Source organism: Passer montanus, unplaced genomic scaffold, assembly GCF_014805655.1.
Source record: "Passer montanus isolate IOZ18808 unplaced genomic scaffold, ASM1480565v1 scaffold109, whole genome shotgun sequence".
In the NCBI taxonomy this organism is placed as follows: Eukaryota; Metazoa; Chordata; class Aves; order Passeriformes; family Passeridae; genus Passer; species Passer montanus.
The window spans coordinates 2,298,312-2,585,983 of record NW_024357502.1 but is presented as its reverse complement, the minus strand read 5'-3'; the positions used below and the strand labels follow the sequence as shown (position 1 = coordinate 2,585,983).

The following is a 287,672-nucleotide window of genomic DNA, read 5'->3' as shown; positions in this document are numbered from 1 at the left end:
CAAATCCTCTGGGCTCTGTGAGGTCATCTGAGTGCCCCTGGGAAGTGCAGCTGTGTCCCAAAGCACAGCCAGTGTCCCTTCTGTGGCTGCAGGACAGGTGACAAACTGGTAGAGGAAAGCTGGAGGTCTGAGGTGGATCCAAATTGTGTCTACAGCCCATAAAGGAGGGTTCCAGAGAAGATGGACTCTGGGAAGTGCACAGGGAAAGACAGGAGGTGACAAATCCAGTGAAAGGCAAGAGGGAAGTTTCTACTGTGAGTGTGGTCAAACACAGGAAAAGGAGGATCAGAGAGGCTGTGGATTCTCCATCCTTGGAGATACTCAAAATTCTGCTGGACATAACCAAGGGCAATAAATTGGTGCTAGAACAGGACTCATCTTTGATCCAGAAGCTGAACTGGAGGCCTTGAAAACCCTCTTTCCACCTCAATTATTCTGCAGTGTTGACACACGGAACAGATGGAGGAAGGTGAAATTATTCACATCCGATTTCGTGCAAAGCAAGACAGGGAAGGGGTTGTCCAGGCTGCTCAAGGCAGTGGTGGAGTCACCATCCATGGAAGTGTTCCCAAAACATGTGGATATGGCACTGGAGGATGTGGTGAATGTTTTGCTGGTGTGGCTTGGTGATCTTAGAGATCTCTACCAGCTGTCATGATTCTGTCATCCTGTGCCTCCATGGTGAGTTCTCCCACCCAAATCTAAGCCTTGGTGGCCTTCTCAGGGGCATGGGGTGAGTTTCTGGCAGGGCTGGCCACAGAATCCAGGCATTTGAATTTCAGAGGGCAGAAATTCCACCTGGATGTGCTGTGGGAAAGACAATTTAGATCAAGAGCAAGGCCAGTTTTAGGACCATATAACTGCCTGTGGTACATAAACCTCTGCAGCACAATTTCCAAATCATCCTTTTTTACTTAAGGGAAGCAAAAACCCACAAGTAAAATCAGCTTTTCCCTTTTTCACCCCTCCCTAATAAACTGACGAAAATGACAGCGAACAACCTGCACAGAATTCAAGAGTTGAAGCTGTACTCATCTCTGGTTCTGTGGGTAATACATGAGAGGACCTGGAGAGTTACACTTTTATCACCAGAGACAAAAGGGAAAAGGGACAAATGCAGCCTCTGGGTAGGCTCAAGCACAGAGCATCCTGTTTTTTCTTCACAGCCCATTGCAGTGTCATTACATCGACTCAAATAAATTGCCCAACAATCAGGACCTGCCTTCTATTGACCTCTGGGGACCGAAAACAATGGAAGCTCCAGTGCTTGCATCAGGCTGTAATGAGAAGATTGATGGGTTTGGGAGGACTTGCTGACTGCAGCTTGGACCAATCCACCAGGAGCTGGGTTTGAGGGCAGGGATTTGCTGGAGCTGCTCCTCTCCAAATGGTTTTCCCATGGAGAGGCTTTGCTGGGAGCAAATGTCTTCCAGCATCCTGCTGCTCTTGGCTGGAGCAATTCCACTTGAAATAACCTCCCTGGCTGTGCTGCTGTGTGAAGAGAGATTTATTTTCATGCTTAAGAATGCTGGAAGAAAGAGCCAGAAAACAACTTTGATTTTTTTTTTAATTTTTAATTTGTTTCCTTTTAAAAATTATTTTTATAAATTTTATGAACGCAGACTTGTAGTTCCAGTTATATCAACAGTAAATCCTTGACTTTATATACATTTAGGTTGGAAAAGCCTTCCAAGATTATTGAGTCCCGCCATTAACCCAGCACTGCCAAGACCACCACTTAAATGCATCTCTAGATATAAAAATAAGGGGTGTTTCCAATTTGCCATTTGCAATTCCAGTTGCCCATACAAAGTGGTTTTAGTGCAATTCCATTAAATCTGTGTCTGCAGTGTTTTAACCTGATTTGAGCACCTTTCTCCATTGTCAGAAATGTCATTTTCCCACCCTGTCCCAGGCTGATGTGCCAGATGGATGTGTGGCCATGGAGGGTGGGCACATCCCAGCTGCAGCCCAACCTGCATGTCCCAAACCTCCCCCAAAGCTGTGCAGCCACCACTGCTGAAAATGTTCATCCCACCTGGAAAAGGCTCTGGGCAGCCAGCTCTGACCTTCAATTGACCCAAAGGGTTGGACTGAAGACCTCAGAGGTCCCTCCCAACCTCAGTCCTTCAAAAGTTTGTGAAGGTGACCTTGACAATAGCAGAACACCACTGAGTCAAGGATTTGAAGGAAAAAAAAACCCACATAGACTTGCATTTAATTCCCTTTGAACTCCAAGATCAGCCAGAAGCTCTGATTTTATTTGATTTTACTTCTTTTTTTTCTCACTTTACAGCCTTGACTTGAACTGAACTAAAACCCATGGAACTGTTAATTGAAAACTGAGTGTCAACAGCAGTTCAGAGCAGAAAGAGTTTCAATTAAAAGCAATCTCTTCTTGCCATCCAAAGTAATATTTTCCCTCCTGGCTAAATTTTAAGTGAAGCACAAAGTGGTTGCTTGTCAATGCTTTAATGGGATCTGAGCTATTGTGTGGGAAAACTTCCTTTCACTCGGAGGCCAAGGAGCTTTTCATTTTTTGGAGCTGAAAGCAGAGGAATGAGGGGTTTTTTTGGTGTGATGTGGCTGATTTGCTTTTCTCTTCTGGGCTGTGTGGGTGAGGAGTGAGGTGTGATGAATGAAGAACACTATCCAGAAATCGGGGCTGGGTGGGAATCAGTGTTTCTCACTCCCTACCACCATGGATGGATCTCCATCCACTCCTCTCCAGGTTGGTGCTCTGTTATTTACCCAGGATGGTTCAGCTGAGTGGGGGCAATGTGGCCAGAAGGTCCCCAGGTGCCCTCAGCAAGCTTCAGCTGGGTTTTTGGCCAATTGATGCTGGGTGGGACATCCATGGACATGAATTCTGGAGGGTTTCCAGAAGAGAGGAGCAGAGGAGAAAGAGATATTGAGGGGGTAATGGGAGATACAAGAGGGGAGCTGGCTCTGGGGCTGTGGGGAAGGCTGCCGTCAAACCTGGTGATATCTCCTGGGAAAGGAGGGCTTCTTGCAGCAGGAAGATTTTGGGTCACTTTCCCTGATGCAATCCAGGATGGAGATCATGTGAGAGCAAATTGGATTTGGGATGAGAAGAAACAGCTTCAAATTGTGCCAGGACAGGTTTAAGTTGGATATTAGGGAAAAATTCTTCACAGAAATGGTTGTCCAGCCCTGGCACAGGCTGCCCAGGGCAGTGGTGTGGCAGAGTCTGTAATTAAATCATCCTCACAGCTTCCAAAGATCTGGCCTTGCATCCTGCTCCCTCCTGAGCCATCCTGGGTGTCCTTGCATCAATCCCTTCTCCTCTTGGTCCCCAGACACTGTGAGGATGTAACACCTTCCTGGCTCAGTGTAAAACCCTCTAATGAAGCCTGCAGGTGGTGAAGAGCATTCCCAGGTTTCTTTTCCTGAAGAAGTGTCTAAAACACCCTAAAAGGAAGTGGTGAAAAGCGACAGCTGATGAATAAACTGCTCCTCATCACTGGGAAATATAGAAAATGCTCTGCCTGCTGTTTCAGGGCTTGCACGTAAAAAGCATTTGGGAGAAAGTTGTGGGGGCTGTGAGGTGTTCAAAAACAGGAGATCATTTTAGGCACAAACCCACTGAATGCTTCTTTGTGCACCAGCTCCACTCCCTGCTTTGTTTTCTGATCAGCACTAAAATGCTCCTTAGCATGAAATTAAGGAGGTGAGGTTCATATCAGCGCTGCTCCCAGGCGAGCAAAAGGGATTTGAAGGTTGTGTTGGGACCTCCTTTTTCATGTTTTAGCTAATTCCATTTAACCATTAACTGTGTGCACGCTCTGCTTTGTATTTTCCGGCCAGATGTGCTCAGCATGCTCAGATCTGCTGTGGCTCTGGGCTTCCAGACTCGTGTTTGTGTTTGGGGACAACCCCAAACATGGGGAATAATCAGGATATGTGAGGCTATACCAGTCCTGGGAGCACCAGTCTTGGCCAAAGAGCTGCTTTTGTCATTGTGGGAGCATTTCTGGTGTGCACAGGGCAGCCAGTGCTGGGGAATGTCAGAACTGCTGTGCTATAAATGTGTGATCTGGTAATTTTTTTCCATTTTTAAATGAAAGGAAATCGCTTGGGATTGGGAAGATGTGGGAGCTTGAGCCGAATTCTGCACCCAGTGCACAGTCCTCTTGCTTTTTGTTTTGCAGAGTGAAGGAGTTTGTAATACTGGGGAAATGTGTCAGCAAGCATTATTATCTGGCACTTCTATTTATAGATTTTATATATTTATATATTTATAGATTTATATATTTATATTATTTTTAATATATTATATATTAATATATATTTATATTTTATATATTCATATATATTTGTATTTTAGAGATATATATTTATATTTTAGAGATATGTATTTATATATTTATTTATGTATTCAAATCCATTAACCCTTTCATAAGCAACAATAAGGGAACAGCCTTTCCTATCTCTGTCTGTTTGCTCATCTCTAAAATGGGGAGATGTCACCTACAGGTTCCCTCACAGATCTTGAGATCCTGCAGAGGATGGGTTACCCCAAGAATCCCCCCCCCTTTTTCTGAGCTGGTCTCTGTTCTAGTTTTGTGTTTGGATTCTTCTTGTCCTTCTTTACTTCAAAGGTGCCCAGGAGATGAGCCAGGCGTAACCGACTGAGATTTATCTCTGTGTGCATTCAGCAACACCCATAAATCACTCCTGAGGTAGGTAAAGCATTGAGAACAGGATCATTTCCATTTTATTTTGCTACAAAGCCTCCTGGAAGAGTCGTGGCAGGCTGCCTTTGTGCTGGAAGACACGGTGAAGTTGATAAAGAAATTCCACGAAGAGCTGATGTCAAGAGAAAATCTTTGCCAGACAGATGGGACCTGGAGCACCGAGTGCAGATAAATGATACCAGCAGAGTTCAAAAACAGCCTCAGCAGTTGCTGCTTGTCCTGTGGCTCGTAAAGAGGATGGTGATTGCTCTGCATGGTACCCCTGAGTCGTGTTTGTCATGGCAGAGCTCAGGCTGGTGTTTGGCACATTGGTGTGGGCAGGAAGTGATGGGGAATTGGGCAGATGTCCCCTGGTCCTTGGTGCTGGTCTAACCTGGGCCCCTCTGTGGGCAGGACTGGCCTGTAAATCATGGGAGATATTTCTGCCTGCTGTTTTGGGCAACATTCAGCAGGTTGATGTCCATCTGTCCAGTATTATCCTGCCATGATCCATCCAGCTTGTTCAGACACCAGTCTAGGAGCAGCAGGGCACAAAAGGAGAACAGACCTTGTGCAGCAGCCTTGGGCTTTCCAGATCTTTGAGTCTGCACAGAACCAAGGATTCTCCCTGCCAAACCAGGCAGGAAATTCCCTCCATTCCCAGGAACTTCCCATCACCTTGCAGCACCCTCAGTGGTTTGGTTTGCAGACAGGTTTGTTAACCAAAGGATGTGGGAGACCTTCCCCTGTGAAATCCTTGCTAAGTGTCCCTGGAAGTCCAGGCCAGGCTGGACAGGGATTGGAGAAACCTGGGATAGTGGGAGGTGTCCCTTCCCATGGCAAGGGGTGGCACTGGGTGATCTTTACTGTCCCCTCCAACCCAAGCCATTTCATTATTCTACACATGTAAAATTAAAGTTAGATAGTACAACACTTGTTCAGGAAAAAACAAGCCAACAACCAGCTCAAACCTTCTCATTTTTATGTTTTTCAGGATTCTCACTTCCTTACAACCTTGGCAGGACTGCAAGATATGATCCAGCTGATGATTCACAGCTCTGGTGCTCCCAGCACATCAGTTCTGTCACAGGACCAGGGTCACAGAGGTGTCACAAAATCAGTGACTCCTTTGACTGAGCGTCTGTTGGTGCCTCCAATACCTAAAGGAGCTCCAAGAGAGCTGGAGAGGGAGTTTGGGCAAGGACATGGAATGACAGGATCAGGGGGAATGGCTTCACACTGACAGAGGGAAGATTTAGATTAGATATTGGGAAGAAGAAAAAGTCATAGTGTCTAAGTGCAATTCATCTTCTAGAGTCACCCTGGGACCTGCTATGAACAAGGCTCCTCACCAGCCGTCCTTGGGGACATTCGGGAGCCCAAAGGACAGGACAAGAAATGGGCTGAGAGAGCTCTGCCGTGGCAGCTCCAGGGAGTGACCACAGAGGTGTGTCCTGGGAAAGGCAGTACTTGTCACTGTCCCAAACTTCGCAGTTCTCACGTGGTCCTGAAGCCACCCACTGTGGGCTGCTGTCCAGCCTGGGTTTAGACAGACCTTGGTTTGTACTGGGGCGGGGTTTAGGTTGGAAATTAGGAAGAATTAAAATTAGAATTAGAAAGGTGCAGGCTGTCCAGAGCAGTGGTGGAGCGCCCATCCCTAGAGGGATTTAAAAGATGTGTGGATGTGGCACTTGGGGACATGGTTTAATGGTGGCCTTGGCAGTGCTGATTGGACTGGATGATCTCAGAGGGCCTTTCCAGCCTAAAAATTTCTCTGATTCTGTTGTCTGGACTTTCCTGTGGTGGGTCAGCTCTTGCCAGAGGTGTGAGGAGCTCACACCAGCCCTGCCCATCTCCTGGCTCTGAGCACACAAGGGAGACCAAACGTGGTCAGCCTCTCCCAGGAAACTCCCCAGGCAACTTTCAGCCCTGTTTTCTTTAAAGCATTCATGAGCCTCTCAGTCATAGTGATATGCCATCAAATTTTGATGCCTAACGAAGGAGCAATCATCTCTTCACTTCCCTTTTAGAGCAGCTGAGGCTTTCAGTAACATTATCCTGCCGTGTTTTGACATCTGGCTTGTCAGCAAGAACATTATCTACCCCAATATGTTTTTTCCAGGAGCAAAACTTTGACATCGATTCCCTGGCAGGCTGGAGAGATCCTGCAGCGTGCAACACCTCCTGCTCCCAAATAGTAAATACACAGGGCTTGGAGCCTCTGTGCTACCCCCAGACAAACTGAGATGGGAAATCTTGCACCGACTGACTGTGCCATAAATCCCAGGAATCTTGTTGGTCCCTCTTTGGGGACAGGGGGATTTCTTTTGGTGTCACCACCACCACCATCACCAGTGAGGGGTTTTGCCAAAGTCAAGACACCCACACCATGGTGCAGGGGTGTGGTTTGGTGGCCTGATCGTTGTGCCAGAAGCCACCTGAGGTGCCCTCAGGAATATGGGAGGCTGTCAGGTGTGACACAGGTGGGGAAGGTGGCATTTCCAGCTCTGATTGCACAGCCAGGCCTAGCTGACATCTCCAAGCCTTGCTGTTGGCCATTTTTTAATGAGTGATTTTCAACCTCTGTGGATCCCTTGTGTCCCTGGGATATTTCCCACCCTGGGATGGACCACCATAAGAAGACCAGCTTGCTGATCACTTATTCCACCTTCTTTTCCACAAAATTGTTCAGGAATGGTGTGTAGCACCTCAACATCTTCCCACCTCGTCATCTTCCTGCCACGGTGGCATTTCTGGGACTCACAGCCATCCGCCTCCTGCCATCAGGGCTGCTGCCAGGAGGGATTTAACATCTCCAGTGACTCCCATGGACTCCCAGTGTGCTCCTGGCCCCCTTCCACCCCTCTCTGCACCTTGGGCCAAGTGCAGCTGAGTTGGCATCTTTGGTTTGTTGCCATTTTATCCTGGAAGGCCTTGGCAGTGCTGGGATTTGCCAAGAACAGGGATCTCAGGAGCGACTCTGCCAAGCCCAGATGGCATTTCTGCTTCCCTTCTCCTCCAGGCTCCTCTCCATGCCCTGGCCAGCACACAGGGTGGGTGTCTGCAAATCCCAGTTTGAAGATTACTGTGGATTCAGGATAAACCTCCACATCCTTCTGCCCTGTCTTGGTTTGAAAAGACAGGTGGCTGCTAAGGAAGGCAGGAGCCTTCCTTGAAATGGAAAATGCAAACCCCGTCCCTCTGAATTGTTATAAACTTGAAATTAAGGGGCTCTCAGGCAAAGATATGGGAAGAGGAATAACAGTTCTGTATTAGGAAAATTTCAAATACAAACCCAGCTCTGACAGGTGGGAATAGAATACACACCCCCAGCTAAATCTTTCAACCCAAGACATGCCCAAAGGCCAGCAGGGGTTAGAGCTGTGCTCAGTCCTGTCCCATGGCAATCCTGTCCCCTTGCCCATCAGTCTGGACATTTGCCCCATGTCTGATGGTTGAGGGAAACCCTCTCCCACCTGGGAGTGTAGATACTTGGGGGAGAATTTCAGGGCCATCTCAAAATCCCAGAGTGGTTTGGGATCGAAGGGACGTTAAAGATCATCCATCACCTGAGTTTAAGGATGGTGAGGCCCTGGCACAGGGTGCCCAGAGAAGCTGTGGCTGCCCCTGGATCCCTGGAAGTGCCCAAGGCCAGGCTGGACACGGCTTGGAGCCTCCTGGGACAGTGGGAGGTGTCCCACCATGGCAGGGGTGGCACTGGATGGTCTCTAAGGTCCCTTCCAAACCAAACCATTCCAGGATTCCAAGATACCCGTTGGGAAGGAGGACACATGTGGCCAGCTGTGTGTTCCACCCCTGTGTCTCATTGCCCTCCAGCGTTCCCAGCCAGGGATATTTTGTTCTGTCTGAAGCTTCTCCCACTCACCAGCCCGGAGTGTTTTCTCCTCCTAACGAGATGTGAAGGCAGGCAGGCCCTTTGCTGGTGCACACAGCTATTTTTGGCTGCAGGAGGACTGACTGTAGCTCCTTCTAATTGCATAAGCATTTGTATAATTCATTGGCACTGGATTTCCTCTCTGGGAGCCCGGGCACACGGAATGCAGAAGGACTTGTGCGTTTCCTCTCCGTCCTTTCTTTCCTCTCCAGCAGCTGTTCTGCAGGCAGTGGGTTTGGTGCCAGGTCAAATCCCCTCTGCTGGCAGGAAACGCTCTGTTTCATCCCTTTCCCAGTTTCTTGAGGAGTTCAGGGCAAACCCAGGAGGATCTGAGAAAGTCTTTCCTCCCACAGATTGCAGAGCACATGCCTGGGAGCGGCGGATGGGGAGCTGGAAGCCGAGCAGCCGAACAAACTCCTGGGGAAGAGCTTCTGAAATGGCACGGGTGGGTTTGGTGCTGGCAATGACTCACACAGACGAAGCTTTGGGATTTCCAAACAACCCTGAAAAACAAACCTGGGGCCACCCCACCCTCCTTGGTGGCACAGGCTGGGGACGCGGTACCCATGGATGCAGAGACCTTTTTGTGCCCTTTCCACTTCCCTAGGAGAGATGGGGACAGACTTTAGTTGGGTCTGCAGGAGCAGGACGAGGGTTGATGGTTTTAAACTAAAAAGAGGAGAGATTTAGATGAGATATTAGGATGGAATTTTATATAATGAGGATGCTAAAACATTGGTGCAAGTTGTCCAGAGAAGTTTCCACCTCTGGGAACGTTCAAGGCTGTGTTGGATGAGGCTTGGAGTAACCTGGGATAGTGGAAGGGGCCCCTGCCCATGGATGGGGGGAGGAACAAGATGCCCTTTAAAGTCTCTTCCAACCCAAACCACTCCATGACTCCACGATTTTATGATTCTGTGACTCTGTGACTGCTGGGGAGACTTTTGAGGAGGAAAATGTAAATCTTTGCCCGGGGAACACGACAAACATGAACGCTCTTCACAAGCTAAGAGTCTGGCTCATGATGATCATCCCCTGTGAGTGCTGATGCCTGCAAGGGCTCTTATCTCCTTAAGATCATCCTTTTGCTGGATATTTTCACTCCATTGCATTGCAAACTGGTCAACAGGTGGCAAAGATCAGAGCACAGGAGTGGGGTGAGCAGGAGGGGAGTGACACAGACAACTCTCCTTCCCTTAGCAGCCTGGGAAAAAAAAAAAAGATTAAATTATAATAAACCAGAGATTAGTGATCATTAGCCCTGCTGTCAGCACCCAGCAGGAGAGCACCCAGTGTGGGCTGGAGGCACGCCTGGAGCTAAAATGAGCTTCTGCAGCTGCTGCCACCGGGATATTTTGGGTGACAAGAGGAGTCTGTCTGTGAGTTCCATTAACGCGGGGGCTCTGCTCTGCCTCCCCTTCCCTCATCACATGTCCCCGGCATGCCAAGGTTAACAAAAACTCGGATTTAACACCTCCAAAGTGATGGGATTGCCTAAAACAATCCACAACAGACTTGAGACTGAAACAGGGCTTTGGGTAGGCTGTGGGATGGGGCTGAGACAAAATCCACGCAAGTTCTGACTTGCTTCACGACAAAAGAGTTCAAAGCTTTGTTTTAAAAAACAAAAGTTTTGCAAATCCCAGAGCATTGTATTTTTAGGCATCTGAGGCAAATAATTGCTGTGGAAGAGGAGACTTGCTGGCTGCGTGACAGGAAGAAAAAGTACCTGCCTGTCTTGCCAGCTGCCTCCTTCTAACAATGCTCCATGTCGTGCTGGGGGACCTGAGCCTTCCTCCACCCCAAAATATACTCATCAGTGGCTTAATTACACCTGGATGGTGGTCATTTGTGCCCCTGGATTTTCATACTTGAAACCTTAATGTCTATTTTTATTTTTAAAATGTTACTTCTAAAAGTCCATTTATGTTTTATCTTTTAAATTGCAGAGATCCCTGCTGCCTGTTCTCCCATGCCCACAGCCTGGATGAAGGGGTCTCAGTCCCTTCCCTTTGGCAGTTTCATCCTTTGACTCTGGCTACCCTAAATTCCACTGGGATTCCCTTGGGATGAATTGTGTTTTCAGGATAGTTTTTAGGCAGCAAAAGTGTTAAAAATCAGGTTTACCTGTCCAGAGGTGTCAGGGGGATGTTGAGACACAGCTCAGCTGAGGGGGCTAAAAGTCCAGCTGAATTTTTGGATGTCCCAGTGGATATAAAGAGGCTGCCCTGGAATCTGAAGAAGGTGTAGACAAACCTATAGGATTGCACAGGAAATTCCTGTATACAGGAAAGTACAGAAAATCCCAGAGCAAGGACAAAACAACTCATGAGAGGAGCAAATGAGGAGGAAAAATGAGCAGCCACTTTCTCCCTAGGCTGAGGTTTTATCCTCAATTATTTTATTTGCAGTCTTGTGCTATTTCAAGGCCACTTGGTGAAATTTGTGAAGAGGATGAGAAAATCCTGGAAAGCACAGGAGCTGTTCTTTGCTCTTGCTTCAGTGAGTGCCACGTATTTAGGGAATACCCACTCTGGTGGATGTGCTGGGAGCCTCAAATTGAGTGGAAGGTGATGCAAATTGACACTCTCCTACCTATGGAGAACTTCTAAGAGCAGTGAAACCTCTGAGGGGAGAAGGGAGGGCAGAGATGCAGCTGCTGCTGAGCACAGTGAAGATGTTTTGGTCACAGGGAGCAGGCACAGGGCACAGGAGGGGCAGCACAAATTCCTCTGCTCACCTGGGGCAGCTTCACCTGGAGCTGATGCCTTGTGCAGGCTGACCTAGAACAGAGGTTAGGCAGAGGTAAAGAATAAAGCAGGGATTTATTAGAAGGCCTCAATGGATGCACCTTGGACAGCACAAGAGCCCAGTCAGGGCTGCACACAAGATGAACCAAAATGGTCCCAAAATGAACCCAAGATGAACCAAAATGGGCACAAAATGCACGAGTGCTCATGGAGTCTCTTACTTTGATCAGTTCTGCTCCATTTGCATATTGGAGCTAATTGTCCAATTCCAGCTTTAGCCCATCCAGTCCCATCCTGCTTGTTTTTCTCTCTCCAGCCCACGTTGTTTGTGCTCTTGGGCTGAGATCTGGATCATTTGTCCTTGGTCCCCAGCTGGAGCAGGAATTGTTTTGTCTCCCTGCTCTGTGCAGAGCTCACCATCCCCTGATATGAAGCTCAGACCCACACACTAAAGCAGCATAGGATCTGAAAAATAGAAAAGCAAAAACCTGAGGCATCAGAATAATGCCACTTCCCATGGAAATGAGCTTTAAAGGGACTGGAAGGCGCTTGTTCCTGAGTGGGTGTTGCAGGAAGAGAGGCTGGAAATGGGATTTACTGTGCACCAGGAGAGTGTAAAGTCTCTATGATTTGGTCCAGCTCCTCAGGAGATACCTTGCAGTGACACCCCTGTCCTGTGGGTTTATACCAGTCCTTGGCTTTTTTAAGGGTGATGAGATGTCCTGCTGACTTTGAGGCTCTTTGACTGTGGAGGGCTTTGTCTGTGGGCAGATCTGCTAAAAAGTGATGGCATCTCTCTCTGTGACCCTTTTCTTCTCACTGTAGAATCAGAGAATTCCTTGGTTTGGAAAAGAGCTCCAAAATCACCCAGTCCAACCATTCCCCCAGCACTGCCAAGGCCACCACTGACCATGTCCCCAAGTGCCACATCCACATGGCTGTTAAATCCCTCCAGGGATGGGGACTCCAACACTGCCCTGGGCAGCTGTGCCAGGGCTGGACACCCTTTCCATGAAGAAATTTCCCTTAATATGCAATCTAGACCTCCCCTGGCCCAGCCTGAGGCCGTTCCCTCTCCTCCTGTCCCTGCTCCCTGGGAGCACAGCCCGACCCCCCCGGCTGTCCCCTCCTGGCAGGGACAGCAAGAAAACCCTTCCAGGGCTTTGAACACTTCCCATGCCCTACCCAATAGCATGGAGACATGGAAACACTCCAGCCCTCTCCTGCAAACCCAGGCAGGGTGTCAGCAGGACATGGCCAACATTCCCTTGTCTGTTTGATGTCCCTGCAGGAGAATGAATAAATATCTGGAGACCCGGAGTCAGGAGGAGAAAATAAAAGAGATGGCCAAAGCCACTCTCACAAGCTTTCTAAGGCTGAGCTGAGGGGCAGTCAGAGATTATCCATCCAGGCAGGTTCTGATTTGGTTGTTTTATTAATAATACCTTTGCTAATTACCTGTGGTTCATTCCCCTGCCTTGTCTGTGGACAGATCTAACAGCACATTAACAAACTCTCCAGCTTAATTAATCCTTCTGTTTAAAGAGAGCAGAGCAAGCAAGGCTTGGCTGGCTCACCAGCCACAGGGGAGATGTGGTCAGAGCATCATCCAAGGGGATGGGAGGGAAATACTTCCACAGGAAGTGCCTCTATCCACCAGGTGCAAAGCTGACAGGGAGAGGTGTTCTTGCATCCCAAAAACACAGCATGATCCATGTCCAAACAGAGGCTTTATGCATATTTCACACAGAAGGATGTACCTTCCAAGGAGGACAAGGTTTTATTAAGTGCTGGAGGCTCTTTTTTAGTTTCTGGGAAGCTGAGTGCTCCCAGCTGTCAGCAGAGCAGCAGCGATCCCATCTCTGTGTCCCTTCTCCCTCCTCCTGTCCCTGCTCCCTCTTCCCGTGCTCCGTGCGTTGCCATCTGCAGCCTGGGACAGCCTGGCCTCAGATGAACGCCAGGGAAAGACTCTTACATAAAACCTCTTCATCCATAATGGATGAACAGCATCAAAATTCAACGGCAGCCTCCGGAGCCTTTCCGGTGCCTCGCCTACAAATTTCTCCAAGAGGCTGGAAAAACTCAATTTAGCAGTGCACAGTGATTAGAGAGGAGCCCGGGAATTCTGCCTCCCTCCTGCCTAGGGAGTCTCCATCCTCAAAGGGTCTTTTAATGTAATCAAGTCCTTTTTCAACAGGAAAATGATGTTTTGGCCTGGGTGTGCAGAAGTCCAGCTCTGGGCTCGTTCAGCCCTGGAGAGCTGGGATGCGGGATGGCAGCTGGGAATGATGGTGCAAATAAAACCACCAGTGGCAGGAGATCCTGGCACCTTCCCCTGGTTTTTCAGCTGCTGTGTGATCACACAGAGGCACTTGCAGGCCTGAAATGTCCCCTTAAGCTTTGTGGTGAAGTGTGGGAGTGGAGGAGGATGGGAATTTCAGGGCAGCTTTCATATTGTAAAAGCAGGCAAGCCCCCGTCAAAGGGAAGAATGATGAGCAGGACTCCATGGTATCAGAAGGCTAATTAATGACTTCATTATACTATATTACACTACATCTAAACTGAAACTGAACAAGAACTCCACTGAACAAAATCTGACTGTCTCCAACTATCAGGACACAGCTCGTAGAGATGGGTCAAGAAAACAAAACACTCACACCAGAATCCAATTACCAAATCCCTTCAGGTAAACAACCTTCCATAATGCATTCCACTTGTGCACAAACACAGGAGCAGCAATTCAGATAAGAATTGTTTTGATCATTCTCTTCTCTGCTTCTCTCAGGTTCAGAGGATGTGAATCCCACACCTTCGTCTTGAATTGCTCTGCTTTGACAGCAGCGTGGAGAATCCCTGATTTTCCCCATCTTTAGATCTCTCTCTGCTGGTCAAGGTTTGTAGGTAGAGGTAGGACCTTCTGTTAAACCCCCTGGGAAAGAAATCAAACGGGTTTTAGGGTAAATGTTGGGGTTTGAAAAAGAACCAGCAGATCTCCAAACTGCTGTTTGGACTGAGACTGTTTGGGGAGAGAGGTTTGTGCCTCTGGAGGAGCAATGGGGATCAAGGGAGGAGAGCATGGAGGGGAAAGGGAAAAAAACGGGATAACAGAGAAAAGAAAAAGGACAATGTATAAAAAGGATAATAGAAGGGAGATTATAATGAAGGATAAACAGAGGAGTTTGTAGCTCTTGGTTTCCAGAAGTTAGGAATTTTAGTTGCTGAGTTCTTTTGCACCAAGCTGGGCGTGGGACAAATATTTCCCTATAAAACCCATCAAGGGAAGACAGAGAATCACAGAATGCTTTGGGTTGGGAGGGATCCTTAAAGATCATCCAATGTCACTCCCTGCCATGGGCAGGGACATCTTCAACTATCCCAGGGTGTTCCAAGCCTTGCCCAACCTGTCCTTGGGATCCAGGGGCAGCCACAGCTTCTCTGGGCACCCTGTGCCAGGGCCTGCCCACCCTCACAGAGAAGAATTTCTCCCCAAGATCCCATCCATCCCTGCCCACTGGCAATGGGAGCCATTCCCTGTGTCCTGTCCCTCCCTCCCTTGTCCCCAGTCCCTCTCCAGCTCTCCTGGAGCCCCTTCAGGCCCTGGAAAGTGCTGGAATCTCTCCCTGGAGCCTTCCCTTCCCCAGGCTGAACGTCTGGGGGTTGGAGTGCAGCCCCTGAGGAGCTCCAGGGTCTGCTTGTGCTCAGTGCCCACCTGCTCTGGGTATTTTCCATCCTTTCCACCCCTCACACACAGCCCCAGCTCCTTGGGAATGCCACATTCCCTGCCCTGAGCTCTGCTGGTTGCAGACTCATCTCAGCACTGACAAATAAATTCACAAAAGGGCACAAGCCCCACGCTGGGATGGGGGGAGCCACGTTTTGTTCTCATCTCAGCCAAAAAGGAGCTGCATTTGTCAGAGCAGCAGCTCAGATCTGTGCTGGAGCGGAACCTGAGCTCCTGGCAATGGGAGATGCAACCAAAAGAGCTCATCTGGTTGTCAGAAACATTCCCTGAATTCCTGTTAATACACCCATCAATTCAGCTGGAAAGATGCAGAAGCTGAAACATTTTGACAACTGAAACATTTTAGCAGTCTTGCATGAAAACGCTTCAATTTTCTCATTTAGAAGTTCCATTTAATTTTTTTCTCCAGCTTACTTTGTTTTAAAAGATTCTCCAAAACACCCTCTGGGAAAAAAATAAAATAAAAAAAAAATATGAAATAAAATAAAATAAAAATATGAAATAAAAAAAAAAAAACAATAATTAATATGAAATAAAAAATAAAATAAAATAAAATAATTAAATAAAACAATAATATGAAATAAAATAAATAAAACAATAATATGAAATATAAAATAAAATAAAATAAAATAAAATAAAATAAAATAAAATAAAATAAAATAAAATAAAATAAAATAAAATAAAATAAAATAAAATAAAATAAAATAAATAACATCTTTAAATCCCTGGTTCTTTTCAAGAAGTTGATTCTCAGTGTCACAAATGATCAATTTTAATTTTTTTTTTTCCAAGTATGCTTATAGGGACAACTCTGATAAACACATTTAGACCAGAAGAAGCAACACATTGGGCATCAGGAAGAATTTTGGACATTAGGAAGAATTTCTTCATGGAAAGGGTTGGTCAGGCATTGGAATTGCCCAGGGAGGTTTGGAGTTCCCATCCCTGGAGGTGTCCAAGGAACACCTGAATGTGACACTCATTGCTCTGGGCTGGTGACAAGGTGGGCAAAGGTTGAACTTGATGATCTTGGAGGCCTTTTCCAACCTAAATAATTCCATAATTTCATGATTCCATGATTGTGTGCAGAGGTTTCTGTTGTTAAGGGCAGAGCTGGACCTTGGCAGGTGTCAGCCATGGATGGAGCCACACCAGTTTACCCCTGGAATTCCTGAGGCACACAACAACACTGACACAACACAATAAATTCACAGCCTCCCTTATTTCCTTCCGTCCCTAAACCTCATGGAAGCCCTTGTAGGTACCTGGCTGCACTCATAAAAATCTTTGTTTTTAACAGAGACAGGAGATGGGCACCAGAAGAGCTCATTCACCACCTCAGCTTGGGGACATGTCAATAATTTTTTTTTTTTCTGGAAAGACATTTGCTCTGCACTGAACGTGGGCACGGGCAGCCCCAGGACTAGTGCTGGATATTAAAAATTCAGATTGCTGCACAGAGCCTGGGGCTTTCAGAGCCACTCAGAGCTTCCTGTGACCCTTTGTCTTGGTTTTGTGGGAGTGTGCAGGTCCCCCAGGACTGCTGGCAGCTCGGAGTGGAGCACTGAGGAGTTTTTGGTGATGCACAGATGAAGCACTGCTGTCTTCCCTGCCGTGATGGGTTTCTCATGGGACCTCTGCTAAGTCCTGCCTCCTGTGGCTGCAGGAATCTTCTCCAAGGGCAAATCCTTTCTGCAGCTGCAGCTTCCAGCTCTCATTATTATCTAATAGCTGTTCCCCAGACCAGTTTGGGATGGAGCAAAGCTTGAAGGGCTGAAGGCTGGGGTTCAAAAAGGGAGATGAAACAACACAAAATGTACTCAGGAGGTGATGAAGGGTAAGGAAGAGGGGTCCAGCATTTCCCCAGGGAAAGAAATATGGATATTGATCTGGGAGGAGGCTAAAATACTGAAATACAGAAGCTGGTAGGATGAAGATGCAAAGATAAGAAAGCTCATGAGATGGTGGTGAATTTGATCATGAGGTTAAAATGGTGAGAGGGTGGGCACAGTGCTCTGAGCCAGCGTGGGTCACCAAGTCCAGGTGGCAGAAAGACACCCTGGGGCTTGGGTGAGCAGAACTCCTCAGGAGATCTGGGACAGAGTCTCTGCATCTCAGGTCTCCACCTGTAGCACATGAAAATCTTGTGCCAGTGACCCCAGCTAAGAAAAGCCCAGGAGATGAATCCCAAACACACCAAAGGCTCAAAATGCAAAGATCTGGCCTGCTAGGGGAAAAAAAACCAAACCCAAGCAGCAAAACCCATTATGCCCAAACCCCAGCTGAAGGTGACAGTTTGTAGATGAAGTCCTCTGAGGCTGGGAAAGGAAAATAAAGCAAAAACCCCCAGTGCTCTGGGGTTTTTAAGATGTATTTTTGCACAATAGCTGCCTTTTGAAATGTAAAAAGGAATAAGGGGATTCACAGGAGGAGCTGGAGGGTTCTCCCTCTCCAGTTGTGCGGAGATGAAAGCAAAAGCTCTGCAATCTTTTATTCAGGAAGGCAGGAGCAGTTAAGATGATTAACTGTTCCTCATGAAATACTGTCCAAAGCACTGGGCTGGGGCTTTTGGCCAGCCCAAAAATGAGCTGGTGAGTCGTTTTCACAGACCTGGTGAGATAAGGGTGGCCAGGCCAGGGAGGGGGAAACCTAAAATGTGCATTTTGTCAGGAATACTCATGAAACAATGAAGACCCAAAGGAGTGAAGGTTCGCAGTTAGAATCACACATTGCTTGTAATGAATTTGTTCTATGGTGCCATGGATCATTGATTTGTACAAACACAGCATCCATCACACCCCAGCAAAGGCTGCTGAGGGCCATGCTTTGCTCTTTGGTTTTATTTCCCCTCCTCCTCCTGTCCTGGCTGCATTCACCACTTAAAATGACACAAAACAGGCCAATTTCAAACCTGCTGGTCTGTGGGGTTGGAATCTGTGTGGTGGGAGTCACCAAGGTGAGCTCCACCAGCACAAAGTGTCTGCAAGACCAGGGCATGCCAAATCCTCTGTGGGGGGCAGCAGTAATTGAGAATTTGATCCAAACTTTCTCCTGAGTCCACTGCAAGGTGTGAAAAAGGCCAGCAATAAAACAGTGAAGGCATTAAGCCTGCAAAAGGCACTGAGAAGCATCCAGGGGTATCACCTCAGGTTCCTCAGAATGTTTGGAGGATTCACTTTGGTCAACAAGAAATGCCTGGCTGGAAAATGCATCTCTGACCCTGAGCTCCTGCTGTGGTCCATGGAGGGAAAAAGTCAGTGAAAGGACAATTTGTTGGAATTCTGACGTGTGTCTTACTGTGCCCAGGAAATGTGGGCTTGGTTTTGTTGGCAGTGGAGACATCCATGGTAAAATACTTGAGGTAGGGCGGGGGGATCCTGCCCCAGAACAGCAGCAGCTTCTCTGCCTGTGCTCCCAAACAGCTCTCGAGCCCCACATTTGGTGGGAGTTCTTTCAAAGAGGAATCCAGAACAAAAGAGATTTGGGTTTTCCATTGTGCACAAAATGATGCATTTTCAACCTCAAACAAATTATGTATTTGCTATTGTTGTTGCATCATTGCTGCAGAGCCCTCCTGGTGTGATCTTATCATGGAATGGTTTGGGTTGGAAGGAACCATAAGGATGATCTGGTTCCAACCCTCTGCCATGGGCAGGGACACCTCCCACTGTCCCAGGTGGCTCCAAGCCCCATCCAGCCTGGTCGTGGGCACTGCCAGGGATCCAGGGGCAGCCACAGCTGCTCTGGGCACCCTGTGCCAGGGCCTCACCACCCTCACAGGGAACAATTCCTCCCCAATATCCCATCCATCCCTGCCCACTGGCAGTGGAAGCCATTCCCTGTGTCCTGTCCCTCCATCCCTTGTCCCCAGTCCCTCTCCAGCTCTCCTGGAGCCCCTTCAGGCCCTGCAAGGGCTTTGAACTCTCCCTGGAGCCTTCTCCTCTCCAGGTGAGCACCCCCAGCTCTCCCAGCCTGGCTCCAGCCCTTGGAGCAGCTCCATGGCCTCCTCTGGAGCCATTCCAAGTCTGTGTCTGAGCAGTGAAACCACAGCCACAGTGGCATTTGTTCCTCTGAAGAGAAACTTCTCCTAATGCCACTGGAGAAGCCCTGGGGTCCCTGAGCCATCCCAAAGCAGAGGCTTTGTGGGAAGCTCTCCCTCTGATGGAGACAGTGCTGGAGGTCAGCTGGGAGAGCCCAGAGCCCTTCCCAGGGCTGTGTTTGGGGAGCTGCACCCACTCTCTGTGACTGCTCATTACCAGAGTTAACTTTGGTGCTTATTTTTGTGATCAGGGAGTGTAAGGCTCTGTGGGAACTGGAGAAAGCACGCTGTGATTGGCAGGGCGTGGGAGACATGGATCCATAAATCTGTGCCTAGACATAATTGCTCAAAAGGGTTTTTTTTCCCCCCCTTAATTCCATCCCAATAAATGTTACATATCCCAGCATCTCTGGGTGAGCCCCTTGAGGACTGGAGAAAATCACTTGCTGCATGCTGTGGGTAAACAGGACACAGGGACCAGGAATGATGATTGAAATGTGAATTCTCAGCTGGGGAAACAAGGTCCTGTGGCAGAAAGAGCCACACTGGGCTCTTTTGAGAGGAGACTGAAAAGGGGAATGGGCTAAGTTGGGGGAACAGCCTTAGGCTGAGGAAGGGCAGAGTTAGGTGGGATATTGGGAAGGAATTCTTCCCTGTGAGGGTGCTGAGCACTGGCACAGGGTGCCCAGAGAAGCCCCTGGATCCCTGGAAGTGTCCAAGGCCAGGCTGGACGGGGCTTGGAGCAGCCTGGGACAGTGGGAAGTGTCCCTGTCATGGCAGGGGTGGCACTGGGTGGTCTCTAAGACCCCTTCCATCCCAAACCATTCTCTGAGTCTGTGTTTCCATAAAAATGGGTGTTTGTGGTGAAGGACACTGAGGTCAGAGGAGAGAAGCCCCTCTGGAGAGTGGCTCTGCTTTTTTCCTCAGGGTTTGTGTCCACTTGGTGTGAACAGCCCCTGGCAGTGCCCACTCCTGTCCCTGGCACTGCAGGACACAAGCAGTGGAGCCCAAATGCACCAACACAGGACTCCCCAGAGGCTCTTCCATGACTTTGAAGCTTCCCCATAGATTCCTCTCCTTGTTGGATTGCAGGCTGGTGTTCAGTGCCCAGGTGTCTTGGTTTGAAAATCCAGGTGTCTGCTAAGGAAGGCAGGAGCCTTCCTTGAAATGGGAAATGCAAACCCCCTCCCTCCCTCCAAATTATTATAATTTGGAAATTAAGGGCTCTCAGGCAAAGATATGGGCGTAGGAATAACAGTTCATTACTAGGAAAATTAAAAATAAAAATGCAATAGTACAAAAAACCCCAAAAAAACAAAAAAAAAAACAAAACAACAACAAAAACCAAACCAAACCAAACCTAAAAACCCCAAAACCAAAAACAACCAAAAACAACTACAAAAAAGAAAAGAAAAAAAAGAAAGAGAAGAGAAAAGAAAAGAAAAGAAAAGGCCCCAGCTAAATCTTTCAACCTAAGACACCCTGGAAGTGCCTGAACACTGGGGCTGAACACGTGGAACACATGGAGCAAGGCACTGTCCTTCAGCACTTGGTGTTGTAAAGATTCTTCGCAAATTTGGCAAAGCTGATGTGGTTAACCCAAAACGGGAAGAAACATCTGGATTTAACCTCTTTGGCTGGCTGGCTGCCCTCTCAGAGCTGTGGCAGAGTTATAAATAAATCTTTCCAGACAAGCAAAAAGAGGTTCCCTCCCCTACTTTCATCTTTCTCCCTGTAGCATTACTTGTCTGACACATGGCTTGCTCTGTTGTTTGTTGTTGCCTTTGTTGTGTTCTTGTTGGAATACTCAAACCCTCAGAGGCCAACCTTGCTTTGTAACAAGCAAAATCCAGCTGACAGGTAAAGACAGGCCTGGGGAGAAGAGCTGGGTCATCCTGACTCATCTGACTCATCATTTGGGAGGCAAAAAGTCTTCCTGCCACTTTCTAGACAAGCAAAAATAAAGGTGTCCCCCCTTATTTCTGTCTCCATCCTTGTGACATTGGTTGTCTGAGAGGGGGGTTCTGCCTCTTCTCCTTTCCCATCTCCAATTCCAGGAAAAGTCTGATGTGGTGGGAAGTGTCTGCTGGCAGAGATTTGCCTGGGATTGGTGATTGGTGATGGGATGGGAGGAGACAAATCTGGGAAAATGTCAGAGGGCTTCAGAAGCGCAGAGAGGGGCAAGGCTGTGGCTTGGTAAAAGTCTGTGTGGTCAGCAGGGGCGTGCTTTGTGTCCAGGCTTTGGGTCTCTGTGACCTGGATTTGTATTGGTTTTTCCAGTTAAGAATGAAGCTGGATGCCCAATTTCATTCCTCTTCCTCTTCTCTCCTTGCAGATAATTTAAAATGTTTGGGATCCAGGGTAGAATATCAATGCTGAGTTGGTACAATAATCCTTTAGCCAATTGCATGGTCCCTGATGAAGATTTCTATCCACCCTTCTCAGACAGCATCACAAACCCATTTTCCAGCCTAAACCTCACCTGTCTTCCCACAAACTCTGAGTTTACAGACTTCCACCCAGGAGTGTGAATGCAAATCTCACCTGTTCTTGATCTCCATGAGCAGCAGGGACATTTCTTGGGCACTGGTTTAAGTTTTTGAGGAACTTCAAGCGTTGCCAGAGAAAAGCAAGAGTGGGGCAGAAGTAAGGCTGGGATGGACGTGGTGTGGAAACATCTCTCAGAGAAAGGAGTTGCCGTTTGGGTCAGGAAATCTGAAGGAATAAGGACCAAGGAGCAGAGAACAGCAGCTGGAGGGTGGTGGAGCTGAGCTGGGAGGTGGAGGTGGCTGTGAGGGAGCTGGAGGAGAGGCAGCCTCAGTAGGAACTGGACAGGAGAGCAGGGAGAAAAATGAGGAGAAAACAGAGGCTTGGGGCACTGATAGAAAAATCTGACTTTGTGTCAGCTCTTCCACAACCAGGGATTTTTTTTCATCCCTGTTTTGGTTGTGTGCACATTTCTGGAAGAGCTTTTTTAACAGAGGATTTATCCCACTCCAGAAGAGACCAAGTGCTTGATCAAGGGGGGCTCCAGCCATGGCCAAGCTCTCTGGGAATCTTCCCAGACTTTCATTTGCAATCTGCTTTGAGATGCCTGGCTGGACCAGGCCAGGTTGAGAGAGGTGCCATTTATCCCTGGCAGGCTGGTGACATGGAGCATGACCTCAGCTCTTGCTGCTGTGGCTGCATTAGCTGAGATTTCTGTCCCAAAGCTCGGCTCTTTGCACTCCAGTCAACAGCCAGACTCACTTCCAGTCACAGCTTGAGGCCATGCTCTCTAAAGCAGCAAAAACTTAAAGTTTTGGGCTTAAAAATGTCATAAATAGCTGCTCTCAGACACACACGAGCAGCTGATACCTTGCTCCAGCAGCTCCAAAAATACCTGGCTCCTTGAGCTCACAGGAAAAGCAGCAGTTTGTATGGGTGAGTAAATTGACTTTCCCTCTCCCAGAGCCCCTGTGATGGATGGTGACACAGACAAACAGCAGCAGTGGCAGGATGGAGGGGTGCTCTCCCCAGGCTTTTGGCCAGGCTTCCCGTGCTGCTGCTGCTGCTTTCCTTGGCATTTCTGCCGGAGTGAAACCGCTCCAGGGAAAGACTTGGCTGGCAGCTTTCCCAAACCAGGCCTGCTGGAAGAGTTTCATGAAGTCAGAGATTCATTCAGGGTGGGAAAGATCTGAAACCATAGAATCTAACCCTTGACCCAGCCCCACCCTGTCCCCACGTGCCACATCCACGTTCAAACCCTTCCTGGGATGAGGTTTCCAGCACTTCCCTGATGCTGTTCCCTCATTCTCCTGCCCTCACTGCCATGTGCAGTGGATTTCTGAGTCAGGAGGGCAGCTGCGTGATCCTCAGGTCTCTTTTTCCCTGGTCTGGTCCATGGTTGAGCCCTGGAGTCATCAGGGTTCCTCAGCTCAGCAGCAGAAAGGATCAGATCAGTCTGAAGCCTTCCCAGACCTGAAGCTGCTGGAGCCTGAGGAATGGTAATCCCAAGATAATCTCTCCCTAATCCCCCTCTCCCAGCCCTTGGCAGCACTCTCCCCTTTCAAAAAGGGAGGAAAGCAAGGAAATGCAGGAAGTTCACAGCTCTGGGAGCACCGAGCCAGCTGGGTGTGGGCTCCCAAGGCTCTGCTGTGTGATCAGAGCAACAACAACCCTGGTGTCCTGCTGTCATCATCCCTTTCTCCAAGCACTGAATTACACAGAGCCAGAGCTGGTGCCATCAGCAGCTCTGAAGGAAGCAATAATTCCCCCTTTCTGAGCAGGTTTCCAAAGTGCTGAGCACTTCCTGAGGTTTTGAGCATCAGCAGGAGCTGCTGTCATAAATGGGTCTCCTTTAACGTGACTCAACTGAAATACAAAATCAGCCTGAAATAAAGGATGAGTTGGAGGATTTGAGCTGTTTTGCCTTAGTATTAATTCTTGCCTGGATGTTAAATCTTGCCTGGATATTAATTCTTGCCTCAGTATCAATTCTGGCCGTGCATCTCCTTGCAAGGTTGAAAACGCTGTTTTCCAGCTTGTGCCAGGCACAGACACACACACACATCTAATTTTCACACTAGTACAACTGGCAAAGGCAAAAGCTGGGTCATCCTGTCCCCCAAATGCAAAGGTTGGCTTCCAGATGACTCAGGAATGTCCCAGAGATCAGCTTTATCTATTTATATATATTTATTCCGGCTGGCAGCCGTGAATCACTGCTAATAGCAAGGGGTTGCATAATTTTTAGGAGGATGCTTTTGTGATGCCTCTGAGCAGAGAAAATACATCTATTTTGGCTTGTGCCTATGAATAGATCCCCTGCTCTGACTCTGTGCATTCGCAAACCACAGATACTACTGAAAATAAGGCATGATTGGCAGGTACAACCTGATTAGCATATACAAATTGCTGTGGCCTTTCTCCCAGCAATCATTGGTACAAATTGTTTCCTCTGTCTCTGAGATGAAAAGAAACAGAGCTATGAGGTGACTTGAGACTATAAAAGAGTCAGAACACAGCTAATGCTCACGGCAGCTCATTTCACACCCTTTGGAATGTTCAGCTTTTACTGAACTGTGTCTTTTCCCCCCCTTTCTCAGGAAAAAGGCCAAACATGGGCTTTGGGTGAAGAGGCATTTTTTTCCCCTAAAGAAAATCCTTGCTTTTTCTTTTTTTCTCCCCCACAGCTTTTTTTATTTTTTTTCCCCCTTAGAGCAACTGTTCCTAAAATATTTGCTCATTGTGGTTTTCAAACACATGAAAAATTGCTGTAACAGTTTAGATTATATGTTTTTTATTTTAAAATCACATCAAAACGGAAACAGAGGCTTGCGAGAGAAAGAAAACCTCGCCTGATGAAAAATGCTTCAGAGTGGGCTGGGATTATATTCCTCCCTCCATATTCCAGCCAGGAATAGGTTTTGTGAGATTTTTTGAACCGAGTATATTATTGCACACTCCCCCTATGATGTTTGATAGCACCAATTATGGAGATTCAAACCACGAGGCAAATGCACCATGCAGCTCAGACTGGCCCCAAGGATGTGGAATAATTTGGTTTTTTCCTCTTTTTTTTTGTCCACATTGAACATGGAGATAGCATTGAACCCTTCCCTGTGGTCAAGAGCACTCAGCTGTTGTTATTTTTGTGGTGCTGAAGGTTTCCAGGATTCCAGAGGATTAAGACCTCCAAGACCTTCCTGCTCTCTGTAGGAAGAACTGGAGGATCAGTGGGTCACTGAGTCCTTTTGAGCCAGGACATCTCTCCAGAAATTTAATCCTACCCAATTCAATTACAATAAACAGAATCACTTTGCTGAACAGCCCATCCAAATTTCAGAGCCTTTTGAATCCACAACGAGGCATCTCAACGTTGGTTACAAACACCAGGAGGAATTCTGGCTGCAGCCTTAATTAAAAATATCTCCCAGCAGGGTAAATAAATAATTCCCTTTTAAGTCTGAGGCCGTTGTGTGTTTCAGACCCTGCTGGGCTGGTGTGTGGGAGAGTTGTGGTAGCTCTGCCTTGGTGAGATAAGTGAGGAGAAGCTGTTTGCACCCCCTGGTGTGCTCCCAACCACATCCAATCATTCCTTGCCCTGATGCCTTGTGAAGGCTGACCTAGAATAGAGGCTGGGGAGAATTAAAGAATAAAATAGGGATTTATTAGAAGGCCTTAATGGATCAACTCTTGTCTTTGTGAGGTGCCCCGTGGCAGGAAGGAATAATGTATCTGACTCCATGTTCTTAGAAGGCTAATTTATTATGATCTATATTATATTAAAGAATGCTATACTAAAACTATACTAAACTGTACTAAAGAATGCAGAAAGGATACAGACAGAAGCTAAAAAGATACTAAATGCAACTTGTGACTCTTTCCAGAGTCCGACACAGCTTGGCCCCAATTGGCCAAAGAGTCAAAACAATTCCATGTGAATTTAAACAATCACCTGTGGGTAAACAATCTCCAACCACATTCCAAAGCAGCACAACACAGAAGAAGCAAATGAGATAATATTGTTTTCCTTTTTCTCTGAGGCTTCTCAGCTTCCCAGGTAAAGAATCCTGGGCAAGGGGATTTTTCTAGAAAATGTGACGGTGACAGATCCACCTTGGGCAGCACAAGAGCCCAGCCAGGGCTGCACCCAAGATGAACCAAAATGGGCACAAAATGGACAACCTGACACGGGGTCTCTCACTGGGATCAGTTCTGCTCCATTTGCAGATTGCAGTTCATTGTCCAATCCCAGCTGCAGCCCCTGCAGTCCCATCCTGCTTGTTTTTCTCTCTCCAGCCCACGTTGTTTGTGCTCTTGGGCTGAGATTTGGATCATTTGTCCTTGGTCCCCAGCTGGAGCAGGAATTGTTTTGTCTCCCTGCTCTGTGCAGAGAGCTCACCATCCCCTGATATGAAGCCCAGACCCACACACTAAAGCAGCACAGAATCTGAAAAATAGAAAAGCTAAACCCTGAGGCATCAGCCCCTTGCTGGGCACTGCAAACTGTCTGGCCACAACCACTTGGCTTCTTCCATGTTGTCTCAGAGATCATTTTTGGTTTCTCTCCCTCTCCTGGTTGGTTCTCTGGGGGCTTAAATAAACCAAGTGTGAGTGGGAGTGTGGGTGAGAGGAGGAGGGATGTCAGGAAGGGAAGCTGAGCACTTCACTCGATGCAGGAATCTTGTGGTACTGCCTTCCCAAAATTCGTGGGTCACTCTCCAACCAACCCCAGGATGGAAAGGGATGGATCAAGGCTTTGCTCCTTGGCTTCCTGGCCAAAATCAGTGCAGAGCTGGTGCTGAAGCAACACAGGGAGCTTGTGGCCTCTCCCTGGCCATCACATTTCTGCCAACGACCCAGCTGATGATGCAAAATCATTGACAGTGGTGTTTGCAGCTGAGAAGAATATTGCTGGTGTAATGTGCAGTGAGGCAGGACACACAGCATCTCAGGAGCCACGGAGGTGAAGGTATTTCAGATTTTATTTTGGAAAGAAAATGTTTGAGAGACTGCAGTCTAAAACGAGCTTGGAACCGACGTGTTTATGCCCATTCAGATCAAGCTGGGTGATGGGGGCAAAGCAGGACCCCAAAAGGAGAAATTCCTTAAGGAGCAGCACTGAGAAATTCAAGTCAGTGAAGGTTTTCAAAATGCTTTAGTGAATGTTGGAAAATCTCTGAAAATGGCTGGCAGGTGACCTTTAAAGGTCATCTAGCCCAGTCCCCCTGCCTCAGGCAGGGACATCTTCAGCTGCACCAGAGCCCCATCCAAACTGACCTTCAGTCTTTCCAGGGATGGGGCAGCTTTCTGGGCAACCTGTGCCACTGTTTATCAGCCTCATAATAAAAAACTTACTTCTTATTTTTAATCTAAATTGACTCTATTTTGGTTTAAAACCATCACCCTTATCCTGTTGCAGCTGACCCTGCTGGAAGGTTTGTCCCCATCTTTCTCAAAGGCCCCTCTGTAAGCACTGAAAGGTCACAATAATAAATAAATAAAAGCAGTTTTTCCTGCAGCCAAGTGAGTTGTGGAAGAACTAGTGCAGATCCTGTGGAACAGACACAACCCAAAAGCTGGGATCAGGCTCCCTTTCAATCTCTGCTGGTGGAACCCACAAATTAAACACAAAATCTCCAACTCACACAGGTCTGAGTTCCTGGTTCCATCAGTGTGGGACTCCAGGACAAGGATGGTTGAGAAGTGCTGGGGAAGGAATTTCCCAGTGTCCTGGGAGGATGAGGAAAGGATGATCCCTCTCTCTCCAACTCATTCCTCTGATACCTCACCTGTGCCTGCCATCCATCCACAGAGCCCTGAAAAAAACCTAAATATATATATATATATATATACACATAGATAAAAATAATTGTTTTATATAATATATATAGACATATCTATGTTTTATATATACATAAATAAAAATTTAATATACTATATATAATATAAAAATAATAGCTAATAGGTATAAATAAATAATGTTATGTATATAGACCCTATATATATATATATATAAACCCTAAAATAAATAAATAAATACATAAATAAATAAGTTTATTTATATATATATATAGATATATATATGCAAATATATATAGAGAGAGATATATATATAGACATATATATATTTATATATATATATATAAACCCTAAAATAAATAAATAAATACATAAATAAATAAGTTTATTTATATATATATATAGATATATATATGCAAATATATATAGAGAGAGATATATATATAGACATATATATATTTATATATATATATATAAACCCTAAATATGTGTGTCTATATATTTATATACACACACACACATACCTGAAATTAGGGGTTTCCCATCTTTGGCATGCTGATTAATCATTCAGCAGAATATCTATATTTTATTCATGAAGCACAACGTGTTTGATCAGCCATGGCATCACTGGGAGCTGGACATCTCCTCCCCAGCAGCCAGAGGGACTGGCAAAATTTGGGAAGATCCACATGGATGCTTCATGCCAGGTCCTAAAGGAGCCAGCATCATTCCAAACCTTCCTCGTGGACTGAATTGCACAAATTATTCCCCTGCAGTATTTAATACCTTGCCCTGGATCTGAGGAAGATCAGCCTGCTGGATCATTATAATTAATAATAACACCACCCTGCAGGGAAAACGCCTCGTCTAAATGCTCTCAATTGTTAATGAGTCAGACCTCGAGGTTTAATTCATCCTGTTCCCTCCTTGTTAATTAAAGGCACTGGTGGTGTCAGCTGGATTGGGAGCAGAGTTTTGGGGTGGTTTGAGCACACACAGCTGGGGTGTTGTGATCCTACAACCAGCCAGGGCCTACGAGCCCACAGCTGCCTTTGCTTTGGGTTCATAATTCCACAGAAATGGCTTTGGCTCGGAGAAGACCTTTCCTTACCAAGAGCTCAACCATAATTTGATGTTACACCACATTTGGAGTCCAGGCCAGCTTTTGAAATGTACATTTCGAGTGGAATTTCAGGAGTCCTGCTCAAGGTGTTGTTCAGTCCAGCATTTCTCAAATCATGGGCAAGGCAAGGATGGAAATCCTTGAATCACCACAGGGAAATTGCAGCAAAGTTATCCCAGCCTGGGACAGCCTGGAATGGAGAGGGGCTTGGCTTTACCTGACAGCAGAGATGGAAAATGTGCAGCATGGTGATAAACTCCCTCCCCAAGCCCCTGGAATCCTTTCCTTTCCCACCCCGAGATTGTGGCTGGGGCTGATTTCTGCTCTGGTTCCTTGAGAGTCAGGAATTATTCATTTTGCAGCTGTCAGGCCACGTTTGCCGCTCGCTGCGCTTTTCTGTTTCGCCTCTCTCCGATGTCCTGGGGTTTTATAACTGAATTTATCTCCTTTGTGGCTCTCCTCGAAATACAATGAAGCCAAAAATAATTGTGTTTATTGCAACTCAGATGGAAGATTTTTCTGCCAGGAGGTGGCAGAGTTCAGGACCTGGTGGGATGATTTCCAGGCAGAAAAAGGGTCAAGTGATGAAAAAAATCAATAGGTTTTAGAAGCACAGGTCATTTATTTGCAGCTGTGCTGGATCAAGTCATAACTTCCCAGATTTAGGCAGAATCCTTCCTGGGATCCACTCGAAATTGCTAAATTAATTAATTTATTTAGCAAGATTAGGATGGAAAGCAAAGTCACCTTCAGTTCAACAGCAGTTTCTCTACCCTCCCCTTCAGTAGAACTTCATATATTTTTAGTCCTCCAAGCCTTGTAGTGGTTTTGTGCAGGAGCCAAGATGCTGTGGAGTAATGGAAAGCTTAGTCAATCCCCTCCTGGGAATACATGTAAATAAGGAAGGTTTGGCACAGGGACGAGCTGACGACACATTTCTTGGGCAGTGCACAAAAAAAGGGGGGGAAAAATTCTCAAATACTTTTTCTTCACTTGAAAAAAATGGTGCTTTCATGTTAGGCTGAAAATATCCTCCTGGTACCTTCCTATCTCCAAAGTAGCTTGGAAATGAAAGCAGCTTTGCAGGAAGGGCTTCTGAGGAGAATTCGTAGCGGTCTGAATTATCTCCCATCGTCCTGCCTGGATTCAGAGAAAACTTGGAATTATTTTGCCAAAGGAGTTGAGTTCTCCTCAGGGATTTGACCCTGCCTTCCTCTCCTCAGACCCCTCCTGCCATGGGAGAACCACACACCCTTTCCCCCTTAAAAACAAAACAAAACAAAACAAACACAAAAGAAAATCCCCCCCAAAACCCCACACAAATTAATTGAGCCTTTGCCACTCAGAGGATGAAGAGGAATTTAAAATCTCTGCACGTTCCACAAGATGCCACTTCCCCAGTGTTATTTTCCTCCCTGCAGCAATTGCTGCTTAGAACTAACTCCAAACAGCCAGAACCAAATTTTATCAGTGGTTAATCCTGTTAGAGGGACACGAGCTGGGGGATTAAGTGGGTTCTCTCTTCCACCAGTGCCCACCAAGATCCAGAACTTGAGGGTTCCTCACCTTCCCTGGGATGTTTTGTGGAAAACTTGGTGGCCCACCACATTCCAAAGCCTCAGGATTGACAAATAGACAGAGATTTCACCCAAACATCAGGCTGTCATTTCTTTCTGAGAGAGGAAGCACAAAATGGGCAATGTTTATGCAATTTTAGGGTGGTTTGAGCACACACAGCTGGGGTGTTGTGATCCTACAACCAGCCAGGGCCTACGAGCCCACAGCTGCCTTTGCTTTGGGTTCATAATTCCACAGAAATGGCTTTGGCTCGGAGAAGATCTTTCCTTACCAAGAGCTCAACCATAATTTGATGTTACACCACATTTGGAGTCCAGGCCAGCTTTTGAAATGTACATTTTGAGTGGAATTTCAGGAGTCCTGCTCAAGGTGTTGTTCAGTCCAGCATTTCGCAAATCATGGGCAAGGCAAGGATGGAAATCCTTGAATCAAACAAGTGTTGAACATTCCCTGGGGACACCTGGAGGGACCAAGAAGTCCAGCAGAGCTGCTGTGGTGGAGCTATAGGTGATTGGGACAGTTCTGGTCTTGTTGGAGAGCTTTTTAAATTGACCACATATGACAACAAAGCCATTCCTCTGGAGGCTTGGAATCTGGGAAGAAAATCAGAAGGATTTGAGGTTTTTTAAGCTGGGTGATTACCTACTTAACCTCATATAATCCATATTATTCCATATAATGGAATATTCTGAGTTGGAAGGGACCCACCAGCATCATCCAGTCCAACTCCTGGCCTTGCACAGACACCCCAAAATTCCCACCCAGTGCATCCCTGGGATCATTTTCCAAACCTTCCTGGAGCTCTGGCAGCCTTGGGGCTGTACCCATTCCCTGGAGAGTCTATCCAAGAGGGATTGTCCCAAAAGGGAGGGAAAATAATTTAGAAAGCCCCTCTGGACTAAATCTCACCAGAGTTAAGTGTTATTGGCTTTTTTAAATGAAGACAGGGTAAGTTATCCAGTACTGAAATTTTTTGGATGCTTAAATGTGGGAAATGAATTTGGAGAGAAATCTCAAAGCTTGATTGAAGGTTCACATAGTGTGCATCTGTGTACAGACTTTGAGATAAGAAATGTTAACTTGGAAATACCATGGAATAGGGCAGACATTGAACTAGAAACAAGTTTTAAAGGATGATTTTGTCAATAAGACTGGATACTTTAGAGAAATAGAGCTGTGAAAGGTGTACCAATGAAGGATAATTTTAGATGATAGGCTTTAAGGCATTTGCAGCATGGTGTGGCAAAAGCTGATAGGCCAAGAAACTCTTACAATGTATTGTAATTAAGAAACAGTTGGGTTCTGATTGTGAATTATGACATCTGTATTGTCTCACCCTTCACATGAGACTGAAAACAGAATAGAAGTTTTTAAACCACCTCTCAGTTGCCCCATCTCTGGGTGAGATTGAGGGGAAAGGAGGATTTACTGGATTTACTGAAGGGGGTGTGGGTGCAAAGGAAAAGCAGAATTGGAGAGGTGAGCAAGGCACGTGCCTGGGTGTGAGGGGGAGCTGCAGCCACCACAGTGGAGTGGGGAGTTGATCCCAGCAGCTCCTGGATGGACAGAAGGCACCACTCCTGCCCTCAGGCACTGCAGCCTCTTCCTCCATCCTGCTGGGAGTGCCAGGGGAGCTTCAGGATGGACACCAGGAGGAATTTCCTCATGGAAAGGGTGGTCAGGCATTGGAAAGGGCTGTCCAGGGAGGTGGAGGAGCTGCTGTCCCTGGAGGTGTCCAAGGACGTGGCACTCAGTGCTCTGGTGACAAGGAGGTGACCAATCACAGTTTGGACTCAATGAGCTTGGAGACCTTTTCCAGCCTAAATGATTCCATGATTCTGTGACTCACGTTGGTGAGAAGAGGAATTTGGACTTGACAATTTGGTTGGTAGTTCGTGAGTTTGTGGATGAAGACTTGGAAGAGATTCAGGCCTAACATATTTATATATTTATATATATATATATATGTATGTAGGATGTAGGGATGCTAAAGGCACAGAGTTCAGATCCTGCCTAAGGCTGCCAGAGGAGGCAACGCTCCAGAGGAGAGGGAAAAGATTCAATTTGTTAAATGAGCTCCCTAAGCTCTGGTTTGCTTTGCCACTGTGGCCCCAGGCTCCCAGTGATCCCCCAGGGCAGAAGTCTCACCACCATTTCTGAGTTCTCCCCAGGCCTCTGCTGCATCCAGCTCATTCTCCTCACTCCCAGGGAAAGGAAAAATGTCCTTCTCTGGGACAGACTTTCCCCTTGCAAGGCAGCAAGGTGCTGCAGGGCAGGAAATCCACGGGAACAGCTGGGTGCTGCTGTGCCTGTAGGGAGCTCAGAGGAGGGGAAGCTACACATCATTTTTGGGAATCTCTGAGCATCCCTTCCCCTTCTTTTGAGGGCCAGCAGCAGCACAGGGTGGAGATTGCAATTTTTCCTGGGAAGTTCAGAGCAAGGTTTTGCTGTGGAAAGGTGAAAAGTAAAAATTTCCCCGTGGAGGGAGCATCCAGCTTGGAAATGCCTTTGAGCTGTTTTATTCTGATAGTGTCCAACTGCCACTAACAAATAGACTCTAATCTGATAACACTGGTGTCAAATGAGTGTGATAAGCCCCAGAAACAAGTAACTTCCAAGCAGGGGTTGTCCCTCATTTTGTTTTACAGGGACAGACATTTCCAGGGAAAGCTGTCCTTTTCAATTTCCCTCCTCACAACAAACATCTCCCCTGAAAGTGATGAGCACAACCCATTCCCAAAGGGAAGCCACTGCAGGAAAGACACTTTCAAGCAGGAAAAATGACCCAACTCAGCTCCATCTCATGCAGCCCCTGGCACCTCACCGTGGGAGAGGTCCCAGCTCTGGGTAATTAAGAGAACACACGCTGGAACTGAGCCCAGTGAAAGCAAACATGTGCTCCTTAAGTGCACTGACATTTATTATGGTAAAATTCCCCTTTCATGTTGTTTTTTCCACGTTTCTGCTTCCCAGCATCATGGCCTGGAGGCAGGAAGGGTTTGCTGAGGCATTTGGAGTTTTTTTTTCAGATGAGCTGTTATTTTATACATGAAGCTGCACCTACTTGCTCCATGGTCCAGGGAAAGAAAAAAAATGGAAATAAACCCTGTCAGCAACTCATCCACAGGAGAAGGTTGTCCGAAGCATTCAAAAGGAAAAAACAAAGGGAAGACCAAGGGAAAATGGGATTTTTGGGCATTTCATCAATTCCAGCCCTGTGTAGAGTCATCCTCTGGTCCTCTCTGAAGTTTCCAGCAGTGCTGATGTGCACTGGGGGTTATCTGGACATCAGCTGGTAAAACAAGCCAGGAGGACTGTGACAGAATCCTCCTTCCCAATCTCCAGGCCAGATGGTGGAGGATTGGACTGGTTGGTTTCTTCTCCCACGGGGTGAAATTGAAGGACTGGAGGATCCACGCTGGTCTTGGATATGGTTTGGTGTCCACACTCAGGTCCTTTCCATCAAAAAGGACCTTGAGAAGGCAGGCAGTGCATCCAAGTGGGAAGAAGACAACATTTAAACAACACAAAGCATGAGGGATGGTAAAACTGGGATAAAGGAGGAAGGGAAAAGATCAGCTTCCCACTATTAAAGCATTGTGACGTGTTGGACTGACTGGATGTGCTCACTACCCTCTAAGAATTAAGAATTTAGTTTGGTAGGAGCTACTAAAGGCTGGGAAAATGCTTGGAACTTGCTGTGAGCATTTCAGGCCCTCTCTGGGAGCAGGGGTCTGAAATAGGTTTGGAAAAAGCCTCCAGAGGAAGGTCTGAGGTTGGACCCTGCTTCTGAGGAGGTGCTGCAGATCTTTCTTGCAGCTCTCATGGTGGGCACAAGTTCTTTTGAGGTTTTCATCTGCTGTCACTACATCAGTGCCTTTCCTCATCCTGCCCCACTTCATTTCCAGCCACGTGCCTAAGATGATCCATTGAGGCCCATGGGATCATCTTAGAATCATGGAATGGTTTGGGTGGGAATGGAACTTAAAGATCATCTCGTTCCAACCCCCTGCCCTGGGCAGGGACACCTTCCACTGGGCCAGGCTGCTCCAAGCCCTGCCCAACTTTGTCCATTCTAGAACCATGAGAGTGGTGATGCTCTCAGGATGGTGCTGCTCTCCTCAGCCCTCCATGGAAGCATTTGGGTTGGAAAAGCACTGTGAGGTCATTGATTCACTGAGATCTCTGCCCCTGCCCATGCTCCAGACACATCCTGCTCGTGACCAAAGCAGTTCTGGGTGACTCCATGCCGTGGGATCAGAATTGCAGGATAAACTCCACTGGCTCCTGTCTCCATCCCAGCAAGGAACCCGAGTGAACAGATGCCTCTTCTGAGCTGTCCAGATGGTTCAAAGGCTGAGAAAGGCATAAGAAGGATCTTAGCCCACGGCGCTTTCAAGTGGCCAAACGGATCTGGAGTGAGCAATGACCTTCATCAACCTCCTTAATGGAAATGTGTCCTTGCAACAGCAGGAGGAGGAGGAGAGGATGAGGAGGAATCTCTCTGCAGCATCTCTCACACCACAGATATTTCGGCTCTGCAAACATTTTGAAGTGAGACCAGCATGCAGTTTGCTCTCACCACTGGAAAATCCACTTTTCCACCCCAATTTTTTGCTTTCTAGGCAGCTTGCCAGGGAGTACCTAATCACATTAGAGGAAAAGCACTTCCTTGGGATGGAGGAAGGCATTGGTAATAAAGGAGAATGTGGGCTGGTCTCTGTGAGGGAGGTGAGGCAAAAACTCCACCAGAGGATAGGCTTGTGAAGCTCATCACTGCAGGAATGGCATCTTTGGCGTCCAAAGGATCATTGGATTGAGTAAAAGTGGGTCTGGAGGCATTGAAAGAGAAGATGGATGGATGGATGGATGGATGGATGGATGGATGGATGGATGATGGATGGATGGATGGATGGATGGATGGATGGATGGATGGATGGATGGATGAATGGGATGTCTGGAAGTCTTGATTCTAAGCTGCTCAAAGCAGCACTTCAGGATCTCCAAAGATGTGTGTTGAAATGCCTTCCCCACAAAATATTTCTCATTCCAAGATAATTTCAAGTCCAGTGGAAGGTGTCCCTGCCCAGGACAGGTAGTTTGGAACCAGAGGATCTTTAAGGTCCTTTCCAACCCAAACCAATCTATGATTCTGTGATTTCCATGAGAAAATCCAGGCATTTCAGTGGAAGATGTCCAGCCATCTCCTGTGTCAAATCTCCTCTGAGTGGGTGATGTGCTCAACTCCAGGTACCTGAATTCACTTTTGCAGGTGAGAAAGGACTGGTTGCTACACTGAAATTAAACTGGTTTTTTTTAGGGCTCTTGGCTGCCAGAGTGAGGGTGCAGGTAAAGTTCCTCCCTGGAACTTTATTTTTTTTTCTGTGTTCCTAACCCAGATGACGACAGGGCTAACATGACAATTTAGGATTCTTGCTCCCGAGAGGTTCTTGGAATGGATAGGAGGGAGTTGTCCTCTACCAGAGAGGAGGGAAGGACCTGTGAAGGTTTGGGTTTGTAAAGCTTGTCCACTGGAAGTGAGAGGATTTGTCCAACTGCTTGGAAAGCAGATGGAAGAGCCTTCCTCTGGTCACTCCTATTTTAAATTATGCATCCTCCATCTGCTGCCTCGAGCACAGACGTGCTCACAGAGCTGCTGCCTTCCCAAAATAACCCAGGATTTTGGGAGAGGCTTTGCACAGCCCTGCCTTGCCTGGCCCAGGCTCTCTCAGCTTCTCTCCTGTGCTGGTGTCCCTGCAGGTGAAGGATGGATGTCACCTGGAGGGGATGGAGTGGTGCAGGTTTGGCCAGCCCAAAATGCCACCATGTGAAAGGAAACTGTTCCCTCTTTCAGCCCTCTGTTGGGAATTTTACATCCTTTGCTTTGGCTGCTCCAAGAGATCTCGTCTGCACAGAGAGGGTCTCAGTGTGGCACCTGAAAGTGTCACTGAGCCCCAAATGGGCTTTAAATTTGGAAAGCTCTGGGTCACAGCACTCCTTAGGATGGGTGTTGGCATTCCCAGGAGGCTGCTCCTGCTTTCCCACCAGTTCAGAGCATCCCTGGATGAAGATGGAAATGTGTTGGCCCAGCACATCCCTGGAGCAGAACCAAGGTCCCTTCCCTCAGGTCCCCTCCATCCCTGCCAGCCCTGCTCCACCACACTGCACATGTTTCATTCTTTGCCTCTTTCCCCTGACTCTAAATCAGTTCTGTCAGCTCCTTAATTATTTTAATTTTTCTTCATTCTCCAAATCCCTCAAATATATTTTATATATAGGGTACAGGCTTAAAAAAGAAAGCTACCGCTGTGCCCTTGCCTCTGAAATATTACCAGAAAAATGTGTGTATTTCATCTCTGCCTTTCATTTTTCCAGACATTTTCTGCTTTGAAGAAGCTTGAAACAGTAATAGACTGATGGCTACACTCCAACTCTATTGATTAACAGTGAGTGGTCAAGCTCTTCAGTGCCTGAAAATACATCCAGAAATGGGGACAGGTGAATTATTGCATTTTCCCGCAGATGGAAGGAGTGGGGGGAGGATAAAACCTATGAGGGGGACTTCAAAAGACCTGCCCTCCCCGTGTCCAAATCCCCACTGGTGTGAAGTCCTGGTGTGGGGGAGAACCAATGATTCTTTCAGTGGCTCAGCACAGCACAGGGCTAAATCATTTATAAATATTGCAGCTCCAAATTGCCTCTGTTTGACGAGGGGAGAGCGGAGAAGGGAAGCAAGTGGGAGCACTCTCCCACAGTTTTAAGCAAGAGCTCAGTGCTGACAGCAGAAATCTCTTCCCAGCCATTCCAGTCCTCACCAAAGGTCACATTTTCAGTGCATTTTAGGACAAAAAAAAAAAAAGAAAAAAAAAAGAGCGTTGCAGGCTGCAGGATTTGCAGAAGCCCAAGGGCTGTAAAGTTGTGCTGATGGACAGTGGGACAGAGGGCTTTCACCTTCCTTCCAGGATTCCTCTTTGGAACCTTGGAAGCTCCTGGAGCTGCTGGGCTCCAGGGATAACAGCCTGTGGAGGCAAGGAAGATGAGCAAAGTTTGGAAGCAGAGTGGAGACCTCACTTTCAGGCTCCACAACCACATCCCCCCCATTCCTGCATCATCTGGGAGAGGTGTGAGGTTACACCAAACATCAGAAAATCCACTTGGCCTCCAGAAAGATGGGGAATATTTTGAATTTTTTTTTTTTTTTGAAATCTGATTATCATCTGGGAGAGGTGTGAGGTTACACCAAACATCAGAGAATCCACTTGGCCTCCAGAAAGATGGGGAATATTTTGAATTTTGATTTTTTTTTTTTTGAAATCTGACTTCTGCTGGGTGGGAAAGCATTTTCCCCCTCTTATTTGAATTCCAGTTCTGTGCCCAGGCTGAGGGGCAGCTGAGGGCAGGTGCCAGGGGGGATGATGAGCGACAGGTCACTGCAGCTTGCAGGGTGAGTCAGGGAGAAGCCAGGAGAATTTGCAGCTCCTCTGCTGCACCTGCTGCAATATTTGGTGTCTTTGAGAGCGTTTCCAAACTGTCTTTCAACTGAGCAGCCAAGCAAAGTTTCCCCCTTGCGTTTTAGGTGCTGCAGCACCAACCCCCAGGGCCGTTCAGGGCGTTCCAAAACTGCCATTTCCAATCCTTCTGCAAGTAACTGTGAGTGATGCTTGCCTGGCTGGAACAGATCACCCAACTCAGGTCCTGACAGGATTAATGCACTGGAAAAAGGCTCAAAAAAGGAAAAAGGCCTTCAGTGAGGCCAGGTGCTCTTTGAACACAGCGACTTTGTGAGCCCCACGTGTGGCTGGTGAGATTTGGATGGACCAGAAATGCTCCAGTGGGAAGATGTTGAGGGAAGAAAAATAGAGGCAGCAGCAGAATGAGCAAGCAGCTGTGGGAAGGAGAGATATGAGGGAAATGTTTTCATCTGCAAAAATGCCTCAGTGAATGGCTGGATGAGAGTCACTGATATTAACACACATCTGAAAGCTGGAGAGTTCAAAGGAGAATGGATCTTTGGGCACAATAAAGGAAATTCAAAAAGGAGAATGGATCTTTGGGCACAATAAACTAAAGAAAATTCAAAAAGGAGAATGGATCTTTGGGCACAATAAAGTAAAGGAAATTCAAAAAGGAGAATGGATCTTTGGGCACAATAAAGTAAAGGAAGTTTAAAGGAGAATGGATCTTTGGGCACAATAAAGGAAATTCAAAAAGGAGAATGGATCTTTGGAACAATAAACTAAAGGAAGTTCAAAGGAGAATGGATCTTTGGGCACAATAAACTAAAGGAAGTTTAAAGGAAAATGGATCTTTGGGCACAGTAAACTAAAAGAGGTGATGATACAGAAGTCCAGGCAGCTGAAACACTACAAGAAAATAAAGGAGTTAAAGCCCATTCTCTGTCTTTCTACTTATCTTTTAATAGAATGGGATTAAAATTGTGTTATTCCCATTACATCCAAGAGGCTTTGCCAAGGGGGATTCATCTGTTGTGCAGAGCTCTCAGCCCCCATTTCAAGTTAGAACATTTCCCAAAGCCCTTTTTGCAGGAGGAGCTTTCTTGGAGAGGGGGGCTCTGAGCATCCTTGTGACAGAGAATGATTCAGCCTCACCAACTGCTCTGACCCCAATCTCACCTTGTTCCTCCCCAGGCCTGTATTTGCACATCTCTTTTCCTTTCTACATGTTTGAATTCAATAGCTTTTTGTTTTGGTTGGATGGGTTTTTTTAAGGACTGGTAAGGGAGTGTTTATTGGATGGTGACAAATCTGTTGTTTGAGCAGCTTTCCTAATAAACCAGATTATTTTTGTTGAAGCTGATAGCTACAGAAACCAATGTCTGCCATGGATCTGCATCATCTGTTTTGACTGCACACTCCTCAGGAGAGCTTCTGCTTGTTTCCCACGTTATGATCAGGAACTTCAATACTCACAGGGGGTAACTCTCCCCACTCCACTTCCATCCATTGATTTCCACATGGGTTGCTCAAAACCCTTGGGAATTGCCCCTGATGGATCTGGGACTGGGGTAATATTAAAACAGGGTAAGCAGTAAGTAGCAATAAAACCACATCCATGCAGCTTTAATATCAGCAGTGCAGAAGCATCCCCGAGCACAATTTCATTGATTTTAGTGGAATTATGTCATGCATTCATTTGAGCCAGAACCACAATATATATTCCAGTGCTCCTGGAAACCCTCTTGGAATCTATTCTCCAGTGGAGGAGGTTCCATTAGAATAAAGAGACGCCAGTTTTAACCATTGATCAGAAAATATTGTAGCAGAGCCCAGCAGAGGACCTCAGAGCAGACTGACCTTTTGCTGTGTGGCAGGGAGACTGCTGGAAAGAAGGGAACAATTAAAGAGTTATTTGCTGAGGGCACCCAGGGGCACTAAAACCCCTGCATTACAGCAGGCTTGGACTCTGGCTGTGCCCTTTATGTTCAGCTTGCAGAGGAAGCTCCTCTCGAGAAACAGATACAATATTTTTGCAGCCTTGTGACAAGAGAGCCTTGACAAATTTCAGATCAGCTCACTTGGAGGGAACAAAGGCTGCCCAAGTGAGTCAAGTTCACTCCTCAGTAGCCATGACAACACTTTCAAGAACTCACAGTTTAGAGAAGAAGGGAAATAAATTCTGACTGGCGACACAAAGTGATCCATTACTGCTCCTCTGGTATCTGCAAGTGCCTGGACAGCTCCAAAGTTGAGAAGGGGATGCTGGGTGACATCCTGGGGAGGATGTGCTGTATCCCAAATGTCAGGGAAGGGCAGGATGGGATGCTGCAGACCCCTGGTGTGTGTCCTTGGAAAGCAGGGGAAGGAGGTGGGAGCAGCTCCCTCCAGCTCCTCTCTTGGGTGCTTCTGGAGGACATTCTGACTCCCAGGAGTGCATCAGAGGAGCAAAACGGGAACAGAATGCTCATCCTGAGGTGCCTCGGTGTAAATCCAGGAGGAAGTCTGAGATGCTGCAGGAGTGGTTCAAGCAGAACAGTCACACCTGAAGGGGACCCTGGGATGTCCTTCCTGCTCCACTCTGCTGGCCCCTTGTCCAGGGGCACAACCAGCTGCAGGCCAGGACTAATAATAAATATAAATATAAATATAAATATAAATATAAATATAAATCAATTGTAATTATTATTTAATATAACAACAATAATAACAATAACAACATTAATAATAATAATAATAATAATAATAATAATAATAATAATAATAGTAGTAGTAGTAATAGTAGTACTGCAAATCCTTGCTCAATGGAAGTGTATCCTTGCAAGTGCTTGCCTTGCAAGTCACATCTGCTCTTTGAAAGTCTATTTCCCTTCTTTCCATTTCCTCAGGAAGTTTGCTACAATTTTATTAGGGTTTTTGTCTTCTTTTATATTTTTTTTCCTTCATCTTTTTGGCTGTAATAGCTGCCCTCCAGCTGTATCTCTTTTTTTGCTTCTCATCCAGGCAGCTTCTGCCAGTGTCAGTACCCACCTGGAGTGTGGGAAACCAGAACCTTCACTGGTCAGTAAAGGATCAGTGGGAACTTCAGAGCGTTCACAGCAGAGGAAAAAGGGATTAAGATCAATGTTTGCTTCCTTTGCCAGTCCCAAACGGGGTCAGCAGGGCAGGAGACAGGGTAATGTCCCCTGTGCTCTCCTGGAAATGTGTCTGCTCCCAGCCAGAGGGTCAGGAGCAGTAAATCCATTATTCTGTCCTGTCCAGCCTTGTTAAAGAAGGAAAAAAAGAGTGACAAGTGTGGGATGGATGGGAACCACAGTGATGCAATGGTCTGCTCCTTAGGAGAGGAGCTGAAGCATCCACATCTGTTCCAGAGACTCCCAAAAGCCTCCTCAGATGGTTCCAGGGGGATGGATCCTGGAGACAGCCCCGGATGAAAATATGGATTGAGCACATCCTGAGAGAGCTGGAGCTGTTGGGCACCTTTGCACCTCCAAAGTCTGGAACAGGTCATGAGCACAATACCACCTCCAAAAATTCTCCTCTCCTCTGTCCTGCCTCAGTGCAGCTCCAAAATCTCATTTCCTTGCACTGAAAGCTCTCTGGACACAACTGAAATCCATCTAAAATGTGAATTTTCCCCTAATTCTAGAATGTTAGTGAACAAACCCCACCTCTCTTGAGGAAACAAAGCTGGCTGTGCATGGAGGTGATTCCCACCCCACATCAAGAACTAAGGGGAGGATTTTTGCCTTCAGCTGGGCAGGAATCTGTGATCTCAGCAAGGAGTTTTGTTCCAGGTGGGATCAGCTTTCCAAACTCACCCGTGCACAAAAATGTTTCCCATCAGACCAAAGAAAAATTCTTCCCCTTCATTCAAATGAAAAAGGTTCATTTCAATTTCAGTCTTTTATTATAATTCGGTTTTTATCACACAGAAAGAAGACCTGGTGAGGGTTTGCAGTTCTGGGGGTTTGACATAATGAAATGCAGCAATCAGAAAAGAGTCTTTGAAAGGGAAGGAATCCTATTAAAGGACAGGCACAGTTACAGGCTTTAGAAAAGTCAAACACCCCCAGAACCACCGTGTTTTCCAAGAAGTGGGGATTAATAGGGATTAATGCCCATTAGGAGCCCCACTGGAAGCGTGGTGAGGGAGAGGAGGGGTGGCTGGGGCAGTCACCAGCACTCTTGGGGTGACCTTCAGGTTCCTGATCCATCCACCAGCTTTTGGGAGGTCTCCTCATCAGCCAAACTTCCAGCAGCTCATCCTGAGGTGGAATCACTTTGTTGTGGAGAAAAGCCTCCCCTTCTGGATGGGATGAGCCCCACTGGAGGCACAGCCACGACCTCCAGGGATCCTCAGGGACCCCTCAGCAGGTGGCTGACAAGCAGGTGACAACTTGGAGACCCCCTTAAATGAAGGAGGTGCAACTTGAGGTATCTCCCACTCATCCAAAGCTTGGCAAAGCTGAGGATTATGGAATAGTTTAGGTTGGAAGGGGCCTTTAAAGATTATTTAGTTCAACCCCTCTGCAGTGAGTAGGGACCTCTTTGGCAGGGTCAGGTTGTTCAAAGCCCCAGCCATCCTGGCCTGGAATGTTTCCAGGTGATCCTGGTTTTCAGATAATCATTAAGGTTGGAAAAGCCCTCTGAGATTTTTCAGTCTAGATTTTTCATGGCCACCACTGACCTGTGTCCCCAAGTGCCACATCCACAGAGCTTTTAAATCCCCCCCAGGGATGGGGACTCCAACACTGCCCTGGGCAGCTGTGCCAGTGGTTCATAACCCTTTCCATGAAGAAATTATCCCTAATATCCACCTAAACCTCCCAGCAGCTGTGGCTTCCAGCCTCAGTTTTCTGCAACATTTTAGGGTACATTTTTCCCTGGAAAAATAACATTACAGCAAGTCTGTAGGAACTCAGCTGCTTCAGAAACCAGACCCCTCCAGAACTCACAATCTGCAGATTGGAAACCAACTCTTTAAAGAAAATACTCCTTGAAATCCCTCCCTGCGCCCGGGGCTTTGCAAACCTCCACTTACTCCTGGCATCCGTCTCCACATTGTGTCACTCGCCAGCTCAGTTAAGAAGTTGATTTGAATATTGTTTTATCACACTGTGCCTTGCAGACAGCATTGAGTCAGCTTAAAACCAGCGCAGTGTGTACTGGCTCCCAGTTAATTATAGGCATAAAACATCATTTACTCTGCTGAAAGGAAATGCTTGGAACCCAGAGGGCTCTGTGCTGCAGACTGGTTCCTGCACAGGGTTTTGGTTCTTCTCTGGTATTGTGTTTGCAGGGACCCTCGTGGCAGGAAGGACTGATGAATCTGACTCCATGTTCTCAGAAGGCTAATTTATTATTTTATTATCTGTATTATCTTAAACAATACGATACTATACTAAAGAATACAGAAAGGATACTTACAGAAGGCTAAAAAGATAATAATGAAAACTTGTGACTCTCTCCAGAGTCTGACACGGCTTGGCCCTGATTGGCCAAAGAGTGAAAACAACTCCCAGCAGAATCCAGTGAAACAATCACCTGTGGGTAAACAATCTCCAAACACATTCCACATGAGCACAGCACAGGAGAAGCAAATGAGATAAGAATTGTTTTCCTTTTCTCTGAGGCTTCTCAGCTTCCCAGGAATAATATCCTGGGCGAAGGGATTTTTGCAGAGAATGTGAATGCCACACTCTGGGACAGTTTTGTGGCTGGGGGATTACAAATATTTGAGGGCTGTGTGCAGACTTCCCTCAGTGCAGGGGTGACAGTGTTTTGCTGACAATTTTTTTTTTCCAAAGAGCTTTAATCCAACCCATGGGATGGAAAGGAGGAAATCACAACCTTAGTCAATAATTGCCTCTCTTTTGGGTTTTTTGAGGTACCCAGAGAATGTGAATGCCACACTCTGGGACAGTTTTGTGGCTGGGGGATTACAAATCTTTGAGGGCCATGTACAGACTTCCCTCAGTGCAGGGGTGACAGTGTTTTGCTGACAATTTTTTTCCCAAAGAGCTTTAATCCCACCCTTGGAAAAGAAAGGAGGAAATTGCACCCTTAGTCAATAATTGCCTGTCTCTCTTTTGGGGTTTTTTAGGTACCTGTCCTTCCTTCAGCAGAGTCTGGCTTGGTCCCTAAAGAATTCCTTCACTGGGTTGGTGTTTCCTCCTGTTCCAGCTCTCCAGGCAGCAGATAGTCATGGTGTTAATGCCCAAATTGTGGGTTTATTTTCCCAAAAGCTGTATATTTGCACTGTGCCACTCTCTCAAACCATTCATGGGAGCTGCACACTGGTCATTGTTGTCTGAACATTGCAGGAAATGTTATTTCCATCACAGGGGTTGCCTCACCTCTTAAACCTATGTCATAAATCCATCTCATTAAATAAATCCATCTCATGAAATAAGACAATAATCACCTGAGAGCTGAAGGGAGACAAGGCTGATCACAGCCAGGTGCAAACTCAGAGTTACTCTGGCAGCATTTGCACGTGTGGGAGTTTCTGGAGAAACGCTGGAGGGGGTTTGTGGTCACAGAGCAGCCCTGAGGTTTGCCCAGGAGGTTCAGGGCTGGCCAGGAGGTTCAGGGTTGCCTTGGCCAGGTGCCTGGGCACGGGGAGGCAGCTGGGGAAGGAGCGTGGCTGGGGACATACGGCGGAGCTGCAGCAACAGCATCCCACCCTCTCCCTCAAGCTGTCAGGAGCGCTTCAAATGGGTGGGAGAGGAGCAGGCACAAGCTGGAATATCTCAGGAAGCTCTGGTGGGAGCAGCAATTGCTGGTGAGGGCTTTTCTTGGAGGGGGACACTTTGTTCTCAGCAGCATTCGAGGAGTTTGGGAAGGGCAGGAGTAGGAAATGCTTTGCTCGTGGAAGGGCACGTAAGCAAATTCTCTGTCCCCACCTCCTGCTCCTTGCTTCTGAATGAAAAAGCAGCTCGAGCCCTGGCTGGGCTCTTGTGCTGCCCAAGGTGCATCTATTGAGGCCATTTAATGACTCCCTGCTTTATTCTTTAATTCTGTCTAGTCTCTGTTCTAGGTCAGCCTTCCCAAGGCATCACAGCCACCTGTTTTTTTAGCAGATCTGGTGTGGAATTTAAGCATTCTCAGGTTTCTCTCAGCCAGACTATCCACAGGCAGGGGGGCAAGGGAAGGATGTTTTAATTTGTCCCACCAGATGCTCTCCTTGAGAGAGGCATCACTTTATGATGATGAACTCAATCCCATTCAAACATTTCCCTGGATTCCCTCCCCAGTTTTGCTCCAGCACTGATGAAGAGGGAGAACCAGGCTGGTCAGAGGGATGGAGCAGCTCTGCTGGGAGGAAAAGCTGAGAGAATTGGCATTGTTCAGCCTGGAGAAGAGAAGACTTTGGGGTGACCTCATTGTGGTCTTGCAGTACCTGAAGGTGCTTCAAGAAAGATGGAGAGAGACTGGAGAGACAGGACAAGGAGGAATGGCTTCACACTGAAAGAGAGTAGGGTTAGATGAAATATTAGGAAAAAATCTTTACTGTGAAGGTGATGAAGCACTGGAAGAGGTTGTCCAAATAAGCTGTGGCTGCCCCTGGATCCCTGGAAGTGCCCAAGGCCAGGCTAGATGGGGCTTGGAGCAGCCTGGGACAGTGGAAGATGTGGAATGAGATGATCTTTAAGGTTCCCTCCAAGCCAGACCATTCCATCATTCTGTGGTTTTATTAGTAGAATGGCCTAAATCTGATAAAGGTCAAACTTCCTGGGGAAACTGAGGCACTGGGTGCACTTGGGACATGACCCCAAATCCCAGCAAACCCTTAAGCAATTCCAAAGACAGACTTGTGGCTCCAGCAAGCACTTCCAACCACAAACCCTCTTTAGGATTTATTTAAGTGATGAGCAACCAGAAATAGGGTCCTCTTCTTCCTCACCAGCACACCCTGAACCCCACAGCTTCTCTCAGAGGAATTATCCTGTTCCAGCACTGCTGCAATGTTTTCATGGGACACAAGCAGCAGGACCAGCAGGGAAATAAAATCTCTTAGAAGAGCCCATCACATTCTATATTTTGTCATGATGCCACTTCTCTTTTTCAATGTGCTCTGAGGGGATGGGAAACATTGCTCCAGGTCTGGGAGAAAGAAAGGACCCTAAAGGGAAAGAGAAGCTGCCCACAAGCCTTGTGAACCAAGGAAAAAACAAGGCTGAAATAAATAAACAAACAGGGGGAAAAAAAATCAAAAACACCCTTAAAATGTTGTTTTGTTTCTCTTGTTTTGCTGCAGAGGAGTTTGAAGTTCTCCATTTCCTGGGTGTGCTACAGGAGCAGCAGAGTTGAGACTCAGGCTTTTAATGAAGTTTATGTAAATTTGGTGATGTTTATACTTAGCAGAACAGATTTAGGAGTACTAATAAAGCAGCAGATGAGGCGTAGAAAAGAGCTGGTGAAGTTTTCCACCACTGTTATTTTTTACCTTCCTCCCACCATTCCCAACAAAAAAGAGTCTGTTTCTGTTGCCAGTTTCTCTTCACAACAAGAGCTTTTGAAAGGCTGTTTATCCTTCAGTGCTGCTGAAGCATCTCCCAGTTCAGTTTTGTCCCATTGCCTTCCCTCCAGGAGAACAACCCAGCTTTCCCTTCAAGCAAATTAATTTCCCCCAACTCCACTTTGGGATATTTGTTCACTGCCAGGATTTTTTGTTAGGCTGGAGTTGAAGCAGCCTTTTCCTTTGGGAGGAGGTGGGGGTTTACCCTGGGTTTGGAGTCAGGGGTGCTGAGGATGAGCGGGATGAGCTTCATCCCTGGGGAGGAGGAGGAGGCAGAGCTGGCCCTGCCCAGCCATGGGTGGTGATTGCTGGTGCTTGTGGCTCCAAGGAGAAGAGCAGAGGCCACCAATAGAGAAAAATGACCCAGCAAATCCTCAGAGGAAGGTGCTTGGCAGCCCCACCCCTCCTGCCACACCGCCACAACCTCTTTCAAATATTTTCTGCTCACCCCAGGAGTTTTTCTGTGAAGAAGTGAAGCAGATTTGGGGCTTGTCAGCATCTGTCCAATGCAGTTCACTCAGGGTAATCCCTACTTATCCCCCTCATCAGACCCTCCCTGGGATGGGGTTTCCAAGGAGGGCTGGGGAGGGGTCTCAGGGTCCCTTTTGACCAAACCTGTCCTTACCTGAACAGGACAGGAGTCCTTTGCACACTTGAGGAGTTCCCATGGAATAAATGTCTTAGTTTGAAATCCAAGAAGTGGCCTTTGCCTGAGAGCCCCTTAATTTCAAAATTATAATAATTCGGAGGGAGGAAATGGAAGGTTGTGCTAATTATTAAAAGCTACCAGGCACTGCTGCAGAAATAACAAGAAATTTTACTATTTATGGCACCTTCATGCTTTGCTTTTCATTATGAAAAGGGACAAGGCCTAAATTTAGGACTGGCATGGTTAAGGCTTAGCTTTGAGATGAGGTTTCACCACACTCCTGTTTTCCTGTAACAGGAGAGTCCTGGAAAACACAACCCCCCCCCATACATTAGCAAGCAATCTTAATATTTAATTTATTTTTATGGGGACTGATAATGTGTTTTTTTCAACATCCACTGGTGCTTTTATGCCCACCAGTCAGAAACCTTGCAGAGGATTCATGGCAGTAAATCAGCACCGCCCAGCTGAGCTGAATCATGTCCAGATTTTCATGGAATCACAGAATTCCAGGTTGGGAGGGACCTTAAGGATCATCTGCTCCAAACTTTCTTGGCAGAAGCACTGTCCAGACAAGATGATCCAGCACCATGTCCAGCTGAATCTTTTAAGTGGGAAAATCCCCCACTTCCCTGGGAAGATTATTCCAGGGGATGATTGTTCTCCTTGTGGAAATTTCTCCTCTTATATCCAATCAGAAACTCTCCAGCCATGACTTTTCCATTATTTGTAATTTTTCCATGAGAATCCTCATAAAAGGAATCTCCATTTCCTTTGCAGCCACTCTTTAAGCACTGGAACATGGGGATGAGGCTCCCCAAACTCTGTTCTCAGCCTTTCCTCACGTGGCACCTTCCCAATCCTTTGATTGTCCTTCTCCAGCCTGTCCACATCTCTTTGGAATGGCAGGGACCAAACCTGGATACACCTGGAATACTCCAGGAATAGTGAATTATCCATCTCTGCTGGGTCTGTTTTGGCACAAGGGGCAAGATCCCTTAATTAGACAGAGCTGCTGATCAGGGAGTTTCTTTCCTGGCAGGGTTTTTGTAGGTCTTTGGGACATCTGACACCTTCCCCTGCAAGGGAGGACTCCAAAGTCCCAGTTCAGAGCTGCAGAAGTGGCCCATTCAAGGGGTTGTTTTTATATTTTTTGGTTGGGTGGTTTATTTGTTTGGGTTTTTTTGTTTTGGTTTTATTTTGTGTGGGTTTTTTTGTTTGGTTGGTTTGTTTGTTTTGGTGGTTTTTTTGTTGTTTTGGCTTTTTTTTGTTTTTGTTTGTTTGTTGGTTTGATTTTTGGTTTTGTGGGGGTTTTTTTTCATGTGTGTGTGTGTTTTGGCTTTTGTTTTGTTTTGTTTGGGGTTTTTTTGGGTTTTTTTGTTTGTTTTTTTCCTCCAGCTCATCCGGGAGAAACCAATAATCCACTGGATCAGTCACTGACATCCAGAAACCTCCACAAGCATCTTCAGGGCATCCTCCTTGCCATGGACATGAACTCATGGAATTTTCAGGCATTCCAGCATTTCCCTGGGGAAAAAGGGGCAGCATGAAGGAGTTGGGTGGGGAAGTCCTTGAAATGGGGATGCTTCTGACATAATCAGAGATAAATTTGGAAAATATGAGCTTTTCCAGACTAAAAGGTGCCTGAGTGATCCTGTTCCATGCAGTGACACAGGGATGGGAAAGCAGAAGCCACTGATGAGTGATGGATTCACAGAATTTTCACTGAATGCTTGAATTTTCAGCTGCAGCTTTTTTTCTCTGCAACCTGTTATGAATCTGAGTATCCCTGACTTAAGGTGCTGAAGGAGGAGGAGGAGGAGACTTCTAGAAAAAAAGTGTTCAGTCCAGGAACCAGCTGTGATTGCTAAATTTAGACACATGGAGGGAAAAAAAAAAAAAAAGAAAAGAAAAATGATTGAAAAGTTAAAAATACAGCCTAAAACGTGGAGCCTGCCTGGGAGCTGCATTTCACCCTGCTCTGCTTGTAGATCCATTTAGACACATGGAGGGAAAAAAAAAAAAAAAAAAAGGAAAAATGATTGAAAAGTTAAAAATACAACCTAAAACGTGGAGCCTGCCTGGGAGCTGCATTTCACCCTGCTCTGCTTGTAGATCCTATAAGCCAGGGAAAAAGGGGACAGAGCAGACCCAGAGGGTTAAAACCTACAGGAAAGACAAGGACAGGAAGGGCTAAATCAGTCCAAAATCCTCCCCTTAATTATCACACAAAATATTTTGCAGAATTACTGTTAATGACCTCTGGGACAGAAGGTGCTTCTCAGAAATGAGATGTTTTCCTGCTCTGTTGGTCATCAATTTCAGGACAAATTGATGATCACACTAATTGCTGACCAGATACCAGTGTGGTGCTGAGCTACCAAAATTCCTGAGGGTTTTTATCCTAAAGAAATCCCACCTGGAGTCCTCTTCCAGCCAGTTGTGGTGGTCCAGGAATCAGCTGGGGGAAGTGTTGAGCAGGGGATATGCAGACCACAGCAGCCAGCTCCTGACACGTGGGTGAGCCTCCTTAATCCAAGTTTCCACTTTAAAGGGAGAATAGGAACTTCCAGACAGGAGGATTTATAGGCAAGGACTTAACAGTTAAATTTATTCATGGCTAAACTGAGGAGCCCAGAGTCATTAAAGCATGAAATTGTGCCAGTCAATTAAAGTGTCAATCATAGCCAGCCTCATTTAGGAGAGCTGCTTTAATCCCAAGAAAAGAACAATTTTTTGGCCTAGTGAGAGAACACAGTGGCTTGAAGTTGGTTTTAGAGAAAACAGACATTTGCCAATGGTTGTTTTTTTAATATATATAGATTATTTTGTGCTGCGCTCCTTCCAAGGTGACTCGTGTTTCTGCTCAAGTAGAAGCACAGATGCAATTTGAGCTGGAGATGGAGTGACTCGAGTGGGCTACACAGCAAACAAACAAGAGAGCTCATCAGAGAAACATTTAAACCAGCAAACAGCAGAGTTCTGGGACACCTCTTGCTTTTCAGAAAGATTCAGACAGATTTTCCTTTTGTTTTTAAAACTCAGCAATCAGATTATTCTGCCTGTCACTTCACACAACATGTGTTTATTTTATTGGCTTTTAAAGCATTTTTTTCTCCCCTCTGAGTTGAATTCCTGAAATTGGTGATATTTAACAAATGGTGACTGTCACTTGGGCCTGGTCACACAGAACAGGTCACACACCTGATGGTAATGGAGGAGAAACATCTCCAGAGGGGATTTACTGGGAGCTGACTGGAAGTTTTTATGTTGGACATGATCTTTTCTTCCTTAGCCACCAAAAATCAAAAAATGAGATAAAAGAGACTCAGCTTTGGAGGGGAAACAGGAACTCAGGGAGTGTAACAGCTGCTCAGGGTGGCACTGTGTCATAGTGGAGCATGGTACAGAGCTGAGGTGACATTGCCACTCCTTGGTGTGGGTGTTTCACCTTGGTGTGTCTGGAAGGATTTTGGAGGTGCTTTGGGGTCTGTTTCCAACAAAGTTGTGCTGTGAGAGGCTGGGCAGGGGAGGAGATGGTGACTGACCCTCACATTTCCTTTCCTGCAGACAATCCTGGCTGTGGTAGGAGCCAGGAGGAAGCTTTGGGTGTTTTTTGGGTGAAGCTCCATTCCCTCCTCTGGCTGCAGTGGGGCACACAAGCTTTGCTCCAGCACAGCTTCCCCTGGTGAAATCCCTTCTTGTGGGTTAGGGCCTCTCTCTGTCTCAAAACCCTCCTTAAAAATACCCAAATTTCCGAAATTTCTCGGAGTCTGCAGCTGTGCTTTGTGCAGGAAGGAAGGGGGATTTTTTTGGCTCTGCTGTGGGCCTTGGGAAGTTTTCCTTTTGGGATCTCCCCAGTGCTGGAAGTGTGCAGAGCTCAGCTAGTGAGCAGCACCTACAGAAGTAGGATCTATGACTAAATACACAGTAAATTGAGGTAGCTTGGCTTGAAATTCAAATTCCTGAGTCCAAGGAGGTCGAGGAAGTTGCTTTGATACCTGTTGGAGGAGCAGGGCCTGTGTGTGCTCCAGCCCCAGCCACCTCCCTTTCCAGTTTGTCCCAGTGCCATGGGCACCAGCTGACCACATTAATGTGTCTCACAGGATGATTTGGGTTTAAAGTGACCTAAAAAATGATCCAATTCAACCCCTGGAGCAGGGACACCTTCCACTATCCCAGGCTGCCCTGTTCATCCTGGCCTTGGGCACTTCCAGGGATCCAGGAGCAGCCACAGCTTCTCTGGGCACCCTGTGCCAGGGCCTCCCCACCCTCACAGGGAACAATTCCTGCCCAATATCCCATCCATCCCTGCCCTCTGGCAGTTTAAAGGCATTTCCCACTATTCCATCACTGCATATCCTTGTAAAAACTGTCACTGACCTCCCAGGAAGAGCACATCCACTTGTGTCCATGCTCTCCTGGCCACCTGTGTCCACTCAATGGATCCAAACTGGAGCAGCTGAAGGGCAGAGGAACAAAGAGTTTTCCTTGTTAAGAGGAGACAAAAAAGATTTTTGCCTCATCCTGCCTTGCCAGCGAAATCTAAGATGTCATTTGATTGCTCTCTATAAATATCCTGAGCAGGGAGTGAAGGGAATCAGTGCTAAAAAACAAAAAGAGCCACCTCATGGAAAGGTCTTGCTGCCAAGCTGGAATCTGCCCAGATTCACCTCGTGGTGAAGCAACCCAGGCTGGGAGGGAGAGGGGGCTGAAAAACTCCTAAAAAGGGGGGAAAAAAAAGAGGGAGCTTGTTCTTGGTGTGCCCAGACAGGTGTTGTGTAAGGAGCTGTCTGTGGGGTGCCCACGAGGTCCCTCCAGTCCTCCCCCTCCTTCTCCTTCCTCTGGAATGAAGATACTGGGAAGGACTGAGCACATCAGTGAGGGAAGAGCACCGAGGTGTGACAGTGATTGGAGCATTAGAAATACCTGAGCCAGTCACATCTCTCTGTAATTTGCAGCCTTAAAACCAAACCTAGTTAATTACCAGGCTGCAGACTATTTTTTCCCCTTCCCACCTGCCGTGAGATATTGTCAGGTGGGAAAAAATAGCACAAGAGCAAAGAAAAGCCTTAATAAAAGCTTTGGAGGGATTAAGTGGGTCTCATCTCTGTAGGTATCAAGGTAACTTCTCTCAGTGCTCAGAAGAAGTTTTCCAAGGCTGGCTGTTTGATTTATTGTCCAGATCCTCAACTGGAACATTTCTGCCTTGGTTCTGGCAGTAAAGAACAAAAGTGCTAAGTGTGAGGTGTCCACATTGTTTCATTTCACTGATGGATGTTTTGACAGCCAAGAGATTTCGCACTATGCTCTCTTCTTTTTTTTCCCCTTTTTTTTTCCTCCATCACTTATTTTTATAGGACATTGGAGGGTGGGGAGAGAACTGAACTTCCCATCAGCTGGTGGCATCGTGTCAGTCAGAGAGACGTTTTCTGGTTAAATCCCAAATAATGTCTTAGCTTTCCAAAAGCTGTGATATTTTTGAAGTGTCACTGGCTTAGTCCTGGTGGCATATGTGTATTTTATTTTAATCCTTGAATTAAAACCAAGATCTCTCCTGATGACCTCGTCTGAGGCTGCTTGGACCCTCCCAGGTCAGCCTTGACCCTGATTTGTCACATTAGTGAGGCTGAGCAAGCTAAATTTGCCAGTAATGAGCCTGAAAAGCCGAGGAGATATTTCTTTTGGGTCATTTGAAGGAAGGCTGAGGTTCCCCCAACCCCTCTGGGGACTTTTCCACGTCCAGCTGAGCATTTGTGCTCTTGTCACACTCAAATTAAAACCACGAGACTGCTCTAAATTCACTTTGGCCCAAGGTGTGGAGGTGGGCAGAGGAGAGGAAAACCAAGTCCTGGGTCAAGGGCATCTCCTGACACATTCCCAGGAGACCCAGCTGGGCAGGATGGACACTGGGATCTCCTGCATTGGCTTCAGCCCTGCTCTGACCCCTGGACAGCTTCCAGCAAACACTGAAATACTCAAAGTTTTCCCCTCAAATTGAAGATCCCTATCATCACAGAAGGACAGACTGGTTGGGGTTGGAAGGGATCCTTAAATCCCATCTCGTTCTGCCTCACTGCTGTGGGCAGGGACATCTTCAACTATCCCAGGATGGTCCAAGCCCTGTCCAGCCTGGCCTTGGGCACTGCCAGGGATCCAGGGGCAGCCACAGCTGCTCTGGGCACCCTGTGCCAGGGCCTGCCCATCCTCACAGGGAACAATTTCTTATTCCCAATATCCCATCCATCCCTGCCCTCTGGCAGTGGGAGCTATTCCCTGTGTCCTGTCCTTCCATCCTTTGTTCTCAGTCCCTCTCCAGCTCTCCTGGAGCCCCTTTAGGCCCTGCAAAGGGCTCTGAGCTCTCCCTGGAGCCTTCTTTTCCGCAGTCTGAAGTCTCTCCACCTGTCTCCATAACAGAGGGCTCCAGCCCTCAGAGCCTCCTCCTGACCACCATTTCCCCCTACTTTTCTGTGTCAGGAATTGAAAGGTTTCTAACCCATTTTGGGGTCTGATTTTAATGGTGTCCCTCACACAGACCCCAGCAGTCCTTATCAGTGTGGGATTTCTGGGTCAAAGCCCTTGGCAATCATGCCAAATGTTTGGATTCAGCTTTCCAAGCCACACTTTCAGCTCCAGCTGCGACAGAGTTTTACACAGGGAAGGATTCAGATCAAATTCAGCACTGCAAAATCCCTCAGGGCTCTCTTTATTGTGCCTGGAAAGAAACAGCCTTTTTAGGGTGAAATTAATCTCATCCCTACCAGATTGGTCAAGGAAGTAATTTGTCAGTTTTATTTCTCCCCAGCAGCTGCAATGGGGGCATTGTGCCATTACCCTAAGCATCAGCAGAAATCTAAAGTTAAACATTTCCACTTGTTCCTGTTGTCCATGGAGAATCGTGAACCTCGATGAAACGTTTTGGTGACTCTGGAAATGAGATAAGTGAGTGGAGATAAGCTTTGTGTCCAAACATTGCAAGGATTTGGGAATGCATTGCTGGCAGGGGCTGTGAAAGGCAAAAGAAGCTCATTTTCTACCCAGTCAGATCCATATCCTTTTGAGGGGTTTGTTTTTGAGGTCCATATCCTTTGAAGGGTTTTTTTTGAGGTCCATATCCTTTTGAGGTTTTTTTTTTTTTGAGGTCCTTATCCTTTTGAGGGTTTTTTTTGGTTTTTTTTGAGGTCCTTATCCTTTTGAGGGTTTCTTTTTGTGGTCCATATCCTTCTGAGGGTTTTTTGGGTTTTTTTTGAGGTCCATATCCTTTTGAGGTGTTCCCTGAAAGAAATTCAAGGAAACATCTGGTCTTTAATGTCTAGACACCATCCCTTGCAGAGTTTAGATCCTAAATCTCTCCCCTGGCAATGGGCTGTGGGAGGAGAAGGCTCAGTCGTGCTGTGATGTGACCCAGGAGAGGAAAGGGAGCGTGGTCATTTCACAGAACACTTTCTCAGGCCTTTTAGCTCCTTTTTCAACCCCCAAATCCCTGTTGCTGTGCTGCCAAAGCCCATTGGGATGGCCTGAACCCCATATCCAGGAGCAGAAGAGCTGAGGGTTGAAGGTTGGGTTGGTCTCCATGTAAGAGAAAAAGTTCATTTTCACTAATTAACGCCAATTCTTGCATGGGAGCCTGCCAGGAGAGTATTTCCCCAGGCCTGATATGCCTGAAATATTCCCTGCTTTGGGAATATTTATTCCCCAATATATAAATATTCTCTGTTCTGGGTGGCAACCACATCCAGCAGTGGCCGTGCCCAAGACTTGCTCATCTCTAGGTCTGACCTTTTCACTCATTGCAAAATATTATTGGAGTTTCTGCTCCAGTTGCAGCTGTTTTTGAGGATTTAGGACACTGGATAATAGAATTTAAACCTAAAAATGGGATGGTGTTGATGTATTTGTTTGCTGATGGTTGAAGTGCTTTATTCTTTTCTAGGCTCCAGTGTTACCATAGCTCATCTTTGTTGATGTATTTTCCTTAAAGCTTCTTTAAAAAATATATCAGTGATTTTGATAAGAAGGATCTGTACTAAAAAAGATTCTTACTGTATTAAAAAAAAAAAAAAAGCAGAGGTGGAAAGGCTCTACATCACTCTGATTTCAAAAAAAGATCTGGAATTGCTGGATTTTTCTTCCCCTGATCTTTGGTTCTGGCAGCTTTTTCTCACGGGGATATTTTTGCTTTCTCTGTTACATCTCTATTACTCCTGCCATCATTTTTTTAACCACAGACACAACCTTAGATCCTTTCTCAGAAATCTATTGTGGGGTGTTTGCCTGTTAGAAAACCTTGCATTGTGAACCAGTGGGAAATAACTGTGGAAGGGTTTTGGGGCTAAAATCTGATAGTGTCAGAGATTTTCTGATTAGGAAACAGAAAAGATTAAGAAAATATTCTGATTAGGACCAATTTTCAGAAGTGTATTGGGTGCCCAAGAGAAAAATGCTTTTTTATTATTAAATTACATAAATTAAATTAAAATACATTAAACAGTTCTGCAGCCCTGGCTTGGTACTGACAAGGTCTTGAAGTCTCAAATAGTATTTTCACCCTTCTCCCAACACTTTTCCACCACACCAGGAGGATGTTGCATCCTGAGCTGGCTCTGAGAGCCAAGACAGCTCCAAATCTTATTCCAAGAGCTGTTTGAGGTGTTTTCTCATTGTGGAAACCCAAGGCACCAGGAATATTTCTCGGTCTGCTTTGGGGTGCCCTGACCCCTAGGGGAGCACTGACTTTGACCATCATTCATGGAGAAAGTTTCCTAGACTTCAAGATAGACCAGAATCCACAACAGTGTGAAATAGATTATAGAGAGCAGTGTAGGTATATCACTTAGGTGAGATATTTAGGGTTTGGGATTTTTAGTATGTTGTGGATGGAACCGAGATGGAAGGCACAGGGTGTCATCCTGGGTTTCTTCTTCATGCTTCTTCTTCCTTCTTCATGGGTTTGGTGGCATTTTGTAATTGGGCAGAAAAGTCTGCATTGCAGGCTCTGTGGGATCAGTTATTGGGTTAAAAGGGGAAATAATCCAGGTGTCAGTTCTTAATTGGATAGTTTAGTCTTAAAAGACCTTGTAACAAGAGATTGTTGGCCATTTTGTGCCTTCTAATGAAAAGCTGCCAAACTCATGGTTGTGAGACTGTTTTACTGATAAGAAACAATAAACACCTGAGTCCAAACATGAAATACTGCCTCAAGTGCCTTCAATCCAGACCCAGGGACCCCCACACCCCATGGACTGTTTCCAGAAAGGCCATGCCCAGGTCAGGAGGCAGGGCTGGGTGAGCCTGGGTGCTCCCCAGGGTGCTGAGCCTTCGGGCTGCATCCCAGAACCAAGACTTCTGAGAACCATCCCTCTGTTTCCACGCAGGATCTGTTCTTGCTTGGGGCTGTTGGCATTTTGATGTTTCTTGAAGATACAGCAGAGAAGTGGCTCTTGAGGAGTGACAGCATGAAACTCTGATTAATGTCTCCAAGGAGAGTCAACCAGAATGATTTCCTTTGAGCTGCCTCCATTTCCATATGTAGCCCAGACTTTGCTTGACAATGCTGTAGAAATATGATGCTTGGAAAAAGCACGGCTTGTTATCAGGAATATTTCCCCTTCAGCCTTTAAGCAGAGATGAAAAAACCCTCCCAAAGCTCTCTAAAAAGATCCTGGAATGTTAATTCTTAAATTAACAGGTTGAACACTCTCCCACGCCACCCCTACCTGAGGGTTTAAATTCTCATTTAGGAGACCTGCACACGGCCTGGGGATGGGAAGGAGCATGGAAATGTGAAGTTAAAAGACTGGTGGAAACCACAGGTTTCACATTCACCACCTCTTATTGCTTCTAATTTACCACAGAACCACAAAATGTCCTGAGCTGGAAGGGATCCACCAGGATCATTGATCCAGCTCCTGGCCCTGCACACACACCTCCAACAATCCCACCCTGGCCATCCCTGGGAGTGTTCTCCAAACTCTCCTGGAGCCCTGGCAGCCTCGGGGCTGTGCCCATTCCCTGGGGAGCCTGGGCAGTGCCAGCACCTCTTTGGGAAGAACCTTTCCCTGATATCCAACCTAAACCTCTCCTGGGACAGCTCCAGATGGTTCTGTCACTGTCACAGAGAGCAGAGATCAGAGCTGTCTCTATTCAGGAGGAGCTCCAGACCCCTCAGTCTCCTCTTCTCCAGGCTAAACCAACCAAGAGGCCTCAACCACTCCCGGTATGGCTTCCCCTTTAAACCACTCACCATTTTCACAGCTGTCCTTTGGACGCTCTCTAACAGCTTGGTATCCTTTTTTTTTGTGGCACTGTCTTGGATTTGCCAAGCAAATTGCATTCTATTTGCCATCTGTATGGCCATTGTCTTCTGTCAAGTGGGAAGTTTTCCTTATCTCTTCCACACCCAATCCTTCCTCTGGGTACACATCTGCTGATAACAGGCTATTGAATGTCACTGCATGGCTGATAAGAACTACAGCATCCCACTGGGAGATGGGAGCCCAGAGGGAGGAGCCAAGCATTCCTACCTGGATATAATCTTGGATTCTGGAACACCAGCACAGCTTCTCCACTGGAAGTGGAGAATCCAGTGGCTTCTCCACTGCATCCCCAGAGGAACAGCTGCCCCTTCCACTAGATCTTCAGAGGAAGACTGCACCCTTCTACAGGATCCCTGCTCCAGCAGAACCACCCCTGACACTCCAGGAGGGCTGCACCCACATTTCCAATTGGACTGCTGCCAACACCCTGACCCACAGGGTGTCGGGTTGTGTTCTGATTCTGTCAGTGTTGTTTTAGTTTACTGCATTTTTATTTTATTTCTCTCTTTTCTTCCCTAGTGTCACCACGATATTTTCTGAAAAATCCCTTCGCCAGAATTTCTTCTCCTGGGAAGCTGAGAAGCCTTAAAGAGGAATGAAGACAGTAATTATCTGATTGCTTCTCCTGTTTTGCTGCTTTGGAATGTGGTCTGGAGATTGTTTACCAACTGGTCATTGTTTGATTGGTTTCATCTGAATTGTTTTTACTTAATCAGACAGATCAATCACTGTCCAGCTGTGTCAGACTCTGGAGAGAAGTCACGAGTTTTCATTATCATTCTTGTTAAGCCTTCTGATGTATCCTTTCTCTATTCTTTAGGATAGTTTTAGTATAGCATAATATAATATAATATAATATAATATAATATAATTATATATTAGCTTGCTAAGAACATGGAGTCAGATTCATTCCTTCCTCCTACATCTGGGGACCCTGAAACTACCACACCCTAGTAAAGAACTGTTATTCCTGCGCCCATATTTTTGCCTGAGGGCCCCCTTAATTTAAAATTTATAGCAATTCGGAGGGAGGGGGTTTACATTTTCCATTTCAGGGAGGCTTCTGCCTTCCTTAGCAGGCACCTCTTTCCAAACCAAGACAGGCACCAATTCCCGAGAGGTGGCTGCGGTTCATCTGGACACGTTCACCCCACCACATGGCAGCAGCTGCTGCCCAAAGCTTTGTCCTGGGAGTGGAGTGACCGAGGCATTCACAGTCTGGAAGTGCACAGAGCCATTCAGATTGTCTGCACTGAGCAGAAGAATCCCAGGTTCCCAGCAGAGCCCTCCCGAGCCGCGCTCACGATTCACGAGCTCACGGCTGCATTGTCACATGCTGTCACCCAGTGTCTGGCACTTGGCCACTGTCTGCCTCCCTCTTCTCCTAATTGCTGAGTTAACAGACCACTGATCATGCTCAAAGGGTTGGAAATGTGAGGCTGAGAGTGGGAAAGGAGCTGGAGCAGTGGCTCCAAATAAGGCAGCTTTTCTCATCACGCAGAAGGAGTTAATTTTCATTGTCTTGAACAAGTGCTGGGAGTTTCCAGCTGCCCCCAAGCACAGCACATGCGGCAGCCTGTGAAGATTTTGCTTTTTTTAATTGCTAGAGCAGCTCTTTGCCAAGTAGTGCAGCAGCAGAGTCCTGCTGCTGCTGTCCAAGGTCTGTGTGCTTGGTGGGAGGAGCAGGAAAACACCCGCCATGTGTTGGCTGCCCGGATCTGAGCCTGGAAATAGTCTGGGATTAGTGGTGGAAAAGTGTTGGGAAAAGGGTGAAAAGACCCTTTAAGGCTTCAAGATCTTGTCAGCATAAAGCCAGAATCTGCACAGTGGCAATATAAATAAAATATGTAATTTTAATTACAAGCAAATAGCATGGAGCTTGGGGAAAAAAAGTATAAGAATAATAAATAAATAAATAGTCTGCCCCCTTGGAGGGGTGGATTCAGCACTTGGATGCTGGAACACAGTAGGGTTAGCACAGAAATCCTGGGAGCTTCTAGAGAAGCTGTGGTGGTGGCAACATCAGCCTCTGACAGGGACCATCTCCAGGAGGGGTTTTTCGTGCCCACCCCGGGGGTGTTTTTGTCCAGCATTCACAGGGTGTGAAGCTCACCTGTATCTGTGTCATCCTCCCTCAGGCTGGCCCTGGTGGGAGTTTAGGCTGCAGAGAGAGCTCCTGTCCCCCCTCCTGGGACACCAAGCCACGATGGAGCTCCACCTGAGAGAATCCCAGAATGGTTTGGGTGGGAAGGGACCTTAAACTTACCCAGTTCCACACTCATTTGCAAGGGAGGTCCAGCTCTTCACACATTAAAGCGTTTGTATAATACCATCTTTTAACTCCTGCTATCTCCTGAAATTGTGTGTTCTACATGGAGGATTTTGTCATTAAAAAAAAAAAAAGTGGAATTGCCAGAGCGGAGCTGTCTGCTTCCTTCCCTGGGTGCCAGTGCTGGAAAAATTTCTTGGAAGTAATCAAGGCCAGGTTGGATGAGGTTTGGAACAACTTGCTGTAATGGAAGCTGTTCCTGCCTGTGGCACGGGGTGATATTTAAGGTCTTTCCAACCTAAATCGTTCTCTGGTTCTATGAAATACCCACTTTTTGCCTCAACATGATGTTTTTAAAGCAGTGACCTGCCTGTTCATCTGGTGGTGTTGGGGTTTTGCTTAAACTCCATCTCAGAGTGATGCACAAGATGGAGAAAAGGAATAGTCAGGCTAATAAAGATCTTGCATAGTGAGTATGAAAAATTTCCAGATTAAATAAATTAAAGAATAAAAGCCCATTTATTGCTTAAGGACACAGGGGGAAAGTGTCTTGTGGCTGCCTTTCAGTTTTATTGACAGGAGACTCAAAATAGCAGATTTTTCACATGGCAGGTCGGAGATCTGTAAATCATCTTGCCAAAAAAATCTGGATGATAGATCGAGTGGGAAATTAGACAGATCATCCAAATCCTAAAATACTGAAGTTGGAAGGGCAGCCTGGAGGCTTCTGAATCTGTGCCATGCTCAAAGCAAAGTCAGGTTCAGAAGCAGGTCAGGCTCCTGAAGCTGAGATTTGAATTTGACCAAAATCCCCCTCAGCTGCCACCATCATGCTTCTGCTTGCCAAGCTCAGCAGGGCTCATGCAGGGCTCTGATGTGGGGTTATCCAATCCCAGGTGAAATACTGGGCATTCCCTGTGGAAAAACAGGGGCTTGCACTGAGCCTTGCACAGAAATCATGGGTAAACAGTGAATTTCCTGAACTAAATATGGTTTGATGCCTTGAACACAGCAAAAGAGGGGAAGGCACACAATCCAGGCTGTCCTTGTTCTAATAATTTTCCCAAAGTATCTCCTATTGTTGGAAGAGGTACCATGGGTTGAACAGATTTTTATTTCAAATGGAAGAACATGGCAAAGGGCTGCAAGATCATAACTGGGCTGGAGAGGGTGAACAGGGCTGATCCCCTTTCCCTTTTTAGTCTTGATTTGATTGAAAAATAAACTATTTTTGTACTTCTTGAGGCAGGGATCAGCCAGAGCCTAAAGAGCTCAGCAGGTGGTGTAAAAGAGGGAAAGGAAACACTTCTTCACCTAAAAAGTAATTAAATTGTGGAACTACTTACCTTGGGATGACAGAGTGGGGAAAAATTAAAGACAGTGGAAGGAGAGCTGGTGTTGGAGGTTATTAAACATTCCAAGAGTCTTCCTGGCTCAGCTGAACCTTTAATTGGTGGGACAGGGAAGGATTCCACAAGGTTTCTGTTGATCTGGCTCTGTAAGAATCCAGGTCTGTGCTCCAGGTTGGATCAGATTTCAGTCTGATGTGGCTGAGGTTCCTTTGTCCCCAGGAGATGGAGGAGGTGGCAGCACTCCCAAGGGGATGAGGAACAGGGTGGGTTTGCTGAGCTGTCCCTGCACATCCCCAGCTCAGCCTGTTAATCCATGAAGTGCTGGGCTCAGAGTGGGGATATTCATTTTTGGGGGGAGAAAACCAGTATTTTACTACTTGAGTTTACATCTCTTGCCTGGCTTTGCTCAGTCATTATCAAAACCCCACAACCCCCCACAGAGGGTTTCTCAAAACTGCCTTTTCTCCCCAGATCTCCCTGCCTGCATTCCTGTATTTCCCCTGCACAGGGAGTGGAATAAAAAGCTGACTTGAGACCTACTCATTTAATGCCTGAATTAGTTCAATTTTCTCTGCCCGAGGCTCCTCATTTTTTCCCACTGTCTTGCTGTTGGCCTGCTGGGAATCTCTCATTGTCCACAAAAGTTTCTCTCGCCCTCCTAAATTGATGATTTTCTCCCCGAGCTCAAATTTTTGCCTAAATATGGACTCTTTCAGGGCTAATTTCTCTTCATAGTTTGCTTAGGCACACGTGTGTGTGTGCTAAAATCAGTTTCAAAATGGCTCAGATTTATTTTTAAGCCAGGGTGGGTTTTTATTTTTTGCAGATGCCAAAAGCATTGATTCCTGTCTGATTTAAAAAAAAAAAATAAAACCCACGGAGTATTTTCAGCATGATTTAGCAACTCATCTACAGGGATCTTGACTGGCTTAACTAAATGGTTGGTGCTTACTCGTGTGTGGAAAAGGCCCTGGTGTCTTTGGATGCACATTATTTTATTTAACCCAAACACAATTTAATCTTGGGGAGTTAAAAAGCCAGGGTTTAGGCTGATGTCTCAAAGCTTGAGTCAATCACTGCTGGGAAAAGCAGCCTATCTCATTATTTTTTGGAGCAAAATGTTTTGCTTTAGTGGAGCTGTCATCTTTAAATATTTTTGGATGCAAACTTCCGGAATTGTTTCTGGGAAGAAAGCTTTCCTTTTAAATTTTTTCCTTCCTATTTTCATTTTAAGCTCTAGAAGCATTTATCAGGTATGCCTTGAGTGCACCAAAAATTCAATTCCAAGTCAAGGCAAATACTGGTATTTTTTTTGAGACAAATAAACCATTTTGCTTAGAAGATTGGAGTTTGGATCATCCAGAATCCTATTCTTTCTTGTATACTTTTAATTCTGGAAGAACCCTCAAACCAGAAAAAAACAGCTATTTGTACGATTTCATTTAAAAAGTGAAACACTGTGTCATAGCTCTGTTGCAGAATACTTCCAAGGAGTGATAAAAATGCCATCAGAATAAGGATGTTAAGAGGAATCAAACAGAACTATTATTTTTTAAGGCAGTTAAGAGACCCCTAACACAGAAAATAAGTGAAACAATGACCTCAGGCACAGCAATAAATACACTGCAGCAGCACAACCAGATTCTGTTACGTGCTGGATGTGAAATGAGCTGTCTTGGGGCTCTCCACCCTGCCAGCACAGCCTGAATTAGCAGCTGGTCAGTTTTCCTGCAGACAGCTCTGTCAGAAGGGCAGGGAAGGAGCCGAGGGAGGAAACTGGAGCCTGCAGGAGCTTCATGTCCCCGTGGCAGGACAGAAGCTGTGACAGCTGCTGCCGAGATGTTGTGGCAGAGGAGATGCTGGCCTGGAGTGTTTTCTGGGAGAAAAAGGGGTTGGTTCAGTGAAGGTCCTGAGATGGGCAGTCAGAGTGTGCCCTACAGATGTGGTGTGTGGGACTCCAGTTCAATCCTTTAGGATCATTCCTAATAAGCTTCTCCTTCAAATCTCTGCTCTGTCTTAAAACATCTCATCTTAAAACATCATTAAAACATCTCCCTCTGGAGACAGCAGACAACCTCCCCTGCTCCTCTGAGCAATTCTGAGTCCATCTGTGAGGACAGGAGCTCGGGGAACATCTGGGCACACTGCAGTGTCCAGCCTCACAGTCCCTCAGGACATTCCCAGTGGGCTTGAGCCACTTTCCCTGCTGTCACCCACCATTCCAAACTGGAAATCTCGTTGGGCATCCCTAGAAAAAGCAGGTCTAAAATGAGACAGGGTCAAAATGGCTGCTGAGAAGAGGCCAAATGAGAACACAAGACACATCACAGGAGAAATACTGATTGCTAAGCCAAGCCCTGGCAGCAGTCAGGACATCCAACACCCAGCTCGGATATGGAGGGTGGCCTCAGAGTTCCTGGTGGTGCAGAGGTGGGACTACACCACTCATGCCAGAGAAAGCAAATCTGGAGTAAAAAGAGGACTACAAACAACTTTCCCTGAGCCTCTGAGCAGTCTGGATTTGACAAAAAAAAAAACCCAGAGATGTTCAACAAAAACTGGAGCAGACATCAATTACCTTGGAATTATTCAAGACCTGATTGGACGGGGCTTGGAGCAACTTGGGATAGTGAAAGGTGTCCCTGCCCATGGTTTTTAAGATGGTTTTTTGAGGTTCTTTCCAACCTAAACCATTCTATGAGCAAATGGGTAAAGGTTTGTGGGACTGCAAGTTTGACACTACAATGCTGATAATGAGGAAAGAAAGTCCCACCACCACAAAAAAAAGTGAAGAGACACTTTGAAGTCAGAGAGACCAAAGATTCTACACCAAAATAAGGAAACCAAACCTTTTTTTCTTTTTTTTTTTTTTTTTTTTTTTTTTTTTTTTAGAAAAAGATAACATCATTCAGTGTATTTTTTCAAGCTTGCTGGACATCATACCGAAATACCGTAAAGCTGTCAGGGAAATTATATGTTTTTTTCTGTTGTCAACCAAAGCGTGCTTTTATGGAGTCAATTAGCCACAAATGATGAACACACGTCACTTGTCTGGGAATGAATTACAGTACAACCCAATAAACACAACTGACTTTGCTCTCTGATCATTGCCCTCATGAGCAGGAGGCGTCAAACTTCCCTATCCAACCATAAAGGAAACTCCATTTTCGTTTGTATTTCACCCTCCAAATTCATCTCCTTCAAGTGCTGCAGTGCTACAGTGTGGGGGGAAACGGGGTCATTGGTATTTCTGCTCTGACGTGCAAACCTGGACGTGAGCTCAGGGTGTGAAATGCAATTACATCGGGAAAAAGGGTTCGGATAAGCTGGGATGGCACGGGGGCTTGGATGTACAACGGAGCTGCTGTCAGATTCCACAGAGAAGTGCAGCCAATGTTGTCTTTACACAGGATTTTGTGTGCCCTCCACAGACCTTAGAGCCCTTTTTGAAGGTGGAGAGACGCAGTCTTATCAAGGTTTTAGAAATTTTTTTTAGTTTGGTTAGTTGCTGGAGGGTTTATTTTCTTTTTTCTTTTTTTCTTTTTTTAAACTTTAATAACAGATGGGTAAACTGAGGCACAGAAAGGTGGTGTGACTGGCCCACAGTCGTTGGTAGACCTTGAACCCCCCAGGTCTTGCTCCCACCTGGGACAGAGTGAGAAGGAAGGGCTGTTCCCAAAGTTCCCTCCACTTGTTCCCAGGGTGAGGAACACCGCGGCTCCTCAAGGAGCGAAGGAAAGGACCATCACCCTCAGTGGCAACGTCTGGAGGGGCTGGATGGTTCCTGCCATCCCCTGGGAGGCCAGGGAAGCAAGGAACCCAGCATGGAGAGGCAGGAGCCGGCAGGTCAGGCACTACAGGATGCACTCGTGCCTCTCCGTGGCTTTCAGGGCCTCGTGCATGCTGGCGGCCGAGAGCCTCCTGTTGATGTTCCTGTACCTGCAGCGCAGCAGGTTCCAGAAAGTAGTCCTCAAATCCCGGTTGAAGAAGGCGTAGATGAGGGGGTTGATGAGGGAGTTGGTGTAGCCCAGCCAGAGCAGAGTCCTCTCCAGCCTCAGGGGCATGCAGCTGCAGCGGATGCCGCAGATGAACGGCCGCGCCGTGGACATCAGGAAGAAGGGCAGCCAGCAGAACGTGAAGGCCCCCACGATGATGCCGAGGGTCCTGGCGGCTTTCTGCTCCCGCTTGAAGATGGAAATGTTCTTGCGGTCTTGCCGGAGCAGCTTGGAGAGCGTGGCGCACTCCTCCACGGCCTTGGTGCGGCGGGAGCTGTGGTGGGCGCGGCTGGAGGCCTCGAGGCAGTAGACGCCCTCCTCCTCGTAGTGCTTGGGGAAGTTCATGAAGCGGTGCTTCTCGGCGCTGACCTTGGCCGCCTTGTAGATGCGGCTGTACATCACCAGCATGACGGCCATGGGGATGTAGAAGGCCACGCCCGTGGAGTAGACGGTGTAGCCGAAGTCCTGGCTGATGAGGCACACCCGCTCCACCGTCACGTTCTGGGCCCAGCCGAAGAGGGGAGGGAGGGTGATGGAGGCCGACAGGAGCCACACGATGAAGACCATCTTGGCCATCAGCTTCCCGTTCTGCCGCACGGGGTAGGTCAGCGGCCGCGTGATGCCCAGGTACCTGCGGGGAGGAGGAGTTGTCACGGGTTAGGAGTGGGTGGCTCTGGGGTGGTTTTCACTCCTGGGCAGCTGTGAGAGAACTTTGGCCCTCAGAGGGGACAAGAAATTGATTTGTCAAATGAAAATCTCCACAGGCATGGGATCTCTTGACTAAACACCACAATTTGTTCCTCACTTTCTTGCAATCACTCCGTGCATGGAATCACAGAATGGTTTGGATTGGAAAGACCTTAAAGACCATCCCATTAAAACTCCCTGGAAACACCTTCCACTATCCCAGGGTGCTCCAAGCCCTGACCAGCCTGGCCTTGGACACTTCCAGGGATGGGGTGTCCATAGCACAAGGTGTCATTGAACTGCTGAGTGCAGTCTGAACTCTGCATGATCTCCTGGGCAATAAAAATACTTTAAAAAGTATTCATTTTCAGGAATAAAAAATGCCTTAAGAATTTTATTTTTTCCACCAGAACTATTCTGCACAGAGAACATGTAACAGCTTCCAGGCATGGCACATAACTCACTCCAGAGTGTTGCCTTTCCCAAGGAGACACCCAGGAGTGGGGTGGGTGATGCTCAGAGTGATGTGCCACAGGACTGATTCCAGATGAAAGGAATAACTCCTAGCAGTGCTTAATGGGAAGTGGGAAACACTGCAGCCTTCTCTTATTTGTTGGTGAAAAAATGCAACCTGCAGCTAAGATGGCCCTGGGAGACCAAGAAATAATCTTGCCTTTGGGAAGACTTAAAGATGTGTTTGGATGAGCCCTGCAAGCAAAGCTGGAGAGTGGACAATGATGTTTGGGGACAGTTTTTTGGGCCCCTCATGACAAGAAAGTCATTGAGGGGCTGAAGAGTGTCTAGGGAAGAGAATGGATATGGAGAAAGGTCTGGAGCAGCAGGAATGGCTGAGGGAGCTGGGAAAGGGGCTCAGCCTGGAGAAGAGGAGGCTCAGGGGGGACCTTGTGGCTCTGCACAACTCCCTGAAAGTTGTTGACCTCTAGAAACTCAAATAGGAATGACCCAAGCAGCTGGAGCCATGTGCTCACTGGCTGCCAAAGTGATGGAGTCCAGCTCTCCCTCAAGAGGAAAACGAGTGGAGTTTGGAGTAAGAGATCCCCAAACCACCTGGTGACCCACAGATTCCCCAACCCTGACCCCTGGGGTTAGGAGTTACCTTGTTATTTTGCCTGAAAGGAGCTGAAGGCTCCACCATCAGCTCCTGGTTGTGCCATGGGGTGTAAACGTGAACTATCCTGACTTTTATTGGAGAGGTTTGTGTGATAAAGAAATTGTCATCTGTGGGTAAATTAGAATTGTAAAGCAATAAATCAAAGGGGGAGTTGGCTGCTGTCAGCCGACGTTCCCCCTGGAAAACATCTGCCTGCTGCTCAGCTCCAATCAATCCAGCAAAGACCTCGAGCCACTCATATGGATTTCTGTTCTGTTACAGCCTTTTTGATTCCGATCTCCTGCTGCCAGGAATTTTTAGGCAGGAACACAGCACCTCTTAACTGTTCTTGGATGAAAGGTGTCACTCCAGAGGGGCAGTGAGAGCAGCGGCTCTATGACTATTTTTGGCTAAAAGCTGAACAAAAAAATGGAAAATATCTGTGGAGAATTTTACCTTTGCTGTATAATTTTTCTCTGACAGTCAGTCTTACTGTGTTAGGAGATTTTCTGTTCCCTGATTATTTCGCTTTTCCAGATCATCCCCTAAGATTAGAAGATGGAAATAAAATAAAAAAAGAAATCTAATTTCTCCTCCCCTCCTGGCTGCTAAATCAATTGAGAGACTAAAGTCTTCTCCCCTGCCTCCCTGATAAAATGATTTTGAATTCATTCACTGAGTCGTTCTTTCCTTATTTTCCTCTGTATTCTTTTTTTGAGCTGGCCTTAGTCACAAGAACCAACCAAAATTTTCTATGTTCAGAGAATTCCAGGATGGTTTGGGTTGGATGGAATCTTCAAGATTATCCATTTCCAACCCCCTGCCATGTGCAGGGACACCTTTCACTACCCCAGGTGGCTCCAAGCCCATCCCACCTGGCCTTGGACACTTGCAGGGATGGAGCATCCACAGCTTCTCCAAGCAACCCATTCCCTCCTTATGGCCTTTGATGGGGCCAAGCTGGGAAAAAAGCCCTGCTGTGCTCCTGGAATTCCCAAATTAACACCCCAGAAATCACCCCTCTGGATATCCAAGCTACAAACTTCGCCAATAAATCCATGCTGAGCTGTGTGCCACCCTCTCTCATGCTGTTACCGGGTTTCTTTGGAAGCTGATCCGCCTGGGATTTGCTGAAACTTCCAAGGAATTTACGCGCCAGCTGAGGGAACGCTCGGTGACGCGGTTTAACGAGCAGGCAAAGCTGACACATTTCATCCGCGGGTGCCTCGTGCAGCTGCTGCTGCTGCTGCTGGAGGAAACGGGGCCGTTTTGAGGTCTTTGTAATAATTCTGAAACGAGCAGCGAGCCCTCAAAACAGGGCAGCGTTTACAGGAGGCGAGGTGGCGCTGACAGGCGGTGGAATTCTCGTGGAATTCTCTCCCTTTGAAATTTTTTTAGCTTTTCTCTGTGTGTGTGTCGTGCTGCTCATCAAGTTTAGGGTAATCAGGTAACAAAAGGCAATTCCCAGGATTTGTAGGCACTTGGTGTGGATTTGCAGGGCCCCCACCGTGCTGGGCTGAGGATGCAGGCACTCATGCCGGGTGCAATAAATTCCCGCCACATCCCTGATCCTGCAGATCCCTTTGCCTGTGGGGTGGGAGATCTGCCCCAGGCTGGGCTGCACCAGCAAACCCCATGGATGAGCCAGTTCAGAGTGTTTGTTCTACTCTCAATGGGAATAATGGAATGGGTTGGGTTGGATTGGGTTGGGTTGGGTTGGGTTGGGTTGGGTTGGGTTGGGAGGGACCTTAAATCCCATCCAGTTCCACCCTTGGCGCAGGGACACCTTCCACTAGCTCAGGTTGTTCCAAACCCTGTCCAACATGGCCTTGGACACTTCCAGGGATCCAGGGGCAGCCACAGCTGCTCTGGGCACCTTGTGCCAGGGCCTGCCCACCCTCCCAGGGAACAATTCCTTCCCAATATCCCATCCAACCCTGCCCTTATCCAGTCTTTACATTTCCTGATGCAAAGTCCCTCTGTGTCTTCCCTGTAGGCTCCCTTCAATTGTTGGATCATTATGCCAGGGATTAAAAAATAAAAACAACCCAAACCTCCCTGAGGTGCCCCTTTCTCCATCCTGCAGCTGGTGAACTGGGAAAAGATGAATCTCCACTCACACAGGGGGACAAATGAGCCCAGAATTAGGGCTCAGAATCAGGGTTTCCTCGACCCCACTGTTTTACCACAATTCCATGCCTCCTCTGCAGCCAAAATAAGCTCCTTCCCTGATTTCCAAGCTGATGCCATTCCTGCCCCATCCTGCTGAAGGAGAGGAGGAAACAAAAGGCAGCTGGAGGCTGCTACACCTGCCCATGCCTTGAGTCAGAGCTGGTGCAGCATCCCAGGGATCCATCCCAGACACAGAGCAGGGATCTACCCAGCCTGGGCAACATTTGGATGAAGGACATGGGAAAGGCAATCCAGCAAAATGCTGCGCAGTTTTCATCCCACTGACTTTGGGGAGGCATTCTTTTACTGAGGGTGACCCCAATTTGGAGCATATAATCTGATTTTGGGTGGAAAATACTTGCCAGGGACAGGGGAGAGCCCCAGCAGAGCCGCCTGGGAAATGGATGGAGAGTTTTTTCTCCACCAGGGATGCCAGAAGTGATGTGTGGGCTTTGGGGAGCTCCTTTTGTCAGCTTCTTGGCATTTTTATGGAGAGTTTCATCAAAGCTGAGCAGCCAAAAGAGGGGATTTTTTTGTTGGTGGATTGTTTTTGGTTTGTGACATTAAAAAATCTGCAACATTGGCAGGCTTTTACATAAGGAAAATATAAGAGGAAGATGGATGTTTCCAGCATTTTTCTTTTCTGATTTCAAAGGAAATCAATCAAATCTCGCTTCAGACAAGATTAGTTCTACCAGCTTCAATCGAGAGGCTTTTAGGAAGCCCTCGGCATTAATAATCAATAACAGCAGCCTACATTTTAATAGTCCTCATCATCCTGGGCAAACCAAGTAGCTTTTCCATCTAAGCTAAGCAAAATATTGAGGACACTTCAGCCATCAATAAAACCAGGGTCTCCTCCTTGGCAGGAACAGGCTTGACAGTGCTGACCAAGTTGGATTCAGGACAGAACCAGAGGAAATATTTCTATTTCCCAGAAGCTTTTCATCTTCTTCCTCACAGGGCAGGAGGAAGAGCTGGTCCCCATCACTGGAGGAGGTTTGGGTTGATGTCACACTGAGATAACAATTTAATCTCTTTTGGAGCAGGTTTTTCAGGGATTCTGCAAGCTCAGCTCTCCTTGTGCTTTTGGGTTTTGGTTGTATCAGCATAGAAATTGAGAATTGTGCATTTAGAGATGTTTCCATCAAGAGTCAAATGAAAAATTCTGCCTATCCCAGGTTCAGGGGGGAAGTGGAGATCCAGGCATGATCCTGGATCCTCAGTCCACCTCCACACACTGCCAGAGCATTCTGGGTGGATGTGGAGCAGTGATGCTACACAGGATGCTTGAGACACCGCCCTGGGATGGTTCACACAACTCCCAGCCCATTCCTGGGCATCCTTGAGTCACCTCCTCTTCTAATATGCACCAGAGGACATCCCAGTAATTCCCATTCCCTCCTCAAGCCCCAGCACAGACTGACCCTACAAGCCCCCTCCACTTGCAGGTTGTCCTGCAACAGAGCTGGGTGGGCACAGCTGGGGATTGGTCCAGTCCCTTTGTCCCTTTCCTCTGCTCAATCCTTGCTGGTTTTCTCCTTTCCCAGCTGGAAATATTCCAGGCAGCTGCCCCGCAACCACTCACCCTCCCCATTGGGCCTGTGGTGTGGTGAGGATGAAGTTCTGGGAGCAAACTGATCACGGTGCAGTTCCTGTGCCAACACATGAGGGACAAGCTGACGCCAGAAAATTCAGGCTCTTTGACAACCTCCTGGGACACAGCTTTTCCCTCCCTCCTTCCCAGGAAGGACAAAGTGACATCAAAGTCAGGATGTGCCTGCACGGTGTCCTTGGATGTGGATCTGCTCCCTGGAGCAGTGACACTGGACAGGAGCGACACGATGGAGGAGGAAAGATCTTTATTTTGGGGAAAGATCTCTCCTGTTTGTATGTGTGCTTGGAAAAGTCTTGCTCCACAGGATGGGATGAGATGGGCTGGGATTGGTTGGTTGGGAAAGGAGGGGAAGGAAATGGGAAGAGAAAAAAAGGGGAAGAGAAGAACAAGGAAAGAAAAAGGAAAAGAGAAAGAAAGGGAAAAAGATTGCAACTATTGGGTTTTTGGGGACTTGGGATGGGGTGGGGAGAGTTGCTGACATGCTTGGCCAAGGAGAAATGAAAGGGGAAAGGGAAAAAGAGAAAAGGGAAAAAGATAAAAAGTTTAAAGGGGAAAGGGGAAAGGGGAAAGGGAAGGCAAGGCAAAATGTAAAGAAAGGAGAAAATAAAGGAGAAGGAAAAGGAGAAGGAAGAGGAGAAAAGGAGAAGGAGAAGGAGAAGGAAAAGGAAAAGGAGAAGGAAAAGGAGAAGGAGAAGGAGAAGGAGAAGGAGAAGGAGAAGGAAAAGGAAAAGGAAAAGGAAAAGGAAAAGGAAAAGGAAAAGGAAAAGGAAAAGGAAAAATGAGAAGGAAAAGGAAATTTTAAAGCAAAACCAGTCTGGTTAGTGTGTAGCCACTTCCCTGCTCCTCACCCACTGGGAGGAAGCACTGACACATTTCATTCCTGCATTTCATCCCTTCCCTCTCACAGAGTCAGGCTCCTGCCAGCTCTGAGCACACCTGCTTTTTTTCCCTACAGGAAAATTATTAAAATACAGCAAGTTCAGCAGAAGAGCTGAACCCTGCCTGTGGCCTGGCAGGTTTTTTCTGTCTACCAGCAGCTCTGAGCTGCCTAGGGCTGGGATCTGCAGCTCCCAGGGGAGCAGTGGCTGGTGGGGATGAAGGTTTTGGAGCAGCACTCACTGCTGGCTTGCTCTGGAGGGGGGGATGTCAAGCAGCAGCAGGATTTTCTCTGTCCTTTCTGCTCTGTCACCTGCTGTCACACCTGCAGGGGTGACCAGGGAGGTGGCACAGCTGAAAGGGCACATCTCAGATGTGGGCAGTGTCCCTTCCCTGGGCTGCTGCTCCCAAAGCAGCCCAGCAGTGCCAGCTCAGCCCAAAGCGACCCCCGAGAAGGCAGCAGACGTCAGCCCCAGCCACCGGCTCGTCAGCGCGATGGCCCCGATGACGCAGCTGCTAAAATTAGAGCCACCAAGGTGCTGACTTGTCCAAGCCTGGCCACCCTGCCAGGCAGGCTCAGCCCTTCCCTCCCAGCTCCAGGTGTGGGAGGTGAAGCTAAAAAAATCCTCACAGATGTGCTCACTGAGCAAAACCGGGGGGTTTGGGATTTTGGGATGGGGTGTGGGGAGCTGCTGACATCCTCAGCCAAGGCACGAGTCCAGGGAGCAACACAAAATCCCACAGGATTGGCTCCAGAAGCCCTGGAACCTGCATTTCCAATGTGCCTCTGGGTTTTGGTTTTTTTTGTTTTTTTTTTTTTTTTCTTGAATGGTTTCATAGCCCAGGCACCTTCCATGGAGAAGGTCAGGTGCTGTTCCTCAGGAACAATGTGAAGCAGCTGCCAAAAGGGGGAAGACTGAGGAAGCAACTTGGGCAAGTAACTTGAGAAAACACCCTGAGCCCAGCTCTTCCAAAGGGAACGAGGCACTGAACTCCCACAGAAAACCCTCGTCACCCGCCAAAAACACCTCCAGGAGCACTGATCCAACCAGGAACACAACCCTAGCAGCCCCCAACCTCCCCAAAACCCCCCGGCATAGCAGAGCCCACCTGAGCTCAGGGCAGCAGCCCGGCCCTGCCTCACCTGTCCACGCTGATGATGCACAAGGTCATGATGGAGGCGGTGCAGCACATCACGTCCATGGCGATGAACACGTTGCAGAACACCTTCCCAAAGAGCCACTCGCCCCCCACCAGGTCCGTGATGGTGACGAAGGGCATGACGGCGAAGGCCACCGACAGGTCGGCGGCGGCCAGGGACACCACCAGGTAGTTGGAGGGCTGCCGGAGCTTCTTGACGATGCACACGGAGATGATGACCAGCCCGTTGCCGGCGATGGTGGTGAGGATGATGATGGAGAGCACGGCCCCGATGACGACCTTCTCGGTGTCCCCATAGAGCAGGATCTCCTCGCCGCAGTCGGTGGCGTTGGTGAGGTTGGAGGGCGGCAGCTCGGGCTCGGCTGGGGGTTCCTCAGTCATGAATGGATTCGGGAGCCGCTCCCGAGCCGGCCGCTGCTGCTCTGCGCTCTCCACCAGGAGAAGGTGCTGCTCCAGAAACCTCCTGGGGCTGGCCCTCAGCAGCATGCTCCGAGCTCGCCACCAGCGCTCGCCCAGCAGTGACACCTCCAGTGACAAACCAGAACATCTTGTCACAAGCAGGGCGAAGAAAATCGAATATCCCCTCATCCTCTCGCCCACCGGCACCACCCCCCTCCACCCCTCTCAGCTCTTGCTGCGGCTGCATCTCACGTGCTCGGCAGGGAGCCGCTTCCCAAGCCTCCTTAAGGACACGCATTTTGCCGGGGGATGCTTGCAGGGAAGCCGCTCTCCGCTTGGGAAGGAGCACGGGCTGCCTGCAGCATCTCCATGTGCTTTTCCAGGAGAGAGAACGGATCGTGGATCGTGCTTCCCTGCCGAGCTGTGTGCTGTTGCACTTCTCCTCTGCATCCATACATTTAATCCCTTGCAGAGCCTCCTCTGTGCATGCGACAACACGAGCCACGGCACCGGAGTGGGCACAGCCCCCGCCGAATGCATCCCCTGCCCGTGGCACACGCAAACTTCAAAGCCGGGAGCGCAAATCCCCGCTCCGGGCACGCAGTGGCCACACACGGGCTGTGGGTAGCCACGGGGCGGCAGCGGGAGCGGGTCCGCGGCATGCAGCACCCCGGGTACCACGCAGAGCCCAGGCATCCCGCGGAGCCCGAGCATCATCAGCACCGCGCTCAGCAGAGAGGCTCCGAGAGCCTCCCACCCCCGGCATTCCACCCCTGCGAGTGTTTCCCAAGGAAACTTCAGGGCAGGGCTCACCCCCTGGATGCTCCGAGCATCACGCACAAACCCGCATCCTCTTTTATTTTGTGTTGCTTTGTTCCAAACCCCATTTTTTCCCCTTGAAGTTTTGTTCCAATCCCAGCCGGATCGCCGCCCCTTCCTCCCCTTTGCGGCATCCCCCGGCATCCCCCACAGGAGTTACCTGTGCCGAGGGGGTGAGACATCCTCCAGGCGAGCCCCTGCGAGCTCCGGGCGGGCGGGGAAGCGAAGAGCCACCCCCGGAGCATCCTTGTCCCCTCCCCGCCCCGCCGGTCCCTCCTACCGCCCTCCCCTCGCCGGTGCCGGGCAGGGACCCAGATGGTCCCCGGCTCCCTCCGAGCCCCAGGGAGCAGCAAAAAGCGGGGCTGGGGGGTCCAGGCTGCGTCCTGCAGCCATGGGAATGAGCGTGTGAGGATCTGGAGGGAAAGGCTGGAAGTTGAGGAGATGCCTTGGAGCGCTGAGAGGCAGGAGAAGCAGCCTGGAGCCCAGCAAGGAGGGCAGGCACGGGGAAAGGCGCCCTTCCCCGTGATTTTTTTTTTAAGGATTATTTTACAGGACAGGGTTTCTTCCCTCGTTCCCTGCATTTTACCTGCCCTCCTGGCTTGTAGCAGGTCCCACGTTCCTTCAGTTCCGTGCTGAGGAGCAGCAAACAGCCAGGGGAGAGGCAGATCCCTAAAGAGGATTTTTTAAAATTATTATTTTACAGGAGAGGGTTTCTTCCCTCGTTCCCTGCATTTTTCCTGCCCTCCTGGCTTGTAGCGGGTCCCACGTTCCTTCAGCTCCATGCTGAGGAGCAGCAAACAACCAGGGGAGAGGCAGATCAATAAAGAGGATTTTTAAAAATTATTATTTTACAGGAGAGGGTTTCTTCCCTCTTTCAATCAATTTTTCCAGCCCTCCTGGCTTGTAGCGGGTCCCACGTTCCTTCAGTTCCACGCTGAGGAGCAGCAAACAGCCAGGGGAGAGGCAGATCCCTAAAGATGAGCCTTTCCTAACCCTAGAAAACCGAGATCATTAAAAAAAAATTAAAAAATCGGGGAAGAACATGGAGAGATCCACATCCACTTCCCACCAAATGTTCCGTGGGGACTTCGGAGCTGGGATCACTCTGATATTTCCACCCAGGGCATCAGTCACAGTTTGCTCCTCCTGGGGTGGAAGATGCGGGGCAGAGCCACCTCCTACACTGGTTGTTCCCAAGGGTGATTCCCTCGGGAATTCTGCTGCCTTCCCGGGGGCATGGACAGCGCGGGGCCCATCCTGCATCCCTCGGGATGGGCTCGGAGGGGGGATGTGGCTGTGGAGCTGTTGGCAGGCTCGGGAAGCGATTCCCGACGCTCAGCGCTCCGGGAGCGAGGTGGGAATCTCATCCCAGGACTGAGTCTGGGAAAAACACCTTTAAATCTCAGTGATTTACCTCCGGGCAGGGATTTTTGGGGCAGATGTTCCCGAAAAAAAAAAACCCAAAAAAACCCCGAAACACAAAAAAAAATAAAAAAAAAATAAAATATAGTGCATCTGCAAGGAAAGCGCCGGTGAGCTAAAGCAGGGCTGTTAAAGCTGTGCTTAACGCTGGGGTTCCTCCTTTGCTGCTCGAGCATCGCAGCGTGTGTGGGAGGCTGGTGAAAATAGCTTCCTCGCCAGGCCAGGACGTGCTGGAGGAGCTCCGGGTGGTTTTTTTTACCTTTTTTTTCCTTTTTTTTTTCCATGACAGGTGGGTTTTTTCCCGGCCCCTCCAGAGCAGTGACGAGCCGGGGTGGGATGGGGCTGATGCACAAACCCTGCAGAGCCTGGGGAGGGGGAATTCACTCAGATCCAACCAAACACACCCGGAATTTCCGAGGAGGAAAAGCGGGATCTGCAGAACTCCCTGCTGCAGGAACCGCCGGATTCTGCAGTCTCCAAACCCAGACAAATTCAGCCGAGGAGAAAAACACCCCCTAAGGACCAGCCTGGGGCCAGATGCCTGGAGAATTTCAGGGAAACAATCCGTGCCCGAGCCACAGATCTGCTCCCAGCCCTGGGAGAGGAGTTAGAGGGAGGATATGGGGTGGGGGACAGCCTGGAGGGGGTTTTTTCAGTCTGGAGGGGTTTTTCCAGCTTCCCTGGAGGGATTTTTTTCAGCCTGGAAGGGTTTTTCCAGCTTCCCCGGAGGCTGCCTTTGGGAGAACACCACAGCAAGGAGCTCCTGTGCACCAAGGAGAGACAGGGAAGGATTTTTTCCTCTCGAGGCATCACTGGGAAGCAGCTGGTTCATGCACAGAGGTCGGGTTCATGTCCTGGCAGAGAGGAGGGAAGGAGAAAAGGTGATTTTAGAGGCAAGGAGCTTCCTGGGCTTCCTTTGCTCTGCTCTTCCAGGAATTTTGGCAGAGCCTCAAAATCCTGCAAGAGCTCCAGGAGGCAGAATTGACCCCGCTCTGTCTCATCCCAGCCCCATTTCTGTAGGATGCAACCTTCGGCTTTTCCCTTTCAGACCTCCTGCAGGTCTGGGAACTCCAGAGGGGAAATCCCCCCATTTTTCCCCAGGGAAATGAGCTGCTCTCATAACTTGGGCAGCAAAAACAGGGGCAGAAAGTCACTCCCAGCTCCTGGGACACTCACCAAGCAGCCAGAGGGCACATTCCTTGCTTGGGTTGGTTTTGGGGAGGACAGAAGGGAAAACGCCAATTTTCATGTGAAGAAATAATTGAAATAATTATTATTCTTCTGGCTAAAACCCTCGGTGCAGCATTTCTCCAGCCCCGGGCCACGCTGACCTTGCTGAGACACTGCTTCTGGGGCGAGCTGGGAAGCACTAATTGCATTTAATGGCAATTAAGGGGAGGAAATGGCCAGCGTGCCTCAGCTCAGCACTCACTGGAGCTTTCTGCCTTTGGCTGAGAGGACAGCACGGGTTTGGAGGAGCAGGGATGGTGCTGGAGCGAGGTGGGATGAACCCCAAGGAAAATTGTTAAACAAAGCCAGGAAACAGAAATCACAAAATAAAAAAGTTTCCTGCACCTGCAGCAGGGGAGGGGTGACCAAAATCCTCCCAGCACTTCAGGAATGCAGTGCCCAGATCTATTATTCCATTTTCATGTACAAATGGCTGTTTTATTAACAATTAATTGTTAATATTGAGCCCTATTAAGTCTAATGGCGAGATAATAGGCGCCGGTATTAATATGCAAATTTGGAGAAATCTCATTAACTCCGAGGTGTTTTCAGGTCCAGCATCTTCCCTGCAGCACAGATGTTGACATTTCTCTCTCCCAGCAGGCAGAGCCCGCCCAGATGGATAAAATTAATCCCTTGGCACTCTCAGCTTTTAAGGAGCACCTCGAAGGGTGGATTTTACCTGCAGGGAAATTCAGGATGAGCAGTCCTGGGGTATCCAAACCTTCTCTGTAGGTGCTGCTCCCGTGGCTGTGATCAGGAATAACAAAATCTGAGGGGTTTTAGTGACCCAAATCCCATCCCCTTCTCTCCATGGGCATCTCCTGCTTTCCCTCTGAGGCTCTCCCAAAACCAGCCCTGATGAGCATCAAGGAAAATCTCCCTGGAATCACCCAGAAAACAAAAATAAAGTGGCGGGAATGTGGTACCCGAGAGAGGGTTGGATCTCCCAGAAGTGTATCCCTTGCCTTGAGGTCCAATCTCATCCCCTTGGGATGTAATTTAACCATTTACCTATAATTTGAAACTCTGAGGGAGGATTTTGGGGGTGTTTTTTTTTTTTTCTTACTGGGTCTCCCAGAAATGAATCCCTTTCCTTGGGGTCCAATCTCATCCCCTTGGGATGTAATTTAACCATTTACGTCTAATTTGAAACTCTGAGAGAGGATTTTGGGGTGCTTTTTTTCTTATTGGTCCTGCCTAAAAAAAAAAAATTAATAAAATGAAACTTTTTGGTTGTTTTTAAAGGCTCCCAATGCATTTTGCTGTTTGAGCAGGTGGGGAAGCAATTGGAAATGTCACGGGAAAATGCCATCCAAAGGAGACATTGTTAATAATTCATTCCCAATAATTCATCTCCAAAAGGTGGAATTGCTGAAGAGAAATGTTTTAATCCTGTTCCGTGCAGCCACACTCCCTCTGCTGGAGCCTGCACAGACAACAGGCAGCTTTTAGTAAAGATTTACAAATTTTGGTTACCTGGGAGGGCTCCCCGGGGTTTCTCCTTTCTCCATCAGGGCAAGATGTGCCCACAGTCTCCTCCCGATGTCCTGCACAGCAGCCCCACCACTTCCCCAGGGTCTGGGTATCAGATTAAAGGTGACTTTTTGGGCTCTAAGGACTTGCAGACTCCTCATTGCTGGCAGCTTTAGTTTTGGAGAAATCCAGTAAAGTTTGCAAATTTCTAGCTTGGCACCACATGGTCTGCCAGGTTGAGTGGCCACAAAGGGATACCTTGCCTTGAGGTCCAATCTCATCCCCTTGGGATGTAATTTAACCATTTACGTCTAATTTGAAACTCTGAGAGAGGATTTTGGGGTGCTTTTTTTCTTATTGGTCCTGCCTAAAAAAAAAAAATTAATAAAATGAAACTTTTTGGTTGTTTTTAAAGGCTCCCAATGCATTTTGCTGTTTGAGCAGGTGGGGAAGCAATTGGAAATGTCACGGGAAAATGCCATCCAAAGGAGACATTGTTAATAATTCATTCCCAATAATTCATCTCCAAAAGGTGGAATTGCTGAAGAGAAATGTTTTAATCCTGTTCCGTGCAGCCACACTCCGTCTCCTGGAGCCTGCACAGACAACAGGCAGCTTTTAGTAAAGATTTACAAATTTTGGTTACCTGGGAGGGCTCCCCGGGGTTTCTCCTTTCTCCATCAGGGCAAGATGTGCCCACAGTCTCCTCCCGATGTCCTGCACAGCAGTCCCACCATTTCCCCAGGGTCTGGGTATCAGATTAAAGGTGGCTTTTTGGGCTCTAAGGACTTGCAGACTCCTCATTGCTGGCAGCTTTAGTTTTGGAGAAATCCAGTAAAGTTTGCAAATTTCTAGCTTGGCACCACATGGTCTGCCAGGTTGAGTGGCCACAAAGGGATACCATTTTCCAAGGGAAAAATAAGTAATTTTTCCAGGGTCTGGGTATCAGATTAAACATGGATTTGGGGGCTCTAAAGACCTGCAGGGTCCTAGTTTCTGGCAGCTTTAGTTTTGGAGAAATCCAGTAAAGTTTGCAAATTTCTAGCTTGGCAGGCCACGTTGCTCTGGGGCGAGTGGCCGCAAACAGAGGCCATTTTCCAAGGGAAAAAGAAATCATTTCCCCAGGGTCTGGGTATCAGATTAGACGTGGCTTTGGGGGCTCTAAAGACCTGTAGGGTCCTAGTTTCTGGCAGTTTTAGTTCTGGAGAAATCCAGAAAAAGTTTGCACAATTCTAGCTTGGCAGGCCACGGTCAGCCGAGGCAAGTGGCCGCAAAGGGATACCATTTTCCAGGGGAAAAAGAAGTCATTTCCCCAGGGTCCGGGTATCAGATTAAACGTGGCTTTGGGGGCTCTAAGGACCTGCAGAGCCCTAGTTGCTGGCAGCTTTAGTTTTGGAGAAATCCAGCAAAGTTTACAAGTTTTTCGCTCGGCACCACAAGCTCTGCCAGGGCGAGTGGCATCCCTGAGGAGATGGGGATGAGCTGGAGGGGACATTTGGGGGTGAGGAGGTGGAAGAGAAGCCCCTGACAGCAAATTCTGGCTGCAGCCCCTCCTGCCCACCCTGAAGATGCCCATGGTGGTTGCCAAAAGGATTTCCAGAGGGGCTGATGAAGTAAGGGAAAAACCTCAAAAACCTGAAATGGGAAAGAGTGAAAAAAAAAAAGCGATTTAGGTGGTCTCCAACACAAAGCCCTCAGCCCTGCAGCTCTGGCTCGAGGCTGTACTCACCCATTTGCCAGATTTTTATTGGTGATTTTATTTGTTATTCAAATGATGGAAGTGCAGCTTTTCCTCCTGCTGCTCTCCCACCCGCCTTTCCCAAAGGTTTGGGGAGAGCCTGGTTTAGGTTTGTGCAGTGAGAGAACAGATTTATTTTGGGGGCTCCCCTTTGGTACCTGCAGAAAAGGGGGATCAGTGGTGGCCTTGGCAGTGCTGGGGGATCTGGATGATCTCAGAGGGCTTTTCCACCCTAAATAATTCTGTGATCCTGTAACACCTCGGGCCCCTCCCCAGCAGGGATGCAGAGCAAACACTCCTGGCCAAACCTTTCCTCAAGGACAGCAGGACAGATCCCTGGGGAGTAGCAGGAGGAGGGGACATCACTGCAGGACATCAAGGCCAGCCTGGAGCTGGGAGAGGGAGCTGGCAGGGCTCTGTCCCCCTTGGAGCAAACCACTCCATGAAAACCTTTTCTGACAAATTTTTTTTTTTGGTGCCTGACTTTGGGCAGAAGTTTTTGCTTGAACGAAGTGTCCAAGGCCAGGTTGGACAAAAAAAAGCAACCTGGGATAATGGGAGGTCCTTGCCCATGGGGATTTAAGGTCCTTCCAACCAAAACTATTCCATGATTTCTGCTTTTCACACAGGATTTGGGGCTGGTTGAGCTTGAGTCAAGCCCTGCACTCGTCACCTTCCCATCCTGAGCCCGGGGCTCTCCGTGCTGGTGCCCGGGTGATGGAAGGGGTTGGGCTGAGGCTCTCCGGAGGTTGGAGCAGATTTTGGAGTTTTGGGAGTGGAACCCGTCCCGGTGTTCTCCTCCCTGTCCCTGTTCTCCTCTCTGTCCCCTAGATGGCACCGGCTCTCAGCACATCAAATTCCCCATGAAAAGCAGCAGGTTTTGGTGCCTGCGAAGGCTCAGGGTCAAAATCAAACACAAAATCCACCCCGAACATTTAAAAGGGAAAAAAAAAATTAATAAAAAAGAAAAAGAGAAGCTACAATTAATTGGGGTTTTTTGGCTCATACATAGAAAAATTCAGATTTCTGGCCCTTGGCTGGCTGCAGCGTTTCTGCTGCTTTCTCTTCTGGTCCATGTCTGGGATCTGCATCCCCCCAAAAGTTGGGGGACAGGGAATAAGTGGTTCCTTCTCCCCAGCTTTGCTGCAGTGGCACGTGGAAATCTGACAGACCCTGTCACACCTGGGTCACTCCAGGAAGACATTTCAGTTCTTTATAGGGCTGGGAAGCGCAGGGAGGAAAATCCCAACTCCCTTTTTAACTTAAACCAAAGCAGGAGATCGAAGAGGGAAAATTACTGACAAAAGCATCAGTTTGAGGAGGCAGCCACCCTAAATAATCCCTTTCTCCCTGCCCTCCATGGCAAACCCACACACCACGTCCCTGGGGCCAGGCTCTTCCTTGGACACTTTACCCATGAAATTTTTGGCCATCTCACATTTCAATCCTCCTGCAGAGCTCCTGGCAGAGCACCACGAGTGTCCTGGTGGGGAACGTGAGGGAAACACGTCCCCACCTGACCCTGACCCTCCCCACCAACATTTAAACCCATCTCACTGTAAAATCTGCTCTGCACGGGGGCTCTTGGCACCTGGCAGAGGCTCATCCAAAAGGAATCCAAGCAGGGACATCCAGAAGGTGCCAAACACGTCCCTCCTGCTCCTCAGCACCCATCCCCAGGGTCCCCACACGGCTCTGTTTGAGCACAACCCCTTCTCACCCATTTTTCTGTCCTGTTTTGGGGCTCTCCACCCCCTGCAGGAGGGAGCAGCCCTGGGCTGGGGCAGGTTCAGTGCTCTGCTCTTGGCACACCCCATGGCACAGCAGGGAGCACCAAAAATCCCAAAAATCAGAGGGAACCCACACAAATTAACACCACGCAAACTGCTCCTCCTGTTCCTGGGGTTCTGTCCATTTAGGAATTAGGATTTTTTTAAAAATAGATAGATTTATATGAGGGTCACCAGCATGGCTTTAGGGCAGCTCATGCTGATGAAGGTCAGAGCTGGAGGAGGAATCCCACAGAACCTGGGGAGATGCAGTGGCTGGAGACCAGGGACAATAAAATTGTTGCAATATTGGCATTACATATTAATATAATATATATATTTACAATATTACATATTTATATAATTTAAATTTATAAAGGCATTATTTATTTATTATCAACAAATAATAATATAATAATACCAATAGTGATATAATAATATATCAATAGATCATTACACAGGAATTGGTATATATCAATATTAATATCATAATATCAGCAAATAAATGTTGTAATTTATGTACTGGCAGGCTGTGGATTGCCCCAGATCCTGCTCTGAGACCCACACAGCCATTCTCAGCCTCACCTCAATCTCGTGTCCTTGTGAGCTCCTCCTTGAGTTGCAGGAGGTTGGAGTTGGCAGCTGGGTGCTGGATCCTGTGGCAGGTAACAAATTCACTACCTGGAGAATCCCCAGGCTCCCCAGTGACAACATTCACCTGGATTTGGGCTCATCTCTGGTTTGGGTGATGCCAAGGAAGTCAGAGCCAGCTCCAGATGCTGCCAGTGCACCAAATCAGGTAAAAGGTGCAGTTATTCTCCATTAAATGATGAAATAATCCAATTTTTGGCTCCCCAGACTCTCCCGTGTGAGACACGTGCTCCTACAGTCACAGCTGAGATGCTCAAGAGCTCCAGGTGCTGGGGATTACCCAAATATCCCCAGTCCCCAGAGAAATACCCTCAGCACTGGGAGAGAAACCCAGATTAAAGCAAAGACAGGGATTGGGCAAAAAGTAGAAATATATAAACAGCATATTGCTTTTTTTATTTCCATTTTAAATACAGAGCTATGTTATACAGCCAAGGAATTCCCCCTCCCTCCCTCGCTCCCCCTCCAAGCAACTCTTATCAAGAGAAATCCTTCACTGGAAAATCAACAGCAGATCAGGGACGTGCTCTGGGAGAGCCTCTTTAGCAAGTGCAATATCCATGGGCCAGAAATCCCTGCACAGGGACCTCCCTCACTTCAAATCCTCCTCAGAATCCTGGGACAAACCTCCTGGGCTCCCGTGGAGAAGGATTTAACCACTTACACATCACGGGGGGAAATCAACCCAGCACTGCTACCCTGGAAATGCACCCTGTGCTGCAGGGAGAGGGGATGCAGGGCTGGAGATGAGCTGGGTCTGCCCCTGGAAGGTTTCTCCTCTCAAGCAGGGCTTATCCTGCATTTACACTCCCTCCAGGGAAAGCAGGAGGGGAAATGAGAGAGTATTTAAGATATTTATGTATTTAGGATACACCTTTCTCAGGTGGGATCACGGGGAAGTGTGGCATTCACATTCTCTGGAAAAATCCCTTTGCCCAGGATTTTTCTCCTGGGAAGCTGAAAAGCCTCAGAGAAAAGGAAAACAATTCTTATCTCATTTGCTTCTCCTGTGTTGTGCTCATGTGGAATGTGTTTGGAGATTGTTTACCCACAGGTGATTGTTTCACTGGATTCTGCTGTGAGTTGTTTTCACTCTTTGGCCAGTCAGGGCCAAGCTGTGTCAGACTCTGGAGAGAGTCAGGAGTTTTCATTATTATCTTTTTAGCCTTCTGTAAGTATCCTTCCCTCTATAGTATAGTATTCTTTAATATCATATAGATAATAAAATAATAAATCAGCCTTCTGAGAACATGGAGTCACTTTCATCATTCCTGCCTTCACCAGGGCACCCCACAAATACAATAGGGAAGGGGTTGGTTTGCATTAATTTGAGGGTGTACTTTGTTTGGGTAAAGTTTGGGGTTTTTTAGCAGCTGAACTGTTGCAGTTTTCAGTAAGAGAATTTCTGTTTTCTGAGTAACATCTCACAGGATCATGGAATATCCTGACTTGGAAGGGATCCACAAGGATCATTGAGTCCAATCTTTCCTTTGTGGGGTCAAGGTACAAACTCACACCAACAAAGGACAGGGAAAGGAGGGGATAAACACCTCCAAAACCAGCAGAGCCCTCAGTCACTGATTAAACCAGTGTGACACCCCAGGCTAAACCCTCCCAGGGTCAATCAGCAGCTCCTCACTCCCCAGTGACAGCTGTGCCCTGCAGCTGGATCATCCCTTCTCCCATGGGAATGGATCCCCTTGGACCTGCTGGGCTCCTCAGAGCACGGCCCAGCTCTGAAGGGACACATCCAACACCTCCCAGGGGCTGCAGCTTCCAGGCTTGGCCACTAAATCCCAGGATCTTGATTAGTTTTGAATATCAGAAGTGGTGGAGATGGGAGGGAGCTGCACCTGGGCAGGCAAGGGGAGCTCTGCAGTGAAGCCCTGGAGGGACAGGACACAGGGAACGGCTTCCCACTTCCAGAGGGCAGAGATGGGTGGGAAATTGGGACGGAATTCTGCCCTGTGAGGGTGGGGAGGGGCTGGGATGGAATTCCCAGAGCAGATCCAGGCTGTTCCTGGATCCCTGGAAGTGTCCAAAGCCAGGCTGGACAGGGCTTGGAGCAACCTGGGATAGTGGAAGGGAGGGAGTGAAACTGGATGAGCTTTAAGGACCTTTCCAACCCAAACCATCCTGTGATTCCATGAAGATGTGATTCCCATAAAATCCTGCTCCAGCAGGCCAGCACTCTCTGTAGGTGCTGCTTGAAATCAGTGGCACTGGTCCCAAATTTCAGCTTTGAACCCCAGGGAGCTGCCAGCAGAGCTCCCAGGGGAAGCAGCTCCAGACAGGAGGGGACACAGCCTGAGCTCTGTCACCCCATCAAAGAGCTCCCCCCCAGCACTGGGGATGCTCAGGGCACCCAGGGCTGCACCTTCTGCTCCAGCCACCTCTGCAGAACCACCCAGGTCCTCCACTCATGCAAAACTTACCTCAAACAAGCATTCCAGGACCCCAACTGCTGCTGCTGGGCAGATGAGAACTGCTCCCAGCCCTCCCAAAATCAGCACTGAAATCAGCCCCCCACCTGTTGAATTTGGTAAGGAGGATTTCCTGCAGGCCCCTGATCACATCACAAACACCTCACTGCTGCAGAGCCCTTCCCACATGCTAAGAAGTGCCAGCATCACTCAGATCAGGAAGGAGAGACTTTATTTTCAAGCTGTTTTCCCCAATTCTTTGTGTTTTGCTCCCCTTTTGGGGCACTGCTCCTGCAGCAGCAGGAATTTGTCTCCTGGATGAAGAGCAGAGTCTCCAAGCGAGCAGCTTTTTGCAGGAGAGGCAGATGGGGAGCAGAAGGCAGCATCTCCCCCAGGACAGGCTCTTCAATATTTAATGTGACATCAGAGCAGAGCTGAGCCATCCCAGCTCATGCAGCGTTTTGTACAAGGCAAAGAAAGACACAGCCAGGGAAGTGTGAAAGGAAAACACCCAAAAGCCAAAGAGCAAAGTGCTAATTTGTGATTCTAAAGCTTGTACTGCAACAACTCCCTCCCCTCTGCTCTGCCCACAACGTTGATGGCTTGTTCTTTACAAGCAGTGCTGCAGCCACGAGTGCAATGGCCAGGGTTTGGTCCTTCAATGCCTTAATTAGACAGCAAAACAATTAGAGAAGATGATTCTCTTCTAACATTCAGAGGCCTCAGCACAGAAAACAACCCAGCCCCACCCCATTATGTCTATTTAGGTTGTTTTGGAAGCTTGGCAGATGAAAGGAGGACATCCCTACTGGAACAGGGGCCATAAAGGACATTTCTGAGGAGATGGGGAGGTGCAACTGCTGCACCGTTATGAATTCTTCATCACTGCTTATCTGGCAAAGGAGCCCCAAGGGGCAGCCACTGCCAGACACAGGCTCAGGTTCTCCAGGAAAAATTCCCACTCAGCATTTCCCCAGTGGAAATTCCAGAGGCAGCTTCTAGAACGGGCTGGGGAAGCAGAGAGCTGGGCCAGCAGATGACAGCAAACAGCTTGCACTGAGTTTTGGGGGGACAGACACAACAGAGGAGCTTGAGCCACCCCTGGATCTGCCCATCAACATTCTAGGCAGGTAAAAAACCCTGCAAAAGGCAGATCCAGAATGCAACAAACAATAAAAAAAGGTTGGGAAGGAGTAACATGAATGTGTGATGATCCTGTGGGACACACTGGAAAATAGGAGCTGCTTTTGGTGATGTAACAGCTCAGGTCCCTTTCTTGCTGCTGAGAACTCCACAAAAACCCTCCCAAACCAATCCCTGCCCTCCCATCTCCAAATCTATCCAACTTTGGGGGAACTTCCTGCTCCTCCCAGGAGTGTCCACAGAGCAGAGTGCAGCAGCAGCTCCTAAAGCAGCCAAATATCATGAGCAGAAGTTTGTGATGTCTCAGTCTCTGGGTGCAGCTGCGGATGTGGAATGTTGGGGAAGAACCTACAACTGTAAATAAGTGTGGCCATCAACCCTGCTTCTTTCCAGAGCATCCCAGTTCCCTGGATCATCAGGAAGCTCGTGTTGTGTCCCACAGTGCTGGGGCTCATCTTGGACCTTTCACCAGCAGCAGCTCTGAGCCAAATCCCTTTACTCCATCCCCATCCTTCTGCAGCACATCCAAGTGGAGCTTGACATTTATTAAATAACTTCAAATGTTGGTGCCAGGGAGTTTGGGGTTGTTGCAGTGCAGTTGTCAGCTGTGCTTCCTAAGCAATCCCAAAAGTGCTGCGCTGCTTGTTCAGCAAGTTCCACCTTTTCACCAGCTTCCCTTCATTTACATGGACAAACACATCAAATCCCACACGCAGCACGTCAAGGACGTCTTCAAAAGCAACAAAAGAAAGTCTCAGACCAACAAAACCAGTCAGGTACAAATCCAGTTTAATTGTCAAGCTCACTTCTAGCTCCTACATTCAACGCAAGGATCAAAAACTACAAGTTTGAGAGTAGAATTTTATTCTATCTCCAGTTTCTGATCGTTTTGGCAGCTGTCAAACGGCAACTTCCAAAATCCACTCGTTTCAGAAGCTTCTCCCTACCTTGCAATGCCAGGTGAAGCCCACGGACTCTCCCAACAGCTCTTGACACCTTTCAGACTCAGTTCTTTGGCAACAGTTATACAGAGCATTGTGCGTATATAAAGAGCTTATAATAAAACTTCTTTTACATTCTAATTGTCTTAAACCTTCACAGAAGTATTAAAGTGCTCAATCAACTCTGAACAAACCCTCCTTCCCTAGTCAGCTACTTCCTGGAAACGCCTGCACTTATGTCAGCAAAACCAGAAGCAAACAAGAAGAGAAAAGGCATGGAAAAATAAAATAAATCCTCTGCAGGATCATGAAAACCCCTTCTGAGACAAGAGGCCTCGAGTCTCACATCTCTCTTCCACCCAAATATTGAGACATAGGTTCAAATGTTCAATCAGTCCAAGCCAGCACAGCTTTTTTTCCCCCCACACAAGCTGTGCTGATTTCCCATCAGCTGATTCTTTGGCCCCTGACTTCTGTAAGAACAGAAACCCTACAGAACAGAATCCTACTGATGCTACAAAGAAAATACAAACACTGAAGTCACACTGGTGAAGGAAAAGAAAAGATACAAACAAGAGTTGTGGTTGATATTTAACCCTCCCTGCTGCCTGGATTTTCAATTCTCTCTGCAACATCTGACACTATCTGAAATGGGCTTTTCAAAAAGGCTTTAAATGGGGACATTTTTGGCCCTTCTAAGTGGGGCATGGAGAGTGCATCTCAAAACTATTTCACCTGGTAAAACCTGCAGGCCAGTCCACCCCACTATGGCTCTGTGCCTGAGGAAAAGGAAATCCCACCCAGAACCTCAAAGAGGACCAAAGTCATGTTCCCTTGGGCACATCCTGTCCTTCCCCCAGCCAAAATATCACTTAAACCACCCCCCAAGGTGACTCCTTCCTGGGGAGACACCAGGAATTCACCCACAGCTCACATGTGTGTTACAGCTTTACTCAGCCAGAGGATGACACCTCTGATTGCAGCTTTGCTTAAATCTTTTGACATCTGTGGGAAAAACATGTTATTTCAGCCTCAGCAGCCCTCTGCACTCCCTGGCTTCCAGCAGGTCCTGAACTGCTGCCTGTCACCTGCCCTTTTGCTGCTGACTGAAGATCAGACAGAGTTCTGCCACCTCTGAAATCCTGTCTGCCCCTGTTCCTACACGCAGCCCTTGCTAACAGCTCTGAGTGATCCTGGCACAGAAATGACTCAAAAGCCAGGGAATCTTGGGGAAAATGGTCAGAAACCACGTTTGGGCTTGTACCTGCTCTTGTCAGACGTGGCAGGAGCTGCCCCTGCAAGCAAAATTCCCTGCCTGGATGCACTGGGGTGGTCACCCTGACCCTGAGACTTCTCACATCAGCTTGGTGCCAGTGAAGGTTGTGTTTTTGCTATCTGTGACATTGTTTTGCTTGCTAAGCTGAGGGTTTTCCCTATAATTCCCCCAGGGATATAAAATCATGGATACAGGAACTCTCGTTGCTCTCCTCCCTCAAGTCTCAATACAAAGGGTTTCGTAAGAAAATGCAAAAATTAGTTCTGCACACGTGTTTGAGAGCCGTGGGCAGCTCCACAAAGATTAATTACCTTCTGATCTTTAGTGCAAATACACCAAATCTGCAGTGGCTTGAGCCTGGCTTAGCATCAGCACAGGAGCTTTGCACCCAAAGCCTTCCTCCCTCATGGCTGGGCTGGTCTCCCTCACCATGCTGGGGTGGGAGGAAAAAACTCTGCACCATTTACTGGGCAAGCAACTGGTAATAAACATTTCTCTGTGCTGATAAATTCATATTTTACATTCCTTTTCTTCCCTCATTTCTACTCTTTTGAAAGTTCACCACCTAGGTCCACAATTTTCTGAACATTTTTAGCTGTGACCTGTGATGTGCCAAGCACTGAACTAAAGGGCAGCTTGTTTCACAGTACTCCAAATAAGAAAACTGACCATAGTACAAGCAAAATTAAATAAACTGAAATATAAATGACAGCAGAAGTTAAGATTCATCCAGAAATATAATATAACATCTGGGAAGGGGTGGGGGGAAGTGGAAATCAGCTACACAACAGAAACAATGAAATGACCAACATGTATTGATTAGGTGAAAAGAGGAAAACTTTCATTGCATTCTGTACATCAAAATTAAATGAAAAATTCACATGTTGGAGCCTCGAGACAGAATGATGAAGGTCTCAAGCCACAGGAAGGAGAAAGCAAAGAAAACACCTTGAAGAAAGCAACACATAAACAAAACCAGTAACTGAGCAGCTTCCAAAGGAATAAAAGTGACCATATCTCAAATGAGAAAAAAGCAGCACTGAAGCAGAGAACAAGTTTATGGTCAGGACATGGTGGGTAACACTGACTGCACAAAACACTTGTGAATTTGGAAAGAACCAGGCCTATTTGTATATCTATGCAAAATATATACACAACTCCATATGTATATATGTACACATAGGCACTACTGTACATATGTATATGCAACCTCGACACAACTGCCCTCTGGGTGCAGGCAAAAAAATGCTGCAGTTGTGCAAAAACCTACAATTCTGTGTTTGATTACCCAGGAGAAATGGGAGAAAGATCCAAACTAATGCCCAAACAGCTCAAACCCAGCAGGGGTTTCATCCACAGGGCCGTTCCAGCCCAGCCTCTGAATGTTCCCAGCTCATTTTTGCTGGGATTATAAATTCATCCGAAGCTGTGGGTTGTAGCAGTACACATTGCATCTGTTTCCAAACCCACAAATGTGAGAAAACAGGCACCATCTCTCCTGACATCAGGGGTTTAGCACGAGGCCATCCCACCCAGAACAGCAATTTGGGAATACTGGGTGCACGGGGAGTTGGGTTCAAAGGCCAGGCCAGGGCTGTCATTCTATAAAACACGGGTCAGTTGCTGTTCTTAGTGTTGGGGAAGAAAAGGATGTGGTGCATTAAAAAATCCCCCCCCACCCTCAAACAAGGGGAACACAGGACAACTCTGGATGCTCCAACCGTGCAGCCAGGCTGATCTTCGGGGTTGGTGTGGTTGGGGGTGTGGAAAGAAGCATTTTCCATTAATCTTGTTCGCCTCACAGCTCCAGAGAGCAGCGTCCTCTCAATCCCAGGCTCCCTCGGTCTGGCACAGCCCCCGTGGGGCTGTGACAGGAGTGCATTGCCAACCTCAGAGCACGAAGAAAGTGGTGAAAGGAAACTGCAGGGATGGTGCCACGCCTTGGCTGGCCCCAGAGGGGCTGTCTCTGCTGCTCTGCAGGCCGGGAACCCTCAGTACTCGGCATCCATGGCATCCAGGTACTTGGCCTCGATGATCCTGGGCAGCAGGTTGTACCTAGGGCAGAGCAGATGGGGCTCAGTCCCTCTTTGTGCAGCATTTTTCTCCCTGTCCCAAAGCTCCCGGGTGAGATTGGCTGGGACATTCACACAGTGAGGGGGACACGAAGTGGGGACAGCAGAACCCCACAAAAGCAAACACAGCGTTTATGGGAACAGCAGTGCCAGGGTCCCTCTGCAGGAGCCTCCTCCTTCGGGAGGAAGGAGAAAGGAAAAACCTAAAAAGAAAAACACCTAAAAAGAAAAAAAAAACCTTTTTTTTTTCCCCAGAATGAAGCTGGAAAGGAAGGAGAACATCCTCATCCTCACAGGAGGAAGTCACTTTTCCAGAGCTCTGTCACCACCAAGTCCTCAGGGTGACAAAAATACAGAGATGAAAAGCCATGACTCCAAACAAGACCATCCTGAGCTGGTGTCTGGCTTCTTCATGTGGAGATGCATGGACAAACACATGTCAAACAAATTACTTACTTAAAAAAATGTATAAACTTACTTTAAAAAGTAAGTTTAGTATAAAAAATTTTTATTAAAAAATTGCTATAAATTTTTTTAATTTGATTTTTTGCAACAACATCCTCACCAATTATTATATTTGGGTTAGAAAGGCACTGTGAAGTTGCTTGTGTAAATCTCGTAAATAAATAAAACTATTCACACAAATAAATAAACTTATATACATAAATTTTAAATAAAACCTGAAATAATATATGTATATAAATAAATAATATTATATACATAATTTTAAAATAAGGACTAACACTACTTTCACACTACCTTCACAAATTAAAATAAAATTTAAATTAATTTTTAAAAGTATTTAAAATAATATTTTAACTAAATATTTTATAAATAAAATATCCTATATTTTATTATTTTTATATTATTATTTTGTAATAAAATACTCTAACTCAACAACAACGGCAACAAAAAAGACAATTAAAAAAAAAAAACAATGCACATTTATGTGGCATTTCCCCTTGTTTAACAAGGAAGTGACTCTTCAGCTGTTAAAATAATTCATAAAGCACCAAAAAATCAGTTTTAGATTTCAACTGCTGTGCACGAGATCCCAAACATCATTTATTAATGAGAAATACCAGCATCTCCTTAAATAGACCCATCATAGAATAAAATATTTGAGAGCCACAGGAGCCCAGATAAGAGACAACTTGGAGAGAAGATTCTTCTGTGGGCAACCAAAAACTCATCATGCCAAAGTTCTGGATCTAAGCCAGGAACTGGCAATGGCCAAAGAGATCAAGTTTTCTTCCAACAGGCTGTTTTCCACTGCAGTCATGGATTTCAGTGGCTTCTCAGGATGTGTCTGAGACCACACCAGGGATCCCTCACTAATGACAACACAAATCATGTTTTCCAAGCTGTTGGATGGATGGAAATGTGGCTTTGGGACGTGGCTGAGTTCTGGATGGGACACCAAGCCATGCCTCACTCGTTTGTGTTTGATTCTTGAATTTGCCCCCTGGCTGCTGTCCCATCTCCTCTTTCTCCTTTCACTTCTTTAAAAAAAAAAACTGGAGAAAATATATTAAATTTCTTCAACTGCCTCATCTATTTAGAGTGCCAAATCTTTGGGAAAAAGTCATTAACTACAGAGCTCATGGACCATGGTGCTGCCTTCTTGGCTGGAGGCCACAGAACCTACATGAAGGCAAAAGAAATCAGAGGAAGCAAAGCCAAGGGCAAATTTCCGTGCAGTGCCAGGCAGCAGCATCTTCCCCTTGGCAGCAGGGCTGATTATCCAGCTGCTGGGAAAAAATTGCCCTGGAAAGAGAATTGAGTTAGCAACACAGAGGGTATAAAGTGACAGCATCTTATTTACTGAAAAGAAGATATATTTGCATATTAGTGTCTAGCCCTGAGTGCAAAATCAGGTTTTTTTGGACTGCATTCTCTCCACACTAATTGAGTTTTTTATACCATGGCCAATACCTGAATTTGGCTGAGTGTGCCTCACGTTTTCTGTTCTGCACTGAGCTGCAATTCCCACAAGAGCCACTCATCCAGCACTGCTCACAGTTGGAATATTTACCAGTCACTCATCCAGGCACCCCAAGTGCCACCAGTGTGAAGGGCAGGTGAGGCATTACTACCAGAGGAACAATAATTTCTGTGTTTTCCAAGCCTGTTTATCTTTCAAAATCCAGCCCAAATGGCTCTGACCTGATCCTGTTGAAAGCCATGGTAGCTCTAACATTTGCTTTAGTTTCAGAAAGGACTGGACCATCTTTATCAGCCAAGGAAAACACCACTGCAGGTGCTGCAGATTAGCAAATTGGCAGCCCTGGACTTTGGGATCAGAGGCAAAATCTGTGACTGCAAGCTCCAAGTCAAGCAGATATCACTGGTACCATGCTGGCCTAAAAATAATCAAGTGAACTGGAAACTTGATGTGTTCTTTCCAAGATCTTTTTATGGCCTCTCATTATATCCACAGGACTGAGAGCATGAATGATTTAACTGGAGAATGATGGGCAGTGGTTGCTAATGAACCTCAAGGAAAAAATTAGTTAAATTTCTTAATAATTCTCTCTCAAGTCTCTCTCTCTGTAGGATATTGTGGGGTCCTCCCAGCTTTAAACATATATTTTAAGTCTAAATGTGGCTAGTTTCACCCAAATGATCATTGACAGGGGCATCCAGCAGTGCACGAGGTCTGGGAGGTCACCACAGCACTGGGTAAGAATAAGGATTCCTCTTAGGAAAAGTTTCCAGCTCTGCTGTGAGTACTGGCCGAGAAAATCAAATTGCAAAGTGATAAGGAACATTATCAAATACCACCTCGAGATTTGGACTATGGCTTCTCAGGAAGATCAGGCATTTCACAGGCACTAAAAAGCAGAGGTTTTGCCTCCTAGGACGCTGGAAGAAGAGCACTTGCCAGCCCAGAACCCTTTGCACAACTCCTAGCAGCAGTGAAATCCTGATTTCTCCTCAGGCCTGAGCAACTGGTACAAAAACCCTCCTCATTACCCACTTCCAGGAGCTGCTTAGTCTGGAAAATGCAGAAAACATTGCTGAACCACTCCCACTTCATGCAATAGTTGGATTGGAAGGGACCTCTGGAGATCACCCAGCCCAATCCCCCTGGAGCAGGTGACACAGGAATGTGTCCAGGTGGGTTTGGAATGTCTCCAGAGAGGGAGACTCCAGGGCCTCCCTGGGCAGCTGTTCCAGTGCTCTGTCACCCTCAACAGAAAGAAGTTCTTCCTCGTGTTCAGGTGAAGCTGCTTGTGTTTCAGTTTGTGGCCATTAGTCCTTGTCTTGTCACTGGGCACCACTGGAAAGAGTCTGGCACCATCCTGGAGATATTTACACAGATTGGTGAGATCCCCTCTCACTCTTTGCCTCTCCACACTAAACAAGCCCAACTCTCAGTTTCTCCTCTCCTCAGACTTCCAGGAGCAATCCAAGCCTGAAGAGAGACACAAGGCATGGGAGACAGGGAAAAAAGACAGCCAAGCTTCCTACCTGATGGGGATCATCCCAATCATGATGAGGGGGAAGATCATCTTCATGTAAGGCAGGGGTGACATTCCAAACCCGCAGAGGATGAGGAGCTGCAGGACCTGCAGGCCTGTGAAATAGTGGATCTTCCTCTGGGGAACTCTGCGGATGTAATGGGTCGGAGGATAAGCGGTCTGGGAAGAGAGAACCACATGTTAGACATGCAGGGACCTGGACCTGGGACAGCAGAATGGGTCTTTGGGACACCAGGGCTTGAGGGAAGTCATCAATTTGTACAAGTAATGCATGAATCACCATCAGGGTCCTTAAGAGGTTCAGCAGCTGAACATGGGATTTGTAGGGTTAATTCCAGTGCCTGAAACCACAGATGGGCAGCAACACCCAGAGGATGAGTGGGCTCTGAGAGCTTGGAGAGAAGACAGGACACCCCTCAGGGTCAGGATTGCCTCTGGGAACATCTGGAGTGCAATGTAATACCTTGGGAAGTGCAGTAATGACATTCCCTGAGAGGACTGGGACTGTCAGGGCTCCCCAGCCAAGGTGGGAAGGAGAGCAGATGCATCCAGGTGTTGTTCCTGTCCATGGCTCCTCCACCTGACACCCAGCTCCTCATTATTTTATAGCCTTGCAAGGCTCCAGGCTTTCCCCTGGTGCTCCCATCTCTTGGCTGAACCCCTTTAGGGGTTCAGGAGATGAGGGAAGTGCACCAAGAGGCTGTGCTCACACTGCAGGGATTTTCTCAGCTCCTATAAGCCACCCATTTTTGAGAAATAAAGGGGTAAAAAATGACATTAATAGGCTAAATATGGTGGTTTCTTTTGACAGTTCCTTGCTCATGTCTGAGCACAGGCTTTGACTCATTGTCTATACATCAATGAAGAGGATGAGCGACTGTCTGCTGGCACCAGCACAGCCTCAGTGGCTTTCAGATTGTGCCATGACTCATTAAAAGGTTTCCACAAAAGAGAGTTTTCCATTTTTGAGAATACTTTTTAATTTTGCACGCCAAAACCTGGAAAATTCCACACATAATTCCTACTGAAACCAGAAGTAATAAGTCACATACATCAGTAGCTGTTCAAAAATTGACATGACATGACAAATGTAATCTTTACCCGAATTTCACAGTTTTGACCTCTGGGATGTAATATTGGAGATCAAGACAGATTAGCAGAGATGCAGAGCCAAATGTTGGGCTTATTGAGCCCTTGACCCTTGTTATATAAGAGAAGGTGAGCTGGAGATTGCTCCAGGTACCACCTACACTCCCAAACAAAACATTTTTAGCACCTATAACAGAGACAGATTTAAAAAAAAAACCATCTTCCAGGTTTGTTTTCAGCCCACATCACAGAGGTTTCAATAACAAAAGTAATTTCATTTTGAGTTTAAAATCCCATCTTGCTGTATTTCACACAAAATGAAAGTATAAAACAGCACCAAAAAAAAATACCTGCCTGAAGCTTTGCTAGGGAAATCAAAGATCATAATTTCCTGATGAAGTGCTTATTATATTTTATATTATTATTTTTTTAAAATGCATATACTCTGTGGATGACACAACTGTGGCATTCACATTTTCTGGAAAAATCCCTTTGCTCAGGATTTTCCTCCTGGGAAGCTGAGAAGCCTCAGAGAAAAAGAAAAACAATAATTATCTGATTTACTTCTCCTGTGTTTTGTTCTTTTGGAATGTCTTTGGAGATTGTTTACCAACAGGTGATTGTTTCATTGGTTTCTGCTGTGAATTGTTCTTACTCATTGGCCAATTAGTGCCAAGCTGTGTCAGGACTCTAGAAAGAGAGTCACGAGTTTTCATTGTTATCTTTCTAGCCTTTTGTAAATATCCTTTCTGTATTCTTTAGTATAGTTTAGTTTAGTATTCTTTAATATAATATAGTATAATAAAATAATAAATCAGCCTTCTGAGAACATGGAGTCAAATTCATCATTCCTTCCTTCATCTGGGGAAAACCCAAATACAAGACACGACAGCATGGGGGGGGTTTAAAACTCCCCAAAAAAACTCACAGTAAAAGAAAAAAAACCAAACCACCTCAGAAGAAAACCCCACACTGAGAGTTTGAACAGCTGGGATGCAAACACAACTCCAGGTACCTGTTCCTTGAGCAGCAGAGCCACCCTCTCAAAGAGCTGGTTGCCGTCGATGGAGGTCAGGGCGATGTAGAGGAAGAGGCCGAAGAGCACTGGCTTTGGGATCCACTGCAGGGGGAACGGGAGCAGCAGCAGCGACAGCCCCACCAGGAAATTTGCCACCAGACTTGTCAGCCGAGTCTCCTTCACGCTCACGATCCTGGCAGCAGGAAAAGGGGCGTTAGGAGATGGGATAACACCCCAAGATCCGTGAGTGTTTGTCTCAGTGTCGCTCCGTGGAGCACACGTGCCACCAGGGAAAGGGGAATTCATCCCCACCACTGAAATCAGCACTTCTGGCCCCGTGCTGACACTGAGGAGGCAGAGCCTGGCTGGAGCCAGGCCAGGCACTTAATCCACAGCTCAAACAGAGCAGCTGGAAAAGTGCCAAATTCCCCTTCTGTAAAGCTCTACAGATCCTATCCTGAACTAAATTGCCCTCGAAACTGATTCTGTTTAGCACAATGCAGAAAAGAAAAAAAACCAAACCAGCCAAGAATCCTCTTTCTGGTCAGTAATCCTTCCCTTGCTTTACCCTGGGCACATGCAACTGGCTTCTCTCCCAAAGAAAACTCATTGACTTCTCCAGGAAATAAGGAACGTCTTGGAGGAAAAAAAACCAAAAAACAAAACACCAAACCAACAAAAAAACAAAGAGAAAGTCAGCAGTCTAAAAAAACCAAACCAGCCAAGAATCCTCTTTCTGGTCAGTAATCCTTCCCTTGCTTTACCCTGGGCACATGCAACTGGCTTCTCTCCCAAAGAAAACTCATTGACTTCTCCAGGAAATAAGGAACGTCTTGGAGGGAAAAAAAAAAAACCAAAAAAAAAAACCAAAAAACCCCACCAACAAAAAACCAAAGAGAAAGTCAGCAGTCTCCTGACAGCGAGTCAGCATTTTTGATGGATATGAGGATCTCCCTGTTTACATGGAAGGGAATGCTGAGAGCACCACACAGGGATTCTATCCTGCTGTGGGCAACTGCCTATTACCATGCTAAACATGTCATTAATTAATGCAAATTTTCCAGAGCTGACAGGCCACAAATTGAGCTTTTTTGAGGAGAAGACTGACAGGAAAGCAGGCAGCAGCTTTAGCAACCTGCTTGAGGGGAGGCTGCTGTGTTTTCTGTGCACTTCAGCTAAACCTGTGAACATCTCCTCCCAGTCTGAAAAAAATCATCAGAAACAATAGGAGGAAAGGAAACCCACATCTGTCAAGACTACTTACAAGGAGAGAAAAAGAGGATTCCTATTTTTTTTAGAAGCTAAATCCAACAATTCAGTGGATCAGCCAGTGAATAAATCCCCCTATTATGAGGGAAAATTTTTGTCCATAGGCTGTTTTGGTGTCATTTAGTGACCTAATTCCCTGGATGAGACCCCTCAAATTCTGAATTAACCCTATAGACAAATTTCTCTGAGGATTAACACCAAAGATCTATCAAAACACACTTCCCTCCTTCGCACATGCACTGCTGGGATTTCTTAATCCCTTCTGTCCTGAAGAAGACTGAATTATTGCAATATTAAATTGGAGAGTTTTGCTTAGAAGTAAGGTCAGGTTGAACTTCAAATCTGTTTATACCTTCAAGGAGCAAAAAGGGATGAAGGAACCTTCCACACCTGTGTTTGGAGAGGGAGGGGAAGGGTGACAGCCCAAAGCTTGCTCTGAGGATTTGGGACAACAAATTAACACCAGCAGTCACAAGACCTAAGGAACAACAGGTACCACAAACAGCACACAAAATCCTGAGGACAACACTGGAATTCTTCTGTGAGTAGTGGGGCAGGTCCTACAAACAATCCAGGATTACCAGGACAGGATGCACAGAGGTGTTAACCTTTAAGTAACCTTCCAACAGCTTTAAACCACAGCTTTTCTCCTTCCAAACAGATTTTGTTGGATCTTCTTGCAAGTCTCCTACATCCAAGGGGTCCCTGCCAGTGCCTAGGGAATCTGAGGGAGAGCAGAGTGCTTCATTCTTGCCAGCTCTGGTGGAACTGGGACATCACCTAAATGGACAGAGTCTGGCATCTTTCCTACTGCCTCCAGGTCTGGATCACCACAGAAGTGCTGGAGATGAACAAAGCCAAGCAGCTTAAAGTGCAACTGAAGTGCTGTGCCAGAGTAATTCCAGTCTGGCCACTCCAGAGCTGCCAGAACCACTGTGAGCCTCGGTGGTGGGTCACAGAAGCAGGAGTTTAGGAAGCACTGATTTAACCTCATCCAGGTACAGCAAGAGCTCCTCCAGCACCAGGTCAGCCACAGAAGAAGAATTTCTGCTATTTCACACAGAGATCTCTCCTCCTGCTGGGGAGGCTCCTGCCCTACAAGCACACACAAGTCTGCAAGAGAAGTCATGCAAGTGGAAGAGCTCAGGAACAAAACGAGCTACAAAATCACACTTCAATCAGATGCAAGGCTGCAAGAACAAGCTCAGAGTGGCAGCCCTTTGGTAAGAGATTTCTGAAGTTCATGGAATTTTCTGCAGCCATCTCTTAGGGATGCAGCAATCAGAGCATTGTGTTTGATCACAGGCAAAATGTACTGCAATTGCTGCCAGCTCCTGCTAATGCCATTTATTAGTTTGGAATATTTTATCAGAACATAGCTAAAATTGCTCATAATTGGCCAAACATGGTATTTTTAAAACTGATGTTCCCAGCCTTAGATTGGTCTTCTGCTAATTCTAGCACCTCATTTCCAGAATAAGAACATCTCAGTCATATTAAATCAACAGAGGAATCCTTGCTTTCCATGTGTTCAGAATCTGGTTTGGCCCTTGAGGAAACAGCTCCAGAAAGTCTGTGCTGTGATGGAAATAAAGTAATTAATGGAGATTAAAGAGCATAATCCAGGCTCATTTCCCCAAAATCCTCTAAATATGGCTAGCATGGGATTAGCCATTCCTGAACTTCTCCATGTAAGCAACAACAGCCTGTTTGCAGACTGCCACAGGAAACTTAAATCGTTTCTCTACAGGGGAGAAGAAAATTTTGCTTTCAGTGTGACAGATCTTTATCCTTGTTTATATCATCATCCTGTGGGAGCTTTGATTTGAGTGCAGGGAAGGAGCCTGCCAAGGGAGACAGAGCTGATTTTCTAATTGAGCTTCATTTCTTTTTCAGCAGAGCTGGCTAAGAGGGAAAAAAAAAGAAAAGAAAAAAAAAAGAGATGACTACATTGCTTGGAGCCTCCTGTTCTAGCCCCGGTGCTTTGCAGAGAACAAAAAGCTTTGGTCTCAAAGGGAGTTCAAAGCACTAGGAAACCTTCATTCCCTTTTTCACTCCCAATATCCAGTTCCCAGCACCAATTTGCCTCCAGCAGAGCAGAGCTGTGCCTTGAGGGAACACCCTCGAGACAACAGAGCACCCCTCAGCCCTTGCAAGATAATCCCTGGAGCGGTATCTAGGTCAGAGTGGCCAAAAAGGCCCCTCTGGTGCTTTTTTGGGGGGCAGTTGGGTGAAGGAGGAGAGGAGAGGTGCAGGAATTAGTCCTTAGTTCAGGCAGGGGACTTGACTTAGTCAAAGCAAAGCCAGAATACAGAATCATGACAGTGGAAAAACAGGAAAAGGAGGCACTTGGATATTAGAAATGACAACAGGAGACACAGGAGGGAGGTTTGGCACATGGGTTTGAAAGTATGAGTTCTGCATCTCTCAAAGAAACAGAGGGTGGAATAAGGGTATCCCAGAGCAGATCATGGACATTGGGAGCAAGGGCATGGATTAAAACTCTACAGAACTCAAATTTCAAAGTTGATTTTTTTCTTTGAATAGGATTTAGCATTTATTCAAGAGAGATACAGTTGTGTAAACAACCAATACCAACATATCCTAATGGGAATGCAAACCCAAGGGACTGATCTCCCAGGAAAAGATCTGTAGAAGAGTTACAGGGAGCAGCAGAACTCAGCAATTTCCAGATGTGGAAGGTGAAATTTGTCCATCTCTGACCCAAAAATCAGTGGTGCTTGGCTGGGCTGGCACAAAAACAGGCATGAAGCACATCTGGCACCAAAACAAGCATGAAGACAAGACTGAGATTAAGACAGACCCACTCCATCCCCCAAAGTCAATGAACACTTAGCCTCACTTTTTATAAGTGGCAAGGCAGAAAATGGAAACCAAGGCAGGATAATTAAAATTAATGGTATGTGAGTGGAAATTACCACTCCTGTGGTAAAAGCACTCAACTGCAACAGACTGAAATCAAACAGGCCAGATCTGCTCCAGAGCAGAGATTGTTTCATGAGAAAAAGGTTTTTAATTTATTTTTAATAGGTCTGTGATAAGAATGTGTTGCTCAACTCAGAGCAGCAGAAGAGTTGGTCTTAAATAGAAATCCATGACCCAGCCATGGCTTCACACTTGTTTTTGTTTAAAACCCAGAGAATTTAAGCATCTCCTTCCCAAAATGTGGTGGGAGATGTTATGGGAGCTCTGAAATAATGGTGCATTTTTCCTCCCCTTCGTAATAACCACCAGACAGGTTTCAGGCAGTGAATCAGTTTTGGATTCTTTCTGGGGAAAGCATCCGGAGAGATCCGGCCAAAGCATCTCCTCAGCTTTCCACAAGGCTGAAACTGAAAATGGCCTTGGCTGACTTTTCCAGAGGAGAATTTGCAATGGAGTGGGTGGGATCCCTGTAGGATGCTGCCACTGGCCAGAGCATGAACCTGAATGTTGGAGTGAAGGGGATGAAGCCAAATCAAGGCTCACTGGGTGCATCTTTCCATCACTTTCATATCTGGAATACAACAGCCAACACCCCAACCACGCAAACCCACTGCTCCCAAAGGACTGGGAAGCCACAAAAATTATTCCAAAGAGCTCTACTTACGTCTCATAGATGTGTCCACTCTCCACCCTCTCCTCCACGTAGGCCAGGGCCCGGACATGCATGGGGGAGTGCGGGAAGGCCGCGTGGATCCAGGGCAGGCCGAAGACCGACAGCCCCGTGTTGATCAGTGCCACCAGCAGCAGGTCCCAGTGATAGGCTGTGCCCTTCACCAACCTGCAATGGGGTTGGGGACAGCAGTTACACCTGGTTACACCTGGTGCAAACCCTACTGGCTGCCTTTGCTGAACACTCAAGTGCTCTCACACACACACACAGAGATTTCACACCTCTGGATTTAGCGTGTGCACGGTGTGAACACTAAAGGAGTGAAATGTGATGGTTTGCTCACCAAAGCTGTTGCCACCTGAACAGAACAACTCTGAGTAGAAAGGCAGCCCACTGAAGTAACAGCCCATGAGAATGTCATCAGTGTTTTTCTCCTACATTTATTGCAGAGTCTACACAAAATCCATGTGTGTGCTTGCTTGCAGAGTCCACATAGGGAGAGGACAAAATCCTGAGCGTTTGTTGTCACAGTACTGACACTGAAGTTTCTTGTTTGTAACCCTGATCTCTCTTCTTCCCCATGAGCAGAACACGTGCTTGGTATGCTGCAGTAATCCCCTAATTATGTAATTGCTACTGCATGATAAGAAAATGGGACAGGAATTCATTAAACTTCAGCTCCTCCTTGGTAGTCACAGAATCATGGAATGGATCACAGAATGGTTTGGGCTGGAAGGAACCCTAAAGATCATCCAGTTCCAACCCCCTGCCATGGGCAGGGACACCTTCCACTACCCCATTTTGCTCCAAACCCCATCCTACCTCTCCTTGGACACTTCCAGCGATGGGACAGCCACAGCTTCTCTGGACAACACATTCCAAAAGGTTGGTAGCCAACCAAGGAGACTTGCTCCTAAGTTCATCAAATGCTGCAGAGCCTCCCTGTTTCATTTTTTAGGAGACAGGGAATCTGACAGCCTTCACCGAAGAATCTGAGCACACCCACTTTGCCAGGACTGTGCAGAAAGCAGCACCAAGACTGAACTCACATCTGCTTTAACCATTTTTTCCAAGGTCTGCTCCTTTCCTGAATACTCCTATCTTGTACCAACTACTGAGATATTATGAGTAAAGTTTAGAAAAAAAGCTGGGGAAGGGTTCAGCTCTCAAACTTTGAACCCTCACTGAAAGGTCTAAGGCTGTGTCTCTGCCACTGGAGCACTTGACATCCTCACACAAAACGAGGGATCAGCTGAATTCCCTCTGGGCACCACCAGCTAGAAAGAGAGCATCACTTAGATGTGTCAATGCCACCCAAACAAGCTCCACTCAACACCTCAGCACAGACTTGGAGCCATCCATGATACTCCTGGACACCAGGCACATGGAGCTGGTAGGGTTGAGCACATTCCAAAAGGTTGGTAGCCAACCAAGGAGACTTGCTCCTAAGTTCATCAAATGCTGCAGAGCCTCCCTGTTTCATTTTTTAGGAGACAGGGAATCTGACAGCCTTCACCGAAGAATCTGAGCACACCCACTTTGCCAGGACTGTGCAGAAAGCAGCACCAAGACTGAACTCACATCTGCTTTAACCATTTTTTCCAAGGTCTGCTCCTTTCCTGAATACTCCTATCTTGTACCAACTACTGAGATATTATGAGTAAAGTTTAGAAAAAAAGCTGGGGAAGGGTTCAGCTCTCAAACTTTGAACCCTCACTGAAAGGTCTAAGGCTGTGTCTCTGCCACTGGAGCACTTGACATCCTCACACAAAACGAGGGATCAGCTGAATTCCCTCTGGGCACCACCAGCTAGAAAGAGAGCATCACTTAGATGTGTCAATGCCACCCAAACAAGCTCCACTCAACACCTCAGCACAGACTTGGAGCCATCCATGATACTCCTGGACAGAGGCACACGGAGCTGTAGGGTTGAACCAGCACATGAAGATCAAAGCCATTGTTTGGGCAGCAGAAATCTTGGGTGGGGCTTGTTTTGGGACAAAAGCCTGGTCCCACTGGGAGTGTCCTCCTCCATTGACTGAAGAGGCTGTGGGGTGAGTGGGTCAGGTAGGTGTCTACCCTGCAATGCCTCTGGAAGGTGCTGGCAGGAAGGGTGGGATTGCAAACGTATTTCCTGCGTTGGCTCATGCTTTGGAAACACAGCCCCTGCTCACGTGCTGCTTTCTCTGAGCAAAGGCACCTTCAGCACCCTCAGGGTCATTGTTTGTTGTCCTTGCCATTCTTTTCAGAAGGCTTTAATGACATTAACCTGTTGGAATGAATCCAGAGGAGGATCCAGGTTTAGATGAGATATTAGAAAATAATCCTTCCCTGGAAGGGTGGTGAGGCCCTGGCACAGGGTGCCCAGAGAAGCTGTGGCTGCCTCTGGATCCCTGGCAGTGTCCAAGGCCACACTGGATGGAGGATATCCCACAGCCTGGGATAGTGCAAGGTGTCTGTGATGGCACCACAAACAGATGGTGTCAAGTCCTAGTTTTTACATCTCTAAAAATCCCTGCCCCAACACCTGATCAGCTCAGCTCTGTACCCAGATGCTCTGAAAAACACTCTAAAAAACTCCAAACAGTATTTTACATTCCTTAAAGATATTTTAGTGGAAAATACCAAAAGTTCAGAAGAAATTCATCTTAGCCAAGAGATGACCCACTTACATACAGATTTATGCAACACTTAAAGGGATATAATAGAGATAAGAGGTGGTCAAAGGAAACTAAATTAGTGTAGCTGAATTTGAGCTTGTCTCCTCTCTCCTAATACTGTGTCACTCCAGCTACAACATGGAGAATGCTAATGGGTATTATGCAAGGAGAGAACCCTCCCACGCACCACATTAGCAAAAAATCCTCAGAGATGTGGTAGTTTCCCTGGAAAAAAGTCATCCACGTTCATACTTGACATCACATCTGATTGCAGTTGGCACAAAAACATCAGAGGGAATATTTTAATAGTGCAGCATCTCAAGTTTGCACATAAGTGAGACTTATCAGACATTGGACATATTGTTTTATTGCACTTCCACCTTTTCTTCAGTTGGAATTTACCAACTCCAAACACTCCTGATGCTCAGCTGCAGCATGTTGTACTACAGCATTTATGTAGGTCATTGACTTCTCATTTTCAGCAAATTCTCTGTTCTGCAAGAGCAGTGCAAGTGTCCACATGTGTCAGGCACTCCCTAAATACCTTGAGGTGCATCCAAAGACCTCAAATTGTACAAAATATCCACTTCACGTTCACTATACCACCTCTTGGCTCCCAAAACTCTTCGTGAAAAATGCCTTGAGAGTTTTAGGTGACAAACAATGATGTTGGGCAGAGAGTAAAGAAGAAACAGGTTGAGCTCGTGAAGGATTTGTGGTTTTGGCTCACTGCCACAACACCAGGCTTTGGAGGAGTTAAGCAGCAGAGTTACCTCCACCTGTGACAACAGGAATTCTTAAAAACACACCCTGAATATATTTCTGATGTTTAGACAAGCTCTGGGCTAGCAGTGGTGGTGACAGACCCAGGGACATCCCTCTGCGGCCGCATTTCTCTTCACAGAGAAAAGCAAGGCACAACTTCCCAAGGATATTTTCTGGGAACTGCAGCAAGGAACCTCAGAGAGAAAAAACAATTCTTATCTCATTTGCTGCGACTGTGTTTGTGCAAAAGCAGAATGAAATATGGAAATTTTTTGCCCAAAGTGCTGGGGTTTTGTTTCCTTGGCCTGTCAGGGCCAAGCGGGTGTGCAGACTGTCGGTCAGCAGACAGCCACAAGATTCTGCTCAGTGGAGTTGAATGCTTGTGCAGACTCAGTTTAGATGTAGTGTAATATAGTATATAAAATAATTAATTAGCCTTCTGATATCAGTGGAGTCCTGCTCATCAATTCTCCCAAGTGTTGGGGGTCCTGCTTTTACAATATCCCCCCAGAGAGGGAAAAGCAGCACCAGAGGCGTTACCTGTTCTCCGGGGCGTTGGCGAGGGACGCGACGATGTTCTGCTCGATGAAGAAGAGCATGGAGAGGAGAAATCCCAGCCCCATGGCGCTCATCACCGACCCAATGGACAGGGACTGCACAGGGGCCAGCACAAACAAGCTGTCAGAGGCGTTGTAGTTAAATTTGGACACTGCAAAGAGGAGGGGAAGGATGTTAGGAGGCACCTTCATGTGAAAGCATCAACGTTTTACCCACACCATGAAGTACTGGAAGCAAGCAGGAAAGCAGACGTGATGCTCTGGCATGTGGGAGCCTGGAGGCCATGGAAGATGGTCCATCTGGCTGGTTTGGTTTATTTTTTCCCTCCATCCACTTACTTGGCTGCCATCCTGATAGGACAGACCACTGCTAGTCCTAGCGAGGCATTACAGATATTGGAGCAAAACAAAAGAGGGAAACTTGTTTTCCACAGATGCAACATGTTTTTAGATGAGGAAGCCTTATTTCTAACCAGCACCATAATGCTCAGCTCATCAACCCACAGAGGCATTTGAGAACTTCCTCATCTCTAACAATCTGTGCAAGGCATTTTAGTATAAAATCTAAATCAAAACTGCTCCTATTGGAAGCAATCCATGGCTAGGGATAAATCACACATGGCCACACATCATTTTGTAATCCAACTGGATGGAATGGCCATCACAATAAAAAAAAAGCCATTTCTTATTTGTTTCCATACATTTCCTCACATCACCCGCTCACGTCACTGCAGGACAATGCAATTCCTGTCCCCATTATCGCTTCCTGATATGGAAAAGTTGATCTATCTGGCCAATGAATGGTGTCTCATTTTTAGATTTCCTTGTGTAACTTAGAGCTGCCCAGATGCTCTGCACCATTTCACCTAAATTAGGAAAACAAACTGGAGACAAAGAGGACAAACTGGGATGACCAACTCTATGTTGATATGACTGGCAACAACCCTTCCTGCCTGCTGATTACTCTGCCCTTTGTTCTGTGCCAGAAATTGTTCATCTCCCTTATTGTGACACACACCTCAAACTCATTGAAAAGACACATCTGGATAACTTTTCTTGCTCCAGCCTCATTTAATCAGGGTTTTGAATGACATAAATCTAATGGTGAGGAAATCTGAGCTCTTGGTGGGAGGTACACGCAGTATTTGTGAAATTATATGGAAGAACTTTGTTTATAAGCAAAACCTTCTAGGATTTCACTTCTCTCTTTCATAAACCCCAATATTCTAGAGAACAAAACCAGAACTTACTTTCAATTTCCTTGAAGATATAGGAACCCACAACAGAGAAGGTCAGGACTGAAATTGGTAAGGCACAGTCGGACAGAATTTCACGTACCCTCGCGTGCAAATATGGGCTGCAAAAGAGACAAATAATTCCCATCAGCACCCCACTGTCAGGACAATCACTCAATCCACACAACATTTAATGCTTTGGAAGTGAAAATTCAGTCCCATCTTGCAATGCTGAAGAGATACTTGGAGTGATGAATTAGTCTTTCGCTCAGCCCTAAATCTTCTGGAACCTACAGCTTTTGAAGGTTGATGAGTGCAGAAGCAAAACACAAAGAAACAAGAAAAGCAGATGCAAGCTAGAAAAAAAAAAGGCCTTCAAGCACCAATTTGTGTCTCATTTCCACTTTACTTTAATTGCTTCCTGCATCTCAAATGAAGAGTTTTAAGAGCAATAGGAGCAAACCCCAAATTAGAGCTGATGTTTGACTCCCAGGAGCACACTGAAGGTACATTCCTGGTAGACCTTCCTGCACCATCAAGAACTTTTGCCCAGCAAAATGGTTCAATGCCTGTTTGAAGGGAGATACAGGGATCTCAGTGTGAATTGGGAACCCCAAGCTTTTTTAGAAAGTCACTTGTGAGGCCACACTGAAGACGGAAGGACATCGTCTACTGAGTGAACATTTTGTTCTGCTGGGAATATTTTCCAGGTGGCCCTGGCAAGTTCATCCCTGCCTTTGGCTTCCACCTGATTTTCCTGGGTTGCAGACTTGGTGAGGCTGCACCTTGAGTGCTGTGTCCAGTTCTGGGCCACTCTGTTTAGGAAGGATGTTGAGATACTTGAGCATGTCTACAGGAGGCAACGAGGCTGGTGAGTGGCTTGGAACAGAAGCCCTGAGAGGAACGACTGAGGGAGCTGGGGGTGTTTAGCTTGGAGAAAAGGAGACAGGGGTGACCTTATCACTCTACACAACTCCTGAAAGGTGGTTGTAGTCAGCCGGGTTCAGTCTCTTTCTCCAGGCAGCACTGACAGAACCAGAGGACACAGTCTCAAGCTGCACCAAGGGAAATACAGGTTGGATATCAGGAAAAAGTTTTTCACAGAAAGGGTGATAAAGTTCTGGAATTTTCTGCCTGGAGAGGTGCTGGAGTCACCATCCCTGGATGTGTTTAAGAAAAGACTGAATTTGGCACTCAGTGCCATGGTTTAGTTGAGGTGTTGGGGCTGGGTTGGACTGGATGATCTTGAAGGTCTCTTCCAACCTGGTCATTCCATGAATTAAGATCTAGTCTGTTAATGACTCCTTCAGAAAAAACATGAAATAATCAGCAGTCTGAGCTCTAAACGACTCACCTTTTCTTGAACTGATAGAGGGTGTGGCCGAGCCAGAGGGTTCCCAACATCAACATGAGGCTGAGGACGGCGGTCTCACGCCCGTAGTGCCCATCGTGAGTGCAAGTCTGGTTCTCGCTCACTGAGGAGTTCATCAGGAAGGTGGTGTTGATGCCGAGGCCTGGGATAGCATCAGCCTGTGATTTTCCATCTCCTGTGTGCCCGTGGTGGTAATATTTCTTAAAAACTGCACAAACAACCAACAGGCAAGTGTTAGGAGACGAGTGTGACAATCAAAGCAAGTAAAATAAAGTGGGTTTCTTGCTTGATCACGAAGTATTAACGTTATGCTTCACCAGCTCTGCCTCTCAAGCCTGCAGAAAGAAATCAGAGCTGTTGCTCTTAGGAAGTCAGCACTTCACGAATGGATTTTTTTCACTTATTTTAACAGGTAAGAGTTAAATTAATCTATAAAGCAACACTGTAAGGACTTCCAGTGCTAATTATGTGGTTTTGTTCCCAACACTGGAAGCACTGCTGTTAGATACACATATAAATATTTCTATGTAGACACCTGCTTTCAGCAGCCTGGCAAACAAATTCCATCAGGATTCTCTGGAAACACTAAGAGCAGCCAGGCTGCACAGATCCTTAAGTGGATTACACAGTGTACACTAATTACTTTTCTTCCAAGCCTCGTCCAGATTTTAGAGGTAAGTGTTGATATGCAAAACCTGGCAGAACATTTAAATTTGCAATGCAAATTAGAGTTACAGGCCTGAAGTAAACCTGCACAAGCAAAACACCCAGTAAAGCCTCTGGAACTATCCATAAATGTTTTAGATCAGCTCAAAGGCATTCATATAAGAAATGGACAGCTGTAAAGATCCTCTTGCTCTTGAGCATTTACTGTGCTCCCATTTCTATGTCACTGGCTGGCTCCAAGTGTATAAATATGGTTTTGGGATCATTTAATCTCTTTGGGGAAGAAGAGCCTAAAGGAGCAAGTAAAACCAGAAGATGGGAATTGGGCATGCAGCCTCAGTGTTCCCACAGTATCTGCTCAAATGGCAACATGCAGCATTCACACTTCCCTGTACCCATGGGAAACACAGGAGCATGGAAACCACCATGCCAGAGCTTTGCAGTCCCACTACCCTTCTTCATTTTAGTCAAAATACCCCTTCAAACTTTGCACAGAGAACTTCAGGGCAAGACCATCCTCTCTAGGCAAAACCACAACCACCTGAAGCTTAGGCTAAAATGCACCTCCTAACATTTCCCTCACCCTCAAATAACAATCCAGGTTCTGAAAGCCCCAAACACTTCAGCTTTTCCATCTGCAGTAGCCACACAGAAAGCAGGGAACACAAACTAATTCTGAATATTTGAGAAGAAACTTTGAATGTTCTTGTGCAGCACAACTGATATTTGCGACCACCTTGAGTCTGGCTGAAGCCCACATTGTGTTACTGCTGGTTTGGAGCTCACCACAGTGCAAAATGCCTCAAGTTCAACCAAGAAGCCATTTGAAATGCAGTAAATGGGCTTTCCTGCACCATCCCTGGAAGGATTTAAAGGTGCTTTAAAAGGAGTCTGGGCATTCCACAAGTGGATGAGGTCAGCGTGGCATGTAGGACACAAAAAACAAGACTGCCTCCCATTCAATACATCTGTACATAAATTTCAACATCACAGAAGCTTTACAGTTCAAAATGTAACCTCTCAAACTGCACCAAGAGCAGCCAGGAGCGAGGAGATCACCTTAAAGCTCCAGAAAGGTTCCCCAAGTGAGGAGCAATCCCATCCTGACCCCAGTCCAGAAAGGTTCCCCATCGCGTGCTATGGTAGAGACTCTGCTCTCCTGTATGTCCTCCCCCTGTGCTCCAGCTGCCTCAGCCTGGCAGGACACACACACATCTGCTCTGAAAACAGGTGAAATAAATCCCTGGGGCCCAGGGCACTGCCATGACCCACAGCTTGGCACGGAATGGGTCGTTAGAAGATTTGCACTTTCCGGCCCTCAACACCAAAGGATGCTTTTGTCCTGACAAAAATTATTCTGGCAGCATTTCCTGGGAATTCACAGCTGGCCAGGAGAAAAGCCTGCTCACCCTAAGTGCTACCGAGTCCTAGAGACACATCTGAGCATCAGAGAAACCAGCAGCACAAACAACCCAGGAACTACAGAGAATGTATTTGCATTCCTCTGGATTAAGATTGGACTGGAATGAGTAACAAACAAGTGACTTTGTTTTGGGTCTTGTAGATTTTCTCAAGCTCCCACAGATGGCTATACTGCAATAATATATTTAGGGCTGGGATATGTTGCAATAATATATTTGGGGCTGATTTTTGGTGCTCAGCTTGACTACATCACTCCATGTTCCATCTCTGAGGCTGCAATTCTATTTATATGCACCAACCCAGGCAGGACTGCTCCAGTCCCTTCTGGATACAGGAAAAAAAATTGCTTTACTCTTGTATTTTAATTCAAGCAACAAGAACACACCAAGACAGAGTGGAGGCCTTCATCCCATACCACCTTGCTGGGAAGGATTTGATTCCTGAACATTTCTGGTTTTCACACCAGAGCTCAGTGAACCTCGCTGCCATCATCCAGAGACAGCAGCGGAGCCGGGGGTGCCCTGGCTGAAGCCAAGCCCTTCTCCAGCCTCCAACAACATGAGCTGGCTTTGTTTTCCTCTGCCTGCTCACCACCATTTCCTGCTCAGTGCAGATGTCAAGATCAAACAAACACAGCCTCGGTGGCCTGGCCAGGCAGTGAAAACAAAGTGTCACCGGGACCGAGTGAATGCTCACGGCTTTGGTTCCCCTCCCCTCCTTTCCTGCATGTGTACCTTGCACAGAATCAAGGCTATGAACAGGCTGGGAAAACATCTGGGAAGAGGTGCCACTGTCCGCTGGCACTCAGGAAGCCCAGAGTTGGTGCCAGCAGGATAAGGCACTAACAGGACACATTTAAACAGCACAGAGAAAATATCAGCTTTCACTTCCTACTGAATTGCTCAACCAAAGTTTTGAGTGGGAGGAGGAGGAGGGAGCAGCAGTGAACCATCACCTCCTCAAAAACAGGCAGGGAAGAACAAAGATGAGCCTGTGGCCATGAGCTGCACTGGTGACAGGTTTTTAAATATGGGCTCTAAGAGGGTTAAGGGTAAAGTCTCTGCCTGCCAGCACTAGTGCCCTCCTGTGTCTGCAAACAGCTTTGGTCCCACCAGTGGGTACCCTGAACACCCCCAGGTGCAGCTGAAGCCAACATGAGCTAGCAAAGGAGTGTTGGTGTGACTTTATTACCATCATTCCTATAAATCCATCCCTTCACAAGTAAAAAGAGAATTCAACTGGTTCACTAATCACACGTAAAATCACAGAATGTGTTGGGTTGGAAGGGACCTTTAAGATCATCTCATTCCATTCCCTGCCATGGCAGGGACACCTCCCACTATCCCAGGGTGCTCCAAGCCCAATCCAGCCTGGCCTTGGACACTTCCAGGGATCCAGAAGCAGACACAGCTGCTCTGGGTACTCTGCCAGGGCCTCACCACCCTCCCAGGGAAGAATTTCTCCCTAATATCCAATCTAAACCTGCTTTCTGTCAGTAAGACCACTGCCCCTTATCTTACAGCATCTTCTCCTGTTCCCACTGCAATACTCTGAGGATTTACTTGCATATTCCTGAAAGTCTGGCAGACAAGGCCAGTGGGTGCTTCCTGCACTTTTAACCTGCATCCCACACCTCTGCTACGGGAGATCAGCTCTGGGCTACAGAAACTTTGTGAATATTTGCTAATTTTTTACAGAGCAGCTGAACATTCTTGAGGACCACCTGGAGACTGTCCCATGCCTCCAGGACAGGGCACTGACAGCACACACTCAGCAAAGCTCACAGAGTCAACAACTATCCCAGAAAACCTCTCCCTCACCAAGCTCTAAGCAGGATATTTAAAAGATGCAGGTGTTCTACAGAGAAAAAAACAGCCTCTGATTGCACAATCAAAGCACACAAGGCAATTAAGGATTCCCAGTGAAGTGAGAAAGTATCTCACTTCAAATTGCTCTGCAGTGTCAAATCTCTTGGAAAGCATTCCCTTGCAAGCCTGAGTGTCTTAAAAACAAGGAGTGTGCTTGGGTGTATCCTGAAGGATTTCAAAGGATAGCCCAAACTTTGGGATGCTGGACAACAGGTCATAAAAATCAAGGAATTGTCCAACTCTTCACTGGGATGAACAGAAATGCTGCCGCTCAGAAGGTTATTTCTGCTACCATGATTCACCTTCTCAAATACCTCCTGCCAATCCCTGTGGGGAGGGAGAGAAGTGTCAGAGGAATCTGTTAAACCCCAAGGGTCTCCAAGGAGATTTAGAATTTAGAAATGAGAAAACTAAGTGGCTGGAAAGGGCAGAGGAGCTTCAGGAAGGTGCTGGAGGCACTGCAGTCCTTGTACTGCCATTAAAGAAGGGTCTCAGAGCTCAGGGAAAACCAGGAAATCTCAACCCATCTTTCAACTCCCTTCCACAGAGTCTGAATAATGTGTCAAGGAATAAGGATTTTATATACTACATTTAAATTGGATTTTTTTTTTTTTGCCAGGACCATTCAAAACCAAACTGGAATCAGGAGGAAGCACTCACATCAATAACATAATGGTTTCTCCATTTGGTGAAAGTTTAGAAACCAATTCTGTCTCAACCAACAGAAATAAGAGCTGCTAAAAATTCTGCACACCCAGGTAAACTGCTGACAAAGGGCTGCCCCTGATTTTCTTTTTTTCCCTGAAGACTTTGAACACAGAACAAGCAAACATCACACATTTTTGCAGTCTTGTGCTTGCCTTTGACAAGGCAGCAAAGCAGAGATCTGCTCTGAAAAACACTGTTGCAAGACTTACCTTTAATAATGCCTTTGATGGCATCAAGCACAAATGTGATGGATATAAAAAGTGCAATTATTTCTTCTGTTGACCTGTGGAAAAAGCCCAGGAATTAATAGAGCTGCATTCAACTCTGTTCAAAGAAAAATCAGCATATTCATCAATTTACATGAAAATACTCCGATTTGAGTTAGGCTCCAACTTAGAGACAAACCCAGTAAATCAGAGAACTTCTTTCAAGCTGGAACAATAAGCCAAAATGATATTTTCCTCATCTCACAAAATACATTTTGCAGCAAGTTCATAATAAAGGAGCTTGTGGAATGTGTAATTTTTCCATTTGAAGAATAATCTGATCAAAATATGACTTCTTGAAAATAGCTACCTTTTAAAGAGCTTCATCAGGAGGCTGACATTAAAGAGGGAGTAGATCACAAGGAAGAAGCTGTTCCAGAGTCCAATCCAGGCATAGAAAGCACTGAAATCCAAGTTGTAGTCGTCACAGATTCCTTGGATCACTGCAAAAGTGAAGCATTCATGTGTCACAATCAACCCCTGTCACTGCCACCCAGTGATCCCCATCTGCTCCAGGCCAAAAAGAACCAATTTCAAGATTTCACCCCAATGCATTTATTATAGATACCATTAAATCCATACTCCTGCACTTCCACTGGATCAACAAACTGTTCTCCCCTTCCACCACGAGAAATGGGGAGAGACACTTGGATAAATACTCCCCCCATACTGCTCAAAGCATTTTTCCTTGGGATTGAGGCCACAAAAGCAACTGGAATTTGCTCTCGCTGATATTTTGGGATGCTGTTGAGCAAGGGATGTCACAGCTGCTCCTTCCAGCTGGTCATAGCCCATTCTCTGATTATCCCCACAGATAATGAGCTTGTTCCTTTGGTTCATTGAGATCAGCTTGCAGTGTCTGGAAAGCTGCTGATCATACTTTAAAACATTGATTAAAAAAATCCAAAACTTAACAAACCCAGAAAACTTTGTCTCAAGCTGGTTAAATGCAGTCACATGAGAACACCATTACTTAAACAGATTTCCGCACTGAAGCTGAAGAAATGCTTATTTTCATGAAGTTTTTTCTCTGCAAAATGATTTCTTCAGAAAAAAAAAGTCTGAACTAAACCAGGAGCTGGTCTCGATGATCCCTGTAGGTCCCTTCCAATTTAGGATATTCTGATTCTGATGGTGACAGAAAGGGGAGGAATTTGATTCAGGTTTCCAAAATCCCAGAATATCCTGAGCTGGAAGGGACTCCCCAGGATCATCCATCCAACTCCTGGCCCCACACAGGACACCCCAACAACCCCATGATGTGCCTGAGAGCCCTGTCCAAGCATTCCATGACTTCGTGCCCTGTAACTTCCCAGGGGAGCTTCACCTCCCTCTGGGGGGAGAACCTTTCCCTGACAGCAGCCATTAAACATCAATTTATCAAACAAACCCAACTCCAGCTCTACAAAGCTCTCACCGAAAGCCCCAACACCTCAATCCCCTGCTGCAGACTCACCATTGATGTAGAGGGCCAAGGGAGCTGTGGTCAGCAGCACCACCAGGGGCTGCCCTGAGAAGAGGGCGTAGAGCAGCCCTCCAATGCACTGCCCAAAAATCGTCTTCCGCACATCTGCAATTGGGGAGGATGGAAACAAAAACGGAATTGGGTCAATCCCTGCCTCAGCCAGGAGCACTCACAGGGCACAGAAACCAGCCATTAATGAGGAGAAGAAATGTTTAAAGAGTGCAGAGGTAACACACTCATAAATCAAAAAGTGACCTTTTATTCATACCCATAATTTAGGTTTCCAGCTGTTCAGCTAATTGATGGACTCTGGGATTTTTTGTGTGTATTGTTATATTTTATATATACATTTAAAATGTATTTATTTTATTTTAACACCTATAAGACATAACCAGTGCTTGTTGGAACTGTGACAGCAGCACAAACTGCTTCTACAACTGGGATAAAGGATGATGTTTAGCTTCAATAATGGCAATCAAATCCAAGTCAAAAGCACAGGAGCTTGTACCAAGAAAAATGTGCAAATAATTACATTAAGTCAGCATAATTCAAAATATAGTGGCATACATCTGTATCAGTCCAAGTCAGATGATAACATCCAAAGCAGTGTTCAATTTTTCTGGTTTTCAACAAAAGTAATGAACTTAATTAGAAAAAAAAAAATCCTTCAGTCATGATTTTGGGTTTGTTTTCCCCCCGGTAAAAAAAAAACGATCAGAACTTTCTGTGACAAGAATGACACTTGAAATGCACAAACTGGTAAGTTTAAGAAGTACAAAACCGATGAACTCACCAATAGCTCCTCGGGTATTTTCATCATTGAGGGATCCAAAGGCAATGGATGGAAGGAGGCAGGCAAAGTACAGAAAGATCATGGTTGTGATGTATTTCCCTATAGCTTTGTTGTTCCCAATAATACCTGGGGAAAACCACAACAAAAATCATGTTGGTGAAGCACTGAAAACCTTCTCACATCAGCCATAGGCACCGTGAGTTCATCTTGAGAAGCAGAAATTCAGTCCACCCTTTAAACATGTAACCAAACTGTTAGTGTTTGATGCTGCACAACCCACACTTTTCTGTTCATCTGGAACCAGAAGTAGCACCAAAATTGCCATCAGACATTTTTGACCTCATCAGAACACGAAATACAAGAAGCCTTTTGCTCAGTTTTGTCAGTCTGCAGAGCTTGGAAGAGGATCAAGGCAGAAACTGTAAGTTTAGGGTTCATAAACCCACACTCCTGCCTTTTTAACACCAACTTTTCAGGCATTCTGAACTGTGTCCATAATGAGCTTCACGACAATCTCTTGTCTTCCCTACTCTTGTCTTGGGCAGGAAAACACAAAGCACTTCATTTTTCCCTAGACAGAGATCTAAGGTTGTAGGTTTGAATCAATAATATGCTACCCTGAGCCAAAAAAATGGCAGTAGGACACAAAAACAAACAGCCCCAGAGGTCAGGAATGGCTACACAGAGATATAACAAGCCCTGCTGAAAGAACAGCTTCTCTCTTTTCCATCCACTCACCCCTCTCATCTCCATCGGAAAAAACACACCAGGCCAAAACACAAAGCAGCCAGAAAGAGAATTAAAGTGTCAGAATATGAATTTAAGAGCCTCTGAAGTAGCTTCCCTTCCCCTTCCTGTTTTCAGGCTGATGCTGATATGAGCTCACTGGGGATGCACAGGAGAAAGGATGAGATGACAGCAGTTGATGTTGCTCCAGGAGAACACAAGTTTTTCCACAGAATAGAGAGGATGCACTGGAGAAAGTTTCCTCAGCCTCCAGCCTGCCTGTGCCACCATCCTTGATGGTGCTGTTCCTCTGAGACAGCTGGAAGGGCTTGGATCTGCCTAATTCCCCTCTCTGGAAGGCTCCAGAGCAGAGAATTCCCACACAGGAATCTGCCCTGAGCTCCCAAATGTCCCATCGAAGCTTTTGCAGCATCAGTCTCTTGCTGAAAGAGGTAAAACCCAATAAGCTGGATCAGATAAAGGAGGGCTTGGTTTTTGAGGTTATTGGTGCCACACTGAAAATCTTTATCACCAGAATGAAAAGAACAAAAAAAATCTCTTAATGACTTTGGGATCTTATCTAACATCTGCTTTCTGCACCATTTGCAGGGCAGAGATAAGGATGGGAGGAGGATGTAAAAACCCAAAAATCAAAGGTGATGTGTAATGAACAGGCAGCCACATGAATAAAGGACACCTTGTGAGGTGCCTGCTTGCAGACAGGAGAGGAACAGCCACAAACAGCACTTCTGATGCTCAGCACCCTCAAACTCCAGGCTAAAACCTGACAAGAGACACCTCAAGCATGCAAATATGAGCTTGACCTTTTAGGAGTCATCAGACCAGCTGTTCCCAGGCAAATTCCTTTCCATTTATTGGGAAGATCCACAAACCACAGGTCACATTCCCCTGACCACTCCTGGCAACCCAAAGGGCCTGGAATTTAATTCTCACAGATGAAGACATCCTGTGATCCTGAGTCCAACAGCTGCAGGCTCCTGCCTTACATTCTAAACTGCTCAAAACCTTTAGAGAAAAGGAAGGATTTGGCAAGACAGACAGGGCTGAGGTGTGGTTCCATGAGTAGACAGTCACACCCTGGTTCAAAGGATTCTCTGTCACTCCAAAATATTGCTTTTTGGACAAGGGAGTCTTTCCAATATGAAAGGTCAGGGGCAACGATGCCTGGAAGCTTTGAAATGATTTCTGAAAGGACAACCAGGTCCAGAGAAGCAAATAATATCTTTTTTTAAATGGTTCAGGTAGTTAAACCACAGTAATGGAGGGCAGAAGGAAAAATCTTGAAAAGAACCACAAAAGCTCATTTTCAGTTTCAATCCTGGCAAAGGAGCCCTTGCTGGTCATGGAGGTCCTTATGCGTCAGGACATGGCCTCAAGCTGCACCAAGGGAGGTTCAGCTGAACATCAGGAGGAATTTCCTCATGGAAAGGGTTGTTAAACACTGGAATGGGCTGTCCAGAGAGGCAGTGAGTGCCCACCCCTGGAGCTGTCCAAGGAAGGACTGGAGGTGGCACTCAGTGCTCTGTGCTGGTGGCAAGGTGGGGACTGGGCACAGCTTGGGCTCAATCTTGGAGGTTTTTTCCAATTTCAGTGATTCTATGATTCGTCCTGGCTGGGTCCAAGACTTCCACACTTTCTTTAATCCATAATCAGACAGATAAGATGCTAGGATCAAGAATCCTTCTGGTGGGCAGCGAAATTCACTTTGTAATGGAGACAATAATTACACCAGATTAAACACACTCCTTCCCAAAGCTGATTGCTCACTCTTTAATTGCAGTCACGACCAAACATTGCCGCTCCTTGTACAGATCCACCTGCCACAGGCACCACAATCCAGCATTAACCACAATTTTACCTTTCTGCCTTTTTAAAGCCAACAACTGGTGAAACATTTTCAGGATGTTCTGAAGCCCAGGGACTGCCGTGGCTTCATTCAGAAGAAGGCGATCTGCATTATGATGGCATTTCATCTGTGACAGGCTCATAAAGCCACTGAAATATGTATCATTCCACCTGCACCATGGAAATTTATAGCATAAAAATCAACTCTTGGTCCAGCTGTGGAGTTTGAGTAGCTGATTATTACAGAAGCATTCCCCTGAAATTAAGGTATAGCTACACACTGGAATGGGGAGCAATTATGTTCATCAACGTGACAGTTCCATTTTACCTGCCTGGATTTCTGCAATGTCACAGTTTATAGAGACAAGGTTACAGTTTCAGGGGAAACTGCAGCAATTCTGGCCTCACTTTGCTTGAGATTCCACAAGCAATAATGTAATGACCAGCAGCTCTAAAAAATGGGTTTTCAGCTCCTGAAGTCTATTAATTGTGTATTTACTAAATCAAAATCACAAATGATGGACATTCTCTGAACTGCCTGTTAATGTTTCTTCCCAATTCTCTGAAATATCCTGAGCAAAGAAAGTTTAATTACACTGACCTGCAGCACAGCAGCAAGAATGTGTTTATTAAAGCCCTAATTAAAAAAAGAAAACCCAAAAACATTTTCATATGAAAAACACTGTTAAAACTCAGAATTACAAACTTCTCCTAATGCCCTCAAGCTGGGCTTTCATTTATGTGATGGTTGCTGGACTCTGCCCAATGTTGGGAAGATGAATCTTCCCTGAAGTCCTGTGAAGAGTAAATCACAGAACAAGTGGGACTAAGAACTCAACTGGAAAAGGAAATCCACTCAGGGAGTTTGGAGCAGAAGCCAAGCATATGTTGAGACCAGAGAGGCATGAAAAATCAGATCAAGGCTCAGTCCTTTCTCTTTCCATCTCACTTTCTTCAGCCCATTTCCCAAGAAATCCTGGGTTTCTTGGAAGGAAACATCCATCAACAAAACACGATGCTTTTATACATCTTTAGAATGTTCCCATCCACCAGCAACACAAAGGGACCCCAAAGCAACCCAGGTTGGATGTTTTGGGCAATTGTGACAAATTCAGGATGTTACACTTTGGTACTCAGGTGATATTCAGGGATGAAGGGCTGCAGAGTCATGCAGGAGCTCCCTCATATCTGATCTAGGGCAGGAGAGGCATGGAAGAGGAGGAAATCTGCAATTCCTTTATTTCTCTCCTTCCCCAGGAATGGAATCCTGACAGACAAGGTGGCCAAGGCAACCAGGCAGGTAAGCTGATGAGGATCTGGCACACACCAAAGCCAGTCCATGGTCAACAGCTCAGGGTTCAGATCAAGGTTTAAGCTCTGAGCTACCTCAGACAGCCAGCAAAACAAAAGTTCTCTTTCAAATCAAATTTCTCCTACACTTTCAAGCTTTCCATCTAAGTATGCCCACATTGCAGGGAGCTTTGGAGATCTCTCTCCTGCAAAACACCACAGCAAATCCCAAGGATGCTGCCAGCAGACGTCAGGAGCTGCTAAGGGACCCTCTGCAGGACCAAGGACAGGGAGAAATCCACACTTCCAGCAGAGCTATCCACCCACCACAGCCAGGTATCAAAGACACAGGCCCAGAAAAAACTGGGAGAAAGAGAATAAAACTCAGTTCTTCTCTTTTTCCTTCATTTTCCCTCCCCAGGAGGTGAAGGAATACGGATGTTTAAGAACACAGCATCAAAGCTCACCATAAAAATCTCAGGCACCTCACATTTCCCACTGGGCACTTCAGGCACTGCAATTGTCTTTGTTCCTCTGTGTTGTACCAGAAAATAACACTGAAGAATGAGGACAGAAGCTTTCAGGAGTTTCAGAAATCTTGTATCTGAGTCCAGGGAGAATCCCCTTTCACTCAAACCAGTCTCAATATAAAGAAATTTCTGGAAGCTCCAGTTTGAGGCTTAAAGAGTAATAAAATTGACACAGAAGTGCTTTGAGCCAATTTGACAGGATCAGGATGAAGTTCAGCCACATTGTTTTGTTTTTTTTTAAGATAGAATCCTACACACAAAGGTCACAGCCAAATGGATTAAGTTTAAAGAAAAACTACAGGAGTAGTTTTCCAGTTTAAAGGAAAACTACAGGATTCTCAGACTCAGAATAACCCAGTTCTTCATCTTCAGATGCTCCTGCTGGAAGACATCTATTAAAAGCCATCTTTATCACCAAAATCCTGGAAAAAAAAGTTTAGAAAACTCTTCCTTTGACCCATTCAGTAAAATGCACAAGACTTTGCCACAAAATGAAGTTGACAAGTTCCTAATCTGGAGTAAAAGGGAGAAAAAAAAGGAGAAAGACTTTTCCTTTAAGGATAATTTGTGCAGTGTGTGAAGAGGACCAATCCCACAAAACTCCAACTGGCCAAAGATTTGCTGGTCCTACAAAAAGCCTCATTATTTATCACCCTGCCCCTGATGGGTTTATCTGTCTAACCCCAAACCCCAGGATGCTCCTCAGGTTGAGGATTTAGAGACTCCAACCATTCAAAACCCAGCATTTGTAATTCAGAGCTCTTTGATGGTGCACATGTGGCTGTCTGGAGTGCAGATACTGGGATAGTTCAAATCCCTCATGTTCTGATGCACCCCTGCTTTGAGATGCTCCAGGAATTCCACATTCCTGATCACCTTCGGTCTCAGTGGTTTATGGCACATGCTTCATGCTCCATCTGCTTTTCATTTCAAGCAGTTCCTTAAAGAATTCATCCTAATTTCTGGTTTCTGGGAAGAAATGGCCATACTAACATACTGTACTTTTTTAGAAAATCCCCTTTTCCCCCATTTCCTATTGAAAGGGCACAACTGCTCCTACAGTGAGAACCTCCCATTTGAGCTGAAGTAGTTCTGGAGTTTCACCGGGCTCTTTTTCACTCTCCAGAAGCTGTATTACAAAACACTGACACTTTTTAACCTGTGGTTGCATTTTATCCCAATTTTATGCTCATTCTGTACATCAATGTGTGCAAAGCCTGCAGAGCTCACAGCCAAGAGCTCAGGGCTGAGGCAGCACCCACAGGGTCCACATGGATGCAGTCAGAGCCACAATATGGACTCTGAAGGGAGCTTCCAAGTCTGCTGACAGCCAGAATTGGCTGCAGGACCAAAATCTGATGTTTTTGTGCCTGCTGGGCTCAGACAGGCACAGCAGGTACTGCTCTGTCTTGAGGTGAACATGGGTCCCCACAAGGCACTTCTGCAGCAGTTCCTTTCTCAAGTGCTTCAATATCCCTTTATAATGAAAAATGAGCCTTTGACAGCTCTAGAAAGCAACAGCCAAAGGGATGAAGTGTCCAGATTAGGAGCTGAAGTGCCCTGCCAGACCTGATGCCAGTGATGCACACTCCAAAAATTAATGTTTCTGTTTTATCCAAATCCTTGCTGCTCCCCTGAAAATCAATTTATACCCCCTGTACACCCCAAAACACCCTCAAATCCCCAGAGAAATCAGCATTAGCCCTCTCATCACACTGAGTCTCCTGAAAATAGTTTCATCCCAGCAGTGCCAAAGCACCTGGAGAAAGCACCCAGCACTCAAGCCCTGTGCTAAGCCAAGATCTCATTCATGTTCATCTTCTGGCTGGAAGGGAGTGAGGACACACATCCACAGCCTTGGCCAGGCTTCTCTGAAGCTTAAGCTGCCTGTGGAAGGTGGCTTTGCAAGAGAAGACTGAAAATTGGGGTTTGGGAGGGCATCCTGGTTTTTTTATACCTAATTCAAGGAAGATCACCCTCGTCTCATGAGCCTTCACAGCACTGGTGCACTGAGGAAGGCAGGGACACACAGTTGAGCTAAGGTGAATTTAACAGCAGGAAGGGATAAATTTCTGATTTATCTGATAAATCTCCAAGGTTCTCCCTGCCTACACTTTAATTCTCCGTTTTATTTGAACTTTCTGGGTATGAGATTGAATATATCAACCAGCTCCCCAACAAGCTGCAGGAAACACAATTTGATGGCAGGCTGGGGCTCTGTAACCCCGCTTTGCCCTGAAGATTCCGCCCAGCCTTCAAGAAAGTGAAAGTCTGTCAGTGAAAAGGGAGAAAACAACTCTTAAAAACCCCCAAGGCCACTGTGGGAGCTGCATCAAGCTGAGGCTCACTATAAACACGGCGTGCTGCTCCTGTGATCTGGCGGCAGCGGACGAGCCGTATCCTGTTTTTCACAACACCGGGCTGAAGTTACTGCAGCTCACATTTTGTTTAAGCATTCTCAACTCCCACAGCATCACTATAATTAGTGTGGAGCCGGCTTGCAGAGGCAGCAGAAAGGGCCTATCAGGCCAGTGCTGAGTAATTAGATTGCAAGGAGTTGATCTGAGTCTACACACGGCAATAATCGATCCATTTAATCACTGCTTAATAAAAATTAAAATCCTCATCCGCGCACAGCCAGCGCCTTCATTAAGGAAACGCTGCAGGAGCCTCATCTCTGGTGCTCCACGCTGCCCATTCACAGCCTTTTGCCAAAACACCCTTTTCAACAAGGGCCAGGAGAGCTGTTACACATATCAAAGCACACATTGAATGCACACTGTAAACAGGACATCACATCACAAAAAAAAAAAAAAATCCCCACTCGGGGCAGAGCTTCCATAAACATTGGCCAACGTACCATCGGTGAAGTCCAGCGCGTACACTGGGAATCTTCGTGCAATGTCATCAGAAATCCCCTTGCCAATATTGAGAAAGTCGTGCAGCTGAAGAAAGGAAGGAAGTGCTGTGTCAGTGTAAAGGCTCATGCATTGTTAAAGAGATTAAGCTCCTTATTCAAGCCTGATAGGAGCGAGAGGGCTCGTTTTCAATAGGGCATTCAAATCCCATCTTGTCATGATAATAAAAATAAACTCGCCGGGATTCAATTTATATCCTCATAGCATTGTAAAGGAGAAAATCCCCCAGACCACCCTGTTTTCCTCCCTTCCTTCCCTTTTCCCCCTCCCATTCCTATCTGCATCCCTGTTTTGCAGGTGAGGGAGCTGAGGATCCACTGGATGGATCAGACATTGGGTGCCCTGGGGTCAAACACGTCTGAGGTGCCTTCCCCATCCTTCCACACAACTTTTCCTTTAGATGCAAGCACAAGAATTCCCCTAAATCCATGTGAAACCTCTGAAAGAGGATCCCCTGCAAGTGCTTCTTCCTTGGCATTGCCATGGCAAAGGGAGACCTCAAAGACAGGTGAGGGAGCTCAAGCTGTCTGCACCTCACACTCCATCAACAGGGAAAAGCTTGAATAAATCCACACAAACAAGCCAAAATTTCTGCTCTTAAAGCACAATAAAAACACTGGGGAAGGGTTCCAAAAATTCAACACGTTCCCTTTTATTCCTGGTTTGGGGGCCTGCAAGGTGCAGTGGGATTGCTGATAGGATCTGCTGCTCACCACAGGCAATGAGGAGCTTGTCAGGAATATGTGACAGCTGCTATTGACTCTCAGCCTCCCAATCCTCCCAACTCCTTCCTTATGGAAAGCACATGGAAAGCATCAGGGTAGGCAACACTTACAAATGAGGCACCTGTCAGATTTTTTCCTGTTACTCTCAGAGCACACAAACCACTCTGAAAATCAAATGCACCTTTATGCAGTGATAACAACCCCAGCTGCCTCAGCTAAAACATTTCATGTATTTGTTGCAAAACCAGGCACAGAAGAGTTATAACCTCTGCTAGGGAGTGTAAGGGAGGAAATAAAAATCACAGACACAAAATTTACAACAACAAATCATCTCAAAGCAGTAGGGAGCTCCTCCTTTGGCTGCTTCATGTGGAAACTGATAAAAATGACTGCTTGAGAAAGGTATAGGGCTCATTTAATAGACTACAGACAGCTTTACCTTCTCTCTGGGGACTCACCTGTTTGCAGCACCTGGGAAATCAGAACCACGAACAAAATAAAGAAGGGAATCTCCTTTAGAAGGAACACACTGAGCACAGCAATGACTGGGTTTGGGGTGCAAAAGAGGACCAGCTCCTTTATCAGTGACTGTATCACCTCAGATTTCAGCTATTTAAGTCAATTCTGTTGCAATTTGCCAATGCACCTGTAGGACTTTTGAAACTTTAGAACAGTTTCAACTCTAACCTGAACAACCAGGATGAGCAGACAGATGTGTCGCCAGCAGACACCAGCAAAACATCTGCATTTGAAGCATTTCCGAAAAATCTCTGCTCTTCAACCATATTTGGTGGCAGAATTGGACATCAAAGCCAGATGCACTCGAAAAGCAATTTAATTTTTCCCCCCAGAAGGAGATTCCTGAAGGCATGAGTCAGCCAGAGAATGACAATGGCCTCAGACTGGGATGTTTACTTATCATGCTGCAGTGAGCACGGGGAAAAGGATGCTCAGGGTGTCTCATCTTCCAGGGAAGGAGGAGCGTGGCTGCTGCTGGCCTGGGGCAGCAGGGAGGGGGCTCTGGGCAACAAAGCCCGTTCCAGGCAGCTGGGAGTGTGCAGAGGAGGAAAGCACTGCCTAACTCATCCCACAAGGCACCAGGGTTATGTTTAAGACCTGCCTTGATTTTTTCATGCACTGGTTTCTTGTGTGTGTGAGTGTGAAATGAGGGGAGGGGGTGTCAGTGGAACCTCACCAGTGGGAAAAGCTGTTCCTTCTGTTGGGCTGATCCTCCTGTGAGATTTCCTCTCTGCTCTCTACCCTCAGACTCAACCTGGGCTGCACCAGAGATATCACAGAATCACAGAATGGTTTGGGATGGAAGGGACCTCAAAGCCCACCCAGGTCCACAGGAAGGGACACCTTCCACTAGCCCAGGGTGCTCCAAGCCCCATCCAACCTGGCCTTGGACACTTCCGGGGATCCAGGGGCAGCCACAGCTTCTCTGGGCACCCTGTGCCAGAAGGATTTCTTCCTAATATCCCATCTAAATCTACCTCTTTCAGCTTAATGCCATTCCCCCCTCTCCTGTCACTCCACACCCTCTCCAGCCCTCCTTACAGTAGGAGGCTGCTAAAAGACTGAGTTACAAAATACACCAAAAAAAATACAAAATGTAAAATACTGAGTTTACTGGCTTCCAAAGTTACAGCCCTTTTTGGTTTCACTTTTATCCCTCAACCTAGCCAAATAGATGAAGTTCATGAATTTTTCCACTTTGCATTCTACAAATCTCTCCCAGCTTCTTGCCATTATTTGGGTTAGAGCAAGAGGCTAAGCCAGCACTTAGCAGCTACAAAGCCAAACAGAAAAAATGTGCTCCAACAACTCTGACCCTTCCTCAGCCCTCCCCAAAATTCTTGGGGGGCTGCAGGAGTATTTTACAGAGATCAGGGACATAAGTTCGTGCAAAACCACAACATCCTCCTGTTGATGCTGAGCACACACAGCCCCCTCAGCAAATCCACACAGGACACAAAATCATAGCCAGAAAAACATCACAGCTGTTAGGGGCTCCTCCATGAACAAAATCACAATTAGATGCCTCAGTAAACAAGAGAATTTCAGGCTGACTTAATTATGATTGAGTACATAGCCTTGCCTAAATAATCCTCTGAGATGAGCCAAGGCAAAGTGACGGGGCTGTAGGCACAGCAGGGAATGTGACTGTCACATCCCCCTCAGTATTTCAGCAGAAGTGAAAACAAGCACTTGCAAAAATCCCACTCACATCCAGAATTTAAGGCCTGTTTCCCATCACTGCAGGACACAGGAGGCCAGGTTTTCATGTCACCCAGAGACTTTGCACCTTCCTGGGAGCTCACTTGTCATAGTCCAGGGCTCCAGTGAGGGTGTTTATTTCTCTGGGGGTGGCTGACAGGTTGAAATTACACTCCTGGTCTCACATGGCTTTGTGCTCATATTAAATGCTACCTCTCCACAAGGGAGGAGATACTGGAGATGGCTCTCAGGAGCTGAGCAATCCAGCCTAGGAGCTCAAATCAACCTCTTTCTCCAGACAAACCTTGGCTTGCCAGGAAATCTCCTTTCCCAGCTCTTTGTGCTGGCAGGGCGAGATGAGGATACAGAGGCTGCATCTCCCAAGAACTCAAGGATAAGAATGGTTTTTAAAAAAACAACACTTCAGCAAATCCAAGCCCACAACTGTCAATGCCAAAAGCAAGAGCTGAAGGAAGAAGTGTCACCCTCTACAGCACTGGCTTGGAGAAATCAGGATTCTGCCTGGCCAAGGCTGCTTTTCCAAGCAGGCCAGCAGGAATCACCAGTCTCAGGGCCAAAAATCTACAAGCTCAGTGTCTCATCCAGCCCTCCTCACCAAACCACAGAGCAGAAAACCCTCTGGAGACATCTTTTTGCTATTTCTAGCAAAAGACAAAGTCAGACACTTCAACTACTCTAACAAAAAATCCATTTGAAAGGCCAGGTGTAGAGGGTTAAACCTACTTTAGGTGAATTACTACTCCAAATATCCCTGCCTTGCACAACCTGGGTTTCAAGAGGGTTTCAGGACTTGTTCTGCAAAGTTAAGAGCAGATATGGGGTCTAGCAAAGTTCAAAGCACTACCTATAAGCAAGGGGATTCCACAGGAAAAACACGAGCTTTGCTCATTTCCAGATGTGCAGATCAAACCCCCTAAATCTATTCCAGGGGGGAAAAAAAGTGATAAGTGAAGCAGCTCCTGCACTAAAAGAACCCAAAGCTTTGGGGTTATTTGTAATTCAGGGACAGGAGCAGCATGCTGGAGATGGCACAGTTTGTTTTTCAGGTATGCTGTCTGCTTAAAGAATGGATTTCTGAACGGAAAAACAAAGCAATGACCAACACACAGGAAATTCCAGAAAAGAAAGCTGAGTTACAGCATTTCCCTCCAACTTTAAAAGTACAAAGCAAGTAATGTTTTACAGAGCTACAGATCAAACAGGGAGAATTCAGGCCAAATACTGACAGACAACTTTTAAGTGAAATTACCGTGCAGAGAGATGGCCAAGAAGCCTTTTGGCTGCAGGAAAGACAAGCAGCAGCTTCCTTCAGAGCCTTCTGATTGTAAGGATTAAGTACCTTGGGCTGACAAGGAGCAGGGATCCATTAATCCCACCCTAGACTGAGCATCTGGAATCAAAGTCCTGTAACCATTTCAAGCCCCAAGTGCTCTGCATCCCTTCAGCACCTGCCTCCTTAAAGTGGCTTTTTGGAGATTTACAGCAGATTCTGAGGAAGGTGGATGTGCACACAGCAGAAGTTTGCGGAAGTTTTGGTGTTGGGAGCATGCTGGGAATGCTGCTGCATCCACTGCCCTCAAGTGTTCACCTCCTCACCCCACATCCCCTTGGATGGATGGATTTGGACACCAGGGCAGGGCAGAGGTGCTGGCCAAGCCTTACCTTGAGTTGTTTGTTACCGTGAGACTTGTGCCCATCTTTCATTCCTGAGGGTCTCTGATTGGCCACCGTCAGCAAGTGGCGTTGGTGCACCAAGGCCTCCTTGAACTCCTCCTCAGTTTTGGTTTCCAGAAGCTTCTGCCGGAAGGTTATGTCTGAAAACATTGTGGCAAAGGTCCTGCCAACTTCTGTGGCCGTTTTGGTGCTTTTCTAAGCAGGGGAAATAAAAAAGACAGAAAAAGTGCTTGTGAAACCATTTAATTCCACTTCTGAAAGGTAAATCCCTTAATTTATCCCTCTGAAGAGGAACCTGCTCAGCTCCCAGGATCCCAGAGAGACCTGAGGGAGGAGGGCACATGTGGAAGCTGTTGCAGATGAACACACATCCACAGCAGAATCCTCTGGAGGCACCAACACAGGTCCTGAAGCCCTGATTGATCTTTACTTGATCAACTTCCCAGAAACCAATCCAAAGCTGAATCATGCTGAGAGTGCATTTCACATCCCTGGTTTCCCTTCAAGACAAGACAAAAAAATCTTTGCTACTTAACAGCACCTCAGCATTGCTGCTCCTGGGGTGGAAAGGTTTCTGCAGGTATTGATGTCTTATCTGAAAGACTGAGATTATTGTGCTCATCTGATTCCTATTTTCTGGGCATTAAAACTCAATTCATTTGGCCACTCTGGGGCAATTCTGGCAGCACAAGTGGAGACTGAGAGCTCTCAGTTCAAGTAGCCACTGGCACAGAGGAAAGGATGGGAAAAAACAGCTGGGAACACACCCAAGGGACTCTTGTCTGTCTTCACTAAATGTTTGGAAGGGACAGGAGTCTTGCAGACATGAAAAAAGTGCTTCTTTTCAGGATTTAATATTTCTGTGAGACACAGGCCTGATCTGTGGGGGTCCAGCTTCCAACAGAATCCAAGCTGCTTTCCTACTGCAGGAAATGAAATGCAAAGGGAAGAGTGAAGGAGGCTGAGGTCCCCATCCCTGCACAAACCCACCAAATCCAAGCTCTCCAGGCCCTGACCTGCTCATCTGCTCCTACTGCGGCCAGGACAGGTACAATACTTGCCAAGACTAAATTACACAGAACAGCTCATTAAAAGCTCCTTCTGATGCCAAGTTTTAACCCACCCACCTCTTCTACACTCCACACTCATCATGCAGCAGCTACCAGAGACACCCAAACATTCCCCAGCCCTGGAGAACCTCCAAGCTCCTCAGTCTGCTGTGAAAAGAAGAGTGAGCATCTGTGATTGATCCCAATTGCTTCTCATGATTCACAACCGAACAGATGAACAATTTCTCCATGGACACAACCAAATAATTCAGTGTGGGTGACGCAGAAGCGCAGGTGTGGGTGGCACTGAGCTGGTCCCAGAGTCATTGCTAATGCTGTCCTTCCTCCATCACTCACATCACCCTCCTCTCTGCTATTTACTCAGAAAAACTGTGGCTGCCCCATCTTCCATTTGCTCCAAAAAACTGCAGCTGCCCCAGCCCTGAAGTGTTCAAGGCCAGGTTGGATGGGGCTTGGAGCAACTGGGACAGTGGAAGGTGTCCCTGAACATGGAAGAGGTTGGAATGAGATTGTCTTAAGTGTCCCTCCCAACCCAAACCATTCTGGGATTCCATCACCAGGAATGTCCCTTCAAACACTCACTAGGGCACATTCAATTTAAGTTTCCAGGGAGAGGTTTGGATTTAAGTGAAGGATTTTGCCTGGGACTTGCTTTTAAAGTCTGTGAACCTGCCTGGATTTGCCATCACAGAAGAGGCTCTACCTTTCACCTCTAAGCAGCAACAATCCTTGGGCTGGATGCTGCAAGGATTGCTTCAACATTCCCAATGCTCTTCCCATTTTTCCTTTACAAAAGAGATGAACAGTTTAGAGAGGATAGATATTTGCAGGAAAACTCTTTTTTTTTCCCTTCCTCCATATTAGCAAGGCAAAGAATCTGGATTCCCAGCATAACAAATGCCCATTTTGTGGACTTTTCCCCCTCTGTTGAATGTGTTGCTGTCAGCAGGTTAATTATTTTAACTGCTGCACCAGAAATGCGCACTTGGGGCTGGCTCCACCAAGCCATTTAAAATAAAAAAGCACATTGGCAAGTGCAAGCTCTGTTGGCCTCCACTCCCTTCCCTTAATTTGATGCTGACCGTTGGAATTGCAAACTCTCGGCATCCGAGCGGATGCGGAGCCGCTCGCCGGGTGCTTTGCACGTAGCTGGCCCGAGATAACAATGAGGGAGAGATCCATGGAGCTGCACACAGCTCCAGGTGTTCTCCCTCCTGCTTTGCACAAGGAACATCAATATGTTTTCAGCCTGCTGGCTTCGAGGTCGATGCCAAAAGCATCGAGCGGCTCGGTTGGGAAAGACCTGCCAGAAATCCTGGGAAAGAAGGAAACACCAGTATTCCCATTTAAATGTGGGTGGTGGTGAAGGGGGGAGGAGACAGGCCAGACCAGCAGGTCCCAAGGTCACACAGATAGCATTGAAGAGCAGGAAATTGAATCAGGACATATCCTGTCCCAGGAAAGGTCCCCAAGCTCTCCAGCACCTCCCAGGAGCACAGACCCAGCAGCCCCAAGGTGTAAACAGCCAGCTGGAGTGTTAAAAGGTCTTGAGCTTTGAACCATTCAGCCATCAGCTGGAAGAACCACCTTGGTAAGGCCAGGGCTTTCTAGGAAGACAGGATGGTGATCCCCAATTAACCTTGATGCACCCCATGATATCAGAGGCAGACTTGGATGATCCTTGTGGGTCCCTTCCAACTCAGGATATTCTGATTGCAGTAAAAGTGTTCTACTGTGCCATTCTTGCCTACACCAAAGAACCAGAACCTGAGCAAGCTTTAACCTTGCTGTTTTGAGTGCTAAAAGCTCTGAAAGGCCCAGAGCCTCAGGGACAGGTTGACCTTAAAATGACCACAGCTCCCAGAAAGTCTCACCCTCACTGCAACAGAGCTCAAAAAAGAATCATCTTCCTCTTGGCTACAACACCTCCAGCTGCTGCAGCCACACGTGCAGGGTAAATGTCAGCCCCATCGGGGAAGTTTGTTGGGAAGCAACCCAGACCTTTGCCCTGAGGCACCAGCTGTAGGCTCACAAGGGCCTTTCAAAAGCTTGGCTTTAGCAAGGAACTGCATTTCTTACTTCTAAAAATAGCAGCTCCAGCTGGAGAGGAGAATCCATGGAGTGTTAAGGGCATCCCAGGTGTGTGTGGGGACTAGAGTGGTCTCCTCCCCATCAGGATACAGGCCATGAGACAAGGACACAGCCCATCAATCCACCCATCACCAAGAGGATAAATCATCTTGACAGCTGCTGAGGAGACCTCAGGCCTTTTCACATCCCCTTGTGTTTTAAAAACAACACTTATTAACCCTTGGAGGAGCCCAAGGAAAAGCAAATCCAGGAAGTTCCCTGAAGTTAAGAAGCTCCCTGAAGTTATGGAGCAAGAAGAGCAAAACTCACCATCTTGGGAGGAGCCAGGACCAGTATCACAAATCTGACTTCACAGGAGTTCTCCCCCCAGTTCTGAGGCCTCTCCAGGCGGCTGATGCAAACGTGACGTCGCTGAAGGGACTTTATAGTGCAACTGTGGGGGAAAATGGGATTGTTAGACTGGGCCCCACAACAGCAGGAATGATCTCCCCTGGTGCACAAGCTATAAAAACACATTTCACCTTTGAGAAACACATTATGTTGCTGGCTAAAGACTTCTGGAGTCTTAAAATTTAGTTACTATCAGCCCAATTCTGCTCCCTTCTGTACAATTTGACATCCATGCTTTTATGGGAAATACCTTTCAAGATTTCAAGGTGTATTCTGCCTTCTCCTCCAGCTGTTTTTAACAGACAAGAAAACAAATGACAGGGAGCATAAAACACTGAGTACTTGCAGAGCTACAGAAGCTTCTACACACACACACAAAAAAAAGCCTCTTATTAAAAAACACCTGCATTATTGGAAAGCAGATTACACTTCATTTCACCTGATCTCCCAAGGTGCTTCTGGAAACACTAAGGCAAAATGCCAAGCCAATACACTCCCACTTCTGCCTCAGGCAGACCTCTCTGTTGTAATGGTTTTTCCCATTTGCTCCCAGCTGTTGTTTTCCCTTTTCTGGCTCCCAAGTGTTAAAGAAACCAGGCTGACCTCCCTGCTCAAGAACCACAGAGACGGGATTAGTGCTTGGAGGGAAATCCTTGGCTGTGATCCAGGGGATGGGATGGATGTTTGACTCCCAGAACCAAGACTAGCAAAAAAAGCTGTGTGCAATGAACACGGGGATCATCTCCAGAGGCTGTGAAAGACCAGATTTGTCTCCACTCTGGGATATTTAACCAGAGCTGGGACCTGTTTAGCTTCCACTTTTCCTGCTGGGAAATTCTGGGGCTTGCTGCAGGGGCACCAGGGGGGTAATGCCAGCCTGGCATGCAGCTCTCCTGTTCCCTTTAAAGCCACCAACCACTTCCCAACCCTTCTGTAAACCACTGGTGAAAAATGCACACAGGGTTTGCCTACAGACACCTGGAAGAGATATGGAAGTGTTTCTCTACCTCAGAGTTATTATTATGTATTACCCTCTTTTTACCTGGCTCAAAGTTATTTCAGCTGCTTGTTCACTATTGTTCATCTAACAAGCACCTATCATGGTCCTCCAACAGGAGGATTTATTTCTCTAATTTCTCTTCCATAATCCCATTTTATTTCTTTCCTTTTAAGATGTATTCTCACCATCCATACACCCTGAGGGCTGTTCCATTAATAAGATCTTTGGCTGGAGATGTCCTAGTCTGGACTACATCATATTTTCTATCAAGTTCTTCATTATTTGCATAAAAAAAAAAATAGAAATCACACCAAGTATTTTCTTACTGAGTTTGACTTCCTGATCTCAGACTGGAAGCAGCCTGCTTCTATAAATTAATCTCATAGAGACACTTGTCTGAGAGCAACCAAACAGCTTAATTAGAACAATACAGGGCATGAGAAAGATGACACTGTTTCATTTATTTCCTAACTTCCCTTCACCACAGCCTCTTGTTCTTTTTGTACTTGAATCAGCTTTGGAAGAGAGAAAGATCAAGGCAGGTCCTAAGGTGAAGAATAAATATCTTTTGAAGTAATTGAAAATAGAGTGCAAGCTACACTTGTTTTCACAACCAAAGCCAAGCCCCTGGTTGCAATCCAGCTGTGACTGGACAGTAGACAAGTATCCATGTGTTGCAGTTCAACAAGCCAGAGGGGACATGAACTCTGGGCTTTGGACCAACTGGAGAACCTTCAAGTGGCCCAACAGCTTCAGTTCTCTCACCTTCACCCACCTGGTCACCAGCAGTGAATGATTACTGCACCATCAGCATTAATTCTGAGCTCAGTTCTCAGCATTTGCACACATCAGCTGCTGAGCTTGATGCCCTGTGAAGGATGACCTGGAACAGAGGCTGGACAGAGCTAAAGTAGGGATTTATTAAATGGCCTCAATGGAGGCACCTTGGGCAGCACAAGAGCCCAGCCAGGGCTGCACCCAAGATGAACCAAAATGGGCACAAAATGCACGAGCGCTCACGGGGTCTCTCCCTGGGCTCAGCTCTGGTCCATTTGCAGATTGCAGTTCATTGTCCAATTCCAGCTTTAGCCCATCCAGTGCCATCCTTGTTTTTCTCTCTCCAGCCCACGTTGTTTGTGCTCTTGGGCCTGAGATTTGGATCATTTGTCCTTGGTCCCCAGCTGGAGCAGGAATTGTTTTGTCTCCCTGCTCTGTGCAGAGAGCTCACCATCTCCTGATATAAAGCCCAGACCCACACACTAAAGCAGCACAGAATCTGAAAAATAGGAAAGGCTAAAACCTGAGACATCAAGCTCATAGAATAATCTGTTTTGAAGAGGAAGGTTTGCTGGGCATTTTGGACATCATTTCTACCCCAGACATGGCCAGCAGCAGGTATCAGCACCTGTGGCTCACAGAGCTGTACCAACACTTCCCAGACACCTTTCCTTCCCTACCATGTGCAGCAGGCAGGACCTGACCAAGCAAGAAACCACTCAAGCACAAAGCAATTTGGAAAAGCCTATTATAAATTGCAATAACAAAGCAAGCCACACGTTCTGGAGTTTTCTTTCTCCCTGGAGTGACAGGGTTATGTTTCAACTCCATGAATTCTCTCCAGGGCTGTGTTTTCCAGATACAGAAGTCCTGCCAGCAGTGCCACAATCCCACTTCAGCTCAAGAGCTTCTTGGGTACAGAGGGAAAACTGGACTGTAAAAAAAAAGAGCTTTTCTATTGGGTGTCTCTCTTACACAAGATAATTTTCATGGCAGCCACCAAAAATTTGGGCTTCTCTTAGTCAGGAGTTCACAGTTCCCTAAAGCTGAGGTACTGGGCAAGAAGAGGATCCCACAGTAGTGAAAGATTTCACACAGAGCATATTGACAAGACACCAAGAAAGTCACTGGCATTATCAACCCTTTTCACCTCAAATAGTTTATTTTATCCATAGTGCTGGAGTTTGAGGATTCTCACACTTCTGAGAGTCTCCTCCAGCTCCTCTGTAAAGAACTCTATGGACACTGACACATGGACCTAATCCCAACATCACACCAGTAAAATTGAGAATTTCCAACACTTAGGTCAATGTACAAATAATTTAGATCAATAACACCTTTACAAATCAGGCTGGAGTTGATTTAGTGAGGACAAACCTGATTAAAACCAGATTTAAACAGGTGCCACAGAGAAGATGGGATGTACCTGAGCCTGGCTGCATGGAGGGGAGGAACAGTGCAGAATGCAGCCTCATCTCAGTCTGCTCTCCCTCTGTTACATCCATTTATTTGAGGAAAAAAAGATGTTTCAATAGTTCCAGTGCAAGGCCAAGTCACTCCTGCCTATGCATCATTCAGCAGCTCAAGCTTTTCTTCAAATTTAAGCCATTATTTAGCTGACTCAAATCCTATTCCCTGGTGTAGCAGTTACAGCTCCCACTTTTGTTTTAATTCCAGAATCCAGATACAAATACAATACAAACCAAAAGTGCAGTTCCAACTAGAATTGTACAAATATTTGTAAAAGACACACACACAAAAACAAAGTTCTTTGGTTCACATGGAGAAATCCCAAGTCAAGCAATACTGCAGGTAAAAGTCAGCACAGCTCAGGCCAAGAAGAAAATCACTTTCAAAATGAAACAACTTTTTTTTAAAGTAGCACTTAAACAAATTCCCACTAAGAAAAAAAATTAAAAGCTGGAAGGTAAATAGCCAAAGCCCCAAAAAACTAAGAACTAGCAAGACATTTTCAGATGACTCTAAATCAAGTCTGTTTTGGTCAAAGCCTCCAAGTTCTTTTTTGGTTTGAGTTGAGCTACATTTGATTCTCCCTTGGTTTGGCCAGAAAGCTGAAAAATCTATTTTCACCCAGCATTAGTCAGCCCAGGAAATGCTGGACTATGATTTAATGAGATGCCAGGTTGTGTTCTCAGCAGTTTTATCTTGATCCCCCAATAATTGAGCTCGTAAAAAGGGCATTTAAATTATAGCACAAATTCTGCTTCCCTGTGCTCCTCTCTGCCTCTGGTGGTGCTGAGGGTGGCACTGGGATGGTGAGAACTGGCAGTGCTCCACCAAAATCCCAGATCCACCGAGTCCCACGTGCCCCAGGTCTGCCCCACACCCAAGATGTTATCAGAGTAATAACACATTGCTCAACCAAATCATAAAAAGGGTCAAATTATGGAGACCTAAGAGAAACAGAAACCCTCTTTTAAAAGGGCAAGAAAGGAAGTTAATTCAGAAACAAATTATCCCTTGCAGTATGAAAAAGTGCCCAGCAGAGGTAATCAGTCAGCCAGCCTTTTCCTGTCCCCACACAGAACAACAATGACACTTCTTGTTCTCAACCACTGCCAATAAATCTTCCTTTGCTGAGCAGCTCCAGGCACCAGCTTTGAGAAACCAGGATCTGCAAGTGAGGAACGAAGCTGTGGCCAGGCCAGGCAGCTCACCCACAGCTTGGCACGGGCTGGTCTCAGCCACAACACCCCCACTCCAGGCTGGAAGTCCTTCTGGCCTGGGAAATGCACCTTGCTGTGCTCCAGGAAGACTCATCCTCTCCAGGGGGAAGGATCTCCTCCAGGTCAGTGCATACTGAGAGCTCCTTTCCATCATACAGCACCTGCAGGAGCTCCCCAGCACCATCTGGGATGGCCCAGCATGGGGGGAGAGGCCCTTAAAAGAAAATTAATTGGTTCTCTGAATTCAAAGAACCCTTGCCAGATGTTAGCTGTGGCACTGGGGCCATGGTTTAGAGGAGAACACGGTGGTGCTGCATTAAGGGTTGGACTTTTCCAACCTTCATGATTCTATACGGAGACATCTCATCCCTGTACAGACCCTGCAGGTAGCAAAACAAGCCATCTTTCTTCTTCAGGACCCAAATTCCTAATGCAGAGGTTGAATTTGAGGTTTTCTTTTCATAAAACAGCACCTGCAAGAGCTTCAGCTCTCTACCATAATCTGGGAAAACCCAAAAAGGGTGGAGAGGCCTTAAAAAACATTATATGGTTCTCTGAGCCCAAAGAACACTTGAGAGATGATGGTTGTAAATTCTGGAGAAGAGGCTCTTGCTTACAAGGCTCCAAATCTTGTAATCATTCCTCTAAATGAAAATATTTGTTTTAAGCAGTCCAACTGTTTTAATTTCCCATTTTGCCCTTTAAAAGAATAATCTGAGGAAGAGACAGCAAGTGAAGCATCTCTATTTGAAATCTATTCAACAGCTAAATCAGACAATGTGACTCTTCTAGAAACCCACAGACCTCTGGGTCTGGAAGAATCCTTAAACACACAAAATAGACTTTCATTACTTCTGTTGAGAGAGACACCAGTCACATCTTTCACAGTAATACATTAAATTTGGGATCTTACTCCTCAAATTTCGATTATCTCAACAGCAGCCTTGCTGTTATCCAGTATCATCTCACAATACCTATTTCTGAGAGGCTACCTGGGTTTTTCTGAGTTAAACTCCTCCACAGGAGTCACTGCCACAGCAGGCTACATCAAAGGCAGAAATTCTATAGCAACACAGAGCACACAAACCACTGAACCACTCTTTGCTTGCAGAGAGGCTTTTCTCCCCTCTGCTCTGCCTGTTAAAATAGCTTTAGGAAATCAGTTTAATGCCCAGTCCATGTGCCTTAGCAATCCAGCCAGAAGAAATGGCTCTAAACTACTCCATCCAGACTATGGGGCAGCTTGATTTCACATTTTTCTAAGGATTCAGCTCTGGAAATCAGCAGTTATATCAATCTGCTGGCAGGGAGAATACAGCCTGGAAGCTGGGATGCCTGGGGAGTTCCATCAGCTCAGGGATATTTGTTCCATAACCCACCAAGCTGATGTTTTCCCTAGCAGGACATGAGGGAGAAAAATCCACCAGCATCCAGTTAAGTCATGTTAAAATCATATATCCTTCACTCCAAGAGGAAAAAATTAAAAATCAGGCATTTTTATCTTCATTTGTCAGGCAGTTAAAGAAGGAATGGGGTGTGACAGGACTTGGCTTCTGTTAGAGTCACCTCTTCATGGGATAAGGAGGGGTTTCTTGGCCTTTTTGAGGCACAAAACTGCAACACCAAAACCAGCAGCTCCCACTGGAGCTTCTTGCCCATTTTTCCCAGTCCAGACATGGAAAACATCCAGTTTACCCTTCTGTTCTGGGATCATGGCAGGTCTGGGTGCTCCAGAGGGAGCTCCAAGAACCCTCCCGGCAGCACCTCTGCCTGCTTCAGTCATTCCATGCTGCAGGTCCTGCCAGCAGCTGAGCTTCCCCACTTAAATAACTGAGGAAAACAGCCCAGCACTCCCCACACTGGGACAGGACTATCCTTCATCCCAGATTCTCCAAGGAAACAACCAGGGAGGCAGAGGAGATCTCTGGGCCAGTTTGGGTCTTCCTGTTCTGGCAGAGCTGTGTCCATGGTTTCAAAGGTATGAAATCTTGTCCTGGGCTGACGAAGCTCATCTGTAACTTTCAAGATTTGCTTTCTAGTTAGGAGATGACCATATACACAAATCCACACTGGGACAGGACTATCCTTCATCCCAGATTCTCCAAGGAAACAACCAGCAGCAGCTTCCCAGGGAAGCAGAGATGAGATCTCTGCACCAGTTTGTGTCTTCCTGGTCTGGCAAATGGAGGAAAAAAGAGTTACGTCCATGGTTTCAAAAGTATGAGGTGTTGTCCTGGGCTGATGAAGCTCATCTGTAACTCTCAAGATTTGCTTTTTAGTTAGGAAATGATCACGTACACAATGGGAAACCTTCATTCTTCCAGAGCTGGACCCTGCTGGTCATGAAAGGCTTTGATACTCTCAGCTCTCATTTCAACAGAAGAATCCCAAGTTTTCCATAAGCTGACGTAGCCTGGTATGGCCTCAGCAAGATCAGGTTTTGGTCATTCCTGACAAAACCACCCCCAAAGCCTGCAGTGAATCAGAATTCAGTTGTTTTCCTGGATTTCACTGGAACATTGAAACCTTGACATCTTCAATTGTTCAAGGGTTTGTTCTGCCCTGTGGCTGAAGCCCAGCTCCATATGGAATGTCTGACCTTGCTGGAGCTTCCCTAGACCCAAAACCATCAGAAAAGCACCAAATCCAACAGAAGCAGAACAACTATTTCAACCCCAGGTTTTCCCCACTGCTCTTCTCACAGAGGATAAATCAGATAAGAAATAAGAGCCTTCTTTCCAGCACAAAGGAGAGGGAAACATATTTTTGTTTCCATTAGGAATGTTCTTCTGCAGCCAGGCTCTGCACAACTCAGTGAATATCCTACAAAATTCTTTCATTTCTCACCCCAAACTAATTTCACTTGTTATTATTTCCCCTCATCATCTATGCAGAAGCAATACCATCAAAACCTTATCTATGAGCTGTTCCTCCTCATTAATATAATCTTATTATATCAATTTTATCTCATCCACCAAGAATTAAAAGTTGGTTAAGGTGCACCAACCAAGCAGTGCTAATTTAAAATTTAGCAAAGAGTACAGACCAAATGCAAGGATAAAGAATAGCAGATATCTTAAAGGTTCTTCCCACTCATATGGAAAATTTTTTCATCAACAAATTCCTTTTACTTCAGAGGTTTGGAAGTTGTTTTGCAATCTGACTTCAAGAAAAATGTAAGATCTAAAAATATGGTTCACAATCTGTTGCACAATAACTCCAGCAGAAATACAGTGCAATAATTAGATAATTATAGTTAATAACTCATCATTGCTTTCCCACCACTTTCTTCTCCCTCTTCAGAGCAACAAAAGGAAGAAACAAGGAAAGTTTTGCACAAGACACCTTCAGGCTGTGAGCTTATTTTTTAAATCATCTCTTGTCATGGAAGCCAGGATTACTCACATGGATGCATTTAAAGCTCTGGCTCACTTTCCTAAGAGGCTGAACCCACCCTTTTCAGTCTCATGTATGTAATCACAGCATTTGTATCCTGACCTTTAAAATGCTTTGGTGTTAAGGCAACACTCCCCAAAACCCTTCACAGAGCTGCCTCACCCCAGAGGATCAACTTCCATCCTCTGCATCAGCAGCACCTACATGTCCTTACTGCTGTTACCCTTCCTGTGGCATCCAAAGAGGAGAAAACTGCCCAAAAGTGCTCTTGGTTGACACTATTTTACTTTTTAAAATAGTTTTGTTCATTGTGGTCCTGCTCTGTAAGTGCCAGGTGTAAAAATGTAGCATAAAAGGCACAAAATCATCCAGCTCTCTTCTCTGTCAGGACACAGCCCTGATAAACCATCACTTCTTTTTCACATGGAGATATCACATCCTTCTCTTTCATAACAGATTCAAAACAAGGGGGAGATTTTTCCTTGTTTGTTGATTGTGCTGTCTCATTTTCAATTTTTTTTTAATCCTCTCTTTCTCTCCACTTTCCCCAGCCATAAGCAGAGGGCAGGAGAAGAAGTGCAAGCAGAAGGAAAACTATTGTGACAGTTGTCCCAGCAAACTGGCTGTGAAGGCTAAAATATGTGCATGCCTTTAGGCACCTATCCCACATATCCCAGCCATTTCTCTGGGAATTAACATATTTCTTGACAACTCTGACTTTAAGACTGCACAGGAATAAAGCAACAGAGTCAAAAAGGCATTGCTTTGGCTGGCTCAGGGACTCAGGTTCTGGCCTGTCCCCTGTGAAGGGACAGCCTGGCTCACCCCACAAGCCTGACTTGGAGACAATAACTTCAAACCCCAGCTCTGGTCAAGTGCAAGCTGGGGTGAAGCCACCACAACTCATAAATCCCAGGTGACAGAGCTCTTAAGGGCCTGCTCCTCCAATGTTTAACAGTGTTGACAATTAATCAGCATCCAAATTAATTGTCAGACAAAGTAATCAGTGTCTAAATAGTGTGGAATGTCTGACTTCAATTTTCAGCTACAAAGTTTGGATGGTTCCATCAAAGGACCTAAGAAATCTTTTGGTCCAGGCTCCCAGACATTGGCAGGCAAAGCAGCCCATGAACCAGTTTGCTTGTCCCTTTGAGAAGTTCCTTTATTAGCATTTCTCAGTAATTAGCATCTTCTGGCTCATTTTTTCAGCATTCTTAGCTTGTTAACAGCAGATTTCTATAACATCCAAGAGCTGAATGCCCTGGAGGGGTTGTGGTCACCTACTGCATGTGTTTGCAAAGAGAAGCAGCCCAGAGAAAGACAGATCCCACAGGATGGATGGAACAAGCACCACCATCTTAACCCAAAAGGGCACATTCTGAACCTCTGCTCCTCCCAGCAGAAAAAGGTTTGGATGTCAGGGATTTTGCTCATCCAGCACAGGTACTTACATGATACAGAGCCAGGACTGCTGATACTGCACCCCCGTGACTGTGGCTGTGACCCCTTGAATTGTGTCTGATAAAAGGTGAACTGGGAAGAGAAGAGAGGGAAACATCACAGGCTGTCCTCATTTATTCTGCAGCTGTAAATAACATTTCTTTCTAAATGGGAGCTGACTACTAATCCCAAGCATTCCTATCTGCCCAGTGGACTGATGAAGGGGTGGGGGCTGACAGAGAGAGATGGAAACATTTGTCCTGCTGCTTTTGAACTGTGTCCTTAAACTATTCACAGCTTAGAAAAGCAGCTGCTTTCTCCTCCCAACATCATCCTACTGCAGTACTGGGTTATTAGATTAGCATTATCCACCACACACACACAGACAGGACTGGGAGGGGTGTCACCTTTCCAATCCCCTGCCCTCTCTCCCCCTCTTCCCAGCTACTGCTCTCACACTATTTTACAGCACTACTTACTTTTTGTTCTTTATTGGCAGAAAGCCTAAATTAAAGGGATTACAAATGCGAAGCTCTAAGACAGGTAGCAAGAAGTAACCAAAGCATGAACATGCTTACTACATGCTCAGGACTTGACATATCTGTTAAACAAATTCACTCAGGCTGTGACAGTTACATTTGAAGTGCGATGGACATGTTTGTACATTCGTTCCTGTTGACTCTGAACCATCAGGGGTGCCTACAGAGAAACAATGCTCAGTTAAGCTTCTTCACATCTTGGGCTAAAAGGCAGTGATTTTTGGACTACACTACAAGATTTGTTCATAGCTTAAGGTGATACCATTTGTTGATAGCTTAAGGTGACACCATTTGTTGATAGCTTAAGGTGATACCCAGCCAACAACCTTGGCTAGGGCTGCCCCAGTTGAGCTTCTGGAGGAAAATCAAGTGTCTCCAATCTCCTCCAGTGGGAGTGACACAAAGGATCAATCCTCCCCAGTTACTCATCCAAAGCAGGCAAAATTCCCCAGCCTGTGTGAATTCAGGTGGAGAATCACAAGGCAAAGGAGCTGTTGCTGACGAGGACAAGCAAACCAAAAGGGTCCACGCAGACAAGACACCCCAGTGCTGCTGACTCCTCACCCCAGAGAGCACCACAATGGGTGATCTTAGTGAAACAGGGGCAAGACTCCACCAAAACACAAAAACCCTGGAGAAATGAGGCCCTTCAGTTTGAGTGGCATGGAAAAAAAATCGACCCATGGGATCACATGCAACATGCAAGCCTGGGGACCACACAGTGATTGTCCAGCACCCCACCATGGCAAGGATGGCAAATGAAGAGCAGCCCACCAGCCAAAGCAAACCAAGAGCTGATTACCGTTCCCTTCCCGTGGGGTCCCTGAATCTGTGAATAAAGTGCTCATGATTTTTTCAAAGTTGCAGCTGGGCTCCATGTTCTCGGGATCCTCGGCGAAGTGTTTCAGCATTTCCCGGAGAACATCGTCCAAGGACGTGGCTGTTTCATCCAGGATGATGCTGGCTCTGGCCAAGAAGCCATCCAGGTCTCGCTGGGCTCTGACCTCCTCCTCAAAGTTCTTTAATTTCAGGTACTGTGTTGAGAAAAGGTCAGAGCATGAGACAGATGTACACAAAACCAGCAAAGTAGAATCTGGGTCCTTCACAAAAAGTTTTGCTGAGGTTACCATCCAATCAAAGATTCTATTGGCCATTCAGATCACAGGAGAAAAGGCATTTTATGCATTAATGCATTGAAGGTTTGTATTTTCAAGGCTTATCCTAACAGAGTGCCCACAGGTGAATGCCCAGGTACCATTTACACGCATACACAGAAAGCAGAATTTTTTTCGCTGGGCTCTGACCTCCTCCTCAAAGTTCTTTAATTTCAGGTACTGTGTTGAGAAAAGGTCAGAGCATGAGACAGATGTACACAAAACCAGCAAAGTAGAATCTGGGTCCTTCACAAAAAGTTTTGCTGAGGTTACCATCCAATCAAAGATTCTATTGGCCATTCAGATCACAGGAGAAAAGGCATTTTATGCATTAATGCATTGAAGGTTTGTATTTTCAAGGCTTATCCTAACAGAGTGCCCACAGGTGAATGCCCAGGTACCATTTACACCCATACACAGAAAGCAGAATTTAAAAAAAAAAAAGGTTTTTCTGTGATTGGTTGTTGGTTTTTGGGTTTTTTTAGCCTAGAATAAGTTGGTCTAAAAGCAAAAAGACTTAAGGTAGCATTTAAAATCTTTTTTAGGTTCAAGTAATTCAGGAAGTTTGAAAAAATATGGGAAAGTTATTTGAAAGAAATGGACACTGAGATCAGCAACATGAAAAATTACCAGCATGAATCTCAGTGCCAAGTCAACACAGTTGTCCTCAAATTGGGAACCATGCTCCCAGTTAGGGAGCCTGAAGTGGGAGGTGGAGAATGCCATTCCAGCCCACTAGAATAAGTTGGTCTAAAAGCAAAAAGACTTAAGGTAGCATTTAAAATCTTTTTTAGGTTCAAGTAATTCAGGAAGTTTGAAAAAATATGGGAAAGTTATTTGAAAGAAATGGACACTGAGATCAGCAACATGAAAAATTACCAGCATGAATCTCAGTGCCAAGTCAACACAGTTGTCCTCAAACTGGGAACCACGCTCCCAGTTAGGGAGCCTGAAGTGGGAGAATGCCATTCCAGCCCATCACCTTTTCTGACATTTGCTAAATTTCTGTTCTTTCCACTTCCATGGAAGTTTTCTTCCTTTGTAGATTTTGCTTCAAAGCAACAATAATAAAAATACAGCAGAGGCTGAAACTATCCCAGCTCTCTGCCGGTTCCTTCTGTCTCAGACTTACTGGCCTTGAAATGGAAGAGACAGCCCCAGTGTGCTGGGACTCAGTTTCTTCATGCAGGAAAAGTGAATTCTTTATTCACACAACTCATTTTATGCAGTTTTTACAGCCCTCATGGGCAACTTTAACTGGTTAATAGCTTTCTTGCTAATTACTCTGTTGATTAGTAAAAGGTATTTTATTTGTCTATCAAATCTCTCTATTCTTGAATTGTTTACATATTTTCTTCACTGATTCTTATGGGACTGATCTTATTGTTTATATAGGTGCACTTGTTTTTTACCCTAGAAATAGATTGTTGTGTGAACAAACTCTCATTTTCAAGATGTTTTTGCATGAGAACTTGCAAAGTACTTAGCTTCAGTGATAGGCCAGCTATTAATTTAGCAGAGCAGACCTGATTTTATGAGGTTTTCCTTTTAGAATTTTTCTACCTGTCCGTGACATGTGTTCCAGAACCTCAACACCTTTCTGTACCTGTCAGCTGAGAAGGTGATTAATAGAGTGGTCAAACTACAAATGCCTCATTCCTATTGCACAGTCCTTGGAAATCCACACAGAAGCACTGGGCAAGGAGGGCTGGCAGTCCTGGCCCTTTACATATTTTCTTCACTGATTCTTATGGGACTGATCTTATTGTTTATATAGGTGCACTTGTTTTTTACCCTAGAAATAGATTGTTGTGTGAACAAACTCTCATTTTCAAGATGTTTTTGCATGAGAACTTGCAAAGTACTTAGCTTCAGTGATAGGCCAGCTATTAATTTAGCAGAGCAGACCTGATTTTATGAGGTTTTCCTTTTAGAATTTTTCTACCTGTCCGTGACATGTGTTCCAGAACCTCAACACCTTTCTGTACCTGTCAGCTGAGGTGACTGACTGAATGATCAAACTACAAATGCCTCGTTGCCATTGCACAGTCCTTGGAAATCCACACACAAGCACTGGACAAAGAGGGTTGGCAGTCCTGGCCGTCTCCTTCAACAGCCTGAGTGAGGAAATGGGAACTGAGCTGTTCTATGGATCTTCCTTCCCATGGGAAACCTGCCAAGCTCAATTTGTGATGCTGAGAACCAGATTGTCAAGAGACATTGAAACCCTCAGCTCCCCTCAAGCTCAGGAAGAACCAAGCTCTGAATTGCTTTTACAAATCTGATCCCCAGCTGCCTCCCCAGCCAGGACCATGCCACGTTCCCCCCAGGGTACAGGGCCACCCCAGAGCCTGACTCATGGGTCCTCTCCTTCCATACACACTCTCTCTTACCTTTTCCATTTATAGACACAGGCAAAAAAATGCTAACATCTCCCTAATTACTGTAATTATCACAGCAACTATCAAGTTGTCAGTACACATCCATTGCAATTAGCACTGTTTTACTTTGCATCAATCACTCTTTCCACAGCATCCTTGAGAGGGAGGATTCTCTGAAGCGTTTCAGCTCCCACCCCCAAGGCTTTGGAACCATCTGCTCGTAGGAGAGGAGACAGTGACACAGCTCCAACTCCACCTCAGAAGTGCAAGCAGTGAGGCTGTCTCAAAGTGAGACAGATTAACACGCACCTGGAACAAGAGTTTTCAAAATAGCAAAGGTGGCTTTGTGTCACCAACTCCTTCACGAGAGAAGCAACCAGAAGCAGAATAGCAGAAGGAAAAAGGTGAGGGACGGCAAAAAATTAATCAAAGGCATTCATGTGGGTTATCTGGCCAGATCACAGAATCACAGAATGGTTTGGGTTGAAAGGACCTTAAAGATTATCCAGTACCATCCCCTTCCACACCTTCCACTATCCCGGGTTGTTCAGAGCACTATCCAGCCTGGCCTTGGACACTTCCAGGGTGGGGCAGACACAGCTTCTCTGGGCAAGCTGTGCCAGGGCCTCACCATCTTCATGATAAAGAATTTTTCCTAATATCCAGTCTAAACCTACTTTCTTTCAGTCTGAAGCAATTTCCCCTTGCCCTGTCACTCCAGACTATTATAAGTTATCTCTTCCTATCTTTCTTGTAGCTCCCTTCAGGCACTGGAAGGCTCCAGTTCATCTCCATCAACAACTGATCCTGCACTGAGCTGTGCTTGACAGCACCGGCAGCAGCTCATTGCAAGGCAGGAGGATTCAGCTCCAGCTGAGCCACAGGCTTCAAGTAATGCCTTGAGAAAACAACTTTCCATGCCTCATGGCTGTTTCATTTCCCTGCTGATGTGCCTTTATAGGAAATAGGGGGAAGACTCATATTTATCATCCATTTATCATTATTATCACTCCATGAGATTAGGGAAGGCATTATAGAGTCATGGAATGGTTTAGGCTGGGAGGGAACTCAAAGCTCATCCAGCTCCAACCCCTGCCATGTGCAGGGACACCTTCTATGAGTCCATGGTGCTCCAAGCCCTGTCCAGCCTGGCCTTGGGCACTTCCAAGGATCCAGGGGCAGCCACAGCTGCTCTGGGCACCCTGTGCCAGGGCCTCACCACCCTCACAAGGGAGCATCTGTAACATCCAATCTAAATCTACTCTCTGAGCTTAAAGAGGCTTTATGCACATTAAACATCACAAGGCAAGCAGCCACCATGAAAGGAGAGAAATCCATCACTCCCTGAGACACACCAAAATCAAATTACTGGAAGCATTGGCACAGCAAAGCCTCAGCAACAGCTCAGGCACAACTGTTCCAGCCAGGACCCCCACTGGCTTCAGGGGAGATTAATGAATGCTCCCTCACTAATATTTTTAGCTGGATAGTCAAGTCACACCAGGAAACTTGATGCTGGAAACTTGATGCTGGAAACTGCTTAGGAAGAAACCCAAGTCAGCTACCCAAGAGTCATTTGAACAGCTCTGGGCATCCTTGATTGCAAAGCTCCACTTTGCACCGTGACAGGAACAGAGGCTGTTGTGCCAAAAAAAAAGGGGAAAACACTGAAACAGCCACCCCTGACTTCAGGCATGCCAAAATCACACATTCTAACTTATCAACAAGGCTCAAAATGCAAGCTCTCTGTTGGCTGGCTACTCAGGAGACACCTTCACTTAGAGCCACCAGCACATTTTTTGTGGTGTCCATAAAATGCCATTCTCCTGAGCAGAGCTTTGCCTGGGTTGCTGCCATGGTCCTTTGGGCCAATTCCCTAAGAACCACTCTGTGATGGTGATGAAATAACTCAATCTGTGTGAAGAACCTTTATTCCTGCCCACCAAGTACCCTGCCAGACAGCAAATTGCCTGAGACACAAACTGCCCTCCCAGAACCACAGGCTTCCACCAGAGACAGGGACAACCTACAGGGAAACCTCTCCAGACAAAGCTTCTCACTTCTCTGCTGGTGATTCCCCCTTCCCAGACACTTGGAGCCATCTCCACCATGAGTCAGGTCTCAATTTCCTTTGCATTTGAAGCACAAAATTTCCACTCATCCTCCCCGGAGGGAAAAACTGGCAGAAGTGTCTTTTTCTCAAGCCCTGCTAAAGCTCTCTGGTATTTGTGGCTCCACAGCACACTAAAATGTTCAAGCATGAACTGTAGGCCAGAAAAAGCAAGAATCCTGCAGCTCTGAAAAGCAAAAACAAAATAGAAGAGACACTTATGAGTTAGCAGTTTCCAACTATTTCTTATCAGAGGCAGATCCTGCATTTGGGCTTAGAATTTGCACTTTTAAGTGATTAAGTTCTCAGGTTACTTTCAGTCAAGTGTGTATGACTGAGAACCTTGGCACTGGGATTAGACAAGACAAATTAGGGATAAAGAAATTTTCATTCCTGAGCATGGAATTGCTTATTTTAACTTTCCATGATTCTATACCAAACAATGTTTAATATTTTTTTGGTGGTGGCTTTGTTTTGGGTAGTGTTTTCTTTAGTATTTATTACTTTTGGGGTTTCTTGTTAACTTGGGGGAAAGTTTCTAAAGCTATCGCACATTTCCTCCCACTACTAATTCAGCCTTCTGAAATATCTTTTCAGGATTTGAGCTGTCTTAAAGTCCTAAAGCAAAGCAGAATTAAAGAGCTCCCTGGGGTTCCCTAAAAACCCCCAAAGCTTACAAGGCTACACAAACTAAAACCTCAAGTTACAACCTGCAACAAAGCCTGACATCCAAGATCTCAGGCACTGGCACAGCTGCCCAGGGCTGTGGTGGAGTCCCCATCCCTGGAGGGATTTAAAATCCCTGTGGATGTGGCACTTGTGGACATGTCAGTGGTGGCCTTGGCAGTGCTGGGGGAATGGTTGGATTTGGTGATCTTAGAGGGTTTTTCCAACCTAAATGATTCTGTGATTTACCAGGATCAGTGATGCTACAAATTCCCATGGCAAGAGCCACTCCTTCCAGCCCTCAGGCAACAAGTCAAGACAACTTAATGCACCACAACCCTAAAGGCAAAACTCCACATGGTACTAAATGCAGAATCAGAGAATTAAAGAATGTGTTGGGTTGGAAGGGACCTCAAAGATCACCCAGTGCCACCCCTGCCACAGGCAGGGACATCTTCTCTATCCCAGATTACTCCAAGCCCTGTTGCTCCAACGTGGCCTTGGACACTTCCAGGGAGCCAGGGGCAGTCACAGCTTCATTGGTCACCCTGTGCCAGGGCCTGTCCACCCTCACAGAGAAGTCATTAAAATACCAACCCAATTCCTCCCTGAGTACTTTCTGTGCCCTTCCATCACTGAAGGTTTGGAATAACAAAGCTTATCAAGGTTTTTTTTGCACTTTCACCTTATCATTAGTGAGTTACAGTCTCAGGAGCAAGTGTAAACTAAGTGTGGGCTCCTAATCCTCCTCCTAGCCTGCTTGTTTCCAGGGATTTCACTCCTGCTGAACCTCATGAAGGACGACTGATTAGCTGGAATAAAGAGGGAAGCAAATCCCAGCCATGTCTGCTGTGTGTCTCTGTTTCCAGCTCCAGAGGAGCTCAGCAGCCAGGACCTCTACAGCACACGCCTGGATCCCTGTGGAGGCAGCTGCAGAAGAGAAAGTGATGAATTAACATGTCAAGGAATTGTCTGGGACAAAAAGCAGTGGAACAATCAGAATTACAGAGAAATTGTTCTGAGAATGAGCAGCACGTGGCTTTTTAGGTTTAAAGAAAGGAAGAGGAATTGAAGAGAAGAAGCATTTAAATGCCTTTTGCTTAGGCCAGTGACAAGCAGCCCCTCAGTGCGTTTCATGCTCCTTTTCTGTACTTCTGGATGATGAAAAACCAAATTGGTCACAAAGCACCTCTACTTACCTTCCTTGATGTGTGCAGTAACACGCAGCCAGAACCTTCACTTTCAGCTGGAAAGAAGGAAAAAAAAAACCCCACATCAGAAGAGTGTTACTATCAGAGGTACCTGACAGGCAGCAGGAGCTGAGCAGGAGGCTCAGGAGGAGGTGAAGCATCACTCTCTTGGCAGGGGATGATCTCTAGAGAAAAGCAGAGATTCAGTTTTTACAACATCTCCCATTTTGGAAGCGTGAACCAAGCACGCTTGGATTGGCATTATCTGATCACTAGGGGATTGTGTCTTGCAGCTTTTTTTGGCCGGGTTTTTGTAACTCTGATGTATTTTTACTCTTCCCTTCTCCCCCTCCCTCTCCACCTCCCCAAAAATCTAACTCCTAATCCTTGAAGTAATCATTTAATCCAATGCATCGTTGTTTGATAGATTGAGGCTACGATTTCATGAGTCACCCTCATTTGGAAACCCTCCTTGTCCTCGTTAAGGAGTCAACAGTAACAGCCAGGCACTTCCAAGGGATTGCAGGCAGTGACTCCAAGATGAGCACATTAATGTCCTGTCAACTCACCACGCTGCCTCCATAAATCTGAGGAGAAAGCAACACAGCTCTTGGGAAAGAAAACTGCTGTTTAGGGACTAGTAAATGTCATTGAATACACAGGATGGGGGAACCCGGGAAATTCCCACTTCAAACTTCCAAGCGCCAACAATAACATTTTCTTAGAGTAACTACAAAGCATTTTTTGGGTATCAGCTACAAAACAAAACAAAATCAAGCTGTATGTGCCAAAAGTCCACTGCTTGCAGCCAAGGCAGCCTCTCTGTGGCATTATTTGTCCCACAGGTACTTTTTGTGCAGAGAATCACAGAATGGTTTGGGTTGGAAGGGATCTTAAAGACCATCAAGGTCACCTTCCACTTTACCAGGCTGCTCCATCCAACCTGCCTTGAATACTTCCAGCCTGGCATCTTTCTCCTTAAGTTCTCCAAAAAGCCCACCAAAAGCTTGAGCTGCTACCAAAATGAAACACATGAACAGCTTTAATTTGAAGGAGTGCAGCAGCAGCGTGGAAAAACCCACTGAAGACCAAAACTTTTCCAGAGGCCAAGCTGTGGAAAACTACAGAGATGTAACAAGGAGTTACAGTTATTCAGATGAGGGGTTTGCTTCCTTTCCAGATCTCTAATTCCAAATCCTAACCTGTAAGACCTGTTGCAATCCCATGACTTGGCCGTGCACCTTCAAGCCAAGCCCTGCTGCTCTCCAAAAAGTAATCTGAGGGTGCAACTCACATTAAAACTCCAGAACTCCAAAAAAACCCCAATTATCTTTTGCATGCAGAAAGCTGCTTTAAACAAAATCACTGCTGATCAAACAGAAATTTGAGTTTTGCCCTCAACAGGGTTCAAAGGCTCCAACTTGAAGTGGGAGCAGAGCTTTAGAAAAGAGGGAAAGGACTGACTTCATCTCCCCCTAAACAAAATGAGGTGGTTCAGAAGCTTTGGTTACATCACCTAACTTCTCCCAAATTTCACTTGGATGCTGCACATGTGATTAAAAGCATCACTTAACCAGACAAGTCTGCTGCTGCAACAGCCCCAATTATTCCTGCTTTTGATGCGCTTTTTGGAAAACACAAGCTGTTTCATCTAAAAAGTGCAATTCATTATTAAAAAGCAAGCACCCAAATAAACCAGAAACATCAAGCATTTTCCCCAGGCTCTTCACATCTGTAGTTCTCCAATGCTCACTTACCCAACTTCCAGCCTAATTACACATGCAGAAGTATGCGGGAAGATTTGGAAGCCCATAAATATTCATTGAGGAGGAAACATGTTTTGGTTTATCTGCTTTTGCAAGAAATAGTTCTGGAGAGACAAAAAGCACCCACAATCCTGAACAATAGCAGGCACATGCTGAAGAGAGAGCTGCAGCCTGTCCTCATGGATACATGGAAATGGAACAGAAATTCTCGTTGTGCTTTTATCAGGCAGCAACTCTTGGTTCCTCTTATCATTTTCAAGGTGTATCAATCTTTGCTGACAGCTCTCTCACGTACCCAGCTGGAGGAGCACCAAGTGCTGCTTTATCAACACAAGCAAAAACATCTCATTGCATCTGTTGGAGCAGGATCTTCCAAACTTCTCAAAAAAACTGTTCTGGGTATGGAGGTGGTGTTTTGGGAAGCCCAGAGCCTCATCCATCATTCATCCCAACAACACACGGTTCGGATTTAATCCAGGCAGGGAGATGGACGGATACAGGCATCCCAGCTCTGGGCTGGTACCTTAAATGCTCACTGGAGTGCTACAAAATCACTCAGAGATAGCAGCAAATCCACTGGAACATGACAAAGGGAAGGGAAAAATACACAGAGACTTCTCAAGTGCTCTTCTGCCTTGCTCACAATAAATATCCATTTATTTCCTGCTGGGCAATGTAGGATCAAACCCTGCAGGAGGCTGCCCATGACACATCCAAAGCTCAAGTTCAACCACCACCAGCCTGCCACTCATTTTCTTCTCCTCCACAGCATCATCCCTGCCTCCCTCCAGCCAAGGAGGGCATAAAAGGAGTCAACAACCTTGGCCCTTGCACCTCCACAGAGGAGCCCTTCAGGGAGACAACCTGGATACAGAAAACCCTGGATTCACCCTACAAGAAACTCCCCATCAATCTCCTCAGCCAGGTCTTACTACCAAGAGCAGTAACTTGAAAATCTCAGTAATTTGAGATTTCACACCTGAACATCACAGTTAAGCACAATGAAAGTCTGCAAGGAGGTCAGGACCACGTGAAATTTTCACGTCTATTTTTGTGGCCCTCCTTGCTGGACAGAGCAGGCAGCAAAAGCCTATTTTAGGCAAGCAAGCAAGCAAGCAAGGGGCATTATTGTGTGTCCTCACACACAGCTGAGGGAGAGCTGCCAGGGGTGGCTGAGCTTATCTGTTGGGCTCTGCTCCAGGTCCTGCCCAGGGGAAAAGCCAAAAAGTCAGCAACGCATCCCCGACATCCCCTGGCAGGCACATCAAGGCGCCACGCGCATCCCGAGTTTCTGGGATGCGTGCACACAGGCACGGAGTGACACTGGGAACGCCACGAGCGACTCCCAGAGAGTTCAGTCCTGACAACACCAAGGAATTGTCACCATCAGAGCTCGTGGCACACTCAGGACCGCGTCTCTCTTTTTTATTCTCCAAACAGGCCCAGTCCAACTTCAACACAAACGAGGAAGTTTATTTGCTCCATTTCATACCAGCTGCCCTAATAATATCCCTGAGAGCAACCCAGAGAAACAAAATCCCCTCCTTGCTTCCCCTCCACCCCCTGCTTAGGTAACAACATCTGCCATGCAAGCCTGAAAACAAACCCCTGAAAGTCAAATACCAAAGTTTAAGGCTTTTCACCCTTTGCCTTAAGAGATCTCCTTTCACCCAGGATCTCTTTCCAACCTTTTCCTCATCCAGGTCCCCAGTGCTGCTCTTAACACCTGAGAAGATCCAAAAGCCTTTGGAGCAAAGCCACCACTGGATGCCTGCAGCATCTTAAGACAGTATTTTATTTTGAGATAAAAGGAGTGGAAATTAGAGAAAAAGAGCTTTTTTGGCTGTGCATATTTCTTTAGATCTACAAACACTCCCCAGTGCATCTTCACAGTAAATATATATAGGCACAGTAAAACAAATCTGAGCAGAATACTGTATTAGCACTTCCATGTTTTTCCCTGAAAAATATCAAGGACCTGGTGTGAGTGGAAGCATTTAAGGTTTTGAGGGCTTATTACTAAAAAAAAATCTATTTTATCTTTGTTTTTTCAGGGGTCTGCCCAAATCTGAGACTCAGCCACTTGTGTCAAACCACACTGCGAGCAGGCAAAAAACTGCTCTGCTTTTCAAATCTGCCTTAAAAATATTTAAATAAAACCCCGTCACCACATGGCATGACAGGAGTTTGTCAGGAGCAGTGGTGACACCTCTAACACACTGCTGGCAGTGAGGGATTGCACAGACAGGATCTCAGAGGGATTCTTTGCTTTGCTGTCTTGAACCTGGACTAATCACCATCAGATTTGAGTAATTTTGGTTAAATATTGTTGGATAAATAACTGTGCCTTCATTATCCCACATTCCCACAACAGGTGATGGGCTGAGCTGAGGCAAAGAGCCTGAAGTCTGCTGGGTTCATCCCAAAAATCCCCAGGCCAAAGGCAGACGGGAATAAGGATTGTGGAACAGCAAAAAAAGTAGGGCAGGTGGAGAACCATCCCTCACACTCCTGGGTGGGGAACTGGGAAGAGAGGGGACAGCACAGAGACTGGTTAGGGGCAAGGTGTCACTTGTCACACCCATGTGCTATAAAAGCCAAATATTTCATGCAAAATATTTCACTAATATTTCACCTGTAGTAAGTTCTGTCAATCAATCTGCAGCAGGGGAAAAATGTGCATTTTTTTTCATGCACTCTAAATCCCACAGGGGGGGATTTAGCTGCCCCAAAGCCCCAAGGTGAAGCACGGAGAAGGGAGGCTGCTGTCTCCGTGCAGAAGCACCCGTGCTCCCCCCACACCTCCCTCGGCTTCCTAAGCAGCGCTTTGAAAACACCCTGGTCAGGAAATTCGGAGGGGGGCCGTCCCCTCCCCAGCACACAATCGCTATATCCACTTTCCATTAGAGGGTAGGAAGCCTCGGGAGCCCAACATCCCACTCTGACATCAAACTGCTAAAACAGGAGTTATCAGATGGAACGCGTGGGTCAGCATTGTGCCTCGAGACATAAAAAGGACCTTGGTATTAATGTGAGGAAATGTGACTATTGTGTGCAGAGTGATACCCATTCAAGCCCAGACCACTTGTCTCTGGACGCTACTCTCCCTGGAATATCCTTGGCGCCAGCATCCAGCTTTTCTCCTCGTCCCCTTGAAGAAAAAAGTCATCTGGGCAGGGGCTGGGCCAGGACTTGGATGCAATGTTTTGTGGCGGCGGGCGTGCACGTGTGTGCCTCTGGAGCGGGCCACAGGAAACTGTTGATTCTCTGTATCTAGGAATGATCAATTGTGAGCAGGGTGGAACAGCCTTTAATTTCTCCTGAAGCGTAATTCGTGTTCCGCTGCTTCCCCCCCACACCCCGGCAGAGCCACATCCTGCTTTCCAATTGGCTTTTCACTGCTGGCAGGAGTTTGCCTTGCTCTCCCCAAAACTGCTGGAGGCACCTCTAAAATCACCAGTCTGAGCATCAGCTGCAAGTGGGAAAAATTCGGCAGCTACAGCTCCACAAATCCTTGAAGAATTGTGCCTAAATTTAAGGAAATACTGTGCAAAATTTCTTGCAATGTGGGTAAGGAGAAGGTGAATTGTTTCAGAGCCTCAAACTACAAAAACAACATCCAAAGAACTGTTTTAAAAGCCTAAATTACAAGAACAAGATCCAAATGATGGCTTTAAAACCGAAAACTGAAAAAAACCCAAGATCCAAATGATGAAAATATGTGCCTGGCTGATTTAAGGGAGCTGCCAAGGAGATAAGAACGCTGCGACTGATGGCAAGGATGTGCCCCCACATATTCCCAACACTCACTTGCATAACCTGTCCATTAAATTTAAGGCCCAGCCTAAACCAAACTGCTGTATTTATATGCAGGGATTTAATTCCAGGTGTGCTGCAGATAAAGCAGCTTTCCTGGACAGAAGCCTGGAGTGCCAGGACAACAGGGAAATGGTTTCCCACTGACAGAGAGGACATTTAGACTTGAAAAAGAAATTTTTCTGCAATGAGGGTGGTAAGGCCCAGTTGCCCAGAGAAGCTGTGGCTGCCCCTGGATCTCTGGAAGTGTTCAAGGCCAGGTTGGATGGGGCTTGGAGCAAACTGGTGTAGTGGAAAACATTCCTGCTTACTGCAGGGGGGTTGGACTAGATGACCTTTAAAGGTCACTTCCCACCCAAACAATCCTGTGATTTTACTTGCAAACATTTATTGTGACTTCAGAAAAAGCCTCAGCCTAAAAACCACCCTGATCTTCCCCCAAAAATGCAGATCCCAGGTCCAAAAGCCTCCAGCTTCAGATAAACACCCACCTTCCTGTTAGAGCTATGAACATTTGCTGAAAACAAATGTTGCCACCAAAATCCAAGTTACAAGGATGAAAAGCAGAAAAGAATTTAAAAAAACTTCCATCAGTTAACGCAAGGAAGCACTGAAACACCCAGGAGAAATGACCCAAATGTCACCAGTGAGCAGCATTTTAGTGCTGAGGCATCTGCACTGCTTTGGGCTAAGTACACCCTGCAAAGGCAGCCAGTATTAATTAAAAATAAGACAGGCCATACCTTAAACCCCAGATTTCTTCAAGCCATCCTGTTTTACACACACCTGTGCACAAAGCCCAATATTTTATGTCAATGGTCATTTGCTGGAGTTTTATGGGTCGTGCTGTGTTTTGTTGGCTCAAAGCTTAATCCCACACAGCGATCTTTTTAAAACAGAATTGCAGTGGAGAGCATCCAATTATGCTCATGGAGAGCTGCACACACATCACACAGAGAGGAACAGCTCAACAGGATGAAGCAGAGCTGTCACTGCATCTGTAATTCCACCTTCACTGCCTGCCAGCACCTGCATCCCAGGGCTCCAACTCATCCCCTCCCTAAATGGGAATTTTTTATCTTTTAGCCCTATTTTAAGGTGGGCAGCAACCTCACAGCAGCTGACCCAAAAAAGTCTCCAGCAGGAGAGAGTTTGGGCACCACATCCAGCCAAGAGAGCACATTTTCACTCAAGCATTTCACCCAGCTTAGAGAACACAGGAAAATTACATGAGGATGCAAAGATTCCACTCCCATGCTTGATTTTCCTCAGTGTTTTCAGAGCAGCAGAGGATTTTGTAGGATCCTGGTGCACCAGCTCCCCAGGGGTAGGAAATGAGCTGTTGGGGTTTCTGGCATTGCCTGGAGAAACCCTACTTTTATTTCCCCCTCCTTTCCAGCTTGTCTCGCTCTGGACAATCCATGCAAAGTTTCAGCTCTAGTTTGTTCTAGGAAATCAAAACCTGAGTATAAAAACAAACCTCCCAAAGCTTCTAAAGAGTGGCAGTGATGGAAGGGAATTTCTGTGCAGGGAACAATTCACTCCCACACACACCTTGGCTCTGGCATAATTAAACCTCAGTTTGGGAACTGGGTATTTTTTTCAGAAGTTCAGGGTATTTTTGTTGGAGGAGCTTAAGGGGCTCATCTCAGCCACCCAAAAAGTCACCCCTCCAGGAATTTTAGCTGTGCCCTGGGCAGCCACAGACTGATTTGATGTGTATAAAACCCAGACTGGCAGAAATTCCAGTAAAACCATCTCTGTAAAGGAACTGATAGCCCAGATGACTCCTACACCTGGACTCTGATTAATTCTTTTCCTAACAGTGAAAAGGTAGGATTTTGGCTACCTGGATCACTTTGATGTTGTAATGGGGGGGAAAAAAAAAATCTCTTTTTTCACATATGCCCTTATTGAAAGTTTGGGCTTTTGCTCTGCCTGAAGCTTATTTTAAAAATGTCCAGACTTCCATTTGAAACAGGACCCCAGCACACCAGAAATCCATTTTTCCTTAAACATTTTAATAATCTCAGCTGAAAAAAAAAAAAGAATAAAACTAATAGCACCAGCACAAACAGCAGTGCTTCAGGGAAATAAAGAAGCCTTTTTTGTCCTGTTTTGAATGGAAAACAAAAAAAAAAAGCCCAGGAGGACACACAAGGAAAGTGAATCCACAGCACTTGCATTCCTCATCCCCAAACAATGCACCCCACGGCATTAAGTCCTGACTTGTCATAGCAGAGCACAGTTCCCTTAAATCTTTCAATTAAGATGGCATTTGTAAAATTGCAGGCTTGGAAATTGCTGGATATTATTCCTAAGTTCAAGTCATTGCTCAGAGTCAAAAAAGCAGACTCCAAGATAGCCAAACAGGGGTCCAGGCCATGCCTAATCTGCATCACCATTCCCAGTAACTGCTCACTGCAGATCAACTGGGATTTGCACGTAACCTAAAAATAACTTTTAACAAACTTAAAGGACTCTCTGACACTGTGACACCAAGAATAATCCAGAGCCTGTGCATTTAACCTCCAAAGTAGCCCATATAGGCAAGGTCCAGCTGCTGGGACAAATCCAGGCTGCTGTGTCCCAGAGATGTTTTCCCAGGCACATCCCACAAAACCCAGCTTTCACAAATTGGGTGGGAAAGGACCTTAAAGATAATCCAGTTCCAGACCCCCTTCCATGGGCAGGGACACCTTCTACCAGACCAGGTTGCTCCAAGCCCTGTCCAACCTGGCCTTGAACACTTCCAGGGAATAAAGAAGGTTAAGTTTTGTCTAATTCAGAACTACTTATCTTAATAAAACTGAAAACATTTTCTAGAAAAATAAAACGGTTGCTACAGCTAAGCAAGATTGTCACAGCCACCAGCCACAAAATAAACCTCTTTAGCTGTATGACTTGATTTCTGTCTTTTCCTAAAATCCGTGTTTCTTAGACCTGGCTTGGCATTTTCCTAAAACCTCTGTTTCTTAGACCTGGTTTGGCACTAAATAGGATCTCAGTTTAGATGTGTATTCCCTTCCTCTTTCAGCTTTACTTTTCAAAGGATTCACTAAGCACCAGCACTGGTTTTTACAGGAAGTTAAGCAAATGGGATTTTGTTTGATTTTGTGCAGAAGAAAAAAGTTAAAAATCGCGTATGAAATGAAATAAAGAAAATGACAGAAGTTTTTGGTGTAGAGCTTGGCTATTTTCCTCCCTCATCATTTATCAGTACCGAGGATATTAAAACACAGTGCCAGAAGCAAAGGTTCAAGGATGGGTTGGACGAGGCCTGGAGTAACCTGGCCTAGTGAAAGGCGTCCCCACCCTTAAATAAATGACATTTAGGATCTCTTCCAACCCAACCCACTGTGATCCCATGAAATCCCACCACCAGGGAACAACCCCCCTTTCCCATCCCTGTTTTTCTGGGGCCACTCACCAGTGGTGCTGGGAGGGGCCTCGAGGTTGACGTTGACGAAGAAGCGGATGCTGTCCCCGGACACGATGGTGGAGTTGACGCCGTCGAAGAGCTCCTCGCTCACCCCTTCCTCCTTGGCATCGTCCGTGTCGCACTTGAGGTACCCTGACAACGAGATGGGGGTGTCATAAGACGGCAGGCTCCCCCGGCCCCTCGTTGGCACCAAGGAAATGTCCGTGGACTCCCAGTCCGACTCCAAGGCTGAGGAGCTCTCTGCCATCGCCGGGGCCTTGTGAGGGGCCGCTCTGAGGCCACATGAGGCCCGCAGCGTTCAAGGAATTGCCCCCAGCACGTTTTGGGGTGGCCTCAGGGGCTCTTCCCTCATGCCAACGGTGTGGGCAGCAAGGCCCGGCCACAACACCCTGCTCGCCTTCAGGTAAAAGCCACCACAGGGTGAAAAGGCTGCATAAAAACGCCACCAAAAACAAGAGTTGCGCCCCAACCCACCCCGAGCTCAACACCCTGACCAAGCCAAGGCCACGCTGCTGCTTTGCGACGCGGCAATTTGAAACTACAGGTGGAAAAATTTAAAAAAAAATAAATAAAAGAAGTTCCCAAGGAGACACCTGATATGGACAGAGAGACCCACAGTTCCCCACGGGGCAGAGGAACAGGGTCACTGGGGGTGGCAGCACTGAGAATGTGAGACAAGTTTCTTAATTACACCAGACAACTCCTTAGCCTTTTGCAAGGCTTTAATTAGAGTTTAACCCAGCCTCATCCAACAGCAAAGTGGTCCCTGCAACATCTCATTAGGGAGCAGCTGGAGGACTCTTGTAGCACACTCATGTATCATGTTTAATTAGGAGAATTAGGGACATTATAGAATGTCGATTTTTACATTACCAGGATTATTCAGCAGCTTCTCCTCATCTTCTAACAAGTCTTTTATGCCTAATTTGAAGCAGGAGGGAGATATTTCATTAGCTGGCTCTAGGCATTACAGTGAAATGAAAAGGGGGAGCTTCAAGGCAGAGGCTTGAATGGAAACTAAAATATTGATGGCTTTTTTAAAGCCTCGTATAAGCAAATGTGGAGGCAGCAGCTGAAAGCAGCACATGCTGCCTCTGAGGGATCGAGCCAACAGTTCTCCACCACAAAACACAAACCCAGAGGAGTGAAGCCACAAACAGGAACTCAGTGACACAGGACAGGGGCTGCAGCATTTCCTGCCACGAGCTGATGGAGCTCAGCACCCCCACAGAGGGCTCAGAGGGTGCAAAGGGGCTGCAGGATCTTCAAGCCTCCAGATGAATCCTAAACTGCTTATCAAAGGTGTGGGAAACCTGATAAAGCCCCTCAGATTAACCCTCCTCCTGATCTCGGCCTCCTTCACCTTAGAGCTTGACAGAAATAAATGTGAATAAGGCCTGTCAGAAGTGTTCTGAAGGCTTCAAAAAGCATCCAGGGTGCTGCTGTCCCCATCCTGCAAAGCACACTGAGCATATCACCCTCTGCTGCTGGCAGAGCTTAGGGTGTTTGCATCCCTGCATGATGGAAACTTGTCCAGACAGAAAAAAGTGAAGTGAGGAAAGTACAGGAAACACCTGAACGCTGAGGGCACCACCAGATTAGGAATCTCTGCTGGGAGATGTGGCAGGGATGGACACTAGCCAGACAAGGTGCCTGATGCCATCAGAAGTACTACAAAGTCCCTCAGAAGCATCTCAATCCCAAACTAAGTCCCAAAGTTGGGGTTTGGTTCCTCCAAATTGCATGACGGACACAATAATCTCTCCTCAAAGCTGAGCACTCACAGTGCTGACACTCCCCTCAGTGCCAGGAGAGTTTGGGCAGCCCTGCAAAGGAAAAAAAAACCAGCCTGGGGAAGACTTTTCCCACCTCAACCACATCCACAATTGCAGCCTCAGGGAAGTTCTGAGTTTCATCTCCAACCTTCCCACTCAATGGGTCAGATGGGAGACACATAAGGATGGTTTGAGCACCCAGCTCTGAGAACGTGGCTGAGCTTTTCCTCCCTGTCCTAAAGGAATTTAGATGGGTAAATAGAGAAAAGCCAAGCAAGGAAAATTATTTATTCCCCTCCCCAGCCACTGAAACTGGTTTGATAAGAGAGTGGCAGTGGTGGAGACCAAAGAGGGCTGGAGACAGGAGAGAAGCAGCCCAGGAGCTGGAAGAAGGGCAAGGGTGGAGCAGGATCAGAGGGTTGGGCAGAGGTCAGCGAGGACTCTGGCAAGGGAAGCATCCTCTGTTCCTCCCTCTTTAGGGGAGGAAAGAGCAGAACAAAAGGCAGCCGAGCCTCGTGTCCCTTGGGCAAGGCACGGACAAAACACTCGGCTTGCAAATAATCCCCAACCTGGGCTGGACAGGAACTGCACTCCCAGACAGGTGTCTGCTTTGTCACTGAACCACCTCCAGCCCTCAGACCACTCCTGTTTGGAATCCTTCAGCCTGTTTCATCTGCCAGGAGCTTGAAACCATGAGCAATTCACTCCTGTCAAATGCAGGGTGACCTCGAGGTGACACAGGCTCTGTGGTGGCAGATGCACCTTCTCTCTGAGCTGCAGCCCTGCCTCCAGCCCTGGCAGCTGCTCCCTCTCCATTCCCTGATGTTCACCAAGTGCCACCCCCGCTGCTTGAAGGGCAGCAGATGCCACAAGCGACAGCAGAAGCTGTTCAGCTCCTCTGGAAGTTTGATGGGTGTTTTGCAGGAGTTCAGAGCAGGATCTGATGTGGCTGTTGTAGAATTTGTGCACATACCAATCAAGTTTCCATATGGAAGTCCCAGTAACACTTCAGAGGCTTTGCAAGGAGCAGCTTCTTCAGAGACAGAGGGCAGAGGTTTTGGCACTTTTTATTAGCATCAGATTTCCTGGGGGAGAGTTTAAGATCTCCAAACTGGTGTTCCCCCTATCTTTATCACTGCAAGTTGGGCTGAAGTGCCATGAGCTGTGTGACAGGGCCAGTCTGAGCTCTGAGCACAGAAAGTGCCACTCCAGTCCAAAATATGGTCTAAAAGAGAGAACTGAGAGAAGAGAAAGAAGTGAGAGAAGAGAGAGAAGAGAGAGAAGAGAGAGAAGAGAGAAAAGAGAGAGAAGAGAGAAAAAAGAGAAAAGAGAGAAAAGAGAGAAAAGAGAGAAAAGAGAGAAAAGAGAGAAAAGAGAGAAAAGAGAGAAAAGAGAGGTTTGTCTGAGGAGCTGGAATACAGTTAAAGCTGGCTTAGATCAGTGCAGCCCTCCTGCACCAAGAAGAACACACTGTGGTCAGATAATCCCTCTCAGTCCACCCTGCAGGACTTATCTCATGGCAAAGAAATGGAAAAACATGGCAAATGCACGAGACCAAGGAGAGCAAGCAGCATCCTTCAGTGCTGCAGGAACAAAACCCCCTCCTCACCCTCTGCAGCCAGAAGCAGCAGATGCTTTCACCTTAAATCTTCCTTTACCTCAAGGGCTTCCCTCAGCCCACACTATGCAACATGAAAATAAACCAGAATAACTAGAAAATAAACTCAATTTTATGCAGGTGCTGGGAAGAAAAAAGAAGAATAATTAGGGTTTCTCTGGTGATTCCCCTCCAAAGCATCAGCCCTTCCTCCGTAGCTCATCCCAGACCTGCCATGCTCCAATATCCCAATATCCAGGCTGGATGGGGCTTGGAGCAACCTGGTTTAATGGAAGCTGTTCCTGCCCATGGCAAGAGGGTGATGGATGATCTTTAAGGTCCCTTCCAACCCAAACCTTTCCATGATTCCATGATTCCATCCCCAGCCTTCTCTGTTTCCTCACATTCTCAGCTCCACTTCATCTCCCAGCTCCTGCTGCTCTCAGCCCTCTCACAGCTCTGACAAGGTGCCTGCCCTGCAGCTATTTTGCTTTGGAGCTGAGTTTTAGTGCCCAGGGCTCTGTAGGGAGCAGCAGTGACTGCAGCTGCTGCCATCAGTGGTGGCATTGAGTTGTCCCACTGCTGCTCTGGTGGCACCTGGCAGCTGCACCTGGGGCAATAAAATCAGCAGAGTCAGGGTGAGCAGGAAGCTCAGCCTCAGCCACGTCAGATATATTCCCTGGAAAAGCTCAAGTGGGAGCAGCACTCCCAGCCCAAGGGCTGCAGGCTTCTCCAGGAAAGCCAAACACCTTAATCAAGTTCAATTTCCTGGGAGAAAAGCAGCTTTATTACTAAAAACATCCTCTCACACCCCAGGTGATGGGAATTATTCCAGGCACAACCTCTCGAGGTGTCTCAGGTGACCAAGCTAATTGTGGAGCTTTAACCAACATCTGCAGGCACAAGCCACTAACTCTGAGCAGTTTTCTGGAAGCAACTGATTTTTACCCTCAATTTCCAAGGCAATCTCCTCTCCAAGCCTGGAAAACTGTTCTCATCTACAGCAGTGCCTATTCCCTCTGTCAAATCCAAGCCCAGGCTTCCAGAATCATGGAATTGCATCTCCTCCTCTTCACCCCTCCAAAAAACTCTCCTCAGAAAGCTGGGAACCTTAAACTACATTAAAAGAGGCTTTTTGAGCTATGATTGGCAATCCAGCACTATCAGCTTGTCACGTTAAAAGCCATTTCAGATTTCTCAAGTGAGTTTTTAGGCACAGAAGGCAGCAAATTGTTTTGGAAGAGCCCAAGAACCATTTTTGCATCCATTTTCTCAGAGGAATTACAGGTCAAGTACAGAAGGTCAAAGGAATCAATGATAATAATGTATATTCAATAGCTTTTAAAGGTAAAGGAGCATCAGCTGGGACATGAGCATTACCCTAAAATCCAGCCTGGCTCTTTTGAGCATCCCAGTGCCTGGCTGTAATAGAGTATTAAGGAACTCAAGAGAGATTTCGGCCTAAAAACTGGTGATAATACTGGCATTGAGTTAAAAAAAAAGTCATCTTCACCTAATTTTTCTCCTTGTGGATTTTTAACTTGCTCTAGCCAAGAACAGACACTGATTTTCAAGAAAGGCACGAAGTTGTAATTAACCTGAGCTCTCAGCTCTGAGGGTTTGCTTTGCTCCCTGCAGGCTCTGATTCACTGCACCACTTGGAAAACACCCAAATCCCCAGCTCTGGGTGCAAAAGGAAACTCAGTTAATAAAGGAGCATCCACCTCCAAACTGACCTTGACACTCTGCACAGAAAACACAGATTCCTGGTGCCTCCATAGGTTGGGTAACCTTCCAGTCAGTTAACTCAGGCAGGGAGAGAGCAACTGGAGGATTCAGGAGAGATCTGGAAGAACTTTGTGCAAGTGTTATCAGTTCTTCAATCTCCAGAGCAGTCCAGAAAAAAAGGGTTTAAACAACATCCTACTCCTACATGAACCAAAGCAAGTTTGTGGGCACATCTCACAGGCTGATTCCAGCATAATGACCAAAATAATTCTCTTTTCTTTTTTTTTTTTTTTTGGCAGATAAAATGAGAGCAATTACATTGCTATAACCACATTTTTCAGGTAAATACACACCAAAGTTTTACACATCCCTGCTGAGGTTAAACTGCAAAGTTTGGGGTTTGTTTTGCTTGACAAGAGTCATGAAAAAGCTCTTTCTTCCTAACAAATTACTGCATTTCACAGACAAAAACAACTGCAAAGCTGCAGCCAGCCAGCAGCACCCAAAGCTGTCTCCCACCGTGCTAAAACTGTGAGGCACAATGATTAAATAAATCTGGATGCTTTGCTAGGATTTTCAGTTTTTTCTCTGGTTCACAGCTGAGAGAGTCCCTGGCAAGGCTCACAGGAGATTTATTTACCCCTGGCAGCCACAGGGGCACTGTGGGGGTGTCCCCAGACCTCATGGTTGGACTGCTGAGGGTTTGCTGCAGAAAATTAATCAGCCAGGAGGACCCAGAGCTTATCTTGAATACCTTGATTAGAAAAACTCCTTTATTAGGAGTCACAGAGAAGTTGTGGTTGCCTCATCCCTGGAAGTGTCCAAGGCCAGGCTGGACAGAGCTTGGAGCACCCTGGTCAAGTGCAAGGTGTCCCTGCCCATGACAGAGGTGAGATGATCTTCAGGGTCTCAACTCAAATAAATCACTCTAGGTTTAAGCCAAATAATTTGGGTTGGCACAGGCAGATCTTCAGATCATGTAAATGGGATTTAGAGAGGCATCCCCCAATGCCAGACCTTCCACAGGCACCTTAAGAGCCAGGGAAGTGTGGGGTGAAGCTTTTTGGCTCTCCAGCACTCCTTATAAAATACAGATTTTCTGGAGCAATGACCACCTGCTACGATGATGTCAATCCATTACCTAAGCTCAAGAGCACAGATTAAACCACAACCTCCTCTTGGAAAAGCAAAAAAAAAATCCAAACCAGAGGTAGAAAGTGCAGAGCAGGTGAGTCACCAAGGGCAGAGCTCTCCCAGACCCCTGCAGCACTGGCTGACCATAACCTCAGCTGCATCTTCCCAACCCTACTCCAGCCTTTTGTCATGAAGAGCCAGATGAAAACATCAAACTTCCCCTGCCACTTCAGTGATAATTCATAACAGAACTCCAAGAGTTGATCTGCTGCAAAAAAAAAAAAAAAAAACCCCCCAAAAAAAAAAAAAAAAAAAAAAAAAAAACCCAAAACAAACAACACCCAGGCACTTTTGAATTAATTCCAGTATTGTATTTTGCAGCCAGATTTCTAGGAAATGTTGTGAATAATCCAAGTAATTCAGTGGAGTGTTGTTGGGGTTTTTTGTTTTGTTTTTACAGAGCACAGGAGCATGTGGGGTTTCAGTGTTGCAGCAGAACCCTCAGAAATCAGGGGTGTTCCTGCTCCTTTTACTATTTTATTAAAGGCCTCCTGATAATTCCAGAAATAAAAATGTGCAAGAGACCTGTGAGCCATCTCCTCATGCTCTCCCACAGGTAGCAGCAGTTCATCTTCTGCTGGCAAACTGGGCATCTCATGGGAAAAAACCCATTGTGAAAGGACTTTTTTCACAAAAACATTTAAATTAATCTCCTACTTCAGCAAACAATTCCAAGATAGATAAAGTCAAATATTAAAAAAAAAAAAAAAAAAGAAGAAAAAAGAAAGAAAACTCCCCCAGAACACATACCAAGCTGAACTGCAAAGTGAAAAACAAAAACAAGCAGATAAAATATATCCAAACATCCCAAGCCAGACTGGGGCCTTGGGGCCCTTCAACACAACTGTGATTTATTGTGCCAGCAAAACCAATTAATAAGTCAGAGGAGACCAAGCAGTGAGGGATTTGCTCTGGAAGACCAGAAAAAAAAATTATGCTGCAGGATCTGTTGAGCCAGCTTTAAAACAATGCAACAATTCAGATATCCCCATCACTGCACCGGGATTCCTTCCCTCAGATTTTGCAAGAGGAACCAGAAAACTTCTGGGTTTGTGTCTTATCAGGGAAAGTTCTTGGCTCAGTTAAAAACCTCATCACAATTTGGGCAGAATTTAATCACTTGCAGGTAATTCCAGTGCCTCCAGGAGGAGGGTGCAGGATGCTCACAAGAGACAATGAGGGGCTTGATGAGTTAATTCTGAGCCCTGATTGCTGAGCTGCATTTTATCAGGACTCCAATTATCCCCAGCTTTGGATTGGGGCTACACAATCATCTCATTACTCACATTTGCCAGAAAGAAAACTCATTTGTCAAAACAACCTTACAGAAAATTTAAGTGACTTTAACATGCAGGGAGGGGGACACCAATTACCAGCAGGCCCTGCCAGGTTTGTTTGTGCAAGAGGCTTCTTCCAGAGACTCAAAAAATGAGTAAAAACATGGATTTTCATCAGCAAGATGGCACAGGACAACTGTTAAAACTGACAGTACACATGGGTTGAAAACAGACTGTGGCCATCAGATGTCATCAAATCTGCTGCCACCACCTACAATCAGAAATGTCCAACTGGGCAGGCACAAACTTATTTCATTTTTTTTTCTCTTAATATTGCCTGTACAGAACAAACTCCTCACCAGATTTTTTTTTCCATCTACATTTTAAGTATTTACCTCATGCAAGGCACTAAAAGCCACAAAAGTGGCTTTCAAGTTCTGCCAGAAAAAAGGGAAAACTTGAACTCAAAGCTGATCTCTTGATGAACTTTCCAGATTTTTACCTAGTTAGGTTGGGAGATGGTTGGGACCATAACAACCTCTGAATTTCCTAAATAGTCACATATTAATTCACTGGAAAATCCTTCCAGGGCTTTCCCCAGCTCCTCAGTAATTAACAGAGCTACAAATTACTACACACTTGAAGTTTTTATGGATGTAAACATCCAGGAGGTTCTTCCAAAGCTCTGCTTTGGTGCTGCAGCCAAGATCATGCTCGCTACAGTCCTTTCAACCAAAAATGAGGTTTCATTTTTTTTAAATTTTAAAGGTTTCAACTTTTAAATTTTAAATTTAAAAGGTTTTAAATTTTAAAGGTTTTAACTTTTAACACTGCTGAGAACACAAGAAGGGTAGAGAAAAGTTAGCTGGCAAAAGACAGACCCAGGCTCCAAAGAGAGCCTCAGATATGCTGAGAAACAAAAACATCCTAATTACTTAGAATACAGAAAACCATATGTATATGCAAGATCCCAGGAGGAGATAAGGAAAAAAGCTCCACTCTACACAGAACAAGAATATCAAAAGATGTTGCCCTGCTGAGAAAAGGGAGGAAAGTGTCCAAAAAACAGAATTAAAGAGGTTTCTTTTTTTCTTTGCCCTCTCCCAACACAGCATTTAGGGGATTGGGGATTTTTATTGCTTCAGAGGTGGGGCAAGAGCATCTCTTGCCTGGCAGATCCCCACAAGCGGCGCCACGAAGCAGCTCGGTGATTTCGTAGCTCCCTTTCAAAACAAGCTGTTTTGAAACCCTGTGAAAAGGTAACATCTTTATCTGCGGTTTCCTCCAGCCCCGATGACGTTTTGGGGTGAAGGCTTTGAGAATGTGAGAGCACAGAACTCCTGCAGGGAGATCACCCAAGCAGCGCAGCGGGGTGGGAGCGCTCGCACCAGCACGCTCCGGGATGTGCCGTCCATACACCCCAAGGCCTCGGCTCAATCAAGCAGCAGAAGGTGACTCATCACTCCACAGCAGCTGAACTCTTCCAAAAGGTCACTTTGTAATGAGGAGTAAGAGTGACAGCAGCTCTGAGAGTGAAATAACCAAGAAATCCAGTGTATTTCCAATCACTAACAACACGACGAGGGCCGAGGAGGAACTCGTGAGCAACGTCCTCTCCTTCCCCAAACCACACAGAAGCACAACAGGAAAGCACCACCGAGCTTCTCAAAGCCCTCAGAGGCAGTTCCAAGGTGCTGTCTCCTTAAGACAAAGGAGGAAGATGAGTAATAACACAAATAACAGGGCCGAAATGCCCATTGCCATGGCACCAAGTCGACAAAAGAAGAAGCCTCTCTCAGAAGGTGCCACAACAACAAAAAAACCATTCAGATATCTGCTTTTGGGGTTTTTTTTGTTGTTTGTGAGGACAGTTTGAGGAAGGCAAGACTGAATCCTGGAAGGGAACATGTAGAGCCACCTAAGATGTCAGCTGGGCTGTGGCAGAAGGTTTGGGAAGAAGTAGGGGCCTGTCCTGCTTCCAAAACCAGTGGCGTTTCTCCCCAAGCCCTTACAATGCTCTCAGGCAGATGCTGGGGGCTCAGTCACCCTCCCAGGTCCCAAGCTGGGTCACCCTCTCACATTCCCAGTCCTCAGGAAAGCACCCATCCCATCCCAGGAGCCCACAAGCGAGGTGGGAAGCAGGGAAGGAGCAGGGCTACCCCAACCTCACGTCCCACATGCCCTCAGAAAACCTCCCTGAAGGTCAGGCATTATTTTCTGCCCTTCTGCAACTCAACCCAGCCTCCAGAGAACACCACTGGCTAGAGATGAGAGGACTGGCTTCCAGTTTTGGCCTTTGAGTCCCCAAAATTTGTTCTTTGTATGAGAAGGGAAGAGCCAGTGCCAAAGGAAGTGCTGTCACCAGTGGTGCTGGATCAGCTGATATCTGGCAGACATTCAACTTCCCCTTCCAGATGTCAACCTAAGGCTTGGCCCCCTGGAACAAGAAAGATGAGCTCTGTGACAGCTACAAGCATCTAAGGGCCTAAATAACCTGAGAATTTTACTCTTTTTTTCTCACCATTTGGAAGTTCTGAATATTTCCAGCACTTCCAAGGGGAGGAAGCCCCAAGCCCTCAGGGACTACTTCCTGAAGAGGCTGGAACTCTCCAGAAGATCTCTCCCTAATACCCTAAATACCTGCTGTTTTGGGGGAAAATACAGGGCAGGGAGTTGGAACAAGATTATCTTTAAGGTCTTTTCCAACCAAAATTATTCCATTATTCTATTTCTTCAAAATCAGCAGAGAAGATGGGACTTCACTGCACTTCAGCTGTTCCTTTATCAGTACAGTATCTCCAAGATCTCAGTCATCTTTGAGGCAGATGATCCAAGTTGAGGCAGATGATCCAAGTTTTCAAATGCCACCATTTCATCTTGCTTCAAAGAAAAAAAAAAATCTTTGCAGTAAAAGATCTGTCTGCCAGAGCCATCCAACTTTTGCTTGATGCTCCTTGGCAGGATGTCTCCAAAGGGATCCAACACCCACGCATGATCCCCACTCCAGAAAAAGACAAGCAGATACACCTGCCAGGCTGTAGGACAGGAAAACATCACAAAAGAACTTGAAAAACAAGGAGCCACCCAGAACAGTCACTGATGACAATGTGGAGTTGATTATTTACTGCCTGACTATCTCAAACATCTACAGGATTTAAAAACACAGAGCCTGCTCCCAGTACTGGATTACACAACCATGGCACCAGACTGTTTTCACATCACACTTCAGCTAAATGGATTGTGTATCACCCATGTCAGGTTTGCAGATACCCCTGCAGTGCAGCTCTCCCTCCAAGAAGGTGTGTGTGCAAAAAAGTCAAATAATACTTGCCACTCTCTTCAAAGAAGTATCCATTTCTTGACATCGCTGCTGGTGGAGACTCTGGAGAGAAAAAAATGAAACAAGAGAATCATCAAGATGCTGAATGTCTTCACAGCACAAAGCCAGTCTCAAAATACTGCAGGCATCAGATTTTCCTGAATGTGGTAAAATCTAACTTTTTGCTTACTGATGTTATTGTATTTACCAGAACTTTCCTTTGTAGCCACAGGCATGTGTGCTTCTTACTTGAAAAAAAGTCTGAGACATCCTGGGCTGGGACCACAAAACAGCAAGGCTGAAGATCAGGACGAGTCTGATCACCTCAGGGATTTACCAAACCTGAGTAAGTATGTCAGCAAAAATACAAACTAAACATCTGAGAGGTTTTTATAAAAATACAAGCCACAATGAAGCCCAGGTTGTACCTTGTGCTCAGATAAAAAGAACCAGTTTAATTTTAAAAAACCCCTCAATTTTGATGAAAATGAGAATTCACTTCCCATCCTGCTGCTTCTAATCATTAGGATATCCCCCAAACAGTGCTTGGCACTTGAAGATAAGCCCCAGAACCCTCCAGCATTCCTTGGCCCACTTCCTGAGCTGGGGTCCTGCAGCAACACCATCTGCACCAAGAGGGTCTGGTGAGGAAGCCACAAATGGGAAATGATGCTGAGCAAGAGCAAATCCACCAACACAGCAGCAGCAGGGATGGATCCCCAGAATTTATCAGGGAACAGGAGTTTGCTACTGAGTCACTTCTGCAATTCACTGCTGGCAAAGAAGCTTCTGAACATCTCCTGGTGTGATAACAGAGCACAGGAGCACCTGCTCTCAGGTGTGACCAAAGCCTGGTGCCCAAACCCAGCTTGGCTGCTCTGAAGGCTGACAAAAAGTGACAGCTCAGCCTGCGTGGGCACAGGCAGCAGCTCCCCTGGACAGGTGCATGGCTCATTTTACATCAATAACAGAGCTCTTGATTTCAAGCCCTGAGCAAGAATCACCCAAGCAGCCCCTTGGAAACCTGGGACTCGATGATGCCTCTTCACACACTTCTTCCCAGCCAAAATGCAATCAGAAAGAGGAATAGGTTTGCTCTGTCTCTCCCCAGCTCATTAGGCTAATCAAACATTACCTACGCAAGCCTGGGATGAATTTGGGCCAACCAGGAAAGAGGTTTTGCCTGCCTTATTGTTCTACAGATTAGGCTTCCTGCTTTTCCTTTGAGGTATGACACTGTTTCCCAAAGACCCTTTCTCTGCCCCATAACTTCTGGCTCCCAGCTTGCAGGCTCTTTATTCCCTTGTACAGTGTGCCACGTTTTCAGGGCTCACAATTCCTGCTGGTCCCCTGGGAGCCCTTGTGCACATGACGGATGCAAAGTCACCTGCCACTGACGGCAGCACCTCCCAGCCCTGTCACTTGTCACCACTCAGACCTTCCAGTGCTGACAGGTTCCTGAAGGGATACCCTGATTGCCATGGAAAAAAAAAAAAAAAAAGAGCCAGCACATAAACCAGAGGGCAATTCCAGTGTCTGGTCCAAGGGAGAAACACAATGTTCCAAAGTTCATCCCAGAACAATGGACTGGAGGAACAAACGGCACCGCACTGTGGCCAAGGGGCACCCATTACACGAGTCAATTGTTTCCCTCCACCTGGAAGGGAAGGAGAAGATCCATCCAGACTGATTAGCATGTTAATGATCAAAGGAAAGTTTTTGAAGAGGCTCTTATTGTGCAATGATTGCATTTACGTATTTCAGGGAAACAAACAAAATACGCCTGGGCTGGCGGATTACCCAAAGAACCCACATTCCCAGCAGGATGGTTTATCCATTTCTCACTCCTCTTATGGCTTCTGAGGGAGCCTGAAGCAACATGTTCATCCTTCACTGGGCAAAATGAGACCCACTGCTTCTCCTTCAACTGAACACAGCTATTTCTGCGGGTTGATGCTGTCTAATGATTGGTTTGGTTGGTTTCTTCCTCAGAAATTCCTTCCACCTGCAGCATCACCTGGGTTGGCATCACACCTTTACAGGACACTGGTTTGGTCCCTGCTTGGACCAGGCATGAAAAGGGCAAGGCTGGGGTGTTACAGCAGGCAGTGCCATTTCATTAGGTGCCACTGGCTCCTCTGAGTCACTAATGAGCCACAGTCCCCCGGCAACATGCTCGGGTAATTATGGTGGAGGTGCTGTTTTTTCAGATGAGTCATAAAACAGAGGTCTTAACCTTGTAATTAAAGATGCAATGGCACGTTTGGGGAAAAAAAAATTAAAAAAAATCAGGCGTTCACCCTACTATGTCCTGGCAAAAACCCAGCCCTGGTAATTTGTCTTCTCCCAACATAATGATGTCCCACAGCACCAACCCAATTCAGGCTTCCAAACAGCCTTGTTGGCGCCTTTGGAAAAGCTCTTACATCCCCCACGGAAGGGGCACATTAACATCAGGAACCTGTGCCTGGCGTGCCCAGGAGGTAAAAGGTGATGGGTGTTTATACAAGCCCAGACACAGGCAGGGAGCCATGGGAGCAGCTGAAAGGTCAGGGATTAGCACAAGTGGAGGTGGGAAGGGTAAATTGAGGGCTACAGCATCTGCACCTCTGATGAACTACAGAATTCAACATTCACCTGACTTTTTCATACAATAATTTGGGTTGGAAGGGATTTCTGAAGGTCTACTCCTGCCACGGGAAGGGATATCTGTAACTAGATCAGGCTGCTCAGCATGCCTGATCTTGAACATTTCCTGGGATGGGGCATCTACCAAATCTCTGGGCAACCTGCAAAAAATTTATTCCTTATGTCTAATATAAATCTCTTTTCGTTTAAAACCACCACCCCTTGTCTTATCCCAAGAAGCTTTTCTAAAAAGTCTATCCCCACCTTTTCTAAAGCCCCCCTTTAAGCACTGAAATGTCACATTAAGTTTACCCTAGAACCTCCTGTCCCAGCTTTGGATAAATCAGGAGGAAATGCCTTGAAACATGTCCTCTGATAGAGGACGCCTCTTCTCCAGGTTGAACAACCCCAAGTTTTGAACTGAGCAGAACAAACCAGACAGATCTCGGGGACAGCCCAATTAATCTCCTTATGCCCCAGTCCCTTTCTCCCCGTATTCCCCAAGCAGCAGCAAGCATTCCTTATGCTGCGGGATGCTACCTAAGGACAAGGCCAGCTGGCTGGTGCTGAAGTGCAGGCTGAGGAGCAGCCAGAAACACAAACACATCAGCAGCTCCACCTGCTCCCCTCTCCAGGCGATTTCACATCCAAGGTCTCGGCTCCTCGGCCGGGTTTTGATGCGCTGGGTTCAGGCTGAGCAGAGCTGAGAGCAAGGCTGAGCCTGCTCTGCTCCAGCAGCCACTGCCTGACGCACACACCAACCTTGCATTTCCTCTCCCCACCTCACCTCCACTCCTGAAATTAAAAAGATTTCAAGCAAGGGCCAGTTATGAAACACCGCCAGTGATCGATGCAATTGCTGGGCTTAGGGAAGCCTGGGCAGGAGAACAACTCTCCAAATTCATTAGGTATCAACATGATAATGCTCCAGTGTTTGCCTGAAGTTGCAGAAGTGTTTCCACGAAGGATAAATCCTCCTCCAGCCTGAAAAGAGCAGGGGCTCAGGGGTTCCCCCTCTGCACACCCTCAGATCCTCCAATCCCACACTGCCAGTTCTGTCACTCAGGTTTTCTCTCAAAGGCTCCAACAATTAAAGAAAAAAAATCCAAGAAAAGAAATTTCAGCAAGACGAATGCTTCTAAAGAGAAAGCTGGAAAGCACTACCCCAAGGAGCAAACATGGAGCACAACAACTCATTCCTGTGCCTCTGGTATTTCTCAGAGAGGTCCTGCCTCTCTTCAGACTCTTTCTCACCCATCACCTCCCAGGACAACCAGATTCTCCAATTGCTCTCCCTATCCAAAGGCAGAACAAGGTGTCACCTTCCACTGTCTGCTCAAAAGCACAAGGTGCAGCTCTCTTTTGATAATTTAAGCTGTGCTCTTCTTTTCTAAACATTAATTTACTCCAGAAAATAACCTCCTACTGCCAACCCCAACGTTATTCCCTGCAGGGATGCCTGTTAGATGAGACTAAATTGGAGAGGCACATGGTGTTACCACTTCTTTCCTTTCTCAAAATGAAAATTTCTGAGCTTTCCAAGCGCTGAATTCAGAGGTGAAGAGCTGAAGTGCTGCAAAAGAGAAAGCAAAGCTGCTTTTTCTAGACTCAAGGGTACAGCTGAAGATTTCATGGCTAAGCCATTACCCTTTCAGCTGAGGCAACAGCAGCGACCCCAAGAGCCAGCAAGGCAGAGGAATATCAGAGAATCACAGAATTATTTGAGCCTGGAGCTAAAAGACCATCCAAAACACTGCCATGGGCAGGGACACCTTCCACCAGCCTGGATATGACATTTCTTTTTTAACTGGGAGCAGAGTCAGGGTTGCTGTTGTTGTTTAAGGTGCTTAGCTTTAGGACTGGGATGGAACAGCTGATCTGCCATGGGAAGCACCAGACAAGCAGTGGGTATATTTCCTGATTTCTTAGATTCTTATCATTTTTACATTTAACAACAAACCCCTGCCATGCCATCCTCCATTATTAAATTCCTGTGTACACTTCGTCTCCAACTAATAATCCATTTTGACTCTCTTGTTTTAAAGTTAGCAATAAGTTCCCTTGAGCCTTGCAATACTGGAGGATTATGAATAAAAACACATTCTCGGGATACTTGGGTAACTCAATTACACTGTTCTGGTGCTGGCATCTTCCAAATAAACAGCCCTCTGCAGCACAAGCCTTATACTGAAGTGAAACACAGCTCTGCAAAAGTTTTCTACAAGTACTGCCACAGCCTTTAGCATTTATGGCTTTTTTTTGCTTAAATCTCTAAAAATTCTAGTGCCTTGATAGTTAATTGGAGTTTATTTTGAGACAACACCAGTTTGAAAGAGGTACTGGGGAAGAACTTTTTTATTTACAGGCCCCTTAATATTGGCAGCTCTTGGGCTGTCTCTGAACATGGGCAGCTCGTACATCTGGAAAATTTAATTAGCCCAAAAGTTCTGATCAGAAAACATCATGTAGCTTCATTATCCTTTACTCAGAGCGTGCTCCAATTTCACAGAATGATTTGAGCCAGAAGGGTCCTTAAAGACCACCCAGTTCCACTCCCATATTCCAACCACCCTTCCACCAGACCAGCTTCCTCCAACCCCATCCAACCTGGCCCTGGACACTTCCAGGGATGGGGCAGCCACAGCTTCTTCAAAAACCTCAATTTCCACCATTTCTGGCTGGAGCTCTGACAACATTTCTCAGACTCATCAGCACGTGCAATGTCCTGCCTCAAAGCTGATAAAGCAGAACACGTCAGACTGCGAGTGAGAAGTTACCACAAAAATCATTTGTTTGTGCTGAAAAAGCCTTTAGACTTTGCCCATTTCCTCGCAGGAAGAATTAGCAATGATTGCATCATACTGAACTGCCCAGTCAGATAACTGGGCAGAAATGGGATGGGTAACTGGAAAGAAATCCACTTCCCAGAAGACATGCAGGACTTTAGCTTTGCAGCAAGGTTTTGGTCACTTCCAGCTGACTCCAGGAGTTCACTGAATCCAAAATCAGAAATGTTACAGTTAAGTTGTACCCCCTCAAACTGATCCAGAGATAATTCCAGCTTGGACAAATTCATGGTCTCGTCCTAGGCTTCAGGCTGGTGGAAGATGATGCAGCTTCCCCCATCCAAAGACCACAGTCCTGGCGTTCAGTATTAAACTCTTAATAAACTCTTATTCTTTGCTCTCTCCACCCCAACAGGAATTAACATCCCAGGACAAGGGAATTCCTACACAAGGGATCTGGAAGCTGCATTCAGGTTCCTGCAATTTGGAGCAAGGGGAGAGTCACAATTTATGTGCTTTAAATACCCTATAACCAAATGGTGCTGCTCCCCTTCTCCACCCAAAGTCAGCAGAAACACAGACTTGAGAGAAAAATCACACACAGAGGAAATAATACCTCAGGGAAAACCTGTAGGAGAGAAGGAATTTTTTAATTATGTAGAGCATTAACTGAAATGAAGTTTAAAAATCTCAGTGTGCAGCAAGAGCTCAACAGGAGGAGGACGAGGAAGCCTCCAATTCCTTTGATAACACAACTGCATCACAGCAGAACAGGACAGGAGCTTGACAGGCAGCAAATCTGATCACAGCCGAGATGATCAGCTCCAAATATGTCAATATTACAGTTTTTCTCCAACAGAGCCTGTCTTGTGCTCTTAGAACAAGAGATTCTGGGAGTTTCCAAGAAGAACCAAGCAGCACAGGCTCCTGGTGGAGACGTTCCCTGCAAATCATTTAAAACCACCCAAGTCAGCAAGAATTAATGGACAGCAACAAGCAAAAAGCTATTCTGGCTCAAGTTGCCACTTCTCATTTCTATCTACACCTTCAGCAGCTGATTCCTTCCCACAGCTCCACCTAATTCATCTGGAAAAGGCTGGTGAGAGCAAAGCTCCTGCTGGCACAGAGATTGGAATATGCCCCTGTGCTGGTCTGGGCAATCACAACTGACAGACAGGACAAGAGCTGGAGATTTGACTTGTTTTTCTCCATGCCCAGAGAGGTGTGACCAAAAAAAAACCACCAAAAATCAAAAAAAAAACCACAAAAAAATAATCAGAGAAGTCAGGTTTTCCAAACTGATCATTGTAATTCAAGGAAGTGTGAGATCAGTGAGGAATGCTTGGTAAGGAAAGTGCCTCCTAAAGGGTGTCTGATGCTGCCTGTGGCAAACTCAGACACAGACCCTTCCCTAAAAGGCAAAGGAAAACATCAAAGACAAAATTCAAGAGGGGCCAAAAGACCTTTTGTAAGTCATTAAATGGGGAATATTCACACAGGGAGTTTTTTCTTGAAGGGCTGAGTCAAGATCAACTAACGGAGTCTTTTTAGGCACAGCTTTGCAGCCTTGCTGTCCTTTGTCAGTGCAGCCACACATCCATCCCCAGCAGAGCCTGAGGGAGATAATCCTCCCTCCCCAAGGCACAGCAGAGCCCTATCCACCCCCAGCTCATCCCTTCTCCAGCTCAGTGCCAGGGCTGCAGGGAAGGGCTCTGCAAGGACGGACCACAGACACCAGCTGGGATCCTGCTCCACTCAGTTCCACCCATCACAGACTTCAGAATATCTTCCCAACACAGCTCCCAAAAACACCAGGAGAAGAGCAAAGAGTGGGCAATGCCCCACAGGGCAGCTGGTACCCACAGGGAGGGCAGCTCTCCTCTGCCTGCTTCTGCTGCCCCTCACCTTCCTCAGCTCATCCTCCTCCTCCTCATGAGGCTGGGAGGAAAAGCACAGCCCCTGAAGGGAAAAAAAGCACAGCACACCTGGAGATTTAACACAGGCAGCAGAAGGGTAAGTGGCATCACTGGGTAACAAAACAGGGATATTCACTGCAGGTTTTTACCTAAATGGGTTGATTAAAACATCATCTGCATGCAAATACCTACAAGAAATCAACTCAGGAGGTCCTGAAAACAGTTTAGGAAATAGCCATGCCCCAGAAAGATTTAAATCTACTCTGAAGCTCTTCACCTCAGTAAACTATTGGAAGATGAAGTCTGCTCAGAGCAGACACTGAGGAGGAAGGTGCTTTTAAGCAGCCCCAATTTGATGGCAAATTATTGCTCCAGCCCAGAGACTCAGACCTGCAGGGACACAAGCTTTGCCCTCCTGATGTATAAACACATCCTCCAGGAAACCTTACAGGAGAGAATGCTTCTGTTAAATAATTCTTTAGAACTCCCTTTATGTTTAACACTCTCCTCTTGCCACAGGGGTGCATTGATGTGTTGCTTACTCCCCTATCCCCCTACTAGAAGTATCCCTAAAGGATTTTCACCATTTCTTTGCTTCCCAGAAGGATTTCATTCCCCCAGATCCCTGTTTTTAGGACTCAGAGGTCTGGATTATCTAAACTAAACATCACACCCCTTGGAAATGTCCCATTTCTGTGATTTTTGGAGAACACAAACCAGTCCTCTGACATTTCCAGGGCTATCCTGAGTCACTTGGATATAAAGTTTTGCTCCATGGATTTATCTGAACAGTGTCCTCCATCTGAGTGGGATGACATCCCAGTCCTGGTCCAGGCAGAAAACACAATTCTATGGCTTTGAAGCTCAGCAGGCACTCAAGGCTCAAACCATGGATTATATGCAAGGAGCTGGACATTCTTCTGAGGATGGAAATGGTGTGGGGAGGTTTTAAGTTATGCCAGGGGGCAGCGTGGTAAATGAAACCCCAGAACTCATTTTCACAGTGGCTGGCTGGGAAAATAAAGCATCATATTGAAGGGATAAAGCAGGAAGCATCCTCCTGCCTGCTCCCTGCCAGGCAAACACCCACCCACACACAGGCTCAGGGATCAGACGTGGCTGTTTTCAAAGCCTTTTCCTCACTGCATTGAACAATTCCCCTCCAGCTTCCTCCAGCTCACCCACTGCAATAAAACCAGCTAATAAAGAGTCACTGGGTGCAGCAGTGACAGCTCCCAGAGACCTCCTCCCCCCTCCAAAAAAAAAAAAAGCTGTTTGGATTTAGCAGGAGCACCACGTTTTCCAGGTTGACTCATCACAATTTAGCCCACCCAAACAATTAATATCCGAGGCTGCCTCCCAGAGGTGAGCTGCAAGAGGAAGCCACCCTGCAAATCCAGAGTGATGCAGGATATCCCCTCCTCACCCACTGCATTTCTTGGCCAGCATTTCACAGGTGAGCAGGACCATTTCAGCAGCAAGGCACCAACAACACTTTGGGATTTGGCTGTTGGACTGTTTTGGCTATTCTCCCCCTTTTAGGTTTGTTTTTTTTTTGGGGGGGGGTGGGGTTTTTTGGGGGGTTTTTTTCACAGGTTTTGTTTTGCTGGGGGGAGGTTTTCTTTTGTTGGACCCTCTAGAAAGTGATTTAAGTCTTACAAGGATTTCTCGCTGAAGCACTACATGGAGAGGAGAGACAGCAAACACCTCCAGAGATGCCACAAGCTGGCAAAGGCCCAAGATCAGGCCAGTTGAGGCTCCCCAGCAGACTTTTCCTGAAACATTTAAATAATTTAGAAAGCATTTACTCTTACTGACAGCTTCTCAGGCAGCTCTTTCCCTTGCAGGGCCCTATCAGAAGCCTCATCACTCTTAATCCAAAAGAAAAAGAGATACTGCAACAGCCCCAAACCTTGGTTAGGGTTGAAAATGGATTTTAAAAGATGCCTGAGATATTTTTCTTTGCTGAAATGCCTTCTTTGTGCAGGCAGGTCTTCCAGAGGCCACCACCTGCCACTTATCTGCAGTGGCACTGTGTAAACCATGCAAAAATGGTTAAGAGACAATCTGACAACATTTCACTGACTTGGGGCTATTCAGAGAGTGGGAGCTGCTCCCTGTAGGGTTTAAAGTGTAAATACTGTAAAAATTAAGCAGCAGGGAGGAGTAAACTGGTGGGAATAAGCTTTTCTTGGGGGTTAAGTGGAAGAGATGCTGCAGCAGCACCAGTCTCACTCTGGAACATCCCTCCCTCCTCCAGGGTACCAGGGTCATGTTTTGGAACAAAGTGAATTTCTAGAAAGTTTTTTTCCCCCTGCTATCTTATCACCAACAGGAATGAAAACAGCTGCTGAAAGGCAGCAGTGGCTGAGCCAGGCTTTTACAGCAAAGTTGTTCCTGCATCCCTTCCCACCATCACCCCCCAAAAAAGCACTGGGGGATGGAACTGCTCTAACCCACAGAAAACCAGAAGTTAGGCCAAAACCCAGGGTCTGTACTGGAAACAGAAGCAGAGCACTGAACCCAGCCACCTGATCACCGAACACATTTTCAGTTGTGCTTCTCATCAAGACTCAGAAAGAAAAACCTCCCTCTGCCACGAAAAGCAAGAACAGCCCAAAGGATCCCCAAATGGCCACAGAGCTGCACTCTGCAGCCTCAGAAACAGGGTCTGCAATTCCCACCAGCTGCAGCAGGATAACACAAATCACCCCATGCAGCTCCTCATGTTTAGGAGCCATACAACAACATCAGTGACAACAACAACAACAACACAGGTAGGGGGAGAGGCAGCAGCAGCACCAGATCCCATTTTCCAGTCCATCGTCAATCCAAAATTAAAATGCCCCAGTCCAGTGATGAAATAACTGCAGACTGACAAGCTGTGAGATAATGTTATTCATTAGGATGTTGTTTATGGTTCATCTACAAGGCTTCCACGGCTGCAGCTCCAGGGATGATGTTTGGGAGCATTTTAGACACACCACATACATGATTTTGTCTCCACTCAGCACTGCACTTCCCCCAAGTGAAACAGCTCTATGTAAAGCTCACTGACAGGCTGGGAAGATGCTTTGCCATTAATTAAGAGAAAAACCAGAACAGAGAAGCTCTTCAGTGCTCATCTCCCCATGCATACCTTGAAACTAAATTCAAACCCCCGACAGCCAGCGCTCTGGTTAATTTAAATGGAATTCAAAAGGCATTCTCCATCCTTAAACACAGAGACACCCAGCACAGGCAACAGATATCATCACTAAGCACAGCAAAGCCCATAGAAAATACATCAAGCACTGCCTTACTTTAGTGAATTAAATAATTCAAGAGCTGGCAGAGCTGCTTTTTTACATTTCCTGACCAAATGCATCACCCAGCAACAGCAGCGCTTCAGTTTGGGGGGGGGATTTTAAGACCACAACTCACCTGCACTACTTCTCCAAGACAGAGAGATGCCTCTGCTCCCCTCAGGGCTGCTCCCCCAGAGCCACCAGCACTTGTCCCCAAAGGCCACTCGCTCAGGTGGCCGAGGCAGAGCCGGCTCCTGCTTTTTCACTGGCTCCAATATGAATCCATCCAGAGCATCTTTGTCCCTCACTTCCAATTGGCGAGCGGCGGATGGGTGGAGTGAGAGTGCGACCCATCAGCTCCCAGATGGACACCTCCAGCCCGGCTCCGCCAAGCCCACACCTGGCCAGCACCTCTGCACATGCCACCACTGCCCCAGCCAAGGATTTGGGCTGTCTCCTCCTCCAGCCACAGGGATCCCACCACCTCTCGGAGCTGTTTGCCTCCAAGAGCAAAAATCGAGTAGTTAAAGTGACCCAGCGCTCCGGAGAGTTTTGCTGGATGCAGGATGGAGAAAAGCTCCTGTGCCTCCTTAAAAAAGAAAAAAAGCTCTGTGCCAGCCAAAGCTGAAGTGAGAAGATGCTGTACCTTACAGAGAGTAGTACAGGGAAAGCCAGAGGATGAAGAAAAGGAGGAGGGGGGGAAAAAAACCTGCTGCTGAGAGGGAGATAGAGCAAATTCCTTAAAGATACAGCCGCCGTGCTGCCGGGCTCTGGTGTTTCATCCAGCTCAGCTGCACGGCAGCAGCAGTGCAAGGGTTAATGCATGCATGCAGTGGAATGAGAAACAGGGCAGCAAGTCTGTGCTCCAGCAGCAAGTTGCAGAATTTAGAGCTGAAAGATCTCACCTCCTCCGAGGGGACTTAAATCCCAGCCTGTGGCCACTGCTGGACCGTGAGATACCTAAAAAGCTTTGGAGGGAAGATGCCACATCCTCTCCTCCTGCTGCAGCCTATTCTACACTGCTTCACTTTCCTTACAATTCCAGGTTTCCAGCACAATAAGCCAAGTCTCCCCCAGAGACTTAAACCCCAGAGGAATGGTCTAAGCTGGCCAAACAAACAAACAAACAACAACAACAACCAAAAAACCCCCCAACAACAACAACAAAAAACCTCCCCAAAACAACATCAACTCAGAAAAGGCAGAACCCTAAAAGAATAAGACAGAAATAAACAAATGCTGGCAAGGCTGGGTCACTCCCCTACTACAGCAACTCTGACAATCCCTGTGACTTCAGTAAAAAAATTTGGGGTGATGATATTTACCAGGAGGCAGCAAACACTTCCCAGGGCACAGCAAGGGGAGGCAGCAAGGAAGGGAAGGAGCATCCCTTTAGCAGAGGCAGCCACAAGCCCCCATCCCCAGGCCCTGCCACAGGCTCGTTTCCTCCGCACAGAACCACAGGCAAAGCGTGTTTTTAAACACCTCCCACGCCTTTTCTCTGCTGAGACTGCTCAGCCAGTCTCCTCCATTTTTTTTTTTTTTCTCCCTTGCCATGCCACCTGACGAGCTTTTCCAGGTAAGGCACATCACAGACTGGCAATAAGATGCTAAGGAGGTAGAGCGTGGTGCAGAAAGTGTCTGAGGGTGGAAGAGACCCCTGGAGGTCTCCAGTCCCACTCCTTGCTCCATCTTTAAATAGAAATCAGGGCAATACCTCACCAAGCCAGACATCTTCCCCAAAAAAAGTTTTCTAAGAAGTTGAGACTCTCATTCTTAGGATCAGCACTTACAGAGCTCAGCTCCTAAACCAGCAGGATTCACCAAGCTCCCTGTGTTACATTAAAGCAAGATTTGAACCAAGCTGGAATTTTTAAGGTAACTCCTCATAGTGAGACAAACCTGCACAGGAGATCTTCAAACCTTCCTCTATCCCCACACTTGATACCTTCAGTAACAGTTTAGAGGATACCTGACAGCATCACAACCCCAAAGGTGAACCGAGCCCACTGAGCCTCCAGCAGGTATTTCAGGTTTCACGCAGCGCCGGATCCATTTCAGCAAGTGAACAAGCTCAGGAAACAAAAGACTGCCTCAGATCAGTTTCTATTTTTAATTTTTTCCACGCTGAGGTTGTTTATCAGCTCTCAGGGTGTAGCAGAGACCAGAGCTGCTCCTTGGTGGAGATACCAGCGGCCAAACTGCGCGACCAGGAGAGCATCACCACAACCTCAACCAACCCATCCTCCAAGTCCCACCTCGCGCTGCCTCCATCTCCAAAACCTCCTCAAAATCCCACCGGGCTGCTCTGCTGCCCCGTCCCAACCCTTCCAAGCCCTGGGCACGCACCGTCCACTGGCCTGCTCCACCTCTGCGGCACCAAACGCTGCGGCCACGGGGCCAAATCCTGGGAAGAGCCGGCGCTGGCCCCAAACTGGCCGTAGGGCGAGCGCAGGAAGGTGAGCCGGGGGTAGCAGAAGGACGCCGGCTCCATCAGGACAGAGAAGAGAGGAGAGCCAGGTACGAAGCAAACCGCGTCTCCCTTCGCCTCCTGCAGCGCGTACTGTTGGGACATGCAGTCTCAGAGCCTTCTCCCAGAGAAGTCCTTTTTTTTTTCCCAAAGGATTTAGTGCAAAAAACAAAATTTAAAAAAAAAAAGGAGTAATAAAAGAAACCCCAAAGGCGCTGGAGGAGCCCCGATGCTGCTGTCAGAGCCCAGCAGAGCACACTGGCAAGGCAGCGTCTCCAGCCTGTATTTAAACGCCCCTCTCAGAAAGCAGAGATGCAGCACAGGAAGAGACAAATTCCAGCTCTGCGTCGGGCTGATAAGCCAGGTTTATAATATTCAAGAAGTATTGGCATTACTACAGTTCCTCCCCCCACCCCAACCTCCTCCCGCAAGGAATATCTTGTGCAGGAGCTTGTTGTGCACAATAAGCAAAAAAAAAAAAAAAAAAAAAAAAAAAAAAACCCCCCAAAAAAAAAAAAAAAAAGAGGGGGGTGTGTGGAAAAAAAAAAAAAAAAAAAAAAAAAAAAAAAAAGCCCAATCCCTAAAAAAAAAAAAAAATAGAAAAATCAGCCTGTTCCGGTGGGAACAGCCAACACGTTGAATAAAACAAACACACGCGTGTTAAGCCCTGGGGACGCAATTAGGCTCGGAGCAGGGGGAAGAGGTGTTTAACTCCTGGAAAAGGAGATGGCAGCGGGCGAGAGGAAAAGGAGAATAAAGCTGGTGCCTCACACCTCATCCCGTGGGGTGGCTCGTCCCAGGTGGGCACTGCAGGGTGCCAGCACCTGCCCCAGCAGCAGGAGGGGAGGAAGGTCACCCCATCCTTCTCCCTTCTCCTCCTAATTTCCACTCCTGAGCCCCTCTCAGTGGGCAACACCCAGCAACAACTCCACTCCACTGTCTGCCCAGCGCAATACCTTGAGACAAAGGTTGCCCAGTTCTCAGCATTGACCAGCTGAGATCTTCTCTCCACCAGGTTCAAATCTTAGTTTTCCCCACCACAGCCCCCATTCAGCACTGCTGGCATCCATCCCACAGCTGCCACAGCCCCACCAGCCTTTCTCCTGCCACTTCCATCAGCTCCTTCAAAGCTGGAGAACACCAAAGGACATGTGGGGAAGAGAAGTCCTCACCCAACACCAGCATAAAGTGTAACCCACTCCATTGCCTTGGTTTTCATGTTTTTCTCCCCGTGTTCTTGCACTTTCTCAGCAAATCTCTGAGGACTGACATTCTCTGAGGACTGAACACTTGCTCTGTTCCCTACCCAAATCTCATCAGATTCCCTACCCAAGCTCAGAGCTCACAGAACCTCCTTCAGCAGCAGAGGGAGAGTGAAGCCCTCAGTCCTGCTGGTTTTAATTGGGAGCCAGAGCCAGGGATGAATTTAGAAAGAGGGAGTAGAAAAACCCATGGAGCTATGAGTGACAGCAAAGCCCTTTGATGGCACAGCCAGCTCTGACAGATGAAGGAATCCTCAGTGCTGTGCTCTGGGCCAGCGTGTCATCGTGCTCTGCAGAGAGCTTTGTGGAGAGCTCAGCCCACAGCAGAGTTAGAAAGTTGTATTTCTAGTAAAAAAAAGAGGAATAAAAAATAAAACTTGATTTTTAGCATCACCAGGTCCCAGCACAAAATGCTGAAGGAGCTGCTCTGCAAACTGCACAATCACACAACACTGCTCAGACTCAAGGAAGGATGAACTTTGAGGAATTGCCTCAGCATTCCCAGTTTTTAACCACACTGCATCGTTCCCAGCAGATTCCCCACCCAGCTGGGATGGTAACAGCAAAGGTAGCTGGGATTTAACCCGTGCTGGATGTCTTGACAAGGATTTGCACATTTAGAGGGTAGATAACAGCTCCACGATGATGATGATGAGTTATTGAAGCTTCCCAAGCTTTGTTTACTCCCAGGGCAATCCTACACAAGGAAGCAGGACTTCTCCAGAAGTGGGGTCACATTAGGAGGAGGTAACTCAAGTGCCACCCAGCCTAGTGCAACAGAAAGGTTCTGGGAACCCTGTGGCTTCCCAGAGACACCTCAATCACAGCACAGTATTAGAATGACTACAAAAAAACCCAAAAAAGCATCTTTCCCCAGTTAATGTGATTTAACACCTGTCCTTAAGCATGAAGTACCTATACAGAGCATCAGTGCAGTTCTGCCAGGACAGAATTGGAGGTTTTAGTCTTATAGAGGCAAATAAAACAGCACCAGGCTAAGGTGGGTAATTCCAGACTAAAATCCAACTTTGCAACTAAAGCTTGACCTTGAGCCTAACTCTTACCTCAGCTGCCTCCTGCAAGGAAGAACAAACCAAACAGCAAGCAGGCAAATTGAACAGCACCAGGCTAAGTCTGATAATTCTGGATTAAATTCCAACTCTGAAGCTAAAATCTGACCTTAACTCTTACCTCAGCTCCCTTCTGCTGAAATATCCAACTTCTCACTGACACTTTCCTTTAAGCCAGGGCAGAAAGCTTCCCTTGCGGATCCTTTCCCTTTGAAACCCAAGACATCTTTGTTTTCACACTGACTCAACACAAAAATAAAGCTTGTTTTAATAAATGTTTACAGCCTCAAATGATTTACTACAGCTTTACTAGAAATCGAGCCACTCTGAGCTTACACACAGATATCTTATGCCACTGGGTGGGTCAAGCGAGGGCTCCAGTTAAAACCCCAACCCTTCTTTTTATCTGCATTTATTTAAACAAGCTGAAGCATTCAAATTGCCAAGGAACAACAGGAGAGCCGGAGGGGAACTTCCTCTGCGGTCCATCATTCTTACGGAGCACCAACTGTACAAAAGCCACAGATATTTCAAAACTGGAGGGCTCTGGCTGAGATGGATTAGCCAACAAATCCCGATTATAGCCGGGAAGCGGCGACGCGCGGCTCGCAGAGGGGTGGCAATGACTGAGGTTGCTGTGCAGACAGGACTCCCAAGTGTTGCCTCGCTGTTCCAGCCTCCCAAAAAACCCCAAAAAAGCAGCCACAAACCCAAGAGCAGCGACCCAGGTGAGGCACAGCTGGATTTGCTCAATCCTGGGTCAAGCGTGCTGCAGCACTTGAGGAGCAGGAGTTTGGCAGAGGAGGACAAGGCTGCGCTCACACCTAGAGACAATCCAGGAGAAATCCTACAAACACTGAAACAGCTGTGGGCAAAGGGAAAAATTCCCTTGGATTCTCCACATGCAAATCGTCACAGAGAAGCTGAGGCTGCCCCTGGATCCCTGGAAGCATCCAAGGCCAGGCTGGACAGGGCTTGGAGCAACGTGGGACAGTGGAAGCTGTCCCTGCCCATGGCAGGGGTGGAATGAGATGGACTTTAAGGTCTTTCCAACCCAAACCTTCCCATGATCTTCTATTTCTGCAGGACACCCCAAACATTCCCGTGATTTTCTCTAATCCTGCAGGACAGCCCGAATCTTCCCATGATTTTCTGCTCCTGCAGGACAGCCCGAACCTTTCCATGATTTTCTGTTCCTGCAGGACAGCCCAAACCTTCCCATGATTTTCTGCTCCTGCAGGACAGCCCGAACCTTTCCATGATTTTCTGTTCCTGCAGGACAGCCTGAACCTTTCCATGATTTTCTATTCCTGCCCACGGCACCACCAGGTCTCAAGAATGCCAACACGGCCGTGGAAAAGCAGCAGAGCCGAGCTCTAAGGCAGAACATCAGCTCTAAATGAAAACTTTTTCTATTAACCCGGAGCGGGGAAAGCTCCGGAGGCACAAACCCACCCCGAGCACCGATCCTCACCAGAGGTGCGGGGACAGCACAGGTGACAAAGCTGCTGTGCCACCTACAGTCACTTCTGGTCCAACACAGAAGTGCCTGCAGCGGTGCCTGTCACTCCAGCCAGTGTCACCCAGCGCTGCCGCGGCCATGCCGGTGAAGGAAGCGCTTCCTCTGCAAGGCAGCGAGGGGACACGGCACAAAATAACTCCGAAAGTTCACCCGAAATCAGACAGCCCATTCCCAAGTGCATTTAAACCCTTCCTCCCACCCCGCATTTCAGATTAACTCGTTGCTGGGGGTCTTTCCCCGCACGCACAGCTGCCCCAACTCTTCGCATTAAAGTTTCGCTTTTTCTACTTTGCTTTTTTTTTTTTTTTTTTCCTTTTTCCCCCCGTCCTTTTTATTGCGGTTTTTACACCAACACGAAGTCAGGCAACCTCATCCGCTCAGCCACACCGTGCCCTCCGCCCCGTGCTGGGTGCAAACAAGTAAAAGTAAAAATGGGGCAAAAAACACCCCCAAGAACAGCCCCAGACCCCGAGTTTCCATCGCTCCTTTTCCCCCCGCATCCCCGGGGCTGGAACATCCCGCTCTGCCCAAGCAGCTCAACTTTAGGGGTGTCACCAACACAAAAAAAAAAAAACATCCCCAAAACCCTTCAGCAGATGCAAAGGGAAGATTTTTCCACCCCCGATCCTAAGAGTGAAAACCAGAACGCATCCCCCTCCAAGCCCACCGCATCCCGCCGCGACCCCCGCGCTGCCGCCACAAGCAAAAGCCCGGGTGGCGAGCGGGGGTGGCAGGGGGCCAGCCCGGTGTCCCCAGAGCCCCCCGGAGCCCTGTCCCTCACCGCAGGGCTGGAGGTGGAAGAGCCGCCGGGCTGCCATGGCCGCGCCGCTCATCCCGTCCGCACCATCGCCGCGCCTTCGCCTTCCCCGCGCCCGACGGGGGAGGGGGGCAGAGTTCTTTATTTATTTTCCCCCGCCGAAAATAAATAAATAATTAAGGGAAATTTAAAAAAAAAAAAAAAGAGAGAGAGACGACTCGGTTTTCACCCCCCCTCCTCCTCCCCTGCACACGCGCCAATTAAAAAAAAAATAAATAAAATAATGATAATAAAAAAAATAAAAGCTGGAGAAAGTCCCGAGTGAGGAGCGCGGCTGGGAGGGGAAGGGACAGGCGGTGTCACACCCGGCCGGGTCCTAAAGCCCGCCCGCGGCCCCGGCGGGGACAGCGACAGCGCCGAGCCGGCTCCTTCCCGCAGACCCCTCCTCGGGGAGCCTGGGGGGCAGCGGGCATTTTTTATAGAATATATTGAGTTGGAAGGGACCTCAAAGATCATCCAGTGCCACCCCCTGCCATGGGCACGGACACCTTTCACCAGCCCAGGTTTTTCCAAGCCCTGTCCAGCCTGGCCTTGGACACTTCCAGGGATCCAACAGCTTCTCTGGGCACCCTGTGCCAGGGCCTTACCACCCTCTTATGGAAAAAAATCCTTCCTGATACTGATTCATGTCTATATGGACACATATCCTTCAGGTTAAGACCACCCCCCTTATTCCAGCACAACAGACCCTGGATCGAGGCTCTTCCCTTCAATAAAAAATTAAATCTTAATCTTTCAGGTTGAGACCACCCCACCTTATTCCAGCCCAACAGGCCCTGGATCAAGGCTCTTCCCTTTAATAAAAAACTAAATCTTAATCCTTCAGGTTGAGACCCCCCCACCTTATTCCAGCACAACAGGCCCTGGATCGAGGCTCTTCCCTTCAATGAAAAATTAAATCTTAATCCTTCAGGTTGAGACCACCTCCCTTATTCCAACACAACAGGCCCTGGATGGAGACTCTTCCCTTCAATGTAAAATTAAATCTGTATTCACTTTTCCAGGGATGCAGGCTGCTGGAAGCATTATCAGGGGAGATGACGTTCATCACTTCAGAGCAGGAAAAAGCACAGCACTGACAAATCTTGCTTCTCCCACCAGGTGTGCTCATGGACAGTGTGGGGTCCCAACATCCAGACTGGTTTTCTCTGCCACTTCAAAATTCCTCTGAAATAACCTGGCACAAGCACTTTTGAGTCCAAACCAACCAGATGGGGGTCAAAATAAAGGGAGCTTGAGCTTCTTTACCAAACCAAGCAGCAACAACAAAGTTTGAAAAGCAGGGACAGAAAAAAGTAACCTGCAGCCTTTGCTGTAGGAAAAATTAGGCACATCTAAGTTGTTATATCATAAAGATTGGATTGGGACTGTTTTGTTTCTCCATTTCTTGATTTTTCTTTTCTCCAGAAGGGTCTCAGCTGATCCAGCTACAGCAATTTGGGAATCCTGGAATGGTTTGGGTGGGAAGGGTCCTTAAAGACCATCCAGTCCCACCCCACCTGATATGGGCAGGGACATCTTCCACTACCCCAGGTGGTTCCAAGCCCTGTCCAGCCTGGCCTTGGACACTTCCAGGGATAGCTGTAAAATTTGGATATATGGAAATGAGGGGTGAAGAAGGTTTAAAGAAATCTTATTGACATCTTGGCTTTTGATTGCTACAGATCTTGGTGTAGAGGCATATCCTGAGTAATCCTTCCCCATCCTCTAAATCAACAAACCACATCCAGGGGAAAAAATCCCAAATCACCCAGGAAAGCATTTGACATCATTTGAACTGAGGTGGAAAACTCCCTGTCAAAAACTGAAGGTTAAAGCTATTACTCCAACATTATTCTCATACTAAATCCAAAACACAGCACTTTACCAGCTCCTGAGGAAGAAAAAAAAATCAACTCTATCCAGCCAAAACAAGGACATCACCAAAAAGAGGGAAAAAAGTGGGGGGGATTTGGTTTTAATCCAGTTATTTTGGCTTGGAAGATGCATTTATTGAGGAAGTGAATCCCTGTTTGAATGGTTTTAACTGTGCATGTTGAATACAACATTTAACTCTGTGCCCATGTTGAGCACGTGGCAGCTGCACCAGGTTCCAATGTCCCCAGGGGTCACCTTGCCAGCTCCTCCTGGAAGAGGATAACCAGGAAGGAGTGTGGAATACATGACAGGGACAACTTCACAGGGCCAGGAAGTCTCTTCCAGGAGTTTTGAGATCCCCTCCAGTCCTTCATCTTATGGGCTCTCAGCTCATGGTAGGAAACTTGGCTGTGTATTAACCCCCTTTTAATACACCAAATCAAATTTCCTCATGATGATAAATTATCATTAAAGCAGAGCCTGTCCCATGCTAGAAATCTTAGCCCCCCACCAGTAACATCTTCTGGAGGGTATCAGCTTATCTGCCACCATGCCAGGCACCAGAGGGGACATCAGACACTGCAGTGTCTGGCGCTCTCCGGTCTGTCCCAGCTCTCCAGACCTGATCTCTGCAGACATTCCCCACTGTCACAGCCAGGAACAGTCACCCAGGGCCAGCTGCATCCAAGGAGCAGCAGTCCCACCCTTCCCCGAGCCCATCAGCTGCTGAGGAGCCTCATCCCAACATTCCCCTCCAGCAGGTTCTTAACTTTATGCACAAAGCCATCCTCCCTCGCAGGCAGAAGTTCATTTTCCTCCCTTATTGACTGACTGCTTGGCATTAAGCAGCTCTTTGTAGCCAGGCTGGTTTGTGGCTGGAAACCAGCGGGAAGTGGATTTTTGCTTCACAACCAGATCATACAGGACCTGCTTGCCTGGTCCAGCAGGATCAGTCAAGTATCCCAGCAGAAGATACTTGGGTTCCCTCCAAGCCAGGGACAGATGCCAGGTGTATTTGCGTTTTAGCAGGATGCTTTTCCAAGACTCTGATTGATTTTTTTTTAATTTATTTTTTTCTTTCTGGTGGCCTCACATTGGAGGCTGCAAGAGCCTGGACACAGAAAGTAACACTAGGTGGACCCAAGCATTGCAGAGAAACCCTTATCCCATCCTCATGAAGCAGCACTGGGATTCCCAAGCTGTGACAGAGCCAAGTCTTGAAACAAAAGCAAAGAAATTGCTTAGGAGATCCAAATTAAAAATTTAGGTGCCACCATACCTGCAGCCTGGGTTGTTTTATTCTGTTTGTATCATGAACTCCTCAAATCCCACCCTACCTCCTGCTCTTTGACTGCAACTCAAGGGAAACCTGAGTTCTCTTCCCAGCTCCTGCTGCACATCCTGCTCGTGCCATCACCTGCAGAACACCAATAAAAAGGCACAGCAGAGGGAGCAGCGACCTGCTGGGAGCTCCCAGGTAACTCCTGCCTTGGAGTTCTTGTCATTTGGGATGGGGTTTAAGTGTTCATCCCACCACTGTTCCCTTCTCTGGCCTCACCCCACAAGAGCAGCTCTGGGGATCCCATTCCAGGACACACATTTCAGGCTGCTTTGAGGTACCAGGTTTGCTTTCAGGATTCAAAGAAATTAACTTTAGAGGCCAAGGGAGCCTGACCTGCAGTTTGGGCAGGTTTTGAGACTTTGAGGTGAGTTTAGCAACTGCCATCTTCTTTTTTGGGGCCTTTTCAGCTCACAAAGGCACAAATAAATGTTAGACTGAGCAGCATCAGCTCACCCAGGTGAAAGGGAGCACATCAAGTCCTCCTTTAAGAGTCAAATATTTTAAGGTTGTCCCCACCTGAGAAACTCATCCAAATAAGAGAGAGAAGACCATGAAATTCCCAAAACAACTCCAGGAAAAGGCACAACAGTCCCTTCAGCACAAGGGGGATTAGGGGACTTTAGGAGGCAGCTGCACAAGGAGCAGACCCAGAAATCTGAAGCTTAAGGTAAAGGCAATATTCTGCTGCTCCTTGCTCATGCTCCCAAACCAGAAAGTGAAGAAAAGAGAAAAGAAAAAATCAGTTATATTTGATTAAAATGTACATAAACACTCACTCCTTTGTCCCCCTCCTGCACAATCTTTTTCCCTAGCAAGGAAAGGAGCTCAGTGAGGGCCAGAGCTGGTGCTCAACCAAGAGCTGCTGGGAAGGTCAGGCTCCTGCAGCTGCAGATTGCACCCAGATGGTGATTTCCTCCTGGCAGTGGCAGGAGCTGGGGAAGGCAGCCAGGCTCCAGCAGGCTCTGCCAGAGCTGGAGGCAGAAACTCCCTGGCCAAAGCCATGCCAACATGCAGATCTTATTAGGCCAGAGCCTGCAGCCAGCTCGTGCTGCCCCCGGCTAGAACGGGGAGATGAGAGCAGGACTGAGAGCTCAGACATCACCACTGTGGTCACTGCACAGCCTTTGCCCTGGACACAGCCCCTCCTCATGCCCTAAAACGTTTATTTATGAAGATCTCCCACCTCCAGGAGGAGTTTGAGGAGACAAAAAGGGAGCAGCTCCCACCTGACTGTTGCCTCCCTGGGAAGGAGCCACAGCACAGAACTGCAGCTTGGAGAGGATCATGGAATCATGGAATGGTTTGGGTTGGAAAGGACCTTAAAGCCCATCCAGTGCCACCCCTGCCATGGGCAGGGACACCTTCCACTAGCCCAGGGTGCTCCAAGCCCTGCCCAGCCTGGCCTTGGGCACTTCCAGGGATCCAGAGGCAGCCACAGCTTCTCTGGGCACCCTGTGCCAGGGGCTCCCCACGCTCACAGGGAAGAATTTCTTAAATTATCCCATCCATCCCTGCCCTCTGGCAGTGGGAGCCATTCCCTGTGTCCTGTCCCTCCATGCCTTGTCCCCAGTCCCTCTCCAGCTCTCCTGGAGCCCCTTCAGGCCCTGCAAGGGGCTCTGAGCTCTCCCTGGAGCCTTCTCCAGGTGAGCTCCCCCCGCTCTCCCAGCCTGGTCCCAGAGCAGAGGGGCTCCAGCCCTTGGAGCATTTCCATGGCCTCCTGTGGACTGTCTCCAGCAGCTCCAGGTCCTCCTGATGCTGAGGGAGAGAGGAGCAGCAGCACATGGACATGGTTGCTCTTACAGCCACAGTCTGTCCTCAGGCTCCTGAGCACTGCCAGTCCATCCAGGGCAAAATTTGAACCAGAAATGACTGTGGTCAATTTGGTATAAAGGAAAAAGTTCTTTCCTAAGGAGTGTGGGATTGAAATCCACCTCCCAAGCAGCAGCTCAAGCTCTGCTCTGGCCCTTCAGTACCTGGGTGTCAGTTCTGCCTCCTGTCACAATCAGAGATCTCTCCATGGAGCTTGTCACAGCACATCGCCCTGTGCTGGCTGACAGCAGGGCTTGGGGTCTCTGTGTCACACAGGGGCTGTCACACACGTGCCTGGACCCTGCAGGGAGCCCAGGCTGTGTCTCCCTGCTGCCAGATACCCAACACATCCTTACACAAACAACAAACAAACACAGCAAAACCTGGGACACAGCGAAACCTGGGACACAGCAATCCCTGGTGGAATATGGAATATCCTGAGCTGGAAGGGACCCACAGGATCATCCAGGCCAGCTCCTGGCCCTGCACACACACCCCAACAATCCCACCCTGTGCTTGAGATTTTTGTCCAAACCCTCCTGGAGCTCTGGCAGCCTCAGGGCTGTGCCCATTCCCTGGGGAGCTGGGCAGTGCCAGGACCCTCTGGATAAGGAACCTTTCCATGATTTCCAACCTAGACCTGCCCTGGCCCAGCTCCAGCCATTCCCTGGGTGCTGTCCCTGTCACAGAGATCAGAGTTGTCCCTCCTCTGCAGCACAGTGGCATTGCTGAGGCTCAGCCCTGCCTCTGGAGCGTCTGAAGAAGAGAGGACATTCAGCAGAAGATGGTTTTCTACTGCTCTGGTTTCTTTGTGGGGAAAATCTTGGGAAAATCCTCCCCTTAAAATGATGTTACAGCCACACAAAGAGTCCTGCTGCCTAATGAGCACATCTTGGGCAGAGATAAACACAATAGATTTGCACAGAGCCACAGCTGAATAGCTGACTTCAGCCTTAGTTTAGCCTCAGAGCATTAAGAGATTGTTGATTCCAGTAGAGAACACACTTGCCAACCTTTTTGTGTGTGTGTGTGTAAGAGCACAATTTAAAGGAAAAAACCCTCAGTGACTCCAGGCACTGGCAACCTCAGCCCCTCTCGGGCAGTCAGCGGCCACTCAATGGGAATATTTTCACTGCTGCTGGAGGCAATGTGCTGGTGATAAGGAATTCAGCATGGCGTTTTATTTATTTCCAGAACTCTAATGGATTTAGTAATAAATTCTGCTCCTTGCCCAAGACTCAGCTGAACATGTTCTGAAGCCCAAAGCCCAGAGCAGCAGCTCCAGATGATGTCATGTGAGAGCGCAATAAAGAATTACACAACGAAAGCAGCAGATAAAAAACAGGGACAATCAGCAGCTTCTCAAGATGTAATGAGGAATAACCTTAAACCCCAGCTATGCAGAGCCCCTTGACTAATTAATCCAGTTAAATCACACATATCCACAGGCATAAATATTTACCTGAAACCTTGATGACGAGGAAGAGGAGGGCACTGGGCAGCAGTGCAATTTCACACCACGCAAAAACACACAGGAAGCAATGCAGAAACAAAAACAAGCCTAATGAAGATCATTTTTCCAGGCAAAAAAGCAGATTTTAACTGACTCAGCAGCAGGTTCATGAGGACTTACAGCACAGAGAAGTCGTGAGCAACTGGAACAACTTCCAGACAAGCTAAAACTCCCACTTTTAACACAAAAATTGATTTGATTCTGGGATGTGGTTGTGAAGATTCTTCACACTTGGGCATGGTGACTTTCATCTCACTGAGCACATACAATTGCTGGCAGCAAACTCATAAGAAGAGAAAAGAAAAAAAAATAAAAATAAAAAGCCCCTCAAGTTCCACAAGCAGCTTCAAAGCCCAACAGGGTTTTCCTCACTGCTAAAGGGGATTCAGAGTTCATTGGGCTCATGGAACTCAAGTTGGGCTGCAGGAAAAACCTCCTGCTTCTCAATCCTTGAGGTGCCACCCTCCCCCAGCTGTGGGACAGAGGGGAGGAGTGGCAGGGATGCACAGGGCACCCCAATAAAGCCCTGACAGCTTCACAACTGCAGCTTCCACACAACAGCTTGGTCCAGGATGGGATATTTGGTGAGAGGATGTGGCAGGAGAGGCATTTCAAGGGATGTGTCAAGCACAGGTACCAGCAAAGGGCTGGATGGGAGAAATGTTGGCAGCAGCCCCTGGCAGGTCCTTGTGGAGAAGGAGAGTTCACCATGTCCTCCACAGATTCACCAAGAGCACTGAGTCCCCACAGAGCCAGAATCTCAGGTCTGAGAGCCCATCCCTTCAAACCAACAGCAATTTAAAGAAATTTTTTACTCTGAAATGAGTAAAGCAACAACTAATGAAAACCAATGCAGCAGCACAACCCAACAGTGGGGCTGAGTTCCTCTCCCTGCTGCCACATTAACCAAAACCCAGCTCTTCTGGTGCTGATAGCCCAGCACATGTTCTTCACATTAATTTGGATCAGCAGCATCCCCACCACCTGGAGAAGGGGATAAATAAAGCCCTCAATGCCTTTAGGAAGCAGCTCACTATCTTTATAATGATAATTTTGCAATAAATGCCACAGACTATTGATGGCAGCAGGGATTTAGTGACTTCCACTGAACAGTGACAAAGGAAAGAGTCTGACAGCAGAGGGTTTTTTCCCCCAGCCAAACACCTCCCTTTTCCATGAGAGGGAAGAAAGAATAACCAGCTGGGCAAGCCATTCCTGAGTATTTCCAGCCAAAAGGGACCTACAATGATCATCTAGTCCAGCTGAGAGATTAGATCTGCCTTCTACAACCCTTTCTGGACAAGAAAAACTGTCCCAGAGGGATCTGGAGGTTTGTAGCTTCCTTTTCAGTCTTTACAAAGGAAACTTTTAAGCATTTGATACCCAAAGTAAGAAGACTAAAATCACCTGCAAGTTTACAAAGAAAACCATTCCAAGTAGACCATGAGTTTTTGCCATGTTTTACTGCCATGAGGCAGAGGAGCAGGAAAGGACCAGTGCAAGGGAATTTTGACTCACTAGCAGGGAAGTTTTCCAACATTAAGCCAGTTAAACACCAGTCTGGTCATCATCTCCTAAGAGATTATTCTTCCTGCACAAAACAGAAAACCCCCAAAGGTTGTCATGTAAAAAACAAGGGGGGGGTTGATGAGTTTTACTCCTTTTTAATAGAAGAGAGCTGGAAGAAAAACAAGTGATTCTTATCTCTGAATTCAGTGTTTCACTGCCAGTTCTGTGCCAGAATATAAAATTATTTCCTTGCTACAGGAAAGATCTCTACATGCAAAGAGATGCAAGACTCCATAATATTTATATTGTATTTATTTCATAGACAGCCCATCCATACTCCCCTTTCCTCATTCTCCACCTGAGGCTGCAGAACTATAGGAAATATCTTTTGATCCTGTTGCTGCCTCTTACCCCAGTGAGCAGAAACAACTTTTACACTCCAAAATGACCAAACCCAACCATTATTTGCCACTTTGAGAGCTGCAGTTCAGAGCTGTCCACCACCTGCCAGGCTGCAGCTCCTGTTTCTGCAGAATTCAGCTGCAATTACAACTCCTGCTCCCTGTCCTTCTCTTCCAGGCTCTATTTTGGGCTGTCCTGGCTGAAGAGAATGAGCAGACTTCAAAGAGCCACCTACAACAGTGCTGGCACCTTCTCATCCATTGAGATGCTTCTCTCACAGACAGGCTGGCTCCTGGCTGGAAATCCTGAGAAAATAGATAGAAATTACTGGAATTAAAGCAGAGAGTAACTGGAGAGTAATTTCCTTCTCTGGGGAGCTCCCACATGCCCTGCCCTTTCACCAGCCTCAAGTCCCAGGATGTGGCAAGAGATTACACCCAAGGACAGAATAAAACACGTCAGGAGCGCAATTCCTTTATCACTTCTTCCTTTTTTTGGGGTGGTCCACACCCCCCTTTCACCAGCCTCAAGTCCCAGGATGTGGCAAGAGATTACACCCAAGGACAGAATAAAACACGTCAGGAGCGCAATTCCTTTATCACAACATTCTCTCCTTCCTTTTTTTGGGGTGGTCCACACCTCCAAGAGCTCAACCAGTTTGAAATATCCCCAAGGATGAGTTTGCCTCAGTGTGATATCTGAACTTTCAGCACCAGAAGCACCAAAACAAGGGGTTTTCTGAGAAAGGGAATAAAAGCACTGGTGTAACACCCACCACAGAGCAGCTCTGAATGAAACCAAACATTCTCGGTAGTCCAAGGTCTTTGCTGCCTCCCCCGTGAAGAAAACAGATGAGAAAAATAATGCATTTCAAACCCTCTGCAGACCTCCAGTGTCTGAGAAACTCCAGCAGACTGATATGAAGAGAGGCAGCAAGATTCAGCTCAGACTGGCCTGCAATTCCTGTTCCCACAGGAGAATGTATTTACACCCTGATAAGCTGGGCAGCAGCTTGATTTCAGAAATGTTTTGGTTCCAGAGTGAGAAACAACTCCTCTCTTTGCAGCATTTGCTTCCCCCAAGACAGCACCAGCCTCAGATGATTTTGTCTCTGAGCACTGAAGCCTTCTGGGAACCAGATAAGCAGCCAAAATTAGGGTCAGAGTTGATGTTATTCCACCAACTAATGCCCAGTGCTCTTCAAAGGAGGATTTTTAAATAATCAAGTTTACTGTCACCCCGCACAGCTCTAAGCTTTGGGAAGGAGAGGTCCAAGGATGCCTTTTCCAGAGCAGCCAAAACTGCCCTTCATGCCCTCCCAGGACCAAACACACTGATCCAAATTGCCAAAAACTCCTACAGCTATCAGGGAATCGTGGTTTGGGTTGGAAGGGACGGTAAAGCTCATCCCTGCCATGGGCAGGGACACCTCCCACTACCCCAGATTTCTCCTAGTCCAATACATCCTAGCCTGGAACTTGTGATATTTTTGTCTTTATCCACAAACACGGCAAGCCCTCATTCAGCACCTACAACGTTCTTCCCTAATGAAACATAAAAACATTGAGGTGAGGAGCTGCATTCACATCTACCTCATCTCCTTGTCCTTGCAGATCACCTCAGACTGGTTGAAGACCCCTTCTCTCCCAGCTCATGGGGTACATGAATTCCATCCCTTCAGCTCCTTCTCCCTTCATCCCTTCTCTGCCCCATCACACTGAGGCACCCCCTGAACTGCTGCCAAAAACAGGGAAGCAAACAAAGGCAGCATTTGGAAGAAGCAAATCAGGGAGGCTGCTGCCCTGGCACGGTTGTTTTCAGCCTGGAGACACAATGCAGACACTCTCAAAGCTTTTTAATAGAGAGTTTGCCTGCCATTACAAGTATTTATTGATTAGAGACTGAAACACCACAGCAGTTCATTGCCAGCCACCTTCTGGCTCCAGGACTCCCCTCCAGCTTAGCCAGGCTGTTTTCATGCTTGCTGCACCTGAATTCTCACAGTCAGAATGTTCCTTGCACTCTAAAATGATGCTACAAACATCACTAAGTACCAAAAGTTCATTGTGGTTGTGAGAAATGATCCTCACTTTCAAAAATTTAAAAGGTTTATTAAAACCTTATCAAAAACACAGCAAAAGACTGAATGGAGAAAATATTACAGTGCTGGGAGCAAAGGATTTCACCCACACAATGGGGGTTTTGCATTTTAACCCTTTAGCCCTCAGCTTAGCCAGGCTGTTTTCATGCTTGCTGCACCTGAATTCTCACAGTCAGAATGTTCCCTACACTCTAAAACGATGCTACAAACACCACTAAGTACCAAAAGTTCATCGTGGTTGTGAGAAATGATCCTCACTTTCAAAAATTTAAAAGGTTTATTAAAACCTTATCAAAAACACAGCAGAAGACTGAATGGAGAAAATATTACAGTGCTGGGAGCAAAGGATTTTCCCCACCATGTGCTCACCTACACAATGGGGGTTTTGCATTTCAACCCTTTACCCCCCCAAAAAGTTCTGTCTGTCAACTCCTTCTTCACTGGTGGAGATCACTTCCTTAAATCCTGATTGGAGGTCAGATGTTGCCATAGTAATGAGCCAAACCTTCCACAATGTGCCAAACCCAGGCCACCCCTGATAACAACACAAAGGGGGATAAAATATAACTTTAAGTCTATAAAACTTCTCCTAACATTTATACATATTTGCTTTCTAATTGTGAGATTGCTCATCACATTACTCATCTGTCACACCAGGCTGTTTCCATGCTTGCTACACCTGAACCCTCACAGTCAGAATGTTCCCCACATTCTAAAACGATGCTACAAACACCAGTGAGTACCAAAAGTTCATTGTGGTTGTGAGAAATGATCCTCACTTTCAAAAATTTAAAAGGTTTATTAAAACCTTATCAAAAACACAGCAGAAGACTGAATGGAGAAAATATTATGGTGTCAAGAGCAAAGGATTTTCCCACCATGTGCTCATCCACACAGTGGAGGTTTGACCTTTTAACCTTTTAGCCCCTCCTAAAGTTCTGTCCATCAACTCCTTCTCTGCTGTCCAGTGGTGGAGATCACGTCCTTAAATCTTGGTTGGAGGTCAGATGTTGCCATGGTAACAATCCCACCCTCCCAAATGTCCCTAACCCAGGCCACCCCTGATAACAACATAAGGGGGGATAAAATATAACTTTAAGTCTATAAAACTTCTCCTAACATTTACACATGATATTTGACTTTTAATTGTGAAAGTCAACCATCACATTACTCATCTGTCACACCAGGCTGTTTTCATGCTTGCTACACCTGATCCCTCACAGTCAAGAATGTTCCCTGCACTCTAAAATGATGCTACAAACACCACAGAGTACCAAAAGTTCATGGTGATCATATTGGGTGAGTGATGCAAATCCCCCCAGGGCTTCTCTCACCTCCCTGGGATCGAGGCATTTATTGGGATGGGGATATTCCATCCTGCTCCACACTGATCAATCAGGTGCTCGTGGTAGTTTTAGCAAGAAGCCCTCACTGAGGGTTTGAGCTGACTTTGTGACCCAGCTTTGTGTGATTTCACCACAAGCAGCTCACCCCAGATGTCACATCCCTGGTTTCTTTTCCCCAGCAGGAGGGAGGAGAAGGGAATTCTATTCTACCAGAGAGAGGCTGGTTCTGTCCCAACACCAAAACCAATTCAGGCACAGCCTGAGAGAGTTCCAGAAGTGTTCAGACAACATTCTCAGGCACAGGGTGGGATTCTTGGGCCAGCAGTTGGACTTTGATGATCCTTGTGGGCCCCTTCCAACTCAGAATATTCTACAGTTCAATGATTTAAATTCTACCCCAAGCAAGGTGAGATGTGACAGCTCTAGAGAGCTCCAAAGTCTTATCCCTTCTAGCCCAAGGAACATCCTGCAGCTCAGGAAAGTCTGGCCCAGTTTGTGGTTGATTCCAGCTCATATCCAGCTCATCCCTGCCGGGATCTGGTGTGGGCTGGGACATCAGGCTGCATCCAGCCTCACTCATTAAAAAGGTTGAAATCACTGAGTGGCAGTGTCCCCATCACACAAAACAGCCTGAGGTGCTGACAGCACCATCCTGGCTGGATTCAAGGTCATTATCTGACGTTCTGAAAGACTGAAAGGTTCACCTGGCACATTTCCTTTGCCATGATCAGCAACAAGAAATAGAAACTGGGAGGGAAGAGTTGAGCAAGCCCTGTGAAAACCATGAGGAGCAGGATGCAGACAGCTAAAGGCTCAGCCCCTGTCCTTGCAACATCCACCCAGGGTGAGTGTTCCTGGCCACAATTCCCAAACAAACATCCCATTAAGGTTTTGGTTCTGCAGAGAAAGCAAAAGCCTGGAGCAGTGTTGCTGCCAGCCTTTGAACACAGTGGGAGTTACTGGTGATGGGTTTGGAGGGGGGAAAAGGGCATCTCAAGAGCCTAAAAACTGCTCCTTCCACTGAGCCATAAATCTGCTCCAGCCCAGAGCCCTGGATTGGTTAAAAACTGACAACAAATATGCATTAAAGAGCTTTTGCAGCTTCCCAGCCTGTGGAGAGGCTTCCTAAGGTGTCCTCCAAGGATTTAAAGGTGTCTATAGCACATGTGCCCCTCACAGGAGGGCTCACTCATCCTCTGAGGTCCTTTCAGCATCTCCAAAACTCCTGCAGCAGGGAGACCTTTAGCCCTGCATTGTGTCACAAGAACAGTTACCTTCTGTTAGATTTTTAAGCAAAAAAATCTCCATAATATTTCTTTTTTCCCCACCTTTGACCACTCTCTTCAGTCTCCTCCCTTGTGCCCTTGGAGATTTTTATTATTTCATGATTTGTGAGGCAGAAACTCCTCCCTGCACTCCCAGTAACCAAGAGAACCCTCAATCAAAGGGAGATCAGATCAGACAAAGCCCTTCAGATCTCCAGCAGCACAAACAGGATCAGCTGTGGCCTGGAGCAACACAACCTTCACAGGCTATTTCAGGGAGGTTAAGCAAATTTGGCTCAATAACACAAGTTTATGCCCCTCTCCTCCCTGTAAATCATGCCCCATTCACAACACTGGAGCACAGATTAAAGAGGACAGGGTTGATTAGCACCACAAAACTCAAAAGAGGTTAAATAATTATCCAGTCATTATCCCAACAGAATACTTGTGGCTAACACGCACAAAAAAAAAATGAAAAATTCCCAAAGTTTGGTGCTTGATGAAGCAACAGCACCTCTGCTCCAGAGAGAGGTGATTTGCAGTGATTTCAACCATCTGGAAGAGTTTTTTCAGGAGGCACAAAGCAGAGCAGCCCAGAAGAACAGAACAGGGAGCTCTAGGGGAAGCAGCTGAGGTGCTTTGAAGCAGGTGAAGGCTTCCCTGTCAGAGGGAGAGATACAGAGGCATAATTCCAATAAATCATCCCTGAGAACAGGCTGATGTGGGGTGGGACTAGGGCAGGAAAAGCAAAAACCTCCTCCAGGCTGGACAATTCCTGCACTTTCCAGCCAGGACTTCCACGTGCCCTGAGCAGACAGTGCCCTCTGTGGCATTTCCCTTCCCAGTATGGGATGAGAGTGCTGGGAATGGGATGGGGACACCACAGCTGGGGTCACCAGGCAGCCCCCAAGATCCAAGAGACCCCAAAGCTGCCAGAACCCCCCTCTTAACAACGTTACAGTCCTGGAACAGGGTTTGTTGGCACAGGGAAAGGGGAAAGCAAAGCTCCTCTAGCAGCATCCCTCAGGGCTGGAAGCTCTCCAGAAGCTCAAGACCAGCAATTTTTGGGTGGGTTCCAAGCACTTTTCATGAACATCTCCCAGCCAGTCCAAACTTCTGAGGGCTGGGGATCCCAGGCATGGCCATCTTGGGCTGCTGCCCACCTAACTGAACCAGGAGCATGGAGGCTGCTGCAGGACCAGCAAGCTCTGGAGCTATCCAGAGTATCCCAAAATCCCTCCAGCTCCTCCTTCAGCCAGCCTGGAGCTCTGCAGGGCAGAAACCTCAGCCCCAGCTGCCCTCCCCACCCCACAGCCTGCACCTGACCCACGGGTCACTCAGCACTGTGACAAAATAGAAGATGAGATGTAACCCCATCACAGCAATCAGGACTTTTCAAGGCACCCAGAGCCAGCCCACACTGGGACAAGCCCTCCTTCTGCTCCTTAGGCTCTCCCATCCCAAGATTTCCCAGTCTCCAGCCTCACCTCCCCAAATCAGTGCTTGTCACCAGTCCTGCCCTCACCACATCCCCTGGGAGAGCCTGACCATGGCCATGGGACACTCCACCACCTTATCCCAATCCAGAAGTGGTTTTTTTCCTTCTCCACCACAACAGCCCAAGGCTGGGCTGATCTACAGGAGTTTTACGGGGTTGTGAGGCACAGATCCTCCAAAAATATCCAGGAAAGGGCCACCATCCCTGTGCAGGAAGGTTCCCAAGGTCTGGAAGGAGCTGCAAGGGGGTCTCAGCAGCTTCCTGGTCAGGGCAGCTGTTTGTGCTGGCAGCCCCGGCTGGGGACACCCCTGCACTTCATCCCAGCCTGGGGCAATTCCCCACATCCCAGCACAGCCCTGGGGCCGTGTGTGAGCAGCAGGAACGAAGCTACAAGGGCACCTGGGAGCATCCCAAAAGTAGCTCATCCTTTCAGCATCTCCCAAGGAGACCCTCCAGGGCATCCCCCAGCTCCTGAGCATGGAAGAAAAAAGGATTGGAGGAGACTAAGACAAAGCCAAGTTCAAGAAGAGAATAGAACAACAGGAGCAAAACTTACTTTTCTGCACATCCAGTAATGCATCTGGATGATTCTTCCTCCTCTTCCCAATGGCCTGTGGCTCCTTCCTTGCTTGGTTAACCCCAAAACCCCCAATCCCATTCCTTTTTTGCCCACAGACAGGGGCTATCCCTATCAGGAGCATCAGGAAAGAAAATACAGCTGAGAACAGCAAATTCCCATTAATCTTCCTGGCTCATGGGGATGGAGAGGAAAGAAGAAGAATAAAAATAAAAAGAAGTTAACGAGCATGCACAAGAAATGCTGTCATTTATCACAAAGCAAGATTGTCTGTAAGGCAGATCCCAATTAAGGGTGTCAGTTTGGAGTGCCACAATATTCCCAACACAAACACATTTAATTCTTGGATATAATCAAGTAGTTGGCAGGGGGAGCAGGCAGCAGGTCCTCAGAGCCTGCTCTCGAGGCTTTGGGCTGAGGTGAGCCCCAGGCACAAAATAAATGCATCTGCTGCTTTTAAACATGGATATTACAGAGTCATGGAATTAATTGGGTTGGAAGGGACCTTAGAGACTATCCACTGCCAGCCAGGGACACCTTCCACCATCCTAGGGTGCTCCAAGCCCTGTCCAGCCTGGCCTTGGTCACTTCCAGGGATCCAGGGGCAGCCACAGCTTCTCTGGGCACCCTGTGCCAGGGCCTCACCACCCTCACAGTCAATAATTTTTTTTCAAATTTCTGCTCTAGAGCTGTTCTCCTGCACAAAGACTCTCTATCCATAATAGATTTTAAGGTACCTAAGAAAGCAATCTAGGCAAATTTTCCCCCAAGTGTTTCCCAGATCCAAAGAAATCTAATCAGGTGTAGACAGAACAAAGCACTCTGCAAAAAAATCTCTGCAGCTATTTCATCTTCAGCTCAAAATCCCTCTCCACATTTGCCCCAGTTTCTGCAGCCTTTAGCTCCAGATCCCAGCACTGAGCTGGCCTTGAGGGAGGTATTTGGGCTTGACCCTGACTGGGTGCCAAAGCAGATCTGTCACCGCCCTCCCCAGCTGGACAAGGCAGAGAAAACACAACAAAAGGCTCAAGGTCGAGACCAGGGCAGGCAGAGATCCCTCACTGGTTAAATCAAGGGAAAACCAGGCTCAGTTCTGGGCAGTTTGTTTTATTTATTGACAATCAAATCAGAGCAGGGCAAGGAGAAATAAACCCAAATTTTAGAAACACCTTCCCACACCCCTCCCTTTTTCCAAGGGTCCACCTTGGAGCCAGCTGGCATTGCTTCCATGGGACATGGGGACAAATCCAGCAGCTTCTTGTGGAAGCCACCCCTGTGGCCCTGAACCATCCCAACCCCAGTGCAGGCCTTTCCCTCTTCTGAGGGACACCAGGGCCACAGCACCAACCCCAAAAACAGCCCCAGCTCTGAAGTGTCCTCACCCACCTGCCCTGGCATCTCACTTCTCCAGATGGAGCCAAAAAAGCCACCTGGGTATTCTCCTCCTGGTGTGGTCCTCTGAGGGAAACCAGAAGGCTCTTGGGCAACCCCAGAGTGGTTTTTGGTAGTGGTGGAACCAACACTCAGCCTGCTCTGTTCCCTCACTTGGTTAGTGACAGTGTCCATTATCCTGTGACCCTGGGCACGAGGGACCCTCAGGCACAGCTGGGATAAGGACACAGGGACCCTGGGCAGGTGGGACCACTGGACGCCCCTGGGGACCCACAGGGAGCTCGGGGTGCAGAGGCCTGGACTAACACCCTGTTCCCTGCACTGTTTATTTTCTGAGAGGTTTTCAGGCAAAACAGGGTGGGTATTAACTTTTTTTAATCCTTTCCTCTGGCCTGAGAGAGGATGAGGACACTGGACATGTGGGACACCCAGGATCCCCTGGGACTGTCAGGCAGAGCTGGCCTGCAAGGAGACAGGGACCCTGGGCATGGGGGACCCCCAGGAGTCCTGAGGAACCCCAAAATCCAGGGCCACTGGTGCCCATCAGCAGCAAGCACAGGGCACAGAGGCAGAGGTGGCCTGAGGGGACAAGGGCCAGCGACCCTGGGCACGTTTCACATCCCCCTGCCCACTCCATACTGGCACACAGACCCTTCCTCAGGGGTGACCAACACCAAGACAGTGACCAAGGTCATTTCAGGAGGTGGCTGCACTTCAGTGCACTTTGCAGCAAGGTCAAACCATCAAATTCAAACATCTTGAATTTGTCAGAATGGGCTTTGCTCCATCAAAGAGACCCCCGGGGAGGGATAAGAGTTTCTCTTCAGGGAGGGGCACTCTGTGAAACCACTGAGAAAGCCACCACGTAGCAAATGGGCTTTAGGGTGCAATGAAGGCACTAATTCTGCTCAGCCAGAGCGGGTTTGTGCCGCAAACTTAACTCTTGCACACAAAGGAGGGAGCCCCAGGAGGGGCACAGCCTCCTTCGGGGAGGTCACTGCACAAGAAAGGGAGCCCCAGCAGGACTCACAGCACAGCAGGGCCTGCTTTGTCCTGCACTGTGGGACTCCTGGTCTGCACATCTGGGCTTGCACTGGGCTGTAGGGTTCTGCTTTTCCTCCTGAAGAGCTTTCTGGAGAGCCAGCATCTCCCAGTGTCAGCACCTCAGCGTGGCCGAGGTGATTCTGGAGGCAGAGGGTTTGTACTGCTCATGCCTCAGGGTTTGGCTTTTCTATTTTTCAGATTCTGTGCTGCTTTAGTGTGTGGTTCTGAGTTTCATATCAGGGGATGGTGAGCTCTGTGCACAGAGCAGGGAGACAAAACAATTCCTGCTCTAGCTGGAGACCAAGGACAAATGATCCAAATCTCAGACCCAAGAGCACAAACAACGTGGGCTGGAGTGAGAAAAACAAGAAGGATGGGACTGCATGGGCTAAAGCTGGAACTGGACAATGAACTGCAATCTGCAAATGGAGCAGAACTGGTCAAAATGAGAGCTCCCATGACAGGTTATCAATTTTTGTGACCATTTTGGTTCATCTTGGGTGCAGCCCTGGCTGGGCTCTTGTGCTGCCCAAGGTGCATCCATTGAGGCCTTTTAATAAATCCCTGCTGTATTCTTTACCTCTGTCCAGCCTTTGTTCTAAGTCAGCCTTCTCAAAGCATCACAGCCACGAGAGGAGGGACCTCAACCACCACACCACCCCCAGCCCAGCAGAACAATGCCCAGAACAGGTACAGAGAGTCATTTACTTTGGAAAAGACCTCCCAGACCATCCAGTGCAACCTTTGACCATATGGTTCCTGTGGTTTTGCTCCTCTCAGCTCTGCCAAATCTCCCCTTGGCCTTGCCCTGACATCTTTTGTTTCACAGCAAAGCCTCCTGTGAGGTGACACACACATGATTTAAGCCCTTGGGGCCTCCCCAAGCTCACACGTCATTGTCACAACCCCCTTCTTGTGCCACCCCTGCCTCACAGGGCCACTTGGCCACCAAACCCCCAGCCAGGATTGCTGGGCTAACATCCCTCTGAAGTGGTCCTGAACTCCTGCCTGGTTGGATTAGTCTGAGATTGTTTTCACACACCCCTAGTTAAAAGTCTGTCAGATGTAAAACTGCACTTTTTAGCCAGAAAAAGCTGCCTGAGCCCAAGTTTAAAAAACTCTCAGCTCTGCTATAAATTGCCAAGATATGTCACAAGGGAGAAAGAGTCCACAGGGATTAAAACACTCAGTGCCTCAGAAGGAGATGGATTTGTTCTCCAGTTGTAACACGGGGTGTTATCCCAGGGGTTCATTTTAGATTTTTAATATTCAGAAATTACTCACATGGGAGCATTCTTAGAGGGGGATTGCAGACACAGACCTGTCTTGCAATCCAGCATGGCTTTTGCAGTGCTTTAAACTTCAGAAGCTTTAATTCCAAAGAATTATGTTTCATTTCAGTTCCAAGATCATTTGGTTGGAAAGAAGCACCAGGGCCAGAGAAGATGGAAGGAATGTTTGAGGCCAGAACATCCAGGGGCATTAATTAATTAAATGAAGAGCCATCAAGATGTGGCAACCACAGACACCTTATCCCTTTTAAACCCATGAAGGGGATACCCTGCTATGGAAAACTGTTTTAAATTTATCTTTTAAATCCTTCTGGGAATGGTGACTCCAACATTGTGCTGGACAACCCTTTCAGAGAGGAAATTTTCCTTAATATCCAACCTGAACCTCCCCTGGCACAACTTGAGGCCATTTCCTGTCATCCTCTCCCTTGTTTCTTTTGAGGAGAGCCTGATCCCCACCTGGCTCCACTCTCCTGTCAGAAATCCATATTATTATCCAATATGAAAGCCCCAAATGTCACATGGGACCTTCCCCCAGTGTCATTGAAGAGGACCAGGCTGGTGGCTTTAGTCAGCAGGTTCTTGCTGCAGTCCCAGCTCCCCATAGGGAATTTCAGAGGCCTGAGAGGTCATTCTGTGTCATGGAGATACAGCCTCGCCCTGAGGGGGTCCTTCAGTAAAATCACATTTTAAGTGCTCAGACGATACCAGCGTGGCTTTATCGAGGTGATGCCTGGTAACATAAGCAGGTATTAAATTGTTGTGGTCATTTAACACAAGCCTTACTACCACCTTACTGTTCCCCAATAATTGAACCTCAAGAGCAGACGTCATTCTTGATTTTGGGAGCATTATCTCAGCCATGAGTGACCAGAGCAATGATTTTACCTTCACACTCCTAAACCCAACCTTATGGAGAGCTTGGAGATACCACCAGGGAGTCCCAGAGCTTGTTTTAGACACACAGAAGAGCTGACAGACATCGATATTTTCATTTTAAGGCTAGCCATGGACCTGCACCTGAGTGCTCCAGGCTCTCCACAGTTTGTGCAGAAGTCAACAAGACACCAGAGACATTAAACATGGTTTTTTCCTTCCCATCCACTCTCATCATCCATGGTGAAAGTAGACTTGTAAATAGTTCAGTCTATCATGCAGCACTGTTTATTTTCTGAGAGGTTTTCAGGCAAAACAGGGTGGGTGTTAACTTTTTTTAATCCCCTGCTCTGCTTTTGCTAACACTTGGATGGAGAAGACTGTTTATTCATAGTAAGACAGCACACACACAAACAAAAAAACAACAAAAAAAGCCCACCACAGATTAATTTTGTAGCTGTCAGTGCCAGATTGGCTTTTGTTTGGACTCGGTGCAGCTAAAAATCACACGTATATAGAATTTTTTATCTGAAATCATGTTGCAGATGTATTTGAAGCTGCCCTATCCAGCCTTGTGTCACCTCAGGAGGAGCTGCTGGGTAGTACAAGGTTGTTCCTTCTCACAGTGTGGAGGTAAAATAAAAACCAATGATCTTAGGTTTTAGTTACAGTTTTGAAGTTACAATTTTAGCTATAGGTTTTTGAAGTAGCTCATGCTTCAAAATCCCCCCAATCCCCTCAGAAGTGAAGAGCAAGGCCAAACTCTCAGCACTGCTCTCCAGGACACCTTTTTCACAATTCCCCTCAATTCTTCCACACCAAGCTTGTGAGTACAAGCAAAATCTGCAATGAAATAGGAGTTCAGCAGCCAAAGGCCCTGGGGGGGTCACAGGGGGTGTGCAGGCAGAGCTGGGTTCATACATTGAACATTTAAACTCAGAGCTCATTAAACAAGCATCAGCCCCACCCCACATCTGCCACTGGAGCCGCTGTGAGAGCTGCTCTCCAAATTCACATTTCATGCTACAGGTGGTGGCCAAGCACTCATCCAAGCAAATAAACTCCCACTCTCCTCCAAGACACACAGCTCTGCTGCCTCCCCGGATGCAGATTTCAATATCAAACCAGCCTGTCCTTTCAGACTCCTCCAAAAACATGTCACTGCCACGTTCCCTCATCTGCAGGGCTGGACAGACCCAGCGGCCCTGGCGCGCTCGTGACGTGGCAACGCTCTGCAGCTCGTTTTTATCTGCCTGTGAACTTGGAGTCAAGGTCAGGGCTGCACTCACAGACCTTTTCTCCTCCAAGAACCTCTGCTCTGCTCCAGGCAGCGCCTGCATCACACCTTCCCCCATCCCTGACAGGAGGCAGAGCTCCAGCATCAACATCAGGGTCTGCCAAACTGCTCACGGGGCATGGGATGACAACCACAGTGCTGGAGGAGGCTCCAGGGAGAGCCTTCTGCAGACTTCCAGGAGCTAGCGGGGCTCCAGGAGAGCTGGACAGGGACTGGGGGCCCTAGAATGACAGGACAATGAGCAGCCTTCTACTGAAATAAGAAAGATTTAGATGGAATATTAGGAATGAATTCTTCCCTGTGAGGGTGGTGAGGCCCTGCACATGAAGGAGTCCATTCTGCCCACCCAGGTGGGGAAAACTCTATGGTAAATCTCTCCAAGGCAGTGCTCTGGGGATTTCCTTGAGGGTTCCACACACCAATCTGTTCATGGGGCAGGGGATGACAACCACAGTGCTGGAGGAGGCTCCAAGGAGAATCTTCTGCAGCCTCCAGGGCCTAGAGGGGTTCCAGGAGAGCTGGAGAGGGACTGGGGACAAGGGATGGAGGGACAGGACATGGAGGAGTGGCCTTATATTGAAGAAAGAAAGGTTTAGATGGAATATGAGGAATAAATTCTTCCCTGTGAGGGTGGGGAGGCCCTGCATATGGAGAAGTCCTTTCTGCCACCCCGGTGGGGAAAACCCTGTGGTAAGGCAATGCTCTGGGGATTTCCCTGAGAGGGAAGGATTCAGAGGATTCCACACAACAAACTGCTCATGGAGCATGGGATGACAACCACAGTGCTGGAGGAGGCTCCAAGGAGAACCTTCTGCAGCCTTCCAGGGCCTAGGGGGACTCCAGGAGAGCTGGGGGCCCTGGAATGATAGGACAAGGAAGAGTGGCCTTGTACTGAAGGAAGAAAGGTTTAGATGGAATATTAGGAATAAATTCTCCCCTGTGAGGGTGGGCAGGGTCTGGCACAGGGTGCCCAGAGAAGCTGTGGCTGCCCCTGGATCCCTGGAAGTGTCCAAGGGCATGTTGGACAGGACTTGGAGCAGCCTGGGACAGTGGGAGGTGTCCCTACCCATGGCAGGGGGTGGCACTGGGTGATTTTTAAGGTCCTTTCCAACCCAAACCATTCCATGGTTCTGTGATAAGATTTGTTTTCTTGCTGCTCTGTGCACAGTGATGGATTTGCAGAGCACTCACCTATTGCTTTTTTTGAGATGAAAGCAAAGTTATTCCTATTTCTAAGCAACTGGGTTTTCCTAAGAGCCTCAGCTTTCAACTGCTCTGTTTTCAGGGGCAGGTATTCCTGACAAACACCATCCCAGCACCTAAAGCAGCTAGAATTCATCAGGGGCATCGTAATTAAAAACCCTCACAGGTGAGGTGTTTATATAGCCAGAAGAAGACATCATAAAGAGATGCCTGTTTATAAAAAAAAGAAAGAAAAATCCAGATAAATAAACAATCAACCGTCTAGATGGTGAAAACTGGAGAGGGCAAAAGGATCTCTTAGGAAGCAAAATATGGGAAATTCATGTCCCACAGGGCACCCTGGAAAAGCTGAACAGGAGGGCTGGGGTCATTTGGTGATGCAGAATGCACCACATTAAGATTAAACCATGCCAAGCTCAGGTTGAAAGTCAGCTCCACACTTCAGAGGCAGATTTTTAGCTCTGCAGGGAAGTGACAATTTACTGATATGTCTGTCAGCACAAAAAGAGCTGAAATCCTACTTCTAGCTAATAGCAACTGGAGGAAAAAGCAGAGAGACTCACAGGACTAAAGAACCTCCTCAAAAATAATTTGTGGGAATAAGAAGCACTTGAGATGGGTAAGGCATCCACAGAAGAAATTAATGATGAACCTGGTTCTCAGCTTGGTAGAGCAGCTGAAAAATCCAGTGTTTTCAAAGAGGGCAAGGGATTAACCAAGCTAACAAGTCATGAGTATCAGCTGAGGAAAGGGGGTGAAGTCATGGCAGTGAAGCCAAAACAAACACAAGATGTGCAATCACAGAATTAATATTCAGACTTTCCTTCCTTCAGAAGAAAGGAGCTGTCACCCACAAATGCACAGTGCTGAGAACGGAATTTAAGGAAATCTCTTTTCCCCCCTCTGCCAAAGCAGGTTTGCTTTAAAAAACCTCACCCTTTTTGCTTATTTAAAACCAGCTTGAGCAAGGACTGATATCACAAAACTTGTATTTATCTTTGTATTTTGCTAATTCTGCCTACAAGCTCTGATCTGCTGGGGAAGGATCCACACATCCCTTCCCTACAAAACATCTCTCAGCCTCTGGTACACCATGTACTATTTAATATACCCACAGAGATGAGTGAGGCAAAAGCTCCAGCTGAAAATTACTCAAGGAACAGTGGTGTTAATAGAAACCTGCCTGGGGGAATTAATGCTCATCATCCCAACCTTCCTGTGCCTGCCTGGGTTGGTCTCCTTCCTGGATATCTGTGTCACACTTGGGCTGCATAACTCCCTGCCAGACTTCCATCTTGTACTATTTTAGGTAATAAATGACTCAAATACCAAAAAGCATCACATTCATTTTTATGCCAGTAGCCAGAAGTCTTATTTCCTAATAGTTACAGCAGGATTTAATGCACACTTAGTGCTTTTGAGATATAAAGTGTTATTTAAGTGTCATCATAAAGTACTCATGGAAAAAAGCCAGTTAAAAAAAAAATCAAAGATAATTCAGCAGGTTAAAAAAAAATCAAAGATAATTCAGCAGGTTAAAATAAAATCAAAGATAATTCAGCAGGGAAAATAATTTAAGCCTTTCATAAAGGAAAGATCTCACTTCCAAATGCTTTTCCAGCAGAGGTTCCTTCTCTGGGCTGTTTTCATCCCCTGATCATCAAGATGGGAGTCACACACACATTTAAATAAGATATGGTGGGGAGCACTACTATGGCTTGTCAGAGCTCTTCAGGGAACCCAGATTATCTTCATTACCATAAACAAACCAAAAAAATACCTTAAATTGCCAGAAACAAATATTTATTGCTTCAGAGTTACCCTCATTCAGATTCACTGTTTCTCTGCTCTGCATTAACAAAATGATTAAATAAAAATCAGCAACTGAATTCTGTTGTTACTGACAAAAATTCAGTGCTCCAAATTTCTCTGGAATCTGTGATTTAAAGGTAATTCTTGCACTGTCTGGTCAGCTGAAGTCCAGGCCAGTTTTTAGGCACTGAAGAGCATTTTCAGTAGACAAGAACTGGTCTCCTCCCCTTCATGTCGAGTCTGTAAGGGAAATACTCAACTCCTCCAGCACAGAAGTTGAAGCTTTTCTAGGTATTTAGAGGTAACAGCAAAAAAAAACCAAAAAAAAAAAAAAACTGGAAACCCAACCAGCTTCAAGAGCACAGGATGTCCTGTCAGCCTTTAAAAGTCAGAGTAGATTAAAAAACAAATTAAAAATAAAGCTGACCAACCCTAGCGAGCTATCACCAGCCTCTGATGACAAATGGAAATACTGTGGCTTTGAGGAAATACCATTTTCTTATCTTGTGTCCTGCTGGCTCCTTCATCCCACACTAACAGCAACAGAGAGATGGTCATGATGAAATCCAAATCAAAGAGTGGTTTTGGGGCTTTTTTAAAAGAAATTCCAGTCCCAAATGTGTGAGGAATACCTGCAGCAGCCATGGCATGGATGTGCTCATTTCTGCCCTTTCTTGGTGCCTTTGCAAACTCCCAGTGGAAGCCTTGCAGAGGAAATTGCATTCAGCGGGGATCTGGGGGAGGACCAAGTCTTGGGATTTGGGGAAGAAAGACCAAACCAAGCCTTGGGATTTGGGGAGGAAAGACCAAGCCAAGCCTTGGGATGTGGGGAGGACTAAGCCAAGCCTTGGGTTGTGGGAAAGAAAGACCAAGACCTGGGACTTGGGGAAGAAAGACCAAGCCTTGGGATTTGGATGGACCAAGCCTTGGGATTTGTGGAAGAAATACTAAGACCTGGGATTTGGGGAGGACCAAGCCAAGCCTCGGAATTTGGGGAGGAACAAGCCAAGCCTTGGGATTTGTGGAAGAAAGACCAAGCCAAGCCTTGGGATGTGGGGAGGACTAAGCCAAGCCTTGGGATTTGGGGAAGAAAGATCAAGACCTGGGACTTGGGGAAGAAATACCAAGCCTTGGGATTTGGATGGACCAAGCCTTGGGATTTGGGGAAGAAAGACTAAGACCTGGGATTTGGGGAAAACCAAGCCAAGCCTTGGGATTTGGGGAGGACCAAGACGTGGGATTTGGGAAGACCAGGCCAAGCCTAGGTATTTGGCAAGGACCAAGCCTTGGGATTTGGGGAGGACCAAGACATGGGATTTGGGAAGACCAGGCCAAGCCTTGGTATTTGGCAAGGACCAAGCCTTGGGATTTGGGGAGGACTAAAGTGGTGGAAGTGGCTGCTCCAGCCTGAACCTGTGTCACACCTGAGCCAGGCATGTGCTCCTCCAGCTGCAGGGCTGTTTTATAAGAGTGACTGAGCAGAAGTGGCGATTTTTCTTATTAATGCCATTTCTGGTTACCATGGAGCTCTGCTGGGAGTTCAGAGCTGCTCACCCACGCCAGGCACTGAGGAACATTATTACAGGCAAGACCCTTCAAGGACTTTTCAGGAAGATAATTCAGCCCACCCAAAATGCCAATTTAAAGTTTCCAGCAACCAGTCTAACTGGAATTTGAAGTGACCACTCGTGGGGTGGAAAGAGGGGGAGGAAGCTGGTGGTGAACTGGGTTCATCCCAGGCTGAATATTAAACACTCAGCTGCTTTTTAAGAGCAAAGAATGAGGAATTTGGACAGTAGAGGAAGGCAAAATAATTAATGGTGCCCTGTGCAGGGCCAGGAGTCACTGGATGATCCTTTTGGGGCCCTTCCAGCTCAGAATATTCTGTAGTTTTATGATCAGCCGGTATAATTCAGGAAAAGTTACCCAGAGGTGCTCTTCAGAAAGGATTATTCACACGGCAGCACCTCCCAGTGAGGAAACAGAAGGGCAGAAACCCTGGCAGAAAAGAGAAACCTGGGCAGGGATTTCTCATATTCCAATATCAGAGATGTGGCAATAAAAAAGCAGCAAAGGAAGAACATGAACCCATGGTGGAGCATCCCAATTATTATTTCTTCCTTCTTTCCCATCCAGGATGAAGGATGGCAGGGATCCCCCAGTGCTTGTGGGGCTTTTGGACTGCAGAAACTAAAAAATCCTACAGCCCTTACACAAATCACGGCCAAACCCATGAAAATAAACAAATCACAGGATGCTTGGGTTGGAAGGGACCTTAAAGACTGTCTAGTTCCACCCCCTGCCATGGTCAGGGACACCTCTCACCTGCCCAGGTTACCCCATCCAGCCTGGGCTTGAACACTTCCAGGGATGGAGAGTCCACAGCCCCTCAGGGCAACCTGTGCCAGGGGCTCATAGCAAAGAATTTCTCCTCATATCCAATCCAAACCTACTTTCCCTCAGTTAAAGCCCTTCCTCCTTGTCTCTCCATGCTATTGTAAAAGTCTCTCTCCTGCTCTCTTGGAGGCTGCTAACACCTTGTGGAACCCTTGAAAAACTAACAAAACCCCCTGTGAAGCCTCAAGCAACAGACCATAACCTGAGCTGCCAGACAGAAAAAAAAAATCCCATAACTGGATAATAAATAATACATTGGATTTTTAAAAACCCTAATAATAAAAATAAAATATATAAAATAAAATAAATAAAAAATTTAAAATAATAATTGGACTAAAATAATCCCATAATCCCTCTACATCTCTTTTTCTACTCCAAACCCCCAAAACTGGGAGGACACAGCCCTCTTCCTAGAGGTTAATTGTCACACAAGCACTTGTGCTGGCTGTCCCAGAGCTCACACACCCCTGCCAGACTGGAAATCACCACCAACCTCTCACAGGAAACATCTCCACGGCAAGGCACTGGCTGGAGTAGGTCAGAAGGACACTCTGAGACTGCTGGAGGCAGAGAGGCCATGGAGCAAGTCTTGAGAGCCCAGCCACTGGTGCAGCATTGATAAAACCTCATTCAAAACACTGACGTCTGTCACATTCATATTTTCTGAAAAATCCCTTCACCCAGGATTTTTCTCCTGGGAAGCTGAGAAGCCTCAGAGAAAAAGGAAAACAATTCTTATTTAATTTGCTTCTCTTGTGTTTTGCTCATGTGGAACGTGTTTGGAGATTGTTTCATTGGGTTCTGCTGTGAGTTGTTTTGACTCAATGGCCAACCAATGCCAAGCTGTGTTGGACTCTGGACAGAGTCACAAGTTTTCATTATTATCTTTTTAGCTTTCTGTATTCTTTAGTATGGTTTAGTATTCTTTAATATAATATAGTATCATAAAGTAATAAATTAGCCTTCTGAGACCATGGAGTCAGATTCATCATTCCTTCCAACGTCGAGGCACCCTGCAAATACAATAGAGGTCAGCCAACTCCAGCCTTCCATTGAAAGAATCACCAGATCAACACCAGGCTTTTTCCTTACCATACAGACAGTAGGGGATGAAGTCTTTAAAAAGCTGTTGAATCACACCCATTCTTAAAAATAAATCGACTTTTAAGAGGCATGCTGCTTTAGAGATACGCACTCCTCATTGTCCTAATGACAGAGCTGGCTGAGCTGGGGCTGCTGGCGTGCTGTTCCAGCAGGGTGGTGTGGCAGAGGAAGTTCTCCAGCAGACAATGTTCTCTCAGGGTCTGATTGTGGAGCTGAGGCAGGGCCACATGGCCCGTGACCCCTGAAAGGCACAGAATGGCTTCCATTCCTCCTTTGTGCTGTTGTGGTGGAGTGGAGAACAACTGGGATGTTTAAAGGGGGTTTTGTAGGGTCTGGGGAGGTCTGGAGCCTGGCAAGCCTGAATTCCATCCTTCGCATCCTTATGGGAGCTCAGCAGGACTTGAATTATTTTTTAAGACTATTTTTTTTAAGAGATAACCTTCCTTCCAAGTGTGCATCTCCAGGCAGGGTTATCAAGGCTGCCTGACTCTCCCCAGCTTTGCTTTCAGTTGGTTATAAATTCATCAAGCCCTGGCTGTTCAGGGTAGGAGTTTGCATGCTAGGCTGGGTCTGCCTGGGGCACAGTTCTCTTGGAACATGTGAATCCAACTGCTTCTCAGAAAGCAGCATGGGAATAAACACATTGTTTTGTTCAATTTCTGGTGGCTTTTTCCATTTTTTTTTCTTAGAGCCTCGGACCCATGATTTAGAACAAGGGCTTTAATGAGCGAGGGACAAGCTTTTTGTGTCAAATTTCATTTTTGTCATCGCCAAAAATCCAGGCAAATTATAAGCCTTTTGAGAGGAGGAGAAAAAGCAACTAAATTGCATATGCTCAACAGCCCTTAGAGTTCAGGATTTAAAACTCAAGGGTTTTGGCTTTGCTGAGGAAAATTGGAAGCAGGTATGAGGCAAGCAGGAGGTAACGAACAGGAGGCAGTGAAAAAGTTGAGGAAATGTGCAACAGCAGGGGATACACCAGGAAAATTGGTGACTGGAGGAGATTCAAAACCCAGGTTTGAAGGCAACAGCGCCAGAGCAAGTTAGGAAGACGAAGGGACAACATCAAGACAAAGGTGCCAATAAGTCCTCCACTGGCTCCAAGATAAAGCACAAAATCATGGAATGGTTTGGGTTGGAAGCGACCTTAAAGATCATCTTTTGCATCATGTTTCCAACTCCCTGCCATCATCAGGGACACTTTTCACTAAACCAGGTTTCTCAAGCCCTACCCAACGTTTTATAGGAGGTGTGGGACCTCGTTTCTCCAGCAGTCACAAGAGCCATTTACCAAAGTCTATTTTGTGTGTCCCATTCAGCTCTGGAAAAGCTTTGCAGTCTGAGCCTGGAGCTTTGCTGCTGGTTATTTTAAGGAGCAGGATCTGCCCAGCAGCCCTGCAAACACAACCCTGCTGCTGGGCAGCCCCAGCACCAGAGGCACAGAGAAGCACTTTCCCAGTAGCAGGCAGGAATTAGCAAGTTTTTCTGATCTGGGGAGTGAAATAGCGCCAGTCAGTGTTTAATTATTGCCCCATAAAACATCCAGCTTCAGTTCCATTCTTCTGGGCTCCCCAGCGCTGCTTTGGTGGCCTTCAACCATCTGGCACCAAGTTGGGTGTTGGGCCTTGTGCTTGAGGGAAAGGGATCCAAAACTGTGGCCTTTGTGAAGCCTTGCCCAACATTTGTCTAACCTTGGGTCTGAGGATTATCCAGTTTTCCTTTATGCTGTGGGACAGGGGTGGGAAAGCACAGGGTACAGGCAACAGCAGATGGTTCTGCCACCACAGGAATAAACTGCTCCAGAGATTTCCTGTTGGATTGGCTCCAGAGGAGCCACCGACTCAATTTGGGGACCGCATCACCTCTGCTGTGAGGGAAGGCTGAGAGAATTGGGATTGTCCAGCCTGGAGAAGAGAAGGCTTTGGGGTGACCTAGTTGTGGCCTTTTAGCACCTGAAGGGGCTCCAAGAAAGATGGAGAGCAACTATTGACAAGGGTCTGGAGTGAGAGGAGAAGGGTTAATGGATTCCCACTGCCAGAGGGCAGGGTTAGATGGGATATTGGGAAGAAATCCTTCCCTGTGAGAGTGGGGTGGCCCTGGCACAGGGTGCCCAGAGAAGCAACCTGGAAGTGTTGACCATCCTTGGAAGTGTCCAAGGCCAGGTTAGATGGGGCTTGGAACAACCTGGTCTGTGGAAAGTGTCCCTGCCCATGGAAGGGGGTGGAATGAGATGATCTTACAGGTCCATTCCAACCCAAACCATTCCACAATTTCCAGCTCTAGCAAAAGGTTCTACACTGTACTAAGACTTAAATCAGTTGTAGCAGAGGTTAAAAAGCTTATAAATACAAATCCCCAGTTCAAATCCTGCCCATCTCATGTCCAGAACCTGCAGATGGAGGTTGCACCTCCAGTTTTAAGGTTACACCAACACCACAGGCACAAGTTTCAAGCACTTTATCACTTGTGGGGTAGAGGCTGTAGGAAAAGTCAAAACTCTGATCTCATCCTCTTCCTTCACAGGAGCTTCAAACAGAATCTGGGAACACTCAACTCATTTCATGCTTCAAATGAGCCTCTGCTAATGTCGCTGCAGGGGCTGGACTGGAGTATTTGAGAACTTCACCATTTGCTGGTGGAAGCCAAGGGTTCCTGCTTCTAATCAGGGGCAGAGCAGAGCTCTAAAGTCCAAAATCTCCTCAGGACCAGGACTTAGACACCACCTCTTCTCCTTTAGTTTATTCGCTCTCACTTTTGAGCTGGAAACAAAAGACTTTTGTCAAGTGTTCCAAGGTTTGTTAGAAGTCTAAGCAACTAGAAGTACACATTCTGGAAAAGTTAACTTCAGATCTGACTCTAGCAGCCTTTCCTTCACCTTTTTTCAGCCCACACTCTTAAGAAGATCAGTTTTATATGCTTTTGTCTTGTTTTTCTAGCCCCTGCCAGCTTTCCATACACACAAAGTTTATCATACCTTGTTCAGGGTACAATAAAAGCATATGAGAGCATCTAGAAATGAGGCAGAAATGGATCTATTACATTGCTTTATTCAATTTATAGCTTGCAGGGAAAGGTAATGAGGCCTAAGGAGAAATAGACAGAACAGGAGTCTACCCCTAAAAGTTACCCCCTCAGTTCAATTTCACATTTGCAATTCCACAGCGCTTGGTGTCTATTTACTGAGACCAAAAAAAAACAAAAAAACACCCAAACTTGTTTACAAGAGGATAGGTTTCATAAAAATGAGATTTTTTCGGATCCCCAGCCTGGGTAGAATCCTCATTAGCAATTCCACAGTCCTGCTGTGTTTAAGACAGCTGTACTTTTAGTACGAGGCAGGTTAACAGCCTTTCTCCCAGTCACTGTCAAGCCAAGTGCTTGTTAGTGGTCTCAGCTCTGTCCCAAATATGTCAAACAGCTTCCACTTGCTCTGCCACATCATCCTTACAACAACTGCTGGGCACAGCAAATCCCTTTAAAAACAGTCCTTGTGGGTTTAAAGGTAACAACGAGACCAGCAGAAAGGTGAAAAGGACACACTCTGCAGCTGATGATAACAAGGCAGGGAATGTGTCTCATCCAGTTAGGGTGATCCCTGGGTTTTCCAACCAAAAACAAGCTGAGGAACAAGTCAACACCAATATTGGGGGAGGTTCAACCCTCAGCTCAGCCTGTTCCTGGATTTCCACTTGTCTCTGTCTTGGGCTCATCGCTTTTCTCTCAGCTCTTACACAACCTGGCTGCATCCTGCTTTCCTGGAGTGACAGAAATGTGGCTGTGTCTCCACCAAAACATCCTTTTTCCCTGTAACCCCATATCCTTAAATGCACTTACACAACAGCTTTGCATGCTCCAAGGTCAGGGTGAGCAAGTTTTTTAGGGGGTTGCATTCCCATCTCACATCAACATCCACATGTTGTGGATCAGTTTTGCTCTTCTGTCACAGAATCCCAGATTGGTTTGGGTTAAAGGGATCTTAAATCCCACCTCATTCCACCCCTATCCATGGGCAGGGACACCTTTCACTAGCCCAGGTGGCTCCAAACCCTGTCCAGCCTGGCCTTGGGCACTTCCAGGGATCCAGGGACAGCCACAGCTTCTCTGGGCACCTGTGCCAGGGCCTCCCCACCCTTACAGGGAAGGATTTTTTTTCCTCTTATCTCCTCTAAACCTTCTCTCAGCTTGAACCTATTGCCTCTTGTCCTGTCACATACCATCATTCATCAGGAAATGCTCCAGCCAAAGGATAAACTGTAGAGAATTAGGGAGTTTGGCAGAGTAGAAATTGAATACAATCACACTCCCTCCAGCAAATATCTAACATCACCACAACACTCTGAACACAGAAAGGGCAACTTCCAACCCTCCGCAGTTCCAAGGAGCTGGGGAGAGGAGATTAGGTGCAAGTGGCTTCATAATCCAAGCTGGACTTTCTGGTATTTGAGACTGGCATTGGATAAACAAGTAATTCCTTGAGAAGAGAGGTTGTGGACTTCCTATTCCTGGAGGAGAGGTTGGATGGGGCTTGAAACAACCTGGGATAGGGCAAGGTGTCCCTGCCCATGGCAGGGAGTTGGAGTGAGATGATCTTTAAGATCCCTTCCAACCCAAACCATTCCATGATTCAACTTATCACTTGTGGGGTAGAGGCTATAGGAAAAGTCAGAACTTTATTCATTTAATAAATTTATTATTTAATATAATTTAAGACTTAAAATTTGTCCCTGGGTTCCAAACCCCAGGTGGACCCCTCAGCATCCACTACACTGCAAGGAAACTCCTGCAGCAGGAACGCTGCTCAGCAATTCCCCTTTCCTTTAGCCTTGCACGAGGCTTTGGCATCACCTGTCAGCCCTGGCTCACTGCAGGAAGGACTCACGTGGCACCATTACATAAAACCCACCTTCCTCCAGGGGCAAAAGCAGCTGGGAACAGCTCCTCCAGCCTTCTCATCCTGCTTCAAACACCCAGTGCAGAGACCACAGGAGATCTCAGAGTGACAAGATCTGCTGGGGGCTCCATCAGCTTTGATTCTTCCAGCTCCTGGAGCACACAAATCCAGGGGAGCATTTCTGAGCATGAAGCACCTCCTTCAGTCACAGCAGCAGCTCGGGAAGGCTCTGACATTTGTTTTTATTTCAGTTCCAAGTGAAAGGCATCCCCAGGCTGAGCGAGCTGCCAGCCCCAAGCCTGCAGTGCACACAGAGCAGCCACTCCAGCTCTGCTGCACGGGGCATCCCCGTGCTGGCTTGTTATTAAAAACTCATTCCTCAGTTCCCTTATCTGGGGAGAGGCTGCCAGGGGGCTGATGAGGCCAAACCCTCATGTCCAAGGGAAGAATGGCTCATTGGAAGAGAATCTATAACAGCAAGAACACAGGAATCCAGAGATTAATAAACCAACAGCTTCCGGTATTAGCCCAAGGATCATTTTGCACAGGCAGACATGCAAAGAGATCAGTTTCAAGCATGTTTGTTTTGATGTGGAGGGCCTGACTATTCCAGATCCCACCTCAATCCTTTTCTGCAAATCCATATCACCATCAGCACCAGCAGACACAGCCACATTGGTACTGGTGGGACTGGACCAGCAGCAGTGCTCCGGAGCAGAAGGAAACTGCAGCTGAACCCATGGCCTGTGATGGGCAGAAAAAGGAACCTGGGGATTGTAGCAGTAGAGACAAACACTGGGAGAAACTCTGCAACACTAAAAAGAAAAGCCCAATACTCACTTCTTTGCCTTTAGCTGATTTAGCCAGGTGATTCAGCTACCTAGCTTAGTAAAAAAAAAAAAAAAAAAAAAAAAAAAAAACTCAAAATAGTCTTAGGGACAGTTTGAACAGACAAGGCCTTGTCCAGCTGTTCTGATCTAGGGCGTGTTCCTCAGCATGCAAGAAACCACCTCTGACAGACTCACTTTGAACCACCACTGAAAACAGGCAGATAGATCCAATTTGGGATGTAAACACATCCATTGCTGCTCCCATCAGAGCACACCTGGAGCAAGGATACATGTTTGACTTCCTAAGAAAAAATAAGCACAAGCAAACCTTAACAGAAATGGATCCAAACTTCTTGTTAGGACTAGAACAAAACTTTTGCATAACGCTGTCGAAATCCTAATGAGACATCAGATACAGACACTTCTCCTTGAAATCAGTGTCTGTCACGCCACAGTCACCACCAGATTAGGAAACAAGGCAGGGCCAGGCCAGAGTTGCCACATTAATGAGCCTGACATCCAAAGGAATCCAGGAAATCACCAGAGGAGTCCTCTGCTGTGTCTGTGCAGGTGAAAGCCTCGGAAGGCAGCAGGGTAATTGCCTGCAGAAGCTCATTGTTTTAGTGCTAAAGCAGCAGCTGGTGCATAAAAGTTTTAAGCCTTTCAATTATGAGTAATCTGAGAGCTCATACCAAGCTCCAGCCTGTTTGCTCTAGACTTAAACCTTCTGTTTATCACCTTAAAGCAAGACAAGAATGAGCCTGAGCATCAGCTCACCTCCCTCACAAGCAAGTGCGTCATCTCTCCCACAGCAGAGGGGGAAGAGAGTTATTTGGGGAAATGCCAATATTTAAATCTATTGAAAGAATGTTCTGAGGTGTGGGATGGCTATTGTTATTCTTGAGGTGTCTTGGAGGAGGCCATCAGACATTTCTGATCCAGCAGGTTCCAGAGAAGCAGCCAAAGCTGTGGGTTTGTTCATCAGGGATCCTTTCAGTCATGGAATGGTTTGGGTGGAAAGGACCTTAAAGATAATTCCCATTCCACCCCCCTGGATGGCCAGGGACACCTCCAAGTAGCTCCAAGCCCTGTCCAGCCTGGCCTTGGGCACTTCCAGGGATCCAGGGGCAGCCACAACTTCTCTGGGCACCCAGTGCCAGGGCATCCTCACCCTCCCAGGGAAAAATTCCTTCCCAATATCCCACCCAACCTTGTCCTCAATCCCTTAAGAACCCATAAAATTTAAGACAAGGCTCAGTAGCATCAGCACCATTCCTTTGTAGATTCACAGCAACTTTGAAATTTAAACCCTTTCTTCACCGATCTTCTGCTATTTTGGGTTCTGCTTTATCTAGAGCAGGAGGAACTTCTGAAGAGAGAAACTGAGCTCTCCTCATCAGAGCTGCAAGATTTTTAACCTTAAAGCAAGCAGCTGTAAGAGACAGTAGAAATCAAAAATGGAAATGCTAATTCCATCATCATGTGGGGGTTTTTCTCTCTTTCTTTCTGGTCCAGTCTAAGCCCTGGATCAGGGTCCCAGTGGAAGGTGAGAGAATCTCCCATCCTTCACTCTTAGGAACCTGACCTTGCTTTAAAAGCCACCTTGGACCAGAACCAGAGACCCCCCAGGCCTCCCCTGCACCTAAATCACATTTAACTGGTTACTAATGGGAGATTCCAATCTCCCTGCCCAAGGAATTAAAGGCACTTTCCCTTCAGCACAGCAGCCACATGGGTAAGGCACAGCCCTGCTCCAGACTCCTCCATCCTGCACAAATTAGGAATAATCACATTGTAAGAAATGCTGCCCATTTCTGCCACTGCTGAAAGCACCGGTGACTCAGAGCTCAGAGGGGGCCCAAACAGGTCCTGGCCCTGAGAAAAACTTAAAATCAGGCTTGGAAATTCACCTGGAGTGACCCCAAAGCGGGCACTTCTGGTGCCAAAGTGATGCTGGTGCTGTGATTTGATCTTTCAAGATGGCCAAGGCAAAAATCTCAAAGATTTCTTTCTATTTCTTTTCCCACAACTTCCATCAACATCCCACTCCCAGCCTTTCACCAGCAGCTGGCTCCACAGGGAAAGCAGATACACAGAAATACATATTCCCTTTCAGCCTTGAAGCAGAAGATAAACCAGAAGGGTTTGGCAAGGCTTTGGTAGAAATTTATATACATATAAATATAATAAATATATAAATGTTATATATATAAAAAATCTGCTGCCAAACCCCTCTGTTTTATCTCACTTATGTATTTGAACCTCTCTCTTAGGAGGGTTAGAGACAGTCCCAGCACACACACACCCCTTCCATAGCAGATTCCCTGCTTCCAAGCACTCACACTTGGAGCAAATGGCATTTCTGACAGCTGCAGATCACAAGCTTTCCTCTCAGATTTTGTTCCTAAATGCTGTCAAATCAAAGGAAACGCTGCCTTGCCTGCCAGGAGATAGAGATCAGAGGCAGACAATACAAAATCTGCTGGGAGAACTGAGGAAAAAAAAATCCAGTCCATTTGCAGAGCACATGGCCAAGTCATGAAGTAGTTTCTTGGGATTTGAGTTGTGGGTTTTGTTTGGTTTGGGGTTTTTTGTTTTAGTTGGTTAGTTTTTGATTGGGTTTTTTGGGTTTTTTTTCACTCCAGGATGCAAATTCTGTTTACAACAGACAGTGCAAGACAGGAGATACCAAGAAGCACTGGTTAGTCTGGCAAAGCATAGAATCAACCATTTGGGTTAAAGGGACCTTAAAGGGACCCATCTCATCCCACCCCTGCCATGGGCAGGGACACCTTCCACTAGCCCAGGGTGCTCCAAGCCCTGTCCAACCTGGCCTTGGGCACTTCCAGGGATCCAGGGGCAGCCACAGCTTCTCTGGGCACCCGGGGGGAACTGATACCTTAGGTTTAAATTTTCTGTTCTGTTTTGATGTGCAGCTTTAGATTTATATTAAGTGTCACTAGGATCTTGTCACAGGGGGTGAAGACAAAACAATCCTGTTCCAGCTGGACACTCAAGGAGAAGCTCTTCAAACTTCAGGCCCAAAGCACAAACGTGAGAAGAGGAGAACAGGCAAGCAAGGAGGATGAGACTTCATCATTTGAAGCCATTAATTGGGCAGTTAACTCCTATATGCAAATGGACTAAAACTTATAAAAATGTGAGATCTCATGACCAAGCTCTCTTTTGCTTCCACCTTGAAGCCATTTGGGCAGAGCCACAACTGTGGCCGTGGTACTGCCAGGGTGTGGCCTTTGAAGGGAAATGGATAAATATGAATAAATATCTTCTTTATTCCTCTTAACTCCCTCTAGCCTCAGTTCCAGCTCCTTAAGTCATCAGTGCCAGAGTCTCTCCACCCTCACAGGGCAGAATTTATTCCCAATCTCCCACTCATCCCTGCCCTCTGGCAGTGGGAGCCATTCCCTGTGTCCTGTCCCTCCATTCCTTGTCCCCAGTCCCTCTCCAGCTCTCCTGGAGCCCCTTCAGGCCCTGCAAGGGGCTCTGAGCTCTCCCTGGAGCCTTCTCCAAGTGAGCTCCCCCAGCTCTCCCAGCCTGGCTCCAGAGCAGAGGGGCTCCAGCCCTGGAGCATTTCCATGGATTCCTCTGGATTTGCTCCAGCAGCTCCAGGTCCTCCTGCTGTTTGGGATCCCAGAGCAGGACACAGCACCCCAGGGTACTTTGGGGATGGTGAGCAGCACTCAGCAGGGAACACTGGTATCCGAGAGATATTTTTTACCCAGCCAAGTACCTGAAGGGAAGGCAGACAGGCTGGCTGCATCCAAGGGGCTCCCTGAAAAGGCTCAGCAAGGATCTGAGCAGCTTTCCCTGCCCCATCCAGGGCGTCTCAGCAGAGCATTCACTCTCCTGCTGCTGTCATGACTGTGGTTTTCCCACCAAGAACCCTCCACCTCACCCCAGGGCTTCTAACAAGCGACAGAGATTTCAAACAGAGCCCCCAAAGCCCTGATGAAAACCAGAGAGGTCCTTCAAAGGCAGAGCAACACCCAAGTTTGCATTTCCCTTTGTGCTGTCTCTTGGTGACCCAAGCAGCCCACAGCAGCACTGACAAGGTAACAGCAGCCCTCCCCAAAACCAAAACCATCCAGCTGGGATTCCAGCAGCCTTCCCAGGCAGGAGCAGAGCTGCTCCCTGAGGATGGGCACGGTCACCCCGGGAGCATCGTGGCTTCACATCAAAGCTCCCAAACAGCAGCAGAATTGCTGAACACAGACATGAAACACAAAAAGTGTTAACCAAGGCTAGACTGTGGCTTGCTGTCTGTCCTGGAGCCACTCTCAGCTGCTCTCTGGGGCATTGAGTTTAGAGCAGTGCAATTGGGAAGCTGGATGCCAGCAGGAATGGGGAGCTGGGACTCACTGCAGGGGTTCCTGGAGCCTCTCTAAAAGATCTTATCACCTGCAGGCATCAGGAGGGAGACCTCCCCAGCACTCCAGCATCAGCTCGAGTCCCTCTTCCAGGTGGGACAATTTTTCCAGAGAATGTGAATGCCACAGGACAGGGACCAAGATATCCACATTCATTTCCAGCACCACCAGCAGATTGGATCTGCCCCAGAGCCACCCCAAAGCAGCCAGTCCCCTCCAGGCTGCAGCCACCACATCCCAGCTCCTTCACACTGGGAGGGGGGTGTGAAATGAGGTGTCTCTGCTGTCACTGTGACCTCACCACGTCCAAATGGGTGTCAGGTCTTTTCAGCCTCGCCGTGGCTGCACACAACCACCCTGGCAGGGGCTGGGAATGCTGTCAGCACCTCCTGCCCCCAGCCTTCCTCAGGGCACTTCAGAGACAGGAGCCATCCCCACTGATTTGGGAGGTAGGATATCCTGTGAAATGAGAGATCCCAGTCTGATCCAAGCCCAGGTGTGCACAAAAGCCAGAAAACAGCCGTGGACACCCAGCAGCAGCATCCCCACAGCTCCATCTCCAAGAGCTTTGCTGCCTCTCCATTCACAGCTTGCCTCCTTTTATAAAACACCACAGATCCAGAGTCTGCCCTTGATCTGGAGTCTGTCCTTTAATTCTAACAGTAAGGACACAAAAAACAGGGTTTATCTGAAGTCTGTCCTTTAATTCTAACAGTAAGGGCACAAATAAAAGGGTTTTAAAGCAATATAACAGCACCTGTACCAAGGGCTCCTTGTTAAACCCATTTCCAGTCAGTCTCTGCTGACACAAAACACAAAGGTCACTCATCACCTGCAAGGTTTCATCAGAGCAATCATTGTAATGGAACAGCAGGGACTCTCCTGGAAAGGAAAAGTCATGTCCAAAGAAGTTGTCTACTGGACAAGCAGTCAGGAAAAAAAATATCAGAGAATAAGGGTTTGCTCAAACTGAACTTTTCAAGCAAAACTCCTTCAGCAGTCCCAGCTGGTGAAGGAGCACGGGAGGTTTGGTGGCAGTTTCCAAGCTTGAGGTGGAGAAAGTAAAAGAGTCTGGGGAAGAATAAACCAAATTTTTTTAAGTTACTAAGCTCATGACAGGAATCTGGGCTAGAGGCAGCTGTAAAGCTGTTTCGTGTGAAGATGCAAATCAAGTTAAAATCAGAACTGCAGAGCAGAGACAGCCCCTGGTGCAGCAGTGCTGGAAATCAGAACTGCCCAGAACAGAGCAGCTGCACCTTCAGGTACAAGAAAAACTCCCAATTTCCAAACTCCCTCCCAGCAGACACCTTTAGCACACAGAGCTCAGGTGTTCTGTGACTGCACAGCCCAGTGTGTCACCTACTCAAAGGCTCCCAAAGCTCAGCAAGCCCCTTGATAACAGAAACTTCTCAGATTACATTTTATTCTACTAGAACAACTCAGATTTGAGTTGTTCCACATCAGAGATCCTGCTATTTGCCATCAGGGCTAAGCTACTTCTCAGAAAAACCAAAAAGCAGGGAAACTTTTTTTTCTTTTTTCTCTGCAAACTGATGCTTCCTTCAGCCCCACGTGGGTCTGAGGAGCAGCTTTTCTGCAGCTCAGTGCTTTTCCTCCTGGTGAAGGCTAAGGAGGAACAAACCAGCTCCTGCACTATTCATGTCAGGAAACTTCTTCCAGAGAATCAGGCAGTTTGAAAATAATCGCAGTCTTGTTAAAATATGATTTAGACATGCACACATCCATAAAAGAAAATCAAATCAGTGTTTTTCCCTCACCAAGTCATTTTCCTTACATCACAAGCTGTTAGCTGCTCTCTCCAGGTGATGTTTCACCTGATGGAACGGAGCAGGAATTTCAATAACATCTCCCCCAGGGGCCATTCCCCTCACTAAAGGAAGGAAAGCAACGCAGGGAAAATAAAACTATCTGTACAAACAAAGAGCAAGCAAATCCCAGTACCTGCCAGCATGGGTAGAGCAAATACAAGGTTGGAGCTGTCTCAAATCAGTCACTTTTATCTTTTATCTGCACCCACCTTTGGCCTAGGACTGCCTTGGCCAAGCCCAGGCAGACACTGGCAGTGCCAATCTCTTGCCAACCACGAGCCTGTGCCCAATGTCTCTGTGCCAGCTGCAACTTTGCAAAGTCATGCAAAGCCAGGGGCCTGCCTGCCCTTTATTATATCAGAGCAATGCCTGTCCCAGGGCACGGGGCTGAGATTCAGCGCGAGCCAACACGGGCAGCAGAGCAAAGCTGAGGAGCTCACATTTCTCAGCCCTCTCAGATTCAACAACTGCTCTCAGTTTACACAGCAATTATTCAGATCTCATTTGTCACACTGAAAAAGGGAAAAAAAAAAAAACAAACAGCAAGAAAGCAGCAAGCTGGGTGCTCAGTGCAGGCCAGTTTTCCCCATGAGCTTTCCCGACAGGATTTGAAGCTCAGCTGGCTCCAAAATCCAATTTCAGAGCAATTTCAATATGTTGTGTTACTGCATAATCAGCGCAGCATCATTAAGAGGAAACTCGAGTTTATTTTCTTTTTAATTCAGGATTTTTTTTTTTTCACCCTCCTAGGTGAGTTTTGATATCATGCTTAGCAGGGAACCAGAGATAAGCCCCGTGCTGGGTGAGAGCTCTGATGTTTTTATAAAGCATCTTTCATAAGGCAGCGAGGCACATTTAAACAGGAAGCGTTTATTGACTTTAAACTCACTTCATAAAACATTTACACAGACAGGAGGAGAAACAGGAGCTCCCAACAACCCAGTTAAAACAAAGATGAGTCTCTGCATTGTTCTAGATGTCAAACACTGCAGGCTTTAATGCTGCAACAACACTCCTGGAAAAATAAATACATAAAATAAATGGAGCTATCCCAGTCAGGGCTTCTTAATCCTTGGTCATCATGGTCACAGTTATCTCCCACTGTCCTTTAGATAATGGGTGGGGGAAAATCACTTTAATACAGTGAGAATGGCCATGGAAATGTTACAAAAAGAGCAGGTGGAGGGGAAAGAGGAGCTGCTGTGGAGGGAGTCCCCCAGTTACTGTAGGGTTTCAAAGGCTTTGGAGGGAAGCTGAAAATTCTGTTTTCCAAGAGAACCAAGAAGGCAATTGGAGCCAGTTTGGGATCAGCACCACATTAAATCAGCAGCAATTGTTCCTCAACAGGCATTTCCCAGAGGGTCAATAAAGTTCCTGAGCCTTCAGTCTCCTTACACACCTGGCTGTGATTTCAGCCAGCACCTCTCCTCAAAAAGATCCTTAAAATGTTCGTGGTGTCCTTGAGCTACAAATTTTGGGGGTTTTCTCATTAACAGAAGGTCTGTCTAGGTTTTTTTTTTATTTTATTTTTAAAATGTTCCTTATTAAGCTGACAAAGGAGATGTTCTTTACAGCCCACTCCCAGTCTAGCAAGGAAGTGTGGAAATCCCCAGACCTAATTAAAGGCATTTCCCACGAAATATGACATCCTAGGAAATACTTAGGTGCTTTGGCCACCACAAAAATTGCATCCCTGCCTCCTTCTGAGGTTGCTGACAGAGGCCACATCTCAGATCCCTCTTTCTGAGGAGAGGTGCTGGCTGAAATCAGAGCCAGGTGCAGAAGGAGGCTGAAGGCTCTGGAACTTTGTTGTCCCTCTGGGGAATGCCCATTGAGGACCAATCTCTGCTGATTTAACACGGTGCTGATCAAGTCCCAAGCTGGCTCCAGTTTTCTTCTTGGTTCATCAGTCAAGCTCATTGCTTAATTGAATTGACACAATTGAGATGTTTAATTAAATTGGAGCAGTGGGTCCTGACCAGCCCTCAGCTGAGAGGGGCTCAGACACTTCCCACTGTCATTTTTGGGGCCACAGGAGACTAGGCACCATCAGCAGAGATGCTGAGAAAGCCTGTTACAGGTATTCCACCTGAAATCTCCTGTTTTGGGTTGGTCTACCTGAAATCTCCTATTTTGGGTTGGTCTGCAGGCTCCCACCTGTTATTGATCCACCCCTTGCCTCGATGGATGCAGCCCCAAACCCTCACACCCCCAACCTGTGGAAAATGGATTTATAGAAAATTTTTAAAGTTTGATAGAAGGTTTACATAGTGTGTATTTGTATGTAAACTTTGAGATAAGAAATGTTGATTTAGAAATGTTATAGAGTAAGACAGACATTGTCAAGAAAGGGAACTAGAAACAAGTTTCAAAGGATGGCCTTGCAAAAAAAAAAAAGATACTTGTTGCATCGTCCAACACACACCAGCAAGCATTACATCTTTCAAAACACATCCATTTCTTTCTAACCCAGTGCAGATTTCTGTGTTTTGTTCTATTCATTAGCTGCAAATGAAGGAAGAGCTCCTATAGTCACACAAAGATTAAAAAAAAACACCCAAAAAAACCAAACAATGCCTGACATCTGGAGGCTTTGGCCTTAATTCCAGTGATGGGAACAGCTGATGTAATTTTCTTTTTTGTTCTGGGAACATCCATCCATGAGTTCCAACTGCACAGAACTTTTTAGGAAGAGCCCAAAAAGGGAGATGAGGAAATCCCAGGCACGAGAAGGACCCAGCCCCTTGCCAGGGCTTAGGGGGAGATGCCTGGAGGGATCTCCAAGCTGTTCTACCATAGAATTCCCACAGCAGACCCAGTTCCCATCTTGTGCACACACCAGGTGTGTGGTTGGAGACTCCTGACTGAGAAGAAGAAATCCACACAGCACTGGAGCTGCTGAGCCATCATTCCCACTCTGGTGCTGGTTGCAACCTTCTTTCCACAGAAAACCAGCTCCCTCCTTGGGAATTCCCCGCTTCAATAAATCAAACAAGAATGAAAACGATTTGTGAACTCACTTTAAACAATAAACAGGAGGATGTGGCTTGTTTTTCCAAAGAACCAGCAGTTTGAGGTCTCATGAGAACACCTCCCTCCAGACAGGCCACAGATAGCCCAGACCAGAGGCTGAAAAGTGTTTCTCACTCTTATCCTACCAAAAAACCCACCCTGGCCCAGTTTTCCCCAAACCAATGTCACAGTACCTCACACCAGTCCAAGGGACAACACCAGAAGTGTCAAGTGAGCACTAGGAAATAAATCAGAATAGTCCCAGGCACATCTTTCATGGGATGGGATCCCCTCCTTCCCTTTGTATTGCAGTTCTGTCCCCCTTTCCAGACCAGGAAAAGCTAACCTGGAGCTCATCCCATCCCACCCAACTCGTTTGGTAACACAGACAAGGAGGTTTCCAACACCCACCCTTGCTTTCACCAGGGAAAAATCCTTCCCTGGTTAGAAATCCAGGAAATCACTGGATTTCCTGGAAGTGAAGTGAAGTGAAGTCTTCCTGAAGTGAAGACTCCAGCTTCACTTCCTTCCCTGATGGGGTTTGGGATTAAAGATTCCCACGTTCCCAGAAATGTTATTTACAGAGGTAATTGGAGTGAATCATCTGGATGTGGTGGTACCAAATGCCTTTGGGCCATCCACTCCCATTAAACACAGCTAAAATGGGTCAGTGGGTTAAACTGGGGAAGATTTTGGGGTTGGCTTTTTTGGGGTAGGTGATAGGGGCCAGTCAGGAGTGGAAGCTGAAGAAAAAGCAGGTGATGCACAGGCATTGTGCCATCAAGGGATTATTTTAAGCCAGAGGTTCAATTTTGGTCTGTTTTTAAGGAAAACCTTTGCAGCAGAGTGGAGTTCCACCCATGGTCACCCTCCAAAACCTGAAACTGTGAAGCTCAGGGTCAAAATCCACCCTTTACCCAAGGCTTTTGCAGGAAAAGGAGATTAATTCATTAATTTAATTAGGAGATTCACACCACAACTTCCCTGAAGGGAGCTCCTCCATCAGAACTGATTTATGGAAGGGAAATCTGTCTTTTCTGCTCCCTTGGGGATCTCACCTGAGTTCCATCCTCCCAAAATATGGGCACAGACACAGGAGATATTCACTGGGAGGGAACAAGGCCCTCAGCAGGGAGACTGTTCAATATTCTGGGTCAGTTCTACAGCTCACAGCTGCTCAGAAAATTGATTATTGTTCTGAAGATCAAACTGTGGGCAGGGCCACACTCCCCCCAGGCCATGTAGAGAGGTTTTGCAGCTCCTGGGAGGAGGACAAGGGCACTTTGCTCCCCTACAGCTTTTTACCAGCCAGAGCAGAGGACACAGGGGTAAATCAAGGTCCTTGGGAAGGAGTTCAGGTGCCTCTTTTCAAGAATAAAGTCCTAAGCAGCAAAAATAAACTCAGCAAAAAAGCATCCAAAATTTAATTTTTGATGGGTGGTTTGGAGGACAGATCTGAGCCCCAGAGCAAGAGACACACAGGTGGGTGCAGGAATAATTCAACACCTGCTGCTTGATAAAACCTCTCCCAGAGAGCATCTCTCACCTCCTTTTAGACAGAAAATCCACATCAGCAGCCTCAGGAGCTGGGGGTATTTTTCTAGACCTGTCAGGGAATTTTTTTTCCTTAGAGTTCATCTAAATCTGTACCCCAGACTGAAAACATTGATTGAAAAAGGGACCAGATATTCAACACTCTTCTACTTGAAAGCTTCCACCTGTAGCACTCACGTTCTCTGGAAAATCCCTGCACCCAGGATTTTTCTCCTGGGAAGCTGAGAAGCCTCAGAGAAAAGGAAAACAATTCTTATCTCATTTGCTTCTCCTGTGTTGTGCTCTTGTGGAATGTGTTTGGAGATTGTTTACCCACAGGTGATTGTTTCACTGGATTCTGCTGGGAGTTGTTTTCACTCTTTGGCCAATCAGGGCCCAGCTGTGTCAGACTCTGGAGAGAGTCACGAGTTTTCATTATTATCTTTTTAGCCTTCTGTAAGTGTCCTTTCTGTATTCTTTAGTAGAGTATAATATTCTTTCATATAATATAGTATCATAAAATAATAAATTTGCCTTCTGAAAACATAGAATCAAAGTCATCATTCCTCCCTGCCACAGGGGCCCCTGCAGATACAATGAGGGTTTCCCACATCCCTCATTCTTTCCCTTCAGAGGAAATAGTGTCCATCAAGATCTATGCAGGAGAAATGTTTAGTTTTTTTTGCCAGGGTTGGGATTAAATGTGTGAGCTGATATTTCTTGTTGGGACTCAGATGTTTATCAGTTCTTATCTATGTCACAGTCTCATAAACCCTGTGTTCTGCAGCACTTCACTCTAAGAAACTAAAAATGGAGCCCTCTCTCTCTACAAGGCCTTTTAAGGATAAACTGTCCAATTAAGAAGTAACACCTGAATTATTTTTACTTTTAACCCAATAACCAACCACTTGTGGCCCACAATGTGTACTTTTCTATCCAATTACACAAAACCACCCAAACCCAGGGAGGAGAAGTTCTCCACCATGTGATATCACACAGTTCTATTCAAAATCCTCACCCATAATCACAGTTCTGTCATTCCATTTTGGAAGCCTTCTCCATGGCTTCTGGTTAAATTCAGTGTTCTCCTGGGGGTCAGTGCCTGACAGCACAGAAAGTCTAAAATGCTCAGCAACCAGGGCTCCAACAGAGAAACAGCACCTAGAGAAGAGAAATCACTCCTAAACCAACAAAGTTCCCCATTTCTCAACAGGCACAGGCCAAAGTGAGAGGAAAAATCATCACACAGGGGTCATCACAACAGAGAAACAGCACCTAGAGAAGAGAAATCACTCCTAAACCAACAAAGTTCCCCATTTTTCACCACCAGAACTTATTCAAAGGGGCTCCTCAGCCAGAGGCAACAGGCAAAGGCCAAAGTGAGAGGAATAATCATCACACAGGGGTCATCCCCATCCTTCCTTCATCTCCTGGAAGCTGCTCCGAGTCTTTCAGGGAGGCTTCCCCCAGGTTGTGGCCTCATCCCTGGTGATGAGTAGCTCACAGCTCCCTCCACACCTGATTTATTTCATCCCTTTCCAGCCCAGACTCTCACTAGGAATTCCATGGAATTGGCTTCTCCTGGAGAGGGAAATCTTGTTCCCTCAGCTCATCCATCACCCTGCCCACAAACTTCTGCTCCCACAGCAGGCACAAGGAGCTTTCTTGACCATTCCTTCCAAGAGCAGCACAGAAATTTCTTCCCAGAAGCTCCTGGAAGCAAATTCCTTTTCTCCCAAGAAGCACAGCTGGAGATGCCACAGCTCCAGGGGGAAGGGACACAACCTTTCACAACCTTGGCTTCCCCCCTGCCCCAGCTGTGCTGGAGCCCCTCTGCCAGTGGTGTTGTATTAAATAAAAATAATAAAAACAATATTAAAATTTAAAATAATAATTTAAAATAATAAAACAAGTTGGTTGCAGGATGCACAACAGGGTGGGGTGGTTTTTGGTTTGTTTTTTTTTTTTGAAAGCAACTTGATAATGAAGAGCTTTCAAGAAATACATACCCCTTACCTCAACCTCTGGGTTCCAGGGCTATAAATTTATGTCTCACCTCTGTCCCTTTCATTGTTTCACGCCATCCCACAGCTTTTCTCCTCCCTTTACAGCAAGGTCTCTACACTCAGCACCCCTGAGTGTTGTTTTTACTTAGAAAAGGCAACCAGGCCTCCTCAAGAGCAGATTTTAAAAATCTTATCTCCCTAAAAATCACAAAGAATTAATAAAACTCAAACAGAAGCCTTTAACCAAGCTGCTCAATAGTTTTCACCTTCACTTGCATCACCTCCCTTCACTTCAAACAGCCACAAAAATAATCAGCAAAAGGCAAAATTAATCAACCAAAGACAAAAAATCAAAACTTACCTTGCTGGACAGAGAGCCCATCCCCATGAGGCAGAGCCTCTTTTGGTTCATTCTTCATCTTCCTCAGGGGTGGAGAATGCAGCCTTCTCCCACTCCTCCTTTTCTACTGGCTCCAAGAGGGGTCACCACAAATCCCAGAAAAAAAACCCCAGCTCCTCTCCACCCTGGGGAAGAGGGCACAGAGTAAAGAGGTCAGGGCCTTTAAGGAGGGTGGGGAGGAAAACAATTTCTCCACCCACCCTCCCCTTTACCCTCACCACTTCCCATAAACTCATTTCCACTCTGGGCTGGGGGAAGCTCCTCAGCTGCCTGGGTTGAAGCTCAGTGGTCCAACATGACCAGCCTGGGGAGGGTAATATTCAAAATATTCAATTATTTAGTGTTTAGGCAGTGTTACCCCTTCAGACAGGATTAGAAAGATCCCTGAGGAGCAGCTGGAGATGTTCAGTTTGCTGTTCTGGGGGTGATGTTCATCTGCTGCTTTCTGAAGTCCTCCTGGATTTTGGAAACACCCCTGGAGCAGGGTGGGACAGGGCACTGGGGTGGGGAGAGGTTGCACAGGTGGGGATGGGGAAAATGGGTAGAAAAAGGGCTTTTTGCCAGAAATTCTTCCCTCATGGATTGGAGATGCTGAGAAAAGCCACAGGGAGTGATAGCTGAGGTTAACAGCCTCCAAAAGGAATGGGAGTTGTGGCTGTGAGGTGTTTTGGGGACTCCCTAATAGGGAGAGCTTAAAACTTATAGTTAGGTTTGCTTTTAGTTCTTATTTCCCTGGGTTTTTTTTCAGTGTTATCCCCAAGGGATGCTCGTGTGGGTTGTAATGAGGGTGTCTCATAAAGGCCCACACTCCTGATACCTCCCAAGAATAAATTCTTGACCTGATATTCTTTATACTTTGTATCCTGATAAATAAAATGGGAAATTTCAAGGAATCATGTTTTTAAAAAGTGACTATTATCATTACAGACTCCATATCTCAGGCAGAGGCTTTAATCTCATATTTTGAGGGGAGGGGAAAAAATACACACCCAAGCACCTATTTGGGTGACATTAAATGACACAGGACCTCATACTTCTGTGTTATGGGACCTAAGGATGTGTTATAAATGTCCATCACCTGCTCCTTATCCTGGGTCTGAAAAAATCTTCCAAAAACTTCCTTGCAGTTGCAAAGCTGGGTTTTAATCTCTCTTCACTCTGATCTGCTCAGTTACAGATGGCAGAGCCTTCCACTAGAAGGAAAGTTATTTGGGTTTTTTTCATTATATCCTCAGTGTAAAGGTTTTTATCACTCCAATTTTGCTTCCTGCAGGTGATTCCATGTTCCTGCAGGAGCTGATCCCTTGGCTGGCACCTCCCTGGCTGAGCATCTGTGCCCAGGGATGGGGAGGGCACAACCTCCGACCCCTGGGCTTGGCAGAACAACTCCTAATTAACGAAATGCAAGAATTCCACTGAGGAAAAATAGTTTCCACCCAGCATGGAAATGAGCTCAGCTCTGGAGCACGCTGGCCCTGACAGCTGGGGTTGTGCTGCTCATTTGCAGTGGGGTGGTTGGGCTCAAATCAGAGATCAGGTCACCCATCAAGGGGGTTTCCTCTAGCTGGTGTCACTTTTAGCCCCTGTTTGGGGTCTTTCTTGCAGTAAGACCAATAATTTCATGGGAAAGTTCCTTCAAGAGACTCTCTGATGATGCCACCACAAATCTCAGCAGCTCTGCTAGGACCGGAGCAGAATTCTGGCCTGTTTAACCCCTCTCACATAAAACCAGATTGAAATCAAATAGTTCTGTCAATCACTGCTTTCCTATAAATTTGAGGTCGGGTGTTGCTGTCCCACATGGGCATCCCATGCGGATGTGTAGGAGATTTCTGAGGCCTCTCACCTCTGCTCAGGTGTCTGTTCTCGTGCAACTTGAGAAAATCAGTAGTTTTGTGGCTCTGGAATTGGAGAAAGGGGTGAACGGTTGCACCAGGGAGGAGCGGGACAGGAATAACATCTACATCCACACATCACACCCTGTTGTGTTAGAAAAGTACTCTGATGCTTCCTGTTTTTCATTTTCTACACCAACAGCATCGTTGCTCCTGCTGGAGATGCCTGGGAACTGCTATTATTTGCCCCAGTAATGAAGAGAATAAGCATCTTTGCAGCAGAGAAATGAGAATTGGGTGAAGGCACTTTCAGCACCCTCAGCAGGACAGAGGGGAGTCCCAGCCCCAGTCCCACCCTGATCTCTGCAGACACATAAAACATGTTCTGTTAAAGCTGATATTTGGATGGATTTCACCCCAAAGTGAAGCAGACTTTATATTTATTATTCTTCTTATTTGGAACATTTGGTTCATCTCAGTTCTGTGATCAGGGAAATAATTCACTGATTTTTTATTACCAGGGAATGAGGGAAACAGGTAGAGGATTTTTTTTTTTCCCCTGGAAGGCAGTTTCCTAAGGAAATGAGGCCTATTCCATCAAGCTGTGTGGAGGGAGAGGTCAAACAGTCACAGCCTCAGGGAGTGCTGCCCGCTGAAGGTGCCACATTTTTGAGGTGAGGTGTGGGAGCCAGACAGAGGCTCCTTTCCCCTCCTCTGCAGCTCAGCACTTGTGAGACAGAGCCTGAGGGTATGGAGCCAACATTGGCTGAACCTTGGAGGCTTCAAAAACACAACATTCTTCACAGACAATTGGGAGTGACCACATTGTTGAGGACATGGAGCCTTTTATAGACCCTCGGGAAGCCACATGGAGCAATGTCACTGTCAATCATAATGGATCTCTGGTGTAGCTCAGCATGAGAACTCAGCCATGAGACTCTTATCTGTGTGATAAGGACAGGAGTTTTCTGTTGTTCCCTGAACTCCTCATTTCCCTCTTCAGCTTCACCACACTGCCCCGGAATGGATAAATCCCGGGAGCTCCCTGAAGGAGAGGCACTCAAGCACTTAAGAGCAATGCACATTTACAAAAACTGGATCCTGTAATAGCTGCCCGTGCATCCAGGGCCATCATCTCAAATGGCAACAGCACAAGACAAGTTAATAATAGTCATTGTTCCAAGATTAAATTAGGTAGACAGGAATGATTTTTGCAGGATTCATAATGGTTTTAATGATACTATTTAGTTACCAAGAACAATATATCTTTTCTATTCATGAGTTCCTGGAAATCAAGGATGGTGGGGTTGTAAAATACGTTTTTAAAGGCGGAGTTGTGAGCTGCAGCCTCTCTGAAAGTTGGTTGTACATTATCTTGAACTGTCTATCCAGAAAGGAGGAGCAAGACATGGATGGGCACAGTGGGTCTGTGCATGGCATCTTGGAGAAATTTGGCTTTTGAGCCAGGAGCCAGACTCTGGAGGGATTTGAGGCCAGGTCAAATGCCAGAGGACACTTGCAGCCACCTTGCTGTCATTGCTTTAGAGGAAGTGGTGCCATCATGACACAGTTTGATATTGATGTATGGCTGCAGCATGTCCTGGACCCATCCAGCAGCTGCTCAGACCCATTTGTGTCTCCCAGAGTGGCCCTCAGACCACCCTGAGGGTGACATTTCACCTCACCAGATGTGCTGACAAGAAGGGCCCAAGGCTGGAAGTGAGAGAGGAGCACGGTGCTCTCAAACTGGACTTGCTTTGGGCCACGAAAACTGGGACATGCTGAGTGCCCTGCACCAGAGGAAACATTTCTTTCTTGTGAATTGTCAACAGAGGCGTTTTCCTAGAAATTCTGCAGCGTGTTGTGCTGTGCATTCTCTGTGAACCCATAAAACTCCAGAAGATCTCCAGCTGCAGTGACGCCGCTCGGTCACAGCGCTGGCGTTTGGCAACGTCCTCGCTCTGCTGGGAATTATTTCAAAAGGCAGTTTGCCATGGAAATGCACGCTGGGGTGGCCTGCAGCAACAGCAGATGGACGTGGGATCACATCAAACCAGGCCTCAGGGCTTTTCCCTCACACTGGTCCCACTTAAAGCCACCTGAATTCACAGCTGGGCGAACCAGCAGTGGGTTCGTTGCTCCACCAGTTAGGAGAGAGCTGAGGAAAAATATTTGAGAGGAAGCACTGACTGTCTGGAAGAGCAGCTCACCATGTCCCCACAATGTCAGATCAGTCTGTCCCTTCATGGGACAACCAGGTCAGTGTTGAGACCCAGCTTTACCAATATCAAGGGGCCACGATGACTTTGGTGCTGAAAAGCTGGGATTGTGCAGATGGGTTTGCCAAAGCAGGTGTTTTTTTAGGGAACTGAATATGCATCCTTGGCAAAAAAGCAGCAGGAGGGAAGGAAGGGCAGCGAGGCTGAGACTGGTGAGGAGCACAGAAGACACGAGTCCTGACTTTGGAGCAGGGAAACAATCTCCATGTGGTTTGGAGACACAGGGAATGACAGAGAAACATCTGTGATTCCCAGAGTCTTCCTTTCATCACCTTTCAGCACATTTTGCCAAGATTTTGACAGCATTTGTCCCAGTTCACAGCCTGGTCGAGGCTGGGAGTGAAGACACCCAGCTTTCAGCTCCTTATGGGAACTCACACCTTCTCCCAAGAGCAAAACCAAGTTGTTTGTGTTCTAGGAACCCAAATAAACATTTTCATGGAAGGCTGCTGGCTGAACGTGCCAGTGGGGACATCTCCTCACGCCACCCTCCCCTGGCAGGGGCAGAGGATGTTGTATAAGGCTGTGTGTGGATTTGTCAGCAGCTCTTAACGAGGAGAACTCCTTTTCTAATTTCATGATTAGGTTTAAGCATATCGTTCCAAAGCTGCTCGCAGTAGGAAAAAAAGAATTACAGGGAGGAAGTCACAATAAAAATGTTCCTGACAATGTGCACAGGAGGGTGTAACCCTCTCATGGTGGGGTGGCAGAGCCAGGATTTGGACTTTATGATCCTTGTGGGTCCCTTCCAACTCAGAATATTCAATGATTCTACAAAAAATTTTACTTTTTCTCCACAGCCAAGAGTTTTTTTTCTGTGATAGAGAAGTCTCTTCAGCCATCAGCTGCTGAGCCCTTTCAGCAGAGTCCAAACTGAGCAATTTCAGCTGTTTCTTTTTGAATTTTAAAATCTTCTTTTTAAGATCTTTTCACAATGAGGGCTAAGCACAAATTTCAGTAGATGATATGGAATTTCATTTTAGAGAAGACAAAGAGGCAACAGTCAATAAGTGCTGGTGGGAGCAGCCCTTATAGAGTGCTAACTCTGCCTCCAAACTCACTGGGGCTGTGGGAAATATCAGTAATGCAGAAGGCATAAGAAAATTGAAGGATATTATCCCAGAGAGTGCTCACAGGATAGATTTGTGAGCTAAAATGGGGGAAATTTTTCTAAAAGTCACGTGCATCTTGTCTCGCCCCACCTGCCCCTTGCTGCAGTGGAATTTCCAACCCCAACTCTGCAGCTCTGAGCTCTGCATGCCTGAATCCCTCTCTGTGCTGTATGAATGTTATCCTGCAGTGGGTTGATTAAAATGTTATTAAAAGAAACCATTTCATCCCTAGGGAAAAAAATAAAAAGAAGAATAAAGAAGAATTTGTTAAACCTATTTGAATCATCAGTCCCTACTTGAGAAAAGTTTGAGGAGCCAGCTGGAAATCCTTCAGGTGTTGATGGCAGAAGCTCGTTTGTGAAGCCCCAGAAAGCAGTGACCACAAAAAGAGTTACAGAAGGTTTAGGAGCCCACAGCATTTCTGTTTGATGCTGTATTAATCTCCTTGAGAACAATAATCACATTCCATTTCTCCCCACTGCTTTTTGGTTCTCATTAAGACACCCTCTATGATCTTATCTCTCCTATCAGTTTGTGAAATCATATCTATCAATCTGAAAAGCAAATTAAAGCAGGTGTAGTCCTGGCAGGGGCAGGAGAAAGCAGGGAACAATTCCAAGGTGTGCTCAGTGGTTTGGCACAGCCAGGTCTGACATCTCCTGGCCCTCACAGATTTTGGTGAGCTCTGGATGAGGCTGTGCCCCCAAAAGAATGGAATTTCCCTCAGTGATACGAGGGTCACTCAGGTGCACTGTGGCAGAGTGAAAGTATTTTCTTAGGGGAAAAAAATAAGAAGAAATAAGTTTTTCTTTGCTTGACACAATCAATCAACGTGGCAGTCAGTGCTGTGCTGTTTTTTGGGTTGTGTTTTCAAGCTGAACTGGAGCAACAAGCCCTGGTGATCTGCTCTCTATGCAGTCATTGCCCAGCCTGTGTCCATGGTCAGGACTGCCTGAGTTGTGCTGTTTTTTGGGTTGTGTTTTCAAGCTGAACTGGAGCAACAAGCCCTGGTGATCTGCTCTCCATGCAATCATTGCCCAGCCTGTATCCATGGTCAGAACTGCCTGAGCGTGGAAGATTTTGGAAATGCCACCAGCACAGAACAGCACTGTCACCTCGTGTGTCCTGTCACAGGAAACCTCCCTGCAAGAGAGCCTGAGCCCAGCCTGCAGCTGGAGCTGCCAGCTAAACAAAGCTGGGAGTGCAGGGAACAGAATTTCAGGAACAGCACTCAGTTCACCCTGGTGATCAGAGTGATTGCCAGGCAGTGGAGCCTGTCTCTGTTGGGAGGTTTCCTCAGCCCCAGGGTTATTCCTGATGGCACTCGCCATTTTCTGATTTTCCAGTTTTCTGTCTGAGGTGGCCTCAAGATCAGGGCTTGGGGATTGTGTTTGCTCAGCACAGGATGAGGCACTGGGATGGGAATGGCAGCACCCACTGTGACCTATAACTACAGTGGGACAGAAATTATTGTCCTGTGTCCAGGGCAGGGCTTGGCCCTGCACAGAAGAGAGCCGAGCTCCTGAGGGCCATGGAGCAGCTTGTGAAGGGGTGGGGAGGCACAAAGGGACATTTTTTTGGACCTACAACTACAGTGGGACAGAAATTATTGTCCTGTGTCCAGGGCAGAGCTTGGCCCTACACAGAAGAGAGCTGAGCTCCTGAGGGCCATGGAGCAGCTTTGAAGGGCTGGGGAGGCACAAAGGGACATTTTTTTGTGCGTTGGTGTTGAACAACAACTTGTTCTGGGCTCTTCTTGAATGCCAGAAGTGGAATGAGATGCCTTTAAGGCTCCTTCCACCCAGACCACTCCATGATTCTGATTTTTCCACTCATCTGCAGTGAGTTGGCAAGAGCCAGCACAGCAGAGATGTCAGCACAGGGCACCCTCACTTGAACCAGGGGGATTTTCTGGCTTATAGGGGGCACTTTGGTGTTCTCTCCACAGTAATTAAATCTAGATGAAGTGGAATGGGAAGTGAAGTCTTGTTTGTTTTTGGTTTGTTTTTTTTTTCACAGTGCAAGTGAAATCCTCCAAGGGCAGTGGAGTTCTCTCTTGCTTCACTTCTGGAGTTCAAAGCTAAAGGTCTTTCTGCAAGAGATGCCCTGGACAAGCCCAAGCTCTGGGTCTCCTCACAAAAGCTAACAGGGTGAATTGAAAAGGTCTCTGCCATACAGGGATTTGGTCTTCTTAATTTAATTCTCTTGTCCAGCATTAACAATTACCATTTTATTGATTTAAGGGAAGTAGCAAAGAACATGTGGGCAGTTTGTGTATTTCCTGATACTGTCTCACAAATCAGGCAAAAGGTTAATTTTTATTCAGGAAAAATAGCATCTTGAAGCTTAAGTAAAATTATTTTTAAAAGGAAAAGAAAATCAGGGACAGGATAAAAGCAGGAAAGATTCCCCTTTTTTTGCATTAAAGCTCATGTTGGACTCTTGTTGCCTTTCAGATCTTATTTGTAAAGATTTGGACAAGGTTTCATGGTGACCACAGAGCTCAGAGCCAAGGCTGTGGGCACAAGGTTCTGGAAAACAAGATAATGCACCAAACTTCTGTCAAGAGGCACCTGACCTTTCCCAATCCCAAAGGAATTGTCCACTAAGATGTTGGAGCTACAATTCCTTCCAGAGTAAACATCAGATGGGAGAAAGTGAAAGGATGACAAAAGTTGCCCTCAGGCTCTGAAGGAGAGTTTGAAAAGGAGTTTGTCCTAAGTTGTTTGATGATTTCTTCCATCACAGAGGAACAGAGTGACCTGCAAAGGTCAGCAGGGTAGGACTGATAAAAAAGGACAAAGTTTAGGGTCTGCGTGAGGGAGACACTGGTGAACATGAGCTGTGGCTGCCAGAAGGACACAGAAAGATCCCTCAGTAAAGTGCAATGTGGATTTCCTCTCCACAACTCCCTGGCAGGACCTGGGGGGACTCAGGCTCTGCTCCCGGGGAACAGTGACAGGACAAGAGGAAACATCCTCCAGCTGTGCCAGGGGAGCTTCAGGTAGGACTCCAGGAGGAGTTTCCTCATGGAAGGGGCTGCCCAGGGATGTCCGGGCTGCCCAGGGATGTCTCCACCCCTGAAGGTGTCCAAGGAAGGACTGGACATGGCACTCAGTGCTCTGGGTTGGTGACAAGGTGATGATGGGTCAAAGGTTGGATTCAATGGTCTCTGAGGTCTTTTCCAACCTAAATTATTCTGTGATTCTGCAATCACAGAGATTGGAGCAGCCCCGTTTGCCATCCCAAAGCTCCCACCAGGAGCTCCAGTCATGGGCTCAGCTCCCTGGCACGGCCATGCTGGGTCTGGGTCTGCAAGCAGCAAACTCAGGAGCCTCAACACCCCTGGGAACTCGTGTCTGGAGGATGTGTGGCAGCCCTGTGTCCATGTCCTGGGGCCAGCAGGCACTGCCAGGCAGAGCTCCACACTCTCCTGCTCACCAGTGTAAGATTTCACTGTCCTTTACATCTACAACTTCCAAAATTCCCAGAGTGCTTCTGCCCTTGAGCTTGGAGCTGTGAGCTCAGAGTACAAGACACCAAACTGTCTGTAAGGCATTTCTCCCTTCCACAAATCATCCCAGGCCTCTTCCAGCCCTTTCCAGCTGCCAACACTTCCCACAAGCTGTGTCTCCCTGAACTTCAAACCACCCTCCAGTGCTGCTTTCAGGACTGAGCCTGCTCCTTCTATCCTTTATGTTTCCATGCCACGTTCACATCCATCCTTTGGTCCTCAAACAGTGGTGGGAGCCCAGATCCAGATGGTTCCCACCACACCCCCAAATTCCCAAGGCCCTTGCCCATGGATTTTTGCTGTCTTCCCTCATACTTGGCCGTGTTCAGCTTCACCCTCATCGCGTGTCAGCGAATGAATCAACATTTTTCTGCCTTGCACTATTCCTTCCTAGATCGTTTATGACTTCCCTGATCTCTGGGTCACCTGGAAGGTTTTATCAGCAGCCAGTTGTGTGTTGTCTTCAGGGCATTCATTCAAAAGTTAAAGAGCGTGGAAATGCTTTCGGCCCTACCCCAGTGGGAACATGGTCACTACTTTAATTACTGCCTTTGCAATTACACTTTGAATCCCATTAATTAGCTGCTTTGAGGGCTATTTAATGTCTTCCGCATGCCTTGCTCACCATTGTTACTCAAACTAAACCCAGGACTAACTCAAAGCACCATTTTCTGTAACTTTTTACATGATCTTTAAGATCAAGCCCGTTAAAATTCTGAAAAACTTCATAATCTCATTTTTCTAAGGTACCAAATTCACTTGACAGCATTACTACTTTGTCTTACTTTTGTTACCCTCCTTTAATTTCCTTCCTCTATTAATTATTTTCCCTTAATTTATTGCGTCCTGTGTGAGATGATGTATGTTTTAGCCTGGGATTAATGCCAGACCAAGGGACATACACGTTCCTAGGATATCCCATTTACCTTTTGGAAAACACAATTACGACTTTAGCCCGGCTCTCATCATTCAGAACCACCCAAACCAAGTGAATAAAAAACATCATTTCTGTTCCAGAGACCTCCTCAGGATGCTCTTTGAAAACTCTTGGGTGCAGTTAGAGCTGTGTGAGTCAAGAATTAATGGTTGCTGCCCCAGCCCCCCTTCACCATCCAGCCTGGGATTCCATCATCTGGCTGTTCCCATTGCCACAGCAAAAATATTTAGGGAATTTTTCTGTCCTCATCATTATCAACACCTTTTTTTTTCTCCCATTTCAGTCTCATAATGGCTCAATACCATTGTGAAAAAAATTCCTGTGCTTTCAGTGTCATTTGGTGCCTCCCCATTGTCCTCAGCTCTCCTGGATGTCGATTTCTCCTCAAATCCTTTCCTCTGTGGCCACAGGGCTTCCTCAGTTTAATTTGAATTTTTCAGCCATGAGATTTACTTCTCACTCCCACTCATTTCCACCCTTAGGTGTGCTACAAGTAAACTAAAAGGTCAGAGGAGGAGTTTGTATGTGTTCAAGTAACGTTTGACCAAGCCAGAAATTTACCTCAAGGATATGGAAAGTATTTAAAATAAAAATATTTTCTAAATGTCGACACTGTCTTTAACTGCTGAAAATAAATAACTGAATAAATAACTGTTTTAGTCAATCTCTTTTTATTTTTAATAATTAAATAACTGAATAAATAACTGGTTTAGTCAATCTCTTTTTATTTTTAATAATTAAATAACTGAATAAATAACTGGTTTAGTCAATCTCTTTTTATTTTTAATAATTAGTTCAAGCAAAATGTGGAAAGTCCAATCCTTTATTTATATCAGAACTCCTTAAAATTCTCACGGTATTATTGCAAGGCAAAAAAACCACTCCAGGCTCTGGTTTCAAATCCTCTTTCATCTTTGTGGGTTTTTCTGAGCCCTTTAATGCTCAGGTGGAGCTGCCTCACCTCTTGCACAACCCTCAGCCTGCTACTCCCCTCTCTGGCTTGAATTAAAGCCTCCTTTTTCAGCTTCCCTCACCCAAAGCTTTCACTGGTATAAAGGAAAGAAATTCTGACTAAAAGGAGAACAAAACAATGGTCAAAGTCATGCATCCCACTAAGAGCTCTGGAGAGGTCACTTGCCTCTGCCAAAATATTCTCTACATCCCTGGATGTAAAACTTCATCTGAGAGAGAAAACAACCCTACACGTTTGGGAAAAATAAAAAAAAGGATAAGCATGTTTAAATTCCTTAAATTCCTTTTCTAATTAACTCAGATGTATATTATTTATTGTTATTAATTTTATAAGATTTTCTACCTTTTGTTGCACTTGTTGCTCTTGCTGTTACTGATATGCAGTTAAGGGTTCTCAGCCTCATTTTTTTGCCATACATTCTTACAATGACAGCTGTAAAATCAGGACTGAAGACGTGATAAAAAGAAATGAGAAACAATTACTATTCTGAATATTAATAAACTTTTCACTTCAGCTAATTCTTTGGTTGAGAGTCTCCTTTAGGAAAAAGGAGAGGTTTTTGGGAATACAACGTGGCTCTTTCACCTTAGAGACTGGGAAACTTTTAGTTCAGATGCAAGGCAGATAATGGGATTAGAAATATACCTACTCCAGTTCCTAATCCTAAACAACAAACAAAGGGCAAAGAGGTGCATGATACAAACCCAACAGAGAACATCAAACACAGCACCAATGCAGCAGAAAGACAGAACAGTGGAAAATGAAAAATGTTGGTCTTTTATTGTAAATCCAAGGTCACTGACAAAGGAAGGAATGATGAGGAGGACTCCATGGAATGATGAGGTGGACTCCATCTTATCAGAAGGCTAATTTATTATTTTAGGATACTATATTATATTAAAGAATACTATACTATAGTAAAGAATACAGAAAAGATACTTACAGAATGCTAAAAAGGTAATAATAAAAACTCGTTATTCTTTCCAGAGTCCTGGCACAGCTTGGCTCTGGTTGGCCAAAGAGTGAAAACAACTCCCAGCAGAATCCAATGAAAAAATCACCTGTAGGTAGACAATGTCCAAACACATTCCACATGAGCACAGCACAGGAGAAGCAAATGAGATAAGAATTGTTTTCCTTTTCTCTGAGGCTTCTCAGCTTCCCAGAAGAAAAATCCTGGGCGAAGGAATCATGTTCAGGGAATGTGAATGCCACAGTCTTTGATTAAATAAACACCAAGGAAAATGTGGAAGGGGAGGGAAGGGCTCAGCTCACACCTCTCAGGATCTTTTCAAGCTATTTTTAAGGTATTTGGAGAAGCACAGCCCTGCACACAGAAGCAGCCACAGCAGCTCCTGTCCAAGTTCAGGGAATCACCAGGGATTCAAGGAGTGAGTGCCACCAGCACAAGTGCTGAGAGCTGTGTGGGATTCTTCATCTGCTTCCACTCCCTGGCACAGCCTGAGGATGCCCTGCATCTCAGGAGAAGAATGGGAAGGTGAGAAGGCTCCCCCTGTGCTTATTTTCCTGCCTCTCCTGCAAGGAGAAGGGTCATGGAATAATTTAGGGTGGAAAAGACCTCTGAGGTCATCGAGCCCAAGCTGTGACCCAACACCAGAGCACTGCTTTAGTGGACAAAACTAAACTAGTCTAGTTTAAAGCTTAGCTAAAGCTAAGCCTAGTGGTTTTAAGAAAAAGAACTCCTTAAAACTCCGAAACTCTGAGAACTCCGTCTCAGGCAGATGGGTGAAAATTCAGCACTCAAAAGGCACAAGTTCTGCCCACAAAGCTTTTGTCCTGTGAAAATAAATCCCAGGCTGGTGAGAAACCGAGTTTCTCCAGTTTCCTCTTCCTTTTCACCTTCCCACTGGAGATGCTCAAAGAGTGAAGCAAAATGCCAGCCCTGCAGGTGTTTTTGCTTTTTTATCATTCAGAGAGGAAGGAGAATGGTGAGGCTGGAAATACAGAAATGAGGTGTTGGTTGCTTAGAACAGTATGCAGACCCAGAGACCTCACACATGGAGCTACCAGCCCAAAGAGCTGAAAAACCCAGATAAAATACAGATGCAGGTAAAACACAGCCCCAGAAAATGGAGAGATGATGTGCTGGGAGGTGTTTTCCATGGATATATCCCTTACCCACTCCCTGCAAAGGGACAGCTGGGCATGAGGGGAGTGGAAAGGAAATAAATGGTCAAAGTCTTTGAAGTCTTTCACTGCCACCTCCAAACTTCATCACGGATTGGACTCTGAGAATCCCTCTCAAGACAAGCAGCTCTTAAACTGCACCAATTATGTGTCTACAAGTCCCTTAAGGAGGGTGCAGCTGAAGGGGGGCATTGGGCTCTGCTCCCAGGGAACAGGGGCAGGAGGAGAGGAAATGGCCTCAAGTGGTGCCAGGGGATGTTTAGATTAGATATTAGAGAACATTTCTTCATGGAAGAGGTTGTCCAGCCCTGGAAATGGCTGTTGAGGGAAATCATTGAGTCCCCACCCCTGGAGGGATATAAAAGATATGTGGATGTGGCACCTGGGAACATGGGTTAGAGGTGGCCTTGGCAGGATGGAGTCCATGATCCTACAGGTCTTTTCTAACCCAAAGGATTCTCTGATTCTATGAAAAGAAACTCAAAAGATCTCCATTGTCTCATACCATGAGGATCATTGGCAGGGCTGGAGCTCATCCCAGCCTGGCTGAAGGGAGAGGGAAGGATGGCAGGGAATTCCTTTGCCTCCACTGAGACTCTAAATCTTGGTTTAACAGCGCTGTCCTCTCCAGATTTGAAACCCCCTGCATTTATGGATGTTCTGGGAAAGTGGCAAAAGACATCTATTCACAATAGGATTGCTGGAGACAGCTGAGGGACTGTTTCCTGGAATGATGGAAAAGGCTGCTTTGTGGATATCTGGCTGGACTGTTTCTACTAGAGTGATGACTTGATTGCTCCTGGGGTTTGCTGAAATCCTGGTTATATATTAAGCCATGCCTGACCCTTGGATGAGCATGGTTTTGGTATTATTTGAATAGAAAGAAGCTGATGAGCATTTGGGCTCAATAAAAGCAGCAATATGTGGCTGAAGGGAGTCTGTTGGATTGGGAAAGGGCCTGGGTCAGAGATATCCAATCACTCCTCTAAATGGCTGAGTTTTGAAGCTCCAGCCCAGGCTGTTCCTACAGTGCTGTGTGTTAGAGATGGTTTTTTCTGGGGCGAGATGGAAAATGCATCCCAGTTTTCCCACGGGACAAACCCACAGGCAGGTGCACTGCACTGCTGTGCTTTGGGAATGGGGATTTCTCTCATCCTGCAGAGTTTCCAGCAGGCTGCTCAAAGCAGTAAAAAGAAAGCCTCGCTGTATCTGAAACTGGGGGATTTTCCTGCTTGCAGGGAAGAGAGGAGGCTCAAGGGCTCACTTGGAGATTTCCCTGTGCCACCTGCATCCCTTCCATTATCTTCCCTCCTTCCCTCACCCCGTTCCTCTTCATACACAAGTGCATCACATCCTCCCTCCCTGCTGCAAGAGCCTCTTGGAATCACAGAATTATTTTGGGTGGAAAAACCCACTGAGATCATCCAGTCCAACCATTCCCCCAGCACTGCCAAGGCCACCACTGACCCTTGTCCCCAAATGCCACATCCACGTGACTTCTAAATCCCTCCAGGCATGGGGACTCCAACACTGCCCTGGGCAGCTGTGCCAGGGCTGGACAACCCTTTCCATGAAGGAATTTTCCCAAATATCCAATCTAGATCTCCCCTGGCCCAGCCTGAGGCCTTTCCCTCTCCTCCTGTCCCTGTTCCCTGGAGCACAGCCCGATCCCCCGGCTGTCCCCTCCTGTCAGGAGCTGTGCAGAGCCACAAGGTCCCCCCTGGGCCTCCTTTTCTCCAGGCTGAGCCCCTTCCCAGCTCCCTCAGCCTCTCCTGGGGCTCCAGACCCTTCTCCAGCTCTGTTCCCTTCCCTGGACACTCTCCAGCCCCTCCATGTCTTGTTGTGAGGGGCTCGTGGTTCTTGCACCATCCCATCCTTCATCTTGATTCTAAATGAGCTTTTCACCCCCCAGACCAGGCCCAGCAAAGCCAACCCCAACCTCAGTGGGGTCAGTCCCCTCTGCCACCTGTGGTCACCACCCCAGCACCACCCTAGGGCCAGTCCTATCCCCTGAATCCCCCACCAAGGCTCTGTCCAAATCTCCTAATTCCCCTTTTTGCTACTTAAAAAAAAAAAAAAATTAAAAAATAATCAGACTCCTCTTTCCTTTTGCTTGAGGAAGGCCTTTTTTTCAACCTTTTCATCCTACACCTCAGCTGCTGGGAGTTGATGCCTTGATGACAACACCTTTTTCCTCTCCAGCTGGTGTTTCCCTTTTGGCTCAACCCTTTTGGCTCAACCCTACCAATCCCCATTTATGGCACTCCACGCACATCCCAAGCTCACCCTCCTTTCCTGGGATGACAAAACCACTCCTGTCCATGTCAGGTTGGCCAAGCTTCACACTGCCATTCCATTCTCTGATATATTTGGGCACCATCCCCTCACTCAACCATCTCTGTGCTCCCCACACCTCCCCTCTCCTCCAGCCCTGCGCAAACAGACAAACAACTGCTTTATGAAAGGGAAGAGGGAAAACCAACAGCAGCTGCTTTAAATCTGCTGTAATGCTGGCGGCAATTGCATAAGGCAGAGGTTTTGCTGATGTCCCCACCCCATTCCTGAGAAATATTTGATTTATTTTGGTGTCACTGTGCCCGCTGCCCATGCCCTCAGCACATTGGCAGCGCGGGATCCAAGAGCAGCATCAAAGAGCATCTCTGGATTCGCTTCTGCCCCGACGCAATCCCACAAGAAAAAGGGCAAGATTCAAAACAGCCCCCTGAGCCCAGCCGAGCTCCTTGGCATGGCCTGGATGTGCAGAGCTCAGGAAACAGATGGGGCTCACCATCCCCTGGGGTCAGCGGCTCTGGGCCCTGACAGAGCAGCAAGTTTCAAATTAAATGACCCTTGAGTGAGAGGGAACAGCCCCGGCTCTCATCTGCTGGCAGGGCTCTGTCCCACAGGTCTGCTTTGCATTACACGTCTGGAGGCAGAGAATCCTGCAATGGCAGAGTGGTCTGGGTGGGAAAGGACCTGCAAGATCAACTCATTCCACCCCCATCCTTGAGCAGGGACACCTTCACTGTCCCAGGCTGCTCCAAGCCCTGTCCAGCCTGGCCTTGGACACTTCCAGGGATCCAGGGACAGCCACATCTGCTCTGGGCACCCTGTGCCAGGGCCTGCCCACCCTCACAGGGAGAATTCTTCCATATTTCTAATCTAAATGTAACCCTCTCTTTCAGTTTGAACCCGTTCCCCTTGGCTTGTCTCTCCAGTTCCTGATGAAGAGTCACCCTCTGGGTTCCCTGGACCTTCTCCTGTCCAGGCTGCCCAGTCCCAGCTCTCTCAGCCCATCCCCACAGATGAGAGGTGCCTCAGTCCCTTTGTCAACTTGATCTCTGGTAGGAAACACCCGGGAGAAAGGAGGTGATTCCAAAACACCCGGGAGAAAGGAGGTGATTCCAAAACACCCAGGAGAAAGGAGGTGATTCCCTGCCCTCCCAGTAACTGGCCTAGAGAAGAGCAGAGGCAATTTAAGTTGAAAGGAAATGTCTTTACTTTGCTGTCCCTTCTAACTGGGGCTTCCGTGCTGTGTGTAGGTGCATCTCCCCGTTCTGGCATTCAAGAAGAGCCCAGAACAAGTTGTTGTTCAACACCAACCCAAAAAAATGTCCCTTTGTGCCTCTCTCCCAGCCTGGCCCCAGAGCAGAGGGGCTCCAGCCCAGGAGCATTTCCATGGATTCCTCTGGATTTGCTCCAGCAGCTCCAGGTCCTCCTGCTGTTTGGGATCCCAGAGCAGGACACAGCACCCCAGGACACAGAGCTGTTTCACAAGAAATATTCCATGATTCCAAAGCTCTGCCTCAACCATCAAGTCAGGTCTCAATCTCCAACCTCCAGCTGAGATCTGCTGCCTGAAAATGGAATGTTGGTTTGCTCTTGGCAGGTGGGATGAGGGTTGGGACACTGTCCCAGATGTGGCAGCTGGTCCTGGCCATGCCAAACCTCCGTGGGAGCAGGAAAGAGCCACACCACAGTGGGAGAGCAGTTTGATTTCCCTTTGCTACCCAGCTTTCTGGGGCATCTTTGTGCCCAAGGATGTTTTTTTTTGATATGAAAAATCCATCAGCACAGAAAAAAAATAGTGGCAGTATTCAGAGCCCACCTGCACTTTCTGCAGCATGAGCTGCAGGGCTGATGTTGGGTCCCTCCTGCAGCTGAGCACAACCTCCCCTTTGGTCTGCAAAGCATCTGAGGAGAGGTGGGACCCATTTTCCAGCTGCATCAGTGCAGGGGAAATCCTGCAGTTGCAGAGGAAAGAGCAATTTGTTATTTTTTCAGCTGGAAGTTGTGGTTGCCCTGTGACTGCCCCATCCCTGGAAGCGTCCAAGGCCAGCTTGGACAGGGCTTGGAGCCACCTGGGACAGTGGAAGGTGTCCCTGCCCATGGCAGGAGGTGGCACTGGATGATCTTTAATGTCCCCTCCAACCCAAACCATGATTATTGCATGATTTTACCAACAGGAATCACAAGAAAAAAATCACTAGAAAAAAAGATAACAAACACCCAATAAACTAAAAGTAAATTAATCTAAAGCAAAGAGACCTCCAAGTTTTCTTACATCACAACCCCTTCCCCCCTTGTAAAAAATCTCTCCCAGCCTCTCAAATCTCTCCCTTTTCCCCTGCCTTGCATGTTGTGAGGAGACTGGAAGGATGAGGTTTTTTCAGGAAAGGGTTGAAGGAGGAATGTTGAATGAGAAAATCTGCTAGACTCAAAATCTGCTGCTCCCATATGGATGTTTTCCCTGGCCCACTTTCCCTTCTCTCTGGGAACTGAGTCCCACTGCAGGCAGTAAACACCTCAAAAAAGGGTAATGAAGCGCTCAAGACTGGGATGTTTAAATCCCTGCTAAGATTTATTTCCCAGTGGCTTGTTCAGAGCTACTGAGGGTATTTGTAAGCCTGACAGGAAATAAATCCACGTTCCCTGAGCCCCAATAAGTTTTCTTAGCCACAACATAATTCATCCTATCTCCTGATAGGAATATTTGGGGTTTTTAGTTTGGGCTTCCTGAGCAATAGGATATTTGTTCCTCCAAACATTTAAAATCTCTATAAAAATAAAATTAATTTTAAGGTGGGCATTTGAAATCTGTCTCATTTTTTATCTCATCAACTATTGGGATTTTTTTTTAAAAAATCATTATTTTAACATCACAGCATCTTGCTTCATCTTGTTTTGACTCAGTTTAGCCCAGAAGTCAAAATAAAATGGGATGATGAAGTCTGAATGTTGTTTTCCTCTTTCAAAGGAAAAAGAAAACACTTTGCCTTCATCCATGGAGAAAGGTGGGTTTTTCTTCCCATGTTTCAGAAGGATTTTAGACCAGGACATAGAGAAAGGCTTTTCCCTGCCTTGGGGGATGCACAGAGCGGAGAGGGAGAAGAGGTGACTTGAAGAAGACACAAAATGATGAATGGGCAGGCTGGGAATCCCGTTCTCCACTGCTTTCATCATGTCTAGAAAAAAAACTCAAACCCATCCAACTCAGTTCAAAGGCAACCAGAGCACCTCATCAATTTAAACTGTGTGATTACAATGCCTAATTAAGCTGTGGAACTCATCACCAAGAGTGATTGTGCAAGCTCAGAGGTTAGAAAGATTGCAAAAAAAAATTTTTTAATAACAAAAAAAAAGAGAAAGAAAATGGAATTTATCTCTGTTTTGGAGCATCTACAGCTCTGCTAGACTGGTCTGAAAAGGGATATCAATTCTCATGCTGCAGAGCACAAACAAGCTACCAACAGCCCATTAGGATGAAACTTCTCCTGTGGGAAAATTGCATAATTTATCAAGTGGAGCATTTCTTCCATCTTTCTTTGAAGCAGCTGGGAATGATTAATGTCAAAAGCAGGGTCGGGAGTAAGGCTGGCCACTGGTTCTGGCACACTCTGGCCCTTCCCGTGTCACTGAGGAATTAAGGCTCAGAAAACTCCAGCAGGGTGGGACAAGAGTTAAATCATTCTATAAATTAAGCACTTCCCATCTGAGAGCAGAAATTTGCCTTTTCCAAAGACTTATCCCTGGGAAATGTAGATTGGAGGTAGCTTTAGGAAATGTTTCAGAGCCAGAAGACAAAGCCACATGTGTCCAGATCCCCGGAGTGAAGGCTGAGTTGCCTTGGCAACACAGGGATGGGGATGTGGTGATTGCAGCTCCAGAGGGTTTTAACCCATGGGATCAGTCTGCCAGCAGGAGAGACAGGCTGCTCTTGGCCAGAAATATGAGGCACTGCCATGGTCTTTGTGTTTTCCAGCCCTATGAATTGGATGAAAAACCTGTGACATCCACCAGCAAAGGTGTCTGGTTATCAGTGGAAGCAGCCAGGAACCTTCCTGGAAAACCACTTGAGAGTCTCTTGTCTGGCACATCAGTTGTAGGGCAATTTGGGACCAGGACTGTCCTTCCATCCCATAAATTAGCACAGATCTGTCTGGGTCATCCACTGGTACTTTTGTGTTTCTACAATAACACAAAGAAGAAAACCAGACTAAAGGCATCGACAAGTCTTTTATATTTTTTTTTTCCCCATTTCCTGGAAAAAGTGTTTTACTTCTCACTGAAAGGTTTTTAGCTGGGCAAAAGATTCCCGGAGGTACCACAGCCCCAGAAAATCTTCATGTACCCTGAGGGGACCTGGCATGGATGGAAAAACCCATAACCCTTTGCTCTTTTATGGTGCAGAAGGCTCAGAAAGGAACAACTTTTAGAGCTATTTCCAAAATTTAGTGTCACCCTGATTGTGTTACAAGACAGCAGAAAATTCCTTAAATGACAGGTTGACACCTGAGCCACCCAGCCAAGATGTGAGTCCATGGCAAGGTGGGAAGGTGCTGGTTTAATTTAACTCCCAGACACAAAAGATGCAGCACTGAGCAGACAGACACACGTGGGTGCTGCTCTCACCTGAACTGGGATCTGCTGGAGCTCAGTGTCTTGGAAATCAAGGAATTATCATAAAATCCTGGAATGGTTTTGGGTTGGAAGGAACCTTGTTCCATCTTGTTCCAACCCCCTGCCAGGACCAGGGTGCTCCAAGCCCTGTCCAGCCTGGCTTTGGACACTGCCAGAGATCCAGGGGCAGCCACAGCTTCTCTGGAAAACCTGTGACAGGGTCTCCCCATCCTCCCAGGGAACCCTATCCACAGGATGATATTTCTGGAGGACAACTCTTCCACTGGCAATAAATTTGATGTCCAGCTGTCATGTCTGGCCCTGGAGCTCTAAGCTGCTGATTGCTGCAGGGGATGGACCACTGTGCTTATCCTCTTTTTTTTTTTTTTTTCTCTATTTATCTAATCATCCCCTCCTTCCCTCTTGGGGACAGGGCACTGTGCTCATTGGACCTTGGAACAACAACATTTTGACATCCTTCTGGAGGGGCTCTCTGTTTGGTGCTGGCCAAGAATTTCTGAGGTGTAAAAAATGCTTTTTTCACACCAGGTCAGGGTCTGCTTGCTTTTTGTCCTTCTTGTCCCCCAGGCACTCTATGATTCCTTCAATTTCCTTTGTGAAATTATTATGAGAATCCAATTTCAGTAGAAATCTGCTGAAACCCCTGTCCTCTTCTGGTCCCTTTCAGCTTCCCAGAGATGGCAGTGAGAAGGTGAAGGCACATGAAATCCTGTGGTGCCTGCATGGAATTCTGGATTCCTGAGCAAGGAGAGAATCCCTCCGAGGTGCCAGAGCCCCTGTTGTGCTCAGGAATATCAACTGCAGCTGACTGCACTAATAACATTAGCATGGGCACTTACTCCAGCTAAATAGGACACTTAATTCCCATTAATGCTGGACTAATTAGAGCATGGTGAACAACCAGAGAGAAAACACCATCTTTGTGTCTGTGCAAAACTATTTGCAATCTCCCACACAAAATATAGGCCACCCTTCCCTTCCTTGAGCTCGAAGGGGAGTCTCTGCTGCTTGACAAGAACAACCATCAGCAATTCTCAAGATTTCATCTTTCATCTCTCATTTTGGGATACATGAATATCTACAAAGAAAAATCTGTAGATATTCATGAGTGCAGGCAGAGACAACGACATCAGTCAAAAAAAGCCTGCACTGTTAAATGCAGTTTGTGCACTGAGAGTGACCTAAATATGATTAAATTACCCTGCCTCATTTCAAGCAAGAAAAAGCTACCTAGAATTACTTCAATTAGCAGAAAGGGATGCTGTCAGCCAGCTTCTGGAAGGAAATTTAATGTGCTGTGTTACTTGTACCCATGGCATCCTGTGGTAGGAAAACAAAATGCTTGTCTACTCCTCCTTGCTAAAATCACCATTATTTATTCCTATCCAGGTCTCCTTAGGAAATGCAGTTTGTGCTCCGTGGTGTTCTCCATCTGTTTGCCCCCCAAGGTGTTTCAAAGCCACTTGGCAGTTCCCAGAAACTGGAGGAGAGCTGCCACTGACTGAATCCCACATTCTCTTCCAGAAAGGTCTGGATCCTTCCAAGTGCTCAGCACCGTGGTGAGTCAAACCTCAACATCCTAAGCTGGAGGGCAGGAATCCTGCCCAGTGACTTGGAAGCATCACTGAGGTAACCTGGGGTGAGGTAGGGGCAGAATTTGGGGCTCCAGATAAACACCTGTGCCTTGCATGCCTTCCAATTGTGATGGGAGAATTCAGGGAAGAAAAATGCGACTAAGGATGTTAAACATGGGTTTGGGAAGATCCTAAACAAATGGTTAGAGGTTGGGAGAGTATCATAGAAATATTGAATTGTTTGGGTTGGAGGGACCTTAAATATCTCATCCCACCCCCTGCCATGGCAGGAACACCTTTCACTAGTCCAGGTTGCTCCAAGCCCCATCCAAATTGGCCTTGGACACTTCCAGGGATCCAGGGGCAGCCACAGCTTCTCTGGGCACCCTGTGCCAGGGCCTGCCCACCCTCACAGGGAACAATTCTTTCCCAATATCCCATCTAACCCTGTCCTCTGGCAGCTTAAGGCCATTTCCTCTATCCTGTCACTCCATCACTTGTCCAAAGTCCCCCTCCAACCTTCTTGTAAGCCCTCTTTAGGCACTGGAAGATGCTGGAAGATCCCCCCAGAGTGCCCTCTTCTCCAAGTTGAATAGCCCCAGCTCTCTCAGACTGTATTTAGGAAAGCATCACAACAACACTCCTGTATTTTTCCTATTGTCCCATGGCAGAGAATGGTCGAGATGACATTTCAGTCCAGGATGAATTACTGTTTCAATGTCCTTGTTTGCAAACAGCTACTTTTTCGTGCATTAATCACACTGCACTGGGCTAGAGCTGGACCTCAGTGGGATGCCAACCATTTCAGCAAGATGGATTTCTGGGATCAAACCCAGCATCTGTTCCTCAGAGAAATCCCTCAAGGAGCTGCCAGGTGTTGCAGCAGCTCCCAGCCCATGGTCTGCAGCCACAATGGCCATGAAGCTTTTGATAGCTGTGGGCAAACGGGGAACCTCAATAACCACCCATGAGGTTCACTCCGAGTTCCAGGGTGTGACATCTCAGCTAGGAGCATTTTCTTGACTGAGTTTTGAGAGGAGAAGGGACAACATGTTCTGCCATCCCCTCTGGCTAATGAAGGGATCAGAGGAATTCCTGAAGTGCGTTTGGGGGAGAAGAGATGTCACACACATCAACAGCGAACTGGAAAAGGCTGGGAAAACAATCCAGCTTCAAAGAGAAACGTAGCCTTCAGCACTGCAGAGATTCTGAGCATCCTTCCTATTTTCCTGAAGAAAAGGGATTTGGAGTGTGTGAGGCAGCAGAGAGGCTGAGGAAACAACCAAAGTGATGGAGCCAGAGCCTCCCTGTGCATCACAGGAGCCAGGAGAACACGAGAAACCCCAAGCACTGTTGGGGTACTTGTTGCTGATTCTCTGACTTCTGGGACTCAGGCTGGGCCTTCTTAGGGGGCTCCCCTGTTGGGGGAGACCCTTCTGGAGCGGTTTTGTGTCAGGAAAGAGAGATCCACTGGATTTTTTTTGATCTTCAGGCTCTTGTTTATTATTATCTTGTCTAAAGTTTTGCATGCTCTACACACCAGGCTCAGCACACTGGAAAAGCACCACAAAAATGGCCAACAATCTCTTGCTACAAGGTCTTTTGAGACTGAACTATCCAATTAAGAACTGACACCTAGATTATTTCCCCTTATAACCCAATAACTAATCCTTAAAAGCCTGCAATGCGGATTTTTCCACCTAATTGTAAGATGCCACCCAAACCTATGAAGAAGGAGGAAGAAGAAGCACGAAGGAGAAACCCAGGATGACACCCTCTGCCCTCCATTTTTCTTCCACTTACAACATACTAAAAATCCCAAAACCTAAATCTCCCACCTAAGTGATACACCTACACTACTCTCTATAATCCATTTCATGCTTTAGTGGATTCTGGTCTATCTTGAAGTTTAGAAAACTTTCTCCGTGAATGAGGGTCAGAGTCAGTGCTCCCCTGGGGGTCAGGGCACCCCAGAGCAGACAGAGAAATATTCCCAGTGCCCTGGGTTTCCACAGAGAGCAGCCCAGGAGCGATGGGGGAAGGAGGAGAGCTGAGCCTCGTTTATCATTCCCAACTGGAATTCCCTCCTGGGCCGGCCTGAGGGCCGGAACCCTGCCAAGGCACTGCCACCTTGCCCAGCCTGATCCTCTTCTGCTGCTCCTCGCTCCCTGGCAGCTCCCTCCTGCCTCGGGATCAGCCTGGACAGTGCCCAAATGAATAGGGGCAGATTTGGGCCCTCGGAAATGAATAGGGGCAGGTTTGGGCCCTCAGAAATTAATAGTGTTAGATTTGGGCCCTCAGAAATGATTAAGGGCAGTTTTGAGCCCTCAAAAATGAATAGGGGCAGATTTGGGCCCTCAGAAATGAATAGGGGCAGATTTGAGCCCTCAGAAATGAATAGGGACAGGTTTGAACTCTCAGAAATGAATAGGGGCAGATTGGGGCCTCAGAAATGAATAGGGGCAGGTTTGGGCCCTCAGAATTGAATAGGGACAGGTTTGGGCCCTCCAAAATGAATAGGGGAAGATTTGGGCCTGCAGTAATGAATAGGGGCAGGTTTGGGCCCTCAGAAATGAATAAGGGGAGATTTGGGCCCTGAGACTTGAATAGGGACAGGTTTGAACTCTCAGAAATTAATAGGGGCAGATTTGGGCCCTCAGAAATGAATAGGGGCAGGTTTGGGCCCTCAGAAATTAATAGGGACAGATTTGGACTCTCAGAAAAATCCAAGTTGGGGCTTTCCAGGTCAGGAATGGAGATAACATGTCCCTCAGGCTTTCTGAAGATGCTCACTGGCAGCCAAACCTGTCCCAGAGCTGTGTAAGGGGTGAACAATCCGTGAAGTTCTGGGGGTCCCTGGCAATGGTGAGGATATGGCAAGAGGCCAGAGGGTCACCAAGTGGATTAGGAGCTTGGAGCCAGGCTGGGACAGCCTGGAGAAAGGAAGGCTCCAGGGAGAGCTCAGAGCCCCTTCCAGAACCTAAAGGAGCTGCAGAAGAGCTGGAGAGGGACTTGGAATAAGGGATGGTGTGACAGCACACTAGGAATGGCTCCCACTGCCAGAGGGCAGGGATAGATGGGATATTGGGAAGGAATTGTTTCCTGTGAGGGTGAGGATACCCTGGCACAGGGTGCCCAGAGAAGCTGTGGCTGCCCCTGGATCCCTGGAAGTGCCCAAGGCCAGGTTGGATGGGGCTTGGAGCCACCTGGGCTAGTGGAAGTTGTCTCTGCCCATGGCAGGGGGTGGAATGAGATGATCTTTAGGGTCCCTTCCAACCCAAACTGTTCTGTGATTCACTCTATAATGCTATGATTCATTAAACTCATCGTGCACAGGGGAAGAAGAGAAAACCCCATGTCTCAGTCCAGCCATAAATAAATGAAATACCAAGTTTGCAAGCCCTGACTGGGAGGGTGAGGGACTCCCATCTCTGTGAGCACACCAAACTTCTGCTTTCTTATTGTATTTTAAGGACCAGAGTACAAAGATATAGAAAAGAATAAACTTATATTGCTAAGGGCACTGCTGCAATATGGGGTGACTTCAAACATTTCATGTCCCCATCACCTGTTGAACCCCAGGGCTGGCTCAGTTCCTCTCCCATTCTCCAAATTTAGCTGTTGGCTTAGGAAATGGGAGAGGATCTGTGATCTGTGAAATGCAAGCAGGACCAGAGCCCAACAGAGCCTTCCCAAATCTGATAAGAGCTCCTCACAGCAAAATAAGATGAATAATTTTTTAAACCCCCATACTTGCAAATCAAAGCCTTTCCCTCACCAAGACCAACAAATGTCTTCCCTCTCACACCTGGACCCCCAAAGATCCCCTTCACAGGAGCATCCAACAGAGCTGGAATATTTCACCTCTTTTGAAAGCCAGTTTGCCATAACTCAGTGGCACAATGGCTCTCCTGGGAGCATTTTGGGGAATGACCCAGAATCACAGAGTTTTTAAGCTGGAAAAGAGCTCCAAGATCACAGAGTCCCCCTCAGCAGATCCAGTTTGCCACCAGTCCCCCTCCCCCTTTGCTTTGTCTGTGATGCCCCTGGCTCACTCTAGAATTAGGAAACCTTCCAGATGGAAATGTAAGGAATGTAAATTGATGTCTTCTCTCCAACATGAATTATCTGACTCCTGCAGCCGTCTCTGCGAGATTATTTGAGCTGAACTTGACTGTCGCAGTAATTAATTTCCAATCAAGCAAATTTGCGTAAATCTTCTCTTTAGAAATCTGCCTTAAATCAGGGGTTTAGGCACCACATTCCAGCTTGGATTCATTAAAAATAGATTGCTATTGAAAGCTGCCAGCACTGTAAATACAGGCACCACGCCACCCTGCAGGACAGCTTGGATACACGCTTTCCACATAATGAAAACCTGCCCTAAAAACCATCCCCACAGCAAATGTCCCCTGGAACTGGGCGTGCTGGGCTCTTATCAGCAGCCCTGACAGCCTCCTCTTGTTGACAGATCTGGCCTTGCAGGGATGGCTTTGAAGCAAGCAGGATAAGGGTGACAAAGGCTCCAGGAGGAGGAGAGAAGGTCTTGGCAACTTGGGAAATCTTCATGGAGATGTTTTGTGTGCAGCCCCCAAGTCAGAGGGCAGTTTGTGCTGCTCTCAGAGAGGAGGAATCATGGAATGGTTTGGGTTGGAAGGCAGATTTAAAATCATGGAATCCAACCTCCCTGCCATGGGCAGGGACACCTTCTACTGTCCCAGGTTGCTTCAAGCTCTGTCCAACCTGGCCTTGGGCACTTCCAGGGATCCAGAGACAGCCAACATCTCCTTGTCCTGTCACAACAGGCACTACTGAAAAGCCTGTCTTCAGACTTTTTTATAAACCACCTTTAAGGAAGGGAGGAAGGGAAGTCCCTCTCTGTAGGATGTGAACATCATGATGGCAAATCAAACACATTGTCAGTGATGACAGACACTGAGAGAGGAGAGAGACACAAGGAAGGGTGAAACTACAGCTCTCCATCCCCCAACCTGTGTGAAATCCCTCTCCTCTGCAAATCTGGGACTTGCTAAGGAGTCATGGCTGCCCAGTTTTGGGAGGAAAGGGATGGAAACAGCACTCCTGGGGCCCGTGCTGAGCCTGCAGCAGCCTCCACCTCAGCAGGATGCAGGTGGGAGATGCCCTTGAGAAGGGATCATAGAATCATGGAACAGCTTAGATTGGAAAAGATCTTTAAGGTCATTGAGTCCAAGGAATGAGTGGAAATTATTTCTTTGCTCCCTTTCCGTGCCCTTCCTGTCCCAAATGCTCAGCTCTACCTCAATGCCCAGCTTGGGGCATCTCCCCAGAGGGAAGGGTACCACAGACCAGCTCTGGTGGGCACTCACATTGCAGAAAACCATCCTGGAACGTGGAGAATCTATCCCAGCCACCTCTGGAGACAGAGGCTTGACTCACTGAAAGACCAGCCTCATGATGTGCCAAGCAAGGCCAGTACTGAAACCTTCACAGAACCAGGCTGTGTTAGAGAGAAATTCAGCAAAATTACCTGAAAAATAAAAGTTTGTTCTCTTATTGCTGTCCAAGCCATCACCCAAGATTTAGAGACAAGGTCCAAGTCTCCAGCCACCACCAAGGTTTGTCTTGCCCACCTGTGGTTTGTGCCCAAGCAGCTCTGAAGCCCTGAAGAAAAGGTTGATGTCTCTGAAACGTGATAGTGCTCTGTCAAAAGGAGATTTTTGTGTGGGAAAAGAGCAGGATGATGTGGAGCTGGGCAGAGGAATATCAAGTAATCCCAATTTCCAGCTTCCTCTGCCACCAAAACCACAAGGAGGAATGAAAACTTGACAGCACAAGCCTGCGCAGTGGTTGAAGCACACCATGTATTCCAGGCCTGTGAATGAATGAGAAACCTCCTGCAGGAACTGGTGCCTCACATGCTGTTCTGAGACCTACCACTGGTGTTTTGTCAGGGCAAGGCATTTGTCATCTTTCCTCCACACCGGGATCCAGGAGAGGATACAGCTTGTTTCTGGAGGAGACATTTTCTTTTTCTTTTTTTCTTTTTTTTTTTCTTTTTTTTTTTTTTTTTAATTAGTGCACAACTTTTCTATTACTTTTTAAACAAAACACACAGTTGCCTCTGTTTTGTTGGTTTAAGGTTTTTTAAAGAAGGAAAAATGAAACCAAATATACTTCCACACCTTGCTCATCACAGCCTTCCACACTTCTCAGACCCTCAGGAGACAAAAATCCAGCACCTGCTAATCCTTTCTCCTCTTGTGAGCTGCTGATGTCAGCAACGGGGCAAGACACTGAATATATTCCAAATGGGCTTTGGGGTTGCTACTTCTTCAGTGGCCCCAAATTAAAAACTCTGAGGAGTCTTATTGAGTGTTTGTATTTCCCTTTCCTCAGTGAATATGTAAAATCCATAAACCACCACTTCAGGAAGCCCTTAGGCTGATCAATATCTTGGATAAAGACCAAGTATCAAGATCAGTATCCTGGATAAAGGCTAAGGACATTTCCTTTCAGGGCATTTATGGTCCCCCCTCTTTCTCCTCAGGATCTGAGTGATGTTGGAGTCACCCACAGCACAGAGGGTGACAGGATCAGACTTCAGTCCAGCTCTCCTGTGACTCCATGATAAAAATCTGCTGCTCTGAGAAGTTTGGGAGAACCTCTGAGGGGCAGCTGCAAGGTCACCTCAGCCTGTTCCACCCCATGTATGTGGTGGGAGGTGGCAAACGCAGAGAGGAACAGCATCTCTGGATTTGGGATGAGTTCCTCACCCAAAAGAGACAGCACAGGTATCCCTGTGGAAATCCAAGGCACTGAGAATATTTTTCTGTCTACTCTAAAGTGTCCTAACTCCCAAGAGAACACTAACTTTAACCCTCATTCACAGAGAAAGTTTCCTAAACTTCAAAACAGACTAAAATCCACACAAGTGTGAAATAGATTATAAAGAGCAGTGTAAGAAATTAAGTAAAAAATTTAAGTTTTAAAATTTTTAGTATGTTGTAAATAGAAGCAAGATAGAAAGCACAGTGTTGTCCTAAGTTTCTTCTTCATACTTCTTCCTTCTTCTTCTTAAGTTTAAGTAACACTCTATAATTGGGGGGAAAAAAGTCCACATTACAAGCTCTTTAAAATCAATTATTAAGTTAAAAGAGAAAATAATCTAAGTCAATTCTTAATTAGATAGTTTAGTCTTAAAAGACCTTGTAACAAAGAATTATTAACCATTTTGTGCTTTACTAATGAACAACTACCAAACTCACAGTAGTAAGGCTATTTTACTAATAAGAAATAAACACCTAAATCAAAACCTAAACTACCATCTAAGGTACCTTCAATCCAAATCCAAAAAAAACAATAACTGGCCAAGGAGAAACAGGACAGCAGTGGCAGAGTCCAGCCCTGCTGCCTCTTTGTTCAGCCAAGTCTGCTGAGCTCTTCCTCTGCTCCATTGCAGTTGAATCATGGAGCATCTCCCCTGGGAAGAAGCCTGGGCAGGCATGGACTGACAGCTCACCAGGCAAGGATCAAGTTCTGGGGGTGTGAAGTTGTGTTCTGTCCTGCCACAGAGAGTGTAATTTATGTTCTCCAGTCACCACAGCTGCTGGGAGAGGGGAATGGAGGAGAAATCAGGGAGAAAACATCAGGAAAGGGAAGGGAAGAGGGTCCTGGACTGGTTTGTTTTTCCAAAGCTCCCCACCACATTCAGCACTTCCCCTGAAGCTGCATTGCTCCTAAGAGCTATTTAAAACCCTGTGCTGGAGAACTGGGACTTCTCCTCTGCCATGTGCTGCTCCAAAGCCACTGTCACTACTCAATAAATAACAGGGATGTGCACTGAAGGCATTCCTGCCATTCAGCACGACCAAACCCACATCCCCACCAAGTGCATTGATAGCACATCTACCATCCAATTGCTGTTTTGAGATTCTTTAAAAAACTCTGGCTATAAGGTTTCTTATTTTTCTGGCATCTGCCTGCCTGGCTGTGTTAAGAGACCACTGCAAAATTACTTTCATCAGCTACTGTTCAGTTGGTCTCAGGATCTATTTTCCAGACTCTAAAGCAAAATTACAGTCATTCAACATTAAAGTATTTGCAGAGTGGCATTAAGCAAGGGTGCTGCTGTGTTACTTACCATGGCAACTCAGGTTGCTAATTTCTCTTTTTCCTGCATGTGGAAGAGCCAAGACACTCAGAAATGCTCTGTCCCTGATGTGACAAAATGCATTTGTGTTGCACCAAGCATTTCCTTCACCAGAGAACCCTCCCTGTCACACCAGGACAGGCAGAGCTGGGGGGGTAAAGGTGTTTTCCTGCTGATTGGATGACATGGGATTGCCTGCAGCAATCAGGGTGCAGCATCCTTTATTCTCCCTCTAGGAGAGGCAGGAGGATTTGGATATTTTCTGCAGACCAGCATGGGTCCTTTCTCCAGGGAATCTCTCCCTGGCTTTTGCTTCAAAATGGGTAATTTTGAGTATTTCACAGTTTTCTATGAATGCTCCTCAGCTTAGGTATGTCTCACAGTTTTCTATGAATGCTCCTCAGCTCAGGTATGTCCTGAAATAACTCTGAGACCTAAACATGCTCTCATTTGATTTAGCTGGGACACCTTTCAGCTCCATCCAGGGGTTTGCTGCTTTCCACAGCTGCTGTCACCATTTGTGGTGTGCAGCAGGATGCACAGAAATGCTGACAGTCCTGCTGAAGGAGCCTGCAACGTCCCCATTCTGCTGAGGTGACACGAGGTGAACCAATTTATTCAAGTTTGGCAGAGCCTCTGAGTCCCAGCCTGGTGGGTAAACTGGTCTGGTTCTGCCTAAATATAATTTACCATTTTGGACCCAACAAACTTCCCATTACTCCATCATCCTAAGCAGTCTTGGTATCTTCAGCATCTTTTATGCTGAGTTTTTCCCTGTTCATTCTGTCTATGGTGTAGACATGTCCCAGGTGTCCTTTGGTGCATATTTTAAGTGTTTCCTCTAATAAACCCCTCTGGAGGATGACCTGCAGTGCATTGCATCTCATCCCATTCCTGCACAGCCAGATCTCCCTTAGGAACTCACCTGGTTCATATCATGAAGTCAAAGCATGGCCAAGGTGGGCTGAGGAGCCTGGGGAATTTCATGGATTGCTGCTGCTTCCCCAGAGTCAGTTCAGTTTCTCCAGCCAAGGAAAGAGGCCAGGACGGGCTGTCCTGTGGGAAAGAAACACATTTTGCAGCAATGGCATGATAATGTCTGATTATTAGCAAAGACCTTGCTCACTCTGAATTTCTGCTGTGGTTTGTGTGGTGTTCCTCTTCCCATGGCCACTGGTGTCTGAGGATTCGGCTGACAGGCTATTCTTAGCCTACTTCAACACTCCCCCTGGATTTCCAACACAGGGAGATGTGTCCAAAGCCCAACAGTTCAAGCTGTACCTATCCCTGTGTCCATTTCTCATCTCTCCTTTGCTGGTCCAGCCCAGCACCTCGTGGTCCAACCACCACAACCACAACCATCTTGCAGCCCCCTGATCAGAAACAAGACAGGCAGGAGTTGTTAAATAAGATCTTGGATTCTCCCTTTCAGTCAGTGCAATCACAGATCCCTGACTGAAAGGTGGTCCCACTCCTGCAATCTCTCTTTTTGACACCTCAACAGCCTCTCTCAAACCCTTCTCTTCTCACCCCTCCTCTCATCCCCTCCAGATCTTGACTCAGCTCTTCTCATTCCTTATCATTTAATAATTAAACTTCCTTCTACTCTGCCTTTCACCAGTCCTCAAGAGCTCATCCCTTCTCTCTCTCCTGCCATCTCCACCACATTTGTCCCTCTTGGTCACCTCTGGCACATCAATGATATCTCCCACCACACTCCTGAGCCCTTGGCTGCTCTGCCATCCTCCAGCACCGCAGTCATCTTCTCAGTGAGCCCTGACTCACACCCCATATCCAATTCAGGAAGAATTGCTTCGTGGAAAGGGTTGTAGGGCATTGGAATGGAAAGTTCCCATGCCCAGGGAGGTGGTGAAGTCCCCATCCTTGGAGGTGTCCAAGGAAAGTTCCCATGCCCAGGGAGACGGTGGTGTCCCCATCCTTGGAGGTGTCCAAGGAATGTCTGGATGTGGCACTCAGTGCTCTGCTCTGGTAACAAGGTGGATCAGGCACAGGTTGGACTCGATGACCTTAGAGAGATTTTCCAGTCTTAATGATCACAGGATCCTGGGATTCCATGATCTCTCTGCTTCTGCCATCAATCCCCCCACGTGGCCTTAATCCTGCCAATCCAGCCTCCTTCTTCCCAGTCTTCCACCTTCCTCAGCAGACCCCTGCACTTCCAAGACCTCTTCATCACAAGTCACACCCCATTCCCACCCTTCTCCACCCACCTTTGCTCCACTTTGCCTCATCCCCACCGTGCACCCACCTCGTGCGTGCCATTCCCAGTCCCAGCTGGAGCCTTCCTGCTGACAAGCCACACAAAGCCCTTTTACATCACTCCCTGTGGTGGCCAGGAACGTCTTTCTTGGGAGACAGGAACAACAAAATCCTTCTTTTTGGGCTCTCCATCCCCGTGGCCCTGAGAGCACGGCCAAGGGAGCGCTGTGAATGGAGCTGCCCTCGCTGGGTTCCAGCAGCACCCCCAGCCCCAGCCCACAATGTGTAATGCAGGATGAATGCCCCGGGCCCTGCAGAATGAAAGGCTCCCTGCCAGCCCACACAGCCCAGCCCTGCACAATAAAGACATAATTATGGCTTCAGCAGCTTGGCTTTGCTCTGAGGTTTGCACCAGTGGTGAAATGTTGTTCCGTGCTGACCTCGGGGAAGCAAATGATCTCATGAGCTCAGACTGCCCGGGCCATGCTCACCAGGGAGCTGGAGGAAAGGGGAGAGCTCCCAGTTCCAGTCCTCATCCTCTGACTGGAGCAAGGCAGCCTCTGATGTGCTGTGAGGCCCTCAGGTTGCCCAGAGAAGCTGTGGCTGCCCCTGGATCCCTGGAAATGTTCCAGGCCCGGCTTGGAACAACCTGGGATAGTGAAATGTCTTTAAGGTCCCCTCCAATCCAAACCATTCCGTGATTCTTTGCCTTGACCTCTGGAGCATCCCTCTTAGTCCTGGGCTTATTTGCTAAGGTGCAGACTTCTGGTTGTAATCTTAATTTTTCCCCCAAGTTGGGAAGTCATGGAAGTGAACTTCCCCCCTGCACAGGGATAAAACTAGGGAACGGCTGCAGTTCCTCAGCAGATATCATATTGATGATATCACCTCAACCCTGTGTGCATTCCCATAACATCCCATAAGTCCCCTGAGCACCTCAGCACCGTGTTCCATCTGAGGATGTCTCCAGTAAGGAACAGGTCCCTGCTCAGCACCCGGTTCTTGCCTCCAGCTGCCCACCTACCCCTCAGATCAGCAGCTCTGTTCGCCAGCTCACAGCTGTGGTGTTAAACAGCCACCTTCCACACCTCACCCAGAATTTATTCCTCCACAGTTCACACCACAACTGTTGGTGCACACAGTCTGTTACCTCCCATAACTCTCCTCCTCCCCTGTTATTCACACCAAACACGCCCTCTCAGTTCAACCAGGCTCTATAAAAACAGCACATTAGGTAGGGCCAAGCATTGAGTAGCAAATTAAACAGGGCCAAGGCCTCCCCTCTGGCCCTGGAGACACATGGAGCAGCGAGGCCTGTGATCACAGTCTGCCCCTTACTGCAAAATAGGACATTTTTCTCCATATTCTCCACAGGTGACAGCCCCTGACTCTTGCTGGCCCCTGAAAAGCTTCCAGACTTTGTTAGGGAGAGCAGGATATGGCACAGAGTAGGCCAAAATGCATTGAGGAGATGAAACCATTGAGATGGTCATCTGACAGTTTCTAATCCATTTCCCATCCTGTTTTTATGGCATTATAAAATGGCCAGCAACTCTTGATTTGGTTTGGGTGGGGGGCTTTTTGTTTGTTTGTTTGGTTGGTTGGTTGGTTGGTTGGTTTGTTTGTTGAGTTTTGTTTGGTTGGTTTTTTTTTGTTCGATTTTGAGTGTTTTGTTTGTTTGTTTGTTTTGTTGGGTTTTTTTTTGGTTGGTGGGTTGGGTTGGTTTTTTTTTTGGTGGGGATTGAGGTTTGGATTTTTTGTAGAATAGGCATCCTCTAATACCATCCTGTTACTTCTTCTCTGTCCCTCCTCTTTCAATTTCAGTTTATCTCCCTTGACCATGAAGAGGAGGAAGAAAATGGAGGAAGCCAAAGACGTCAGGATGAAATTCCTCCAGGACCTTGCCAATCACCTGGCTTGGCCAGGTCAGCCACCTTTATCACTTACTCGGTGGTCATTACATGTGATGAATTCCTCTCTGCAGATCATTCAGTGAGTTTTAATCTTCTTTTCCTTGTTTGATTCTGAGTATTTAATGGAGACAGGCGTTTGAGTCCAGCTTCCTCTGCTGTGGAAGGATCCTGAAAAGCAGGATGGTGAATGTGCTGCATGACAACAGTCAGAGTTTACTAATCCAGTCCAGGCAACCCCAGTCTGTTTCTAGGCTCTACATTCATTTCCAACTCTGCCCTGAAAGGCATGTTTTGTTGTAAAGTTGTTGTTTTATTTTGTTTTGTTTTTTTCTTTTCTTTATATGACATTCAGGGGTTTTAAGAGACTACAATTAAACCCAGCTTTTACCAACAACAAACTATTTCCAACAGCACGTTCAGATACTCCAGCAAACATTCCCCAGCCCCAGTCCTCCTCTCTGGCTGCTTAAATTGACTCTGAAAACAATGCATTTGTCATGGTAAACCATTCACAAGCTCTTCCCTTTCCATGGATTTCAGTACCCAAAGAACCCCCCAACAATAACAACATCAAACCCCCAAACACAAAATGGGCTGAACACAAAATTTTAATCCCATCAGCCCAATGAGCACATTTCTTAGCAAGAAAACACTTTTTCTTTTCCACAAACTCCACATCCAAACTCCCCAGGTTGGTGAGGAGGAAACCATGGTAACTGGACAGTTTAATTGGATGTGTGCTGGCTGGAGAGAATGGGAAAGATTGCAAAATTGGTGCTGGGGAGTCTACATAAACATGGCATGGTTTGGAGAGCCCACGGATTCTGCTGAGGGGGAATGTGATGCAGCACATCTGGCACGGGGGTGTCTCCTTTATGTAACAGGGAACCAGAGGGGGTCAGGAGCTCTGTGGGGCTCCTGGGTAACACAAGTCAGCCACTGCTCCCTGCTCCATCAGTGACCAGAGTGGGAAACAAAAATTAGTGATCTCTCCCAGGTATTCTGAGCCCTGCCTGCTTCCCAGCAAGGAGGAGCAGCCCCAGCCCCCCAAACATGGCCCCATGGGATCCCAGCATGGCCAACAGGCAGCAATCCTTCCATGATGTGTTTTGTTTGCTCAAACGTGAAAAAATGCAGAATAAATCTGTTTAAAAGTGCTGTCTGCTCTGAAAAAGGGAGAACTTTAACCTGGCCTATGAAGTAGCACTGGCACTGGCATGCATGAAATTTCCACACAAGTGGAAATCCCTTTGGGTAAATCCAGTGAATGAGCTTTCCCCTGAGCATTGAAGGGGTTACTGAGATGGGGGGCTGATCTTTCCTCTCTAGATTTAAGGCCTTAAGGTAGCAGAGTGGCAAACATGACCAGTTGTTTTGAATTTTTTTTTTTGTCCATTTGACCACCAGACAACCAGGGATAGTGGAATATGTCCCCGTCCATGGCAGGAGGTTGGAATGAGATGGTCATTAAGGTCTCTTCCAACAAAACCCATCCTGTGATTCTGTGACCCCAAATTTCCCACCTCTACAGGATGAACTGACAAGCTTTGAGTTGACTTAGTGCTCTGCCCTTCCTTCTTCTAAATTTCTTCTTTTTCCTCTCTTTCCTTCTGCTCAAAATACAGGTCCAGCCACTCTTTCTCAAACCTTGTCACTGAGCAATTTCTTATTGCCCACTTGGCTGAAATTCAGCATTTACCCCTGACTTGACTGCTTCTGCTACAAATTTTCAGCTTTTTTGGATGCTGTGTTCCTTCTTCCCATGGCTGACAACAAACCCACAAAGAGGGACAAGAGTGCTTGCACAGGACAAGAGGAGATGGCCTCAAGCTGTGCCAGGGGATATTCAGGTTGGACTTCAGGGGGAATTTCTTCATGGAAAGGGCAGTCAGGCACTGGAAATGCCCAAGGAGATGGCGGAGTCCCCATCCCTGGAGGTGTTTAAAAAAAGACTGGATGTGGCACTCGGTGCCATGGTTTAGTTGAGGTGTCAGGGAGCGGGTTGGACTCTATCATCTTGAAGGTCTTTTCCAACCTTGTGATTCTGTTATTCTGTATCTAGGGAATGACTGCTCGTGGCACTCAGTGCTGTGGGCTGGTTGATGAGGTTGGCAAGGTCAAGTTGGTCAGTCAAAGGTAGTATTTGATGAGCTTGGAGGTCTTTCCCAACCTCAGTCACTCGATGATTCTGTAGAATCGTTTCAGTTGGAAAAGCCCTCCAAGCTCATCAAGCCCAGTTGTCAACACAGCCCTCAAAAAAAGTGGGAAGAAAAGGGACCTGGCCACACCAAGAATATCAACCATAGCACACCCCTTGACACAAGAATGGAGCCCACCCTTGTTCCAGGATATCCCAGAGGTGCTCAGCCACCCTTTATCCCTGCCGTGCCTCTCCCGCGGCGCGCGGAGAGCTGGCGGGAAGGAGCCGGCATGCTCAGAGCCAAGCCCTGCGTGTTTGGGGAGTGAGCAAACCCCGCTAAGTGGGATCTGGCTGTGCTGTTTGTGTTGCTAAAGAGCAGCACATGGGGCACGGATCCGCTCGGCTCCGCCGGTGGGTGAGGAAAGGCTGGAACCCAGCTGCGTTTCGAAACACGAGACGTAAACAATGATTCGCCAACGAGAGTAAAAGTAAGAGGCTCTCAGCAGAGGCTGTAAACAGCCTTGCACATTATATCTGGAACCAGAGGGCCATTAGCCCTGTTATTGATACCCCAATAATCAGAACCAGGGGGGGAATCAGTGCCAAATTGCTCTGCTCCATGGTACATCCTCGTCTGGTAAAGGCCGCTCTTCCCTTCTGTGCCATCGGCAGAAATTGCCTTTTTCTGCTCTCTCTGGTGCCTGGGTTGGCTTCTCCAGAGCAGTTAAAAACTCATTGCAAGCTCTTATTAGATGTAGAGTGAATCTGAACCGAGAGAAAGCACCTGATATCCACCAGGGAGGTTCGGTCCCATGTCGGAGCGGGATGAGCCCTTCCACAGTGGATTTGAAGACAAATGCACGCCTTGCAAACACTTCCAGCTGTCTCCTGACTGAAATCCTGGCAACGCAGCCTTATTTATCCTTGCCCTTGGCTGTACAGGACAGATGGGCTTCCCAAGGCTCCTCAGTCCATCCAGGAGGGTGACAGGGCAGGAGGAGATTCCACAACCAGGATTCACCTCTACGTGCCACAGCTGAGGATGACCCTGGACTACAGGGAGCTGCTGACCAGCTCTGAATCCTGTTAACCCCCCTTTTGTTGGCTTATTCCATCTTTAAACCCCAGATCTTCCCAGCCCAGTGTGGAAACATCCTCCCTGCCCCTCACCTCTCCCTCCCTGCCGGTCTTTCTGCTTCATTCCCTGATTTCCTCTTGGCCCTGTGCTTCAGGAGGTGCTGACAGCCATGGAATGGGAGCAGAGAGGTGAAGGCTGCTGACAGGGAGATGTTCAGCTGATGGGAGGCCACCAGCATGGTGCACCTCAAGGGATGCTGCTGTCCACGTCCTGCTCCTTCTGCAGGTTCTCCATCAGAGCTGGTGCATTTCCAAACCTGGCAGGGAGCACAGGGAAGTTGAGGGATGCAGATGTAGGCAAAGGAGCAAAGACCAAATTTTAATTAAAGCCAAAGAGTGCAGAAAGGCACAGATCAGTGAATCCCAGAGCTCTGAGCAGTGGGGAAAGCTCACACAGATTTACTTGGGACCATGTGCAGCCCTTTTACAAAATAGTTTGCTTTTAATCCTTTACAGCGGGGCTTCAATTAAAGAAGAAAGAAAAGTAAACAACAAACCAGAAATGGCTGAGGATTATTATCTAAGAAGAGGGAGACCTGCACAAATGTTTCCCTTCACCACGAGATGAAATGTTTTATTTTCTCTGGTTTTGAGGGCAAAACAGATTAAAGAGGAGCCACCTATTTCCCGTGAGAATGAGGCCCACACTCACCCCGTGCTGAAATCCCAAGGGTTTGGTTGTCTCAGTCCCTTTGGGGCTCCTTTAAAGTCCTGTTTTAGCAACACAAAGTGAATGTTGCATCAACAATGAAACTATGGACCCTGCATTTCCTTGGCATTTGTACTTCCCAGTTAATACAACACAACTCACAGCTCCAGGGAGATCTGGGCTGGAACTGCACAGGGTAAAAAAAGGGGCTTTGGAGGCCATTTTTGTGATAAATCAGGAGGAACTTTTTTTTTTTTTTTTAATGATGATGTATCCAAAAATTTTCTTTTCAGACTCCATTTCCTGAAACAAGGTTGAGTTACCTGAGGTCACCTTCCTACCTGAGCTGCCCCACAAGCCCTGACCAAGTTTTTTTGGTCACAGCATCCAACTGGGAACCAGGACTCAACAGGCCAGTCCCCAAATCCTTCCATCTCCTGCTTCCCAGGCAGCATTCCCCACCATCCAACATGGCTTACCTGATGTTCTTCTGGGTTGATGGTGTGGAAATAAACACATTTAGGCCATGGGTTTGTGTTTCAGGGGCTTTTCTGAGATTCCTGAGGCTGATCTTCTGCACAGCATCATGGGATGCTCTGTAGAACACCAAAATTGAAGAAATGTGACCCATTCTTTTTGTAAAACCTTCTCAGGCTGCCACTGGAACTTCTCATGAATAGTTGGAGCACTCTACAGATGTTATGGAAGTCACAGAATCACAGAATAGTTTGGGTTGTAATGAGCTTAAAGAGGAGTCCACAACCACCCTGAGCAACTGAATGTTGCCAAAATCCAAAATGTCTCATGATTATATAGATTTTTTTCTGGTTCTCTCCTTCTAGACTAGAAACAAAGAAAGGAGAAGAAGACAGAGTGGGGGCGAAAAAAGGAATAATTAAAGTTGGTTGAAAACCCACAAATAATTATGTGCTTATTTTCATACCTGAGCTCAGATGATTCCCTGCACATCCAGAGAATGTGCTCACATTTCCTTCCCCTGCCACATGTTTTCTCTTCACTCATCCCTCAGCAGATGCACCCCTGCTCACAAAAGGGTTTTCAGTCCCCAAAACATGCAGCAGAAAGGGATTTTCCCCAAAGCCACCTCTGCCCTGCATCTCCTGCTGACAGCAGCCTTGCACTGCCAAACCCTGGGATTTTTTATCATTTGTTCAGAGAAAAAAAAAAAAAAACCCTAATAAAAAAGTGTGATTTTCTTGCAAGAGTTCAGCCTGAATAATTAAAATTTGGTGGTGTGCACAACGTGGAGGCCATGGGAGCACCCTGCCCTGGATTTTCTTATTTTAATTTAGAGAGATCCATTGCTTGGAGGTATCTGGAAGCAGCAGCAGTGCTCAGCTTTGGAGGGGGGCACATACCCCAGGGGCCCCAGCTCTGCATCAGAGATGTCACAGAACTGTCTGTCCTCCACCCCCAGAGTTCAGCAGGTGCCCAGGAGGGTGAGAACACCCTGCAGAGAGTGGCACCAATTCATCAGTGGCCTGTTAATGAACTGACAGCCAGCCAAATCCATTCCCTTATCTCTCAGCACACAAATGAGGCTGATTTCTCTCTCAGAAATGAGACAATTCTGCCTGGGAGTGGGCTTCATTAATGTCCAGTTCCGGAAGGAAAGCATCCAAGGAAATAGAAAATATAAATTCATGGTCGTGTCTCCATCGTGTCCACCTGGGGTGACAAAATAAACCTCAGCCTGTGCCTGAAGTATTCTATAGTACAAAAAAAACAGAGATGGAGCAAAGTTCTTCTGTCCTGGGGACTGTCAGCAACAGGTCCATGTGAAGAAAATGCCAATTAAAGAAAATTCAGTGCTCTGAAAAATTCAGCAAGTCTTTCCTGCCTCTCATCTCACCTGTAAGAAGGGGTTTCTTACTCTATAAATGGGTTCATTCCCCATTGAATATTTTACTTACACCTGAAACATGCACATTTTATATTTTCTTCTCTGTGTTGGGTGCCTTATGGGAAAATTTGTCATTTAGGGGGTCTTAGTGTAAGTCTGGAGTTGGTCTAGAAAGACAGGAGCAACATCTGGCTTTGTAGTAGTAAGGTGTAAATAAAAGAGGAGAGATTTAGGTGAGATATTGAGAAGGAATTGTTCCCTGGGAGGGTGGTGAGGCCCTGGCACAGGGTGCCCAGAGCAGCTGTGGCTGCCCCTGGATCCCTGGAAGTGCCCAAGGCCAGGTTGGACAGGGCTTGGAGCCACCTGGGATAGAGAAAGGTGTCCCTGCCCATGGCAGGGGCTGGAACTGGATGATCTTTAGGGTCCCTTCCAACCCAAACCATTCCATGATTTTATCATGCTGTTTAGAATTCCTTCCCAATATCCAATCTAACCTTGCCCTTTCCCAGTGGGAGCCATTCCCTGTGTCCTGTCCCTCCATCCCCTGTCCCCAGTCCCTCTCCAGCTGTCCTGGAGCCCCTCCAGGCCCTGCAGGGGCTCTGAGCTCTCCCTGGAGTTTTCCCTTCTCCAGGGGAGCATTCCCAGCTGTCCCAGCCTGGCCCCAGAGCAGAGGGGCTCCTGAGGGATTCAGCCCTGTGGGTTCATCCCCACCTCACCCCTGTGCTGCCCATCTCCCACTTCATGTCCTGCCAACACACAGGTTGGGGAATTAGTTTTTTCCCCATTATTAAGCTACATTTAAATGTTCCCATGCCAAGGGACCATCCAGAGCTCAGCCTGGAGCAGTTCTTCCAGCAGCTTTTTTTGTTTACCCTGCAGGGAACAGACAAAGCTGTGGCATCACATCAATTAAATCAGCGAGTGACAGACCTGGGCCTGCTCCTCCTCCTGAGCACAAAGGATTCAAACATCAAAAATCAGGTGGGAGGAACCCCAGTTTTCCTGGTAGGAAATCAATTGCAGCTCAGGACAATTGCTCCTGACAGCAGGAGCTGCCCCTGTGCCTTTTCTCCTGCACCTCCATCCCTGATTTGCTGCCACAAACCAGAGTTTTCCTAGAAAATTGAATTTTGAGAGGTCTCCAGTCTGACAGCCTCGCTGATCTGTTTGCTGGCATCGTGCCTGGCACCTTCTTTACCCCAACAAAAGAGGATTTGTTTGGAATCTGTGAAGATGAGGGAGCATCAGGGGGTGGACAACACCAGGTTTTGATGGGAGAGGAAGCAATGGATGGGAATTAAGTTCCTGATGGAGTTAAAATGAGAGGCTTTGGGCACCTTTCTTAAAAATATATATATTGTCACTAATTGTTAGGACTGAAGAAAGAGCAGGAAGCTGATGTTTGCTATGGGTAGAGAAATAAAGATTCTGCAGAGGGAAGAATTGGAAATTATCAGAAAAGACAAAAAGCCTGAGCTAAAAAGGGTGGAACTTAATAAGTTATGAGAGCTTGTGCTGAGGGGATCAAACAAAAACTTGGATTAAAAGGGTGAAAATTACGGTTTGGGAATGGTGGAAGGGGAGAAAATACAGACATGGGGAATATTTATCTTTGAGAAACTGAGGCAAAAATTGTCATCCTGGCACATGGGATGCTCCAGGGCTGGTCAGGAAGCTTTGATGACACCATGAGATCACAACTGGAACATACTGGGTGGTTTGATGAGATTTATTTTGCTGAGAGGCTGAACCCAAACTGTCATGCTTGGAGGGAAGAGGTGCTGGAGTGGTGCAAGGGTGAGAGGGAATGGAAAAAATCAAAGTTTTCAGCCAAACTGGGGGACTTGGGGGAGCTGAAACAAATCCTGCCCTCTTCCAGGGTGTTTGACATCCAGGTATGTGCTGCTGAGAGAGAAATTCACTGGGACACTGGCTGGGAAGGGCTGTGAGGCACCCAGCATGGAGGCCAGGGGTCATCCTCAACCTCCAAATCTTAGAAAGACCTTTTCTTCAAAAAGTTTTCAGCCAAATAAAAAAAAATTGCAGCCAAAATCAAAAAGTTTTCAGCCAAAGACCTTTTTTTCAAAAAGTTTTCAGCCAAACTGGGGGGTTTGGGGGAGCTGAAACAAGTCCTGCCCTCTTCCAGGGTGTTTTACATGGAACTATGTGGTGCTGGGAGAGAAACTCACTGGCTGGGAAGAAACAAATCCTGCCCTCTTCCAGGGTGTTTGACATCCAGGTATGTGCTGCTGAGAGAGAAATTCACTGGCTGGGAAAGGCTGTGAGACATCCAGCATGGATGGCCAGGGGTCATCCTAAACCTCCAAAGCTTAAAAAGACCTTTTTTCCCAAAAAAAGGTCTTTCCCCCCCAAAAAAAAGATCTTTTTCCTCCCCAAAACCATACAGAGAAGCAGTTCTGTGCCAGCTGGGGTGAGGGCTTGTTCACCCAGGAGGGAGCACAGGCACAGCAGGAATCTGCTCAAGGGGAGAATATAGATCTTTTTCCTCCCCAAAACCATACAGAGAAGCAGTTCTGTGCCAGCTGGGGTGAGGGCTTGTTCACCAGGGAGCAGAAGGAAGCACAGGCACATCAGGATGGGAATCTGCTCAAGAGGAGAATACTCACTGGCTGGGAAGGGCTGTGAGACATCCAGCATGGATGGCCAGGGGTCATCCTAAACCTCCAAAGCTTAAAAAGACCTTTTTTCCCCTGCTTTTTCCCAAAAAAAGACCTTTTTTCCCCCAAAAAAAGACCTTTTTCCTCCCCAAAACCATACAGAGAAGCAGTTCTGTGCCAGCTGGGGTGAGGGCTTGTTCACCAGGGAGCAGAAGGAAGCACAGGCACATCAGGATGGGAATCTGCTCAAGAGGAGAATACAGACAGGGATGTAATTAGCAGGGATTTAATTAGGAGCTTGCATTGAGAGGAGTGAGGATCCTCAGCTGCCCTACAAAGCTCAGTGGCCATGGCGTGACCTGAAGTGCTTTTAGAGCTGGGGAAGGGGCTGGAGTTCCAGGAGCAGCTGAGGGGGCTGGAAAGGGGCTCAGCCTGGAGAAAAGGGGGATCAGGGGGGAACTTCTGGTTCAGAAGGGTCAGCAATGATCAGAGCATCAAGAAGTGAGCTTTTGGCAGGAGGGGAGCTGCCAGAGCATCCCAACTCAGACAGAGACTGGAGATCCCTCTGTTTCTTTTCCTCCTGCCAGGAAAGAGAGATGTGCAAAAGGGGAACTCTGTGGGGAAAAAAAAATTGGAAAAAAAGAATAAAAAAACCTAAGAAGAACTTCTCCAAGCTTGAATAATCCATTTGGGAAGCAGTTCCCACAGGCAGAAGCAGAGCAGAGGACTCCACAGGAAAGGCCACGAGATAGCTCCCTAGGAGTGGCAGGGAAGAGAGATTACAGAGATTTCCTCTGTTTGTTACTCAAACAATGTGAGGAGGCTCGGTTCCACTCGGAGCAGCAGCACCACTGCCCTCTCTTTATGTGCAGCGTGCTCCCTGCTGTCCCCGTGTCCCTGAGTGTCCCAGGGGACAGCAGGGAGCAGAGCTGAGGATGGAGATGGACTGGGGGGAGCTTCAGGGTGGCTTGTGACCACTGCTGGCTCAGCAGAGGGACACAGAGCCCGCCCAGGGTGGTCCCACACAAACTCTGATCTCTGCTCTGTGACAGGGACAGCACCCAGGGAAGGGCTGGAGCTGTCCCAGGAGAGGTTTGGGTTGGGTATCAGGGAAAGGTTCTTCACTGCCCAGGCTCCCCAGGGAATGGGCACAGCCCCGAGGCTGCCAGAGCTCCAGGAGGGTTTGGGCACCACTCCAGGGATGCCCAGGGTGGGATTGTTGGGGTGTCCGTGCAGGGACAGGAGCTGGATCAATGATCCTGGTGGGTCCCATCTGTTACATTCACATTCTCTGAAAAATCCCTTCACCCAGGGTTTTTCTCCTGGGAAGCTCAGAAGCCTCAGAGAAAAGGAAAACAATTCTTATCTCATTTGCTTCTCCTTGTTGTGCTCATGTGGAATGTGTTTGGAGATTGTTTACCCACAGGTGATTGTTTCATTAGTTTCTGGTTATTAAAACTATTAAAATTATTAAAATTATAATTTATTTTATTTATTTTATTTATTTTATTGACCCAAAATATTAAAATTATTAAAATTATAATTTATTTTATTTATTTTATTTATTTAATTGACCCCCAATCAGGGCCAAGCTGTGTCAGACTCTGGAGAGAGTCACAAGTTTTCATTATTATCTTTTTAGCATTCTGTAAATATCCTTTCAGTATTCTTTAGTATAGTATAGTATTCTTTAATATAAAATAGTATCATAAAATAATAAATTTGCCTTCTGAGAACATGGAGTCAGACTCATCATTCCTTCCTTCATCTGGGGGCAACACAAATACAATAGAGGATAATCTGTGATCCCATTAAACCTGTCTGTGCCAGACCAGTGGAACTCTAAAAACACCCCCTGAGGGAAGGAGGGAGGAAAACCCTTCCCCTCCCACGGGGAGAGCTCTCCAGCTGCCTTCCCAGCTTCTCCTACAACCTCCAGCCAAGCCAAACACCTCTGTGCAGATTCCTCCTGCCTTTTTGTCACCCCATCTGTGGTGCCAACCCCTCTCTGACCCTTGCTGCCCTGCACAGGAGCTACAAACAGTCACAGGCTTCAGTAGAGCAGGAATCCCTCTAAAAATTCTCTGACAGAAAGCCTCCAGGAAAAAAATAAAATAGTAGAAAGGGGGTCAGGCTGTGAGAGAGCTTCTGACCCCTACCATAAATCCACACTCAACCCAACCCACAGCCACATCTGGAGCCCTCACTGGACACCAAGGGTCAAAAGCAGAGCAGAAGTTCAAGTCCAGCTTGGCAAAACATCCCTGGAGGGGTTTAAGAGTTGTGTGGATGTGGCACCTGGGGACATGGGGCCGTGGTGGCCTCAGCAGTGCTGGGGGAATGGTCTCAAAGGGTTTGTCCAGCCTAAACAAATCTATAATTCCATATTTCCCACAGCTGTAAGTGTCATTGTAAGGCTGAGGTCCTGGTTCTCACCTCAGTGCTGCCTGCAAGGCTTGGAGATGCAGTCCTGGGCCAAAGTCAGGAGTGCCTTGGCTTCAGTAGAGCAGGAATCCCTCTAAAAATTCTCTGACAGAAAGCCTCCAGGAAAAAAATAAAATAGTAGAAAGGGGGTCAGGCTGTGAGAGAGCTTCTGACCCCTACCATAAATCCACACTCAACCCAACCCACAGCCACATCTGGAGCCCTCACTGGACACCAAGGGTCAAAAGCAGAGCAGAAGTTCAAGTCCAGCTTGGCAAAACATCCCTGGAGGGGTTTAAGAACGGTGTGGATGTGGCACCTGGGGACATGGGGCCATGGTGACCTCAGCAGTGCTGGGGAAATGGTCTCAGAGGGTTTGTCCAGCCTAAACAAATCTATAATTCCATATTTCCCACAGCTGTAAGTGTCATTGTAAGGCTGAGGTCCTGGTTCTCACCTCAGTGCTGCCTGCAAGGCTTGGAGATGCAGTCCTGGGCCAAAGTCAGGAGTGCCTTGGAGCCTCCACTCTTTTTTCTTTCCATGGGTAGTAATTCTGCTTTACACATTTACAGAATTCTGGAATGGCTTGGGTGGGAAGGGACATTAAAGATCATTTCATTCCACCCCTGCCAAGGGCAGGGACATCTTCACTGTCCCAGGTTTCTCCAAGCCCTGTCCAACCTGGCCTTGGGCACTGCCAGGGATGGAGCAGCCACAGCTTCTCTGGGCACGCTGTGCCTCACCACCCTCACAGCCAGGAATTTATTCCTATTTCTTCCATTTTCCTACATTAGTTATTCTTGTTTTCATCCCTGACTATGATTATATGAACTTTACCTGAGATTTTTTTCATAGCAGAGGTGGTCCTCTGAATATTTTCAAAGCTCTTGCTCCATAGGAGGAGCTGCAGCTCCTACAAGCCAGTGATTAAACATAGATTAATCACAGAATCATGGAATGGTTTGGCTTAAAAGGGGCCTTAAAGACCAACCTGTAGCTCCAACCACCTGAAGAAGGGACTCATTCACTCCTGGGCTGTTTCTTTGGCTGAAAAATGGGCAGAAAATTGATCGTCTGATCTCCTGGGGGTGTGCATGAACCTCCCAGCACAGGTTCTGTGGGTGCTGCAGATTTATCACCACTGCAGTTTCTCAGAAAAAAAATGAAGTTTTAGCAAGACTGAAAATTTCTCTTGGCAATCAATCAATTTTCCAGGAAAAAAAAATAAATAAAAAGAGAATAAAAAATTGCACCTAACAATCTGCCTGGGACAACAGCTGGGTGCCAACTTCACTGAGGATTTCTCCTGCTTGCCTCCCACTCCAGCTCCTCATTTTTCTGCTTTTCTTTTCGCCTGCTATCAGTTTTCCACAATATTGCAAGCAGCTCCTGCTCTAATGAAACATCTTATCTGCTTGTTTGAGGTGTGTCTCGCTGCTGGGAGTTGTTTGACATTTTGAATTAGATGGTTAAAGAAGCTGTTTCACTCCATGTTAATTAGAGCAGCAGCTGGTTGTGGTGGGTTTTTTTAACACAACACTAGGAGTAAATTAAAAGAAAAATAGTCTGGTCTCCCTTAGAACAGCTCAAGGTGCAGGTTTTGAAACAGCTGAGAAAAGGAGTTCTAGTGTTTTATTCCAGTATTCCTGTTTTCTTAAGATTTGGTAATTCTGAATCACTGTTTTCCAGAGAATTGAACTTTCCAGTAAAAAGGAATGTCTGAGTTTTGCCTGGTGGTAACTGTGATGCACAGGCACTGCTATTAATTTTCTTATCCTCCAGGGATCCTAGAGATTACAATGGGGTTTAATGGGTCTGTGGGGACCCATAAAGAATAAGAGTTATGATTACAGAGCTGCTGGTTACACCAGCAAGGATAATCAATCCAATGAAATAGTCCTGGCCTGAGAACATTGAATCCACAGCTGATGCCAGCCAGGATCAGACCCTTCCTTTGGAGCATCCAGGACTCACCCAGCCCTTCTAAAGGGGGCAAAACCCTTGGAAAAAAGCATCCATGGGTGTCCCAAAACCCTGCATGATCCAATATTAGATATCAGGAAGAAATTCTTATTTGGACAAGGGATGGAGCGACAGGACAGGGGAACGGTTTCCCACTGCCAGAGGACAGGGATGGATGGGATTTTGTGAAGGAATTCTCCCCTGTGAGGGTGGTGAAGCCGTGGAATAGAATTCCCAGAGAAGCTGTGGCTGCCCCTGGATCCCTGGAAGTGTCCAAGGCCAGGCTGGACAGGATTTGTAGCAACCTGGGATAATGGAAGATGTCCCTGCCCATGGCAGCTTTAAGGTCCCTTCCAACCAAAACCATTCCATGATTCCATGGTGATTCCATGCTCACAGTCCAAGTACAGCCAGTGCCTGCTGTGCTGATGGCCAGGCCCCCGTGGAAGAGGATCCTTCCTCTTAACCCTTGCAGAAGGCCTGGCTCCTTCTCTCAGAGCTTTCTCCTGCCTGGCTTTCTCTTCTCCTGGTTGTGCCAGGGATGAAAACCATCCATTTTCCTTATAAAGTCACCTCTGAGCCAAATTATTCTTTAAAATCCAGGCTTGCTTGTTTTCAAGCCCGATCTTGCCTTAAAATCCTGTTTACTTCTTCCCTCCCTTCCAATCTGCAAGGACAGATCATTTGCTCTTCCCACACGCTCCATCCTCGCAAAGTAGGGATGGGTAAAAACAAACAGCAGCACATTTCTGTGCTAGCAGCCTGCCCTGGCTGCTCTGAGTCAGGGAGGGTGGAAAGGAGACAGGAACCAGCACAAAACCAGCAGACACCACCAGTGGCACGGCCAGTGCAAGCTGGAGGTACCTTTGTCATCTGTAGGAATGTTCTTCTTGTTGTTGGAGTGACAAAACTATCTTTTGTCTCCTAAAAAAGAAAAAGGGCCAGAAGTTTCTCTCCTCAATTGGGTGAAAAGACACCTCATAGGACTTTGGGGACTTCACCTCAAGATTAGCCAATTGGACAGAAGCCAAGAAGTCCTGCCTAAGCAATTTACTAGAAAAAGAAGAGAAATTAAATAATCACTTTTGTAAGGTGTTTTACCAGGAGCAAGAACCTCTTGCCCTGGCTCGGTTTTTCTCTGTAAAGAGCTTTGTTGTTTTGCCTTTTATTAAAACTTGTCTGTTTCCAACACTGCCACAGAAGCCATCCTGCTGATTTTATGCCATCTGAAGTGGCTGAGCTATCTTGGGTGTGATATCAATCTCCAACAGCTTATGAGACCTAGCTCGAGGGGACCCTTTTATCAGTCATCACACTCCTGGTGGCCTCTTCTGCTGGTGGTGGTCACATCTTAGTTCCAGGTCTGGGAGCCCAATGTAGGATCCACATGGATCCCCTGGACTCTCTGCCTTTGGCAAACAGGCCTCAAGGAACTGAAGGTTTGGTCAACAATTTTTTCACCTCTACAAGTTGTGTTTGGAGATTTTCCCAGCACTGAGAGCCTTACTGGATATCCAGCACTTCTCATTTCTTCTGGGATACAGCATATAACGACATTAATGGCTTTAAATTCAATTAGATATTAGCTGTTTAGATTAGAAATTAGGAAGGAATTCCTCCCTGTGAGGTGGAGAGGCTCTGGCAGTGGTTTCCCAGAGAATCTGTGGCTGCCACATTCCTGGAAATGTCCAAAGCCAGCTTGAACAGGGCTTGGAGTAAACTGGGATAGTGGAAAGTGTCCCTGCCCTCAAGACGACCTTTAGAGCCCCTTCCATACCTCATGCCACAGGGTATAAAATCATGGAAAAGCCTCAGGAATCCCATTTTCTCTAATTCTTGGCTGTTCTTCCCACTACTCCAACATCCTCTAAACAAAAAGGTCACTTCCATTGTTCCTTCACTTTGTTCTGACAGCTCCAGCACGGTGACACCGGGCCAGCTCAGTGATGTCAATTAAATACTTGTCCAGGCTTCAAAGCCTCCGGTGTCACACTGGAGCCAGGAGCAGGGGACAGCTCTTTGCAGTGTCATTAGGAGCTCGTCAAACACGTCCTCCTCATGGTGCGGTGCCAGCACTGACTTCAGAAAGCAGAATGTGCCCAATCTCTGCGGGACATTTCGTGCTTTTGATACAAAAATAAAAAAAAATAAAAAGAAGAAGTTGATTCATTTCTGGTTCAAGAATTCACCTGAAAGAAATGACAAAACAAAGCAAAGGCAAACAAAGGAAACGATGACTGAAGGGAAACGTCACAAGCGAAAAATAACTGTTCATTAAGAGAAAGCTCTTGAGAAAGGTCATCAAAGACAGTGATGCACAGGATGAGGCAACCTGGTGACAGAGGTGTCTGATGTGTTATTTCCTCTGTTGTTCTTGAAGTTCCTTGGCACCCCAGCAGCTCCTGGTGGAGAGGGTGAGCTGGACCCACCACAGCCTATGTTTGGTTGGAGTGGCCAAACCTCTGTGATTTGTCTCTGGGGAGATCTTGCTGTGGCCTTGCAGAGCCTAAAAGAACTCCAGGAGAGCTGCAGAGGGATTGGGGACAAGGGATGGAGGGACAGGACACAGGGAATGGCTGCCAGTGGAAAAGGGGAGATTTGGGTGGGATCTTGGCAAGGAATTCCTGGCTGGGAGGGTGGGCAGGGGCTGGGCTGGAATTCCCAGATTGGCTGTGGCTGCCCCTGGATCCCTGGAAGTGTCCAAGGCCAGAATGGACAGGGCTTGGAGCACCCTGAGATGGTGGAAGGTGTCCCTGCCCATGGCAGGGGCTGGAATTAGAAGTCTTTAAGGTCCTTTCCAACCCAACCCATTCCATGAGTCCATGATCCCATATGACCTTATAGTCTCAGGTGGGAAAGCAGAAATCCCAGCTTTCAATTTATTTTTTTTTCATGAACACCATTAAAAACCCCTTCAAAATACCTACACAGACCTCCAAATTAACACGTTGTGGAGAATCACTTACTCATCTCTTTCTTTCTTTGCTTGGTTTTTGCTTATTTTTTACATTTCCTGCTCTCAAATACAGCCTAAGGACACAAATCCTTCCCCAGCTGGGATTTCTGGAAACACAGAGATGAGCAGCATCCCTCAGACACTGACCCCAGCCCAGCAGGTGTGGTAGAAACAGCACAACAAGGTGACCCTGACCCACAAAATTGCACATTTTCCTAGAACATTTTCTCAGAATCAGCCATGCCCAGTGCTGGTTTTCCAGCTCTGGATTTCCCTGCCTGCATCTGCCAGGTGAGGAAAGCTGCTGGCTTGAAAAGCCATCCCACAGCTACTTGAGGTGTGAAGGTGCTTATCTGGAGGGTTTTAAAACACTGGGTTTGATTTATTTCCATGTATTCCTCCTCTCTTTCCAGGGAAATACACTGGAAGAGTGGCTTGCTGCCAATATCTGAAGAGTGAGCAATTCTCTCTTGTCTCTTAAATTCTGGAATCCTGCTAAGCTCTTTATATAAAAAACCACCAAAAAACTGCTCCCAGCTTTTAAGCCAAGAGATTCCCTGAGTCTGGAAGGATGCAAAAGTAAAAGAAAAAAATAATACAGTGAAAATGACTGTGCATGTGGGAGCTGCAGGACCACGATCCACAACCTGGCTTTGGAGCCCACAGCTGGTCACAAACTGAAATCCCAAGTTTCTTGTGGCTCTGCAGAGTTTGTCTGCCTGAAATTCCTCCTTGCTCTGCAGGATGAACAAAGCCCTGGCTCAGGGATGGGGATGTCCAACCCAACAGGACATTTTTACCTTGTTACATGTCCTGGAACAAGGGCTCAGCACAGCTGTTTATCCCAGCCTGATCTTCAAACACCCACCTACAGCTCTGCCTGAAGGGAGAAATTCCCTTTCCTGTGGATAACGAGGATCAAATCCACAGCAGCCTCAGCTGGTGTAGACAGGTTTTCTTCTATCCATGGAGCCTCCATCCTTGCCCCTGGAATTTCAAGGCTCTGTCCTCCCAACTGACGAGGTCTCTCGGGTCAAGATGACCCCAAGGTGTTAGAAATTCTCTTTTTTTCCAGCTGAAGAAGTCGAGATTCATCAGTTCTGCTTTTCAAGGTTGTTTGTTTTTCCTTATCTATTACATTCTTTTTCTGACCCACTGAGATCTGTCCTGCAGGTCTGGCTGAGGCACAGTGCCTGCCCTTGGGGTGGTGTTAACATTTTATACTAAGAACTACCTGTACTTTATTCACAATAATTTCCCAATCCCTATCCCCTATGTTACAGTCTGTCTCTAGTCTAAACCAGTCTAAAAGTGCCACCATCACACAGAAGATGGAAGCTAAGAAGGAGAAGGAGGAAGGACAGGACACGCCCAGAATCCTCCATCTTGCCTCTCAGTCTGTCTCTAAACCAATCTAAAAGTGTCACCATCACACAGAAGATGGAGGCTAAGAAGGAGATGGAGGAAAGACAGGGCACACCCAAATCCCTCAATTTTGTCTCCTGAACCCCCGTTCTAAAACCCCAAAATTCTACTTTTTTCATGCTGTGACAAATTAACTATCATTCTACTTAAGCTCTCATGGCTTGCGCATCTTCATACAAAGCTGGTAATTTTTTCCATGGGTTAAAATCAAAGGCACACAGTCTTTGACTCCGTGCCAAGGTCTCTGAGCCCCCTGGCAGGGGCTCAAGCCTCCAGGGCAGTCAGAGGAACATCCTGGGTTCTGACAACCCATCAGGGCTCTGGTTCTGCACAGGGTCGCTGGCCCAGCCTCTCCTCTGGGCTCCTCTGATGCAAATTTCCCTTTATTGCACCTGCAAAACACCTCCCTGCGAGGGGGTTTCAGTGGTCAGGTCAAGGTTTGTGTGTCCTGACCCTCTGCACTGTTTCGCCCTGTGAGAACAGGGAAGAAGGGACTGGCCTCAGTTCCCTAAAGCCTCTGTGCCCCCTCCTGTCTCACCTCAGGTCCCACCTCCATCTCCAGGCTCCTGCTTCATCCTCTGTGAGCTGCTGGATCTCCAGGAAAGGAATTCTGTGGTGTTTTCCTGTCTGGCTTCATGCTGAGGAAAGGTCCCAGATACAACCACAGCAGAACCTTCTCCCTCTGCTTTAAACCCTTGAAAAATCTTTGCCAGTTGAAACTCTTCCACTGGCAAAGATTTTTCAAGGGCAAAGGGCAAAAACCCTTTGCCAGTTGAAACCCTTTCAAGGGCAAATTTTAAACCCTTGAAAATTCACCTTTTCCTGCAAACCCCCTTGCCTCTCTTGGGTGGTCAGTGGAGCTGCCCAGCCCGTGCTGGCTCATCACTTTGTGGTGAAGCCCTTGGTCAGTCTGGTGTGGGTTTTTCCTTCAATTTCCATTGCAAAAGCTTTCATTCATTCACCCTTCAAACACCATGGAATCATGGAATGGTTTGGGTTGGAAAGAACCTTAAAGCTCATCCCATTCCATCCCCTGCCATGAGCAGGGACACCTCCCACTGTCCCAGGGTGCTCCAAGCCCTGTCCAATCTGGCCCTGGGCACTTCCAGGGATCCAAGGGCAGCCACAGCTTCTCTGGGTACCCTGTGCCAGGACCTCATCATCCACACAGGGAGGAATTTCTTCCTAATTTCTAATCTAAATCTCTTTTACTCATCTGGCGTAAGAGCTGCTCAGCAGGGACAGACACAATTTCCTGTGTATCAGAGTTCATCCTCACTTGGTTCTTTGGTGAGCATGCATAAGCCAAATCATGGAATCAGAGAGTTGTTTCAGCTGGAAAAACCCTCTAAAATCATTGAGTCCAACCATTCCCCCAGCACTGCCAAGGCCACCACTGCCCCATGTCCCCAAGTGCCACATCCACATGGCTTCTAAATCCTTCAAGGGATGGGGACCCCACTGATACCTTGGATTTAAGTTTTTCTGTTCTGTTTTGATGTGCAGCTTTAGATTTATATTAAGTGTCACTAGGATCTTGTCACAGGGGGGTAAAGACAAAACAATCCTGTTCCAGCTGGACACTCAAGGACAAGCTCTTCAAACTTCATGCCCAAAGCACAAACGTGAGAAGAGGAGAACAGGCAAGCAAGGAGGATGAGACTTCATCATTTGAAGCCATTAATTGGGCAGTTAACTCCTATATGCAAATGGACTAAAACTTATAAAAATGTGAGATCTCATAACCAAGCTCTCTTTTGCTTCCATCTTAGAGCAATCTGGGCAGGACTGTGGCTGTGGTACTGCCAAGGTATGGTCTTTGAAGGGAAATAAATAAATATCTATAAATATCCTCTTTATTCCTCTTAACTGCCTCCAGCCTCTGTTCCATCTCCTTAAGGTATCACCACCTCTGCTCTGGACAGCTGTGCCAGGGCTGGACACCCCTTTCCATGAAGAAATTATCCCTAATATCCAACCTAACCCTCCCCTGCTGCAATTTCAAGGCATTTCCTCTTTTCTTTTCCTCTCTTCCTCTGCTCCAGAGCCACATGAGCCATGGGGGTGATGCCTGACAGAACCTCTGCAGGGTTTCCTTGGCTCTCTGGACTGAGCAGAGACCAGCACAGGGTCACTCATTTCAAACCAGGCCCATCACTGGCCACACATAACTGGAAACATCTTGGAGCTGTGGAATCTCATTCCCTCTCCCCCAAGGCCCAGGCTGTCCCTTTGGCAGCCTCTCACTGCCAAAACCCACTCGCTGTGAAAATTTCATTTTGAAAATATTTTCTGCAAATTAGAAAGGTGTCAGTGCAAGGACCTGAATGACAGAGTGGCTGCTGAACCCTGAACGGAGCCAGCCCTGCACTGGGGGGACCTGAAGGATCAGGAGCCTGTGCATTCCCAACCCCAGGCAAAGGGAGTGTGCCAGGAGGGGAGTGTAAATGAAATGTTTCTCTTTTTTTTCCAAAGCAGCTGCTTCTCCTTTTTTTCAGCAAGAAACTGGGAAAAAATTCCTCGAAAAACACATTTCCCTTCAACTGGCAAAGATTTTTCCTTCCTTATTATTTTCTGTCTGCTTGATAAAGAAAATTCTCAATATTTGGAGACAGAGCTAAGATGAGGGAATAGAAACAAGGGATATGATGCCACTTAGTGGAACATGAATAATAATAATAAAGAATGATATTCCAACATCCATGGTACAAATTTTTGGTCACCTCTATGGGACTGTGCTCTTAATCCTGATGAGCAGTGGGGACTTCCCAGAGTACAGGGCTTTCAAAGCAGCCTGAGCTGTCAAAAACCAGAAAAAAGAATCTTCCTTTTAATCCTGCAGGTGCAGCCTGATGGCTCTGGGAATTTTGCAGAAGAGTGGGAAAATCAGGGATGCAATAAATTCAGGGATTGCAATGATGAGTTGCTCCATGAGCATCCCACAAGACATCCAGATCTTTCCAAGCAGTGCTAACGAGAGGGAGGAAAAACAATCACACCAGCTCATGGCTTTCCCCAAATCCCTACCAGGGCAAAGCCAGGATGATGAAACTCAAATCACTGTAAGAACACAGTGAAAGATGCTCAGAAATTAAACCAAGGCAGGAGGAACCCTGCAGAAATACCCAAACTGGCTGCTTAGGCAGCTGCCCTCCCCAGGCAGGGGGCATGGACATGAGCCAGCCAGGCTGTCCTGCCAAAAACCTGGCCACTGATAAGGGAAAACCTCTTATCTCCCCCCAAACCCCCTGCAAATACAACCCTGTGCTCAGCAGAAGTGCCAGGGCTGCAGAGGCTCCGCTTGGCAGCAGCTCTGTTGGCACATTCCTCCATGCTTTACAGCATTTTCAGCCCTCCTGACATAAGCTAGGCACAAAAAAAGGAAGACAGGCTTGTTTTGGCACCTGTATAAAAGGGACAGGGGCTGGCAGGAGTCTCCTGTCTTCTGCTCCAGCCAGGGAGTCAGGAGCAGGGTGAGGAGGAACATCCTCCTTTTCCAAAGGCTTTGCTGGCTCTGCCACTCTGGATCTCTCCAGGGTCTCCTGGCACCTCACAGACCCTCTGGGGATCATCTCCCAGGTGTCTGTCACCCCTCTGCAGTTATTCCCTTGGCTCCATCCACTTCATTCCCTGTGCCACAAAAGGAAAAATGTCACATCCCCGTGTGGAGTGGGATCCAGTCTGGCTCTGCTTTGGTGCTCTCTTTATCCCAAAATCACAGAATTCACAGAATTCACAGAATGATCAGGTTGGAAGAGATCTTCAAGACCGTCCAGTCCAACCCAGCCCCAACACCTCAACTAAACCCTGGCACCCAGTGCCACATCCAGGCTTTGTTAAACACACCCAGGGATGGTGGTGGAGTCCCGGGGCAGCCATTCCAGAGCTTTATCAATCTTTCTGTGAAAAACATTTTCCTGATATCCAACCTGTATTTCCCCTGGTGCAGCTGGAGACTGAGACCTCTGGTTCTGTCAGTGCTGCCTGGAGAAAGAGCCCAGCCCATGATGGTTTGTGTTTGAAGGGACCTTAAAGATCATCTCCTTCCCATCACAACTCCTGACCTCCTCCACCTTCCTTGCCCCAAATCCTCTGCACCCCAACAGGTTTTTTTGGGTTTTTTGGGGTTTTTTTTGCCAGCTCAGCCCTTCCCAAGCCTCCCCCCTCTTCCTCTCCGCCTTTTTCCAGGCTGGCTGCCACAGCAGGGATGCTGCAGGGATGTCAGATGGCCTCTTCCTCTCATCTTGTGGGGGTTTTCCACTTGATCCACTTTACCTCTGAGCTGCTGCCATTGCAGCCCACAAAAGGCAAAGCAATTCCTTTTCTCCTGACACTGCCACCACACAGGGCTGCCAGAATGAATGCTGCCCAGGGTGCTTTAAAATTGCATTTATCTGCTCTGAGCAGACTGGAATGCCTGTCTGGGATTGTGAGTCAAGAGCCTGCTGATAGCACAAGTGTCCCTGGGATGGCACCTGTCCTCTCCAGACACAGATTAAATTTGTGGGGAGAGCAAGGAAGCAGCAGTCCCCTGTTATCCTCTGCCCTGACTGTTGGCAAGCAGTGGTTTTGAGATTTCTCAGCCAGAGGTTGTGTGTGAAGCATGAGGGGAAAGTCTTCAGGCTGATATCAAAGTGGTGCTTGTGCCTAAATTCTTTTTGGAGCCATAGATACAGAAGCAACATGGAACTGAATTAAAATATTGGTTCAAACCCAAGGAAAAGTGCTCAGATTAAGGAATAAAACCGGGCAAAAAAGTGAGGATTTTCACATTTTCAGTCAGCAGAGAGAACACAGGTTTTCCAGTATTTGAGATGGGCTAAGTGCTGTGGGGGCATCTTCCACCCTGGTCCCAAACTACTTATCCCAAATGCCATGAGGGAAGGCAGGACAGAATCTTGTGCTCATAAAGCACAGCTGTGAAAAAAATTGAGCTTGAAACCCCCAAATTCCTCAAATAAAGAGTAAAACTCTGTGATTGTCCTGCAAACAAAACCATCCCATGCACTCAGGATGGATCCAGGGCACATCCTGCCATTGGGGCACCCTGTGGGTGAAGAATCATGGAATCACAAAGCTTGGAAAAGACCTCCAAGAGCTTCAAGTCCAACCTTTGACTGGACACCACCATGTCAGGAAGTGAACCTGAGCATCCAGCATGGATTAACCCTTTGAAGCTGTTGGAAGCCTCTCAACGTTCAAATGTTTGAGTGTTAATAATTGATGCCTTGTCAAGGCTCACCTAGAACAGAGTTAAAGTAGGGATTTATTAAAAGGTCTCAATGGATGCGCCTTGGCAGCACAAGAGCCCGCCAGGGCCGCACCCAGGATGAACCAAAATCATCACAAAATGGACACGGGTCACAGGGTCTCACATTTTTATAAGTTCTGGTCCACTTGCACATTGGGGTTGATTGTCCAATTCCAGCTGCAGCCCCTGCAGTCCCATCCTTCTTGTTTTTCTCTCTTCAGACCACGATGTTTGTGCTCTTGGGCCTGAGATTTGGATCATTTGTCCTTGGTCCCCAGCTGGAGAAGGAATTGTTTTGTCTCCCCTGATAGGAACCTCAGACCCACACACTAAAGCAGCACAGAATGTGAAAAATAGAAAAGCTAAAACCTGAGGCATCATAACAAAAAAAAAAAAAAAAAAAAAAAAAAAAGCCTGGAGCAGCCACAACCTCTTATCCCACCTGGACGAGGCTGTGGAAGCCTGAATCCCAAGCAAGGAGGGGACAAGCAGGGTGGTGCAGAGAGGGATGAGTGACATCGCGCTTTCCTGGAAGAGCGCGGCCGGCGCCCCAGTGCAGCTGTTGAAAACCCAGCATGGGAGAGGCTGGATGAATGTGGAGAGTGACATTTCTGGGCTCTGCTAAGTGGCTCACAGCAGGCTCTGCTATTTGCATTGCACAAATAGTCATTTTATGATTAAAAACAACAACAGCAAATAGAAGCGAAACCGAGATAAAACTGG

The 287,672-nt window shown here is 46.9% G+C and overlaps 2 protein-coding genes across 6 annotated transcripts; both read right to left on the bottom strand.

Annotated features, from left to right (window-relative positions):
- Positions 1 to 63,596: 63,596 nt before the first annotated feature.
- On the bottom strand, positions 63,597 to 73,761 carry LOC120509559 (5-hydroxytryptamine receptor 7-like). The gene is made up of 3 exons (XM_039724333.1): positions 73,674 to 73,761; positions 72,279 to 72,820; positions 63,597 to 65,301 (listed from the first exon to the last, which is right to left on the bottom strand). The coding sequence occupies exons 2-3, from the start codon at positions 72,779 to 72,781 to the stop codon at positions 64,530 to 64,532; spliced, it is 1,275 nt and encodes a 424-aa protein (XP_039580267.1). The 5' UTR covers positions 72,782 to 72,820; positions 73,674 to 73,761; the 3' UTR covers positions 63,597 to 64,529.
- Positions 73,762 to 86,137: 12,376 nt separating this feature from the next.
- SLC4A11 (solute carrier family 4 member 11) lies at positions 86,138 to 184,514 on the bottom strand. Of its 5 annotated transcripts, none has more exons than XM_039723805.1 (21): positions 179,650 to 179,875; positions 166,696 to 166,746; positions 155,782 to 155,925; positions 146,779 to 146,825; positions 140,071 to 140,302; positions 139,366 to 139,428; positions 138,741 to 138,822; positions 129,349 to 129,472; positions 125,867 to 126,073; positions 121,181 to 121,265; positions 113,909 to 114,034; positions 113,107 to 113,220; positions 111,961 to 112,093; positions 111,594 to 111,667; positions 106,703 to 106,928; positions 105,364 to 105,470; positions 104,097 to 104,265; positions 100,126 to 100,299; positions 95,244 to 95,439; positions 93,129 to 93,298; positions 86,138 to 89,637 (listed from the first exon to the last, which is right to left on the bottom strand). In XM_039723805.1, exons 1-21 carry the CDS (start codon positions 179,873 to 179,875, stop codon positions 89,574 to 89,576), a joined length of 2,814 nt encoding a protein of 937 aa, XP_039579739.1. In that variant the 3' UTR covers positions 86,138 to 89,573. The 5 variants fall into 5 exon arrangements, with proteins under 5 accessions (XP_039579739.1, XP_039579755.1, XP_039579763.1 ...); XM_039723821.1 differs by lacking the exon at positions 179,650 to 179,875 and adding an exon at positions 184,406 to 184,514 and having other exon boundaries at positions 89,574 to 89,637; XM_039723829.1 differs by lacking the exon at positions 179,650 to 179,875 and adding an exon at positions 178,626 to 178,714 and having other exon boundaries at positions 89,574 to 89,637.
- Between the last annotated feature and the right edge of the window lie 103,158 nt (positions 184,515 to 287,672).

What these genes read in the sequence shown, in the direction of transcription:
- LOC120509559 (XM_039724333.1), bottom strand. Translation starts at nt 72,781, where the DNA reads ATGCTGCTGAGGGCCAGCCCCAGGAGGTTTCTGGAGCAGCACCTTCTC. An exon ending in TGCATCATCAGCGTGGACAG is followed by an intron (nt 65,302 to 72,278) that starts GTGAGGCAGGGC and finishes TCCTCCCCGCAG; the next exon opens with GTACCTGGGCATCACGCGGC.
- SLC4A11 (XM_039723805.1), bottom strand. Translation starts at nt 179,875, where the DNA reads ATGTCCCAACAGTACGCGCTGCAGGAGGCGAAGGGAGACGCGGTTTGC. An exon ending in TCCTGGCTCCTCCCAAGATG is followed by an intron (nt 126,074 to 129,348) that starts GTGAGTTTTGCT and finishes TCCCCTGCTTAG; the next exon opens with AAAAGCACCAAAACGGCCAC. An exon ending in CTGATGAAGCTCTTTAAAAG is followed by an intron (nt 111,668 to 111,960) that starts GTAGCTATTTTC and finishes CTTTTTCCACAG; the next exon opens with GTCAACAGAAGAAATAATTG.